Raw genomic sequence first — 262,676 nt, 5'->3', positions numbered from 1 at the left:
GTGACTGAGAGTTTATTTAAATCAAAGATAAGGAAAGAAAACAGACGGGGTTTTATGGGAGGAAGAGACCGTGCACTCCGGTCACTGAAGGGTAGAGAGGAGTAAAGAGAGGAAGAGGAAGCTCTGCACTGTGCCAATAGGAAGAGTTTGTTCCTCAGTGAGATACAGGAGACAGTGTCAACACACACGCTGTGCTCAATATAGCTACTGTCACACGGCCAGGCATACCTCTCTCTCCTTTCCAGCCTGACACTCGCACCTTCCTTAACACCGCTCCTGCCTCGCTCACGTTCTTCAACCCCCCCACCCCACCGCACTCACCCTCCCATACTTCCAAAACCCCTTCCCCATCTGAACAGGTTACATTCTTCCTCTCCCTTCCCCTCACCCCCGTCCATCAATGTCATGTCCCCGGAGCTACATTAACTGATCTCCCTTCCTTTGCTCTTTCGCCCCTTCCCTCTCCCCCTCGCTCTCTGTATATATTACAGGCTTGACACCCTGCCAGACTTTGGTTTAATATAACACACATTCTCTGTGCCTTCCACCCGCTCTCACATTACCCTCTCTTTCCAACTCCCACCACCCCGTTTTCATATGGGCACTGGCCGCTTGCTTTTTTCCATACTTTACCCACCGCAATAGGAGCTTTTTGTTCTTGAATAGCTCCCTCATTGCCATGGTAATCCAACAGAAAGAGAGTGCGGTTTTTCTGTCTAGGGCCTTGCGGATGAAAATAGTAAGTCACGATGGTTTCTTTAAGTGGCCCTGAATCTAAGAAATCGGTTGGTGGAAACTCGGACTTGTCACAAAGAAGTCAGAAGTTTGCACACGTGATTGTTGTGTGCCTAAGTGTCATACCTCATCGCGATTAACCCATTTCCCACATTTGTCTTCCCCTACTTCCTCCAGGTGGACGTCTTTGCTGCCTTCCCGTCGACCCCCCCTCTTCCTCCCCGTTCACTCACTTGTCCTCCAACGTCACCCTCCCCACCCCCTTCCTCCTCCCCTCCTCCACCACCTCACTGCTCGCTGTGGTAATCCCATTACTCATGTGCGAATACCAGCTGGGGAGAAGAGAAGGAGGGAGTCGGGAGGTGAGGTGGGGTGGGGGGTGGACAGAGGATAACTGTGTGGAGGCCTCGGGTCTCAACTAGACGGTTGGACATCCTGGATGTTTATTCAGATCGAAAAGAGGAGAGAATGTTGACCGGCATTACAAATTGTTTTGCTGTAATTTGAAAAGTGTTTAAAGATAGACCCCCAATGACCCTGTGAGGGGGTATAAAGAGGGAGAGAAACAGACAGAGAGACAGAGGGAGTGATATCTGGCTGCGTCTCCTGACGGTTAGACTGGCAAGCTTGAAAATAAACAAGTTCTTTGATGACAAAGAACCCATTGACTCTCTTATTCCCTCTCTCTCTCCCACTCGTTATTCTCCACAGTTTTGCTCTCTTTTCCTCTCTCTCTGTCCTTTTTCACTCTTGCCATTTCTAAGGGGTGATGGACGTTGGAGGGATGAGTGTGTGTGTGTGTGGGGTGAGGGGAGAGGCATTAACCGCCACCCTGCTGCACTTGTTGTCCCCCCTCAGCTGCCGGCTTTTTCTTTCATCCAGTCTGCTCGTACCCTCCACGCCTTTCAGCCTGGCGACCCATCTTTCCTTCGTCCTTTCACTGTCACACAAGAAGTTAAACCTTTTTCTCCTCAGTCAAGGTTCTCCACATGAAGAATTAGAGGCAAACAAGGGTTTAACTTTGCAGGCGTTTTCATACAATACTGTCTGAAGTTGATTATGTAAGATCATTCACTGGAAATCAAGTCATACATAACTGTTGCACTTAGAATTGGTGAATGAAAAAAAGAAGAGCTCTAAGAAGGAGAGATGTAGGGGGAGACTGAGTGTGTGCACATGCATGTCTGTCTGTGTTTGTGTGTGTGTGTGTGTCAGTGTGTTTGTTCACCTCAGCACTGGAATGAACCATCACATACCTTATGTACATATTACACCTTTTGTTGGTTGTTTAACGCCCCACTGATTGCTGAAATCAGGTTCTGCATGTATATGCATTGCATATGTGTGTCTGTCTATATGTGTGAGTTTGTGTGTGTGTGTGTCTGCACTGCCTGTGGTGGCACTGGTTAGTGGGATACCACACCCATTGTCCACGGTAATTACACTGAGTCGAGCCATCTGTGTTATAGAGGCACAGTGTAGAAGAAACTGGTGTGTGTATCAGCACATGACATGCTATGCAGTTGCTCCATTGAAAAAAAAATGTGCAGGGGTTTTTGACCCTCTTGGGCCACTGTTTAACAGTTGTGATTGTCTGTCACAGATCCCAGTCCTGTCGCCCATTCTCACTCAAAATGACACATCACTTCGCTCATATAAGATGAAGCAGAGAGAGGACGGGAGGGGGTGTGTGTGATGGTTTGAATCTATAGGGCAGATATCCGAGAGATGTTCACACCCACACCCACCCGAGCATTCACATACACACAAACACTCCAGTGACAAAATCTCCACTCTCCCTTTCATTCTCTCCGTCTTTCTTTCCGGAGCGTCTGTCTGTCACTCTGATTAGGAACGGACAGAGTCACATAAAGCGCGGAGTGGATGAAAAAGGGCGGGATGGGAGATAGAGGGAGTTACGGATGATGTGGAACCAATAGGACAAGTCTCTTCTGTGATACCCTCCATTTGTCAAGCACATCATCAAGTTCACTTGCCAAGTAATGGTCAAATGCATGTGACAATTTAAATAAATAATAATATGTGAAAACTTTGCTACAGAGGTGGGGGTTCAAGTTTCTCTACACTGCAAAACAAGCTTTTTGTAAAGAACCCTGAGATAATGTGCATTGTCATTTGGCGCTATCCAAAATAAAAACTGAATTCAATTAAACTGAAACTGAATGGAGATCTTATATTTTGTGTGCTCACAATGAACAACTTAAAATCTAAATTAAGAATTGTAGGAACATTGCAAAAGCAAGACAAACCATCTGCATCCTGATTACACTGATTAGACATCTCCAACATCTCCAGTATTTTTATATGTGGGGTGTTTTTGTCTTTATTAACAAATTCTCAGTAGAAAGATGACAGGAGATGTGGGCAGAGAGATAAATTACATGCAAAAGCCTGTCTTGATTTGGGGATGGCAACAGCAGAAAGATGACAGTTACAAATAAGGGCACCTGGATGCTGTTTACATAAGTTTGTCAGATCTTTACTTTTTAAAATGCATTTTGATCATATAAGCTGCAGTTAGAGATACTTACATTTTTGGCAATTCCTGTGAGAAATGTTCTTCTTTCCTGAGCTGACATTTGAATGTCACAGTAATTTCTACATGCTTCAAGTGTTTTTTTTTCCCATCAAAATTCTTTAAAGGCACTATATGTGGGTTTTTGGTATTGCTACATAGCCAACATTAGCATTAACAATTGTTTACTAAACAAGAGGTTCAGGCACCATTGGACTGGATGCTCACTATCACAGGGTGGTATTACGGGACAGGACAGGCCAGGGCTAGCTGGTTAGCATGCTAATTTCAGTAGAAGAAAGTGACAGAAACTGCTCTCCACCTTTTGAACAGCTCTTGGTGAGTAAAGGAATAAAGTTTAATGCTAACATTGGCTATATAGCAATAGCCAAAACTTACATATAGCCCCTTTAAAAATGTATTACTGTAATTGGCAAGTTCTCACATCCTAATAAGACTCTTAAGTCTAACTTAATCAAAGATGAATGCACTGCAAAGGTCATCATCTGTTAAAACATGCACTAAAGCAACAACATCATAAAACAGACTGTATTAGCATTAAGTGGAACACAAATTACTGTATTTTGTCAACTGTGTGTGACTCACTATATACAAGATGACCAGATCTTGACAATTTCCAACAAAATTCAAAATCACAGAAGTTTCTCTACTTGTAATTTTTAGTTTTAGGGTATTTAAAATGAGCACATTTATTCAGATTCAACAAGAAATCAAAAAAAATGCTGTGTGTAAAAACCTTTTGTAGTGGACATGAACTTGTGGCCTTAAATAAAGTGGAACATCTGCTACAAAGCTAGACACTTGACCCTTTTGATTTGATTAAAAGGATCATACAAAGCAGCAAATAGTAATCATTTACACCAAATATTTTCATATATTTGTTTCAACCCATCAACCTTGAGCTGGTAAGTGAAATAATGGCCTGAGGAGAGAAAGTGAGTGATGAGCGTGAGGGAGGGAAAGAGACACAGGCATGGAGAGGTGGCAGAGGATGGGTAGCCGGAGGAGGAACAAAGGAGGTGTGAGAGCAAGGGAGAGTGGACAGACGGATGTGGATGGATGGGTGGTAAAAGACGATGGGATTGTAATGCACAGAGTGGGAGCAAAACGTAAAGAGGGAATGGGGGGAGAGAAAACTGGAGAGGTGGATAAACAGCAAGAGCGAGGGAGGTGGAGGAGGTGGAGGAGGAGGAGGAGGAGGACACGGGTGGGCAAGAGGGAGGGTGTTGAGTGAAGCACTGTGTTTATCAGTGTTCAGAATGTACTGTGCTGTAGATTTGTCTGTAAATGTCATCTCCTGTGCTTGAGTTACAATAGAGTGTGCTCTCACAGGTCACAAACAGGCGCACATAAATACACAGAAATATCAAAGAGGAGAAGCCATTTGTCCCCTCTGCACTTAATCACTAAATCACTCTTATTTGACTGTTGGGGTTTTTTATTCTCTCCCTCCTCCTCTCCCTCTAGAGCTTTTCCTCTTGTCCTCTCTTTGATTTTTCTCTCTCATCTCTCCCGCTCTGTGAAGAGCCCGTAGGGACGCTGAAGACCTCTTCACCTCGACCAGAAATACAGACATCAGGAAAAAAATGGGGGAAATGATAGATATGGAGTTGGATGCATGACAACACATCAGAGAACGACAAGCAGAGAAACAGGGGAATAGAGTGACACTGTTATTCTCAGCTGATTGCCCTATTGTCAGACTGTGTGAGAAAAAAGATGTGGTGGTTTTCCTGCTCTGAGAAAGAAGATGGGACAGGATGGCAGTTTCCTGAACGTGAGGGTTCAGTGTCTAATTTAAAGGGTCTTTTTTCTCTTCTTCTTTTGGTCTAGTTTCTTATCAGGCGGAGCAGAGTGGGCTTCCTGAGCCTCTCAGAGAATGACCAGTGAAGGGAGGAGAAATCCTGTTTGTAAATCACACCACAGGGACATTTGCTGCCGTCAGGGGACTTTGTTTACTTTGTTTTACTACCGCTGTCTTATCCTGTTGACAAGGCAGGGAAGCGGTGTGTATCACTGATGTAACAACACGGTCAAAAAAAAAAAAAAAAAGCACAAAAAAAAGCAACACACACTCCATCCTGCAGAGCAGCAGGTGCCAGCTTTTTTACGAGAAGGTGAAAGGAGGAGATGCACTTCACCTCCCATGTATGACGCCTCACCCACTCACATGCACGTTGATAACACATGACAGCTTCATATCAGTGGCACATGAGGAAGCAGAAGGTCAGCGTGTTCGAGGTGACAGGAAACGAGTCTGGGCATGACACTAGTTCTCACAATTGAACAAGCCATGCTGAGCATCTGATTGAGAGAAAGAGTTACATGTCTGACATGACCAGATGAACTCTTAAATACTTTAAATGCACGTGGATAATGCATACATACTGTATAATGCTGATGCACACTCATTGTTCATATATGTATGTGTTTGTGAGTTTAAGGCCAGATACACTTGGTTGGCTTCACTTTAAAAAAGAGGAAAAGGGAGTTAGTTGCTACATGAGAGAGTAGCAGCAGAACAGGATGCAGGTTCATATTCAAATTAACCACACTGTCTTTTTTTTTATTTGATTGTTTTTTATGTGAAGAGGTTCTTGGTGTACATCTCTTTGATCTGAAGCCCACGTATTTCAGAAGAAATTCAAATAAAGATAAAAATGGTTGCTGGTGTGGCTGCCAAAATCAAAAACAGTGGTATGTGGCAGTGTAGTTAACGTTCAGGTACACTTGAGTATTTCCAATTTGGCGGGCAATTGGAACTTTTATCCAATTACATTTACAGGCCATGCTGTAGTAGTTATGGTATGATTAATCACAAAATGATGACATATTTCAGAAAAGCATAAAATAAATGAAGAAAAATGGTAAAAGCACAGGTAAGATTAATCAGATAGGCATAGCTTATGTTTTTGTACTGTGGTAGGCAACAGTCACAGTTCACTGAAGTCACAGAAGTCAAAGCCTTATTTTTTCTGGGGTTTAACAAACTTAGGGGCAGTTTATGTGTGGCTAGAAGGGTTGAATCAAATGACTGTTTTCATTGTTGATTCATGGGTTTGTTTGTTTTGTTTTTTTTTAAATTAACATATTCATATTTTTGCCTCAGAAAATGGTGGAAACTGTCCCAAAGCCCAAGGCAATGTCTTAAAATGTCAGAATTTTAATTAAGTATTCTGTTTACAATCACAGAAAACTAAGGAAACCAGCACAGATAAACTTTCCCTCCTCAGCAGATGAAGGTGAAAATCATCTTCTACTGCACAAATCACATTGTTCTGCACAGTGAGGGTGAAGTGAAGTAGCAATGAGCACAACAGGTGCTTGTATGGACACGGGAACAGATTTTGCTTAGGTCCTTACTCATGAGGGTTCAGTTTGAAAGATGGGGAACCTTCATATTAACTTTGATAAACTTTTAAATAGATTTTTCATTGGTACCATGCTCACATGGCACCTGACTGCTGCTTTAAGACAGACGTGAAAAGTGCCATTTAAGGAAAATTCAGAATGTTAAACTTTTATTAATAGTACTCTGAGTATGTTTACCATCTCTTCAGGAGAGTGTTGCCCTGTACCTGACTTGATAAGCAGTAATACTGAGTTTGAATTTCCTGTTTTCAGACTTAATCACTAACTGACGCTTTCATATTCAATTTGCCTGTTTAATAAGTGTAATTATCCTGACACGAAGGGGCCTAATTGGAGCCATAACCCCTGATTGACGTAAACGGTTCTCCGTGTGCCGGGCCGCTCTCGCGCCTCTCTCGAATCGTAGGACTCGGATGTGATGTCACCGCGGCAGCGCGCTGTGGCGGTCTCCAGGGCAACGCCGCGTGCTGCAGTGACGCCAGCCCAGGCCTCGGCTCGTGGTGAGTGGGCGTGACTCGCCACGTTAGTCCCCCCTCCCTCCTCTCTCTCCATCCCTCTCTCCCGTCAGTGTGGGCGGGCCCCGCTCAGAAGAGAGCGAGCGAAACACGACACCCCGAGGACGGAGAGAGGCACGGGGGGGAGGAGAGAGTAGCACTGAGTGGTGTGAGAGTGAGTGGAGGACTAAAAAAAGTCCGTAAAGAAAGAGAGGTTCCTCTCCAACGTTAATTTCTGTCAAAGAAGTAACGAGGCATTGCGACGGAGAGATGTCAAACAGCGGCGAAGATGCGGTTGAGACGGAGTAAACAGCTACCGGACAGTTAGCAAAAGAACTTGTTAGAGGAGAACGAGAGGCTTTTTTTCCGGCTGGCTCGAGTCGGGACGGTTGGCCGTTTTTCCGCCGCAACTTGAACAGGTTTCAACGCTGCTAGTTACGGGACGAGAGGCGAGGACCAGGCAACGAGGTCTTGACCGTTTGGCTCGGTGGAAAAGCGAGCCCGTCGGTCGGTTTGGTCGGTTGGCGGAGAGCCGGAGGAGTGAAACGGACCAAGAGAGCGCGGCGGCGGCACGAGAAGAAGAGAGGGAGCCGCTGAAGCCTTAACGACAAAAGTTTGCCGTGTGTCTTCACCTAGTTTTCCAGATTGGGAACTAGAGGCAAAGGAAGAGGCCGAGAGACTGACTTTTTTCCACAACCAACTTTGTGGAATTCATCCAGTTTAGAGAACTTTAGCCACTTGCTGTTTGGGTAAAGTAGCTAAAGCTGAAAGCATGAAAACACCTGGGGATTCTGGTAAGTTTGCGCGAATCCTGCTTTTTAACCACCATTGTCTTTCTTGTTTACTTGCCGTACGTGGTTGTTGTCGGCAAAGCTAACACTAACTCCCATTACTGTTTAATTAACAAAGCCAGATAATTATCAACGTCCGCTCCAAGTGGGGAAAAGATATGGAAATCTATTGATTTTAGCTGCTCTCAGGATTAGTGCAATAGTCCATCTTTAGCTAGATAAGATACTAAAATCTGGTGCAGGTTTACTACAGTACTCCGGTTCAAGAGGAAGTGGTTAAACTACTGTACAGTTGTTACAGCGACATCCTCTGTGTCACCCTGACAACCTAATTTCACCATTCAACACCTTTCAGAGAACTGACTGAAAATCCTAGAAGCACTGTAAGAGTGTGTGTTTTTGTACTGACTGAGTGAGAGAGAGAGATGCGGACGTGATGATAAGTCACTTGAAGACTCCTCTCCTCCTGGTGGTGGTGGTGGTTGAGGAGGAGTTGAGGTGACAGGATCTAGCCAGGTATACAACGGAGCAATCTGATATTAACCCAGTAACGGAGCATACGTTTGTCAGATACTTGGCCTGTCAGCATATTGAAGTGAGAGCTGGAGGGGGGGAGTTTCCAGTAGTCAGCTGAGGTCTGAGCGTGTGTGTTTGTCTAATTCCTGAAATGCTTGCATAAGTTTGTTCTTGCTCTTCTGTTAAAGCCAATTTTTCTTTAGAAAGGAGGAAGTGGAAGTACTACCATTTGTGCCAGCTATGCAGTTTATTAATTCTGAGTGCATGATGTCAGGCTTTATTTATGTCACAAAAGTACATTGTTTGATTTGTTTCACTTAATATAACTGATATAACTGATCCAACTATAGCTGGAACTTTATGTTCATTTTCATAAGATATTAATTGTTTCAGTCAATTGGGGAAAAAAAATACCAACTATTTGTCACCTTTAGCATAGCAAAAGTTATTCATCTTTTGTGTGATTCTAAGGCTAAAAGATTAATTGATTGAATTTGAAAATTTGAAAAAGAAAAAACCTAGCAGATTGATAATGAAAGTAATTGTTAGTAGCAGCCCTAGAACAGACTTTAAACACAAGAGACCTGGTGGATAACATCTGAAAGTGTATAACAATCATTTACTGTCTGTGGCCCTCTGTGTAAAACTAAATATACATATTTAATAAGTAGTGTTTCCTGAAGGAACAATGTGATGACTTTCTAAGTAGTTACTGGTAAGCATTTGGCATAGGGCCATGTGTCTGTGAGTGTGTGTGTGTATGTGTGACTGACAAACTGTGTGGGACAAACTTTTCCACTTGGGACTATCCCCTCCCTTCCCCCACCCTGTCCCCTCCTGACTCCCGCTGCACCCAGCCTCAGCCCCACAGCCCTCCACATTCCTGCACACACACACCCACTCTCTGCAGCAGCCCTGAGGAGGCTGCCATGACATCACACCACGTCCCACCACAAGTAGCCCTTTTATTACTCTGAACTCAGTGTTTGTGTGTCGGCAGATAGCTTAAGTCCTTCTGGGAAGGTACTAAAAATTGATTGTGCTTAGGTTATGGGAGTATGCAGTTGGTGTATGTTTGTGTTTGCATAGCAGACTGGTTGTATTTGTTATCTGCACTGCAAACGTGAAGAATGTTAACTGGTTCTACTTTACTGTGGTTCTCTTGAATGTGGTTGGTGTAAAGTCTGTACTGCAATCCAAATATGAAGCTCAAAGTTAAGTCTTGATACTGCTTACTTAATCTAACAGCCTCAAAACAATAAGTTCTCATTTAATAATTAGGGCTTCAACAAACAACTGTTGATTACTGTCTTGATCAATCAATTAATTCTTTCGCCTATAAAAAGTCTGAAAATGGCCATCACCATTTTCTTGACCTCAATGTAATAGTCCAAAATCAAAGCACATTCAGTTTCTAACAATAATGTAAGATGAGGAAAAGCAGCAAATCTTCAAAGCTGGAACCAGCAAGCATTTGGCATTTTTTGATTGAGCACCTAATTATCAAAAATAACTAACTAATCAAGTTTCATCAAGTTATTTTGTCAGTTATCAAAATCAAATTTGATTGTGTCTCTGTTGATTCACTAATTGATTAATCCTTTCAGCAGTAGTTGGTAAACATAGAATTTCTATCTCTGAGGCATTATCTAACAACAAATCTGATCTTATAGCAGCACCTTTAAAAGGTTAAATTTTTGAACTGGTTAATCCATGGTGCTGTCCTGATCTGCCTGATCTCCTGCTGCTGTGTTTACAATCAGAACACAAGTTTTAACCCTTAACCTGTGTAGATCCCATCATTTAGATTGAGCACACTTGCGCTGTGTAGGATAAAAAAAATGTAATCATCCCTTCTGGGGGGTGGGGGGGGGGCAATGTGGGATTACGTCCCATACGTTAAGCTGGTGCCTCTATGGAGCTTACCTCTTCTCTTCTCCATCACCAGACGCTTCCTTTGCACTCCTGTTTTCCACTGTCACTTCATTAGCCTGAATAGATGATAGGATTTCTGCTGAGATAGAGAACTGATGTGATGAAGCAGGAAATGGTGGGGCTAAAGCTGCATCTGTTGTTGCTGGCAGATCAGTGTCCGTTTTGTGGTGTTGGAAAGTGTCTGATTCAGTTTGTCTTTATATCCAGTCGCTGCTTTACCTGGTCATTGTTAGTGTTTGATTTAGTCTAGGGGATCATTAGTTGGAGGTAAAGTATTCGACAGGTTGCATTAGTCAGCAGACAGGGAGTTGGTGGTCTGGCGGATCTTGCCTGCACTTACGCAGTCATATATCCACCTAAAAGGCTGCGCTAATGATTGATTAAGGAGATAAGGACACACACACATTGCACTGCACTACTGTATGTCTATCCCTCCCTAATATGTTATCTACACCCCTGCCACACACACACTCTGCACTCCAGCTTTTGTGTTTCACCCGTTTTCCTCCATCCCTCTCCAAGGGTTACAATTTTTCTTCCACCATTCTTTTTTTTTCCTCTCCCTCTCTCTCTCTCTGACAGGCTAAGGACTGGTGTGTGTCTTTGTGTGATGGAATTGCATAGTGGGACCCCTGGCTCTGGAGTGGCCATTGTATGTGTGTGTGTGTGTGTGTGTGTGTGGAGTGTGGGACAATGGTGGGAGTGGGGCAGGCCCTGGGGCTGATTGTGTGTGGACTTGTGGGGCCAGGGACCTCTCATTGTACTCATAATGGTGCGGAGTAGCTCATAGTTTGGTGGTGCTTTTGACAAGTGAAGAGACTGCACTTCTGTGTGTGTGTGTGTGTGTGTGTGTGTGTGTGTGTGAGTGTGAAAGAAAAAGCGAGGTAAATGTGGGCATCCCAGTCTATTTTTCATCAGTCACTCAACTACGTAGTTTAATGATGGTTGTTTTTTTTCCTTCTTTGTGCTGCTTGCTGCATCCCCAGAGTGATTGACGTGCAATGGAGCTGTTTTACCATTTATTCTAGATGCACACACACATACACACTCACACACAGCCAGGCCTTATGATGTGGCAGGGTAGGAGACAAAAGGGTAGCCTGTGAGCAAGGAATTGAAAGGGAACATTTCACCTTTTCCCTGTGTGGGTTTATGCGTGCGATTGCGAGCATATGCTTTTCAATCTCAACACACAGCCGCTGTGATGATAAGCGCAGCGATTAGCCTTATCTGTGAAAACTCCCTCCCAGTGCTGACCACAGCAAAACCACTACCTCCCATTATCCCAATACAGTTTTACAGCCCGGTTTATGGGACAGTGCCCTGCTGTGATCAGGCTCAGCCAACATGCTTAAAGCCTGAAACAGATGATGTTCCATAACAATATAGGTTATCTTCCATCTGAAAAAGCAGGCAAATTCTTTTATGTGCCAAGAGTCGACTTTGATTACTGGTGTTAACATGTCAGCAGTTGGAATTACTGCCAAAGCTGCTCAGCCAAAACACCTCTGCAGATAAAACTGTGGGCTAAAATTTCACGCAGGACTTTTGCATCTTAATATTTACACAGTGTGAGGATATTTGTTAGAAGAAGCAACCAGTTATTTTAATGTTTTATGTTGTTGCGAAGCGTCAACAGAATGGCTGTTCCCAGTGCAGCGGCAGCATGGCTCAGTCTTCGTGAAAGTTTTGATATGGTCGTCTGTGATGCTAAGTTGACAAATGACTTCTGGTAGAGGGGGCCCTCAGTTGTGGAAATGTCTGTATTTAGCCAGGAATGTGACCAAAGGGAACAATGTGCTCAGTCAGTTGACACTAATAGACCTCCCCACCATTAGTCCTGTGCCGCCCTTGACCAGAGAGACCAGGGAAGAGACCACAGCCAACAAGGCAGTGTTACCCTTGATGGCCCGGACACCTCTGACCGCTGTCCCATACTGCTCTTGGCCCATTCACCCACCCCAGAGACCCACGCATTAACCTCATGACTGACCATCGAGTCGTATAGATTATTGTTCTCTCAGACCTGTTTGATCAGCTGCATGCCTGTGAAGTTCAACACCAAACAGCTCCATTTAAAATTCACTTTTTACACTGATAACACAGCAGCAGAACTAAATGCGTCCTCAGGCCATGTGTGTACGTCTGTGATGTGAGTTGAGCCTAGTTTTACTGCAACGCCATTGGTTGCAGTCATGACCCTGTATTGACTTTATTGGTTATTGGTCAGGGATGGTAATGGCGTGAGTCTGCATGTCTGGATGGGATGGACTGTTGATGGATAACTGTAACACTTTTGAGGAACATATTTGTGAGTACACATACACACAACGCACATACACACAAACTGCTGCTGCTTTTTATTGGAATTCTTGGACCTCCCACATTCCTGCTTAGAAGGTTAATAGTTGCCGGCTGTGTTGCATTACACACAAGGGGAAAACACAACAGCTACTATCTCTGCAAGCTTTTCTTGAACATGCTCACTCAGTGACTTGCAAAGGCATGCATGCATTCATGCATACAGACATTTTAATACCTCCTAAGGACAAAATGTATTGAAGAATGCATTCAAAAACAATGCATATTATTTATTATTTTTACTTTTTAATTAAAGCAAATGCACACACACTCAACCATGCGCACACACCAAGGGTCTCTTTTCAAACGGGTATCAAAATTCATGTTGAGAATGCAGTAGGGTGTGTTGGTGTGCATGGACTGACCTGCACTGTTCAGCAGCTGTTTGTGTTTGCGCATGCATGTGTATTGTAATATAATATGGGCAGTTTACAGAGAGCTACATTGTTGTAGAGGTGACTGAGAATGAGGCGCAGAATGGCATGTTATTGTAAAAGAATATCTAGTGTGTATATGAAGGAGACAGGGTGGGCAGCTGCATACAGGTATTACTTGTGAACAAAGTGTGTCGGTGCTTGTGGGTGTGTGTGTATAAAAACTTCTCTGTGACGACGGCGCCACTGAAACTGATCTGAGTCTGACAACATGCACGCGCATGCACACACACATACACACACAGATACACACACAGACGTGAAGATCAGGTAACTCTATGCCTCTGATCCTTCCAGATGAGAGGTTTTATTTTGGATCCTCACGACACAATGACCTGTCCTTTAGGTTAGAACCTGGAGTGTCACCTCTCTGCCGGTTGTAGTATAATCAGGGTGTAAGCTGTCAAGACCAGGATAGCACTGAGCCACTCAGTCACGAAGCCAGCTCTTCCTTCACCTCTTCCCCCAAAAGGGGGGCACTGCACCACCTCTAACCAGATCATAAACACCTGGCCTGGCCTGTTGCACATACACATACGCACACATACAAAGCAGTTTCTTGTAATCCCCCACTGATGCCACTGCACCCAATGGTGGCTGTTTTTGCCAGTGGCTCGGCCCGAGTGGTGTTGTAATGTATACCTCTAATCTTCTTAGATTAACCCCAATAATACTGGTCATACTGAGGGCATCTTTATAGCAAGGGATCAGCTAATATATGTACATGGCAGGATTTGAACAACAGGACTGGATCTTCTATGCACTCTAAAGTGAAATTAACTAGCAACTCAATAAACTCAAATCTTTCAGATGTCATATTTTTTATTTTGTTAATTATGAGATTTTATAAGAAACAGAAGCTACAATTTATGCAAACTCATTTGAACATCATTAGCGTATGTGTTTGTAAGTGTGTAAGTGTGATAGAGACTGGGCTGTCCCGCTGTCCTGGGCCCTTTGATTCAGGGAGGTGGTGAGTGGAGCTCCTAACCCCTCTCTAACCCCTTAAGTCCAGTGCAGTCAGCAGACACTCCCTGCAGAAAGGCAGCAGTGTTTGAATAGTTCCTCTGGCTATTTTTATCTGGGAATCTGCCTCAGTGCTGGACCCAGGGAGCTGGGGTGGAGGGCAAATATCTAATCTAATTTCGGACGATGGGAAGTCACCAAAAGAACTTCTGTGCCACTTGCATAGTGTCGATACTTTGTGTGTGCGTGTGTGTCTGTGTGGTTGGCTGTCGGGCATTGAAATGCTGCCTGGCGCCAAGTTAAACTTTCTCTCTTGTCACCCTCCTCCCCCCTCACCCCTTCTCTCCCTTCCCCCATTCCTCTATCTTTTTTCCTCACCTCGCTCTCCCTCTCCCTCTCTCTCCTTCCCTCCACCCCATGTAAGGAATGCAAGATCACGTTTGCAGTTTTCTTTTCAACCAGTCTTTCCTCTTCCTCCGCCGGTCTGCCTTTCACTTTGCTAGCTCTCTCTCTCTCTCTCTCTCTCTCTCTCTCTCTCTCTCTCTCTCTCTCTCTCTCCTTCTCCTTCTCCTTCTCCTTCTCCCTCCATGTTCAGACCTGTTCTCTGTTGTACGTCAGAGCACATTTTGAACTTTGAGCCAACTCATCACAGCCTGTGCATGTGAGTTAGAAAGTTATGTGCATTTGAAAGGCAGGGCTTTAGGTGGGAATGCCATGTCAGAGGTAAAAGTGTGTCTGCGTGGGAACAAACTACCCCAGACTAGGGCAGGGTGATATGGCAAAAAAATATGATCACAATTTTTTCCCCATATTGATTGATATCGATATTTATCACAATATATAATCTGTGAGTTTGAAGAGTATGTTTATAATGAGTGAAGCCTAAAGAAACCAGTGGGCTCATTAGTTAAACTTTGCGAATATAGTTTATTAACAAAAACAGAATAACAATTTACTATGCAAACATGTTTTATCTGCCTTAACCAAAGGGATGGGGGCAATATACGATTTTATTACCCATTGCGATAAAAAAACACTCACAATAAGTTGATTGTAGTGAATGTCCATCACTGGGATAATCGTGAATGGTGATAATCGTTAATATCCTCTCAAGTAATTTAAAAAAAAATGTCTAGCTTACTGGCATACAGCCCTATATTTATTTATTTTGAATTGCCACAAGGGGGAGCTGCATCTTCCTAGTCATTCCAAAATACTAAACCTGTATCCCCCGCAAAACAAAATTAAATTGGGTGTGTGGAAACACTATGGATTCCAAAACAAAGGAGTCAAGGTAAAATTAACTATCGTTACTGTCAGTTATGTAATGTAGCAAGTGTTGGTTCAGTTATACTAATGTTGACATTTAAGTAAATGTTTGTTACATTGTGATACTGTTTTGGTCACAGGTGAATCAAGCTAACGTTAGCCAGGTAACGTTAACTATGTAGCTAAACAGCAAATAGCTCTGCTGTCTCAGACCAAAGTGGAGCTGCGGTCTCCAGAGAATTTTATTGCAATTTACTACTGTTTCTCCTTTAATGTTAACCATAATATTAATTTGACCGCAGCCCATAAGGAACTGTTAAAAACTATTAGAATTTATTTAATTTGACAGAAATCCATCTTTTAATTTCATGTAACCTATTGTAAGATGTCATATAAAGTTGATATTTTTATTCATTTTCCTTTACCTTTGTAGAGGGATCTCATGATTTATAATTACCTATTTGTTTTTCACTAAAAAGGATGTTCACTAAAAAAGACGTGTCCTATCTGTGATGATGAATTTAAAGCATATTTTTAAGATTAGTGCGATAATATCAGTAATTGCAATTATTTTGGTCAGAATAATAACAAAATGCCCTTTGCTTATTGTTTTAATCAGTACAAATTTTATCAAGATCATCATTTCATCTCCCAGCCCTACCCCAAACTGCTGTAAAGAAAAAGATTGATTCTGGCCAGGTAAACTTCCTCACTTTGAATTTTAGTTAATGTCACCTTAATGACTAGAAAGGCAGCTCTTTCTTCATCTCACCACAGGCCCATAGTGTTAAATAACTGTTGGACTTGCAGATGTGTGTACATACAGATGCCACATAATTGTCAGTCAAATGGCACCTTGTCTGGTTGGGCTAGCAGTAGCAATCTACGGTTGTGTGTGAGGGAAGGAGATAAGTGGAAAGAGGACATCCTCTGCCTTTTATCAGCAGTGACTGCTTTATCTAATTTCCATCCATTCCATATGTAAGCACTGTCTTTTATACTTGAGATTTAGGAACACAAACCCACTGTCTCAGCTTAAATTAGACTGAGTGATTGACAGTTTACCTCTTGTTTTAGTCATTGGCCTGTTGCTGAATGCAGCTCTTTAGCCAGACTTGTGACTTCTGAGCCAGATGAAGCCATTCTTTGATGTGTGTGTGTGTGTGTGTGTGTAGGAGAGAGAGATAGTGTTTTCATTTGTGTTTGTGCACACACACATGCACATGTCCCTGCAGGGAAGTGAAACCTTTTTAAGCATCGATTGACCCTCCCATCCCTCCAACCCTCTCCTCCCCTCTCACTATCATTTCTGTGTCACCAATCCATGGACTAATACCCCAGTGGCTACTCCTCTTCCATTAGCCTCCTCCTCTTCTTTCCTCTTCTCTCCCCTCCTCTCTCCTGCTTCATGTCACCCTACCCTGTCTCCGTTTCACTGGACACCCTGATTTACCAGCCAACATGACTTGATGACCAGATACAGCGTGATTGTCTGCTAACATGGCTCAAACAGTATAGAAACCTCTCAGTCACTGTCAAAACGTATCAGCAATAGGCGGTGGCTGGTGTTGCCCAAGTAGCCCTGCAGTGCATTTGAACATATGTCCATACATACACAAGCACACACGTCCTTGGGCTCTTGGGCTCGTTCCAAGATATGTGGTCATGGGCAGAATAAAGTGCAGTGGATTGCACTCACAGCAGGACAAACATCTGGCTATTTTTGTCCACTGGCCATCGCCCTCTTAAATGTTCATAAGACTTCCTCCCTCCAGGACACTGGCTTTTTCTTGGCTCTCCAGGTGTGTGTCTGTGTGTGTGTGTGTGTTTCTCTGCTTGTGTGTGTGTGCTGGTCTGAGAGGAACTGAATAATGCATTGGATCATTGGAAAAGTATTTATAGGAAAGCAGAGTGATTAAACTTTAATGACAAAGCCGGCCATCAGTGCTGCACATCATATAGCATATCCTCCTCCTACACAAACACACACCCACCCCACCCCACCCCCACACACACACACACACACACACACACACACACACACACACACACACACACACACACACACACACACACACACACACACACACACCACCTCCCACCACACACAGACTTGGAAACAGGCTCATCTCATCACATATTTCTTGGGGAGTTTGTCCATAAGCGAGTGTGCTAGCCTGTCTCATATGGTGTACCACTTTCTTTTAGTGCCTTGACCCAAACATGTCCTCTGGTATTTTTGAGAGAGTTGTGATGTTGGCTATTTGGTGAAGTTTGAGTAAATTATTCATGTTGTAGTGTTGTATGTAGTCAAAGACAGTGACAGTGTTTTTTGTAAACACCTGTAGACCGCACCTCTGTATCTAAACAGTTTAGTGTAGTTGCTTCCTCTTTTACCGACATAATTTACCTGGATTGTGCTGCTAAAAATGCAATGTTTAAAGTTTTCACTGAGGAAAAAAAAAGCATTTTGTATCTCTTTGAAGCCTCTGAAGATAATCTATTATTTAACATTAAAATGGCTGGCTATCAGTTGAGGAAAAAGCTTAAAATTTGCATCCCTGGTGCATGACATCAAGGTTAAGCAGCTTGTCCAGCCCCCGCTGTCTGTGTGTACATGTGTGATGTGTGTGCACGAGTGCCTCTGTACAGTAGTCCTGCCCTCGGTCACAATAGTTTTGTCCATGTCCATTTTTAGCATCTGATGTGGCCCAGTGAAATTACGTAACAACCAAGCAGTTGCATGCGGGTGGGCGCACACACATATAGGCCTACTGTACATACACACACACACGCAGTGATTGTTGTTTTAGAGGATTAAAGCTTTTGATGAAGAGAACAGTGAGCTAGATCCCCTGACCAGTCACAGGGTGAGAGGGAAAAGGAAAGGAGGGAAGAATGGATCAAGAGCAGCAGAGGGATTTACAAAAGCATGATGGAAGGAGGTAAAGATGACGTGCTAAATAGAGAGAAGCAGAAAGCATGATGGAGGGAGAGAAAATGGACAAAAGGTGCTTGGTTTATTGGGCCTGATAGAAGTATATTAAGAGAAAGACAGGAGGGCTCTTAAATGCAAGCTCTATTTAAAGAGATCTTGAGCGAGAGGCTGAGCAGTGATGAATTGTGGATGTGGTCAAACAGATTTTATCAGCATATTTTCCTTAACGTGGCGTGCCTGGTTTTTAACAGCCAGCATGTGCGTCTGTGGTAAATAACAATACTTTGTATACATGTTACCTTGGAAACAAGTCATAAATGCAGCAGCATTCGCTTGCCAAGAGCTGTCAATCAAAATATTATGCTCTTGACTACAGACTCCAGAAGAAGTGCAGAACATAAATTAGGAGTGCTGTAACTGTAATTTCAGTGAATTACTTTTGCCCATACATGCATTAATATACACTAGGGTCTTTGTAGTCTGTCACACACGTGCATGTACATCACACACACACACACACACACACTGGCACGCAGCGTGGCCCCCAGCTAGTATCCTCACTGTGTGTGAGTGGGTGTTGTGTTAGAAGGGTTATTGTGTTCGTCTGGCCCAAGTATTAGCCAAGTGCTGTGCAAAGGAACATTTTCTCCCTTAGGTTAGTTGTGAGAGGAGGCAGAGCACAGAGGTGTGTGTGTGGGAACGTGGGATCTGTGCGTGTGACTCATTGATGTCAGTGCTGTGAATGTGTAACCTTGTTTCTCTGTATAATTTAGGAATGGGCAGTCAAATTTTTGTCACGATTATGCATTTAACCTATGATTGCTAGTGTTTGGTTGGACTCCAAAATTACATTCAGAATAATAAGAATGTGCTCTCATAAAGCTGAATGAAACCTATTGGTGGCACTTGTTTTAGAATCGGTTGTTTTTTGACTTATTTTTGCTTCAGGTTTGACACCTTGGACTGGCAAATATTTAACACTGGCAAAACAAAATATCTGAATAGGTCAACCCCATCACTGATTATTCAAGTGTTTGCCCAACTGTCCAAACTTGTGTACAATCTGTCAGCTCTTTTACATACTTACACACACCTGATTACTGAGAATAACCTGATTTAAGTTTGGTCTCAAGTGTTTTTTATCTACTTTTGCAGGGGTGGTATTACAAAATACAGGAAAGGAAAATGAAGGGACACTGTTGGTGTAGCTGTTTCCTGTTCATGTAGATAAAGATTATTTAATTTTCTACAACTCTGTTTGTTTGTAGAATCACATCACGTCACTGCAACTGATGATTATCTCTTTCAGTTAAGATGCCAAGGTTTTCACATGTCTTGTTTTGTTTGACCAGATGTCTGAACATTCAGTTAACTACATAACAAATATAGGCAGCAAATCCTGCAATTTGAGGCAAAAAAATCAAAATAGTTGCAGATTCAGTAGTTGTTGATTAACTAATTAACTGTTCATTTCAGCTCTAATTGCATTTATCCACTCAATCATCTTTGTAGTGTGTACACAGAATTAAACATAAACAGACATCAGTTATATGTTATAGTGATTTCACAGAATGAAGATTTATATCTGTCTCCGGCTTCTGTTGGAAGCTGACCAAGAGAAAACAATTAAAATTTTAATTTTACAGTAATTGAAACATTTCCTAACTCTGATGACACTGCATTAACAGGCATGTATGTGAACACTCTGAGCCTGATCTCTTGTATGTGGATGTGTGTGCATTTGTGTCATTGTGGAGGTGTAACTCTAAGCCATTGTATCATATCTTGGGGAACCCCCGTGCTACCTTACACCTTGGACGGATGATCTGAGCCCTTTTGAATCAGTGTTCAGGACAATAGTTTGTGTGAATGCTGTCTTTATAATGTGTGTTTGTGTCTTTGTGTGTGAAATGTAACCGAGAGGTATCACCATTGTACGTTCACACGTATGTACCTAAATTCCCACTCATACACACCTCACACACACACACACACACAAGGACAGTGAGGTAGTGCTTCATGTTATGAGTTCCACCGAGCGGAGGTAATCGGTGTGTTTACACTCAGCCCTTACATAACATCATCTAAGCAGTACACTGACGGAGGGGAGAAAATGCATGGCTCTCTCTCTTTCTCTGCCAGTTAGTCTTTTATCTCTATGAACTTCCTTCCTTCTCCATGGCACTTTTCTCTCTTTTTTCACTTCCTTCCCTCTTGTCCTCTTCTTTCTCTCTTGACACCTGTTATTTTTGTTTTTTATTCAGTGTACATGCTGTGCCAAGTGCAACATCTAAAAATCAGCTCCTTAATGATTGAAGAAAATAACAATTAACAACATGTAGCGGTTGACATAATAAGCAGACATGTTAAATACAGTGCTGTGGCATTCTTAGAAATATAGCCGGTTTCCCAGTCAAATAAGTCAGGTCAGGGCAGGACAATTCTATGTAGCCCTGAACTTTGTACTGTTGAATTGTGCAAGTACTATCTGTATGTTACATTTTATGCAGGTAGTAGGACATGTCTTTGGGGTGGATCAGTAGTTTGAGGTGGACATGGAGCTTCATTAGCCTGTGTTCTTGTTCAGCCCAGGTCCTACACTCACCCTCTCTTTCAGCCATTACTGTCCATATCTACCTTTAACTGTTTAATAAAGGTGGAAATGTTGCCCACATTTTTTGGACTCCTATAATAATTGAAGAATGCAACCTGTGTTTTTCTTCTGTGGTGCTCGGCACAGCCTTGTTGCAATTACATAGTATGAATTTTGAATGTGGTCAGATAATTGAATTGTGGCACTTTTCATGTGAACAGCCAAATGCAACACTTTGTCTGTCTTCTTGGACAAAAACTCTGCTTTTGCATCGGGTATACGTGGTCGGACAGCACGTCTTATGAACTAGTTCCGACAGAGCATAAACCGCCCCCATATAAGTCACGATGATGCATCTTCTGCCTTATACATGCAGCACTTCATTGAACATTAAGCATATACAGTCCTTTGTGTTTTATAGCAATTTGTATTTCATTCATTACCCCTGCCTGCCTTTCGGTGGAAGCCAGTCAGAGACACATTGTTGGTTGAATCAGGAACACAGTCCCACTCAGGGAGACCGAGTATAAAACTATGATTGACCTTAGACTATGTAGTCCTGGTTTGTGTGTGGCTGGGGTAAAGATGTGAGAAACTGAGGAGGACTGGTCTTTGCCAGTGCAGGGCAGCTGTGTGTCTACTGTTGAGATCATTGCCCAGTAGAGCAGATTGACTACCATTGTTTTAGATGGGTGGCTGGCACCATACAGTACAGTAAGGGTTCATTCAGCGGGCTGCGATGGAGCACAGTCATCCTTAAAGTTCAGCTGCTTCAAGGCCTCCTGTCACACACCTCTGTAGCTCTCCCTCTTTATCTTTTTCTCTCTTGCTCTTCATCTCTGTATTTTGTTACATCATCATCAGCCTTTCTCTCTCTCTGTCTCTCTTTTTTACTCTCTCTCTTCCTCCCTCTCCCGGGCTCTTGCATAATGTCCAGCTTTATTTGCTCCAGCTGAGGATTCTAATCTTTCCCACGAGGCAGAGTGCGAGAGCAAACCAGGAGAGGAGAGAACAGGAGCTGGGCGAGTCGACCTTTCTAACCTGCCTGTGTGCACTGCCTCGTTAACTCAGTCACTCTGCCCATTAATGAGATCTGGAGCAGGGCTTTGTTTACAGGCATTGACAACACAGCATTAAAGTGTATGTGTGTGTTTGTGTGCTTGTGGTTGTAAGGATCAACATTTTTGCTTTCAGTCTGTCATGTCAAGTGTGTCTCTGTTTGTGTGTGTCCCACCCCCTGCTGCAGTGTTGTAGGTGCGTGGTCTCTCTTGGCAGCCCCCGTGCTAACTGGAGGATAAGCGCTGATTATCTACACAGCCTGCATTAGGAGAACACACACACACATTGAGGCACAGACACACATATTTACATACACCTGGAGAGACCATGATGATGTGCACATTCCACCACCAAATGTGCTCATGTCAAAGAGACCAGGCACCGACTTGGCTCCAGCCCAAGAAGACATAGTATTACCGTAATACATGCACACAGGCTTATGTGTGTGTGTGAGTGTGTGTGTGTGTTGCAGCTGCAAATGCTTCATGCAGAGCAGTGTTCATTGAAGCAAATTTTCCTTCTCTGATTTCCCTCAATCTCTCACACATACACAGAGGCACAAAGGCAGTATGTTGGCTGGCTGGCTGGCTGGCAGCGACGTCTGTGCGAGGTGAGTGTTACATAAGGCTGATCAACACTACTTAATCAGCTTTAGGAGACATGCTTAACAAGCTGACCAACTGGGGCGGGGGTTAGCGGAGGAGAAGGAGGCAGCGAGGGAGTCAGAGGGGTGCCAGAGAAAGGGGCCAAGGGCACAGGAGTTAGGGCGTGATAGGAAAACAGGAGAAACTGAGCAAAAGGGTGAAAACAGTGGGGGAAGAGGAGAAAGTGGTGACAGGCGGCGACACGGCATGTGTCTTTTGTCCCTGTTTACGACGAGATAAACACACACACATAAACACGTTGTGCTCTGCCCTCTGTGTCCCCCTTCACAGCCCACTGTGACGCACAGTAGCGATTGCCAGGATCCCGCGTGTGCAAGTGCGGTGCATGTTTGTGCGTTGGCATGCCTGTGTGCATAACTTTTGTACATGTCAGAGTGTATCTTGCTGGACATTGGCTCCAGCTGAGGTGAGAGAGAACCACGCCACCCCTCAGTGGTTGAAACAGCATGAGTCTTTGTTCAGGACACTTTTCACAGCAGACGCATGTAGCCTTCCTCATTTGTAGACCTGATATTCTTACAATCTGCGTCCGACATGAAAACACGATGAATGTTGAATTCACTGAATCAGCCAGCATGTGTTGTTGCCTTTCCAATGACTCACCACTGTAAACACCAAAATGAGCCCGTTACCTAGGCTAAGAAAGAAGCTTTCATTATAGTGTGTGTGTGTCAAAAGTACGCCTTAAGTTAATTTTAATAAAATAAACACTTCATTTTTGTAGCTCTAGCAAGTGAAGGTAAGTTTTGGTTTCATATTGTCTGAAGTAAAACAGACAAGGAATGTGCTGCAGACCATAATCCTCCTGCAAAAAGTAATCTTGTGTGCATCACATTCCTTTACTTGAGGTTTGACTTCACCTGTGGCCAGTATGTCAAAACCATAGGCTGTGCATCCTCTCTCTCTCTCTTTTGTTTTGGACTACAAATTATTCCCATTTGGATGATTCATGATCATTAAAGAGAGCAAGCAGTCTGGCTTTACATTTGTCTCTGCTTTTAGGGGCAAATTGAGCTAAATTATAATGTTTAGTTTATTTCACATTCTATTTACTTGCGATGACAGTTTATTGCTCTTGTGGTTCACCACTGCTGAGTAAATGTAGAGGAAAACACTGTCACTCTAAATGACTGTATTTCAGTAATGATGAACATTTGCTCTGTTTGTGACAGTGACTCTGTCTTTACCCTGGTTGTTTTATACCTTTCCTTTAATTTCCTCTTCAGCACTCTCTTTCTCCTTTCTTCCTTTCTCTCTCCCTTTGACCTTTTCCCAGTTTCCTTTCCCTCTCCTCTTAATCCCAAATACACACACACCCACGCACACACACACCTCTTAGAGAATGACTAGCAGATGTGGACAGAGCTTTTTTCCTTCATCTAAAATTAGCTGCAATAGAAGAATGGCAGGAAAGCGCACAGGGTTGGACGCACAAACGGGAGGAGTGGGGAGTAGGGGTTGGGGTGGGGGATTGATGGAGGAATAGACCAGAAGTGGAGGAAGGAATAGCTTGATGGGACTTAGTGAAGTAGTGTGTATTTTTGGTGCTGTTCACACGCTTTGCTGACGCACAGGAACCTCGGAGGGCACGGCCAACCGGCGCCTCAGACTTTGACTGTGCATGTGCTGCTGTGTAATAAACTGTGTTTAGTATATTGTTGTGGGTGTGTGGGCCAGTGTGAAATAAATTTGATGCAGAAAGGAGCAGCAGAGGATTTCAAAGATGGTGATTGTTTCAGTGTGCTTCATTGTTGAAACTTTTGTTTGATTATTATACTTTCTGCATAGTTTTGTGAAGTTAGATTATGAGGTAAAGTGTATATATGAGTATACAAAAACTCCCACAGCCCCAATTTTGATCAATGCTGTCTGGTAAAGTTGTAAACAGCAAAGCAGACCTATTACCTTTGCCATCATCATGATGCAATGCTGCTGTGAAACTTCCGATCCCTAATTTTTGTAATTACCCATCTATTAGCACATTTGAAACTGGATGTTGTACACAGCTCCAAAGCAACTCTTCCCCCAAGCAGCAAGAAGGTGTTAAGGACAACAGTGCTGGTTGGTAAGCTGCCAGTGTCCCTTGTTCACTCAGCACCCAAGGGCTTGAATACCAGGCCACCAGCCCTCTGCTTCACGCTTATGTTAGGTTCATCTCTCCCCTGATGATCACATAGTCTACAAGGGAGTGTATGTGTATGTGCTGGATGGGAGCACAATGGCTCGCAAATGACAAACAAATGACACTTTAATGTTGTTTTCTGAATACAAGTACTGTCAGCGTATGTTCTTTCTTTATAGAAAACCTCTGCAGCTTTTATAGCTGCCTTTGTCTGTCAGAAAACACTAGGTAACTGTGTGTGTGTGTGTGTGTGTGTGTGTGTGTGTGTGTGTGTGTGTATGTGTATGTATATGTTTCTACCTCACTACTCATGGTGAATACCTTGTGAATCCAAGCCATCACCGCCACAGTTAACCGCAGCAGAGCTGTGAGAAAAACATGATTCCCTAGGGTCAGTCACCTAGTCCACTCTCACCTCTTGTGTGAACAACAGCACGCAACTCATAACAGGAGGCGCACACAAACACACACACACATACACATACACATATAGCATCCACAGGATTCCCATTTGAGTTTTGAGTTCTTGAAGATGAGTGTGAATATGTTTTTGTGTGTGTGGATATCAATATAGCTCTTGCTGAACAAGAGACATGTAAAATAAAATGAATGGAAGCAGTCTTTTGTTGCACAGGAAGGAAGGCAGAAAAATAATCTCCATGCATACATAATTAAGTTTTCATAGGTTGTAACCTGGATAGCAAGCTTATGGAAGATCCACATAGTTAAGCAGCAGTATCTGACTCAGCTACTATATCTCAAGTGAATATTTTGATTACTCTTAACAAGATTGAGTACAAAACAGCATAAATAAAGTGGCTAAGTACCATACATTTCAGTCTAAACAGATACATCAGTTTCATTCACTCAGAGGTCAAGACCATGGTATGTGTCATTGCAATGAATGCATTGCTCTGTTCAGTCAAATGAGAAAATGCATTTTTAGATTCACAGCACCAGCTGTGCTAATGCTTTACTAATAAAACAGTGTATGTATAGGAGAAACATTGACAGGCGGATGTTATGGGTTGCATTGTTAGTGGCACTAATATTACTCAGCAAGTCCTTCTACCTGAGTGATGATATAGGCTGCCCGCCCCTACCCTCTAATACGACCCATAGGAGCATCTCCTGATATATTGTCCCTGCAATGTATCAAGGTTACAGTAATAAACACATGGTTAGGCTTCTGCAGTAGTCACAGTTTGGATAGGTTTAGGCACCAGAACTAGTTGGTTAGGTTTAGGGAAATATGAAGGTACAGGTCACAATAACTGCTTTCTCAAATTTAGAGGACCTTCGTCGTCATGGTTACAATACAAAATGTGCTTAAGGAAGGCTGAAACAATAATGACAATCTACCCCGGTCTATTCCTCATACAGACATTGCAGTTCTATCATCTGTCTTCCTCCTTTACTCTGGCCGTAATTTCTACAGCTGCTAGAGATTGCCTAACAATAAAATGTAATGATGGGTCGTAGTAAACATCTTCCACTGACGACCTACCTATGTTACAACGACTAGTTTCCACAACATCATAATTATGCTCTTGATTGCCTGAACGCTCTCCTCATAACTAGACCATTATCTGTTAATTTTTCATCTATTGATGCAGCACAGGCAAAAACTTTTTACTCAGTTCAGTTTAACAACAACAGTGCCACTGCTTCAGGACTATCCCACCAGAGCATTCAGAATACAGTAGTATAGTATATTATTTCTATCAGATATATTGTGATCTAGACTGTTTATATAAATTAGTTATGAGTTTATATAAATGAGAGAAATCAGATTCTGTAAGGAAAGTGGGAATGATGCCTTCACACACTAGTGGCATCCATCCAGGACAAATCACCACTTTATCTGATAAGCAGTTTTCCTATCAGAAGACACAATACAATTAAAAAGTATAGTAACTGCAGCTGCCTTGAAAGCTTGAGATAGGTCAGCAAAATATCTTAAGAATGAGCTTGGTACAGTTCACAGTTGGACACAGTTCCTGTTGTATGGAAACTATTAAGAGGACAAATGATGGAGCCAGCTGCAAGTATCTTGATTATAATGAGGCTATTTCTGGAAATGAGAGAAAATGTGTGTGCCAAGCTCACTGAATACTGAATGACTTGACGTTTTGCCACTGAGTTGACATCACCTGTCATCTGCAAATGTGTGAAAATTCAAGGCACTGTAGACACAGTTCTGTCTCAGTGTTTTAAAACAAAGCTGGAGCTCTAAGAAAGTGGCTGCTACTGCACTTTGAAACAAAGTGAGTGACTTTACCAGAAACCAAAGTCATCAGTTTCCTAACTTTACTACCTTTTGTACCAAAGCATATGATGTCCTTCACAGTTCAAATCCTATACCTGTAAATATTACACCAAGTCAGGGAGAGAGAAATGGAAATTATGCTCAGTGTGCTTTGCCAGAGGACCACACAAGGTCTGCAACAAGTTTGATAATCAGTTATTTGCTTGTGTTTTATCAAGCAAAATTAAATAAATCAACAGTTTCTGGTTACAGTCTCTTAAATGTGAGATTCAACTGTTTTCTTGAAAATATCAATGTAAACTGAATATCTTTTGGTTGTTGCAACAACAAAGTGAGGAAGACACAACTTGTGCTGGGCATTTTTCACCATCCTCCAACATTTGTCAGACTAAAAAACTCACTGATTAACGGAAAATATAATCCATTGTATTCCTAGTATTGACACAAATTGTGAATCAAAGCTGGATGTGTGGTTTAGACACTAAGCTTCACCTCTCATTAACTTTATGTTTTTTCTGCCAACTGCTCTGGGAGTTTTACTTCAAGGAAAGACAGTCTTACCCATACATTGATTTGTGGCGGCCCGCTGTAATATCAATGTTGACCGCCACGTATTGATTTTCTTTTTCTTTTTTTTAATATTTCAAAGGGGAAAAATCTTATTCCATTGTAGAGTTGTTCGCTGTTTACTCAGCCCCTCCTTGCCCTGCTCTCTCTCTCTCTCTCTCTCTCTCTCTCTCTCTCTCTCTCTCTCTCTCTCTCTCTCTCTCTCTCCCACAAACAAACACATTGACAGCAGACCCGTCTGTGAACGGCCCCTCCTCTTCATGCACACTCTGAATAAAAATATGATCAACTCGAGGGAGGAAGGATTGTTGTTGGCTTTTCCCCAGCAGAGGAGACGACCGGTCAAATTCCTGAATAGAATCCATCCAGAGTTGACGAATGATTAGTATCATGAACACCTCTGCATGAATTTGTCTAAAACTGATGCATTCAAGTCTTCAGATAAGTTACTAGCAAGTGTGTAAGTAGTCTAGCTACTAAGGATAGTTGTAAATTAATATTTATATACATTATAGTTGTTGAAGTTAGCAATATTGCCTGCTCATGCATGTTTGCTTCCTCAATCCAGATTAAAATTGAAAGATTTTTGAAAGGTGCTCATCCGGAGGAGGTGCAAGACACCCTGGACAAAAGGTATTAGCACAACAGAGTACCTAGAAACGCACACGTGGGAAAGCTGAACACACTGACCAGTGTGATTAGCCATCCAATTAATTTGTTTTTGAGTATTTCCAGGCTTCAACCCATGCTGCTGTGGTAGCTGAAGCAGCAAGAGAGGGTCAGGGAGGTATATCTGTAGCTAATGAAGAGAGAGATGTAAGAGAGGAGGAGGAGGAGGAGGAGGAGGAGGACAGCAGCCAACAAGCTGTTGTGGGTGAGCCAGCTAGGGCAGAAGCAACAGGTGACATTACTGAAAAAAGACTCAAATTTGTTTGACACGACATGAAGTGAAGGAGCGCTGCAAATAGAATCCAACCTCTGTGGGAAACACTGAAAAACACTTAATTGTGAAACAAAAACACATTGTGATATGATATTTTTGCCGACATAGCACATAGCAGATTTTTAAAAGAACAAGAACAACTCCTTCTAAACTGTTAGGCATCTGGTGTAAAGATCAGGTGTCTCGCCGTTTTGTCTCTCACTTGCCACCGTGCATCCAAAATGTTAATCCACTGCGGAATGTGTCGGCTTCAGATGCTAGACAGCAGGCCTCCTCGTGTATGTGTATTCGTGACTCACTTGTCTTTTACTTTGTTTCGTAACGTTGTTTATTTCATAACATTGTAGGAAGAGGAGGACAAAATCACAATACGAGCGCTCGCCGTCAAAGAGAGAGAGAGCAAGAGCGAGGCCTTGCTGCGTCTTTTTGACGTGCAGCATGTTATTCTCTTTCGAGCTCTTGTTTAACACAGGCCTTGTTGCCAGCTTGTTGCACGACCGCTGGGTTGGTTTATACTGGAGGCTTGTTTGCCTTGAGCAGCCCCCTGCTTTTGGAGATGGTGGAAAAGTTGCCAAGGCTAGTGGGCACACAGACACACACACACACACACTCTCTCTCTCTCTCATATAACACACACTTTATGCACACACACATATACGCTGTCATGTAGTGCAGAACTCTGTCTCCTGACGACTACCTGTTGCTGGCAGATTCAGCCTCCTACTCCTTTCTCCTCCCTGTTTCTCTCTATCCCTCGCTCACTCTGCTCCTGCCCTGCTCTTCCCTTTCTAATACCTGCTCTATTTGAGTCCGTGTTCCAGGCTTGAAAGGATTAATTGCCGTTTATGCTTTATTTTTTTGTTCTGTTCGTTTCTGGGGGGTTATTTTTAGGCCTTAAGTGTCTGGTTGCTAGGAGACAGTGTTAGAGAGAGAGCGGGAGAGAGAGGTAGCAGAATGGAGGAGAGTTTGCGTTGTGAAGGCTGAATTACAAACACATTCACGCACTGAGTCAGCACTGACGCACACTCACACACATAAATATACACGCACACACACACACACACTGGGTGTTTTAGTCTGTAGCTGTTATTGTGGACTTGTTTTTCTGGTTCTGTGTATCTTTTCAGCAGGTCTGAGCTGTGTGTGTGTCACTGTCATTTATGTTTGGAAATGCTGGCTCCTCTGCAGTGTCTGCTGTCACTTGCACACCTAAGTGAGTCTTGGTTGCACATGAATTTGAGTGCATGCTCATTTGTTTGAAAGACTGCTGCAACAAGTGTGCGTCAGTGTAACATTCTTGTCATATTGTTTGATCTCTCCAGTATACTTTTATTTCCCCATTTCCCACATGCCACAAATGTAATCATTTCTGAGTAGAAGTCATTATTATTTCTGGGTATTGCCTAAGTTGGTTTTGATTCTAGCCAGATTTGAGTGCGTATCAGAAATGACACACATGCACATACACAAACACACAGGAAGCAGATCTGTTGTTGTGGTGCATAACAGTTGCTAACATCCTGTCCCGCTCTAGTGGCACATTCCAGGAAACCACCTCCCAAAAGTGCCACCTGTCTCTTAGAGTAACACACACACACACACACACACCCTGACAGAAATATTGTTCGATCATGCCACACGACCCACTGACCTTTCAAATACACAGTGACCATCCAGTTGCATAATGTGAGTGATTGCAGTCGCATACCAACTGGCCCGTGGTCAAAGGCTCGGCAGTGTGGGCAAAAATTGTCTCAAGACAAAAATCTATAAATTTCATAACAAAATTCTCACATTATGGCTTCACATTATTGACTCAAGGGGACAAAGATAATAGGACTAGAAGCAACAATTGTTGTCATCATTGATTAGTCTCTGAACTATTTTGTCAAGTCATCCACTAAATGTTTGAATATATGTGAGTAAATAGTGAAAAATTGGATGAACAACATTTAACACTTAAAGAAGCAACCTTCTTTCTCTAGCTGTGAGCAGCATTTTTTGATGTTTCATAGACTGAACGATTGATTACTGAAAAAATAATTGGCAAATTAATGGGTAATGACAATGCTCATCAGTTGCAGCCCTAGAATTTAGAAAATACACACCATGCAGATATTGAAGTAATGGCGTAATATTTTTTCAAAATTAATTCCAAATCACTGCCCCTATTTGCTCCTACGCACAGAGGTGCACACACATTCAAACACACTCTTCCAGGCAGTAGTGAGTGTGGGCAGTGTGTTGTTGAACCAGAGGTGAAGTGTCAACTGGCAGCTCTCTGCCAAGCTGTTGGCTGGAGAAGTACATTAACACCAGACTGTGAGGTGGGGAGACAGAGTGAAGGAGAAGAGAGGCGCCTGTGGCCTGTAACACAGTTGTGCTAGACCTTAACTGCTTCTCCCTGGAAGTAACTAAATTATAAATTATTTGTTTAACATGGGAAAATTTGCATGTATTATAGTTGTGGTGCTCTGATGTATTTAATTCACTTTTAGTTCAGTTTTCAAGTGTTGATCTGTTGACTATAGTGCCACAAAACCCAACAACAGAACCACTTCTCCAGATTTTAAATTTGAGTGGTGAGGTCAGTATTCATTATTGGCAAATATGTAGAGGGGATTTCAGGTATAGATTGAGCACATCTTTGAAAGGGTGAAACTACCCAGTGTATAAAATCCCACTGTTGTTTAACACAGAAGATTTCATTAACAATAGGAGCAGGTACGAGGCTGTCACTGGGGTGTACTGTGATATCTTTAAATCTGGATCTGCCATTGTAGTTTCTGCTAATAAAAGATTCTGCTTAATTGCAGAATCTACAATTATAGAGGTGTAAGTTTTTATCTTGGTAATTTGCACCTTGGCTTGTGTTGAGTACAGTGTATAGAAGTAGTGTGTGTGTGTCTTTCTAAGGAGAGAAGTTAATGTCCTGGGAGCAGTGCGTCACTTTGGTGAGAGTAAATATACCTAACAGCGCCCTGAGAGCAACAGGACTCTTCTCTCACTGACACAATATTATTCTGCTGTTCTTAACACACTCTGGGGAACGTGAACTCACACACACACACAGAAACACAAACACACACTCTCCCACCAGGCGTGTTTATGAGTGTGATTACACAGAGAGAGGTTCAGTTGTCCAGCCCACCAGAGCACATCAGGTGCAGTGCCTTGGGGCTCTCTGTGTGTTGCGTGGACAGAGCTCAGTACTTTAGTTCGCAGGGTGCTCGTCCTACATGCGTTTGTGGCTGCCAGTGACTTTTTGCTCTTCCAGTCTTTTAGTTCCCGTGTGAAAAAGCTGGATAGGTGTGTGTGTGTGTATGTGTGTGTGTGTATGTGTGTGTGTGTGTGTGTGTGTGTGTGTGTGTGCACGCCTTTTCTTGGAGCTCCCATGTGAAAGAACTGCTTGTTGTGTGTATATGTTGCTAGTTACATGGGCTGTATAGTGTGCTAAGTTGTCCCATGTGGTTGAGCACTAGACTAGACACAGCCTAAAATTAAGCTCTCACCAACAGGCTCAGCCTCTGTGGAAACCAGGCCTCTCTTAAGTGATCAAATATTCATTGAGTTAGTTTTATCTAATGTTTAACTTGTTTTTTTCTTTATTTTTGTTCTCAGTGGTAATAAACAAACCCTACATTTGGCGTCATTTTCAAGCACACAGTATGTTTTAGATTAATTTCACTGCTGTTTAAAATTAACTTTAAACTTTCTTTTGTTGCCAAAGTTTTTGTAGTTGTTACAAAGTTGTTACATTTTAACAAAAATACCTATTAGAGAGATTTAAAACATCCTTTACTGCACTAGCACATTTTGCTAAGATAACTTAGCTACTTAGCTAATTAACTAACTATAGCAAGTTTGAAATCTAATCTCTATCTAGTCTCTTCCAAACACTTGAAAGCCTTGCCTCAATTAATTGATATTTGAATTTTGTTGACTTTGTGACTTACTAAGTCATTTACAGTCTCACAGTCGAGTTTGTGGACTAGATGTGGAGAGGCTGCAGCAGAAGAAGAGAGGATCCCAATGGATGCTGATGGCTTTTTTTTTTTTCTTCCTTTCTTGCTCCTCCCCTGCAATTTCCTGGAAAAGACGTCTGTCTGTTCACTGCAAGACAAGCTATACAGCGCTAAGCCAAGAGACCAAATCATTCATCTTACATCATGTCCTTCTCATTCTTTGTCCCACTTGTGCCCTCATCTCCTCCTCCTCTTCCTCCTTCAGCACTTCTGTACTTTCTCTCCTCTCTCCATACATGTTGTGTGTTCTCTCTCTCTCTCTCTCTCTTGCTCTTCCACTGTTGAACAATAACCCCACTGTGTGTGTGTGTGTGTGTGCGTGTGTGTGTGTGTGTGTGTGGGGTGCTATTATTGGCCCCTCCAAGGCCACAAAGCTCTCTCCTCTCTCCTGCTCTTTCTCTGTTTCTCTTTTCTGCAGCTATATGGCAGTGAGTAAGAGCCTATAGAAAATGTAGTGACTGTAGTGACCTCTAAGAATAGTTGAGCAGCCTACGAGGCTTACATGTTTTTGTGTGTGGTGTGTGTGTTTAACCCCTCCTGGCACACAGGTGAGGCAGGGGGCATGAAGGACCTTCAGTAGTTCTTCCAAGGGAAATAGTCTCCATTTTGATTATTCACACCACAACCCACATCTCCCTGGAAGATTGTCTCCAAACCAGTAAAATCTACTCAGCATGCTTAAATAAAACCACACTGATTACTCAAACAACTTGCATACTTATTCATCACTGTCTAACTCAAGTTCTACAGAATCAAAAGAAAGACAGTGTGAAATTAAAATGGAAACTAAGCCCAACAGTCAACAGTTATTCTTCTAATCTGCATGTCCTCTAGACATTTCCACTTGTTACAGCTTTAAACATCTGATTCTACCATGTTGTCTTGAGTAGATATGAGCTCTAAAGAAACATGCAGCCACACACTGAAACATTTTTCTCAAACTTGGATTTTAGTTTGAAAATCCAGTTTTTAGTCAGCCAGTCCAGAACAACGTCAAACCAAAGACTGATCCTTGTAGTTAAAGATGATTGCAGATAATTAATCAGAAAGTGTTTTAATGATCAAGTAATTGGCATGCAATTTTAAAAAAACAAAAATGCCAGAAGTTCTCCACTCCCAGTCAGTCAGATGTCCGTATTTACTACATTTACTAGTCTTTTATGATAGAATTTTAAAAAGATATTTAGGTTTTGAACTGAAGTGCAGAAAGTTTCTTTTATAGACTTAAAACCAGATTAATTGATAATGAAAATCATTATTATTTGCATCTCTACTTGTCCCTCTCTTATACAACAAGCATTAGACATTTAGCTCATGATAATACCTAACATTTTCATAGAATATTATTTTGAGTTAAAAGTTCTCTTCCATATTATAAATTTTTCCCATCCGTGCTTTTCTCATATCTCCAGCTGTGTGTTGTTTTTTATGTCATTTTCTGTCTGTCTTTCTCTCTCTCTGTCTCACTCTCTAGTCCTCCTTTAGTATGGGCCTAATGAATTTTTAATGGACTTGGTGGGAAGAGTCCAGACACTTTGGGATTCAGGCGTATGGGCTCTGATTACCCTCCTCCTCCTCCTCCTCCAGCAGAGCCCACCCTTTCGCTCTTACTTTCTCTGTCTCACTCTCCAAATCTTTTATTATCCCTCCATCCCTCCCCTCCACCTCCTAGTCTTGTGTTTCTTGTCTTCTCTGCTCAGCGCTTCGGGCAGTTTCACTCATCCTGAGCAGCTGTGACAAAGACAGGGCTGTGTATGCTTGTTTATGAATGTGCTATAGGCAAATACTGACTGTCTCTAAATATTTAGTGCTTTTTCAGACTCTCAGAGCCGACGGTGACCTCACCCCTCCTCGACCTCACCCCTCCTCACCCTCACCCACACACACACTTGCACTGGTCGTTTCCCACATCCACACTAAAGCTGAGTTGGGTTAAAGTACTACGGTGCCAGCCAACTGCCGCTAATGGCTGTTCAGAGGCCCTGGCCCTGTGTAAAAAACCCTGAGTCTGCAGCTCCGCTGTTAGTTTGGCACAGGCCTGTCAGTTGATTTGCTGCTGAGTAGCACTCGCAGATCTGGGAATCTCTCCTCCTCATCTCTTTTCTCACTCTACTACTTTGTCCGGCTGCCCGTCTGTCTCTGCCTCCTTCCCATCAGACCTTGCTCTCCTTGACACCTTGATGATCTGCTCAGTTGTTTCTGTGAGGCTGTGCAGTTGCAACTAAATATGATTTTCCCAATTAACTAATGAAGCATTTTGTCTATACAGTATCAGAAAATAGTAGGGAATTTACCCATAATAATTCTTTATAGAAAAAAACCAGCATCTTCAAATACAGTTTTATTTGTTTACGTGAAAGTGGCTGCAGGAACATGTATGTTCTGCAGAGTACCTTAAATTGTCATATATGTTAAAGAGACACAGCAAATCAACACAATTAAAGAGGTGCACCTGGAGAATGTTGTGGTGTTTTTGCTTGTTAAAAATGACAGTTAAATAATTTACTAGTTGCTTCAGCTCTAAAATGTTTTCGCAAGTAGTGTTGTCAGAGGAGCTTTTGAAAGAACACAAGACAAGACAAGAATTAAGGATGATAGAAACTGAAACGACAGATCAAATGAATTATGAACTTTAAGAAATAGGACATGAACTCATGAAACTGTGCCAAAATGCAGCAAGCAACCACAGGCAATTCTAAGGGCAACACAAGTTGCTGGTTGCCCAGCTTTAACACTGTATCCAGTCCCTCACCGGCTCTCTGTATCTTCTCAAGTCTTTTGTCATGTTCTCTTTCTTTTCTTTCTCTTTCCCTCTTTTATCACTCAGTTGCTTTCATCTTCACTGACCTCCCCCACACCTCCTCCGCCTCTCCTCTCATGGTGTGTGTGTGAGAGTGGAGGTCATTGTTGGCCTGCCGAGCTGCACACATAGCTGGAATAGCAGCAGTGTTAGAAGTCTGCTAGGGGCCTGCCACTAAGATCACACAGAGGAAAAGAGGCATCCGCACTCCTAGAGAAAGAGAGAGAGAGAAAGAGAGGTGGGGGAGGAAGAGGAGGAGGGGAATGAGAAGGAGAGGGAGTTGGAGGGAGGGGTGGGGGGTAAGCAATCTGACCAGGATGACAACAGACTACCAGACGAGCTATGATCTCATCGCTCCCTTAATCCCCCCCCCCCTCTTCCTTCCCTCCATCCATCCACCCCCTCTCTCCTCTCCCACTCCTGCCATTGTCTGTCTTTCTCTCTCTTCCCACTCTTGTTTCCCCAATCTCCCTCCCCGTCTCTTTTTCTCTCCTACTTTCTTTTCTCTGCTCTCTGCTCGTCCCAGTGCTCACCCCATCTCGTCTTGCCTTCTTCCCTTTCACTCCACACCCACCACCCCCACTCTCCCTCCTACACTCCCTCCCTCCCTTCGACCTCCTCCTCTTCATCCCCTTTGCATCACTTTCTACCACCTGCCCCTCACTTGTTCCAACTCACAACACACACAGCACACACAGAGTTCTTGACGCACTTGCACTCTCTCTAGTGTCCCAGGGCAGAGATTAGGCGCACCCCTATCGTCAACCCTCCACACCAGTCTCTACATTATTGATGCCGAGTCTGTCTATGTGTATATGTGTGTATGTGTGTGTGAGAGACAGAGAGAGAGAGTGTGTGAGGCCTGCATGCTGTAATGGCTATCTGGTGTCTCCCCTGGGAGGGAGGGAGGAAAGGGGGCGGGGATGAGGGGGGAAAGGAGCCAAAGAGAGGGAGAGTTGAGGTCAGAGAGGTTAAGTGTGGTGGTGGTGGTGGGGGTTAGGTCATGCTCTGCAGGCTCTTCCTCACTCTTTCTGTCCTCCCTCGCCCTCTTCTTCATCCTGATGCACAGCTTTACACAGATAGTATGCTCTCTCTCTCTCACACACACACACTTTTTTTTTCAAATTCCAGCTGAAATTCTCCTATTGGGTGTACGAGGCTGATGAAACGTATCAGAGTTTGTGTGTGTGATAGCTGATCCAGTGTGAGTCAGGACAGCTCAGCCTGGGTTGGAGTCTGGGTGGAGAGAAGGACAAAGACACCTGTTCTTGCTCTCAGCATTCCTCTAAACATAATCCCTGCCATCTCACACACACACTGACACACTCACACACACACACAAACACACACACACACACACACACACACACACACAGTGACAAAAGTTGCTGTTGTATTGTCTTCAAACTATGCAACATGGCCTCTTTGATGTAAAGGTTTTGACAGGCAACCTGATGAGTTATGCAAAGTACCCGACACCCTGACATGTTATATGTACACACACCTGGGCACTGTACTGGTACCTCCATTTATCTACACAGTTGCCTTGATATACCCTGTTGCTGATGACAGTAAATCATGCGTCATTTCAGGTAGAGACTGTCCTCTTGCCTTTATTCACACACACACACACACACACACACACAGCGCGGCTGCTGGTCCTCCCAAGTATTTACAAGAGATCAGTTTCACTCAGTGACCTGAAATATGATGTGTGTGTATAATGACCTCTGTGGTCCAGGCCAAAGTCAAAAAGATCATCACAGATGCATCTACACAGATATACACATGCAGATAAAGTCACTGACTGCACAAACAATTGTAGTATAGCAGGTTAAAAGAGGTGTTTTTAATCTCAGTCTCACGTCTGTTTGATGAGCTTTGCTGGCTCATTTACACGCAGACAGTTACTCACACAGTGCAAACTCCCAATACTAAACAGTCATCTACTGTTGGCCCCTGAGCAGCATCAGTGGAGCAGTTGCAGGCTCGACAGCAGCACAGCAGGGTCAGTGGTTAAGAGACAGTCAGCGCTACTCATTTATTCATCTCAGTTGTGGCATTTGATCAGCCACCTCTTGACTTGACATACATCACTTTTCTCTGACACAGTCACAGTCAGTTTGGTATGTCTGGAAACACTGTGTCGTCCTCTGCAGTCAGAGAGCGTGTTTGTGGGTGATTATGTGTTATTGTTTGAGGAGCACGCTCAGCCGTGCTGGGACGTTTATGTTAGCCCTTGGTGTGTTCCTCTGTGATTGTAGTTCACTTGGGGTTTGATCGTGCCACAAGTGTTTGTTCAAATGTTTGAGAGAGAAAAGAGGAGGTGGAGGGTGGGAAGAGAAAAAGGAAATAAAATGACAGTGAGGGCTGTTTCAGTTGCATGCTAACTGCTACCTACATATGCAGGCCTGGAAAGTCTGAGAAATTACATGACACAGACAACGCAGTTTTTACACCCATGGTCATTTCACACATTGTGATGTTTGTTACAAGAAACAATAATCTGTAGTTTCAGTGAAGTGGCTAAGCTGCCTGCACAGCCTGCTTGTTGATGTCTCGTTGGCCACCTACTATCTGCATAATACTTGACGCTGATAAAATCCTGTCTGGATTTTGGAGATGGAAAAATGTGTAGGCATCTTGTACATTGTTTGACTGATATTCAGAAATCTTTATTTTGAATTGCAAAAAATGTCTCCTGAGTAGGTGGGACAGCTGAGTGATTCATTGACCGTGCCTCGCAAATACACCACTCTAGAGGAAAACCATCAAGAAGTGGTTGTGGTGAGGAATAAGTAGTAGCCTACATTTAATGAGTAAGAAGACACATGGGAAGATAACTTTCCTCTCAGCCTGTTTTTAACAAAAAACTGTCTGCCCCTGCTCGATCACTTACACAGCATAAGAGACCAAAATTAATAAAAGAAGTTAACTCATGTTGATTAAAAGCTCCAGTGGCGACACTTACATACAGATTTATAGATACAATATCTGGCAGATGTGCTATCAACATTATTTAGTGTTATGCAACAGTGACTAAATGGTAAGTGCAGCAGAGATTATCAGGGCTATCTATCTCCGCCTCAGGCTGTCGTCCAGCAAATCCATTGACAGGCCTGCACATTCATAATCTGATGATTTGGGCCTGTTTGTTTCCCAGTCTCCAGCCCAGCCCATCTCATTTCCTCTGTTGCCATTTGTATGCCGTGCAGTTAAAGACATTGCATTGCAGACACTGGCCTCATGCTAGCCTTACATGTCCTTCCACATCCTCTTAAATTAAGATGTAATAGAAAATTCAACCAAGTAGAAAAATAGAAACCCCTGCCCATTGTAAAGCAGCAGCCCTGTCGTTAATGCCGCTTTTCTGAAGTTTACAGCTTTTAATCAGTGTTGACAGTGTCACAGGAGTATTCATTTAACTCTGGCTGCTTTTAAAGGTGTAGCCTAGTTTATAGTTTTATTTTATTGTGTTATATTAGAGTGTTCGTTTTTTATTCCTCCTCCACATGTGTAAATGTAACACCACTACAGCCTTAAAAAAAGTATAAAAAGAGCAAAAACTGTAAGGTAGCATTTATGGAAAGATGAGTATATTGTATTGCATTGCATCAGACAGATAATTCAAATTTTCTGGTTGTTCAGTGTAATGTGACGCTTAAAAAATATTTGCACCAAACATTACAGACTAACATCAGCGGAACTGATAGGCATTAAATGTCCCGTACAATGACACTTAAGCAGGGTTGATGCCGTTTTCTTTGGTGACTCAACCTTCTCACTTCACTTTGTGTTTATTAGTGCTGAGAGGGTGATTGTGGATAAAATAAAATCCAGACCAGGCTATATCTGGCTGAATATTACACTTTAATAGTCTGTTTTGCTCGGTCGTGTCAAATTTTCTTGACCACCCAGGCAACAGAATGTTAGTGGGAGACTTGCACAAACATTTTCAAACACGCGCGCTGGCACGTAAACTCTTTCAAACTCGTACATTTGGGCGCACACATGCTCATACAAACAGTCATATACCCACGCCCACGGTCTCAGTCTGTGTCTCTTACTCTGCGTTTCCTTTGAGCAGCGGGGTGGAGAGAGATGGAGGGATAGACAGGAGAGATGACTGGCCATGTTGTTTTCCTCCGGTCATAGGAAAGAGTGACTGCATAAGAGGAAAGAGGTGGAGGAGAGGTGGAAAGGTTTTTCATGTGCCTAACTGTTCCACGAAGCCCACTAACACTACAACTTTTAGTGTTATAGTTTCAGTGTGTGTGTGTGTGTGTGTGTTTCCTGTGAATAGCTACTGTGGTGAGGTGGTGACCTCATGACAGTAGAGGAATGTGGTTCATATGTTGGTACCCTTTCTCTTAAAAAACACAATTTACTCTGAAATAAGTTGAAACTGGTAAAAGTAATTGGCATCCAATATTCTCCGTCCAATAGAACGGACATATTTTTGATGTAGGATATTATTTAATGTAATTCAACAAATGAAAATGGCATTGACCTGCAACTGAGACAGAGCTCTGACACTGGGCAATGTGTTTTGATGCTAAAGCCGTGATAAAATCTTCTGATCTCATTGTACCCAGCGCAGATTCAAGGCAACCTATACCAGATACAGCAAAGTAACACCATAATATAACTGAGCCTCCTCCATGTTTCACAGTTGGAGATAGTGTTCTTTTATTTCAAAGATTTGTTTTGTTTTTTTTTCATCTGTGAACATAGAGCTGATGTGACTCAACCTAAAGCTCAACTTTTGTTTCGGATTCTTTTTCAAAAGTGGTACCTTCTACCTTCCATGGAGCCTTTTTTCATTCACAAAGTGACATTGTGTGACCGGACATTGATCTCAGAGGTGTGCCTGTATCTGTTATGAAGTTTTGCTTGTCCTTTTTCCACCATTTGAACTCTCCCTCTGTTCAATCTGATGTCAGTTTTCTTCCACAGAGGTCCACAGAGGTTAGCTAAAGCCCCGCCTTAGACTCCCTAATAGCTTTACCTTGACCATGCTTGCTGATTATTTTCTTCCTTTGTCCTCAGAAAGCTCTCTTCTTTTCTTTCTCTTTTCAGCATGGTGCACACAATGATACCAAACAGCACTTTGAGCACTGAGGCAGAGACCTGTAATACTAATTGAAGTCAATAGTCTTCTTGAAATATCACTGCCACTTATCACCAGTAATTTTGTGTAGTCCATTTTATAAGTTCTTTGTAGAATAGCTTTTTATTACAGCTTCCTTGTTTTATTCTGTGGCACACAAAAGACATGCAAGTATGCATGACAAAAAGAGCTTTTAATTTCAACAGCACTTTTCTGGAAGAACAAAACGTTTTTTCAGTGAGGAGTAAGGGTGCCAACACTCTGGCCACCTAGGCGGTCTAATAAGCTCAAGAGAACTTACATATAGCTGCATCCTTGCAGGTCAGGGCATGTTACAGTGCTCCTCATGCCATTGTTTGTGAGATCTATTACCTCATTCACTCTCTCTCTCTTCTCTTCACTTTTTCCTGCCCTTCCTCTCATTCTCCGCTTTGTCAAACCGTCCAGTTAAAGAGAAATTGCTTGCAATTGCAGGGAAGACTCAAGACTGGCAGTGAAGTCAGCTAGAGGCAATGTTTAGTATGATTGTGAGGACACTCCAGTGTGTTCTTTACTAAGCTGCACTGTTGTATGTGATCTGTACTCGGTTAGACTGGTGTAATCCTCTTTTCTGTTATAGAACAAACACCACTCACCTGAAACAGCCACAACTTCTTGTGCCTTGCTTTGAAGCAGTTTTCTATAGTCTGGTTTTCTCTACAGAGACAAAAGTGACCCACTTTGTTTCACATGTCCCTCAAAAAGATGTGTTTTCAGAATAATAGATATGACTTGTTTTCTCAGCTGCCCCACACTAACCCTCAGTTCTCTTTATCTCTTTGTTTCAGGGTTTGCCTTTCCAGAATGGGCTTACAAGCCCGAGTCAAGCCCCGGGTCCAGGCAGATCCAGCTGTGGCACTTCATCCTGGAACTGCTTAGGAAAGAGGAGTACCACGACGTCATTGCCTGGCAGGGGGACTATGGCGAGTTTGTCATCAAGGACCCAGACGAGGTGGCCCGGCTGTGGGGGGCGAGGAAGTGTAAACCCCAGATGAACTATGATAAACTGAGCAGGGCGCTGAGGTATGGTGACAGGAAGACTGACTATGCTTGCTGCTGTGATTATCTGTATGTGGGAGTGTGTATTTATTCATAGTTATTTGCTCCAAGTCTTGACCTTTAACTACTTTTTCGGTGGGGACCAGATGAGCTGTTTTCCAAAAAGCTTAATTACGCTACAGTAATAATGATCATGATAAGTATCTCACATGGTGACATAAATAGCCCACATGCTCCCGATGAATCACTTATTGACTTAGACCTCGCAATCAAATCACATGAAACAGTATTGTTGTCTATTTAGAAGAGCCAAGGCACAAATATAGATCCATGTTGCACTTTGAACAGTGTGTCGTTATTAAGTAGGAGGAAGAAAATTAAGATTCACCCACTGGTTAAGGGCCAGACAAAGAGTGATTCAAAGATCTTTATGAATCAGCATCTTCACACGGGTTAGGAAAATAGGTTGGGTCCCCTCTGAAACTAGGCCTGATGAGCGAGCTTGCAGTCAGAGCTGGTCGCCCAACATTTTAACACAGGCCTGTGGATGTGGTGCATTGTCACTTGGGCAGCAGGCACAAGCAGGGGCTTGGTGGACTGACTGCTGGGTGGTTCAAAATGAGCCTGAGATAGCATGGTTTGTGAAGCACAAACAAATACATCGTCACTGTTGGGCTGAAATTGCTCCTTTTCCAGATAATTCAAAAAGAGCTGGCCAACCTCGACTAAGGCTGTTGGCAGGAATATTTTAGGAACCCCTTAACCTGGCTTTGAAGGACACAGACTTAGAAGACTTGTCTTTCCTTTTCTGGTAATTTTATGGGGCATTTTATCCCTTTATTTGATAGCTGACAGTTTAGAGATCAGAGGAAATGAGAGGAGAGAGATGGGGCTCCTAAGCCATACCAAGGTGCCCTGACTTTCCTCTCTCTTTGGTGGAGGTCACTGAAGTACTGAAAAGGATTTGCAGTGGCATGATGCAAGAGTTGAATGAGATTTGTCTGGATTGGTACAGCTGGACTGTTGTAGTGAAGAGGAAACTGAGCCTGTAGGCGATTTTACACATTTATCTATGTTCCAAACCTCACCTGTGGTCCTGAACTCCTGATGTCTCTAAAATTTGAAGCCAGGCATACTGTGATCTCCTTCGCAGTGGCAATGTGGTTTCCATTTGCAAAAAGGATGTGTGCACAGGATGAGTGCACATGCAGTTAAACTAGCGCCGGTGCAAATATTTAGTAAATGAGATTATGACACAGACACCCCCTGAGGCTACACTCATTGCAAAGAAACATTCTGTAATCCAGACTGAGAATACCACCTGTGACCCTGGCAGTTTACAGCGCTGACCTGCTGGAAGCATTTCATTCAGACCCACAGATCCCATAGCTTTGACTCTCTGGCTCTGTTTCACCCAGACATGCCATTAGTCATGTCTGCCAGGGCACTAATAGCACTTAACCAAGTCTTTAATACTGTTGCAAGACTGACCCCTGGCCTACCATTATGCTCCAAGTAGAGTTACAACACTGACCCATTTGACAGGTCACACCTTTATACCTTTTTGGTTAAAATTATATCCAGAGCTCAGCCAAGCTCATTAGCATGTTACAACAGGGATTTGGCGCAGTTTTGGTAATGAACCTAGCTACAAGTTCAGGTATAAATAGCACATGAAAATATGACTCATGCAATATCATGGTAAGTGTAGGTGTGACAGCCACTGCCAAGATGTGTTGATCAAACACAGAGGAGGCAGAAGTTTCCTTTACCACTTTATTGGTGGGTTTAAGGGTGGCTGAGGGTGTGGTCTGTAAACTTCCCTCTCTGCAGGCTGAACTGTGTCTGTGTGACTCTTGCAGACAACTCGTCAAAGTTTAGAAATCCCCACTTGAAATCCTCTTTAAAGTCTCACTTCCTCGCTTTCACTGTTTCTTTAGTTTGAGAGGTTTCCTCTAAATCTTCTTTAGGAAGGGCAAGGAGGCGCTGTGTTTCCAGACGTAACAATTAGGGCAGCAAAAAGGTAGTTTAGGCTTGCTCTTGTCCCTTTCTCTTTCTTTTCTCCACTTGGTAGTTTGTCTGCTGAGGTGACCAGGTGAGATACTCATGCTCATGCGTATCACGTGATTGCACAAGTCCACTCTCACATTAGGAATCTTTTGAATCGAATCATAAGGCTTTCTGGCTCATTGTTCATAGTGTATAGGTGGACACCATCATCCTTAGACTTTATCATCTGATTTGGATGTCTGTGATTATTTTTGCTTCACAGACCTTTTTTGATTGAATCCTGTGTTTGGCTGCTTTTTCCTCTGTCTACATCTGCTCTGCTGACCATCCAATCAGGTTTTCTTAATTATGAGAAAATCAGATTGGACTGAAATGTCAATAAAGGAAATTGCTTCTAGGCCAACAAAATAGTAGGGATATTGAAATGGAGAAAAGTCTCATAAAAAAGATAAAATATGAGCTACACAACAGATGCTTTTAATCATGTTTGTGCTTTTGGTTTTTAGTTTACAGTATCATTGATTATAGAAATATCTGATAAAGGATGCATGTAATCAGTTTTGGGACCTGTACTTAGCACACTCAGCACATTAAAGTTCAGTCTTACAGACATCACACTGTCCCTGGGGAACTCCTCTCAGCCGATACCAGTTGTGGTAAGCACAAGATCTCATTCACTGGTCTTGTATCCCCTGTTTGTTGTCTACACTCAAACAGGGCCAAGATTACACTAAGCACTTTAAAGAAAGCCACACAGGTCATTAATGGAGGGAAATGCATTGAATTACTCAGTTTAGGGGAGGGAGGGCTTATGTATGCTCATTTACACTGGTGAGATTAAGATATCGCCTGTTACAGATGGGACCTATGAGGACAGAGGGAATTAACATGGACGACTAATGTGTGCCTACATGTAATAAGACTTGGAGGCTGGATTTAGAATTTCTGAATTAGAGAGAAAAAGAATGTGGATGGGGATACTTGTGGCCAGGGTGTGTATTTATAGCATGTCCATCCTCTAGAGCTGTAACAGATTTCAAGCTTAGGCTGCAGTAAGTGCTTATATATAGCGGGTCTTAGTGCCCTCTGATGGACTGGCCTTAGAGCCTGATTAGCAACAGGTTTTCTACACAGGAATTTCCCCCTCTGGCTCTCTGGTGTGTCCTCATCCACCCTCCAACAGCCAGGTTGTCTCTCTCTGTGCCTATAAATTGAACACAGTCACTTCAGACTCGGCAGTGAGGAGGACAGTCAACAAAACAACAGACACATGCACACACCCACGTCCATGTTGTCACCTGATTTGACACCAGGGCTGTCGTCAACCTCAAGAGACACTGGAAATTAAGCCTCTCAGGACGCACATCAATAGTAATGTGGCAAGAGGATTAATGACACTAAAGATTAATGAAGTTATAAAAGAGGCACACAAGCACACACGTGCATGGTAACAATCCCCATATGGAGCAAACTGTTGGATTGCAGGCCACCTTGTGCCCCCTCATATGGAGAAAACCTGGAGTCTGCTAATATTGGAGACCACAGTTGGCATGTGGCAATTAGCACACACACACATGCTCACACACTTGAAAAGGCATGTGTGTTTTGAAGTGTTCTTTTTATCACTTAGCCTTTGTAATTAATATTTTTACCTCCCTGGTCTTATTCTTTCCTGTCTGCCGTGCACATGGTGGAAATTCCCTTAAAAATCAGGACCGCTGTTATTGTGTGTGTGGACATGTGCGTATTTGTTGGCTTTCCGTTGAGAGGGCACAGCCTCGGTCCATGCGTCATCTTGGCCTCCCGCTCCCACGGCCGCTGTGAAATTCCCACTCCTGTTGAGAGGATTACACTCACACTGCGCCAGTGTGTGTTTACGTGCAAGCATGTGCCCATTTAGTGTGCATGTCAGTGTTGGGGGAGAGAGGCCTGTCATGTCATATCCTTGTCTTTTAATTTATAAGTGAATGAGTTTGTTTTTCTGTCTTGTTGCAAAGAATCAAATAAAGTAATACTGTTAAGGCCTGTGGCTGTCGTCCAAAGTGTGTCAGATCCTGCATGGATTCAGCTCTATATTCAAGTCCTACTCTCCCTCTGCTTGGATATTCCTCAGCCTTTGAGGTCAGTGATGTCTGACATTTTTAGTACGAGTAATCTTTAACCCTCAGCTGGATTTTAATAATGAGGGATCATGTCATAGGACAAGGAAGTAAAGCCCTTCCTCTGATTCCCTGTACCACAGCTTGCTCATAAATGAGACTTGTCCTGATCGACAAAGGAGAGTACGGGAAATGAAGCCTGTTGCCAATCAGTCATTGCAGACTGCTGGCTTAATGAGTGCAATAATGCTAAGAGGTCCCAGGTCCTGGAGACCTCCAGGACCCCGCCCCCCAACTCCCCTGTCCTCACAGTCAGCACCCCACGTTGGCTCCAACACGGCGGTCAGAGGTCAGGGGGGACTGCCACGCACAGCTGGCAAAGATTAAAAACGCAGCACATGTGCACATTCACATACACAGATGCACCATTGTACACAGACTGTTGCCCATGCATGCTCGCTTGCACACATGTTCTGGAGTGTTTGCTTCATTTCCAGCTTTCATTTAGCAGTGATGGGCTGCCACAGCTGGAAAATCGCCACCACAGAAAAACACATAAAAAGAATGAAGAGAGTTCCACAAAATTCCTGTGAATGGTGCTGCTGTAAATAAAAATGCAAAAACTACATGAGAACATGCTGCACTAAAACTGGTTCTGATGTGCATTGAGAAGTAACCTCATTGACCACTTTCACAAAACATGCTGCAGGAAATACTGCTGCATATGCACACAGTGTTACTCACCTAGCTGGCTGGGCCTGTTTGTAGGTCAGAAGGCCTCTCACTGTAGCAGGGCATTGTGTGGAAACACCCAGGGCCAGAGAGAAAGTGCAGAGGGAGCACCCCGGGACAGAACCACTGTATGACTTTGTGGTCAACGTATGCTTGTGTATATTGTCTTTCCATTGTCTCTGTGTGCATGTATGTGCTCAGTGTACATGAGCCTTGTGTATGTCTTTGTGTGTGTCATTGTCCCTGACTGAATGAGGCCTTTATTTTCTATGAGGGAGGGATGCACACATACACGCACACACACCAGATTGTATTCGAGTACGTATTTGCACCCACAGAGCATGTGACCAGCCTAATCGGACCCTGACCAGATCCTCCTCTTCACACACAAACACACATATATACCACCCCCACCCCACTACACTCACATACACAGAAAGAGAGCATGTGACACCTTGTCTAATCATGCCCCGAGCCCAGCCCACATCCCTACACAAACACATTTTATTTCCTTTTTGAGACAGTAAACACTCGTCAAACCCAGCTTCTACACAAAGCACTCTCACATGTGCAGCTTGTACACACACACACGCACACACACACCTGAGTGTGAGCAGCTGGTGTGTGTGTGCATGTGTGTAGAGGAGGATCTGGCTGGGATGTGTGTGTAACAGCCAATGCTGACGAAAGAGGTAGAAAATAAACATGGGGCTCATGGGGAGTATTGTAATCCCAACTTCCTGTCACAGTCAGCGCCTATTTACAGCCCAACAATGGGCAAGGCACAGGCACTGTGCACGCACACACAAGCGGGTTGGTTCAATTCATTTTTAGTGTTGACGTGTGTGTGTGTGTGTGTGTGTGTGTGTGTGTGTGTGTGTGTGTGTGTGTGACACTGAAATAAATTGATAGATATCATATTATAATAGCGCCAGGTCTTTAGTACCTGACTGTTTTTTGTTCTGTTAACTTTTTACATCTTTAGAGCTAGTGCAAGGTATAAAACCTCAGTATTGTTTCAAATATCTATATCTATATCTATCTATCTATCTATCTATCTATCTATCTATCTATCTATCTATATAAACATGAAATATGTATATAAACATGAAATTTGCCTGTTTCCACTGATATTTCCTATTTTAGACCTTAGGTATAATTTTTGTAGCATTTATGGTAACATTTCACTCTGCAAGCTAATTGCTGAGATATTAAAACATGGCAACATTGCAAAAAAATAAGTTCAGTGGGGCAACAAATATGATTGTATAGGTTGTAAACAAAGCCCTGGGAAGGCCAAACTTACTTTACACCTGAATGATCGTCATTTCTCTTGTCATGTTGGACCTATTTTTATCTGCGTTTTGAGATTTTAGCAATGACTTATATGTACGCTGTTATTATATCTGATATAGCTGATGGATAGAACTACAAAAATAAACTTTTTAAAATCAAATTTGCGCTAAACAGTCTTTCATTTGACACAAACATAAAAAATAAATGTCAAGTAAAAAGTTAAAAGTAAATCGTAATACTGTGGCATTTTCTTGTAAATGGGTTTGGACATGACTAAAGTGCTGTTTTGAAATGTCTGCGCTCATTCATCACCATTGAGTTCCTACACTCCGGTGTCTCTCTCTCTCTCTGCTTTGATCATAATGTTTTGGATCACAGCAGGTCTGTGTAATCGCAGCCTTAATCCCTGGCCTAGAATCACACACAGTAACAACTGAGTTGATAGAAAGCCTCCCCTCTGTTTCCCTGAAGGCTTTGCCTAAATCCATACTTGCATTGATTGTTCAATCTACTCTTTTGGTTAAACAGAGAGTGGGATAAAACCGCATCTTCCTGGATGATTCGTTCTGGGGGTGTATGGGGGCACACATGTGTTGTGTATGGCTGAATGAGATGGCAGTTACAGAGTTTGGATATGAGAGAGGTGTGTGTGTGTATGTGTGTGTGTGTGTGCGCGTGCTAAAGTGTGTATTTGTGTGTATGTAAGGCGAGTGTGGTGGGCAGCTAAACACAGGCACTCAAAGAATCTCTTTCTTCTCTTTTGAAGTGAGTTCAAATGCTCTTCAAAGACTGTCTGCCCGTATGACGGCGCGGGGGGGGGGGGGGTTCATGGAGGAAGAATGGGTGACCATGTGCTCCAAACACAGCCTCAGATGCCGTGGCCAGGATTACGCAAAGTTGTTGTCTGCTTCCAACTATGCATTTCTGTGTTTGGTGTATTAACAGCATGTGTGTGTATCTGTGCAGCTGAGCGCGCACAAAATTTTAGTCTGCTTCACTCTTCACTAGCCAACGGCCACATGCCAGGGTCGGACACATCTGTCACAGCATGGGAATATTATCGTTATATTATTTAAACTCTGAGATGACAGTTTATCAAGTACAGTCCTCCCTTTATAAAGTTTTAGAGATGTGTTTATTCAGCTTTTTTAGGCTGAAGGTTGTATCTGTGTTGCTGAATTGTGTGACTCTGAAACATGTTGTTAATATTTGGTCTGCCTCATTTATATCATTGAGGATAGACCATATTATGTCTAATAAGGATGATGCAATCCTGACCAGTGACATAATAAATACAGAGGGGTCAAAAGTTTTTTAAAAATGTAACTCTGTGTAAAATTTGCCTGGAGGCTCTTTGATTATTTGCAGAAAGTCTGACAACAACAAAGTGATGCAGGGATGTAGCAGGAAGTTTTTTTTGTCACTTTCCTCCATGATTACAGATACAGACAAAAATGAAGTGCTGCTTCTCACAATGTCACAAAAATTATTAGGAGATTGCCGTTGGTTGCTTATTTGCAGTGTCTGCTAACAAGCATGCTACTTGTTAGCACAGAGTGAGAAGCTTCCAGCAGGTCTTCACAATTACACAGCACTAGGTTTAGATGGCATTAGGTTTAGATCGGCGTGTGCAGTGTGTCGAGAAATTTGGCTCCAGTTAGGTTGCAATGATGGTGCGTGATAAACAAAATAAATTACTTTTAGAAACATGGGATTTTGTTTGTTTTCTACACTTGCAGTCTATATTTATACTGGACCCTCATGAGGGCCGTGGCATAGCTTGTTGACTTTTCTATCTTCAGCTAATTCAATCAAAGTCCTGTTGTGGTTTTTAATTCTGCTTGACTTCCTGTCTGTCTCTGTCCGTCCCCCTCGCTCTTGACTGCTCCTCTCCCCTCTCCTCTCTCCCCTCCTTCCCGGCCCTTGTGAGTGTCTCCCCTAGAGCAGAAATTACATGCTGCTTTGTGCCTGGCGTAAACAATGTTTTCAACAGTGCAGGCCTGTCCTGTCTCTCTCTGTCTCTCCCTCCCTCTCTCTCTCTCTCTCACCCTCTCCCATCGCCTCAGGGGACGAGTGAGTGGGGATAAAGAGGGGGAGGTGGATTGATGAGAGAAAATAGAGAGAGAGAGGTATCAGTAGGATAAAGGGAGGAGAGGGGGAGGGTTGAAGAGAACAAGCGAAAAAGAGCAACAGTCTGTTCTCAGAGCAAAAACAGCCCAACAAGTCTGTGTAATAAGCATAATAAGAGGGGGTGAAGGGCGACACCTCCCCACCACCACAGACACTCACACACACACACACACACACACACACACACATATACACACACACCGCCGTCTGGATAACTACCATTCAGTGTAATGATAGTCAATGGGCTCTGATTAACTCAGCATTACCTACATACCCTGAAGCCCCTATCTTTTGCCAGCACACTTCACTTAACTTGTGCCAGCAGACACACGCTGGAGGAAGAGAAAGCACAGACTAGTGCTATAAAAGCAGGTAGGCATGCAGACATGATGTGCAAAGTGCAGTCTGGTTAAATCTTGTGTTTAACAGCTGGGTTGGTGTTGGAAAAATAGGCGGTAGTTTTGGTGAAAATGGCACTCAAGCTTGTTCTCTTCCCTAATGATTAAAAAAACCCCACATTGTCTCTGTTAGTTTCTTGCTCTTTATCTCCTCCCCTTCCCTTCGCTTAGTCTCCCTTTACTGTGTGAGGGTTGGCAGCCAGGGATCTAGAGGTTACATAAAGTGGATGTGGATCTGGGGAAGAAAGCAGAGAGATGTTACATAAAGAGCTGTAGCTGGACAAAGGTTAATAAAAATGGAGCCTTGTACTGTAGGCAGGAGGCATGGGAGAGAGAGAGAGAGAAAGCTTGAAAAAAAAAAAAAACGAGAGAATGGCCATTACATAAACAGATAAAGATGGGGTGAATTATTGGTGGCTTTGCTTTGGTGTTACATAAAGAGACGGGTCCATCTAGCAAAATGAAAGACAGGATGTGTTACTGTGTGTGACACTTATCTGACAAAATCTGAACTTAAAAGACCCCAAAAGACATGTTTCTTTAATTCTTCTCTCAAAGAGATATAGATTATAGATGGTTCTACACATACCCAGACACACACACATACACACACACCTGCCAAACATGCATACAACTGCTCACACACCCTCGTACCCTCACAGGCTCAGAATAGCCCAACATTTGTCTGCAGTGGTAACACTGCATACATTGACCTCTGAGCTCTTAATTGTTTGTTGATCCCTACACACAACATCACTCTGCTGCTCCACAGCTCAGTCCATCCACGGTTTCTCATCTATCTGTATTCTCTCTCCCTCATCCCCTTTCTCCTCCACCCCCCACCTCCCTCCCTTTTCTGGGTCTGCTTTGTGCAAATGTCATACAACACTCTGTAATATCTATCATTAGAAGGAGGGGAGGGGGGGGCGACATGAAAGACTTGTGCTTATTAAAGTCTGTGCTTGGGACTGGAAGCTCATCTGTCATAGTCTTGCTGACTTCAGGAATAAAATCATTATTTTAAATGAGGTGCACATTTTCATTTAAGTTTTCAGAGTTGTTGCAAGGCTAGTGTTTTTTTTTCTCTGTGGTTTAAGATGAATAATTTTATTTATAATTTCTGTTTTATTCTCTTCTCCAGATACTACTACAACAAAAGGATCCTTCATAAGACCAAAGGCAAGAGGTTCACTTACAAGTTCAACTTCAACAAGCTGGTTTTGGTCAACTACCCCTTCATCGACATGGGCTCCACTGGTGAGTCTGCACAGTCTAGTGCTGTCTCTGTGCCTGCCTGTGCACGCTCAGATGTCTCCTAATCCGACAATAGGATAGCACGATTACATAGGATTATACAGGAGAGCTTTATATATGATTTCTCAGAGTTCTCCCCCTCTTTTTTCCCCTTCCCCTCCCTCTCTTGTTTTGACATTTCCAGGGAGCAGTGTTCCTCAGAGCGCCCCTCCTGTCCCCACCGGCGCGGGGACCCATTTCCGGTTCCCTCCTTCGACGCCCTCCGAAGTCCTCTCCCCCAACGAGGACCTGCGCAGCCCTGGTGGCATGTTCAGCTCCGTGGCCCGGCGAATGGCGCGTGGCTCAGTCAGCGACTGCAGCGACGGCACCTCGGTCAACTCTGAGATCGAGGAGGGCAACACGGGAGCTGGAGAGGAAAGGGGAGAGAGGGGTGTGAGCGGAGGAGGTGGAGGAGGGCCTGGAGGTGGAGGAGGTGGAGGATACCGGAGTATCATCCATCCCCGTCTGTCTCATGAAACTCTGTTCCGCATGTACGGAGGACCAGGCAACCCGGCCAGCCATCCGGGCTCCCGTGGCCCTGCAGGGCACCGGATCCACCCAGAGCCTCTGTCCCCCTTCCCCGTGTCCCCTCTGCCGGGGCCGGGAGGAGCCGGCCTCCTAGCTCCTCCTCTGTCCCCAGCGCTGTCCATGACCCCCACATCTCACCTAACCTACACTCCCTCACCCACCCTGTCCCCCATGTTAGGCTCCCACTTTTCCTTCAACCCGGAGGACATGAAGCGCTACCTGCAGGCCCATACCCAGTCGGTGTACAACTACGGCCTCAGCCCCAGAGCTTTCCTCCAGTATCCCAACATCGTCATCCCTCAGCCCCACCGGCCCGCCGCAGACAAGGCCGGTCTGAGCGGAGAAAGAGGGGCAGCCGAGAGGGCAGAAAGAGCAGTGACGGCAGGCGGAGGAGAGAGGGGAGGGGACCGCCACCACCATCCACCTCTGGCTCACTCTGCCCACCACCACCCGCACCCACCTCACTCTGCCCACCCCCATCCCCATTCCCACCCCATGCATCACCCACTCCACCTGGGTGAGGAGCCTCCACACATGTCTCCCTTCAAGTTCAAACTGCAGCCACCACCACTGGGAAGGAAGCAGAGGGAAACTCAAAGCCAGAGCAAACCCAGGCAAAGCTCACTGTCCTCAGGCTCAGGATCCATGTCGTCTACCTCCGGCCTGGGATCCTCGCTGTCGTTCGGCAGTGACCTGAGCTCAGCCAGCGGCTCAGGCCTCATCTCTGCCTCCTCCTCAACGCAGTCTCTTAACAGTGCAGGACTTCCCAAAATAAAGGTGAGAAACACACTGTGATCTGTTTCACTAATTCATTGTTAAAGTTCCTCCATTTTTGGTTTACTCTTGTGTTCATTGTTGTCTTTTATTTTTACCCGACTGTCCAGGTGGAGCCTATCTCTGACATAGAGTCAGAGGAAGAGGTGGAGGTGACCGACATTAGTGATGAGGACCCAGATGAAAGAGATGAAGAATTTCAGCTCTTCTCCCCTCGCCACTCCAGAGTCCTTGATCGCCACCATCACCACCACCACCACCACCACGTTGCTAACGGCACAGCCGCACCCCAACATCAAGCCCATCCCGATGAGGACCTGGATGAGGACGTCTTCAAAGCCCCTGCTCCACCTCCACCTGGCCTGATGCCCTTTTTTACCTCACAGCACTCCAACTCCCACCGTGGGCTGCCCACCCTTAAGAGTGAACCGGCCGAGCCAGGGGACAGCAATACGCCCCCGCCTCAGACGGGAGGAGCTCCCCAGACCAAGTGCATCCCCCTGAAGCTGCGCTTCAAAAGGCGCTGGAGCGAAGACCAGCGCATGGAGGCCTCGCAGGAGGAATCGGACGACAAGAAAGTACGACCAGAGGAGGAGAGGGAAAGAGAGAGGCAAAGTAACGGACGGATGGAGATGGAGGAGGACGGGACAGGCAGCGGAGAAGGGGACAGCCCTCCCCCGTTGGCGTATGAGGGCTCTTTAGCCACACCGTTGGCCTCGAATCGGAGGGTGAGCGCAGAGCTGCATCGTGCCACTGCACAGCTGTCCCTGGAGAACAAAGACTGCTGATGAGAGACACGGCCCAAACACTACTGCTCCAGTAGCGCGGGAGGTGGTACAGGAGTATGTAAATGGTTCCTCTGTAAACCCTCTCCCACACTGACAAACTAGATTCCTGAAACCTCCAGTGAACTGAGAGCACAGTCCAACATACACACACATAAAACCAACACCTCAAAGACAGCCCGACTCTTGTTTTGTCAGGACCCCCACCAATGATCTGTCTGGATCAGGGCACTTCTGGGACACATCCTTTGGGATGCGGGGGAGGGACTGGGGGACTCACTCAGACTCAGCCGTCTCAGGCACATTGACTGTAACAGGGCTGAAATCAGAGGGAGGCTCCCTTGTGAAACTTGGCCACAAGTTCACCTCCCACCTGGCCAGTGAAGCTCCAGATGCCCTGTCCCAGTAGCACAGCTCCTGCCTTCAGGCCCCCCACCACACCAGTAGAATCAGCAGCCAGTCAACACTTTCCTCAGGGGACACGCACTCCTTCACAGCCCAGCAAAACACCCAGGATGACAATGCGCACACACTCTCCCCTATGCTACTTTTCCTACAAGACGACAGGACTTTGATAAGTGCCTGTATCTAAAAACCCGCAGCCCTGGAGTGACGAGGAAGAGAGCAAAGACGGGAGAGTGTGAGGGGAGGACGACTGCAGTCTGGCAGATACTTAAAAATCAAGAAGACAAAAAGGAAGTGTGTCTTGAAGACTGAAGAGTGGGGCTGTCGGTGTAGTCTGACTGACTGACTGACTTTAACCTGGCCCACTCCACTCAGGGAAGCCTATTGCTGTATGTTTATCGGATTCATGCACGCAAACACACTCTAGAGAAAAAAAAACAGCCAACAATGAATGGGACTTGGGAGGGGGGCTGTGGACACTTAAGAGTGTTCACAATGACGCAAGGCCATACACACACACACACACACACACACATACACACACAAACTCGCACTCGTGCATACACGGACTTGGACTCTCTGGCACACTGTTTTCTCAGAGCTTATGACTTTTGTATAACCTTCCTTCTGTCTCTCTCCTGTTCCTGCCCCTGTTTCTATTGCGGGACCACCTGTGGAAAGATCCTTACTCCACTCACAGAAATAACAGGAGATGGAGAAGAGAAGAGTGAAGAAGGAAGCAGATTGGGGGAGGGGGTATTTGAGGGGTGGTGGTGGGGGTGGAAATGGGGTTCCAGTAACTTTTTAACTAACCTTCTCACCTCACCTAACACGGCTTGTACACTGAAAATAGTTTCCCTCGAGTCCCAGCAGCACAGAATCCTAGTTCACCAGCTGAAGCTCCTCTAACAATCATAGATAGTGTTAAACTAAACCAGCAAAGACACACACATATATGTACGACACTGCCTTTAGCTCTTAAACACACTCCCTCTGTCTCTCTCTCAGTCTGGACCTCCTTGTAGTGGCATCATCCTCAGGCCCTAAGAGTGTGTGACTGTCGGGCCTGTTGACTACACGAGTGTGAGAGCCTGGGAGAGCAGGGAGCACACACATACACACACACACACACACACACACTCACACACTGCCTCTCTATGCCTTGTTTTTATAGCATGTACAAAAGTGCAAACTGAGCTCTAATAACACACATGCAGACTCTATCTTTATATATTCTAAATGAAATTATTAAAGAAAAAGTGAGATTTTGAAAGAACCATAGCATTTTAATTATATGATTGCGTCAGGATTTTATTTTTTTTTAAAAAGTGGATTACGTCAGGTGGTCCGGCGTGCCACTTTTTCGGTAATATAGTGCTGAGGGCTGGTAGGCAGAACAAGGAGGGGTTGAGGGGAGGGATTTGGGTTGTGGGGGGGGGTCCAGGGGTTTTCTTGTACATTTGTTTCATAGTCCAAACAAACAAGCCAGAGAAAAACAGCATAGGCCAGTCTACCAGCACAGGGGGACAGACTGCTAATGATTCAGATGTGTGGCTCACTCTGCTGCTCTTTGAGCGCCCAGCACTGCTCCTCTCCTGTCTGTACAGTCTCAGCTACAGCTCACTGGGGTTCTCCCCAGCTTGAGCTTGTCCTGGCCCTCAGGCCGCCTCTCCAGGTCCTCTATATGTGAGTGTGTGTGTGTGTGAATGTGTGATAGCTCAAGGGTCATTAGTGAAGTAGTAATCCAGTCTCTTCTCTTAAGGCCAGTTAGCATAATACTCCAAAGTTCACAGCAGCTCTGGTTTAGGTCAGGGGAGAGAGAGAGAGGGAGGGAGGGGGGTTAAGAGGTTAATCATTATTATGAGATAGACAGAAAAAGTCAGACACGTGATGCCCTGTCCTGAAACAACCTCTCTTCCAACTATGCATACACACACACACAAATGATCGTGCTTGTGATCATGTCTTCACATCCTGGAGCTTTTCGTCTCTGTGCGAGGTCACCCGGGCGTCTGATTGGTCTGACTGAGCTGTGTTGACGAGAGAGAGAGAGAGAGAGAGGGAAGGGCCTATCCCTGCCCGGGCTGGGCTGGCGACAAAGATGGATCTATAGCAGCGAGCTGTGAGATAGATGGCCTCCAGGCGGTCTGTGTAGCTGAGCTGATCGAATTTCCTCATCAGACCCCTGTGGTCTGGACTGGAGCATGTCACAACACACACACACACACACACACACACACTCACTCACATTCTCACTCACCCCTCACCGCCACCAAGTCCTGTGTCTGTATTTGAACTGACAGCTGCCTTATTACTACTTTTCATATCTCAGCAACAGATGAGACATCGGTCTACCTGCTCTGCACTCTCTTTCTCTCTCCTCTTTCTGTTTCGTTTTTTTCTGTTGCAGGGCCGTCGTCTGACTTCCTGGTAACCGCGGCGTGATCTGACTCAGTCGTGGTAGCGCAGGGTAAAAAGATTGATTGGAGTCTGATTGTGACACAGGCTCTCTCTCGACCTCTAAACAGAGAACAGCAGACAAAACAGCACAAAGATGACATTTCTCTATCAAAAGAATAAAGGTTTCTCAGTTTATTTTTCTGATGTCGATATTGCTATTGATTAGTGTTGTTGTTATTATTGTTCTCATTGGGTTATTTACCTCTCCACCTGGCATTATTATTATTCCACGGTTCTGTTAGCTGTTGCTTTTTATGTTGTGTACATCACTTTGGATGATGTGGAACCCCCTTCCCAAGACTACCCCCCCACCCCCACCCCCGAAATCTTTTTCCTGTCTTTAATTTTTACAAATGTAATATAACTAAAATGTGTAATTATTAATTTTGATGCTGACAGAGAAATAACATCGGGGACTGAGAGGGAAGAGCAGTGTCGGAGGATTTTATTTAGGGGCAGAGGGGGAGTGATTTTACCTTTTTTGTCATGTATTGTAATTTTTATTTTATAATGTTACTTTTTTCTCTCTCTGTCTCTCTCTCTCTGGCGCTCTTGTATATTTTTTCATTTTTGGGGGGGGAGGGCAGGGGTTGTATCATTTTAAAGGAAGAAAAAAGATGTGTATTGTTTTACTGTGTAAAGGTCTATCTTCTCCCTCTTTCAGTCTCTTCTCCTTTCGCCTCGTCTCCCCCCGAGCAGTTACATAACACTCAGATGGAGAGATGAGAGTTAATACCATGATGTAACATTGAATTTCTCCACTTCTTTCGTGTTTTGTTTTTTTTTCCAAACTTGTAATTAAGCTGTAATCAGGGTTAATTAAAACCGGTTAAAACCCAATATGAATATCACAGTGTTTGTTTATGGCTGTCTCTCGCATACATCCATATTTATGAATGACATATAATCAGACAGCCCACTTTTATTACCGTGTTATTTGTAAACAAGGAGATTAACCCCTGACTCTTCGTCTAGTCGAGAGCCAGCCGACAGTCATATGAGGCCTGTTGGTATTTCAAGATTATGTTTAATTACACTGAAAACAAAATGACACCAAACAACACTGTACTTTGTCCCAAAGTTGTGTTTTATCAAATTGCTTCTATTTTTTTCTGTTTGTCAAGTGATTAAAACACAGAAAAGCTTGGGCAAAAGTCATAATTCCATCGCTGAAGTCCCGCGAAGCTGCAACCAACAATTACTTTCATCAACATTACAACAGTAATCGATTGCCTCCTTTAAGTCTCACTTCAACACTTTATATCTCATTGTTTAATTTGTACAGAGACCAAAGTGTAATTTCTACATCTGAAAAATGGTCCAATTCACCTCATAAAATCTGTCATTTTAAACTTTGGTTTTTGTATAGTTAAAAAAAAAGTGTATAACATGTTAATAGAGGTGCTGGTAAGCAGATTTCTTTGTGTTTGGACATAGACAAGCTAGCTATTTCCCTGTTTCCAGTCTTTATGCTAAGCTAAGCTAAGCTAATCTAGTATCCTGTACTAACTCTTCGCCAGGGATCAAAAACGCCATTTATCAAAATGTGCATCCACTTTTTCAGTGTTTCCAAAAACAATAATGAGAATTACAACTTTGCCTTTTTAGTGTATTTTAGTAAATTGCATTAATTTTTTCAATTTCAAAGATATTTAATTCATCAGTTTGAGGCTGGTTGGTTTGCAATCATTAAAACACACAAACAACTCATTCACAGACAAAAAAAACTCATCTAAAAATACCAAATATATTTCAGTAAAGATGGAAGGAAAAGAGAAAAAAGAAAAGAGACCAATCCATTTATTCTGTAATTTTTTTTTTTTTTTTTTACTATAATAGAGTAACAGTTTTTATCCCGGCCTTCATAATGGCTGAGTGGATCAAATCAACACACACACACTTTCTTGTGTGCCATGATGTGGAGGCCTCTAAGGTTATACAGTACGTTTAGCCCTGTTAAAGAAAAGCACTTTGTCTGTAGCACTGCTGCCCACCCACATAATGTTCAGCCATTTACCTTTTACTGTGACGTCAGTACCAGCTCCTTTGTCTTCAGTGCACTTACAGCCACATACTGCATGAAGGAGGAGGAAGAGTTGTGGCCATTGAATGTCACACATAGATTTTTAGTGTTATATGGGACAAAAACATCCCAATATGTCAGTGTGTGACATGACTCACGTAACCTGGTTTTACCTGCTTTGACCTTGGTCAGGGTCACTGGATGTGAGATTCCTGGACCCAACTGTCATCCACCAGTCATCCAGGTGCTCCATTCACAGCAGAGAGAGAGAGAAAGAGACCACAGGAACCACTGGTGCTCTCTCACCTGTGCCACATCCCTCTCCCCTCGCTTCCTCTGAGCGCCTGCTTTCGCGGAAACCTGCGCAGAGCTGACTCTCTTCTCCACATATAACCACAGCCCTATGCATTATGCACTCACTGCACAGCAAGAAGCATTTGTGAATTACACACGTACACAATCACAAAGGGCTGCTGCATCCTTCTGTCACAATTACCGTACGGTGAAAATACAGGAGGCATGCTAGTAAGTTCACCACATCCTCCACCGTACAGAGAAAAGCTGCACCGCACAGGAGTGAGGCACTTTCACAGCGACGGCACTTTGTCACACCGAGCACAGACGAGTGCGAGCTCATATTGATGTGGTTTGTTTGAAGCTCCAGTGCTTGAATTTCCTTTTTTCTCCTTCTTTCCCGCCAATCTTTCTGTTCAACCTATATAACCCCAAAAAGAAGTATTTATATTCATTTTTGTCTCATTTAGGGAACTGAGACGTTACTGACTGACCTGATGTGTAAATTGTAAATAACACTCAGTGACACAGGCTCAGCTTGACTTTTTTTTATACACCACTGAAACAAAACTTTCTTTGCTCCCTCTGTTCATTTCCCACTGACTGTCTCCCCCTGTTGTTGGAATACTTCACTGCATATTATATGGCTTTAAGTTGATAAAAAGCACTGTGTTTCTCAGTGCTGATTACTGTGTAGATACGTTTTCATTTACTTAATTACCTGTGAGACAGGAATGTCACATGTACAAATCTGCTGTATATCCTGCCTTTATGAAGGTTCAGTTTTTACCAAAATTGTTTTAGAGAGAAGTCGCATCAACTGTACAAACATTTTAAGATAAGATAAGATAGGATGTTGATAAGGGGATGTAGTTGTGCTCTTGAACTGTATTGCTGTGTACAGAGAGGTCTGTCTCTGTCTCTGTTATTTAGCTAACCTTTATTAACATAAACAGGATGGATGAAACTATAGAAACACTTCCTCTTACACCAGCACCACAAACAACAGCCTAAAGTTGAATCAACACACACAGTTACAACAGATCTGTTGTATTAGACTGTATTAGTTTTGGTCTGTTGGACCTAATAAACTACCAACTGAGTTGAATTTGCTGTTATAATATACTTCATATAATTTAGTGTAGTACAGTATACTTATAAACAGCTTATATGGTCACCTTGTGTTCAAAATTTAAGAAATAAAACATTAAATATAAAGTGATGAAAGGATGGACACCTACTGCATGAAGGAGTGCCCTGATCTGAAAAGGTTCACTAACCACTGGTTCTTCATCTTGTCTCTAATGCAGGCAGGAGTCTGTATGTCCAAGGACGCCAGTCCATGAGGGTCCTGTCCTCAGCTCAGGGACATGATGTGGACCCTGAGGAACAGCTGAGTGGTGTAAAGTTACTGTGAACGAGAATGCAGTGAGCACAAGGGCCTACTGTTATCTGTCTATCTCTTATACTGTGGCTTGTACAAATGCCGGCCTTCGGCACCACTTCTACTGCACTGTAATGATGCTAGGATATGCTCTCTGTGCTGTTTTTAGTCACTCATCAGGGTCATGGACCAAATGGCATCAGTGTTCATGCTTCAGTCTAAGAACGGGAGACATTTAAAGCTTTCTGTCTTCATTTACTTTGTGGTTCCTTCACTCCAGTTGGTTTTATCTCCAGGTTTAATACCAATGTGCTTACGAAGAGCCCGTCCACTCTTTCAAACACACAGTCCGTCCCTAAAAGCCCAAGGTAACGAGTGCACAGGTTCAGTGTAAGAAGCTAAAAGAACAAATCTATTCAGAGATTCTTGGCCCCTTATGTATGATCGCTTTTGTAGAGTTTTCTTTAATCTCAGGTAACCTGCAGAAGTTTGATGGCTAAAAACCAGATGTGATCAAAAACCCTGACTGAAGTAGTAAAGACTCTCAAGAAGCGCAAACAGACATTACAACTAAACAATAACATGCTGATGTTAAGCAGATAAACTGTTCACAATGTTAGTTTAGTCTTGTTAGTATATTAGCATCCTAACAAGTACAACTGAGGCTGAGGGGAATGGCAGTAGTTTTTGGTCATAAACCATTAAAACATGGCACCAGGTGAAAAGTCGATGGATCATTTAAAATCATCTTGAGAAGAACATGAATTAGCAATTCATCCAGACGCTGAGACATTTTACCCCAAACCACAAATTTCAACATCATAATGGTGCTAGAGGCAAAGTCGCTGTGGTTCATCTTCTGGGAACCATGAATGTTTGTTTTTAATTTTACAGCAGTCCATTAAGTAGTTGCTGAGTTATGTCAGCCTTTGCTGAAGTGGTGGATGTATCGGTGGATACTGCTGTAGTTGGAGCTATACTGTTGGCGTAGTTCATAAAAATAAGTTGCCTTAAACTTTCCTTGCTGAATATTTAAAATCAAAGGCCCCCTCAAATGACTCCAGTCCTGTACGTAACAGGAATCCACTGCCTCAGGGACCGATAAAGTCCGGCTCTCAGATGAAACAGGCGGCATGACGTTACAGTGTTCTGCTGCAAATCCTCACTGAACCCTCACAATCTGAGTTTTATTGTTTTGGTTTTTCATCGTTTTGTCGGAGCGCACCAGTTTGCTATTTTCATCGCATCATCTGATGGGGTTTGATGGGGCATGCGTGGTGGTGTCACTGGGGTTGGATGGGAGGTCAAGGTGAGGGTCAGAGGTCAGAGGTTATGCTACTGTGAGTGTCTGTTTTAAGAAACCCTGAGGTGAGATACATTCCTGGTGATGGGTCTGGCTTTGTGTGGAATCAGGGTTAGTTTGGGGTTAGGGGGATGGGGGGTTGCTGCTGAATGTCTGAGTAGTGATTCCACAATCATTTACTGTTTGTTGGCAAAGCAGTCCCTTTTCTTTTTTTTTGTCTAACTTCACAGTGTTCCTTCCTCCCCTTCTTCCTTTTCTCTGTTTTCCTGTGCTGCTGTCTCTACCTGAGGCCAGGCTGACAGCAGAGCCCAGCAGGAGAGGAGGGTCTCTGGTCTCTGACTGACAGACCAGCGATGAGCTCACAGAGAGAGGGTGAAGGGTGAAGGTCAAAGGTCAGGATCCCATGGAGAGGGGGAGAGCAGAGCCAGGGAAACGGACAGGAGAGGAGAAGGGAAGGGAGGGTGTGTGACTTGCTAACGAGGTAGGGAGGTCAGCGTGCTTGTATGCAAGAGAAAGAGATGGAAACCGCACTGAAAATAATATAAGGAGACTTTATTGATCGTCAAGCGAGGCAAAGGGTATAAAGTTGTTAATAAAAACTTGAAAGACATGAATAAATGTTGAGCATGAACTTTAAATCCTGACCTTGGAAGCTGTGTATGTTGAATAAAAATCCATGTACAAGCTTTTTTCTTGTACCTAACCCTAAATACTTACAGTTTAATTTGAACTATGACAACAAAGCAAACCAACCTCTGGAGAAAAAAAAATAGTAACTGGACTTTTCCTACTGTTTTGAAATAATGAAAAATATTTCTAATATCAGAAACAAATCAACTATATACAATAAGTTTTACAAATAAAAGAAAAGAAAATGGAGGAAAATGAGTTTAAATTATGTTGGGGATGTGTTCCTATTTACCAAACATGCTGTGATATATGTAAAAGCTACATTATTTAGTGTCTAAAAATTAAGACATCTTGGACTGTGTAGTGAGTTTAAAAGTTCATGTGTTTGCAGAGCGTCCTAGATGGCCCCTCAGTTATATTCAAATCTACTTTACAACAAACTACCAGAATATGAACTAAAAATAATTAAAGTCTTAAAATTAAAAGTGTTCAGATGTGAACCTGGACCTACAGCTCCTCCAGTCTAGACTCTTATATTATTACTACAGTAGCTGATTAATTTCTTAATATTATCATTACAGATATAACTGGTATCAGCAGATTGTAACAAGAGACTGCAGTAAGAAATGCCAAAGATTTATTCAAGGTGCTTTAGAGACAGTGTTTCCTTTACACAGTTTGTCCACCAGAGAGCACTGACATATTCATTTTTAAACTGAAATGTCCCACTCAGAACACATCTTAGTTTTTAATCACTGAATATAAGAGATCTTTATCCAAAATGATGTTATGTTCTGCGTATTTTAATAAAAATATTTAATTTTGCTCAAAAAAATCCACCAATATTCTTCTTTTAGACTTTTTTATGCTCTCAAATAATAGTACTATCGATGATTTTTTACCTCTTTAGAAACCCAGTCTGAGCTCTTGTATCTCATTGGTTTGTTTTGTTTCCTACATGCAGAACTGACTGATAAAGACTTTATGTTGAGAGCTTGTAAAGACATCTTAAAACAAAGACTGACTAATTGATTGAAACACTTACAACACTACACTAAAGTCATTACATACATCAAAAATCACAGAAGATAAAACACTGCTTATTTCCATTGTGGTCCTCTAAAATAACACTTCACACACCACATGATAAGAAACAAAACAAACAGCCATCAAAATAAATACAATTAACCTATGAATAACAATAGATAGCAGGTGGCAGGTAGCTCTCTGAACTCTGGGTCACAAACCTAAAAAATTATAAATTGAATATACTATGTGCTACTCTGTAACCATTTCTTTAAGGCCATTCTATGAAACACTAATTTACAAATTAGTGTATCTAAGAATTATCTTCTAATCTGAAATGTTTTAAAGAAGTGAAACCTGTCTGGTTTGAGAAGCAGTGTCATGACTCACAAAGACTGACTTGTATTTATTTTTTCATTTATTTCAAAGTTTTATTTGAGGCTAAAACCCTTGAGAGGCATCATCTTGTCATCTGATCAGATACAAAAACACGGAATGTAACAAAATAAACAAAAATAAATACAGAAATAATAGTAACAATAATATTTGAAATAATCTAACACAGAACAACATCAACAAAAACACACACAGATGGGCTCTCTCACAATCATTTGTTATCTCACAAAATAAAGTATTATTCTAGTCTACAAAATGTTTTGATATTTGTAGGTTGCAGTGCTGAACAATCACAACTAGATGTCACTCTACATCAACATTTAAACAGCATGCAGCCTTGTCTCTTTCTTTCTGTGTCTCTCTCCACACACACACACACACACACACACACGCACACACACACACACACACACACACACAATATACAGCCTCTCAACCAATCAGGACTTTCCTCTGTTTTTAGATCTACACATCTTCTCTCTCCCATCACTGAGCCTAAGTGAGGGATCAGCATGCGTGCATCAGCTCACACCGACAGGGGGCGCTGCTCCTATGAGATCCAGCATGTCTGTCTGTCTCAGCATGAGTCTGGTCTCCTCTACTACACACGGAGCAGAGATTATGTAATGTTTACTATTATGGCACTTTATCTTTTGCGAGGAAATGGTGTGCTTTCCTCCTCTATGCAGAGGTCAAAGGTCACAGTGCTAACGTTTTATATCAAAGTGATCACACGTGCAAGGGGCCATGTCTCACGCGCCACACACTGCACATCTTTTCAGTCAGGACTCAGTAACACCGGTTCGTCTCCACCACCACCACCGCCGCCGCTGCCTGCAAGTTACAAACACGGGGTTAGCCGAGTTTACGCCACGCCACGCCCCCTCGGTCCAGCTGGTGGCAACACTCTTGATGACATCACCACCGCGCGCGCTCATTGGCCCCGAGACGTCGCACACCTGCCCAATCGCCTGCCGGTGAGGTGACGTCAGCGGAGACCGGTCCCGTTCATTTCCAGTGGAGTGGGCGGGGCGGAGACGTCGCCGACGTCAGAGCGAGCGAGATGCTGCGCCGCGATTGGCTGAGAGCGGTGAAAGTGAGCGTCTGTTGCTGAGAGAAAGGGGGAGAGTGAGGGAGAGAGAGAAAGAGCGGGGAGAGTGAGGGAGAGAGACGGAGGGCGGCCTGTGGCGGCTGCACCAAGCAGGAGTCGTTCAGCTCCGGGACAAACTTTTCTAACGTGCGCTTATGCCCGTTTCTCTCCTGTGTCAGTGCGTTTCACTGTAGTTTGTCTAAGTGATAACACAAAACAGCCGTTGACACAGTTTGGATGCTGGAGGCCACGAGGCAATAACTGTCCACCGCAGTGTGGTGCTTTAATCCTGCTGCACCAACTTCTACCTGGACAAGCAGAAGCGTTGATGCATTATCACCGTCTGCTCAGGGATGGCACTTGTGCTGTCAATTATGGTAAACATACTCCTTTTCAGTAGGGGAGGGGGCATTTGTGCCTTTCTATTGGCTTTCAGTTATTTGCTCCCTCCTCTCGGCCCTCCCTCATGCTGTTCCTATGGTTCCCAAAGCTCTTATTGGATACTGTAAAGTTTGGGACAGGACACCGGTCTGGCTCAGCATCCCCGCCGCCATTGGCTGAACCCCCCCGTCCGTCAACTGCACTTTGACAGCCCGCCACGCCCCCCGCTCTGTGGCGCCGACGCTGATTGGCTACTGTACCTGTCAGCAACCTCTGATTGGTCGGCTCGCCCAGCTGTTAGTGGTTCATTCACCATTTTGTGACTGTAGTGGGAAAAGAAGACCGATAGTTTTTTATATCCTTGTTTGAGTTTCTGTGGGGGAAAGACATGTTTTGCGGAGGAAAAGTAAAGTGTGAGGCCGGACCACACAGTCGTCAAAGCCGACAGCCAAGGGATGTTACAGAGAGTTGCGCGAGCCTCCTCATCAGCAGAATAAGACCATAAATCTTTCTCTGGCGAAGGGAAAAGCTCTGTTTGGGTGAGTTGAAACTAAGTTAGCGAGCGGCAGAGAAGCTCAACTGACACGAATTTTCCATCTTCTGGAGCGGCGAGTTAGCACGAGACGAGGATCAACTGCCAACGGTCGGTCGGTTGTTCCGATACCGTCCGAAGAAATGGAGTGACACCGCTTGCGAACCGAGGAAGAGCCGAGAGAGGGGAGGGGTGAGGGTGTAACAGCCTAAAAACTTTCTCAAATGTTTTACCGCAGTCCCACGGACGACGGAGAAACATTTTAGCTTCCCCTCGACCGATGTCACAGTATTGTGCTTAATGTTGAGCACTTTTCCTTGACCTTAGTTTGCGAGTTTTTTCTGCGCGGAGCAGCGCTAGCGTAGTAAAAACAATCGACCTATTTGCAGCATTGCAGCCCAAATGTTTACCAAATATCCACGCAAGCTTATTTGTATGTTTATAAAATGGACCCGGGAGAAAACGGAAAACAACATGAGAGCGTGTAACGTCCCGTTTCCTTGTGGTCTGGCTGATGGTGTCATTATGTGGGTACTAGTAGTCTGCTACCGTTGCGTACTACGACTACTACAACCACCACTACTACCAACGTTTCTGAGCTGCCTACTAGAGCGAAACACCAACACGGAAAGATTCCTGCTTTTTCCAAGTTTTTGAAAATCATATAGGCAGAGTGTCACCTTACTGGCTCCATTAAAGAAGCTCCTCTGGAGTGGTTGCGTGTGTGTACTCTAGGCGTTGTAGTGGATATTTGCGTGCCAAACACCGTTGTGCGAGGGAGAATTAGGCCCGTCTAGTTGAGGATAATAAAACGTCACTTGAAACCGGTTGTTTGTGTTTGTTACCGGGCACCGTACAGCAGAGCAGACCGGCTGACTGCCTCGAGTCATAATACTCCTTTGACATTGTGTAGCGCCTCTCGTAGTACTCGTAGAGATCAGCGCAAAGAAGCCGGGGATGCATTCGGTGTTTTCTCGGCTTTTCCCTCGCCGACACTCCACTTTTTCTGCACTGCAATCCTGCAATCAGTGTCGGTGCACCGTTGACATCTCTGACTGGGCAGTTTTAAACAGTTTTTGTATGTATGTATTTCTCCTTGTGTGTATTTTAAGTGATAGGAATTTAATGCAATGTTTCTTGACATTTGGTCAAAGTGTCCCCTCATCTGTCCTGCAGATCTACACTGTGGCATGCATTCCTCATACCTTAATTATTGCACTTGTTTACGCAGAAGACAAATCCCTGATGGTGTAGACATCTTTGCATAGCTTTGTAGAGCAGTTGGCCATTGATGTGGCATTGGCAGTTCTGCCATTTGGTCCCAAACAGGAGCAGTCACCTCTGATCTATGCTACAGCCTCCTGATCAATATGGGCCAGAATGCACAAATTCCAGGCCTCAGTGTTTCTCTTTTATTGATATAATATCTACACTAAGATATGCCATCCACTAAACAGCTGCCTGTTTTCATACTACGTCACAATGGATGCTCTTCATAACAAGCGCACACACACACACTTCATTGCTCACACGAACACACTTCTGCTCGCCCTCTTTGCTACACCTAAAATACCGAAAATGTTTTCTTTTACTTGTGTTATGTTGCCTGTATGATCACATCCCACTCACTCATGAGAGCACAAACCAAAGTGTGTGTATGTGTGTATGTGTAACAGAGAGCATGTTCTTTTTTTCCTCTTCTTTTTTTTGCTGTTTCATGTGTGAGTGTGTTCCCCGTTGACCCAGTTAAGGGCAAAGCCACCCGTGCCATGCTGGGAGTGTACGAGGGCCATGGGCAGGCTTCACTATCGTCACGGCCGTACTACTGTCTTGTTGTACCATCGCACGTTCTTCTCTCTCCATCCCTGTCCTCGTCACTGCAGCCCCTGCGCCCATACAGACACCCATAAAATGCTTTTAGGAGAGGGATGAGCTGCAGTGTGCCTGGTAACTACGAATATACGCTCACACTGACATATAGTGCAAATGCAGCGTTAATACAAGGTAGACACAACCTGAAGACAGCCATACACAGTCATATACCTTGCGTACTATAAGCAGCCAAATGCACCCATGTCTCTCACACACACACACACCACGCCATGTTGTGGTGGGGCATAGGCTAAATTCTCTGTGACTGACTGAGTAAACTGGCATCAAGGTGAAGGTTTAGTGGGTTTGTACAGTCCAGTGATAAATACTGCACAACTTCCTCTTCTTGTAGTGTTGACATTGAGATGAGATTTCCTCATGAATGACCATCCTGTGTTTATGTGTGTGTGTGTGTGTGTGTGTGTGTGTTTTGCACATATAATGCGCTAAGAAACCCGCTCTTTGCATCAAAATGTTTATTTTTAATCTCCAAATTTAAGATGGATAAAAGTCATTTTTATGTGTCTTTTTACAGAAATGCAAAACTTATACTGGCCAGAGAGTGAGCTTGTGTGTGTGTGTGTGCGGACGATTGTTTATGTGATGCAATGAATGTGCGAGTGTGAGACAATATATAGGTCCAAGGGAGATTTTAACAGCGTATGCATGACTACACTGTAAATTCTGGTGAGAGCATTTAGCATGTGTGTAAAGTTTGATGTTGCTATGCTGTGAAGAGGGAGGGGGTGGTTACATTGTGTGCTCCTATTTGTTTATTGGGTGAAACAGCATCTTTTTGCTGTTAAAAGAGGAGTTCAGTCCAACGCCATGGAGACGATAGCCGTTGATTATCTGTCTCTTTGGGATTTACAGTACCTTTACACCAGACCAGCAAATATCTCGCTCTTAACCTGCTCTAATGCTCCAAGGTGTAGACATCTTGAATTGCCAAAATTGTGACTAAGTTCCTCTCTGCTTCATCTGGATTCATCCCAGAGGACAATCAGGATTTTTCATCAATTTCCTTTTGGTTATTTTGGCTTTAATTTATGATTTAGACTTTCTCTTGCCATCTTGGCAGCTAACAAACACTAAGAGTTAAAGGTCTTCAGTTATATTCACATTTAGGGGATGTTTGTTGAGCACACACTGTGTAGTGCCTCTGACTTTTTAAGGGAAAAATTATGGACTCACATCAGGAGTATGTGAAATGTTAAAATCCTGTGCCATTTATTATATGGCAGCACTGCAATTATAGATGCCTCATGCATAAATTCATGTACCTTTCCCTGTAATTTAGTATAACGTATCTGGTGTCTTTGGCAACCTTGGTATTTTGTCTGGAATTTCAAATAAAATCCTGTGGATAAGATTATTGCTTGTCTACACAACATGTGTTTCTAAGGATGGACTCACAAATGGGTGCACATGAGTGAGGAGTTAAAATGTTTTTCACGACTGAATTCTGAGTAGCAAATACTCACGATTCTTTCTTTGATGATTAAATTGTTTCAGACGGGCTGCGCCAAATACTGTAGTTCAGAAAATAAAGATAGGTTAGTGTTTAATTTCGAAACTCCTCTGTTATCTGCATGCTCTGCACTCTGCCTGTTGTGCCATCCAGTACCTTCAAAGTTACAGAACGTGAGTACTCACACATGCCTGCCACTGGCTTATCAGCTGAAGCCTAGAGCATTTTGGGAGGCTGTGAGCATGACCAAACGCATTTTTCTAGGCTAAGATCAGATCCTTGCGAGTCATTTAGTCAACTGGTCAGTCAGCCAAGTGGCCCTGACTCCTTCCTGTCTTTCCCACTGCACTACAGTAACACAGCAGAACCAGCACTCCCAGTCGAGGCTTCTGTGTCTGAGAGGATGTATGTTCCTGCACTCACAATTTTCTTTCTTTCTTTTTTTGCTTCACTTGGGATGGACGATTTACACATGTAATTTACATAGAGCTGCTGTAATTAGAAAGCGAGAAATGTACTGTACATGTTGTTTCACTTTATGATATCTCTTTACTTTGTTTTCCTTTTTGTTGCAAAATATACGGTATGGTCTGATAATTGGTATTGAGCCATATTTGTCTCACAATATATTTTCTTATTGGCAGTAATATCAAAAAATATGCCCAGTATTTTGGATTGGTGTTGTGACTAATTTCATCAAACTATGTTAGAAAAGATCAGAAATGTCTGAAACATTTGTATCTATTTATTTTCATAAATTTAAAATGAAGTTATCTTCTTCATTTGCAGACAGTGAGGACTAAATAAGCACAGATATCAGTAGATCGTTTGTTTTTCAAATGTCTGCATCTGCAGGAAGCATCACAGTTACACTACAGTGGGTAAACTCCAGATCTGAAACTACACACATGGTGCTGTTGCAGTGAAACAAAACATCAGTATCGCAGTAAGCGTTGGTGTGGGCAGAATTTACAAAGAAAATTATTGTTTAGTTTATATTGGTAAGAAAATAAATATTGTGCATTAGCAGTCAGTAACAGTGATAATAAATTAATGAAATGATGCTTCAGGGATGAAGATGAAAGCCAGTTTGTCTGTTTATACAGTAAATATTGTGTGAGGGCAAAGGTCAAAATGGAGAGCCGGTGATGAGTGTGTGTGTGAATGACTTGGGTTGTTATTAGTCATTCAGTACCAGGAAGAGATGCTTTTCTGTGCTGCAGGAAGTGGAAGTGGTGTGACACTCGTTTATGTTGTGGATTTGTTTGTCACAGCAAACAAACAGTTAACAGTAAGGTCACCTTATGTGTGTGTGTGACGAACTTTTCCAGTGTCTAGGACGGGAAGTGTGAGTATGTCTGCTGCTTTATGAATTTGTTTTCTTGTCTGTATTCGTAGGAATGCCGGCATGTTGGTGAGTTGCTGAGCTTAATCGAGGGAAGCACATATGCACAAGTGTGTGTGCATGTGTGTGTGTGACTGTATTTAGCCTGTAATCTTGCATCAGTGAGTGTGCCTGATCCTGTGCCAGCCTTTTAATTTCTCTCATTTTGGGCGTATCTTACCATGGCAGATTATTCCAATTATATTGTCTTTTGTAGAAATGTGTGTGTGCATGTGTGTGTGTGTGTGTGTGTGTGTGTGTGTGTGTGTGTGTGTGTGTGTGTGTGTGTGTGTGTGTGTGAGTGAGACAATGACAAAAGACGACTGGGAAAGACTGAGACATCGAGAAAGAGAGAGAGAGGGCCAGCGAGCGCTAGAATGACTGTGGAAATTCCCAGTGACTACACAAGAACAGCCTATTTGAACAAGCAGCCAAACAGCCGCATACTCCTACCTCTCTCTCTCTCTCTCTCTCTCTCTCTCTCTCTCACTTATGTTGTCGCCTGACCTCACCCAGGCCACTGCCAGCCCTTTTCCTCCCGATGGAAGTCAAAATAAATGCTGTGTTGTTGTTGTGATCTTAAGTTGAGTGCAGGGCATTACGTCTATAATGCATAGTATGAGAAAGCAACCCTGTCGCATGTCAAAGTAGCTGGAGGTAGTATACCTGTAGTATGAGGCTTGTGTGTGTGTTGTGTGTTACATAGAGAGAGAGAGGAAGAGCATTTTTGTCTCTGCTTGTATTTAAAAAGATGCAGGCCTCATTAAAGGCAGACTGTAAGAGACGAATTGAAGTGAGTGACCTTGGATGTTTACATCTGTCTTTCTTTCTTACTTTCTTTCTGTCTTTCTTTCTATTGTCTTTTTATACAACAGTTTTTTTCTCTGACCTTTTTTTTTGAGTAAACTGACCTACTGCTCATGAAACCTCAATCTCAGACGTGCTTACCCAGGGTTACCTAGGAAGTAAACCAATATTTCATGATAATCAAAAAATAAACAGCTGCATTCACCCTCTATAAATTATTTAGTATTGAACTAACTGTTGTAAGATCTTCACAAGAATACTGATATTTAAAGAAAACCAGTCATGTCCTGTATTTTCATGAGGCAGTCATTTAAAAAAAATTGCTGTTAAAATGGTGGTTATCTATTGTTGGAATTAAGATTTTATGTTTCTAGTATAAACTTGCACTTACAGACAAGCACACACACAGACACGCTTGCATGCACAAGGTAGTGGATCAGGCAGACATGGAGGGTGAATGAGAGCATACATCAGATATTGAGCCAATGTGATAGCCAGAGCAGAGTAGCACACTTCCAGGTATGACGTCATTTTTATTCTCAGCAATTTTTTGATTATGAAGATAATAAATGACCACCTGTCTTCTGCGTCTCCCTCTTCCTTTCCAGACTGCAATACAGAGGACAGAAGGGCAGAAAAAAGGGAGAAGAAAAAGCAGAGAAAGACAAAAAGAATAAAAGGAGTGCCTTAGAAGTGAAAAAAGAGGAGTGCCGCACAATCTGCAGCACTTTGTGGAGGGTGAAGAAGAGATGAGACCAATAAAGAAACACAGAGGGCGTTCTCCTCCATTAACTAGAGGCAGAGGGGGGAGAAGGAGAGGGGGCTCTCAGCCCCTCCAAGAGAAAGACCCCAAAAGAGTCAAGAGGGAGACACTCGTCAAAACCACACAGCACACACCTAACATTCCCTCCACACGCAAACAGAGTCCGCCCACAGCCACCAACTCTAATGAGGAGCCAGTCACAAACAGCAATAGCCCCACGAGGGAGGAGTCTATGGAGCCAAGGAAACCTGTGGAGTCAGCCGAGAGAGATGGAAAGAAGGCAGAAGAAAAGACAGAAAGGGAGAAGATAGTGGGCACGAATGGAAATAGTGCTATGTCCGTGGATACTGTAGCATTTCCTACGTCTGCCCCAGCACCACTCTCCACAGCCGCACCTCCTCCGACCACCAATCACAGCCCTGGTTTAGGCTCAGTCTCGAGTAGGAAAACAGCCACATTTAAGGCTCGTGTCCCCAAGAAGAAATACACATATGAGCACTTTGCTAACAATGCGAGTGCCCCGACTACCATTCCTACCTCCAGCCCTGCACTCATACACAACAGTTACTGCAATATTAACAGCAAAATTAGCGATAATGTGAATACACCCAATAATAATTTCAAGACTAGTAACAGTATTAGTAAAAGCATTAATGTTAGCCTCAATAGTAGTACTAACAATAACACTACAAGTGGTATTAATAACATGACTAACAGTAGTAACAGTAGTGCTGGGAGCCATAGTACTTTTATTAATAGCAGTAATAGTAGAAGTAATAATTGCTCAGGTAATCAGCCATCAGTGCTAACTATGGATAGTAAAGCTACAGAAGCAAACCATTTTGTCTCCATGGAAGAAAGGGCCCTCAGGACAACAGACTCCCAGGAAAAAGAGTCTCAAGCGGGTGAAAATGAGTCAGAGGGGGCCCCTAACTCGGTGCGCTCCTCATCCACTGATACAGCTAGTGAGCACTCAGCTGACCTGGACGTGATGGAAACAACAGGACCAAGCCTTCATCAAAAAAACTCCCACATACCAGCTCCTCTCCATAACTTGCACCGAGAAGAGGCCAGCCTTTCAGAGCTAGCCGAAGCTCTGGCTAAAGGCATGAAGAACCAGAGAGTCCTGGCTCGCCAGATAAAGAGGACCGTGGAGAGTGGAGTTGGGGCTGCAGGGGACAGAGGGGTTAAGGAGAGAGACTCATGCCTCCTGTCACCTGTGTTCAGACCAGGCGTAGTGCGGAGGGTGAGTGGAGGTATCGTTGAAGTCCAGCTCCAAGGAGAGGAGACTCTTCTTAAATACCCCTTCCATGGTGGAACCGTGATGACATCATCATCAGGGGCTGAGAGCACTGTGGAGTTCATTTTGGATGCCCCCCCACCTGGCATGGCACCTGTGGCTCTTGGGACCCAGGTGTGTGTGCCATTTGGTGGAGAAGAGGGGGGTCCTCTGCTGTACAGAGAGGGGATTGTCACTCAGGTGGACCCCCACCCTGGTGTCTCATTTCCTTACCAGGTGCTCCTGAGTGAGGACAGAGGGACTCTGGGTGATGAAGGGGTGGCAGAGGAGAAAGAGAAAAGGAAAGCTAATGGTCAAGCTGTGTGGGTGTCCCGACAGAGCCTGAGACTGCTCACCCCTCCCTGGGAGGTCTCACATTTGGATGGTGGGAGGGCAAGGGAGAGAGAGCGGGAGAGGGAAAGGGAAGAGAGGGAGCGGAGGGAAGAGATGGAGGTAGAGAGGGAAGTGTGCCAGCTCAGTATTGGGATGGGGGTGCTGGGAGGGGGAGCAAGGTTGGGCCATGGTTTTGCACACGAAGGGGTTGCAGGAGGGCATCCCTATGGAAATGTACATCAACCCCCCCTCTCCTCCGCTGTGACCTCCAGTGCAGTAGTCAGCACAGTTCATGACTGTGGAGAAAACTACTCTGACAGAGAAAGACAGAAACAGCCAAACACTCCAGAAGAAGACGTTGAGGTGTCTCGTTTTAACATGGGCCTTACTGTTGGTCCCAAACCGAGTGCTGGGACCTCTCAGCAGCGAAACATCATCTCCAAGTCTAGTGGCTACCCTCCCTCCTCCCCCCACCTCTCTATAGTACGGGGTCTGGGACCTCCACACCTCTCCACCTTGGCTAGTCCCCAGCCATCCCCTTCTCCTGCCGTACTGAGGTCTGAAATGAACAACTCCACTCCAAACCTACCTCCATCCAAGACCACTCCCACCCAGACCCCTACTCCCACTTCTGGCGGGGGGTCCTCCTCTACCTCCTCTCGCTCCAGGACTCCGCTCTCATTGGCTCAGCAAAAATACAAGAAGGGCGATGTGGTGTGCACCCCTAATGGTATCCGTAAGAAGTTTAATGGTAAGCAGTGGAGGAGGCTGTGCTCTAGGGAGGGCTGTATGAAGGAGTCTCAGCGTCGAGGATACTGCTCTAGACACTTATCCATGAGGACCAAAGAGATGGAGGCAGCAGGGGGAGAGAGAGGAGGAGGAGGAGGAGGCAGCAGCTCAGGGACAGTCACCCCCTCTGACCTGCGAGGCAGAGCCAGTAGTGAGTTTGAGTGGGACGACACATCAAGAGAGAGCAGTGAGACCAGTAGCAGAGCAGACTCCAGACCCCGCCTGGTCCTCCCCTCCCTCCTCCCCCATGACCTGTCCTCACGCTTTGACTTCGATGAGTGTGAGGCTGCCACCATGCTTGTATCATTAGGGAGCTCCCGCTCTGGCACCCCCTCCTTTTCTCCCATCTCCAACCAGTCGCCCTTCTCCCCTGCCCCCTCTCCCTCGCCCTCCCCGCTGTTCGGCTTCCGGCCGGCCAACTTCTCCCCGATTACCGCCTCCCCGGTTCTGCAACACCGGAGGCACAGGCAGCCCAGTGGTACGGGGGGAGGAGGGGGAGGGGGCAGTAAAGCAACAACCCCAGCTGGAGGAGCAGAAAGGGAGAGACACACTTCAGGCATCCAGCCCTCCTTCCACAGCAACCTGACTTTTACAGTCCCCATGAGCCCCAGCAAACGAAAGCCAGATGCACCTCCTCCACCACCCCTTCCCTCACACCACCACGATTACACGCCCAAGACAGAGCTGGACCAGGGGGACCTCAACTCTTTCAGGGTGCTGTCCCCCCAAACACCAGCTTCACATTCCCGCACACACACACCCACCTTCTCCCGACCCAGAGGAGTGACCACCCCCTCCTCCAGTAGGCCCCCGTCCTCTACTGCTGTCTCCCCTCCTCCTCTGCTGGTGTCTCCAACTCCTCCTTCTCCTCTCACTCCCGATGGAGGGCCTCGTCGTGTGGTCCCCGTATCCCAACAAGCCTTGCGGGACTCCCCTGTCATTGTGAGGAATCCCGAAGTCCCACTGGCAAAATTTACAGAATGTCCCTTGGGAAGAGGTGGAGGAGGGGGAGGAGGTGGAAATGAGGGAGGGATAGATAACACTTCATCTAAAGACATTGGCCTAACACCCCTTATCCCTCAGCCCATTTCTGGCCTCCAGGTTCCCGTCCCCATTAACGCTGCTGCAGCCACAGTACCCAATGGCACCGTCCTTTTGCGTAGCCCAGCCCAAACTCTGGTGCTTGTGTCCCCGACACCTTCCTCCCTGCCCACCACTGACACCCCTGCCACCCCCCTGCAGGCCCTGTCAGTTACTGTCAGCACGACGGTCACAGCTCCCGCTCCAAGCAGCACGGACAGCTCAGGGGAACGAGAGGAGAACAGGGGGACGGGGTTTGGGGGTGAGGTCCAGCAGCCAGTTCCCTGTCACCCTTCTCCCACTGCACTGCTGCCCTTGATCCTGCCTGCAGAAAGCCTTCACCCCGTCCCACGAAAGGACATCATCATGGGACGTCCTGGCACAGGTGAGAATTGCTCCAAGCGTGTGGGTGTATTTTTTGTGTGAGGTCAGTGACTTTGAGGGAATGAGGAGAAACTTTAGTTGCAATTTATGAAATGTACTGCAGTTATTTCAAGAGCAGCATAAAACAGAGCCTGCGTGGAATAAGGATATTAAAAGGTATATCCTGTGCTCCCTCTGAAATTCCCCAATCACTGTTCAGAAAAGAAAAAAGTAAAAATCCTGGAAATTAATCTTGTCGATTTGAAAAAAATATAGATTGTAATAGATTATTATTCAGGAGCAATGTGAAAATGTATTACATAGAATATCCTTTTAAAAATGAAGAATAATTACACACAATTCTCAAGAAGTAGGCTCTCTGTTTATAGAATTCTTTACACTGGTAATATATTGTTTTTAAAATATCACTCAAGTCAAACTTTATTCTTTTATAACTTATCAAAGTCCAGCTCTGTATTTGCAAAAGAAAAATGAGGGGGAAATTTTATCCTCTATTCATTTTTTATTGAATCCCCATTTGACCTCAAAAGAAGGATTTTTTGCAACATCCCCAGCAGTGTGGCATGCAGGGATACAAGCTCTCTGTTTTTTCTTTGTATAATACATATCTGTTGTTTTTACAATTTAATCATAGTTATCTATAGAATGTACTCACTAAATTTAATTGTCATTTGAATCATCTCATAACTTTGTAAAGGGTATGTTTTTTGTTACCAACACACACACACACAGTGTCTCCTCAGAGTGGACTGAGGAAAACTCTGTTTACTGGCCTTGAACTCGTAGGTTAACCAGCATTTTTGCAGTACGATGGCAGTGATTCTTTTCCTCAGACACTGAGCATTCACAGAGAAAATGCAGTGATGTTGCAGCTATGTCTCAATTCTTAGGAGAGACAGAAGAAATATTCTATTCATTACTGTGAATTTAGCTGATATAATACATCATATATATATATATTATATAAATTTCTCTTTTTATTTTGTACACATATAGACACACACACACACACACACACACACACACACACACACACACTGTCACACACACACACAGATCGAGAGAGTAAGAGAGAAAGTTATATCAAAGCTCTGATATTAAAATGACATTTTCCTGTTAGATAAAATAGTAAATAGAAAGGACATTGTGCGGTGATTTATTTCTCTATCATTAAATACCAGCCAACCATTAATATACTGTGTCGTATTTCACTCATCAAATAAATATAATTAAGCAAAACAATCATTTATTCAACAATTGTGGTTGTTTTGAGCAAAAAAGTATTAAACTGATGCATAATTTATATTAAAGAAACTGAAATAACTTGTCAGAGAACAGACACCATAACATCCACAGTGTAACAGAGGGCTAGGTTCACATGAACACTCCATAACCTGTGTGTGGTGATGCCCGGTGAAAGAAGCGCCTGTTAGCCAACATGCTGTTGTCCCATATGGCTTCCTCTAATCGTCTGTCCACCATCCTCATGTCTGCTTGTAAACTAAACATTAAAGCTGGTCACGTGACCTACGTAAGCCCTGGAGCAGGCCCCTGTGATTGACCAGGTCAGGACTGGTTTTGTTGGAATCACTGCTGATGACAAAACAATCACTAAATTCACAAGTCTGGACACATTGAAGGTGGGAATAATCCCTGCCGTCTATCCCAGTAATTCAGAGCAAAGGGAGGTTTTTTATCAGATGATGCTCGGACTAGAGGATTATTTTATGTCGTGTACATTCATACATTCATACAATATTTAAGAACCAAACTCTATTATAAGAAAAACGAAATTATCAAAGACCTAATTAATTTGTTGTTGGATTGGATTTTAGATGCAAAGGGAAAAGGGACACGTTAGCAGGATGCAAAATTATTTCAGTGTGTTTGAGTGTGTGTGTGAGAGAAAGAAAAAGTGCAAAAGAGAAAATGTATGCATGGTCATGCATGCTTTGGTGTTTTTGTGTTTTCTATAGGGATTAGGCTGTATGTTATACAGGATTAGCATTGTCGATATTGGAGAGTCCCTCTTATATTCCGAGTCATTATAGACAGAAACTTTGTGGCTGAGTGGTAGCAATCATACCTACACAACATGGACAAGACACATGGATTTACAATGGAGAGGAATGGGGAAGTTTGCTGAGAAAAAAAAGCATTGTGAAGGGAAAAGAAAATAATGGAGGCGTGAAGAGGAATAAGTGTTGTCAGAGACTAGCTGCTTTGAATCAGTGCTACGCAAGAAATTAACATTTAAAGACGAAAGCAAAAGTGGGTATGGAACGTGTGGGCTAGATTTACAATATGTAGGCCAGTTATGGACTGTTTCCACCAACTTGTTTTTGATTTTGTGTGCTAGAGAGAGAGAAAAAAAATGGGGATTAGATCAGACAGAGAATGAGGAATGCCATAGAGGGGCGGCAGTGTGAATAAAAAAGACATAGAAGGAGGAAACAGGAATTCAAAAGGAAGGGTTTTGTAAATCTACCATTCATTTACTTCTTGAGAAACTCTGATCAACATGCTTATTTTAAGTGTGTGTGCGTGTGTGCATGAGACTTCCTGACCCCGGTGACTATTATCTTCTTACTCACTACAAACTATTTCCGCTGACTCTTGCTGTGTGTATGTTTGTGTGTTTGTTTATTAGTGACTCATGTAAAGATATAGTGAAACAAGTTGTGGGCTGCATTCTTGGCCAATGTTACAGAGGTGGGCTGATTTGAAATGTGTGTGTGTGTGTGTGTGTGTGTGTAAGATATATGTTGTAAGTTTCAGTGTATTGTGTGGGTGTGTGAAGTATTCGTTTCTCAAGCTCCTGTGCGAGAATATGCTGTACTATAATGTGTGTGTGAGTGTGAGTGTGTGTGTGTGTGAGAGAGAGAGTATTATTCATCATCAGCTGAAAATAAGAGCCTACTTTTCAGTTGTGTGATATATGGTCGTATAGTATCAGTTAGTGTAATTCACTTCACCAGCTCTCAGTGTGTTTGTACTTATCTCTGTGCAGACTTTCATGAGTGTGACAGAGAAGTGGACAGGAAAGGGAGCGCTGTCATTTTGAGTGTACGGTCCCTCCTCAGACCCCTCTTTTTTTGCAGCTGAAAGGACGCTGAATGAATGAATGAATAGCATCTCTTTGTGTGAGAGCATGCATGCTTGTCTGTGTGTGTGTGTGTGTGTGTGTGTGTGCGAGCATTTATTTTGAATATCTTTTAGAGAGAAGCACATGTGGGTGTTTTCTTTAGAGTTAGAAAGGGTGTGTGAGCTTTTGCATATGGCCGTAGGAGAGTGTGAAATACGAGGGAAAAGAGAAAATACTGTACGTGCGTGTGTGTGTGTGTGTGTGTGCGCGCAATCACACGTTTGGTATGTTTGTGATTTGTGTGGGTGTTGGTGTTTTCTTATCAGCTTGTGAGAAATGAACAAACAGTGAGCTGCCAATTTTTTTAAAGTTTCAAAAGTAATTTTGTGTTTTTTGAATGACCTTAAATATTGTCTGTGTCAGAATATATTATTCTAAAAGTATACTTTGAGAAATCTCTGCTAATTTTTATTCTCTTGGGTCACTGGGAATAGTTTACAGAATAAAAATAAATGGGCATTCTAAAACCTCCTCAGTCTTGAAGTACGATTACATGATAAATATCTGCATCAGGTGCACAGTGGGTGTCAGTATAGGTATAAAGTTGATCATGTTTATGCCACAATGTGCACACACTTGATGTCAGTCAAATTTCTGTTCATATGAGAGTGGAAACTCTAAAAATCTTCACTGAAACCCAGACTATTGAAATTCTCCTACGTGGGTTTCCACCTCATCAGTGATGACACATATAACCTATTCAAAGACAGGAGACACTAGGATATGTCAGGTTTGTAATTTTTTTTTTTTTTAACTACAACTGAACAATTACATAAATAAATAAAATATGTGAACTAAATGTTAGGTGTATGGTCAGGTTGGAACTTTCTTTTCATCAGGAGTGAAATATCTGACAGTCAGTAAAAGGACAATTAAGGTTGATATTTCAGCAAAGCAGTATATGTCTAATACCTTATAGATCATATAATAAAGTGTAGATTTAATATGTAAGATGACAAAGAGACTATGATATATAAGAAGAAAATAACAGGTTAAATTACATTTTATATGATTCAGAAGTAAGTACTTGGTGAGCTCTTCCTCTCTTGTCTATGTTACATGTATAATCCTACATGTACACACTGATGTGCTGTGTTTTTATTAATTCACTCAGAAATAAGGCAACAGCCTCCTGCCTCAGTTAAGCTCCTTGACAGTCACACACTTTATAGACAGATACTACTGCGTATGTTCTCTATGTGCATGTGCTTTCCCACCTAAGAGGTGCTAATGAGTGAGTAAATTAAATGTCCTTTTAAGCTTCCCTCTAACTTCCCATAGAATAAAACTGTTGAAGGAGCAGGCAGAAAACTGTTAACGACAAGGTGAAGGATGAGACCATTTTTATGGTGTCACGTGTGTGTTGCATGCAGTGTGTGTGTGTGTCCGTGTAAGAAACGGAGTAACCAAGCGTCAATCATTGAGTACCGGATATGATGTGTGAGCGCCCAAACGTCTGTTGCCATGGCAACAAAGCAAACATCACACTGATGTAGCCTGTATATAACACAGAATATTCACAAATAGAAATAGCAGCCCCTGTGTGTGTTTGTGTGCGCATGTGTGTGTGTGTTTGTTCTTGTGTATGTGTGTGTGTGTGTGTGTGTGTGTGGCACATGTGCTTGTGTGACTTTCCACTGAGGAGGAACTTCAGCGTGCTCACATGTGTTTACACACGAACACACCATTGGTAGCTCCCTCTTATTCCATCCTGGGTGTTTTAGTCAACGTTCCCTGAAAACAGAAACGATCCTGGATAATCGGAGGGTTTCCTCTAAATTATTTAAACAGTGACTAAACTGATCCAGGTCAAATACCAATTACACACATATTTACAGCCATTTCCACACTTGTACTGTTTTTTTTATGTAATGTTGAAAAATACAACTCCTATTATAAGCATTTATTTGACCATAATTTCCTTGTTTTTCATTTATTGAGAGTGAGTGTAGCATTCTTGAGTGGCGACTTTCATCCCTCTAGCTCTGAAGCCAGTGAGGAAAGTGTGTATTGTGTCCTTTTTATAGTGAGGACCTAGATGACTCTGTTGCTGTAAAGGTCTTAAATGAGCATTGTGTGTTTGTTTTCTTGTATCCAAGTCCTGGTTTCACCAGAAACACAGGCTTTCTCTGTATCACTGCGTAGTGAAATTGCTCATCATTTCACATACTGTGCTGCATGATTATATCTGTGAGCAAATTATTATTAGCATGACTGTTTCTTGAACAAGGCTTTTTTTTTCATCTTAAATTAATATGTTCTCTCTTTCACCTTCAGCAAACACTCAAAGACATATGTTTCGATATGTGTCGTATGTCAGTTTTCCACAGTTAGAAATGATTGAAAGCAAAATTGCAATATAGTCTTTGCATGTTATTAAGTTTGCTTAATTCTTTTTCTCTGTCTCTCCATGTCGCTTGCACACACAAACATGCACACGTTTGTGCAACACTGAGTAAACATGTCACACTCTCTTAAGTACACGTGAATACACTTTTCCGCACTGTTGTTTTGCACTTGGATACGTCTTTTCTCTGCTTTTCCGCCTGTCCTTCGTCTCATTTTTGATTTTTCTTTCCAAAACATTATGACACATTTGTTTTAACCCTTTGCTCCATCGCATTGCAGTGGCTTCGCTTCCCCTCCTCTCTTCATCCTGGTCTACCCGGATACGGATACCCGGGAATAACATCCCCACTCCCTCCCGCCCCTGCTTTACGTAACGCTTAAAGCCCTGCATATCCTCCCTGGCCATGGCAACAACCACATCTGGATCACACAGCCATCTAAACTGGCACCAAAGCACATGTGAAGCCCTCAAGACTTACCACAAAAGTCATGTGCAACAATAATCCTATTTCCTACTGGGCAAAGCGTACTTTAGGGAGATTCTCAAAATGCACTGGTGCAGTGGGACTCCTTAGTCTGAGGTGGCTCCAAGACTTTGACTGCATGCATGTAAACTTACAGTGACATTCAGCTTCTTTGGTGTCACTGTCACACTCACATTTATTGTTCTTGCGACATGACAGTTTTCGCATGTCCCTCACATCCCAAAGTTTGGAATGAGTTTGTATTTTGCACAGGAATTTCTTTTCTCTCCTTCATCCCACTCTCCTCCTCTCCTTTCCTTGCATCTCTAGCTCCACAGTATTTGCACTGGTTTTCTGGCGCTGCCTGTCTGTTAGCCATTTATCTGCAGACTAGTAGTGCCCCCAGATGGTCAAATCCATACATTACAAGTTCTGTCACGCGGTGAGTGGAGGGATCTGGGTCTCCAAACACCAGTTTCAAGTTTGTTTGATGTATTCTACTCTACGGTAATTATTCATTGTTGGGAAGAGAAAGTAAATGAATCTGCATGTGTATTCATGGATTGTGAAGTGTGTTTTGGCGATGACTGATCTGTCCAATTCCCGATAATTGCTGTTTTGCTCCTCTCAGTACTCAGTGATCGAGTTGTCCTTTTGCCACATTGAACAACATAAGAAGCACCAGTCTATTTAACGTTAACTGAAACTATAAAAGCCATGAGCAGATCTAGTGTCTGTAAAATCTCGTTTTTGGGTCACACAAAGTGCTCCCTCTGGGTGTCAGCAAGCCATGTAAAAATGATTGGTTAAGCTTATTTTGATGCAATAGATGGTGATGGTCAGTGACAGACTGGTGACCATGGGCGACACGGGGACCTGTGCCCAACATAGCTGTTGCCATGGTAACTGCAAAAGGACTGGTGGATCGAGTTATAATTGGACGGAGCAAATGGTGGGTTGTGGGAGGGAGAGACACAGAGCATAGGGGTGGAAGATGAATTAAGGGATGAGAGAGATGGGATGGGAGAGTGAGCGAAGGCGGTGCTCCGCCTGCACAGCACCGGCGTAGGTTAAGAGGAGGAGGAAAAGTTTCTTGAGTGAGGTCACGTGGCATTTTGACAGATTTAATTGGGAGGAGGCAGAGACATGCATACATACGCACATTAAAAGCATGAGGAGACAGCCAATGAAAGCTGCTGAACACCTACACAGATATTACACTGCCAGCATGGCAGCAGGGAGAGTTAGTTTAGCTTAGCTGAGGGGGAATTTCTCTTCTGCTGTTTTTTCACACCTTCTCTCTTATTCTTACCAGTGTTCACCTCTTATCTCTATTATATATGACTAAGCGCTAAAATTCTGTGGTTTCCCACAATCAAGTCGTGTCTGCCTCACCTCCTCTGTGAAACTTTACGTGCCAAGCAGTCAACAGATGTTGTTATCCTAAGTGTACATCTTTGTACTCAAATAGCTGCTATGTGACAGTTAACATTGTTTCTGAAGTAGAAAACTACCTCCACGCAAACAGGTTTGCAACATCTTGTTGTGAATCAGTCGAGAAATTTGAGCATATTCAAACCAGGATAAAGGAAAGCTCATTACTGTGCTCTGAATAATTGGTCAGATGTAGTTCATTACTAAGGGCTTGTAATGTTTACCCAGGGTTGTAACCACTGAGCCGCCACAGTAATCCCTCATCTCCACCCCTGCCTTCTTTCACTCTCTTTTCCTTTCAGCCGAGCTGTCCAGCTCCCTCCCCCTTAACACACTGTGTTTGCTGGATTGACTTGTTGAGAGCTCAGTGCAATTGATAAGCCTTAATCTCTTACTCTCTCGCCTTGTCTCTTCTTCTAATGCCTATTAGTTTAACCCTTTCTGGAAACCCTCTAGGCTTAAAAGAGGAACAGACAGTCTCCCCAAATATCTCTCCATGACTCAAGATGCATGTCAGTGGACTAAGAAGATTAACGCTCATGAGAGTTGAGTACAGAGCAAAGATTCCTTTTTTTATTTGAGATTATCTGTCACATTCTCATATAACTGCACTTGTGTAAATTTTGATTTGTACATGTTCTTGAAATTTGTAAGATTTGTAGCCCAGGACTGAGTGGGTTAACTTTTTTTTACTACTGAAGACAGCGGCTGCCAGTGGCTCTCACAACCTTATTGGTCAGCTTCAGAGCTCCTGATGAGCTAACTGGCTTGTAGTGGTAATTAAGTCCCTCCCAGCATTGTATTTGTCTTATGGATACATGAGCTCAGCTGAGCATGACCTCCTGACTCATACAGTATGATGAGAAACCATGCTATGCGTACAAGTCCTCTTCCTTTGTGTATGAGGTTTGTGTTATACTTAAAACATTATAAGGATCTTAAAGTGCGTTCCCTTTGTCTCCCTCTGTCTCCCCCATCTCTGGCCCCCCACACCCTTCCTCCCTTAAAGAGAAGTTCTGTTTTCACAAGTTGTTTTCTCTCCACCCACCCAGCCTCCTCCTCCATCTCTCCCTCCCTCCCTCCCTGCTTGCCTGCCTCTCCTGCTGAAAATGACTCTCAGTCTATTTTTACCCTCTGGTCCTCTCCACTCTTAGCCTGTTCCACCCATTTTCCCTCTCTTTTCTAACCACCCCTACTCTCCTGTTTTCAATTCTTCTCTTCTTCTCTGTCTCTTCCCCCCTCTCTCTCCTTCCTCTCCATGCCAGTGTTGCATCAGAACATTTAAAATTCTGTCTGGAGGAGGCACATTTGCATGATGGAGAGATGGAAAAATGTTTGGGGATTTGAACAGGCTTTTTTATGGTGGAAAATTGCATCACTTGCCTCCCCACCGTTTGCTGTGTTTCCAAAAGCAAAGGTATACAATTACCCGAAAAAGGGTTTATAAGAAAGATGCTGATTTATAATACAGTCAGAATTTATATTTGCATGGAACAAGTTTGTACACACTCAAACACTCAAATAGTGTGCAGGATGACCCTGCATACTTATATAGGCTCGATGGCTGTGGATGTGCATTGTCATCTTGACCTCAGAGCCCCTACCAACATCCATCCTCTGTGCAGATTGCATAGACAGACCAAAAGCAGCGTGGCAAGTGAACAGTCGATGGCTCACTAGCGCCCTCCTGCATCGGGTGGTCTTCATGGGTATTAAAGCTGGAGCCGAGCATTTGTAAGAGGGAGGGATCTTATCTAACTTCTGTTAAGCCATTGGTTGGCCTATATCTGAGTGTCGGCTTTTGATTCGTGCCTTCACACATCACTCAAGGTTTACTACGAACCCTGCACCAATGGCATACCACCGGGTGGGCTTATTGAAAGAAACACAAAATACATACTTTTGTGGCATTGAGTTAACGTCAGCGAGTGTTTTCATGTGAATGTAGTAGAGTTACGTGACTTTTTTTATTTATTACTGTTGCGTTTTTAAGCTAAGTTGAGTTTTTGTGGTAAGAGGAGAAACTAATCGTGAGGCCGTGAAATTTGCATATGACTGGCATTCCATTGCACACGCCGACCAATCAGGGTTCGCGGCGGGCAGATGACGGTTGGCCGCCGCGACCAATAGCCGAGCGGAGTTCGCCGGGGGAGGCGGGACAAGGCTGGGCGAGGTTGACAGGACGAGAAGGGGAGGGCCATGAGTACGGGGGATGGGGAGGGGGGAAGCAGCCTAGTTTACAACAAGAGGAAGAGGGAGGGAAAGAGAAAGAAAGGGCCAAGGTTTGCGAGAGCGACAACGAGACAAAAATAAGGGAGTAAACTCGGGCTGGGAGCTGTGGAGATGCGATACGAGGACTTTTCTAGACCGAAACAACACTCGAAACAACACCGGGTATTAAACACGGACTGGACGGTGTGAGCGCCGATGTCGTCCGCACGAAGTGGCTAGCTAACCTGCTGCAGACGGACGGACCTCACTAACGGCTTTAACCTAACCTACTGTATCGCTTCTTCTTAAAGCCCCCCCACCATCACCACCGCTACCCCCCCTGTCGGCTTCGGGTTCTGTATTCGGGCATCTTCAACCAGCCACTCGTTCGCTTCCCCGAGAGCTTGACCGAGGAAGAGGAGGAGGAGAAAGAGAAATATAACTGCGATTCATCTCTCCTTTTCTCCTCGCTGACTGGAGCCAGGAGTCCTCACCGTGCTCGCTCTTATCTGCTGTGTTGTAGTCTCATCAGTCGCTAGCTAACGTCAGGTTTGTGGCCAGATTTTGGCCAGGTAAGAAAGGAGAGACGAGCTAAAGCTCTACCTAGTAGTAAGGACGATAGTGTTTGTTTGCTCTCTTGGTAATCAAGCCGACGGATAGCGGGGCTTGTAAGCACTGGGTGATGGATGAATGCACCAGATTTACAGTCAAACGACATCTGCTTATGCGTGGTAAACAGGGATGAACCCAACTTGGCCGCCATCCTTTTATAGGTGATTTTGTATCTCGGCAGGTGTTAACTTAAATTGTCAGGTTAAGACAGGTACATGGTGCAGTTCTTGGGAGAGAGGGGGGAAGGCAAGAAATGGGAAAAACAAGTTAGTATTTGGTGTAATGCACTTGTCAAACAGTCCTGGTCGGATTATTTTGGCAGCCAGTATGTGTGAATACGCCTTTGTAGTTGAGACATGAGAACAATTGCGTTTCTTTTGCCTCTGTCTGTGCGGCGGGTGCACGACCAGGGGCGTTCCCGAGAGGTTGGTCCAATTTGGAGCGGTGCACTTGAGTCTCCGGTTGTTGCAAGAGACAGCTAAATCAGAGCCTGTGTGGTTTCTTTTATGAATCAGCAAGTGTCAAAGTTGTCGCTGGTCAAATAAACAGCGCACAGTTGGGACAATAAGCAGAGTGTAACACGCCGCTCTTCCAAGTTAAGACGAATCACCTCAGCCCTGATCGCACCCCAGTTTGCTTGTTGCAGTGCTGCTTAGCCTGATCGATACGGTGCCCTCTTACAGCAGCAGCCCCTTCAGCCTGTTTGACTCGGAGGCTTTATGTGTTTCTTAATATCTGCCGAGCCCACCTGTCTGCAGCTCGATTTCAACCGCAGAGTGTGGTTTGACATGGCCCAGGAAGACTGCGTAGTTTCCGGGCGGATGTATTAATCCAGGCCGTGGATGGGCTCAAGGCCTCGTTAACCCCTTCATGGCCGAGCTGCTGTAGTAATGTAAACAAACAGGGAGAGAGGGCATCGGGGGTAATTAGACCAAAGGGAGGAGGAGGCTTGCCGTCGATCATAATCATCTTTTCAGTGGGTCGTTTATACACTGTTGCATTCTCACATTTTTAACTTAAGTTTTGTATGTTATTGTAATCGTTTATAGTACATTTTGTCCACTGATGTTTGATTGTTCCGCGTGCGTTATTAGATTGCGGCATTCTGCGATACGGAGAGATTGACTCTACTTGACAGACATATTTCATTTATACTCGCATTGGAATAATAAAAAAAGGATACCTCTCTATGCCACATCTTAAAATTTTCATGTTGCAGGAGGGTGATGCAGTAATAATTGTGAATGATGACTGCAACCTGTAGGGACGAAACGGATACAGACACCATTCAGCACTTGTCATCAGTGAGCTTCCAAACAGTATCAGCTCGAGATTTTTGGATTAAAATGTTTCCTCACCTGGATTTCTGTGTGTTGTAGAAGAGACATTTTAAAAGGACATATCATTATATCTTTTTTTGATCATTGTTATTTGGAGAAACATCAAGGATTTCATTCAACCATGTTTTCATCAGAGAATCCTCAGTACCTCCGCCAAGGATTAAGCATGTTTGGTTAGTCCATATCACTTACTTTACTATTTGTGCGAAAATGCATTGTCCTTTTAGCCAAATCTGCACACATATGTCAGTATAAATGTCAGTATTGTTTAGTAGTAGCATTATGCATTCTTCAAGTGTTGAATTAATATGTTTACTGAATATGTTTTTAAAGGCCTTAGGGACAGATATAGGAGATGTATCCTTATTAAGAGATTTTTTTCCAACAGTGGGAATAAAGATAATATGACTTGCACAGTCCCTTATTCATTTATGAATGTTCTGAGTGTACCAGCTTCTGTTGTCTATCCGGTCTGTTACTGAGAACACAGAGTCCTTTGGTACATCTGCTGTTGTTGGAGTGATTTAACCAGTTAAGTGGTTGGAGGTGTGCTTCTGTGGCAGTGATGATATTCTTGGTAGTTCTCAAAGTTCTAATAATATTGTTCTATGCCGCCAGGTAATTCATTGCATCCACCTAGTGTCACAGATGTTAACCAGCCTCTGCTAAGATGAATAAAATGAAACCCAGTAGAGCTCTGCATACTGTCACAACATAAGCTCATTGTGGTATATTTATCTGTGGCGCCATCAGTTAAACTTTAGGAAAAAAGGATGCATGATTACATTGCAAACTCATTTCAAATAATTATTAGAGCTGGTAATTAGAGTAGAAATGCATTTCTAGTGGGAGTGTTGCACTGAAGGGCCCTGATTCCCTGTATAAGGAAATAGGCCTGGTTATCTTGAATGTGATATCCAAGCAGGGGAGCAATTTATGAAGTCATGGACATCAGCTGTTTATGATAAGTAATTGTGTTTTCGTCTGCAGTGTGGACCAACGTAGAGCCCCGGTCAGTTCCAGTCTTCCCCTGGCATTCGTTGGTCCCTTTCCTGGCACCAACCCAATCAGATGCTTCTTCTCAGCCAGGGGAGAGCCAGCACCCAGTCAACCACCCCCAAGCAGCCAGTCTGAAGACAGGTACTGATTACTTTTGTGGCTGACCTAATGACTGTTTATCATGTGTTATCACCAGTTTTATTTATTTTTCCTCTGCTTTTAATACTGTTTTGAAAACTATATATTGTTTATTTTTCCACGAATGATCATGCATCTCTTTGTTGTTTTTCCTCAGAGTGTCAGGGGGTGGCAGCGCTGTCACAGGAGCCTGCAGAGGCACCTCCCACTGTAGAAAGAGGTCCCCCATCCCGGCCTCCCCCCTCCTCCGACGAGCCGCCTCAAGAGAAGGAGAAAGGAGATGCAGAGAGGGAGAGGCCTGATAGCGAGACAGAGAGTGATGTGGATGACCCGTTAGTGCAGTTTTTATTGTTTTGTTTCTGCTTTACAGCGATTTTGTGTAAAAGCTGTGAAGTTACATGAACATGTAAAGACACCATCAGTGTCCATTTTTAAGAGTGGTTATATATTTGTCCAAGTCAGCCTTCACAGCAATTTTCTGTGTGGTACTGTGTACCCACACATACAGTAAGGGAGTGTGATATTTTCTGTATCCTAGCACTAATTTGGGCAGAGGAGCTCAATGCCAGAACAAAGCAGATGGGAACAAAAGCATTCCATCTCTGGGCTCTATCAGTATATGAAAGGCAGTGGCCAGGCTGTCAGCCATTGAAATGGATGAGCTATCTGCTGAATCTGCTGATGTATCTCATGGGAGATGAACTACTTGTGCTCTGTGTCTACATCTGATAGGCTTGCATCTGGCTCTATGGTACATAATACTTGATGTGAAGTAGAAAATCACCCAGTTTTTAAATATTAAAGAGGGGCAGAGAAAGTAGAGCTTATGTGGAAGGCTGCATGTTCATATTGTTCTCCAGGAAGATATGTGATGAAGATAAGAAGCAGAGGGCTTTTTTTTTCCTTTCAGCTTCCTTCCAGGGGTTGTACCAGAGCAGCCCCTCTCTATATCACCAGTAAAGAGGCGCACTCAGTCCCTCAGTGCACTGCCCAAAGATGGAGAGAAGAACAGCCCTGGAAAGGTAGCCTTTTTACTGCTCCCACCAGAACATCAAAATTCTCAATGTACTTTTCAGTTACATATGTAATCTAATATCCGTCTCTCTTTCTTGCTCGCTTGCTAAGAGGGAGAAGGACCACATCCGGCGACCGATGAATGCGTTTATGATATTCAGTAAGCGCCATCGAGCGTTGGTGCACCAGCGGCACCCAAACCAGGACAACAGGACAGTGAGCAAGATTCTTGGGGAATGGTGGTATGCTCTGGGAACCAAGGAGAAACAAAAATACCATGATTTGGCCTTCCAGGTACATGGATGCATTTGTGGACAAAACGAAAACCTGCAAAGCATAAGCATGCTTAAGAATACTCGAGCATGCTTAAAAATAAGAATACTTATTCCTTCTACTAAGTCCTTCTTTTCCCCTCTCCTTTTCCCAGGTAAAAGAGGCCCACTTTAAGGCGCACCCAGACTGGAAGTGGTGCAACAAAGACAGGAAGAAGTCCAGCTCTGAAGGCCGTGGGGTGCCAGGGGGCAAAGACATCAGAGAGAGGAGCATGTCTGAGTCCACAGGTTGGTTTCACTCAGCTTTCATGATACACAACAACACACACATATACTATATATTTTACATCTGTCAGTTGCAGTATTTTTTTCCTCTCCAGACCTTTAACATTTTTCTTTTTGCCCCCTGATAGAGCCTCATTCTGTGGAGCTGAAGGGGGGGGTTGGTCCAGGTCTAGTGTCTGAGAGGAGTGCAGGGGAAGGTCATGTGGGCCAGCTTACCCGTCCCCGAGCCTTCTCTCAAAGTGCCATGCACAACCTGGAGCGGAGTGACAGGGGTAACACACAGGCCCTAGCAGAACTGGCACAGGTAAGACATAAGAACAGCTTGTGGACCTGGAAAGGAAACAGTGTTTTAGTGCTGTTTTTTGTTTGTTTTCCAGTGCAGTCATAGTCAAATTTGCTTTTATTACAAACATTGAAATAGACAGAAATAAGAAATGTTGAACAGCGTGGCAGTAAAATACTATGTATCTGCCTGTGATAACATTTCTCATATTTTAGATAAAAGTATATAAAACACATTCACAGACTTGGCATATTCAAATAAGAAAACACATACAAACAGTCAATCCCACCCACTTTAACCCAATAAAAGCATCTCTGCTTCATGGCCCTTTACTTCATGATTTCAGATGTGTGGGGATGGTGGCAGCCAGTTTTCGAGCCATGCCCCACCCCTGTCGCAGTCCCAGCGGGGCGTCAGTGAGGACATGACCAGTGACGAGGAGCGCATGGTCATCTGTGAGGAGGAGGGAGATGATGATGTCATTGGTGAGAAATCAGACCTACTCATGAAGCAATAAGTTCGATTAGAAATATTAAAGCGTTAGCACATTTTTCTGTGTCACTGACCCACTTAATACATTTCCAGCAACTACATGTGGAAATTCCTTTCAGTAGTACAATAAGATTCTTAGTCAATTTGACGTCAGCAGCGATGGCCCTGTATGACTTTGTCACAAAAGACTTTGTGAAACCATCATGTGGTTTTTGTTTGTGCACCATGTAGTTTTATTTATTCTCTCTGCACTTTGTTCCCTACTTACTAATTTAGCTTATAATGTGGTGAAATTGTTTATATTGACCACTTTTGTGTTTCAGTTTTATAGATCTGATGGCATTGAAAGCTGACTCAGACACATAACACATTCATAATGTATCATTTAAACTGTAATTACAAGCAGCGAAATGGGAAAAACCATTCATGTCAGCCTCCGACTTGTAGTTCCGAGTAGGAGATATTGGGAATTTCTCAGACTGACGAAATCTCCCATTTGGTGAAAAGAACAACAGGCATGTAAACAAACTGGTATTTCCAAGAAGTTAAAATCCAGTATTAACACCACTGCAGTTGATTCAGCTCCTTTTATCAGGGCGCTACACTGTTTGTAGCTGGTTTCACTTGGTAATGAACTGTTACAAATGCGTAACAAAAGAAGAAGAGTAGTTAATTTAGGCTAATTATCTGGTGTGACTTCAAGGTTAACACTTCTGCTAACCATGCTGGAATTAAGTGTTTTCCGCGTTCTTCTCACTCTGTCGACATTGCACAATACAGCTGTAGTAGTGTATGTTTTTATTTTCCACAGAGGACCCCTATCCTAGCAGTTCCATAGACCTCAAGTGTAAGGAGCGGGTGACTGACAGTGACAGTGATCACGGTTCTGGAGATGAAAGCGATCGGAAGGTAGCACTATTTGTCTCCTGTTATTGATCTTTTTAGCTTCTCACATACAGATTGATTTACTGTTTTAAAGTAGTTGTCTTCTATTTCCTTTTCTCAAAATATTTTTCTGTCCACCTGTCTGTCTTTTCAGAGAGTATTTGCTCCAGTCATCTGCTCCACTGCATCATCCGCTTCCTCACACCCTACCCCTCATGGCAGGAGTGTCTCCCTGTCCTCTTACCCCACCAGTAAGCGCTATGATGAGGGGAGATCAGGAGGGGGAGGGTTTTCAGATCACAGGAGGAAGGAAAGAGGAGAGGGAGAGGGTAAGGACACGTTCGGGGGAGAGGGAGGAGGAGGAGTGCAAGCCTCTTCTCTCTCCCTCTCTTCTGGTCAGTCAGTCATTTCCACCTCTCCAGCTGGAGGACCTCCATCCTCGTCAGTGGGTTCACTGGGTGCGAACCCACTCCTGGGCATTGGCGCTGTGAGAGTGGCCTCTACGGTGGTGACCAATGTAATGCGTCCTGTCATCAGCACACCACTCCCCATTGCCAGCAAACCTAGAGATGGAGGCACTTCATCCAGCCCACATCCGCCAGAGAGAAAGTCCCTGACTCCCCTGCAGCAGCCACAACTTCTCATCGGTTCAGGACCAGGAGGCGGGGCCGCAGCCACAGGGGGTGGGTACTACTCTTCTTCGTCACCTAATCCTGTAGGTGGAGGCGTGGGCCCAGGTGGTGTAGTGACTAATTTGGTGTTAGGAGGGGCCCTGTCTGCTCAACCTGCTGTACAGCTCATCACCCCCTCCCCCCAGTCTCAGCCCTCCCATCAGCAGGCCCTTCCCTCCACCGCTGTTTCAGCTCCACATAGCCAAAGCAATGGGCCCCTGCCTCTGCCCCTGCTTCAGCCCCAGTTCCTTCCTGCTTCCTCCCTTGCACCCCCCGGGGGTAAGGCTATCACACAAGTTCAGTACATCCTGCCCACACTACCTGCCAACACCAACCCCAAGAGTCCACCTCAGCAGCTCAGCCAGCCAACCAGTATCTTCAACCTGCCCACAGCTCCACCTGCACACGTATCCTTGGCCAATGGAAAGCAGCAGGCTACAAGTTCACTGACAGGATATACGTCCAGCCCGGCAGTGGGAGTGGTCAGCCCGGGAACTAGAGGTGAGAGCTTTAAATTAGCAGTCATGACAGCAAAGGAAAGTCATGATGAGACTTTTGCACCTATAGCTAGTACTTTATGATGACTCCTAAAAAAATGCTCATCCACCCTCTTTCTCTGTCCTTACCACAGTGCAAACACAGTCTCCGGTGCTCCAGGGTAAAATGCTTGTTCCCATGGCAACAGTGCGGACTGCGCCAGCCCCTGCCCAGCAGTTTCCCATTGTGGCTCCACCTCTTCCTGTCCAGAACGGTGCTCAGACCGGAAGCAAGGTCAGTGAGGACTTCACTGGAGACACTGACATGAGAGCTTTAGAAACTGTGCCTATTTTGTATAAGTATAAACCAATCATTAGCTCGCTACTTGCTCCACCCATTCATAAATTTGTCTTATTCGGATCTTCATGGCTTCCTCTTTCCATGCCTCTCCAGATCATTCAGATTGCGCCTATGCCTGTGGTTCAGTCCCAGCTGCCTCAGGGCGGAGCAGTGCACCCTGCCACCCCCTTCCCTGTCACAGTGGGCACAGCTGCTGTGGTGGCTCCAGGATCAGCCCCCTCCCAGGCTGTACTGCTGCCACCGGCACCTACCAGGTAGGCAACACCACATAAAACACTCTTTAACCTCTAACACCATCCTAATGTGCTTTTCATCTTGCACCTGGGCGTCAGCTGCTAACTTTGTTTATTAAATGTGCGATTTGTACTGCCTTCTTAAGACAGCTGAGTAGTAAATTTCACATTTACGTCTAATTATCACTCCTTACACACAAGGAAATTATATCTGTTTAATAGATTGTTTTATAAATAAAATACAATTTAAGAAAAGATTATAAAGAGATGCTCTTGTGCTCTTCGCATTTCAGGTGAGAACATTTGTAAGTTTTTAAGGATTTATTTTATTTAGCAGTGCAGGAGAACAAAGCGAAAAAAGGACTGCACAGTAATATATGATCCTGATACCCACTGCAGGGCTTTATGATTGGTCAAAGCTTAAATTACATGAATATTTGGCTGCTATAGGAATGCTCACCTGGCTGACAGCACATTTGCATTAACTAATTTAACATAAAAAATAGACAGCATGTGAGCAAAATGATATTTCAGTTTAAAGCAGAATTTAACTTAGTCTGTTTTCCTCCAAACCTCAGTGCAGCAGCTTGGGTGCTGTCAGCGTGTGTGTGTGTGTGTGTGTGTATGTATATATATAAGTTACTAAAGCAGCTGTAAATGGCTTACCGTCAAACAGTGAGAATAAACTGTCAATGGGAAACGGCAACATTTACTAACTTGCCAGTGGAGCTGTGTCGTGGCGAGGAGGGGGAAAAGAATTTTAGAGTTTTTTTAATGCTCGGGCGCTGCAGGTCTCTTCGCACCACTCATGTTGGAGTTGACATACAGCTCTTGATAATGGAAACTGATGTTTGAAAGCCTAAAAGCAATTTCTTAAACAGACAGATGAACCCAGCACTGTTATAGATCAGATGTCTGAAAGGGGTTGTAAACAAATTACAGTCAGTGCCAGTAAAGGTTGACTCAGCTCTGACAAACAGGCACCCGTTTGTGAACATATATCAGCGTCATCCAGCTCTGGGCTTCTGTTGATCTCAGTAGTTGTTCCACTATTGTCAGTTTCATTTTTTTTTGTTTGGAAGAAATATGACTGATGGCTTCCATGCTATAGAAAAACATGGATAAGATGTATTGTTTACATGTCTTGTGTACATATTCCAGAATACATATTTTAAAAAAGGAGTTTCAAGTCATGGGCAAATGTTTGAAAAGATGGAACAAGTTTTTCTTTCAATATACTACTCTTGCAGTCATTAAATGGGACTTTAGACTAAACTAGTAAACATCACTTAACCAGAGATAATTCCCCAGCAACAATCTTGGACTTAAATACATCAGGTGAGCATGCACAGAAAGTGTGTCTTTACTCCAAAAATAGAAAGCAGCCAGAGGGAGTGTTTATATGACAATTTTCATGCATTAGACTGAAGATAAAAGGTTTATTTAGTCATTTCAAGCAGAATGAAATACCTCTCCAAATGGGCCAGTTTGTTTGTAATGAGGTTTTAAACAGGCAGTTTCATTCTGAGTGGGTTTTTATTGTGGTTATTGGTGTGAAAACTGTGTTGTGAAAACAAATATATTGTCTCCTCTGTGTAGTTTATGGATTGAAGTAACTCCAGTTACATTCTGGTACTTGATTGAGTTAAGGTGGCATAAATAATACCAAACAGTAGGAAGTTGTATTGTCCGCTGGTCTGGGTTTCTAAACCACTGCGAGCAGACAATACGAGAAACAAAAACTCCAGCAGGGGTGCAGCTGTAGCAGTGCAGCTCTATTCTGGATGTGTTAGTCATGCTGCTGGTGGCCCAAGTTGCCTCTGCCTGCCACCCCCACACTACCTCTCAGCTTCTAACACATACACACACACACACGCACACGCACACTCACATACATATAGCACTAGTCATCCAGTGCTGCTCACTGTGATGTACACTCACCCACTGACCCTCACTGCAGCACTTCTCTTTTTGTCTTCCTCTTTCTTTCTAATCACGTCTCTGTTCCCTTCATTTCTATTCTGCCTCGTTATTATACTTTAACACCTTCTGTCACTGCTACTACACCTTTCTCAACATCTTTCACCACAAAAATGTCATCTCCTCCTCCCTCCATCTCTCTTGGCCTTCTCTCTTTTTTATTTTCTCTCCTGTAATCACCTCTGTGCCCCCTACCCCTGTTCAGGATCACCTATGTCCAGTCCACTCCAGGGGTCCCATCCACTCTGCCTCTGGTCTCCACGACAACAGGCTCTTCCCCCACCCAGCAAGCTCTGCCAGTGCCTGGATCTGCATATGTTCCCTCGCCCCTAGCAACACTCGGGTTTACAGCCATCGCACCACCTGGACAGACACTGGTTCAGCCACTGATTGCAGGTCAGTGCCGCAGAGAGATGTTTTCATAGCTTCTGTTCTTTTGTGTTCATAAAGTATTGTATGAAATGTGCTATATGCAAAGCCCTTGGGACCCATTTGGCTCTCCAACAAGAATATTTGGCCTCCTGACAAATGTTGAAGTTAATTACAGAGATAATGATATAAATACAAGGCTGATTTAAATTTAAATATACCACATACCACTTCTTATAGTGAACTGATTTTTTGAGTATTTTTTTGTTTTCCGTCATCTTTCAGAAGCTTTTCAGTGATGTGTAGCATGGTGGGAGTATAGTCTCTTATCAACAGCACGCTCAAAAACTGACCATATTTAGTATGCATACAGTCTGGTTTGTGTATACTTCATTCAGTCACTTTTTTTACAATGTGAGCACCCCACTGTATATTCTCAAAACCTGCTCAGAATTAGTATGGGGTTTGGGTTGGGGACTCGTTCTGTGCCAGGTGAACGCTGCAGGGTGCTGATATGAAATTTACAGATGAATAACAAAGATAAGCAACATAATCCACTTTATTTAAATGAGTCAAATACCCCATGAAGTCAAACACAGTTTAGATTCCACCACTTTAGCCTGTTTGACCAAAACAGATTTGTGTTGATGACTTTAATTCAACTATAAATGAAGTGGGCCAGTGTTTATTATGTGTGGATAACCTATCAATTACATCTCCAGACTCATAATTAAACACCGAACATACATTTGCATACATGAGTCATCTTTTGCCAAATGGATGTAAACATCAGCAGCTTTATAGGAAAAAATCTGCAGAGACAGTTTTATACCTCAGATTAATTCTAACATGAAATAAAAGAAATAAACAAAAGATATTGAAAAAAATTTAGGCCTGTGTTTATGAAACATCAGCCATACAATGAACAATGTAGAAACAACTGGCCTATAAGTTAATGTAACTCGCCTACCCTTTTGTTACAATATCCATATTAGACTCTTGACTGAATAATATACAAACATAGTAGGTGTGTATTTCAGCCAGTTTTCAGGATGCCAACACTCTGACAGTAGGACTAGTTAAATATCTCACACCACGTTAAAACCTCATTCACAGGGACAAATCTGGATTGACATTTGGTGCGAGAGACTGAATCAGTAATTTGTTATGTTAATTGGCAATAAATAAAATAAATATGAACATTTATTCATGTGAAAGTGTCATGTGTTATCACTGTAAGTGCTAAAGAAAATGAGAAAAGTATTTGGCCTCTCTGGGCCCCCTGTCTCTTTCCTCCAGGCCAACCGCCACTCCTAGCCACAGGTCAGTCTCCACAGCCCTCCACCTCTTCCCCTGCCTCAGGCTCCGGGGGCCAGATAGTCACCGCCATCTACCCTCCTTCACCTAGCGTCACCATGGCAACAGGGGTGGTCTCCATGACAGCAGTGCCCCCCAGCGTGGTGTACTCGGTCTCCAGCCCTTCCAGCACTTCCCCTCACATCCTGCCCAAACACACGGCAGCACCTGCCACAATCACACACCCACATCCAGACAGACAGGCAGACAGGCACCTACCCCCAGACAGACCTGCAGATCGACAGGCTGACAGGCAGGCCGAGAGGCAGACAGAGCTGCTGACGCATTCGGACAGACAGCTTGAGAGGCAAATGCAGACCTCCAGCAGTAGCAGCTCAGTGGCACCTCCCAGTGGCTCAGCTGTGTCCATAAGGCCCTGCAGTCCTCCACTTCAAATCCAAGCACCTGGTGCGGCTGCATGTATTTTTTTTTTTTTTCATCCAAGACTAAATTTGCAATGTTGAAATTTGTAATGAATAATTTTATTTATTTGTTTAGTTTTGTCTTTCTGTTTTGCAGGTAGCACGCCAGGTACTCCCAAACTAACCCAGCTTCCAGTCAGGACCCCTCAGAAAGTGAAGGCGACGGTGGCAAACATTCCCGTGGGCAGCTATGAAGGAGGAGGAAGAGGAAAAGAGAGAGAGCGGGAGAAGGACAGGGAGCGAGAGCGAGAGAGGGAGAGAGAGCGGGAAAAGGAGAGAGAGAGGGACAGGGAGAGGGAAGCTGCAGCCAACTGTCACTTCTCCTTTGATCCTGAGCCAGCGGGACAGACAGCGTCTCCATCAACACATCCTGCCGAGGAGCCGCCATCCTCTGACAGACCCCTGGAGGGCTCCAGTGCAGCGGACTCATCTGACACACGGACCAGGGAAAGCACAACTGCCAAAGAGGTGAGAGGAACATCACGCACTGGCTTTCAGCTTTAACACAATCAGAAAAAACTACCTAAGTTGTTGTTGACACATAACACCTCTATGACCATATGAAATCCTTAAATTGAACTCTCTGTGCAGACTGGATGGAAGGAGTCCCACCCCTCCTCTCCTCTCCCTCCTCCATCAGCCACAGAGCCTGCCCTGCCACCCCCACAGACCGACAAAGACGGCCCAACACCCAAAAAGGTCAAAGCCCGCCCACCACCTTTAAAGAAGACTTTTGACTCTGTGGACAAGTGAGTTAACACCTTTGAATCTTTTATCTACAGTTGCAGAAATTACAGTGGACAGTGTATATATACTGTATATTTTGTGGTGTGTCCGTGTGTTGGTCTGGCAGGGTGCTGTCAGAGGTGTATTTCGAGGAGCGCTTTGCCGAGCTGCCGGAGTTTCGGCCTGAGGAGGTTTTGCCTTCACCCACCCTGCAGAGTCTGGCCACTTCACCCCGCGCCATCCTGGGCAGCTATCGCCGCAAGAGGAAGAACTCTACAGGTCTCACTCACAATAGCATTTTATGATCCTCTGACTGAATGCCTTTAGACTTGTATCTGTTGTTCCGCTGAGACAATTAGTCGAAAGAAAATCAATAGGCCTATATTGATAATTGATTAATCTTTATAGGTCCAGCTTCTCAAAGCATTTTCTTGTCCATACATTATAGTAAAGCGAAGATTTTTGGGCTATTAGTCAGAGAAAACGACATTTAATTTCTACTCATTATGTCAACGGTTTTAAAATAACTGTGTGTCTGTGTGTAAATCTCTTTGTGTGCTTCCAGATTTGGACTCAGCCACTGACGATCAAGTCTCTCCTAAAAGAAAGAGCCGGCGGCGCTCAAGCTGCAGCTCAGAGCCCAACACGCCTAAAAGTGCCGCCAAGTGTGAGGGAGACATCTTCACCTTTGACAGAGCAGGTAACACACAGAGAGAAGCAAGAGTAAACTACTCAGACAGATAATTAGAGTCTCTAGATTTCCTTAAAATTCATTTTTTCTTTGGTCTGTTTATTTTTTGTTCTGGACAGGTTGTGTGTAATAGCAGTGTAGGATGAGGTGTTTGGGCTCAGAGAGGGCTGTTGTTTGTATTGTTGGGTTTTTTCTATATTTTCCCTTTTTTAAATATTTGCGATAAAAATCACAAGAAATGCGGTACATATGTCAAGTTGGCATGGAGGAATGTGTAGGCTAACAAAGACTGGATGTTGGGATAAGTGAGAAAGTTCTGTTTTTGCCTTTGAAACAGGAAATAAAACAAACAGGATTAGTTTGAAATTTAAAAAAAATATGCAGGTCAAATCAGAAATTACTGGCTTAGTGAAATGTTTCACCCACTGCTGTGTATTGTTCAAATGGTAAACGTTTTTTTAGTGTAGAACATAAACAAAGATGTTAATAAATGTAACCAGTTTCCTGAGGACTCAGCCACTCCACCTGTTTGTTTCCTCTCCCAGCCACAGATGGAGAAGACATCCTGGCAGAGCTGGAGTTTGATAAGGTGCCGTACTCCTCCCTGCGACGAACGCTGGACCAGAGGAGAGCACTCGTCATGCAGCTGTTCCAGGAGCAGGGCTTCTTTCCATCAGGTAAGACACAAGCACACACTTTATACTGCATATGCAGGCATTTTGTGAGTGATTTTCCTCTTGCAAGTATTAGCTTTTTTTTTTTTTTTTTTTTTGTAATATTCCAGCTCAGGCCACTGCAGCCTTCCAGACGAGATACTCTGACATATTCCCCACCAAGGTGTGTTTACAGCTGAAGATCAGGGAGGTGCGGCAGAAAATCATGCAGACAGCTGCCCCCTCTGATGCCTCTGGTTTAGGCATCTCTGACTCGGCCGGCTCCCTCCCTGGACCCTCTGGTTCCCAGTCAGGAGAAGGATCTGGGAGAGGAGGCGGGGACCTGCAGGATGAAGAAGGGGAGCAAGGGACAGAGGCTAGCCCAGAGGATCCTCGTGAATCGCAGGACTCTTGCAGATGAGGGATGCTGAGTAATCAGATCGACCAATCGGTGACTGTTGCTGTCACACCTTTCCACCCCCTTACACGCTTTCACACATATTTTTTAAATCCAATCTCTTTACGCTCCTCTTATCAGATCCTGATTTCTTTCTATCCTCAGAAGCCAACCTTTAAGAGAGAGAGATGTTTGAATTCAATGTTGGGACTTAAAAAAAATAAATAAATATGTGACCCAGTGGCACAAAAACTACATACAACACACACCCTGCAAACTCTTAAATCCCACACTTGAATTAGCACTCTGTATTAACCACCTTGGAGAGGGAGCTCCCATAGACGCCAGTGAACGAAGGACCATTTGTGTACAGCTGCACTCGTTTGCCTCGAAGACGAAAGGGTTCTGGTTTTGGGGCGGAGACACCCGCTTAACCCATTCTGAGATGGTGAAAAGTCTGCAGTTAAAAAAAAAAGAAAAAAAAGAGGATGTTATATGTTTTGATATTTGTTTTTAATAAGGTTATCAGAGGAGTAAAAGCAGTTCAGTATCTGCGCAAGGAACAATCTGTATGTGGACTTAACTGTCGTAAGCTTGTGTCTTGTTTCTGCTGACATTCGGGGGCTGGGCCCTCAACAGCTGGAAACTTATTTGATTTGACAAAGAGCACTCGTCGCTATGGACCTGGAAAGATCTTTTTCTCTCCATTTTACCTGCTCACACGTAGACCTTCAGGGGAGGTCTACCAGGAGTGACTGAAAAAAAAATTGACTGAAATGTTTAGTGGACTTCTGGCAGTGCCATCATTCCTGCAATTACCTGTCTGGCCAAGTCCTCCCTTCTCACGACTGACCCCCTAGCACATGCCAGTAGGTAGGAACCAAGCATTCCTGTGCCTCTCATTTCGCTAGCCATGAAGGAAGGAGGTTGGTCAGAGTCAATGGGCACATCCTGGCTCTTAGTTGTAGAGGTCAGGCTGTTACGGCCTTAATCCTCTACTGCCAAGCAGTTTTATTAACTTTTTTAAAATAATTTGATTTGTATTTAACATGGTCATATTCAGTTTGTTGTTGTACTATTCCTATGGTTATTGTTATTACTATCACTGCAGTGAATCCTGGTCCTTAGTTCTACTCTCATGGCTGGCAGATGTTTCCTTCATTTCTGCCAGCTGTTGATTTCTTGTACAAGTTTTTTTTTTTTTATATAATTTTGAAGGGCAGGTGAGAGATGCTGCTCCGCACCTGTACAGCTCCTCCATTGTAGTCTTCCCTTGACTGGCCTCTCACCTCAGCAAGAACCTGTGGTGCAGTTATTTTTATTCATTTCAAAGAGGCTGACAGACTCAACGTGGACCTTTTTATTCTTTCAGCAGTAATAATAAGCCGTATGTTTTTAGACAACCTTGTATGCCTCTCTGTCCCTCTCTAAGTTTGACTCTATAGCCTCAACACTTGTACATCTCCTTCCTCCACCTCTTTCCTCCCCTCCTTCCTCCCCTTTGTCACTTTATTGCTCTCTCCAGACCTCCTTTTCAGATGGGCGGAGAGGAAACCGGGGTAAGTGAGAGGAGGGTAACGAATCAAAGAGAGCTGGTAGGATATAATACTGGTTGTGTCTTTGTGCAAGACTTGGTTGTGTTGTAAATAATTACTGTAGAGTCAGTAGACTCATTATATTATTGATAAGGAAAAATCTGTCATTGAACATAAGTTGACTTTTAAGACACCCATTACCGAAGGTAAAAACACATGAAATGGAAAAACAATAATAAATATGGATATTAATGTTTTTGTGTTATACTCCTTGTTTTGCTGTTACAGTATGCAAGAGAGGAATTTATATGAATAATTTAAGTTTGTATCTGTATCTTTCAGTATGCAAATAAAAATAGGTGTTCCATTAAAGTGATTTTATTGCTGGAAATGTGAAAAATGGGTTTTTCCTTAAACAGAGACGCAACTGACGGAGTGGCTCAAGAATGTTACCTAAAATGAATACTATTTTTTGCCACATTATTTTTACAGTGAACAGCCGTGACACTGGGTAAGTGAAGTTTAATTTAATAAGACTGTGGGTTTACAAATATTGATCATCTTGGAAAAAAAAGTATTGATTTCACATATTTACAACAGAATACTTTCAAAAGTACAACCAAACTTTAAAAGAAAAATCACATTTAACTTATAAAAATGATAAAATTAATCATACAAATGTCATGAGGCACAACCTATGGTCCTTATTCATAATGAATGCCATATTCTTTATTTTAGTACAGTCAGTACATTTTAATACTGATCCTTCTCACAGCTCTGTGAAAGAGGGAAGCTGATGTACTTTGGTGTGTTTGCTGAACTTCATATGCACTTTGTCATTTCAGCGTCTTGATTCCAGTAAACTACCTCTCCAAACTGACTTCTCAATATCACAGCAGTCTTTCTTTCTTTCAGTTGGCATTAAAAGCAGTATTGGACTCATCGGTTCAGCAGAAGCGCTAAAGAATTAATTCTAGTTTTTCTGACAGGTGCTCATCCTCAGAGGAGCTGCAGTCCGTCCACAGCGACTGTGTCCATGGCGAGGCCGTTCTCCAAAGCTGTGTGGTAGATCTCCAAGGCCTGCTCCAGAGGCAGCGCTCCACCCTCGCTTGTCTCAATGATGGCGATGGTCTCCCCAAACTCATTACACATGATAGTGGGAGTGCCCTGTGTCTGAGAGGAGGAAACAAACCAATTGTCATCCTCTCACTTATTTCAACAGTTTAAATGTCAATTTTTCACCTACAATAATTTATCAATGGTTCGCTAGACGTGACTACACTTAGCTTGTATGCTACTGACCTGCTGAAGATCTGAGGTTTGGATCTGGATGAGCTGAGGCTGCCCATTTGCTAGATCCACCGCTGAGGTGTCCACCACTGCCACAGCAGAGCTGGTCTCCATGGCAGCTTGAGCAGCGGCCTCCTCGTCTAGCCTCTGCTGCCTGGCATGGGTCTTTTTGTGGTTCCTCAGATTGGAGAAGGTCTTGAAGGCTTTGCCACACAGAGGACACACATGTGGCCGTTCGCCCGTGTGTGTCCGACGGTGTTCAGCAAGGTGCATACTCTGGATGAAACCCTTCCCGCACACTTCGCAGCAAAACGGCCGTTCGCCCGAGTGTGTGCGCAGGTGCTCTCGCAGGTGTGTGTTCTGACGGAAGCGCTTCCCGCACACTTGGCAGGGGAACGGGCGCTCACCAGTGTGGACTCGCTGGTGAAGTGCAACACCGGAGGAAGACACAAACAGTTTTCCACAGACAGGGCACTGGTGGGCTTTAGGCCGCTTCACCGAGGCAGACCGCGGCCGCCCAGGGCCTAAGGCAAAGTGGCTCAGTCTGTGAAGGCGCAGATTGGCCGGAGAATTGAGCTTCTTCCCGCAAATGTTGCATTCCAGACCCCCCCGCACGAGACTGGTTGAATCCCCTGTTTGCGTCTCTACTGCAGTCGAGGTGGAGGGCTCTGAGGTCAGGTCTTTACCAGGCTCTGCTTGACTGTGGGTCTCTTTGCCCACTTCGGTCCCTGTTCCAGCCTGCACCAGGGTGGGGTGCTGCTCCAGACAGTGGCTGTCTCGTTGCCTCCTGCTCAGGAAGCCAGCCTCACAGTGAGGACAGGGGAAAGGGGCCGGAGCCCCTGGGTGCTGTGTGTAGCGATGTGCTGCTAACTTGATGGGCCAGCGAAAGGTGGCGGGACAGTCGGGGCAGCACAGAGTTGCGGCGTTGGAGTGCAGTAGGCTGTGCTGACGGAGGTTGGAGGACTGTGAGAAGGAGCGGTGGCAGACATCACAGCGATACGGCCGCACACCAGAGTGGATGAGGGTGTGCCTCATGAGATTGGCCAGAGATGAGAAGGTTTTGCCGCAGTCAGAGCACTGAAACGGCCTCTCGCCAGTGTGTGTTCGTATGTGGTTGCGCACGTGGATCTGCTTCTTAAAAGACTTGCCGCAGATTCCACAGACAAAGCTGCGCTCAGTGACGTGGGACTTGCGTCGATGTTGAACTAGCTGCAACTGGGAGGGAAAGGTCTTGGAGCACGAACGACAAGAAAAAGGCCCTTTGTCTGATGACACAGCTGAAGCAGCTTCTGTTGAGTCAGTGGAGCCACACATGACTCCTGTATCAGTGCCATGCAGGGGAGCGGGGTCTGTAGCTGAGCCAGACTTGGTGGCATCCTCCACCTGCTGGGGGTCACCAGTGTTACCTTCAAGTGGGGCAGACACCTCCATTTTGTTGCTTTCCCCCTGCTTCTCCACTTCACCCCTGTCTACTTTAGTCTGAGAACTTTGGACTGGTTCCTCCCCCAGTTTTTCCATCTCTTCCTCTGTGAGAGGGGCCAGCAGGTTGATGTGCGCCTCAGTGTGGGAATTCCTCTTCTCTCTTGCTCTCTGTAGGATAGCAAGAGCAGAAAGAGATGCTCTTCGTGGAGCTGTGACCTAGAGAAGACAACAGGCATGTTACATTTAAGTGCCATACTAACATAAGGCTGTTGACCCAACTGGGAAATGAATATTGTCCTACCGTAGAGGCAGCAGCGGGCGTGCCAGATGTATCACGGTTGAGGTGAGTTCGGCGGTGGTAGAGATACTTTGTCATGTTGGTGAAGGTTTTGTTGCAGAACTGACACTTGTGGAGGGGGTCTGCAGTGTGGGACTTCCTGCAAGAAACCAAGGAGGAAAAGATAAAACAGACAGAAAAAGAGTCAAAAGGTCATGTCAGGGTCATTTTCTCATTATTATTTAGGCTGCAGTGGTGTCTCTGAGCCTTTTACCTGTGCATGATGAGGGTCATCTCAGTGGTGAAGCCGTTGCCACAGTCCACACACAGATACCTAGCCACACCAGAGTGTGTGCGCATGTGTGTCTGCAGTGATGTTGCCTTCTTGAACACCTTGCCACACTCCGGGCATTCATGCGTTCCCTGCTCGTGCACGCGTTTGTGAGCAGCCAGCCGGTTGACGGAGGTGAAGGTGCGGTTGCAGAGCTCACACTTTTGCGGCTTGACCCAGACCACTTCTTTCTTCTCTGCCGCTCTAATCCTAATGTCCTCCACCTTCTCTGCGGTCTCCTCCCTCCCTCGGGCCTCCTCAAAGCCACTCATGACCCCTGACTCCCCGCTCTCTTTGTCCTGGGCCAGGAAGTGCTCCCCCTGGTGCTGGAGGAAGTCCTCTGGAGTTTGGAAGAGAAGAGAGCACTCTGAGCACTCGTAAGGGTGGATGACCACCACCTCTGTTGGTTGCTGCTGCTGCTCCTGGACGGTGGGGGCCAACCTCAACTCCAGTCTCTGGACACCATTCTCCAGGACCCCCAGCTTTGCCGAGGAGCCTCGGCCAACGGCAGGCAACAGAGGGGGCAGCTTGGAGCGGGGCGGAGTGGGAGTGGTGGAGTTGTCTGCCAGGGCCTGAGCCGTGAGAATCTGCAGGTGCATGGTGGCGGAGCCGGGGGTCGGCGTCACAGGAGGCAGCAGGGAAGAACGGTGAGATGCAGCTGCTTTAGAGATGGACTGACGTTTCTTCTGCTGCTGCTGAGCTAGCACCTGGAAAACACGCAGAGCAGTGTACATAGAGACAGTTAAACCCCAAAACCAGTCACCTAGTCCTCAAATCTACGCCTCTGTTGTGAGGTGTTTACAGTCCCAAGTACCTGTGCCAAGATCTCTCCGGCCTGCTGCTCACTCAGCACATAGTTCTGCATACTGTTCAGTGGAGTGACGGTGCCATCGGGCTGTAGCACATACTCCTGTTGCAATGGGGAAAAAAAAATCACAGGTAACTAAAATTCTATACTTGATTAATTCAATTCTACAAAATAAACAAGTGATGTCTAATGAGAATAGCAAAAATGCTTTGATATCTTGGAACGGCTTTCACACATTCATTTAGTTTAGTAGATTATCAGATGCTTTGGAGACTGGATGTCTGCGGTTTGGCCATGACACTCATTCAAACCAGTATTTTCTAGAGTTACAGTATGATCGCAGTGGGCCAGTCTGTGCTGGCCCACGCAACCCAAACCAGAGAGTCCCTGAAATAAATTCTGACTGTGCTGCAAATTGAATAGTGTACAGTTTATGGGCATGACCCTAAAAGTAATGAATGCAAAGTCAGAAATGAATTTTTAACAGTATCACCATCACCCAGAGATTTCCCAAAGAGCTTGCTTGGCTATTGCAAACATGAATGACACAGCACAGTGGAAAATATGATTGAGGAAATCACTGCTGTTACCAATATTACCACTCAAACAGCTAGAATTTAGGATGGCCCCATCACCTACCTTTCTACTCTACGATGTTCAGAGATTTTTACATTAAAATGAAATTACAATTCAGCTGATGATTTACAAGAGATGATAGCAAAACAAAGTCTTGTATTGAGGGGATGTGAGTGTGTGTGTATAACATGGCTTAATGTGCATGTTTTATCTCAGTGCATAATTACATGGTGCAAGTACAACAACATCAATTTCAGGGGGGCAACTTATTTCCACAGACAAAACAACTGTTATTGTGTTAAAAGTCTGCCAAAGCCAAAGCACAACCCGTCTGTGCCGCACCACCACCAGACTTGTACCTTAGTACTTACTAATTAAAACAATTACATAGCGATTAGTCTTTCAGTGTTGTGTCAGCATATGTTTGATTCCATACCATGGTCTCTGTGTTGCTGTGTGTGCTGCTCCTGCTGTGGGTCCGCCGGTGCTCCAGCCAGGTCTCAGGTGAGTCAAACAGAGCCAGACAGTCAAGGCACTGGTACTGGACTGGTCCCGACACCTGAGCCTCTGACCCGGCTTCCTCTGTCTCCAGGACCTCGCACATCTCTGGTGAACAGTTATACACACAGCACAGAGTTAGTGTTGATTCTTAAACTTAAAATGAGGCTGGCAAAGATGTTGAATGCACACCTTAAATTCTGTACTGACAATGTGACAATTGTGCAGGACAATATGAAGAGTCTGTTAGCTTTACTGAGAACTGTTTGCTTCCTCTAACATGACTGCATTATTATAATACACAAATGGATTTCCTCATAAGACCTCATCAGTTCACTTCTACAGAACAGCGTCATGTACATTATTAATATTTCAACACGCTCAGATTTCTCAGGCTTGCTCAAAACACCACTGTCACCTTGCTGCTCCACCTCCATCCCAGCCTCCCTCATGTGCATCTCCTGGTGCTGCAGCAGCTCCTCTGGGTTCATGAGGATGGTCCCACACTCCAGACACTGGTACTGCTGGGTTTGCCCCATCATCTCTGGGATACCCTGGATGGTCATGCCCTCCCCAACCTCCCCTTCTCCTTCTCCCTCTTGGCCCGTGTGGATCTGCTGGTGGATCAACACGTCCTCCAGAGTGTTGAAGAGCTGGTGGCACTCGCTGCACATGTACTGGTGCTCCACATAAACCCCCTCTGCCTCTTCCTGCTGCTCCGCCATGCTGGCACCGTGTAACTGTCTTGAGTGTTGTGTGTTGTCTTATGGAGACTGTAAGCGTTTCATGAAAGGCGATATGTGACAAGTGATAAGTTAAAGTGAAACTTCACTCACTGCTCCAATGAATGAGGAGGCCAGAGCAAGAACACACCTGTGGTAAACAAGACATTAAAATGACAACACGTAACACTGAGCAGTATCTGTATAGTAATAAAGTATAATAAAGCACTGAATTATTGAAATATGACGTTTCTCTCACACATTGGTCATTATTATTATTATTATTTTACAGTAAAATCCCTAGCAGTGTTCACACAGAGACATAAAGGAACAACTCCGCGGACAAACATTAGAATTTTCAACCGTTAGCTAAACGAAGGCCCTCCCCTGCTAACGATACGACCGCTAGTCAACACTAACTAAAGAGTCGTTGACTGATTTTCCTCAAAAATGCGATCCCTATCTTTGTTTATAGTGTGATGGCATATGGAGAGCTGTTGGCGGCGCTCCCTCCGATACTGCAGACCTGTTTCTCGACACCGCGGTTTCCTGACAACGGCTGCCCGGTTCGTCGGGCGGTCCGTCAGGCGGCGCTACCCACTTTTCCCCGAAGCTCTCCAGCTACGACAGTGGGCCCTTCTTTCCCCCTTACCTCTCATTTACTCTCGTTGGACAATCCCTCGCGTAGTCATCTCTCTGGGTTCACGCAGGCGTATGCCTATTTCTCAGTCCCTCGTCGCCATACGTGGCATGGAGATCAAAAAACTGAAAAGTGTCCGTGGGAAATTACATTTCAAAGCGTGTAATGAAACGTTTGCCCGCCGATCGCCTCCATTCTTGTGCTACGAAACCCCGCCCAATGCGGTAGCTACAGCATTTCAGATTCTGTGACGGGTCAGGCTGACTGTCAATCAAAAACGGTGCTTTACTGATGGGAATTGTAGTTTTTTGTCTGTTGTTGCTGCACAGCTATAATTTGTTGTTTTTAATTGTAATATAATAACAATACTAACTATTATTATTATTATTATTATTATTATTATTATTATTATTATTATTATTATTATTATTATTATTATTATTATTATTAATAATAATAATAATAAAAACTGTTTTGATTATTCCAAGATGAATTTACAAGACGAATATGTGGAACACTTCATGTTTTAACAAATATTATGAGATGACAACAAGGAGGTTAATAGGTTAATTTAAACCATGTTTCTTTTAAACCTATATTTGTGGGGAACCTTAAACCAGCAAGGTTTTGACTATTCCTGTGAGAAACAGCATAAAATTCAATCATACACTCAGTTGGCAGTTTATTAAGTACAATTTGTAGTTTAAAACAACAGTTCTGCAATAACTGTGTCAAACTGACATGTTATTCCTTTTATTTTATACACCCCATTTAAATCAGTGAGGATAAGCGAAATAAAATAAAGACCTTTCTAAATGAAGCAATGCAACTCAAAAGCACCATAAAATATGTCTTCCAGAATGACCATAAAGTTGAATCAACACCTTTCAATAAAAACTCAACATTTTAATTTTCATGACTGAGGATTCACCGCAGAGGACATTAGTTTTATCTGTGTTCTCCTAATAAACTGGTAACTGAGTGAATTTTTGTCAATACTGTAATGAGGACTCGAAGCTCTCACAACTCAGTTTCCCATCAACCCTTGCAAGCTTTGCGTCGTTGTGCGTCAACTCCCCAGTCCCCCCACCATCATCGTTCTACAGAGGAAGAAAGGGGGAGACGGGCAGCCTGTACAGAACGTTGTAAGTGTAGTTTTTATTTATATCGAATATTAAAATACATATAGATAGCTTAAGTCTGTGCCGGTCTGACTGCTAACAACGCTCAACCTTGCCCCGGCTTTAGTTCGAACAAATATGAGCGGCAGCGGGCGGGCCAGGACCAGCTCATTCGCTGAGCCTCCCGGAGCTCCCGGATCCGCTGCAGCCGGTGCCGGATCAGCAGTAGCCGGTGGAAGCTCGACAGGAAAAACTGGGGCTTCACAAGCCAGTGGAAGCAGCTCGACGAGCTTTGGGAATTTGAAACTGCCTAGTGAGTATTAAATTACATTTCTACCATAACCCCACTTAACATGTTGTTCCAATTGCTCGGGTTATGCGTTATTTTTTTTAAATGTGTCGGAGTGTGTTGAATGTCGATCATTGTCGCGGAGCTAACCTTAGCTGGTTAGCTAACTTAAGTTAGCTGACCGGCTAACGTTAGCTGTGTTTTTCATTAAGGAACCAGTGCGATCAAGGGCTTTTATCGCATAGCTAACGCTGTAGTTAGCTGCTGCTGACAAGCCTAGAACTGAGCCGTTGGTATTTCGACGGTTAATAAAGTTATGACATTTTTTCAGCAACATTAGCTAACTAATATTATTACACTGTAACTCAAGAATAGAGTTGGTGTTAGCCGACGCTCCTATATATTCGTCATTAATATCAGAGGCTAACTAGCTTGCTAATGTTTGTTAAGAGTAAGCTGAAAATGATCAGGTTTAAGTTTTTAGGCGTCGTCCTGGGTCCAGTCTCATCTTGCAGATAGTTTTTTTTTTTTTTTTGCCAGAGTAGGGCAACGTAAATACAAGGTGTGCTAGTCCGAATACATGGATTTTGAAATTTATTCTCAGTGAGGATTTTCCAAATTGCTAAGTTCTAGCTGCCTATTAACCAGTAAATGTTGACCTCACTTTTATGTTATTTAACTGCTCGTCTAGATGCCTACATTTATGCATACGTAACAACATTTATGTATAGTTTCAGACAGCATACATCAATTCCAGGGTATCTTTTAAATCAGGAAAATGAGAATACTCTAGTATAGTAGAAACAGTTTGGCAACCCTGTGTTTGGCATATTGCCTTTGCAAATGTGTGAGCACCCTCAGGTGGAAGACAAGTTTTACAGTATACCATATCTTAGAGGAAGCCATTATGCCTTTAAGTAGGTGTCCACATTTACATAGATGGTTGAACATGCTCACTTTCATGGCCATTTTGACGCCTGTACTGGAAAGCCAGGTTTCCCAACAGCAAAGTCCCTCCAGTTGGTTTTGTTGGTGTGATGACAAGAACTTGCAGAATGCTCAGGGGTCATGTAGCTATGCAGCAGTAGCAGTTGGCTGAAGATCTGTAGGTTTAAACAGAGGTGTGCAGAAGGACAGACTGCTGGAGACCAAAGGAAATAGATCTTGTGTCAGATAAAATTCTCAAAACAGGGGGGAAAAAACTGCAGTTGTTTGATACTGAGTTTGACCAAGAATTGATAATTACCACAGGTGAAATGACTAACAAAGAAAATGAATGGAAGTCAAAGAACAAAATTGACATCATCTGCAGTGATTTAGTTAGCAGCCAGTCAAAGTGTTGTAATGCTGTTCAAATTGTTGAGCGCTTTCAGGCAAATATGTGCTATGTGATATTGGACTATATACACAAAATCTGATTTCACTTCACCATGTGATTTGACTCATTCACATCAATTGAAAGATGACCTTCTGGCTGAGTTTTCAGTGGTTGAGTTATTGAGTTATTATTGGTCTTCAGAATCTGCTGTATTCAATGAAAGCGTTATTCTTGTGTCAGAGATGCATGGATCTTGCAGAAACCCAAAATAAAGTGCTGCTTTAGACTACATTGACCATAATGGTGCATGCAAACATACAAGCAGGTGAATCTCTCACATATCTGTAGTTCTCAGACTGTGTTGTTTTGAGCAAGTAATTCACTTATTCTGCTCCAACTGGACAGTCGATATTTGATGAATTTGCAGCCCCCAGATGTATCAACAATGTCTGTGATTTGTTTCCACATGTTTTCTGTCTTTTTTATGTCCCAGTAACTCCTCAAAGATGCGTCAAGAGAATTGAGAGGCAAGAGGCTGCGACAGTTGACTTTTTTCCCCCAATTCTGTTTAATGTTTATTTCCATGGTATAGTGGAGTAATACAACAACTCTGTGTTTCTGCTGAAATCAAGATGATCACAATTGGCTGTTGCCTGGCTGTTGCTCACACTGCGTCAGAGAATATTTACATAAAGTTGGGCCTTTCTCCACTTTCCCTATAGTGCAGCTAGGTGCTTTTTGAGTCTGTCAGTCTCATCGGAGAGGGCACAAAGGCTGCAAAGCCAGGTCTCATTTACAGTGAATAGCTGCCGTCACTGTCCCAGCTTTTTGAATATGTGTGAACATCACACAAGCTGGCTAAATCTGAAAACACCTCTATCTTTTGGACTTTTGTCCAAATTGACCTGGCAATTTTTTACACCCAAAACAAAGCTCTCTGGAGCAGATAAATCCAAAAACCCCAGGCTCAATTTTTAATGTGCAACAGGAAAACCGAGCTTTTCCAAAAGGAAGATGTATGCCTGCTCAGAGATGGATGGATGCTGTGATGCAGTAGTGCAGAGAAAGCTGCTTTCTGTGACCTCTACTCTTTGTGATTCTGCCAATACAGTCAGCCACACAATACAAATATGGTCATTAACCTCTATTCACTATTGTTAAATGATGTATAATAGTGATTTTATCTATGGTTTTAGTGTAGCAGTGAAGGAATAACTGTTCTTGATTATCAGCTAGCATTAACAAGCCACAGCTAAATCACTACTTTTATACTCAACAAAAACATATGTCAGTATGAACAACTAACTGGCAGCACTGGAAAACAATATAAGGGAGCACTGACAGAAGAAGGTAACAGACCAGCTCAGGGTGACTGAAAGAGGAGGAAGAAGAAAATATCTATCCATTTTGGATGATCAGAGCTTTTAAGGATGTTGCCTTTGGCAGATTTAAAGTGATTACATTTAGCCAAACAAACATCTTCTACATATCTTCTAAACATCATTTAATATCTACAAGAACAAGAACATAACTGAGATAAAATGGCTAAAATCAGAAACACTCTGATCAAATAATGATAATGGTATGAATCTGTGCAAGCATTCATCACTAGCTTTCATTTATTGAGTTTTCAATACTTTGTGCCATTGACACATTTCATTGTGTCCCAAAAAATGTTTAATACTTAGCCTTATTCATTTCTGTCCTAGAGTTTGTTCACACAAAAGACAGTGTTAAAGTCGCTAGTTTGGCCTTGTATCTGTTACACATGCCGGTTTGAAAGTTGGCCAGCTCACTCCTAAATATATTTATATGCATCTTCCTACAACTAGTTAACAATTTCAAAAGCATTAAGCCATTTTACTTGGACATGTGGGTTATTACATGTTGTTACATCCTGGTACACCCTTTACAATCACAGGTTGCCTCCATTTAAACTTCAAAGCCTTATCCTCCCACCCACCCACACACACACACACCTGTAGTGCAGCAGTGTGATAAATGTTAAAGAGATGCACTGATGCACTGATACTGATCCAGCAACACCAATGACCAGTCCACATTAAATACATTTTCCTCATCACTGTCATTATGAAATTCAGTCTTTCATAGGATTTATGACTCAGTGCTGTGGCAGTCTCTTGCCTCATGTTACCTCAATGAAAAAGTGACCCCAATGAGTTTTATTCAGGATGGTATATACATTTTAAATTCAGGAACAGGAGAGAACCATGTTGGATCCCTTCTGTGCCTCAGTAGATACCCTGAGTTGAGGTATCGCAATCGGTAACAGGAGAGAAAGAAGTTGAATTAGTGCTTTGCAAGAGCACCATCTTCAGTCTGTGTGGTGTCAAACAGGAACATGAACTGTAAATGTTGTGAGGTTTAGACCTTTCTGATTAGCAAACCTATGGACCTTTGGTAGAGTTATTTGAAATGTATTATATAGTATAACGTATTATGTAGATGGATGTAGAATGGATTAAAAGCCACACCCAGTGTAAATCCATCACCATACAGAGTCAGGCAAGGCGGCGTTATAATTCCCATACATCACTAATGTGAAAATACCAGTTGTAATTTATCCTGCTGTTGCTGATCATTGTATCACGTTAAGGTCTGCTTGGGTTTTACGCTTACAAACAAGCTCTGAGCTAATTACTTATAAGCGTGGGTGTGATGAAAGTCACTTTGCGCATCCTTTTTCTCTTAGTCATCAGACTTGTATTGACGTATCAGAATCCAAAGCTATTCACTGACAGCTGGGCAGAGTGCTCATCTGTGCATTCATTATTCAAGGGACTATCATGCCACAGCTGCTCCATATTTAATGCGCTCCCCTCTGTCTTAACTTGTTTAAAAAGAGTGTGAAAGTGATGCTCAGAGGAAGCAGAGAGGAACAGTGTATTGTTGTGTTGGAATACAGGAATGTGCAGGAACCACACAATGACTTATCTCAAAGGCTAAATATTTCCTGCTGACTTGAGGGTAGAGATCAGAACTAGGCTGATCATGTGGTAATGCTATTGGCTCCTGTTGTAAACCTTGAAAAAGTTTTGGGTGGAAAATTGCCAAAATAGAAAAGTATACGGTTTCATTTGTTATCGAGAATCAATCAGGGATAGTAATCCAATTTAGAATTTATGATCATTAAATGCTCATGTTTTCATACAGAGAGAAATGGCAGGTGATAAAGCCAGTTCACAGTTTTTTTTTTGTCAGTTTATGGGTGAGACCTAAATGCTTCATTGTCTGACTCCATTTTGAGACTCTGAGACCTACTAGAGATCAGGAGGGGTCCTGTTGAGACAGGCGAAGTGAGCAAGCCCAGGAAATGGTAGCACTTCTGGGTGTGCTACTGTCCACGCAATTTTATCACAGGCTCTGACAAGCCTTTTGGCAATGGGCCTCTTCTCTGCTCTTCTTCCCCTCCCAGTGTCGTTGCTTCTGGTGCCGATTTGTCAAATCATTCTTGACCCAACACGTGCACGTGCGGAAAACACTGAACAGCTACTTGACCCTAACTAGAGCTGTCAGTTACTGTTAGATCTTGAGCATCACTCACTTTGCTTGATTTCCACAAGGTCAAACATTAGCCTGACAGTGACACCTTGAATTTCTTCCTTTATGTAAAATCTTCTCTAATTCAAGTCCTACAGCTCTCACTTGTCCCTTTAGCCCTATATAATGTGATCAGGGTGTATTGGTGGTTTTACTGTATTCCATTTTTCAAGGCCACTTAGTCCAGCAGAGCATCTTAGTTTTGACTCATGTTACATTTAATTAAACCCAACTTTCTTGCGAATTTAAGTAGTGGCAGGGAAACACTAAATGAGGGTTTATGTGAAGGTTTAGTTCGCAATTTCACAGCAGGTGATTCATATCCAAAAATTACATTTCATACTATAACACAAACTCTACATTTTACAAGCACCATGTTGTTCCTAAACTTTGTTACCCATGCACACTAAAACCTTCCATATGGCACAGTCACCTGTCACAAATAATAAAGCTACATGTACCTATATTTTAGCTCCTAACGAAAGTGTAATGGCAAATATAAACACAACCATAGCCTAGTCCACCTGTAACACATTGTTCAAAATTTATGTAAACTGTTGTATGAACGTCCGTAATGACAGAATATCTAAAACACGTGAGAATAACAAATTTAATGTATAATGTAATAAAATATGTAGCTAATACAAACATATGCTTCACTCAATTTTACGCAGGGATTGCATCAACTCATCCTTGGGGTTTATGTATATTATTGGAATGGGGACATTGAGGTAATTGAGATTGAAGTGGTGCGAGCAAATCAAAGAAGCTGCCTTCAAGGGAAACTGAAACTAATTTCATCAGTTAATTTATTTGGCAATTACATTCGAAATATTGTATTATAGCAGCGATATGTTTGGAATACTGTTGTACACTCGCCTGTTAATCGTGACAATTCATTAATGTAAGACAGCAATCTGGGTCAAACTCTGGTCGAACTTTAGTTGACCTGCATCATATGTGTGTCTCCAGTATGGTTGGGGGTTCGGGTAGCTTCACCCAGAGGAGCTTGGCAGGGTGTTGTTGGAAGTATCAAGAGCTCATTATCAGCCAGTGGAGTGCGTCTGGGGAGCCACCACATAGGTCACAACCATTCAAAGCAGAAGGGAGAGCTTATTGATGTTTAGCTTCTCTCTCTTAGGGACACTGGTTTAAAGGCTAAACTGGAAAGAGTTATGTTACTGTGTTTCTATGGAAAGTATGGTGCTTTTTATGCTGTTTTTGATTTCATTACATTATGTTTGTAATTTCCAAATGGTAGATTTGAAGCCACAGTGAATTTCTTGACATTTTTTGATCATTTCCGGTTCTCTCTGACAAGGCGTATTTCTGCTTTCATCCACAGGAGACAGTGGCAAAGTGACGACAGTGGTAGCCACACCTGGCCAGGGCCCCGATCGCCCACAGGAAGTGTCCTACACAGACATAAAGGTTATAGGAAATGGCTCCTTTGGAGTGGTCTACCAGGCTCGCCTCATTGACAGCCAGGAGATGGTGGCAATTAAGAAAGTTCTCCAAGACAAGAGGTTTAAGGTATGCTCAGACAGATAATTACAGTAAAGCAAAATGCTGTCTAAGTTGGAAGTTTGCATCTGCAGAAAAGGTTGTGGTGACTTTTGGTAGACACAAATGTTCATTCTGTTTTATTCTTCCCTTTAAGCACTGCTCTTTCACACTCTGGATTCGAATATGATGACCTTCAGTAACTGTCCTGAATTAACTTTGTCATTTTGCTGTGAAAGTTATAATTTTTTTTGCACAACTCACATTCTGCACTTCTCTTCCCTTTCCTTTTTTCCTTTCTTCGTTGTAGAATAGGGAGCTGCAAATTATGAGGAAATTGGACCACTGCAACATTGTGAGGCTACGTTACTTCTTCTACTCCAGCGGGGAGAAGGTGTGTGTGTGTGTGCACTGACTTTTATATAGAAGGAATCAAGTTTCCAGATGGAGCACTCTGCCTCCACTCCCAGCCATTTTTATGGTGCATGCATCAAGGATGATTCATAGACATGTTCCGGACTAGTAGATCTCAGTCTTTATTGTAACATGATTTCACACTCACACTTAACTTTCACAGAATTTCTCAGATTATTATTGTGGTTTTGCTTTTGCCCTTAATATATCTGAATTTGAGGAAATATGAGCTATATCACATAAACTTTAATGGAAAGAAAGGTTTATGTATACTCTCACTCAGAACCTGAGCAACTAGAGCTGATGACTTTGTGAAACACTGACAAGACTAAGTTTACTTTTTGGTCCATACCCTCTGATTTTTTTTTACTTTAGAAACAAAATATGTATCTCTGAATTCCTCAGATCGAGATGCATCTTTCTATGTAAGTTATGCACAAGGGCATGTACAGGATTTTTTGCCAAATTCAACACAGCAGGCATAGCACAGTATCCTCATTGGCATAGAATCACTCTATAACTTGTTTATTCTGCCTCTGCCTCTGTAAAGAGCAGAAATTCATGTGTCACATTTAATAACAAAAGATTTTATGGTTTATGAATTAAGTACTACATTTGTGTCTGTGAGTCTGAATATCCTCCCCTGTATTTGAGTCAAACTGTGTTCATACTTCATTGTACTTTTGCAATATATAATTTACAGTAGCAGACTAATCAGTTGTGTTTATACTCACATCAATAGATGCATTTTATTGCTTACAAAGTGTAACTGCAAAGTCAATGAGCTCAACTGTAATTGTATAGTCATTGTTTGCAGCTGATATTCATTTAAGATAAGTGAAAAGTATAAGCTACACATTTCATTTCATTCTTATTGTCCACTGCTTACAGCTGCAGTAATTATTTTTTGTTTACTCACTTATCCCATATCCAGTCCAATGCATTTTTTAGGCTTGGTTGTTCTGCTCAAAGCACTGGATTTAGTTTTTTTGTGTAGTTAAAGCTGTTGATTTGGATATGATTAGACACCACTTTCCACTTGCAGTTATGCAGTATGCGTTCTTCCTTTTGTTCTTCCTTTCCAGAAAGATGAGGTGTATTTGAATCTGGTGCTGGACTACGTCCCTGAGACAGTGTACAGGGTAGCTCGGCACTTCAACAAAGCCAAGACTACCATCCCCATCATCTATGTTAAGGTGGGTAGACACAAAAAAATGTAGACACACACACACACAGCTGCTCTCATCCCACCACTATAGGCATCATAATGTTATTTCAAGTTCAGTTATTCAGGAGATGACATACTTCATTTCTGTATATATCAAATGTGAAAAGTGCAGTAATCATCTTAGAAGCAAATTCTGTCTGGTGTGTCAAACTACTGCTTGTTACGTTAAGTCCATTGTGTCTGCAGAGGTTATGTTTTCACCCCTGTCTGTTTATCTCTAAGCTGGGAACGCAAATTAAGTGGACATTGTCTAAGTTCATTTTGGCAGTGATGTGGGATTAATGCATCTGAAATGCATTTCAGCTGTAACTTAAAATGCTGCATTCATTAGTTTTTTGGGGAAGCCCTGACCTGATCTGGACTGCCAAACAGCACTGCCTTCTTCATGTGCTGCTTTTGTAGCAAAGACACAAAAGACAAACCAATAGTGTTAACTGTTAGAAGAGGCAGCTGCTTTACAAGATGGAGAATTGTTTGTATTTGGCAGAAATCTTTGCTCTTGCTGCTTTTTAGGTTTGAAGTATGCTGCTGTAAATATTTAATTCTAAAAAATTAGAATAGCTACTTTGTGGAATATGGCTAATATTTTCACTTGGATTAATTGGTCTAATACTAGTACTTTTTTAACCTCCATACTTTATCATTATCTCTTCATGTGTCAAACCATAAAAGGGGTTAGATTTAAATATTTTATCTTAGTCTTGAATTTAGTTTCATCAGTTATTGTGCAGTGTTTTCCTGAAATTTGGTAGAAACTGAAACTAAAACCAAATTTTTGTTCTCTAATTGCCTGTGGATGTAATAAACAACCAAGTATTTTCCTGTTTGTTTTTCTCACACACACACACACACACACACACACACACACACACACACACACACACACACACACTCACACACTCTCACTCACTCACTGTTTAAGGATTATGAAAGCAGAAAGGGAAAGATGGCCCCATGGGAATTAATGTGTTTTCAATACACTTGGCTCCCTGTCTAAAAGGGTGCTCATTTTTAGGAGTGTGTGTTTGTCATGTTTACTCTGTGTAGCAGCAGAGGGGACATTATAGCTGTCTCATGGCCCATTTCCTTACCTCAGCCTGCTGCTCCCCTGTGGCTTTGAGATGCATACTGATCTCTCCCTCTTTCTCTCTCCTCTGCCATCCCTCCTTCCTCCGGCGACACATTTCCATCACAGCATGTCTGAGATCTCCCTCCCCCCTGGGTCTCATGTTTTTACCATGTCTCTCATTGTCTCCCTCTTCCTCACCCCTCTCTCCTCCCCTTGTCTTTCTCTCTCTGCCCCTTTTTTAACCATCATCTCTCATCCCTCAGTCATCTTGTCTTTAATCATTTTGTAATCTGTGGCCATCCTGCTGTCACTGCATCATGTGGGTAATAATGATGATAATGGTGATGGTGACAGTGATTTCATATTAAGACTCTTACTGTCTACATTCCACAGACACACCAAATGGGTGCAGACTAGAATGTGTACACAAATGTCAAACAAGGGTTAGATGAGGATGGTTACATGTCTTCAGGGAGAATATTTCACCCTTGTATTTTATTTATTTATTTATTGTAGAAACATGCCACTGCAGGCTGCATCAGACACTGTACAGATACTTCTTTCAACACACACCTACACAGTGAACCCCAAAAACCCAATTAGGGCACATGAAGAACTGACAAAAATCTATTCAGACAAACACTCCTGTGACCCTTCCTTTGGAAAATAAATAAGTTGTATTACTATCCATTGTTGACAGGGTAACTGCAGGTTTTGAAACTTCAGATTCGTCAAAAAAGGCCTTAGGTTATAAGTCCTAGAATCTTAAATTCAACAAATATTTTTTCTCATCTGCTGCAGGCAGTGATGTTATTAAGTGTTATTGTATGTGATTGTGAGCTGCTGAGAGATATTATAATCCGTAAACTTAAATGTGGGATTGTTGTGACGGTGGATTGTGGTGTAGGAGGCTGTTCAGTCCTTTTTGTGGAGTTTCAGTCTGTGCTGTAGCAAACATTGTTGCTACTGCTAGCTGCAGTAGCCAGTAAGCTTATCCTCAGCAACAGGCGTCAACTTACACAAAAACTTACATTAACACAACTCACATTAACATGTGAATGAGTCTTTTTTTTTTTTTTTTTTGGTTAATCCATCTATACAATTTCTGCTGCCTATCTGGATCCAGGTAGCATTAATTTAGCTACATATCTTATTAGGAATTATTATTATTATACACTGCTGTACTGGAAGATTTAATAATTCTAGGACACATTGCCCCTACTGGTTTTCTATCATACTTTCAGACTATGCCTGGTATGATCACAAAATGGGGATTAAATTGTATGTGGTATTACAAAGGTCTCTAAAAGTCTTCAATTTAACTTGCTAAACCCTGGTGCTGGACTATGCCCCTGAGATAGGACACCCTCTGAGTCAAGACTCACCTGACTAAGCACAAGAGCAGGGAGAGGACGTGACAGTAGTGAACTTAGATGTCCTCACATTCTCTTTTTGCTTTTCTTCTTGGAATATGTGTATCATTCTTTTGTTAAACACTGTCGGGCATTATGCCAATACTCTCTGTCCCCCCTCAGGTGTACATGTACCAGCTGTTCCGCAGTCTGGCTTATATCCATTCCCAGGGCGTGTGTCACAGAGACATCAAGCCCCAGAACCTCCTGGTGGACCCAGAGACAGCCATCCTCAAACTCTGTGACTTTGGCAGGTCAGTAACAGACACTGCCCCTGGACATGTCTGTCTGCCTCTATCATTCTTTCCATCGTGGTAACTGTCTGTGTCTCAGCGTACATGTTTAGTTGGCTGTCTGTTTGTGTTGCCATCTCTTTCTTGGTCTTGACTTTCCCTCTGTGTATCTGTCACATGCCTCCTTACCTCCCTGTCTCAGTCGCTTACAAGCTGCAGTTTTTGTGAAGCAAACACACTGAGAAATGAAGAGTTCACGTTGTCTGGCACTCCCCTCCTAAACTGTCTGTTTTTCTGCCTCATCTCCCATCTCCCATCTTCCACCTTTTAGTGCTAAGCAGCTAGTACGGGGGGAACCGAATGTGTCCTATATCTGCTCACGGTACTATCGTGCCCCAGAGCTCATCTTTGGTGCCACCGACTACACGTCCAACATTGACATCTGGTCAGCAGGCTGTGTGCTGGCTGAGCTGCTGCTGGGCCAGCCCATCTTCCCTGGGGACAGTGGTGTGGACCAGCTAGTAGAGATCATCAAGGTACAGTAAGGATGCTACAAAGAGTGGAGGGAAGCCAGCTGATGGCTCAGGCCACATAGTGTAAAGAATTAAAACTAGTTTTGGGACAGCCTAACAATGCAATATTGCTGTTGGTATATGATTTAGAATCAAAGTGCATTTGTAAGAACTGTGGATTAAAAACATGCTTTTTTAAAAGTGAAGTCCTGCTTTTTATTAAATGGAGAGAGCACACTATAACAAAGAGTGTTTGTGTTCTCATCCTCCCCCTGTTGTGCACAGGTATTCAGGAGATACCAATAATTGTGATTAAAATGATTGAATATTAATTTTTCACCCTTGTTTGTCAGGTTCTGGGGACACCAACAAGGGAGCAGATCCGGGAGATGAACCCTAACTACACAGAGTTCAAATTCCCACAGATCAAAGCACACCCTTGGACAAAGGTATGTTTCCATTGCTGGAGTACATTAATGCTGGATAGCAGTCAACTGCACACTCACTCTGAAGCAGCCTTTTTGCTCTTTAATAGATAGGAAAATACAAAAATAGGTTGTATGAAAATTTGATGGTTTATGTAAGTAGATTTGATAGATGTTATTCACACTTCTTTGGAATCCTCATGTTTGTAGATCTTGGGTTTACATAAACACTACTTCCTGGTGGGACTGACTCTCTTATATTTCTCTCTCCCGTCAGGTGTTTAAGCCTCGTACCCCACCAGAGGCCATTGCCCTCTGCTCTCGACTGCTGGAATACACGCCGGTGACCAGGCTCTCTCCTCTGGAGGCATGTGCGCACGCCTTCTTCGATGAGCTGCGCCAGCCCAACACCCGTCTGCCCAGTGGACGAGAACTGCCGCTCCTCTTCAACTTCAGTCCCGTTGGTCAGTTTGCCTCCCTGTCATTCTTTGTCACAGTGTATTTCTCATATTTGACCTTTGATGACCTTCACTTACACGCTAATGGTTGATTGTTAAGCCGTTTCACCTATAATGTCATGTGTAATTAAACATCTACTTGTCTCCTCTGCTCTCTCAGAGCTGTCTATCCAGCCCCAGTTGAACTCCACACTCATTCCTCCTCACGCTCGTGCACAGACATCGCCTGCCTCACATGGTATGTTTGGATACTTTGACAGACATTTTGTTGACAGAGCATATTGAGTTTTATTTATGTATTCATATTAGCAGTTGTTATTATGCTGTCTGTCTTTAGAGCCCTAGAAAATGTACAGAGCAGCTGCAGGTGCTAACCTGAATAGCCCTAAGCCTTAGTTTTACTCCAGTCTGATCCGTAGCCCTGACCTATTTTTGAAATCCAAACCCAGAGATTACATTTAGACCACACAGTCTGAATTTCTCACTGTTAAGAATATGAAAATGTGAATAGAGTATGCATTATGGATACTTTCAAACAATGACAACTGAATTGTCTTATCAAAAAACATGACTCAACTCTCCCTGCGAAATTGTTTTCATTGCTGACAGTTGTATTCCCTCTCTCTCCCTGCAGAGGGCAGTGTGTCAGACAGTACCGCCCAGCCCAGCTCAGCACCTGGATCCATCAACAACAGCACCTGAGCATCCATCCCTCTGTCATCCTTTCTTTTTTGTCTTCCCCATTTTCCTTTTCTCTCCACTGCTCTTCTCCCTCTCTCAACTTTCCTCTTGGCTCCAAACCCTTGAAAATAGAAAAAAAAGAGAGAAAACTATACACACACCCATATAAACACTCAGCATTGCTATTTATCCTGAATGTTAACCATTTCAAATAGAAAGCGATTTCCGTGGCTGCTCGCTTCAGGAAGATGTGGGTTGTTTTTAAGGACATTTAGGTAGCCATGCTTGGGCTTAATATAAGCTGCAGTCCTAAGTCCAGGGTGGCCCTTGTCTGGCCTATTAGATTAAAGAAACATTACAATGATTGGGTAGGATGTTTGGGAGATGAGGAGGGGGGTTGTACATGTTGTGTGGATTTTCTGCATTGACTTTTATCCCTTTTATGTTCTTTTTATTTGCATTAGCTAATTTTATGTGTGGCCGTGGTGCCATTGAATGGGGTCCTGATTGGCTATGGAGTTGAGAATGAGGGCCGCGTGTAAGGCCTGACTAATATTGACAATCATCCTTAGTAGGGTCAAAAATGGCACACTTGTACTGTACATAGTGTTTGATTGTACGACCCACTGTGTAGACTAGTGGCTCCTTGTCACTTTCTTCTCTGAACTCTGCTCAAGTACTGTTGGTTCACCCAGCCCAGTGGTGAACAAATGTGAAGATTTTTTTTTTTTTTTAATCTCCCAGTTTGATACCCACACAGAACATATTGGCTAAGTTGTCCATGTCATTTTAGATAAGAGGTGGTTTTAAATTTTATCACAAAGCAGGGCACCACAGCCTGTCTTTACAGTTTCTTTTCAAATATTAGCTCCTCAACTGCCTTTTATGTGAATGAGAGGGAGCTTTATATGAGCACATGTCTTCAGTTTCTTCAGTATAAGCTCATGTTGTCTTTGGTTAAGCTGGAAACCAAGCGTTTCATATTGATTCTCAAGTGAGTATTGCACATCTCCAAAGGGAGAAGAGGGGAAGCAAAAGGAGTGAGTTATGTGTACTGTCCAGCTGTGAACACAACCTCACACAGAGGGAGCCGATGGTGTGGGGCTCCAGTCGCATCTAATACAGAAGCCTCAATGTCTCAAATGTCATACACGCAGCTGCCTAGCACTGTAGGGTGAATAGTCACCTCATGAATTATGTCACTTTTACGGTGTTGCGTTTCATATCAGCTTGATTATGTTTAAGAATTACTGTCTGTGCAGGAGAATGACTCTGTGAGTGAATTTTGTTTGCCATGTGTATGAGAGATGTGTCCAAAACCCCGTTTCGCCCCTCCCCAAACAGCCTGCCTGCAACGCTCATATCACGTTCTTCTTGTCCTATAACGGTGGTAGGAACTGATCACGAATGATTTCGCGCAGCCTAACTGTCGGTCCACTGTCGGCACAGACTAGTTTCTTTCTTCCACCAGGCAAACGTGCATGTTCAGCCCAAGCTGACCACACTATATTACATCCACTAATATCAGTAATAATCTGACCAGAAATGATGCTCAAACCCCTGAAACACAACAGCTTTTGGAGCCTCCCCCCCGATTCCTTTTTGCCCTCATCCCTCTGCCTTCTGCTTCCGTCTTTCCTCCTCCTTTTTTCACTGCTAAACTGTAAATATCAAGTACCTTTTATTTTATTTTGTTATTTTTGTTATTATTGTTATTATATTGTTGTTCTTGTAATTTTTTTTCTCTAGTAGACCGGCGCAGCAGCAGCCGGACTGTTTATCCTCAGTCGCAGTCTGTAAATACGATTTCATTTCAGTCCCTGGTTCACGAGGGGAAAAACAGAACAAAATGTTTCATTTTTATTCTCTCTCCCTCCATTTTTCTCTTCACAACTTTCCCTTTTCCCTCATAAATGTTGTCATAACTGTTTTATTTATTGTATTGTGTTTTTTTGGAGGGTGGGAGTGGGGGAATCTTTTCTTTTCCACTGGGGTGGTAAAAATTGAGGGATTTGTTTTTTTGTTTTTTGTTTTTTTGGTTTGTTTTTTAATTCCAAATTTTAGTCCAGCAATGTCACATGCAAAATGATTTCACATCCAAGATACTGTACTCAGATCCAGACGTTGGAGTGTGCTGTTCAATCCGTGTGTACACAGCCGCGCATGCTCGCCAACAGGTGAAACTCCAGTTTTCCATTTAACTTCAATGTGAAGGGAATGTTACAAACCTCTGGATCTATGGGGTCGTGGTGTTGGGAGGGACTGTGTATCACCCGGTGTGTGTGTGTGTGTGTGTGTGTCTGTGTGTGTCTGGAGGAAAAGGAGAAATATGAATCTGTCCATTGACATGTATCATCTCCTGTGTCCAACCGTCTCCTGTTTTCCCTCGCTGTGTGTTGTGTGAGTGTTACGGGGTTTGACCTGTTGACAGCGTGTGTGTGTTTCACAGATACTTGTCGAGTTTCTTGAGCACAGCTGCAGGGAATGTATGTGCGTTTGTGTGTGTGTATGTGTGCGTGTTGGCAAACCATAGACATTACTCTCTGTATTTTCCTAAATGAAGAGCTGACGATATGTGCTATTTTAATGTTTTTTTTTTTTGTTTGTTTGTTTCAATCTTCCAATCTGTCACACTCAGTTTTTAATTTGCTGTGACCCTGCTCTTTTATCACCCTTGTCTGAGGGGAAAAATGTCATTGTTGGGAACAGAACGGTTGGATAAAGGAGATGATGAACAGAGAGGGATGGAGGGAGAGAGACAGTTTTTGTTTGTTGGTATAAATAATTAAACTCATTAATAAAGTGATGAAACTGTTCCTGTCTCACATTCATGAGTCAATTATACCTGAATGATTGAGCCATGTTTACATGATCACAGTGGGGAAACAAATAATAATGATATTACAACAGTGTGTTTATTGATGATTTACTTGTCTGTGCAAAGAAAGAGAACATCAGTAATGTGAAGTTAAATGTACCAGTGCTACTTAAAGTCCGTCTGTGCAAAATACCCACCAAGTAAAGTGGGAATAGCCCCAAAAACCTCAGGTTTGTCCCAGTTTAATTGAAAATTTGCTTTGGAGTTGCACCACTAAGCATATTATTAAAATACATAATAAGGGCCTTAAGTGGTTCTTATTAACTTGAGACCTTGTCTTAAAGAGGATTCAAAATCTAAATTTAAGATATAGGTAATTTAAGTTGTTGTTGCAGATGTGTGAAGTCAAATTACCGCACAGCAGTTCTTATATTTCAGCGGGGAAAACATCACTACATTTATGTTCCTTCTAGTTCCTTTTCAGATTAAAGCTTTAAATCATATACTGCATTGTTAAACAGTAAATCAAACTTCCCAAGACATATAGAATGTTTTATAAGCTCCAGCTCAATTAGATGTATCAGTATGGACTTGTAACATTTTCTTGCTGTGGTACTGGTGCTTTTACTCAAGTAAAGAATTTGAGTGCTAGAGGCCTTGAGATATTGTTGTGTAATGGTGGCTGATAAAACTGAGCCATCCTCCATAAGATGGGGTGAAAATGACTGATGCATCTTGCATTTCTCTCTCTCTCTCTCTCGCTCTCTCTCTCTCTCTTGGAGTCTCAGAATAATCTCTTTTCAGTCATACCATCATCAGTGTGACAAGGCTAAGAGCAACATGAGTTTGTGTTCAGCTGAGATGAGTGTTGAGCCATTCACCTCTCTCTTTTTTTTCTTGAGGAAGAGCTGTTTTTGGTTAGTTGAACATTTAGTTTCTCGGCCTCTTTAAAATGTTAATAACGAAATGTACTGAATATTAAGCAGGACACACTTAATGCATTCATGTTGATGTGGAATTTTCAACGTGCAAAACATTATAAACTTGCTTAGTGGGCATGAGTCCTCGGCTTTGTGTGAAACCTTCTCATGGAGGGATGAATGAAATGAAGCTCTCTTTATGCTCTGCAGTGGAGTCGGGTGCAGCTGTGAACTCTGGAGGACCAGTTGGAGAATGACGAAATCAGAACAGTTGTTATGGGAACCATGCTATTGCAAATGTCAGTGAAAATGTTTTTGACCTTGACTGATGAAATCTTGCACTTCCACAGTTGACTGTACCAGCTGTGTGAGTGGAGGGAAGGGTTCGTGGACAATTAACATGCAGGTATTCACACTGTTTTGTGTTGATGGTACATTTCAGTGACACTCTACCTATAGCCTTTATATCTCGTTTTTGACATATAATCTTGCTTCTTTCTCAAGATATCTGTTGAACTCAGGTCTTATTTGGCTCCATGACTTCACTGAGACCTTCAGCACCATCTCAAACATGGCTGAATATCTTCATGGCCGCCTAACAAGGACCAAGGAAGTCTCTCCCACACAGCTGTCTCTGAGCGACTCCAATTTTTCATTCAGACAAGAATCAGCTGTTCAAGCTGTAAAAGAAGAGCTGGATTTAATGAAGTCTCAGGGTGTCTGTGAACTTTCTTCTTTTCGTCTTTCTCTCTGTTCTGTAGAAAATATTTATAGGCTCTGGCAGAGCCTTTGCTGCCCGGTGCTTAACTAAAATTTCACGGTTACCTGTGAGCCTGCCCCTCAGTTTCAGCTCAGCTAAATTAGTACTGTGTCCTTGCATGACCCGGCCCAGTCTTTGGTCTCTATTCATTCACAGCCATACACAGGCTTTTAGCACTAGTGTAGACTGTGATCATTTTTGGTTCACAAAATATTAATACACTAGTTCAAGTTAGAAAGTTCGGGCAGGGCAGTGTAATTGTGTAGCCTGATGAAATCCTGTGATACTGCAATTTAGCTTGTTATTAGTATAGTAGTTAATCCTTTCTTATGTTTTCTACAACTAAAATATTGCACCCTACAAAGGCAGTGTGCGGTAGCTACTGTGGCTACAGGCGATGGCAAACTGTAGATAGAGAGGATAGAGAGGTTGTTATGCTTTCGTTTTATGTCATATTTATCTTTTAGGCTGATTATTTTACCCAAAAATCATTCCCATAGAACCCACACAGTACCAAAAAAATGCACATACTGCATTCTGCCTTTGGATAACTTTCTGCAGTTTCTACCAACATGTATTTTCTCAGTTTTTCTTAGTTTTCTTATCAATTTTAACCAGTTTCTACCAACTGACTTTCTAATTATTTATAGTCCATATAGGAATCAAGTTTTTCTGTGTTTTGCCGAGTTTCTATCCGTCTGAGTGCTATTCATATTTAAATTGAATCAATATAATACATTCATTTACAATTTAGTACACAGAAGTATATGATTTAAATCTATCTTAGCCACATCAAATTGAATGAATTCCCCAGCTACTTTTACTTAAACTGTGATTTTCCTTCATCATGAATTGACTTAGTTGCTGCCCGATTTAATTTTGTGAAATAACAAACTGAATTACCATAATGTTAATTTACAGACAGTTACAAACAACGTTTCAGTGAAGGCTAGCCAGAGCTATCCGATGACTGTATATAAAGATATCTTTTTGTACAATCATCATGCAGCAAATGTGGCGAGGAATCCTACAGCTCCCAGATTAACAAGCTAAGGTGCAACTACACAGCTCAAGTATGTTCAACACCAACATGTCAACACAGGCAACAACTTCTCTACAGTTATTTGCCAAAGTTTGAGCAGCCCTGGGCAAATTACATATTTGGTTGATATTCAAGGTGAGAGAGAGGTAAATGCAGGTAAATGCAGCCCCTGCAGCAAACAGGCAGTAAAAATATCCTCAAATGTTAAGTCACTTTTTATTTCATCAATTTGAACCCCCCCCCCCCCCCCCCCCCCAACACACACACGCACACCACCACGACCTCCTGCAGCATATATCACAGCTTGCAAATACTTTTTGTAGCAGCTAACAGTCTTTCTATTCACGAATTTTCTCCTACTCCATCTGCAGATCACTTCAGGTTCAGAGGTTTTTTTAGGCTACCTTGCACACAACATGTTTCTACTCACAGATTTTCTCACTTTTCAGCTTCACTGTCTTGACTCTGCATAAAATATCAGCAGACTAGAGACTAGAGTCTGCTGATATTTTATCTGTGTGTAAATGTTTCCTGTGCCACTGGCTGCCACACAACCCTGAAGAATAATATTTCCACCCACATGCTTAACAGTTGGCAAAGGGCAGGTTACTAAAAACCGACACTGTTACTCTTTCTTCTGTTTTTTGAGTACATGAAAATAAAGTAACAGTGCCTTAACATTTGAAGAAAGGTTCATTTTGAAATGTTTGTTTGCTGCAGGGGTTGTACATCCATCTTTTAACTTAAAAATATCATCAAAATATATTATTTGCCGAGAGGTGACCAAAGTTTTGCACATAAATGTCTGTTGAGACAGACAAGGAAAAAAAAAACACTAAGGCAAGTTTGCAAACCTGTCAGGAATTTACAGATAATTTGACAAATCATAAACATCATCTAAACCAATTCAGACATATCAGATGGAAGATTGTCTAAAGAGAATCTGATGCTGGAAAAGCCAACTGGGACATAACCAGACGTGCATTTAATTCCAAAAATGTTTGCTTGCATTTAAATCTGAATCTGTTTTGTAACAAATCCCTAGTGGGATAAATAGATGTTAGATGTTTTTTCTAATGTATTTTTTAATGTTACAGGGAATAGGCAAAGAAATATATAGAGTGAAGGAGTTTTTTTTTCAACATGAATCAAATTCACGAGAAGCCTGAATTTGAGCCTCATAATCTCCCAAAAGGCTCTTCTTGATAGGTCCCAAAATGAGTTTGCTGAACAGCTACTAAATGGACCTTACAGTGAGATTGCTTTTTTAACTGCATGATTATTAACCTATTACCACTCGAGCACTGCAAGTGTTAAGAGAGAGAGGGGTGTCTAGAAAATAATAATAATAGGATTAGAGGTGCTTGTAAAGATCCAGAGTAATCAGCGCTGCATGATAAAGCAGCCCTCCTCCTCTGGGACCTGCAGTGTCTGAACCGTAACCTTCAGTGAAAAACATGTTTGCTAAGTCTTCATTGTGATATGTCAAAGTTAAATAATGTTATTCCCACGGTGTGTTGAGATTGTTCGGTTTCTGTGGGGCCTCAGTGGCCCCAGCCCCTCTGGCTGAATGCCTAGCCGGCTCTTTAATACCATTTGGAGTCAGGTTAAGCAGTCTGGAGGAGCTGCTCATCTTCCAAATCAGCCAACAGGGCACATCAGGGCACTGTGTATATAAGACTTGACATGACAGAATCGAGATAGACCATGCAGCTGAACAGAGTTAATCTGATAAGTGTTATATAGTATAGATTTAATAAACCTCTCTGGAGATTCAAGTGCAGTTGAAGTCATATGTGACAGCGATTGCTGTCACTGTGTGAAAAAGGTGAAAATGCTCTGCAATTATGTTGTTTATCAGAAACTAAAACATTTCACTCAGTGCTCCATTCAGAAGTGGCACTGAGAGTGGTGGGTGGCCATGTTTGTGTGACATCAAACGTGGCTCAGAGTTAAAATTTGAATGTTTAAAAAAATCACACAAATAGGCCTGACAGACACTAGTCTACCTTTTTCCTATGACATGCTGTGTATACAAATCCGGAAATACCATATACACAAATTGTACATTAACAGGGATACTGGAGCTTTCAAAACTGTGTTAAATAAATGCAAACCAAGGTTAGCTGTGGTACAGTGATGTCAATTATGATATATGTAAGATTATGCAGCCCACTTGCAAATGGCAACTCAAACCTAGGATGAAATCTTATACATAACTACATTAGAAATGTTATTCATTATTTTGTAGTTGCATCTCTGTTTAATTTTGATTCTACTGTTTGTAGTCTATCATGTGTTGTTTGTCTACAAATTGTTATTGCTGCCTACTCTTGAAAAATTTAATCTCAATAATGCTGCACAGAAATAAGCTTGAATAATGGTTGTGACACCATGTTAGGTATTATGTTAGGTGTTATTTTAAGAACCTACTGTTGATGTTTTCTGGTTTTAAGTAGAACTGACTGGAAGTGACCTCTTGTTGATTTTATGGTTTGAAACCAGTATACCAGCCATGAAGCCGTCTAATGTATAGGACTACACTAGAGTTTCACTGCCTTGTTCCTGTGTAAACTAATGCTTTAATGCCTGACACCTCTGCATAGTACTGCATGTTTAGTACTTTTATCTGTAAAGTAATATATATATTTGCCTCTGATATATAGAAGAAAACTCTACTTATGTCTACACTATATATGTTTTGTTATAGGCTGGATGGGTGGATCACCAACCAGCAGGCAAGTGGGGCCCTAAAAGCTCCAGATGTACTCCTATTATTTCTATATACATAATTTAATTACTTGCAAATTGTTTAGAAAGTTACCCAACTAAATTACGACATCAACTATAACGTCTGGAACAAGTGGATTTTTGGTCTTTTACCTTTTCTTTTCAGCAGTACCTGTGCCTGGTCTGCTGCAGCACTGGCGCGCTTTTGGACTACAAACTCCCTCGGTGTTATGTATAGTCGAATCCTATTGGTTCATGTAGTGACAAGTCCAGCCAATCAGAGCGAGCCTCCTAACATGCAGGGAAAAAAACTGAAGTTGTCCTATTTCCTCAACCGGTAACGTCCGAGTACGGTGAGTTGTGTTAAATTAAATATACTTGTTTCATATGAATACCTTGTTTTCGGTGAGATATTAGACACTGATATTAATGTATGGAGGATTTCAACGGGGGGAGACAGCTAATGTTAACTTTTAGTCTGTCGCCGCCATTGTACCACCGAAGAAGCGTATCCCGCCCTCCTTCTTCGGTCTTTTCTTCTTCTTCTCCTTGGTACCAGAAAGCAAGCACTACTGGTCCAAGTGGTAAACCAGGTTTAGTCGCCAGCTAACCAGGCTTCGGCGCCCGCTATCAAAGAATGATCTGACAGCAGTTTTATTAGCTCGCTTGCTAGCGTGGTAGCTAGCTCCCACGCCGCGGATTCGTTAGCTTTGTTGCTAGAAAAATGGCTATCGTAGCATGTTAGCAAAACTATACTGGTCAGAGCAGCAGGCTAACTAGCTGCTAATCGCTAGCTGTGGTGCTGTCGTTCATTCAGGCTCTTGTCAGACCCCTAGCAAAACAGTCAAAGGAATTAGCTGGTGACTGCATGAATTAAGAGAGACTGATCCACTCGTGACTCAGCATCGGACTGACATTGCTCCTGCAGTTAACACTCATAAGCACTGGCTAGCGTTAGGTCATTCTCCATTATGCATGTCATGTATTAACATTCATGCCCTTAGGACAAATGATGTGTCCACCTGTTCAGTAATAAATTCATATTGAAAGAAGGGAAAATTCCACTGGTGCTCGCAGGTAAATGGGTACAGGCAGATGCAGACCATGGCCGGATTAATTTACGGGGGTTGGGGGGTTTCTGGGGTTAAAACTTAGATCTTGGGCCCCAACTGACCCCTACTACACATGGCAGTGTCATTATTTCCCCAAGCAGATTTAACAAGAGATGAGTAACCCTGAGATGGAGCGGCTAATCAAGGTTGGTTCAGTCAGCTCTGAGTTGTGTGAATGAAAGTGAATTTAAAAAAACAACTAATTCAGTGGAGCTCTGATACTACGCTTCACTATGGCAACAGTTAAATAAAGAGCAGAGCCTTCATTTCATCCAGTGGAGCTTGAAAGATTAAAAGAGAAAAAGATGTGTTTACAAATTAAGCTGGCTTACTGTGGACATGGCTTCAGATGGAATAGAGAAATGAGTCAATAAGTTAACATTGTCACATTTTATTCAGCATAGTCCACCAAACCGTTTTTTCTTCCAGCAGACTTAAATTTCCTCAATGGGTAATACATTTCTGGAATCCAGTTGTTCATAAGATTAAATTGTAAAATACATTTCAACATGTATGTAGTAAATTTAAACACGGTAACTGAAATGCTATTAAGGCTACACTCATTTGGCAGTATATCAGGTACACCTTGCTAAAAGTAACACAGTCCTGCAATATATCCTCCCTTCATGAAGGTTAGAATGTTCAGTTTTTGTTGAAACTATTTTAGGGAGGGGTTATATAATGCAATACAGTCAGACAAAAGAAGAACCTTGGTCTATGAGAAATTATAACAGCCATTTTTCCTCCACCATTTTCTGGCATTTTATAGACGCCTGTAAATACCCACTAAGGTAAGATGCCTTTTCAAAGATGACTGTGTAGTAAGAATAATGAGATTTGTGCAGAGTGCCACAGAAAGGCGGGCTGGGGATGGAGAAATGGACTGAGAGACAAACTAACATAGCAATGTTGATTTTAGTCCTATAATAATAAAAAAATATATAATAAGAATAAGAAAATATAGAGCATCACCACCCTCATCCTAAGTTATAGTCCTATCTGACAGTTAAAATGATAAATAAATGTCTCACTGATGTCTTTCAAATGTGTTGATGTGCATCTTTCAGTGGGTTTATTTGATTTGTGAGGTTCCCTTTTCAAAGTAGAGTTTTGTTGGTGTAGTATGTGGTCTGACTGGCACCCACTGAGTAAGAGGGATTGCAGAGATTGTGTTTTTGGTTGCGGTATACATTCTCAGCAGCATGAGCTAGACTACACTTCCAGTGGGTCCAATTACAGCACATATCTAATTGATGTTGGAGCTAAATGTCGGCCCATGAAAGGACGAAAAGACTGAAAGACTTGGCAAGATCTCCACCTGAGCAGCAACCTGCATGGTCAAAATAACAATTAGTCCAGGCCCAGCGCATGGTGAGTCATCATGGCAACCCCAGAGTTAGCCTCCTGGCACTTGAGTCCAAGCTGTTGTCTTGATAATATATGCAGGCACTTCTTTTCATCAGGAGAGGGCAATGTTCACAACCTAACTTCAAACGTAATGTACTGGTGGGTAGGCATCTGTATAACTCTCACGTTGTGGTATTTCTTTCATATTCAAAGCATGTCGGGTTTTGTGAACTGTTGCACCTTTTATCTAAATCAGATTTGCATTGCTGTGTCTCTTATGATTTTTTTTTTCCCCTTATTCTCTCGACAGCCATGGAGAGTTCGTCAGTGTTCATGTGCTTCCCCTGCTACCAGGAGTTCAATACCTTGGAAGAAGTACTCAAGCACCAGTTGACATGTACTGCTGAGGATGAACAGCCGAACACATCTGGAACAACCCCTGTGACTGTTCCAGTGCTTCAGACTCAGGTAAACACTGGCACAGTTGACATTATTTCTCCTTCTTGTCATGTGATTGTGCCTGGGTGTTTTGAGTCTAAGAATAGAACAGGGGGGAAAAAACATTGATATTGTGATGGTGGGCCTGAAATTTCCCAGCTGCGTGATGGCATAAAAGCCTCTGAATCATATCTGGAGAATGACATTGAAATGACAAGTATAACTTTAGTCATAAATTGACGATGCTTTGCTACTCATCATAGTAATAGTGACCTTCATCAGAGCACTCATCAGAACATTGAGTTGTTTGTAATGATTTACTGACTCATTTTAAGGTGTTGCTGTGTAGTTATATATCTGATTTAGGTGTACACTGACATCATATTTTTAACCACAGAATAACCAATCTTTTTTGGTTATTCTGTGATAACCAAAAAAGATTGGATAGTGATTATTTTTAATTGTTATTTGCCATGTATCGCTTTCACTTTTTCCTTTATTTAATCAAGCAAAAGACAGATTAATGTGCTGTTAATAATCACATGCTATTTAAGAGTAAACAGTATCCATAAATAAACAGGCACGAGTTTCTTATTTAAAATAAAGTAAAACAATTGGCATCAACATTATATGGAATCGCAAAGTCATTACATACATTTTTAGAATATTTTTTCTTCAAGGTCTAGTACACAGTAGATAGGGAGATCTTTACATTACCTTTAATTTGTTAGGTTGGTTTCCCCTTTTCAGTTTGCACTACAACACTTACATGTACATACATTATATTAGTAAATATATTAAAGACAAAAAAAGGTCGCTCACTCATTATACTTGTACATTTATCAGACCCTTAATGTTTACCTTGATAAGTGGATGTGTAGAAACGCCTGCAGTTTATTCACCAGTATTTAAGTGCTACCTGTACCTACTTTCTGTCTAGTGTAATGGCAAAACAACACATTAGCACATTGTTTATCAGAGTAATGAGTCACTAGAGAGGCAAACAGGTGGAACAGGCAAAAGATGTGGCAGTGTTTGAGGCTTTATATTTCAGAATACGTGACTGTGCATATTTTATGTTTTGAACAAACTCTGAACTGGCATATATCATACATATCAGGGTTGTTGGTCGGACTTTGTTCTGAAAGTGCTGGTATATATAAGATTTTGTTAAGTTAAAGCATATAAGCCCGCTTAATTGAGAGGTTGCATGATGTGGTCATATGGTGCAATATGATTGCAACATGGTTTCAAGAAATGTAAGCAAGCACTGCATTCACAATAGGATAAACCACAGTAGGTTAAAATGGGAGAGCGCAAGACTGGAAGCAAAGAACATGTGATAAAGGTCGTGGGCCAGGTTGACGTCCAGGACACCACATTTACATGGTATCCAGCGAGGCCAGCTGAATCACCAGTGTTCTTCATGCTTCAGTAATGATGAACAATTTGTTTTCATTAGGATGGGAAAATAAATATTTTTTTGTCTTTTGGTAGTGGGGCAGCTACGCTTTTGTTTCTTCGGGTGAGGTCTACAACTTGTAATTTTTTCTGCATAGTCCCTGTGTGCACCTAATGTATGCTTCTGTATGTTAATTCTGTTGTATTTGTATTGTTTGGCTCATAGTGCATTTTCAGGGCCTGTGGATTTTTACTGGTACATAAAACATTGTGTTCAGTATTTTTAACAATGTGTGTCCTGAATATATTGTTTTGGGTTGCATTTCATTAAAATGCTGAGCTCTATTAATTCTGAGTTCTATGAAGGCGCCATTTGAATTGCAGAGTTCGAAAGTTGTATAATGGGGCAAGTTATTCTGTAACTTTGACATATTGAGCTGAGTCTTGGTGCGACTGGCACTTTTTTCGTTTGCCTCCCTCATGACAGTTTCAGCAAGCCCTCAGGGTTAAAAGCAGTCACTGGCCCTCGTTTAGCAGTAGGGCATGGCTGTCTGAGCTTGTGCCCAGACTTCCATCCTTACAGTCGTCAACACACGTCTATAAAGCACAGTGACACTCATGACAGACAGATTGCATCCTGAGTCGCCAGCGGGAAGAGAAGCATGAGAAATGCATCAGTCAGTGCCACTGTTTCTCCTGATGTATCGCCCATTGGCTTTCTCATAGATGAATCAGTTGAAGAAACACTATAAAACCTCTGTACCTTATGGCTTCCTGGCCTCTGCTTTGCCATAAGCAGGTTTATTGCAGGCATCCCCACTCCATTAGCTAGAGTATTGCAATTTGTGTGTACATTATGTGACATTAATGGAAAACAATGATCTCAAATGGATGCAGAGAGCTCTCTTTAACACATCTGTACTCATTTCTCAGATGAGTGATTGAATTCATAGAGGGTAATTTGCACATCTGTATATGAAAGTGAGAAGGTCAAGCATTAAAGGAGAATGTTATAGAAATGTTTACTCAAAACTGTCAAAGTCAGAGTCTTCCTCTTTGGTAATTGGGTTCATCAGAAGTGCACCCTACTCTGACGACATACATTTATCCCTTTAGTTTCTTTTTGGACCAAAGTATCACTTTCCATATCGACATACTAAAGATATGCTTTTCACATACAATCTCTCTCCATCAATGATGCTAGTAATTGGGTAATAAAATTCAGTTGTGCAGCCTGAAAGCTTAAATCCTTCAGTTTTCTTACTTTTAAAATTGCAACACATCACATCTTTATTCTTTATTCAGTACCATGTCAAAATGGTCAGTGTGGCTAATTATCAGTTAAATGGCCAGTGCAGACAAAGCTTGCAGGACAGAGCTGGCGGCCTTGTCTACTCACTTTTGTGTACCATTCACCATATTTGAATATGTTTTTTGTTTGAGGTATTATCCTCTGCTGAAGCCTCAAAACCAATTAACAATACACAGTCAGCGTTGTTGCCTTTTTTAAAAACAGGACAGTGTCATGCTATTTAAAACTTGTACCTTGTATGCATACAGTATTATTTCCACCACTGATACTGTATGACTTTTGCAATGGAAGACTTATTTTGAATATTAACATGAAAGGCTCACTATCATTATAAAATGAGGCACCACTGACATAAACAGCATAAACAACAGTTTTATTGCATTGAAAATAAAGGTCAGTGATATGAGACTTTACTAATATGTAGATTAAGGAAAAAAAATCTTTCCAAATCAACATGTAGAGAATTTTACATGTCTTTCCTTGTGATATTTTCTTTAAGGTCTGTGAAGGAGAAAAACATTTTGGAACATTTTCTGAAAACTTGTACATTTTAAGGCTGGCCAAGGTTTTCTTTCCACTGTGTGGAAAGGCTCATTCTGAATAGCGAAAAATGTCCACTGATCAGAAGACTCACAAATTATGATTAATGTTTGATATGAATATGTAAGCCTTTATGGCACATCTGTTCACAAACCTCTTAACATCACTGGCTGCAGTTTTCTGAGTGAAGGAGTATATTTTTTTGGTGAGCCAGTTCACATATATCATGATTACTTTGATGCATGTACTTGTTTTTACTATTACTTCCTTGTGATATTATTTTCTCTATGATTTTTAATAATGTGCAGCCTTATCTCCAGTGTAGTGCCAGAGATGGGCTGATAGACCGTTTTTGTTTTTCTGTGCTGTATCTGGGAATGTTGCCAGTTTTTTGCATGCTAGAGCTATGAAGGAAAATCTACTCAAATGTTGTTAGGTCCTTTGAGTGACTTTGATGTGTAAAGATTCTTGTTCATGACACATTTAATGGATACAGTGGTTCTGTCAAACAAACCACTTCAGCTTTAAAATGCTGTGAATTGGCCAATTTCAAGTGGTAGTGGAGACATGAGCATTCTGCACTTTGAAGAAAAATGACGGTCTACTAATGCATAGTAGACCATCAGCTAAGATGCCCTGAATTTTCAACCGCTTAGCTGATTTAGCTGTAAAATTCAGCAACAGGACATAAACAGGAAATAAAATATGCTGCAAATCATTTTTGTATGTGAGACATGTTGAACTGTTGTGATTAAGGCAGTTTCATACATCTTTAACCTTGACCTTAATGTGCTGTTTTTATCATCTGAATAGACAGAGAGAGCAAATGTAAAACCCTGTGGAATGACCCATTCAACCTTTGATAGTTATCGCCCAGGCTTAGGTCTTATCTTGGCAGCCTGGAGCCCTCAGAGGAACCTTGGCTCTAAACACATGCTACTCTAATTGACCTCAATACCCCAACACTGAATTGTCATTCCTCATCTGCCAGACAGAGTAAAATGAAAGAAAAACGCTGCGGGTTGAATTGACTTCAAACTGTGATTTGATTAATATTGCACAGTCATTTCGTTTGTACACAGAAACACAAAGGACAAGTGAAATGTTGACGGTAATCTCTTTTTTCTTCTTTCCTCCCTTGTCTTTGCAGCAACAGGTAATAAATATATCAAGGACAGTTGCTGTCCCACAGATTCAAGTCCAAGCAGGACACACTGTGCAACTTGACAAGAGTGCACTTAAGCAGGCTGCAGTCAGTGCAAAGCTGTCATCAGACCAGCCCAGAATCCTCTACCAATGTGGGGACTGTGATGAACTTTTCAAGAGCCTGGACCTTTGGCAGCAACACCGCAAAGAAGAGTCATGTCAGCAGTCTGCCTCTGGGAGCAAGTCAAAACCTGAATCACAAACTGAGGCTGAGACATCCCCAGCTCAGAGCTCCACTTTAACTTTAAATCCAGATGATCCTTCTCTCTTGAGTAGTGAAACTGGCAAAAATCTCAAGCCAGAACCAGTGGAGAAACCTGTAGAGGAGGAAGAGACGCAGCAGGTTACAGAGACCTCTACAGCTCAGAGCTGTGATGCCCCTGTTTCAGAGGCTGCGTCTTCAACCTCTAATCCAGAGGAGTCATCTCCCAGGAAGAGAGGGGCAAACAAAAAGCCAAAGCCTGAACCAGTGCTCCTATGTGTGGACTGTGGCTCATGCTTTGGCCTTGTGTCTGAACTAGTGGCCCACCGCAAGACCCAACACGGCTTTGAGGAAGCTCTGCACCGCTGCTCTGTGTGCGGGGAAAGCTTTCTAAACACTACACTCTTTCTTTACCACCGCAAGCAACACAGACAGAAAGGTGAGGAAGAGGCAATTCTGGTTTCTGAAATGACACCATCAGAGGAGGTTTATACTCAAAATAATGGGACTGATGAACAGGGGCAGGATGCCACTCCTTCCACCACTAGTGTCATCCCCACCTTCACACAGCCTGAGTTGTTTATGTGCACCCAATGTGGGCAGAGCTTCAGCGATGAGGGAGGACTGGTCGCCCATCGTAAGCAGAAGCACGACCTGAAGGAACCACTTCACAGTTGCTCCCATTGTGGTGTAAACTTCATGAACACCACCCAGTACCTGTATCATCGCCGGGAGCACCGCTTCACATCAGGGACAGAGGTGGTGGTTGAAGCTGAAACAGGTGATGAAACATCCACCACTAAACCTCAGGATACCCCACAGAGCTCAAAGCGGCTGCTTCCTCTGCCTGTCTCTGCTGGTGACGCAGGTTCACCCCTTCCTAAGAGAAGCAGGCCCTCATTCAGGATCCTGAGCGGTGGTAATGCACTCAAAGGTAAGTGGAATTAATTATTTTAAAGTCCAAAAATAAGGTATTTGTTATAGGGTTAATTGATTGTTTTTTGTTGTTGTCAGGAAACAAGGGTTCAGGCTCCAAAGAGGAAACGGAGGGCAGCACTGCAGCAGATCCAGACAACACCAACCAGCCTCCACCTGCTAAGCTGCTGCAGGACTGGGCCCGCACACCATTACCCCATGTTTGCCCTTACTGTGGCAAAACCTTCACCCGTCGCGTCTTCCTCCGCACTCATGTATACAGCCACACTGGAGAAAAGCTCTTCACGTGCAAGGTGCCGATCAAAATGTGTCCTTTCTTGAGTGTGAGGGGTAATTTGCTTTGATGTAAATGTCATTTATGTTGTGCAGTTGACATTGACGACATGATGTAATGCTTTAAAGGGGAGGTAGGAAATATTTGAGCCTTCAGCCTCATTATATTTGACAGATTCTCCAGTGTCTCTGTGCAGTAGAAATGGCTTTGAAAATTATAACCCGATCATTTTTATTTATTTATTATTTTAAATATATCCATGGCACTAATCCTGATCATTGTTGTTGTGAAGGTGTGCCCAAAGTCCTTCACCAACTCTCAGAGCCTGCTGCGCCACAGCATGAGCCACACAGGCAACAAGCCCTTCAGCTGTGACACTTGTGGCAAAAGCTTCTCCCAGGCAGCCACCCTGAAGAGACACGAACGCATCCATTCATCAGTACGGCCTCGGCGCAAGCGTGGAAGAAAACCGGTACACTTTCCACCATTTTCTACTTGCTAAAGTCAGATCGATGCCCTCTATTCCTGAATCTCATATAGAAAATTATAGAAAGTATAAGCTATTCCAAATTTAAATGCACATGATTCTGAGACATTTATTTAATGCCAGCAGTCATTTTGCCACCAGGCATCACACTTCTGAAATGGTAGATAATTTATTTTGAAATAAAAATGAATGGAATTATATAATCTTTGTATATTGACCTTGACTTTTGTTTCCCTCAATGCAGTTGTGTGCTTTGGACAGTGAGGGACTTCCTCATCTCTTCTCATGTCCGCACTGCCCGTCACGGTTCAACACGGAGGATCAGCTTAACCATCACAAGTAATAACACTTTGTTAACATTAGTTTTTACCATCCTTTATTTGTAGGAATGTAGGCACAAATTAAAAAACATGTTAGACAATTGAAATAATTTAATTTAAACCCTTTTGTTGAGTAAATACATTAGAATTACGTTTCCAAACAGAAGCTAGGGCAGGATTTAGATAACCCCCCACCCCTCTGCCAGGAGCTGTAGTAGCTGAGCCGTGTCCGACCACTGAGCAAGACCTTTAAGCTGCAAAGCACACACACTAACTGAGATGTCTGGGTGCCCTTGAGCCTCAGCCACATATGATTGACAGACGGAAGCCCAGTAAATTAAGATGATAACGATAACAACCCAGGATGGGGAAGAGCCTGGCCCTGTCCTACCTGGTTCAGCAAGGGGGAGAGGACACACTGTGTGTATGTGTATTTTATCGATTTTGGCTAAAAGACATTTGATGTGAAATAAAACATTGTAAGTTAAAAGCACTGACTTTTGGCTTTACAGGTTGGAAATGATATACAATGATCAGGGTCATGGTTTCACTGTTCAAATACCTGTGAACCATTGGAACATACATTTTGGCCAATTTCTGTTGTACAACAGAGCAAAAGCACGGTATTCCAAACCGCTCTGTCCATAGCAACATTTTCCAGCTCCTCCTTGTGGATCCCAATGTGCTCCCAGGCCAGACAAGATATATAATCCCTCCAGTGAGTTCTGTATCTACTCCGAGGTCTCCTCACTTGGAAGATCATTCGTTTTGACCAAATATTAACTCAAGGTCCACTTTCAAGTCTTTTCCAGAGCTTTCAGGAGCAGTGGAGTTTGCTCATATGTTGCTCATCCATTGGAAGAAGACCATGAGTTACCTTGAGAGATTGTTTTGTTTATTTCCAAGGTCAAGAATGAACTTTTATTCCAAACAGAGATAGTCTGTCTTTGTTTAGCTATTCTAGCTATTAGATCTATTGTAGAGGATGAGCAACAGCATGATATTTTCATTTAAGAAGCTGGAGCCAGCTAATGATCAACTCACTGTTTTAGCTCTAGTCAGTAGATAACTTTTGTGTAACACTAATACTGTACAGTGTATACCCATCTGCCTACTAATACTGTGCATACAACATCACCTCTACTCGTTAAAGAACATCTGGGGAGAAGGAGTGGTGACCCTGACTGAAATTTTAATTCTCTTTGCTGTCTCAGGGTCAGCTGTCCCTGAAATATTGATTTCTATCGTCTGTTTAACAGGAAGTAGATGTAGTAGATGAAGTAGATGTCCTTGCACATAACCTCTGCCTTATGCTTTACTTTAAGTGACCTGATATACCATGATATACATAATACACGCACTTGTATTAGTGAAGCTGATTTTAAAACCTTAACATCATTCATGTTTTGTTCTGATTATGAAAACCTGCCCATAGAACCAGTGTTTTCTTTTTTCCATGCTGTGAAAGCAGGCCTGATGCAGCATTAGGTGAATACATCGCTAATACTTCTTTCCTCCCCTAAGGCTATATCCAGTGTAATGTTATGCAATGGATAAATATAGTCTTTCATGTCCTAACTGACTCCTCCCAATTTACTGCTGTTCTTTTATCTCCAGCCGTTATATACTCGGCTAATACCCTTTATTTAACCTGAAGCACAGCTAAGCACATACTTGCTGGCAATCCTCTGATGAGTCACATATAGGGCGGCAGATTAAAACCAAAACATGACTTTTTCCACTGCTTTATTAAGGTTTATTGTATGTCTTAAAATTAGGACATTTTAAATCTTAAAATGCTGGGGCTTAGGTATAATTATTTTATTTAATTAAGTTTGTATGATAACTTACTTTACTTTTAAGGCATGTTTTTTTTTCTTTTCTCCCATGAGATGACATGTTTATTTTATAATATTCTTGGGTGTGAAACTTAAATTTATTTTTGTCTAGTAATGGTATATGGTTAAATCATTTTACTTTATTGTGTTCGTGCATTTTAATAAATAGATTTTTTATTCGTTTGTTTGAATAGACTGCTCCACACCAGCCATCCGTTCCCTTGCCCGGAATGTGGAGAGGCCTTCACGCGGAGGAAAGACCTCGACCTGCACTCGCTCACTCATCAAGGTGAGAGCTCAGCCTGGTGTATATATCTCACCCCCATACTTGTATGATTAGAGGGAGCAACCTGAAGATGGCAGAAATTATATATAATGATCATCTGGATGATGGGTGTCTTATGTCTTGTGAGAAAGTGTGAATACAGATTTTGATGAACATATCAAGAAATCAGATGTAAGACCATGTGCCCTGTTGTAATGAAAATTAATTAGATATGATGTTCTTATCAGTACAACATGCAGTGAATTACTATTGATTAATGCAAAGCTGGTGATAAATGCGCCCATCAGCTTTCCTAGCTAGCCTATCTTGTTTATTTACTAACATACATCCATGCGATATGCGTATTGTTTGTCTGATGCATTAGGTCAATGACTTTCCATTGATTTGCCTCCCATGTGGAATGGAGGAGGAAGGTGGAGGTAAATGAATTGGGTCAAGATGTTGACACTTCATCTTAATCAGGGTGGCGTTGGCAGGGCAACCTCATTAGCTAAGCTTGAAGAGTCAGTGTGCATCAGGGGTCAGAGGTATGTGGCTCCTCTGAGAGAGATGATTGGAGAGATTGATCCATTGATCAGTCCAGGGCCATAGGCTGAGATTGTGCTTATTAAAAGTTTAATTAGAGGGCCCCAATGGGGACTAGAGTGGATCGCCCCCACAGGGATAGACCGTACAGATGGTTAGCAGATTGCAAGATGTTGGCGTGACGACCCACGGACATACTGATGAACCATCAGTGTCAGCGATTTCCCAGCCAGGTTTTCAGGAGCAGCCCAAGTGAGAGTGTGGTTTGTTTTGCCAAAATACAACTAGACCACCAGCTGAGTAGCTGAAACAATGAATGGATGAAAAATTAGCTGACTGACACTTGATCACTTAAATCAGTTTTCAACCAAAAATTTTGCTTGTTCTAGGTTCTAGGTTGTCTGTTGTGAGGATTTGTGATTTCATGCAGCTGTAAATTTATCATTTCTTGTCTTTTAAAAACAGTTTGAAGATGCCACATTTACATGACATTTAGTCATAGACCAAATGACTTCTCAGTTAATTGAGAGAGTGACCAGCTAGAAGAGCTGATAATGTTAGTTGTGGATCTACAAATAATTGATTAATATGTCAGTGAGTCTATTGATAAATTAAAAAACCCATACCAAAGTTTTGTCTGAGCCACAGTCCAAGAATCGTTCAAAACAGAGAAAACTAGCAAATTATCACATTTGAGTAAGTCACTTATATGATGTATAAATTATTCAAATTGTTTGATTTTTGATAAGTTAATCCATCAGTCTTTTTCACAGCAGAGATTTTGAGTGGTCATGTTTTAAGAAAAGAAGAGGTGTTACTAAAAGCAGTAACTATGGCTTCGTTCTATTCAAATGCACAGTAAACTATGACAGTGTGACCATGAGCCACCATGAATATATCTGGATCCTGAAACTGAATCATTAATTTTTTCATTTATGTGCACCTGTTCTTTCTGACTTTGGTGTCAAATGTGACAAATGACTATGGTTTAAACTCTAATTACAATACAAGTTAATATCCTAACCTCTTGTCTTTTACATTTTTCTTAGGTTTATCTCTTCCCGTTTTTCATATTATGAGCAACCACTGACCACAGTCATAATCAGTGTGTTTATTGACTACATCTGAATATTTGGACACTGCTGCCTATCACCAGCCATTTCTCCATGTACCACCTGTCACTGCAGAATTATCTGGCACAACATTTAGCAATCAACCAGCTCAGATCAGCCGTCAGATATTAGCATGGCACGGTAACTGCTTGTAGTGTGAGGCCAGAATATGAACACCTTTCTAAAACCTGACACTGCTCCATTACAGACAAGCAGCCAGTGACGTGTCCTCACTGCTCATCCCAGTTTGTGAATCAGTCAGTGATGGAAATCCACCTGCAGCATTGTCCCACTACAGAGGAGGAGAAGAAAACAGGCCGTGGGCGGGGTCGGGGCCGGGGACGCTGCACTGGACAGGTGAGGAGCTCAGATAATCATTATTCTGTTTTTTCCTTCCCAACTTCAAAGATATTCAGAGAGCACAAGATTGCCTAATCTTAAATGACAGGTATGTTTTTAACAAGAATGAAGCAAGCACTTGAAATTTTACGTGACCTTTTTATCTATTTATTTCCACCTTTTTGAAATTGTTTTTGGCTTTTTGCCTTTATTGGACAGCTGACATTCGACACCACCTGGAAATGTAGAGTTAGAGAGAAGAAAGGTCTCCAATCAAACTGTGATGTTGTGGTTATGTCACAATTAGACCATGAAAACACCAACTTTTTCTCTTTTCATTAATCCCCATGACTACCCTTCCCTGTTCTCCATCTCCTTATTTTCCTGTTCATCTGCTTCACGACTCCTTTTCCTTCATTGTCTTTACTCCTCCCTCAGATTGAGTGTGACCTATGTGGCCACCGTTGCATGACCGAGGAGTACCTCGACCTCCACCGCTTGTCCCACACGGGCCAGACACCTCTCAAATGCCCAGTCAGGCCTTGCCGCCGCAGATTTACCTCCAACAGTGCCCTGGAGGAGCACGTGCTGGCGCATTTCCAGGGAACACTCACCAAGCCCAAAATCCGACCCCGCTTCCGCTGTCAGATTTGCCACAAGGAATTTGCCTACAATTCCACCTTCAATGTTCACATGAGGACACATACTGATGAGAGGCCTTTTGAGGTAAGGAGGGGGATGGTGTGTGTGTGTGCTTGCATAAAGAGGAAATTTCACTCAGTCTTCTGAATTATATTTTGTCCTTTTTTTTTACACAAGGCTTTTAAAGACTTTAACACTTATATTTCAAATTGAAATCCAGCCCCCCCACCCCCACCCACCCATGGTCACACCCATTCATAGCTGTGGCCATCTCCCTGGTTCCAGACCATGGCCATTTGTGCAGTGTGTCCTGCGGGTGTTTCCTCCCTCCCTGTGTACCTGTGATTAATGGCAGGGCTGAGTTAGGGCCTGTCAGCTCCCCTCTGTGCCTGTTACTATTCTGGGACTCTCTCCCCCTCTCTCTCTGCTGCTCTGGTGACGAGGCAGGACATCAACTATAGACCCACCCAAGCCCATCACACCACGTCGGACGGTAGAAATTGATGTAATGTTTGTGGCTTTGCTTTGAGCCGTATCTATCAGGCATGCTAAAGATTGAGGTTCAAGGAGCATCGGTCCTCAAACACAGAAGCAGTTACAGGGATGAATTTTAATTTAAATCAAATACACTTCGCGTTCCTGAAGGAACACCTATATTTGCTGAGTACATAAAGAACAAATCTCAACAGGAAAGGTAATTTTATTAGAGTATATTTCACAGAGATACTGAAACTGCAAAACTGACAACAAGGATTACGGTTTCAATGTGAGTGTCTCCAGTGGGAATTGAAAAAAAGCACAACAAAGTCATTCTTTTGTAGTGCTTTAGGTTTAATCAAGCATCTAGTTGTAGTTCATTGTCTGCACTCAGGTGGGAGCAAACTGAGAGCAGGCACTAGGGTGACAGGAAAGATGTGACTGTGGAATTTCATTAGAAATTGTTCATCTTTTTCTGTTGTCTACTGTTAAATAATTGATTAGTTGATCAACAGAATATTATAATAATCAATAGTTTAAGTAATTTATCAAGCAAAAATTCTCTGCTCTCAGGTTAGTAAATGTAAATATTAGCTGGTTTTTGTAGTCCTCTATCACAGTAAACAAAATAATTTTGGTCTCTGGACTGCTGGTCAAACAAGACACTTGAAGACATTACCTTAACTCTAATGGACACTTTTTTTTTTTTTTTTTTTTTTTTTTTTTACTTTTTCTGGAGCTTTATAGATCAAGACATGAATGGATTCATTGTGTGAAAATCTTTGGTAGATTAATTGACAAATACTTTTGCATTTTTTTCAGTCATTTTTATTGCTTGGTATCTGTCTTTCCCCCTCTGTTTTTTCCCCCACACTCTGTTCTCTCTGCGCTTTCTCTATCCTAGCCAGAAGTGCTGCATCTGCAGAAAAACATAAAGAGGGGTCAAAGAAAATATTAATTGCATTCATTTTTGGGCACTTGCACCGTTGTGAACATAATTGTTCTTTCCTATCTGTTCTTATCTTTGTGCACTTTCCCCTTTTCCACTTCCCTGTTCTTCTTCATCCCTTCCACTAGTGCACCACATGTGGCAAGCGTTTCCGGCAACTGCCCCATCTGCAGGACCACGAGCGCATCCACAGTGGTGTGCGGCCTTTCTGCTGCTGGATTTGTGGCAAGAGTTTCAGCGTGGCCGCCCGTCTCACCGAGCACGCTCGCACCCACAGCGGCGAGAAGCCCTACCCCTGCCCCCACTGCCCCGCTGCCTTCCGCTCCCGCTCGAACCTGGATAAACACATCCGGCTACATGGGGACCTGCCTTTGGAAACCGCTGAGCAGGTGGCGCAAGCAGCTGAGGCCGCCCATGTCCAGAAAGTGCTGGAGGGGGCCAAGGTGCTATCTTCTCTGGCCGCCACAGGGGAGGTCGATTCCGGCTCGGTGCAGACCATCTATGTGCTGCAGGGAGCCGAAGGAGGTACTGAGACGGTCATGATCCCATCTGATCAGCTCAGTGGCATGGAGGGAGCCTCACAGGTCGTCATCCTGCCGTCCTCTGTTCTAGGTGCTCAGACTATTACCGTTCCCACTGTCACCATGGATGGAAATGAAATCACCATGGTGGAGACGAGCCAGTCACCGCAGCATACCATTGAGTTTATTGTGGAGGAGACTGTATGAAGGCAGATTAGAAACTGTTGTGGACAGGAAAACACTATAGAGAGAGACTTAGAGATTGGTTGACAATATAGACTGCTGATGTAGTAAAACGTTTGATAGTTGAGGGATTTGCAGATACTAGCTTATATGTTTATAGTTTGATAGGGTTCTAAGCCAGTTTAAACAAAAGTTCCCATTCTTTGAAGTACTGTTCTTGAGCAGAAAGTGAATTAAATATCATTGTTGAATCAGTGTAATGGATTAAAGGTTGATCCACAAATGAAATGCTCAGGAGAACAGAGTGTACCTTAAATTAGTCTTTCAAACTGATTAAAAAACAGGTCTTAAATGGGCCCTCTGTTGCATATAGACCTGTATTTATAGCCCCTATTTATTAGGGGAAGACCGGTGGTGGCCCATGAAATGTCTTCTGCTTTCTTTATAATAAAACGCTTCAGCTTTTGCATCTGTGAGCGTCCATCATTTAATAAGGTGGATGACACGAGGGCATTGCCCCCATCCCGTCAGATGAGATGGACTTTATGGGTCCTGCCGTAAATTGCCACTTCTGCCTTTTGACAAACAACACGAGGTCTTCTGCTGAGAAATATTCAGAGCCACTCAGCACCAGTCAGTGAACAGGTCTTCACGCCGCTTCGTTTCGCTGTCACCCATACGCTAATGTTTATGGAAGACAGAATGAAGTAGACTTGTGTGTATATAGATCAACCTTAATGTTCCAATAATTTGTAGGACATTATGTTATTGATTGGTTTTGTGCTGTAATTAAGAACAGTAATAACCGATACAGCAAGATTTATGATGATTTAGCTGAAGTGTAGCATTATGCAGTGGCAAGTAGTGTAATGAAATTATCCAGCACTTGCTGTATAGTTATCAAAAATAATGATCCTATTTGTGTCTGAATGGGAAGCGGAATAATATGATATAAGTTTTGCCAGCGCTGCAGTAGCCCATTATAAGCTTCTAAAGTGCAGTTTATGGCTGTCTCCCACCCAGTGATTGCTGACAGGGGGGTTTGAAACCACACACACGCAGAGGCACTCAGTCTTAGTTTGTTTTCACGTCATGAAGGGAGAAATGCTGATGATTGTGCGAGGAACTGAAATGGGAAAATGGCAGCATTTCTGCAGAGTGAGAAGCATATCAGGAAATAGAGGGCTCCTGAGGAGCAAAAAGAATCTGGTGCCAAGAGTTTGGCTGCTCTTCATTGCTTTTCTGAGAGAGTCAACAGGCAACCAGTCGATAAATACATGTTTTTACCTTCCTAGCAAATCTTGAGAGCTGATATTCTGGTGGAGTGCCGTTTATCATACCTGCAGCACTAACACTGAAAGTGAAAACACACACAACAAACACAGAGATGTGTAATGGAATTGTTGATGCTGACGGTGAAATCATGAGACTCGTATGCTCAGGGGAGACAGCCTGACTGCAGTATAATGGTCTTTTTGCTGTACAGAGGACAGCATACTGTCTGCTGATGTTCATTCCTTTGTTCAGACATAACCTTGTGATTTTGCTTCTTTTTTTTTTTTTTCTTGGATTGTGAGGAGCATGGATGAAAAACAGACTTCTCCCACAGTGATGCAGGCTCTTGAAACCTATATCTAAATGTAATTTGAGTCTTACCAAGTCTATAATTTGACTTATGGGTTTAATTTTCCAATTTTACCCACTTGAGGATTAATAAAGTGTTTTCTTTAAATGTGATTTTTATGTTATATCCCAGTGCAGGGATGTTAGCTGACAAGATCTGATAGGTTGGTTTATCTTGATTGCTAAACAACAAACCTGGAGTTGGGTGCTATTTAATCCAGCTCGAATGTGTGTGCAAATTTATGGATAGAGAATATAATTGCTTTTGACAAACAAATACAGGTGAAGCCAGCTATTCTCATTTTTAAAGTAAACATACAGTAATGGCAGTGTGACCACACCTTCAAAAAGTAATGTTACCATAGTCCAGGCAGTGTTGATAATATTGAAAATAGAGCATTTACAATAAATGTCAGTAATATAGATTCAGCTGCTGTTTGACACATAAAAGTGAATGAAACTGAGAACAGATCCAGGAAAATGGAGCTGACTGGTCATTTTTCAAAAACTAAACTTGAATCATGAAAATGTGAGTCCACACATTGTTATTATTCTTACAAAAAATATGTGTATAGTTCAGTGTACCATTGAAAAATGTGATTGGTTTAGTCACTATAGTAATAACCTTTGGAACTGTTACTTTTTAAGATACTTTGAAGGACCTTTGAAAAAAATCTGGTTCACGTGAATAATTTTTTGTTTAATTGAAAACATACTTGAATAAATTGACGCAGCTAGTGTTAAACTGAATGGCTTTTCTGTTTTGCTCCTTATGGATGAAAATACACAGAAGGCAAGATATAGTAAATGATTTATAATTATGCATGTACATAGCTGAGATGAATATAAACTACTGTGTATGCTTGCATGTGCAATGGTTTTTGCAATTATGTATTTAAATTATTCATGGAATTTATAGGCCATAGAAACTGGCTGTGAAAAGAAGGTTTTATCTTTTAATAAAACCAAAAGAAATGGACAATTATGCAGATACATGGGGCCTAAAATAACCATCAGATATAGGAATGTCCTTGCTACAAATGAAAAAATGAGAAACAAGCACATACACTAGCAGCTCTCACCCTGGGCATCCCTTTGATTCTCACCTCTTTTTATATCATAAACACTAAAAATACCCAAGTGACCCTCAGGAGGAAATGTGCATATTCAGCTCTCGCAGCAGTAAACTCGCTGACATCAGTGTCCTGCTCAGGTGGAGGACACCAGGAGCTCTGTTTTTGGCTCACACCTCCAGGTAAGAATAGTCTTAGAGCAGACATGAAATATACAGGTTTAAAATGATCACAAGTAGCTTAGAATTTTATCGTCTTTTAAATGATCATTAAGAATATTTGGTGTATTTTTTTGTCAGATGCATTTGTTCTTTCTAGTGTTAATATGTTTCAAATATTTATCCATTAGCAAAATATTTTGATGATTTATCAGTTACTTTTAGCTGTTTCAACTATTTGTTCATTATGTTTAGAAATTTCAGCTATATGTCCTCAGCCTTTAACTATTTCAATCACTTCCCAATTTTCTAAAGCTATACTTATTCTTACTTTTAATGCTAAATATCTCTTACTTTTAGCTAGACTTCGCTATTTCAGTTGTTTAGCTATTAGCATGCTTTTTCAGTCTTACTATGTAGTGGTTTCACATTGTTTTTGTTTTTTTCAACCATTTATACAACACCTTGAGCCATTTAAACGTTTCCCTCTGCCTATTTTAAACATTTATTACTTGTAGCTAATTATTTCTAATTGTTTGCAGTTCCCCTCTTTCCACTATTTCCATTACCTTCAGTTATTTCAACCCTCTTGACATTACTTTTTGCAGTCTACAGAATTCCAGCCATTTATCTATTACTTTTAGACATCGATTTATCCACAGCTTTCAGCCATCTAAACCATTAACCATTACTTTCAGCTATTTCAACCATGTTACAGTGAGCCCTTCCTTTGGCAAGTATTTCATCCATGTATCGATTACTGTTTCAGCTTCTCTGCTTGCACTTGGTGTGATGTTTCTGTGTTACTGCTGACTTGATATATATGGATGTATTTTTTAATCAGAATTTAGTTTCCATTTTTTCAAAGTAGTTGGCATTATTCCACATTTCCACATACCCCTTTGGGTACAAATACCCCCACTATATTCACTGTAAGCTGTTGTCCTAAATAACTCAATCTGAATTAAGGGCTTCTGGTACAAGGCCTACAGTAATGATCCATCTGAAGGATACACTACAAATGTAAGTTCAAAACTAGGCTACAATATCCCAGAGGTATGTTATAGTATATCATTGGAAATAAAAGAAAATATAGACCCACAGTAAACTTATATACAGTGACTGTAAACCCACTAACCACTGGGTCCCCAGAGAGGTATTAAAAGTCATGGTTTGTTGATGACATTTTTATTGACATCTTGGCAAGTTGGAGATGATTGGTAGCGCTTTGTTTCCAAGGTAACATGGTGGAAAATGTATGTTTGTTGACACAGATTAGCACTGTGGTGATAAAAAAGAGACGTGATTTAACAGTGGAACCATTTTCTTTTTATAAGATAATTGCAGTGTTACTGTGTTATCTCTGTGGTGACATGTGACATCTCTTCAGCTGCTGTATATGGATTTTTAATGAATTAATTGCTCTTTTTACAGTATATAATAGGCATATAAATTTTGCCCTAAGCTTTTAATGCTTATGTCATATTTGACAGATGTGGCACTGATTTCTGTCAGACCTTAAAGAACTAAAGTAATACTGCAGTATATATTTATGAGGGATGCAATATAAATATCACAGCAAAGCTTTCACATAGCCATTAAAGGTCAAAAAATTTACCAGAGAACATCACATACAGTGGTAATACAACAGAAGATGGAAAATATCATAAATCATATTAAGGTCAAAGCACTGTATGTGCAGTCATACACAATACATTGCAGTAAGAAAAATTATGCTGGGAGACAGCCATGCTTTATTAAGTTATGTTTATATATACAGTACCGCAGATGTGCATGCTGAATCTTGAATGACACTGGTGACCTCTGCTTGGGATGTGTTGTATACTAATATTCATTTCTGTTTTACAAATGCAGCCTAAGATATTATAAGATGATTAAGATTATGTAAATACGACTACAATATGCACTTTATCAGGCTTAAAACTGTATATTTAAAACTGTTTCTGCTTGTGTAAAATCAAGGCATCAATATTTGGTCTTTCTATTGTTTATACCATTAAAAATTAATCTTATCTATTCCAGTAATTTATTCTATTTGCTGGGCTCTGCAAGTGACATTAGAGTTAATTATATGCATTAATATAGTTAAAGATTTTCTGTCTTAATTGAAAAACATTTCACTTCTCTTCTGATAATCCGTCTTGAAAAATAAAGTCTGAGTTAGGGGGCGTGCAAAAACATGATGTAGTTCTTTGTATTTGACTAAGTGAGCACACTTATGCAAACTTACTCAGTCGGCTACAGCTGACTTCCCAACTCTATTATCACATCGTAGTTATTAATGTATGATTGACCTATTTAAGTAATGGTATACATTTATCATTCTCTATGCCTTGTGATTACATATTTATTGCTTGCACATGCTTCCTCTCCACCCTCTGTCCTTCTCTTATTTTCTTTTTCTCCTTCCTCTCATTTTTTTTTCATCATCACTCCCCCATTCTGTCTCTCCCTCTCTTCCCCCCTGCGACATAGCCTCTGTCTCTCTCTTTGCTGAGGTGGCTGTACCTGCTGTGACTTTGACAAAGTAGTCTCCACGCATGTAGTGGTGTATTTCTGTGTATATGTGTGTGTGTGTGGATGTAAGTGTGCACAGGACTGTTTGTGTGCATGCACGCAGTGCTTGCTCTAGCTTCATTTTTAGTTTGCAAATTTGTCTGACTGTTGTTGTTTAATGTGCACATTGAACACATGTAGCGTGCATCTGTGTGTGTGTGTGTCTGTGTGAGCAGACTGCAGCACACTAGCACCTACGTCTGCTGCTTATGTCACACTACACTCGTCTGTTTTGTCCTCCATTACCCCTCACTTTTTTCATCCCTTGCTCTCTTTTTCACCTTGTTTCTCCCTGTGTGCTCTTCTTCTCCCGCTCCCTCTTCGCTCTCCCACCTCCCTCTGCTTGTCTCCTCCCTCTCTGTCCCCTCCCTCATGTTTCCTCTTTCCTCTCACTCTCTCTCTCATTGATAGTGAAGCATATGTGACTAGAATACTGAGGAGCTAATCATTATTCCACAAGCAGAGCGCAGTGCTCGGGCAGAATGTCAATCCCCCCCCCCCCTTTTTTTTTGCATGCTTTCCAAGCAATAGTTAACAAGGAAGCCACATTTGTGTTCTACAAAGAGAAAAGTATGAAAACACTACAAATATGCATTTGCAATTGCAAATGCTGGGCTCTTAACACCTGCAGCAAAGTGTGTGTGTGCGTGTGATGGTTGAGTAAGGTTTACGTTTGTGCTGTGGATGGTATTTGGAGTGTGCGCGTGTGTGCGTGTGTGTGAGTGATACGTAGTTGTTATGTAAAAGCGCTCCATATCAATTTGTCAAGAGCAAAGTGGTGTGGGATGGAATGGAGATGAGAGAGAGACAGCTGTTGAATGCATATTTAGAGAGAGGAGGGAGACTGAAACAGAGAGTGACAGCAGACTTCCAATGGACACAGTGAGCCCTAAATCACCAGTAATATTAAGTTAAATTGCCTGAATGCATTTCTGCATGTTGGATTAACAATATATGTAGCATAAGGATAAAAAGACTGAAGTGTAATATGCAGACAGTCATTCTCACAGAGGAGATTCAGTGTCACCCACTAGTGCTGAAAACCACGAGAGGGGTAAATTAGACCAGAGGTAAATTAGACAACACACACACACACACACACACACACACACACACACACACACACACACATACACATACACATACACATACTCACAGTGGGACTGCAGGCGTGTGTCAGTGTGTGTGATTGAATGGGAGAGACAGCACACTGAGACTCCTCCTGACTTCCTGAAAACTGCAGCTGTGGGTCACAGCCAGGGGTAACGCTGTGTATGCAGCCCTCTCAACCCTCCAAGTCACACACACTCGGCACATGCACAGAGCCTAAATAAAGAATTTTAGATTTGTAAGTTGTTCTGATGCAGATACAGTCATATCCAAATGTACACACACTCACACACACTCACACACACACACACACACACACACACACACACACATAGAAAGGAAAAAAAACATGGCCTAAGGGAACCTCTGGCATGACATGGCTGCAGTCTAATAGGCTCAAGCACGAGTGAGTAATAGGTGTTCCAGCACTGTCCGCCCACTGGACAAAGACATCTTGAGATGCACATAATTTTATGAGATGCAAAGTGAATAGGTGAAAACATGATGAAGCATTGGGTGGGGGGGCTGTTTGAGGCCAAAGTAGAGGAGACAGCTCAGCATTGTCACATACTATAGTTGCTTCCCTGTTTGATTAGGGGACAACTTAGGGGACGAACTAGAACTGATGTATCCAAAGGCTCAAATCAGACGGGATTAGTCAATATGGGAGACACAAATAGGCCCTAACTTTACATCATGCTGCTGCATATATAATGTTTTTGGTTGGACTGGAGGGTGTGTGGGTTAATAAGTAATAGACACATGGTAGATTTAGGCCCAATTTTGTTAAATTAAAATCCAACAACAATCTTATAGCCAAACACCTGTTTTAAAATGTTTTAAAGCGTGGTTTACAAATATCACTGCAAGGCACCACAGTGTTGTCACTGGCAATTAAAGAGCCACCTCATGCACAGAGTGACAAAATCAATGATTCAACACACTGTGGTGAGTTTAATAGCCTTGGAGGACATGAAATGCTAAGGGAGCATTGAGGCTGCAAGGTTAAGAAAAAGATCTATATTGAAAAGGCTACTTGGACCGACCAGAGCACCAGCGAGGAACAAAGGCATCATAGGGCCAATGTCCCACTCTCGTTAGGGGGGGGGCAGTGTAGCGTGATAGAAGTGGGATATGGGAGTTAGGCAGTGACATCATATAGTGTGAGCTTGCTTCCTCTGGAGACTGCTGTCTGCTTGCAGTGAGCTCACACTGTTGTGGAGTTGTGCCTTATATGAGTGAACATTATAAATAGTGAGGAGGGTGTCAGCTCCATTCAGGGGAGTCCCACATGAACTGTCAGGGTGCTCTGGTGAGAGGAGAGATGATTTCCAGCAATGTGTGAGTATACAGTTTGTGTGCATCTTTGCTCTCACCCAGAAAAAGCATTTAAATAATTCACTTCAGTAAAAGTAGAAATATCTGAATGTAACGTGTGCTCCATTACAAGTAAAAGTCCAGTCCAGTGTTGAATTTTAAGTAGAAGTCCTAGCAGCAAAATGAACTTAAAGTAATTAAAAAGTATGCAGAATGACTCTTTGCAGAGTTTTGTAGTACAATTATATATGCATTACCATGTAAGCAATTTTAATTTTGAAGTTGGTCAGAGTAGACATAATTTAAACTGCTTTATATATTATTATAAATCTATAAAAATGCATCATGTCTTTTATGGTGATGACCATAAACTGAAATGTCCCTGGTTCATGTCTGGCCAAGAGCCTTTGTCGCATCTCTCACCTCATTTCCTGTCATCTTTTGTTGTCAGCTGTCCAATAAAGGCATAAAATGAAAACAAATCTTAATCTACAATAAATAATGTATTTGAGTGTAAATGTTACATTTCCCTCTGAAATATAGTGGAGTTGAAGGCAAAGCAGAAGATGGAAACACTCAGGTAAAGTGCAAACATCTCAGAATATCTCAGAATTGTACATTTATTGGCTAAATGTACTTAGTTACATTGCACCGCTGTGTACGCCTGCACACGTTTGATCTAACCTCATGCTCAGATAGGATTTATGCCTGTATGTGTGTGTGTTTACCTCTACTTCCCCCGCTTGTGTTTGTGCATATCAGTGACATTATGTCAATATGTGGCTTGGTGTGTGAGCCCAGCACATGTGTGTTCACATCTGATTCTGCTGTGTGTGTGTGTAGATATGTATATGTCTATGTGTGTGACAGTGCGTGATGTGTGTCATAGGGTGTGAGGCAAGTTGCGTGGTGGTGTGATAGTGTTTGTCACCCTGAGCATGTAGCCATGTCAAACTCTGTCAGGGCAGTTTACCCTGGCTGGGGATGTAACACATCCCTATGATTACTCGCTCTCCCTCTCTCTTCTGTTGGTGTGTGTGTGTGTGTCTGTTTCAGATAGTGTGTGTTTTCTTCATGGTCAGTTTTTTCTGCCTTTCCCCTTATTTCAAATGCTTATCGGAAGAGAGAGGATGGGGGGGGAGGGGTTGATATTCATCTTTGAGAAAAATACCTAGCAGGGGGAGAGAGAGAGAGAGAGGGAGAGTAAAGGAGTGGGTGTTGGGAATGAGGAGGGAGGGAGGGGGGGAGTGGGAGGGTACAGAGAGAGAGAGAGAGAGCAAGCGAGCGCTGATTAGATTGGAGAAAGCCAAGGAGGTATGGGTATACTATTGAGCAAGGGGAGAGACAGAGCAGAGAGGGGAGGGTGACTAAGTGAATGCTGCTTGCCGTCGCGTGTCGCCGAATCACAGTGAAGTCCACAGGCAGGCGTACAGATTGGACCTGAATCAACAAATGGATACAGAAAAACTGGATGTACATTGCATGTGAGGAGGAAAATAAGGGAGGACGAAGAGTCTCCCTTCACATCCTTTTATCTCTGCATCAGATACTGCTGTGAGGAACCCACGGGGAGGGAAAAAGGAAAATAGCAGACAACTCATTTCTCTCTAACACCCTTAGAAGCTGAGGAGCTGTGAGCCAGAATAGAGTCGACTGTGGGACTCGCTGGGATTGAATATATGCTCAGTAAGTATTTGTATAGGCTGCAAATGTCAGTGTATAAGCGCATGTATGTGTGTGAGGATTGAAGCCTCTGGCTTGAGCACTGCCTCTGATGCTTTTTTCATGAAGAAAGAGAAAAGGGGGAGAAAATAAGAGAGGAAGAAAGGAATGCAAATGCACTTGTGCTGCAATGTCTCTTCTATTGTGATATGCTGTTTGCATCACTGGACAGCTTTTTTTTCTCCCCCCAGATTTAAACAACTACCCCAGACTTGACTCTGTGTGTTTGTGTCTTCTCCTCCACAGTGCCGGTGTGTGTGCGTATGTGAGTGTGTGTGTGTGTCTGTGTGTGAGTGTGAGAGAGAGAGCTGATAATAGCAGCCCCATTGGTATTCAGTGGAGGGAGCTCCAGGATCTCGCTGCGCCTTTCCCCAGGATGGGATCACAGAGCAGGGATTGTGCTCGCCTGTGGAGAGCCCGCTGAAATGGGTGAGTGTCCGTCCTCCTCTTCCTCCTTTTTTCCTCTCTCCATCCTCTTTCACCTCTCTTTTTCTTGTTCCATATATCTCTCTTGTCTGCCTACCTCTTCTTCAGTCTGCAGTTGTATTCAGAGCATTTTACTCTTGTGGGTTCTCCCTTAGCCTCGAGTCTCTCACCCACTCGCCCTGTCCAGCCCACCTCCCTACCACTCCACCACCTGTTTCCCTCCATCTCTCCTTCCATCCTCTTTTCGTCCAGCGTCCACCTCTCTTCACTACTCCCAAATAGACATAAACAGGCCTGTTCGGTTTGATGGATTTGGATGAAATCTGAATGGCTCACTTCAATTTGTTGCTTCTCCCCCCCCCAATTTCCCTCTTTGGCTCCCTCTCTTCCCCCACTTTGGCTGTGTCACCCCACCCCCTCTCCTCACCTCCATCCCTCTCTCAGTCTCGTCAAGCTCCTCTCTACATTCTGTTTGAATTCAGACACACACCGAAGACATTTGAGTCTCTTGCCTGACACAGACAATGAATGGAGATGCTGTGTATGTGTGTGTGTGTGTGTGTGTGTGTGTATGTATTTCTGTGTATTTCTATTTCTGTGTCAATCATTTTTCATGCCGTTTCATGAGTGCACGTCTGTGACACAATGCAAAGAGGGCAGAGGTGTGTGTTCAACCTCAGCATGTGGGACTGGAGGAACTGAGGGTTATGCAGTAGATCAATGTGTTTAATTGCTCCAGGCATGACAGCTGTGACACATATGTGCGTGCACACAGACACAGGCACACACACACTAATTTTACACTCACCTCCGTCTTTGCACTCCTCCTGACATACCTTCTGCACACCAATTCACACCCACCTACATCTTTTCACACCTGCGACACAATAGCATGCTAATGGTGCCAACAGAGGCTGCGCACAGGCACTGAGCACTAACCTAACTACTGGGGCCAACACACACACACACACACACACACACACACACACACACACACACACACACACACACACACACACACACACGGTCTCATCCTAAATGGTCCTAGGAGGATATAGGTGTCACAGGGGGGTCATATCTATCCACACAGTGGTATTGATTGGAGCTGATACCCTGAATGGCCTCTAATGTTTCATTTTAAATCGACCATGATGGACTCTGAAAAAAGGAACAAGTCAACCAACCTTTTTAATGATTTTGTTCTGTTCTGTTAAAAGAGATGATGTTGATCTACCTTTAAAGAAATTCATGCTTTTGCTGTATTATTCTGAATTACAAGTACTACAAGCTTTTTGATTGGAATTCAGAAATTACTCTTATATATTCAACAGGTGCAAACTGTTGCATAGTAACAGAGGTGAGAGGACCTGTTGGGTTGCTAAGATTTGACATCCTGCTACTATTTTTAGATGTATGCAATCTAATTTGGAAACAGAGGTAAGAAATACTGGGAAATAGAAAAAAGAAAAAACAAATTCAACAGGCATCTGTCTAAGCTCAGGCCAACATTAGGTTTGCCATCTGTCATCTGTATGCATACCTGTCTCCCTGGAACATTGTTTGTTTGAAGGGATGTAAGAATTTGTCTTGGCACGATATAGAAGGATACATAAATGTGACCATTTGCATTGTGGAGCTGAAAAATTGATCAAAGCATAAACTAAATATGTCATGACTCCCACTAGCAACAAATTTTTGTTTATATACATTAAATTTGAGAAAGCAGAGTTAAATACAAACACTGTGACCCGTCAGAGGTCTCAAATGCTACTTGAAACACTAACAACTCTTTGTACTGAACCCAAATCTATAATGAACTTGTGAAACAACTAAATTGGTGTTTGTAGCAAACTGAGAATGTTACAAGTTCAGACATTTTCTCTCTTTTTTTATTTAATGAGGACATTCGCATTTATGAATTTTTATCCTGCCATTTATTTTTATGTAGATTCACTTTTTTTCTTTTTTTAACAAAGCTGCGCGATTTTAATTTGTTGAATTTTGCACTGGAACCACAAAAGAAAAAGAATGAATGGATGAAATGAAGACAGAATAAATAAGGACTTAATAAGGAACTGCATGCCTCTGCTAAATAAGAAATTTTGAGCAATAAGTTTGTTATGATTCCAACTTAATTAAAACTAAAAAATAGTCTTTGTATTGTGCATTTTCTCAAACCATTTGAGAGCTGAAGTAAATCCTGAGAAAATTCAGTTTGGACGAACTTTAACTGACTCTGACTGACTGACTGCATTTGTTTAAACTATTTTGAACACAGCCTATGTTGCCTAATATAAAAATTTGTAAGAATTAATTTTGTTCTGTTCATTCATGCTGCCTCAATTTAGTCACAAGTTTAAGTAACTGTAAGGCAGCTGTGTTTTACAAAGCCTTATATTTATCCACAGATTTTTCCCTCTATGGTGTCAGAAATGCCTCAGCCCACAAAGTGTTATGGTTTGGTGTCCTAATTATCCAGTCAGCATGGCCACGAGTTTTCTCTTGTTTATGTTAGCAAGGAAAACAATAACTGAGCGCAGTAGGCCGTGTGATGGTTCAGACAGACAGATACATTTTGAATTAGAAGAGATTACAGGCTGAATACTGAATTTTCTCCCACATTCAAACACAAGTTTGAATTTGGAGTAAAAGTGACAGCGCGAGTCTACATCAGTCAAGTATGTCTACTCCTACCTGACCCGTGATATGAGCCTGGACTGCAGTCCTCCACCTGCCTCAGGCGCATTCACCAGTCAGAGGTCTCTCTCTGCCCTTCAGTGTGCTCCCTCGCATGCATCTTGTCTTGGATACTGTGGTGTGTGATGGACAGCTAACTTGGAATTGAAGAAAAAGACAGCAGAAATGATTGGATGAAAGCAGGAGAGGTGCAGATGTAAAATTGGATGGAGGGAACAGAGGGGAGATGTGACGGGGGAGAGTGTTTGAAGATGAGCTTGTTGGGAGACAGTGAAAGGATCAAATCATAGAGTGAGTGGAGAGGAGGAAGGAGCAAACAAGCGGCAAAGTCGGAGGAAGAGTGACAAGGACGGAATAGACAGCAGGACGACAGGCAGGGTGGAGTGTGACAAGGAGGAGAATGACGTACGCGATAAGGCAGAGTGACACAAATGTCACCATGCTAACCTTTCATGCACTCTCCCCCTCTCTCTCCTCTACTTTGCCTCTATTCTTCCTCTCCTTCTAGATCTGAAGCCTCGCAGAGATGGACACCAAATGGGCAGCGTGGAAGCCAACATCCACCCTCCAGCGACTAGCTTTCCACACCTAACTGCATCCACCATCTCCAGGCATCAGCTCGAACCATCCCAGCGAGCGCTGAGCCTTCAGAGTTGAGAGTGGACAGGCCAGTCTGCGATTCACGAAGCTGTCTACAGGAAATAAAGAAAAGCAGAGAGGGCAACAAGCCTTAGAGGAATCAACTTACAACAAACCAATCAACCTGTTGAGCATACAACTGAGGTTCCTGGACTTCATGAGAAATGAAATAAGCTGCAGTGATGCTTGAGCAGTGGTATGGAGCTTTCGGACATGTCCGGATTTATCGACCGGATATCCTTTCGAGATTACGACACTTTTGTGCACACCTCAGAGCTGAGCCACTTTTCCAGATTGGCTTGTGGGCAAAAGCGAGTAATTGAAAATCGCCCCTCGAGAGGCTCTCTGTTCTGATTTGTTGTGGGGGAGGAGGGCTTGTATTTTTTATAAGGAACAATTTAAAAAAAAACCCTCTTTATCCCACGTTCCCCCCCCACACCCCTCTTGTCTTTTTCACCGTCTTTCTCACACATTGCGGAGAAATACATTACGAAGCAGCACCATTCTTCTTCATCCTCCCTCTGTGACGGAGAGTGAAGAGGGACAGACTGTCCAGAATAGATAACGAGCAAGGAGACTGGCACTGAGGAGAGGGAGAGGGAAAAAGGAGAAAGAAAGAGCAGAAAATAGAGGGGACACAGGTGGAGAGAGAAAGAAGAAGAGACGACAAGAAAAGAAAAATAGAGAATTAACTAGGATTGTTCGAAATCCTCTCTGAGACTTTGAGTCTCTTTCTAATTCGTCTGCACCGTGTTGGAGGCTAGTTCGCGCAATGGGCAGGGGAGGGGTCAGGATTTACACCAGGGGGGGCACTTGAGCAGGAGAGTGGGGTTATGTCCCCCCTGCACCTGCCTGGTCCGTGTCTTAGTGTTTGGCAGGAAGACAGACTGAGAGATGGCCTGGTAAACAGACAGCTATACTGAATGACAGACAAGCTCTGAGGCTGGTAAGACAGACAGACAGACAGACAGGAAGACACAGCCTATTCCAAGTGTCAGGCAGAGAGCCAGGCAGACATCCAGTGCCGGCACAGTAGACAGCATGCGATTCATTGTCATTCTATGCAGTGTGTGAGGAAAAGACAGAGAGAGGGAAAGAAAGCTGAGACAGAAAGAAAGAAGAGGAGCATCCCTGTGTTTGTAGCTTCTGGAGAATCTCACTTCCTCTGCATCCACTTCAGTCACCACTGTGGCAAGCCCATGCACTAAAAAAACAGGCTGGGAGGGAGGGGGCTGTTACTAGAAAGGAAATACAGGTTGGAGAGGGGGAGAGGGAGGGAGGCAGGCAGAGAAACAGAGGGAGAGAGCAGGTGTCGGAAATCCTTCCCTTCATCTGCTTGTCATTTACTCCTTTATGTTCTCTCGTCGTCTGGCGAGGTGATTGGTTTTCTGATGCTGGTGTTCCTCTGCTCATAGGCCCCTGCGCAATCCCGAGGAAAAACAAGGTGTGATCAGACAGAGGAAAAGCAGAAAAACACAGAATAAAAGAAAAGGTGGAGCTCTGTTTTGATTGACTAATTTTTCAGCCCTTCCTTTTCTTATTTGTCAGGACGGGGCTCTAGTTATTTTTTCGCTTTATTTTTTTTCTAGAACAGATAGACGGAAGAAAAATACTGGCCTGGTCAATCCCTCATTCTCTTACACAGAATTGAACCCCTCCTTTTCATCAATTCTTCCTGCCTTCTCCTTAAAGGATTATTTTCTCCATCTGAGTATAAACACTGGAATCCTGTAGATCCCATCTATATGTCCTGATGCCCAGTGACACAGTGTGAACCTGTCTGACTTCCCCCCCACGGCGTCCCCTCCTTGGCTGAAGTGCTAAAACCCTGTGGTCTCAGATCTCAATGCCTGTGTTGACTCACTACTACAGAGATAATATGGCACGGCGCTTCTGATACCATCTGATTCATTCTGTAAGTAGGACTCCCTCTCTCTTCCTATGTGTGTGTATGTATGTATTTACATGTATACTGCATGTCATTAGCATGTACTCAGCTCATGAATGCAGAGACACAGACGTGGTCCGTCTTTCTGCAGTGTTGGTTTTTATGGTGTCTTCACAGCAGATTTGCTTTCCTATGCTTACTCTGCTCCAGGCAATTTGAGCATGTGTGTGTGTGTGTGTGTGTGTGTGTGTGTGTTTGTGTGTGTGTGTGTGTCTACCAAAGAAAGAGATTTTGATCTTACAGCCAAGCTTACAACAGCATCAGAGTGGTGTCAGAAAGAGGCAAAGGAGGTACCTTTCTCTGCGTGTGTGTGCACGCCTACATATTGGTCCTGAGGTTAATTTGAACTAATTAGTGGTGAGTATTTTTGCTTCTCAGAGCAGTTTTTGGTTCTGTGTCAGTGTGCTTGCATTCATTAGGGGTGAGATGGAAGGGGGATGAGGGGCTAAAACTGAAGAGGGTGAACCAGCTAATGAGAATGACTCTGATTCCCTGACTAGTTCTTTGTTGCCTCCATTTCACTTCTAATGCCCTGAGCATTACGCCCCGGCTGCATATCATTTTCAGCCTCCTTTTATCTCCCTGTTTGTTGCTTTGGATGATACCCTATACGGAGACCCAGCCTCTGCAATGTCCTGCATATTACTAAGCCCATCTATCTCCGTGGACACATCCACATCTTTATACACTCCCACAGTCACCAGGCCCTGCACCGGGAGACGCTCAATCAAGATAGTCCCTTCAAACAGACCAATGAACTGTGAATAACGCCATTACACAAACTCCCAGCTCAGAGTGTAACACAGACAGAAAGATTGGGAGGGTGGAAAAAAGGGAAGGAAAAAAGGGAGAGAGAGAGAGAGACTGAACAACAAGAACGGATGGGGAATGAAAGAGGAAAGAGAGAGTGTGAGACAGAAAGCAACAGAGGGGAGGACACATAGAGGAGGAGGGAAGGGAGGGTGAGAAACGGAGAGGAAAATGGGAGTGTGTGGGTCTAGAGGGGCCGCGGAGCAGGAAAAGACCTCTGCTCCATGGGAGCACTCTGATGGGCTTAGCAAGGCCCTGCTTTGTTCACACTGTTGGTCAGCCACTCAGAATTAAGATTACTAAATAATACGATTACTGCAGCTGCACACTGATAACACACTGCTGCCGATCCCCTTTGTCACTGTCAGAAAACCCAGAGAAGAGTGGAGGAGTGGCATATGATGGCATCAAAGGCATGACAGCACTGACTACATTACACTGTCACAAGGGCCCCAGCTTCACAACATGGCTTCTGTGCTTGTCACTGAGTAAAAGTGGAAAGAGTTGAGTGTGACTTTTTATATGACAAGTAGCCATAAACAAAAGGATACTGGGGGAAAAATAATGCTACCCCAGGTGTTTTCTTCTCAGATAGATGGATGCTGTCGTCATGGTCAATAATGTGACATAAATTCTGATTTGTCTTATCTTTTTTTCCCCCAGTTTTTAATGTTGCACTGCCAGCTCCAAATGGGACTAAAAAACAGGTGAACAGGGAAACCTCTCAGTATATTACCTGATTTCACATGTGTAAACATAAACCAAGGGTCTCTTGGTGAGACGTCTGCCCCTGATCTCGATGTTTTACACCTCATCCTCTGGGTGGGCTATTTGTTTCATGTTTTCGTGCTTGACAGCCCTGACACCGATTCCTGCCAAGTTGACCTTGCAGTTTAAAGTATAATAAAAGCTGAATTCCCAGGCTATGTTGCACATCGATATGCATTCTTCTGGTAGCTGATAAATGTTCTCCCACCCCTTGAGAGAGAGGGGGAAAACAAGCAGGTAGCAGAAACTGCTGTCCAGTCCTGCTCAGCGGAAGTAAAGTACAACTGTATGAAACCAACCGGACTAATATCAGGGTTGGGCTTGGTTCAAACCCCCTCCCATGAGATATGAAGTATCTCCACTCTGCTCTCAGCAGGAGCAACCATTTGCCTGCCGAGCTAAAGATTAGCTTGGAGCAGGAAACAGAAAAGATGCATTTAGCATGTGAGAGTGTAGTGTAAGAGTAACAAATAACAAACCGGAGCTGAGGGCGCAAAACGAAATCAATGAATTATGACACACAGCACAAACATGCAGCTTAAAACAGCCCTAAACCACTTCAAGTTGGCAACCATTCATTTCAGTTTCTGTTCCTGCGCAGCGCATTTGTCATCCAGTGGAGGATTCATGTACATGTCATGGAGTGTATTTGCTTCAGTGACATGGAATGAACTTTGACCCCAGGCCCTCCCAGCTCAGCCCCATGGTCACGAAATAACTGCGTGAGTCACTCTGAAGAACCAGTACAGCTCCAATCGCAAAGCATCCATGTTGAAACACATGCACTCTGCTCAGTGAGTCCAGACATGCAGAAACAAAAAGGCAATGTCGGGATGATGTGCCAAATTATCAGTTATGTGTTTGTGTCATTTGGTCTCCCCCCTTTTTAAATGCTTTTCACAGCAGCAGTATGCTGTGTTGGTACAGCACGGTCCAATCATTTCACCCGACTTGGTCTAAATTGTGGCAGAAATGCACATGGTTCATAAGATAATTTTTCATGTTGAGTTTTAGAGCTTCCCATTGCCCCTGTTTGAACCAGTTAGGTCCTTTCAGATCAGCGATTCCATCATCCCTCAGGCTTAGATTTTCTAATCGCTGGTTCAGATTTTTATTTCCTGGTTCCACTTTGGATTGTGCCTGACAATATGTTATTATTTAGGCAAAAACAGATTCTCATATTGTTTCCATCATCAATCATTTTTTAGTTCTTTGGTGGGAGCATCTGCTCTTTCTTTAAGGGTGGCCAGCACCTGTTATTTCTTTAACTGGGCTGTAGCAGGAAACACGTCATTCTCCTGAAAAAACTCCTCATTTATAGTAATAGCAGGAATAGATAATTGTCAGACTTGTCAATGCTGAATCCATTATTTTCTTGTCAAGTTGGGGCTGTGATTGGCTCCTGCTGTTCTGCCCCATGATGCCTTTTGCATGGCAATTCACCCCTTGAGTGTCTCAGACAGCTCCTGCTCCAAAGCCAGGCAGGCTAATTTGGGATATGAGATCTCTTCTAACACTGAGCAGCACTTCAGTTTCCTCTGCCTTCAATCCTCTGCCGCTTGACCACCAGCGCGAGGCACTGCAGCCTGCACTAAACCTTTGCTCCTCATTGCCTAATGGAGCACAAAAAATGGCCCTGTTTGCTTAGTCGTTTGTCCACTCCTGCTTGCTTCAGGCTGGTTGGCCTCGGGGGAAAGATTGAGTGAGTGTGTGTGTGAGAGGAGGGTGACAAGAAACGGACATTAGGACACACATGCCCTTTCCATAATGTGCTCTCGGCTGGGCTGTTTGGCTGGTCATAAAGTGAATGCCGCTAATGGCCTCTCAGTTAATGGAGTCATTAAGATTGGATTGCAAGAAGATAAAAGCAATGTGTATAATGTGTGTGAAACGGGTGGAAGTGGGATCGTTTGTATACATGTACTGTTACTGTAACCGCTTTGTGTATTTCTAGTCATTTAGTGCCTCAGGAGCTACACCCAGGACAAGGTGGCAGTGACACTCTTCTGCATTAGCATTAGTAGGAAAGGTCAGTATTCTATCAGTGTAATTGTTATACGGTCTGGGGCTCAGGTGATCAGACTCGGGCCTGTCCTAATCAGTCAGCTGGCGGAGGCTCAGAAAGTTACAGCTGTAATGTTTCACTGCTAGACTGCTGCTGTCTTGTGTGAGTGTGTAGGTTACAAAGGCTGATAAGCCTGATCTGAGGTCACTTCAGGACTTCTCCCTGAAAGAATATGGCAAGGCATCCTGGGTAGTGTTGCGTGTTGTTTTCATGGTGGCATGACTGCTCATTAAGCCTATGTCAATTTTTTGACTCTTACCAGAGGGTTTGCTTATGTCACCGTGCTCATCATGTTTTAAGCTTGAGCTGCAGTTGTTACAGCTCGCCTCATTCACTTGTTGTATTCAGTGAAATGCAGCCTTTAATTTACCACAAAGCTGCCTCCTGCAGGCAGAATTAACATTAAATCACTTGATAAAATAATTAAAACAGAATAGAAAGCACTTTCTAATTAGGCCAGACAGAGTCAATAATTTGACTGCTAAACTTTGTGTATTTTCACATTTGTTTTTTCCAACTTTGCAACTAAAGTGGAGATGTATCCTACTACACTGTTTACAAATATTCCACACAAACAAAACTCTGCCTCATGGGTAATAACCATATCTACCTGTCAAACGGTGTCAGCCCATGCATTAGAAGATCAGAAAATACATTTTCAGAGTGAAAGATCGCACCTTTTAATTTAATCGGTTACTACGCAGGCAAAGCCTGTAGCTGGAAAATAAAGTCTCGGCAGGGGATGTCAGACTGAAATCACTGATCAAACCTGTCTGCAGACCCCTGAGGGGGCCTGAGGGGGTCATGCTGTAAAATGAGAAAAACTGGATTAATTTCACTGTTATTTTATTTTGTGATAGGATGGTGAGGGCATATTTTAGGAGTGACTGCTCTAATCACAGATTTAATTATTGTCTGTCACCTCAGTATAAACGGGTGTAAATTATAGTGTATTGAAATTATGTGTATCTGTTTGGGGAGCTTTTGTGAAGATGTTTGAAAACCCCATATTTAGACAGTCTGACTACAGTTTGAGAACAAAGTCTTTCATTACAGTATGAGCTGAAGCACTCCGCGAGCAGTCTCGTATCGTTCATCCACTCTGTTACAATTCTACATAGCTGCTTTTGTGTAAAAATTGTTCAGAAGTCATTCAGGTAACAGTATTGTCAGCCTTGGTCTAGTGAGTCTATTTTACATTTTAATGTTTCACTGCTGCTCCTGCTGAGCGGCAGTTTGGCTCACAGTGCAGTAATAGCACTCATCATGATATCTACAGGTATCGCCTCTCTCTGAAGCTGATCATTAATACATGTTGGACTCGAGCATTGCTTGGCTCCTCTCTATAAGACTCCATGATGGACCTGGATCAGATAGTGTTTAAACATACCTGCTTTGATGTAATTGGACAAACAAAATGCATTTTTTTGCCATATCAACAAGACCTTGTTCAGTAAGCTGGCTGACGGCTGCTTTAGTCCTTAGCTCCCTTGTGATGTGACCGCTTTTGTTTATTTGTTCATGATTTCACTTTCACTGGAAACAAAGAACTGCTGAACGTCTGATGGTCCACTCCACAAAATTTCTCACCCATCTTCTCAGATGTGGAAGGTTTTGATTGGAGGAGCATCAGCTCTCTGTGGGCGGGCACTTTGAACACTGCTCCTGTCCATTCACGAGGGAGAATCTCTTCTCTACCCAACAAAATGGATGAACTGCTGCTCGTCAACAGGACAAACTCAGACTTTTCACGCTTGAATGCCTTGTGCTTTACTGAAAGCTGGCTCCATGAGTCCGTCTTAGACAGCTTATTACAGCTGCCTGGTTTTTATCTCCATCTAGCCCGACCGTGTAATGGATCGAGGAAAACAGGGGGAGGTGGAATCTGCATCTACATAAATGACAGTTAGTGTTCAGATGCCACAATGTTAAGAAAAACTTTCAGTCCAAACTTACAATCTGTCATCATGAACTGTGAACCTTTTTATTCTCCATGGAAGTTTTTCCTTTTTTTAAAAACAAAAAATTCTGGTTTTAGTATTTTAGATGACTTTAACAGAGGAAACCTCAGCCCACAAACTACCATAATACAACATGTATTAAATGTCCCACCAGGGATAAAAACACACTGGACCTGTGCTACACTAAATTAGAGGGCACCTTTCATTCTAAATTCATTTACAATTGCTGATGGCCAAAACTTAAATTATAATACCTTGCCCGCTTTTCATTGATTAAACGTGGTCTAAGGCCACATTTCTTCATCACTTCCATATTTTGCGTTGTCCCTCGTGTGTCCTCAACACTGGTATTTTGGGATTGTGAGTCAAGAGCCTGTAATCAGTTCCACCAATCATAAGTATTAACATGCGAGTCAGTTCCAGCTCAGCTGGTTCAGTCCAAATGGTGATGCGGCAGTTGATTATGGGCTACTGCCTGATTTCAAACTGCTGAATATTTAATTGACCCAGTGAAACGGAATACTCCAAATGGGCTCATATCATGTCATTATAAATGAATTTAAAAAATACAACAGATGTGATTAATTAACTAATTTCTGGGTTTTATGGGCTTTAAATTTACACAACCGTGTGGTGGGTTTTGGAAATATGGCAGCATTTTATTCCGCTGAGTCAAAACTTGGCTGCGATGACAACCCCCTGCCACTGCCCCCTGCTGCAACCACATACGCAGACATGTCATGAAATAGTAGAATATTATCTGCATCATTGCCTTTTTGAGGTATAACTTTCTGATTAGCTCAGATGTAAAATGGTAGCCTGTGAATAATGTAAGTTCAGACACCCAGGAAAGAAGTGTTGACTGTAATTAAGCTCATATGGAGGTGTGCGTGACATAAAGCAAAAATGCTTTGCTAAAGAAAAGTATCTCTTTAAATGGTTTGACACCTTCCTGGGGGCGATAGTTTTCTACTTCACTTAAGCCAAACAATAGCAGCACATCATCCAAGAGGCTCAGTTAAAATGAAAAGCAATTTTTTTTGTCTCTGGTTCAGCGGCACTTGATGTAATCCACAGAGTTGTTTGACCAGTATTTATTTCAACTCCTCCTGAGCTATATTCACTTGCTGGGGAATCAAAGTGTAAAGCTCGAGTAATTTATTTAGTGCTTTTCTCTGAATCTCCAAGTGCTGCAGTGACTTTTCACTGAATCAACGTCTACGTGATGAACTGCATTTGGACAGAAGAAAATTGACAAGGTGTTTTTGCATGTCTGAGCTTATTGTATGTCTGCTGTTTATACATGAACATCTGACGTAGCCTGTGTGTGTGTATGTGCGTGTATGTACCAAGTTTATGCATACTGTGCTTGTATGCATGAGATTCATGGTGCGTGGGCATTTTTGCCGTGTGTCATGATGAGTGATCTATCAAGATGCGCAGCCTGTGTGTGTACATAATATGAATTCCATACATGATGAAACCCTATGGGAGGGGAATGGGGATGTTTCATCAGTGCATTCTGTTGATGTCATGGTTAGCGTTGGTGTGTGGTGGATGCTAGAATCAATGTATTTCATGCAGGTGGAGTGGTAGTCATGCTGAGAGGCACACAGGATTTCAGACTGCTCATGAGACAGTCTTTGATCCAGGCTGAGCACAAACTCCTCTGATCCATACAGGCGATAGCCTATTAGCACCTGCAGCTGACTGAGCTGAGCAGAGGCAGTAGTGGAAAATCATATATGAAAGTCAGCGGGATAATCTGGGACACAACATATTGTGTGTCTTACTTAAAGGCTGCTAGATTCAAGTTGCTAAGCATTGGGTATTTGTGAGCTAATTCAGGATTAGGAATAAATTGTAGGTATAAAATAACAGGTGCTATGTTGGCTTTAATTTTATTCATTGGCATTTAAACCTGCAGTGACAGTGACAGTGGCAGTGAAAAAAAGTTCTAAACACAGCACTGACATATTATCACCTCACCATGTTGATGTGGTGAACATATGAGCAAACAGTTGCATATTTAAACACCTGGTAGATACAATCTGAGTCAGCTGGCCACCTGATTAATGTTAGTCCTATGTTTACTCCACCAATTCCTGAGGGAAGCATCCAGCTCTTTAGCTGTAAATGCTCCATTCTGTTCACCAGCTAGACGCTTACTTTGTTTGTGTGCTGCTTGGTGTTAGGCAGGTAGTGTATAGTCTGGTTTTCATGCTTTTTAGCTAAAACCACTGTGTGCTGTGTCTGGAAGTAACACAGATGTAAACAGTGAGAGTGAACCAAATGTTAAAGCCAAAACAATGAGCTGAAAGATGCTAAAGCACTGTTTTAGGCTGAATGGAGCTAGATCATTCTCTGTGTCGGAATGGTTTCACATTACACTCTGCAGCTTAACAAGTACAGATGAGAATAATACATCACAAAATAAGAAAGTGGCCTCGTAATCTGATTTTATTCTGGTGGAAATCCAAATCCATACCAGGCAGCTAATTGGCAGTTATATGTTGTTTCCCCCAGCGAAGAATCATTGTTTACCTGATAATGTAGGACCTTTGCCTGATCCGAAAAAAATGAGGACAAAACAAACAAAAACACAGGCATTATTTTACTGCCTGAAGATTTACGTAAGTTCACCTCCTAATATCACTGTTTTCCAATTTCGCCATCCGGTCTCAATGGGACATAATCAGACGCTAGCAGTTGGCCTGTGGCACTTGCCTGTGATGTCCTGTCTACAATAATAACAACAGGGCCTCATAAGGGGATAACCTGCCTTATTGCTCAATGGATTTACATACAGCAGGTAATCATTGTGACCGCGGGCTATGTGTGACTGATGGTGTGTGTCAGCACTGTACATGCAGCCTTTGTTTTCATTTGGCAATAAGGCCTGTCGGGCCACGCCGCTGCAGAGATCAATGTACTGTTTGGATGATTGTAATGTGTACGATTGTCTGCGTGTGTGTGCGTGCACGTAATTCATCTAAATGCTTACCTGTGGGCCATCATCTTTGCTGCCTCTGTGAATCCATCTCACTCAGCGCTGTTGTGAAGCAGAGAATACATAGGGCTCCTTTCGAGGGAGACCACACCATTAAAATGGCAACCTGATTTACTCTCCTACAATGTATAATAATCCATTTTAAAAGAAAACCCAGATTCAGAAATATGCTAATACAGGGAAGAGTGTGTGTATAACAATATCCTCTGAGGCTTCTCCAGCGAGGGGATGTTTGAGGCAGAGGGGAGGAGGTGTGTGCGTGTGTGGGGTGGGGTGGTGGAGGGGGAGATAGGAAGCGATAGCTCAGCAGAAAGGTGTAAAGTCCTCCGGTGGCTAGCTAATCTGCCAGGCTTAGGGCTGCTGGTTCTCCTGTACCCTTGTTGGAGGAAGGGAGAAGCTCTTTTGGGCTCACCTTTCAATCTGCCTGGGCTGCAGCCACAGGGGGAAACCCAAACACATCGATTAACCGTCAGGAGGGGGTGGGGATCGAGGTGGTTGGGGGTGGTGGGGCAGAGAGGGAGAGGGGGACTAACTTTCTCCCTGTCCGACCCCTCACCCCCCTCCTCCTCCACCTCCTCAGACCACCTCCTTTAGCTCAGGCCACTGCTTTCTCACGGGAACACAGGGGTGCGGCAGGGAGAAGATTGAGCATGGAAGGAGGGCAGTCAAGAATGGGCTGGAAGAAAAACGAGGAAGGTGTGCTGAGCGAGAACAATCGACAAAAAGGAAAGACAGGAATCAAACAAACAGGCGAGCCCAGAACAGCCGTGTTTTGTTTTGCTCTGATCATAAGCCAAAATCTGGGAGTGCGCGTGTGCACAAGTATGCTTGCGTATGTGTGTGTGTGTGTGTGTGTTTATCAAAGTGCGTGCACGGCAGCTGCTGAGTTGCTGTGTTTATCTGTGTGAAAGCTTTACGGTAAATAAAGCTCGAGTCCTGGCAGGGAGACAGGTGCAGCAGGCTGGGCCAAAGGAGAGCTACTGTAACTCAGGAAGAGAGAGAGAGAGGGAGAGTGAGAGGAGGAGGAAGAGGAAGAGAGCAACTGTCTTGAAAGTGCCAACCGGACAATCTTTTGAAGTGGCCCATATTGGCATATGATGAATAAACATGAGAAATGTTTGCTTTCAAGCAAAGCAAGGCTGAAGGTGTGAGGCTCATTAGAGACCAGGAGGCCATGTTGATAAAAGAACTGTGGCCATGATCATTTACTGCACTGAAAACCCCTGCAAGTTCATCCGGTAGTATTTATCATTTTAACCCTTATGTTCGTCTAATCATGCATGCACTGATGAGAAAGAGTGGAGGAGCTAATTAAAAAGAATATTCCACAAAGCTGAAGAGCACCATGTAGACATGAAAACATTTGAGATCATCTTCTGTACTGTATTATCTATTCATTGCTCAGTATTTCAAAATTACCTACCAATTATGTTGTCAGCTACCTAATGATACTATTTTGTCATCACATTTATTAAGAAAACCGTTATAATAATCTGTAGAGTTTCACTGTAATGCCATTTTGTAGGGATGGGTTTCACATTTTTCAGTTGCCGGAAACAAACTGATGATAATGTCTATTACTGCTGATAACGATAGTGCAAATTACATAACTCTCCCAGTACTTCCACTCCAAATCATAACTCATCTATAGGCACTTGGAATATTAACCCAGCTCTCCCCCAGGGTGGAGAATATGAACCAGCACCTTATAAGCCAATGCAACCCTGGTGCAGCGGTGGTGTGATTAGAAACCCTGCCTTGGTGAACTGCTAATACACTCGCTGGAGTTTTGATAGCCTCCAGTATGGCAGGCTGCTGGTTATGAATAACCCTCTGCATAACCGACCCTCCCCCACATCACTCAGGGTGAAATACACAGTTTTCACTGCCTTTCAATCAGTGTTTTAGGCTGTGCACTTTTAAGTTTATTTCAAGCGAACTGCATACATGTCAGACCATAGGGTTCATCTGAAAGCATTAGAGGAATCAGTAACAGCCCTTAAGTCTTTCTGAGGCGGATCGGGGTGGAGATTAAACAACATCGGTTAAAGGGAGACGGGAGGGGAAATGTGTTTTGGTCTTATAGGCATCTGACAGCTCCTCCATAATAGTGAGCTAATCCTTTTTATACAGTGTGTATATGTCTGTCTGCCTTTACTACACACACTGGCAACATCCAAACACACAAACACAGATGTAGAGTATGCACACAGGCAAAACACACACAGACGCATGCATGCAAGTACACACTCCTGGGCACAGACACATGCATTTGTAAAACACTTAACACATACACAAAATGGTACATAAACACCCGTCTTAGTGTTCTTGGCTGAACTGATGCATGGTCTCTGAACTGTTGATAATTTCTTGACATGTTTCATCATTTCAACTTGACATCTGTCACAACTGCTCAGGCCACCGTCGCTAAATAAATCCTCCTGCCAAGACCTTGGCGAGGAAGTATTACTACAAGTTATGCTATCGGCTAAGGTGCTAAAGCAGAGTGTGTGGCTATCCCTGGCACAGCACTACAAGCTAGTTAGACACCAAACTGACTCATAATAAGTGCTAATGACAGGTGTCCCTTCGTGTTTGGTTTGCTGTGCGGAAATGTTGCCAAATGCCTGCCATCACCAGCGTCAAAGACTGCAGTGTGCAAATATTCTGTAGGATGAGGTGCCTTATCTATTGCTGTGCACTTGTTCAACTCATTAAAAATTAATTGATATGTGACATTTGATATCCATTGTTGAATCACTCTGGTGACATTGATGTGACAGACTCAATTTGGCCAGTCAGGCTGCATCAGAGTAAGAAGTCATTTTGTCCCTCCTATCATTATCTCCCTCATCGCACTCTGTGATTGCACAGACCAATTAAAACGGATTAACCTCCCATCCAGTTCGGCCCTTTCTGCCACCGAATTGTTGTGTCATTTACAGAGCATCATGGCTGCCCGGGCTCACTCTTTGTTTTTCGTTCTCCTCTCTCGGGGGCTGTCGAAAGTAATAATTGTGTTTCTTGCTGTGTGATAATGCGATGCTCTCTGTTCCTTTCGGGTCCGTATTGAAATCTCGATCCTGTCCCTCTGCAGTGGCTATCTCCCTCCATATCTGAAGAACTGATGGTATCACCCTCCCCCTGTGAATTTCCTCCTCTCCAGTTGAATTATCCATTCTCCCCCTATTGCTCTCTTTCTCAACTCTCAATATTTCCTCTCTGAGTTCCCTATCTTCCCCCTTTAACTCTCCTTCACCACTACATTTCCTCCATCTTGCTCACTCTGTCTTTACTCTCCTGCCTCCCCCTCTTTCTCTCCTCTCTGTCACAATTCACTTCTGCCTCTTATCTGTCCACCTCAATCGCACCCCTCTGTCTCACTTCAGTCTAACTCGGTATCCTAAAGACGTTCTGCATGTCTCTGGCCAGGAAGCATCAGAGTGTAACCTGCTAAATTGGAATGTTATGGTGAGGCAACACACACGCATGAGAAACCCTTGAGTTAATGGACAATTTACCTCACCTCATTGTTATTGCCTTTACATTCATTAAGCCCCCTCTGCTCTCTCCTCTGCCTCTCTTTATCTCTCTTCCACTCACTCCTTTATTCATTCTCTGCTATCTCTCTCTCAGACTCAGACTGGTCGTCTTCATCCTGCATTCTTCTTTATTGTGTCCCACCTAGTGTATGTTTCCTGTGGCTCTAGTGTTTGCCTTCCCCTCTTTTCCACCCTCCTTTCTGTCTCCCCCCACTCTCCGGCTTGAGCTGTCCAGCCTGGTTTCTCCAGCACCTGCTGGAGTAAATGGTAAAATAATGGTAACAGCCAGCCATAAATCAAGCCAATTGAAAAACATCACCATTAGAGTCTCCATCTCTTTCCCTCCCTCATCTGCTCTTTTCTGTGCCCTTCACCTTTGTTCCAGGAGGGAACGAGGGAGGGAAAGATGACTACTAGCAAGTGTTGTGGGGGGAAAACAGGGGCTTCCAGGGAAGGTGAGGGATAATGAAAAATAAATACAACACATGTGTTACTGTGCATGTGTGTGTATTTGTGTTTGTGCATTTGTCAGCTCCAGAGAATTAGATCCAGTCTTTAAGCTGTTACTGGTATGTGGATGCTATGTGCTCCGTCCTGACCCGAAGCTTAGAGGAGAAGGCTCATGCGGAAGGAAGAATATCCTTGTGTCAGCACATCCGCAATCCGTTTCTGTGTGTGTGTGTGTGTGTGTGTGTATGTTTGTGTGTGTGTGCATGGCCAGGCATGTATTACAGGCTTAAGGGAGGGAAGAGAAAAATGCGTCACAGCGAGACAGATAGCGCGAAATGGCAAAAAGAAAGGATAGTGATAGTGAGAGATAGACAGAGGCAGAGTGCATGATGGTAGTAAGAAATTTGCAACATTGGGTGCTGAGTGAAGCAACGCGTTAAATGTGATATGACACGCAGACATGCATATTGTAGACACACTGACTCCTCTATCCTCATTCATAGAAGACAAATGCATTGAAACACACACACACACACACACACACACACACACACTTGTCCATGCACACAAATATTTAGTTACAGCAGCTGATTGCAGGCTATGGTGCATTGTTCAGACTTTATTGGACCAATAAACGGCAGGTGTTCAGACAGAGGCCTGTCTGGGTTTGGTTGCTGTGGTGATTCTTGCCAAGATACATGGCTGAGAGCAGTGGTCAGGAGGTATTTAGATCCTTTACTTAAATAAAAGTAGAGATACCACAAATACTCAAATACTCTGTTTCAAATTCTACCCAAATTATATATTTTCTCACCTGCTTCTGGTGGTATCCAGCCAGGTTTTGAGAAATCCATCTCTGAGATTACTGCCTCCACCTCAGTACTGTGTAGGTGAATTGAATTTTGCAGCTCACAGCCATAAAATATTTCCTTTTAAAAAATTCAGCAGCAAAGTGTCTTTTCAGAAACAATATCCCGGTTACTTTGGATGATCCACAGAGCTCGATAGTGTATTCCAAAATGAACAAAATGATCTGCATGCAATAATAAGTAAGTAGGTCAGGGGGATCTGTGTTGTTAATGATGAACTGTCCCTTTAAGCAAAAAAACAAAAACAAAACAAAAAAAAACTGTTGTATTATTGTAAAGAAGAATTTGAAGTGCACAATGTACAAGCACTCAATATGCAGATTGTCCCCTTTCACTGTTACAGTATCTTATTACATTGTTGGACAATTGACTAATGCAGCCGACGAAGTTAAATTTAACTGCTTTATAAAGTCTTGCATAGTTCAGTATAGAAGAATGAAGATTTCTTAAAAAGAAAAACAAGTATCTGAATCTGTCAAAACAATGTCAATTTTAGAGTTACAGTAAAAAATCAACAAACAGCTGAGAAAAGAAAACTCGCACAAAAACCCCATATTCGTAAGTATTCATGCGTGCACTGTATGCTTGCGCTCACAACTCCCGCACACTCGACTGAACCACGCGTGCCATGACACATCCTGACAGATACACACCCATCCACACATCCCTAACAGACTCCCAGCGCAAAGGCCATACTGCACCAAGGTGCTGACGGCTGTCATGTTAATATGCCAGGGAGGCTGGAGGATTGGGTTGTTACCAGCAGGATGAGTTGGAGGAGTAGAAAAGGGAGAGGAGAAAGGTGGTGTGTGGGGTGGGGGGGACTATAATTCTTAAATCATTTATCCAGCTCTTTTGCAACAAGTGACATCTACTCCAGCAGAATGATTAAGTGCACAAAAAGCCTTGTATTTGTCTTTATAAAGTGTTTCAGGCAGACTAAATCATCATATTTTTACAGAATAAGTACTACACAGGGCAGAGCAATAATTCAATGTTATTGTTTATCAACTTTCACACTGTGGCAGTATGAACATAATGTGTTATTTCTTTGAGAAATTAAAAGACCTTTTGCTGAACCCTCTCTTGAACATCCATTGTCCAGTCATAACTTAGCCACTGTAACAAGGCACAGCATGCCTGTCAGGTTTTGGATTTCTCCACATGTTGAAGCAGTGCACATGAGGTTGCTGTGTGAGAAGTACTCTGTCTCAAAAGAGCTGGAAGGGTTGAGTGTCTCTATTGCCTTTTCAAATCCAAAAAACACAACAGCAAAAATGTATGTTCTCTACTGTCAGTTGCAACATTAGTGCTGTATGTCCAGCTAATTAGATTACTACCTACAGTAGTGATGCTAACATAGTGTTATTTCTGATGCCAAGGAGCATATCATTAGTGCTGTGTTATTCAGTCAGGTCTACAGGTTATTTTACAAAGAGACCCATTTGCCACTGTATTGGGCACTATGTGGATTATATTCAGAGGCAATGTATTTCTTGAATGAATGAAGTGCCACAGTAATTAAGAGCAGCAGAGACAGTGGGATGTTGCTGAGGTGGATGGTATCACACCAGAGAGGTTCACATCTAGAGTCCTGTCGGTGGTTAGGTTTAGGCAACAAAAGTGCTAGGGAAAAATTATGGTTTTTATTAAATATAAATAAACACGCTATGTCTTAAGTGTGGGCACAACAACTGTGGACTATTTTCTGTATTAGACCTGACCCTGAAGTGCTGTGAGTGCCTAAACATAACCATAATGAAGCAAAATAATGCTGTACTGACTACAAATTAGTATTGTACTGCAACATGGGATAATTTGGTGGAAAACAAATCCATTGTCATCATCACTTGTGATTTGCCAAATATGTAAATTAACAACATATCCTCATTACAACAGTTGCAATACATGTTTTGTACAAAACACATTTGTTGTTGGAGATTAGTTGTATAGAAACATAATGTCTAGGAGACGGGTTTGGTTTGCCAGACTCAAAGCTGTTTCTTTTTCAAACAAGAAAATAAGGTATTATTTTCATGCTGTACTGTAATACTAAGACTAAGTAGTTCTACCCCACAGTAGAATAAAAATGCTCTGTCTTTATTTCCTTGGATCATCAGCTGGAGAGGATGCAGCTTTAGCCTCAGTCTTTTAGCAAGTTCGTCCTCCCAAGAAAAACAACAGCATCAATTGTTTCAGAAAATGTCCAAGAATTACATGTATGTCCTTATGCTGCCATAGGCATTATGATTTTTCTCCCTCAAATGCAGAGGAGGAAGTCAGACATGCTTTGACAAAGCACTTGACTTTAAATTACACATTATTTTAACCGTGACTGCAGTCATTACCTAACCTAATTGTTGGCTTTAACCATGATGACAAACGTCCCCTAACCTTACTGAAGTTATAATTTTAATCGAAATCATTACCTTTCCCTAATCTCAACAAAGTGGCTTTTGTGCCTAAACCTTAACTTCAGTGGTACAAGGTCAAGTTTTATTTTTGCAAGAGAAATGAGAATGTAGAAAAACATAGAAACAAGAAGCCAGCTTTTGTCTGTCTTTGTGTGACACCAAGAACCCATAGTTTCCAAAATGTCTGTATTTTGAGTGGTCAGACTTTCTTCATTAGGGAGGCATTATTATTTTGACTATTTTAGATGTGATTTTTGCATCATATGTACCAATATCTGGAAATGTGTTATCAAAATTGTGATATTGATCTCAACCACATCTCCCAGGCCAAATACTGAATGATCAACTTCAGGTCATGATGTATTCCCATGCAATGGATAAAACAGAGGTGTGGAATAGAGGTCCTCTTATGTAAATGGTAGTAGATGCGGAGAGTGGTTGATGAGATGAAGATGAGGGGTGTGTGTGTGTGTGTGTGGACGGGGAATGGGAATGAGGGAGATAGGGAGTTAGGGAGGGGCAGTAGGAGGCTGCACAGGATGAGGGAGGGGAGAGAAGTCAAGACTGAGAACGCGAGAGGGGATGTTGATGATAGGATGAAGATGCACAGGGGTGGTGGGGGGGGAGTGGAGGCATGTTGTGAAGAAGTGGGGAAACGGGTGTGGGGATTGTTGGAAGGCAGGAAGGGAGGGGAATTTGTCTCCATCCAGCAGGAGTGTGGTCCTCACTGGCCCCTGCGGCACCGTCTTCCCAATCTCCATCCCTTAATCAAGGAGAAGAACAAAGATATGCATGTTATTAAAAATCAGGCCCGTCAAAAGGAGCAAGGGAGCAGGGGAGAGGGAGAGAAATAACTAAATAATGGCATAGTAGAGTATAAATATAGTGATATCCTCCAGGCATGTTCTATCTATCGCTCTTTTTTTCCTCGGCCATGAAGGAATTCTTTTCTCTCTTTCGCCTCTCTCTTTTAAATAAAAATGAAATGGTGTTGATTTTCATTGTCTGCCTTCGCTATGTCTCCACGTCCCATCTCTATTTTAGTGCAGACTGCCCATCTCTTTTTTTCCTCTCTCTCTCTTTCTCTCATTTCAATGCTTCTGTTTTGTGACTGGCTCTATCTCACTGTCTTATTAGCTTTGTTCTCATTCTCTGTCTCTCACCTGTTCTTCCTTTTTCTCCCGCACTCACCCGCACCGTCCATCACACCCTTATTTTGTGTGATGTCAAGCTAATCACTCTGCCACTGTTTCTCTCTGCGTCTCTCTCTCCTTCTCTCTCTCTCTCTCCCTCTCTGTCCCTCTGTGGTGTGAAAGTGATTATGGTGGATGGCGCATTAGGCGGTTTGTGGAGTGGTGTGCATGTGTGTGTGTGGGAGTGATGATGATGGCATGTTGAGAGACAGGTGAAAGGTGAGGCATGGGGTTCGGCTACAGACAGAGGCGTCAGCGTGTCATCTTTTATCAGCAGTGTTTAGTACTGGGTGTGTTACCCTCATGTAATTTGCGGCTCAATGTGGAATTATACAATATTTACAGCTCAGGATAATTAGAGGTCTGCAGTCGGCTATCATAGTGTCCCAGAGGACACAGACAGTCTTAATTACATGTTGCATATTTGGATTTAGTCAGAGTTTAATATTTGACTAAATCCAGTCGTCAAATCTCTATGTCCAGTAATAGTACAGTAAGTAACTAAAGCTATGTCCCAGTTCCATATTAATTGTGAGCTGGTTCTGAATCACAATCACAGATTGTCATTACAAACACTGAAGACTTGATTTTTGAGTGTGCTGTTGATGTGTGCTGTTGTCCCACAATTCAGGGCACAAAGGAAATGGAGGCGTTGCTCATGTATTGCATCATATCCATATCCTTTTAGTAAGAAAAAGTAAAGTAAATTGGTATTCTCACTGCAAAACCAATATAGTATTACAATTAGTATATAGCACACACTGTGTCCAATGAGTATGTAGTGTGGTTGTCACTTTAAGGAAAAATATTTTTTGAACAAATGAGAACGAACACGATATGTGTTCAAATTAATTTTAACCAGCTAAGTAGTGCAAATGACATTCATGTTCTTCATTCTGCTGCCTCGCTCCAGAGACATGCTAATGTTTCTGTGAGGCAGATGGATTTTACAAAGTCAGCAAAAAGCCTTAAAGGGGTGTTGAATTCAAACTGCTTCCCCATATTTAACTCTGAGATGGTTTAGAGTCATGATTATCTGTTCAGCACAGCTCGCCACTTCACTCTATTTACCTTGTGTACTGAAGGGGCAACAGCACATTTTGGGTACAAGGCAGGACCGGTTGCACTTGTACACTGAATAGTTTCATTAGAAGAAATCATAACAGATCTAGTATATGATTTTTTTCCCCCCCAGTTCCTTTGAATGTGACTGCTGCGTTAACTCAGTGGTTTTGCAAACATAGAGGTAAAAAGATGCATGGTAGTTGGGGAAAAAAGTTGAATCTGACTCAACTTTTGCTGCAGTGCAAGACAACATCATCAAGCAAGGTGCTGTGTTGGCCAATCCCATACATGCCAGCGCACCCTCCTGGTAGATTACTTAGTGATGTGTACGGCATATTTCTATCATGCAGTCATTGTAATGAAAGATATAATGACTCCTGCAGTGATAACCTGCCACAGCCATACAATCCTCTCTCACAATATTATAAACTATGCAGCCTCCTGTATTTTAATGCAGGTCTGTCTTCAATCTGAATGCTAAGCAGTAGCTTTCTGTAAAGTACAGATATTGTCACTTGAAACATTAGCCTACTGGCACGTAGCACAGCATACTAATACCACTAACACCTAAACTATATAATAATCCCATTGAGTCCAAAACCTCTGCAATAACTACCTTTGTAAAGTTCATAATGTTCTGTTGTCTCGAGGCCAAAAGAGTATTCACTCACAGGCCGTAGCTGCTGCAGAGCTGTTGTGCTGGATAACATTATACTGCGCAGGTGTTCATGTTATTGTGTTGACCCCTGTATTTGCCATAATATAAGTCTGAAGAAGGCATTTACCTCCCCTTCTCCTTCTTTTCTCTTTTGTTATAAAAAAATATGACAACACAAAGTGGGTGTTGACCACTTTGACCTTCTTTGACCTTCTTTTTTGTTATCATTTATGAGTTTCAAGTGATTCTGGATCAGTAAAACACATAAACTGCGTGCTCCCTCTCCATCTGCCCTGTTTAGCTCTCTCTCTCTCTCTCTCTCTCTCTCCCTACTACACTCTCAAAAACACACAACACACAAAAACTTATCTGCCTGACAGAGAATTTATTCCAATACATAAACAGTCTAGCAAATGCTGCCCAATTTCTCAGGTTTTCCAGCAGTATTCATGATTTTCTTTCTATGACAAATGGAACATTTGTAGGACACAAAATAAGCAGATTGCAGGAAAACAAGTCAGATTTCTTGTGCTGCTCCAAATTTCTGCCATTTATAGGCCCAGGTGCAGAACATGATTGGTTTTCTAATAGGTAGCTGGCTTGAGACACATCGGGGATATGGGACCACCTGGGTGTGTGCGTGTGCACATGCGTTTCATGGCCTGTTTGACAGCAGTGTGTGTATGTGTGGCAGTGTGTAGGTGCAGTCGCCCTTGGTTGTGCTCATTAGGCTACAATGAGAATGGTATGTGCTCATTACGGAGCGAAGATTTTGCACAAGTCGCCATCGTATCGGACATGAAGTCATTGAGGAAGACAACAAAGAATGTGCAGCATGTGATTTGTCTGCTCACTCAGTGGTACAAATGTGTTCAGATCAAAGACCCCAAGTTAAACCAAGCTGTAATGTAGTCAATGCAGAAGTACCTTAAATACACGCTGGGTCCTGGAAAACTTACACTGTATAGGGAGAAGTTCTACTCTAAAAGTAAGAAAACTGATTCAAAATCACGGTGACATTTGCAACATCATTAAAATCCATGCCTTACCATAACATAACCCTGCGCAGCAGTATGTTTTGTAGTTCATTCTGTTTATATAGACAAGGTGGTGATAGAAAAAAGATTTGTTTTTATTCAGAAATTCTGCTTTTAGAGTCCCTAAATGAACACTATTTCTATTTCCCACAAGTCAAAGTCTGTTGTGGCTTAAAGGGATAGTTCAATATTTAGGATGTGAAGATCAATACTACTCTCATGTCTCATGCCAATGATAGAGCTAGAGTGTGGTAAACTGGTAGCCTTAGCTTAGCATAAAGGTTGAGAGCTAGGGGAAACAGCTTGCCTAGCTCTGTCCAAAGTTCAATTGACTACTAACTGTTTTTAAGCTCTGTCATTAATGCACTATATCGTTAAATTTGTGCAAAAACCGAAATGTATAAATGACAAACTGTTTCCTAGATCAATTCCTTTAAAGGTTACCAGCTTGACAGACTGAGGCTGGTCAAGTGTTGAGCTAATGGACTTGTCAGTCTTCAGTCCAGACATTGCTGCAACAGTGGCATCATAAATGATCCAACAGGCAAAAAAAAGATCACTGTAACAGGTTCTCATTTATCTTCACATATGCAAAGTAAACACAAACAGCTCAATTTACTGTATAAGATGAAAGAGGCTCTCAATAAGAGATTGGATTGATTTATAGAAGCTAGTGGAACATCAGTTGACTCAAATGTCACATCAGGGCTTTGGTTTTCAATTGAGCTCAACTGGAAAACCTTCAACTTCTATTTAGAAATGCAAAAATAGCACATTAAAAATGAGGGTCTCTATAGGTGACTGTGCTTTTTCTGAATTGTTTCTTGGTGGTGATTTAGAAAATTATTGTCCCATTAATGGGATATTAAGGCTCAAATTGAGGCAGGTCTGTGAAGCGACTGCACTCAGCTGTGGTGGTTGTTGCCTCCATCTCAGCTCCAAACAGGTGCCATGCCATTGCCAGAATTTTGAATTTCTGGCTTTGGTATCTGATGGCAGTAAGTGATAAAAACTACAGGGTTTAAAATCTGCCATCAGACACAGTTTTATGATGTTGCAGAGGCTAATCCCCTAGTTTTCTTCAGTGAATGAGTCCAGCCAATCAGTTCCGTCTCTCTCACTCTCTCTCTCTCTCTCACTCTGATTCCAGCAGTAGCTGCTTGGCATGCCGTGGATGCGTCCTCCTTGCAGACATGACTAATGCATGGAACACACAATATATCTGCCAGTCAAAGCGAGCTAGACGTGTGTGGGCGACATTCTCACACTTACCTTTTGTGTGTGCTTAATAAAATAATTTAATCTGCTAAATATACATAAACCTGGATTATAACATATGATATAAGATCAAATGCACAGAGATCACACTACACACACACACACACACAAACAAACACATACACATCCATTTTCTCATCTCCATGTTCATTGTCCTTCACCTGATGTGTGTGTTTACATAGTGGTGCTGAGATCCCTGTGGTTTGCTGATGTTCCATCATAGTGTTCGCTCTCACTGAGCTGGCACTTCGCCACAGGGCCGGTCACGCTAATAAAGACCCTTTGAACTGAACCGAATTGACTTGAGACATGCAGAGAAAGGGGGAGGAGAAGTGAAAAACAGAAAGAGAAATGGAATTAGGAACAAAGACTGAAAGAAAGACAGAGATAATGTAAGATCATGTCCTCCAGGTGAAGACCTTCCCAGGTACAAATCTATGATTTTTGCCTTTTTTCCTGTTGCCCATGCCAACATTCATAATTAAAGGCTAGGCAGGTTAAATGGGGCCTTTAGATAAAAACAGATGACGTGGTTAGATAATGCTTGTTTCGCCCTTCATTTTGATTTGTAAGGTTGTACTCGGGCATTTGACATTTTGACATCTGACATTTAAAAAAATGGGCAGTAGGCTTCACTTTGGCATTTTATTAGGTTTTATTTTATTTTTTATTTTTTGAACAGTACATCAAAACTAAAATGTGAAGAGAGAGAAATGCGACACAAGCCTGATTTGAACCCATTTCTGGCCCCCGTGTCAGTACTGGAGCGCTGCCAAACTTGTTATGCCCTCCTCTCCAGTCATTCTACACCTCTAACTATTTCTCCAATGACAACGGAAATCTTCAAATTTTACAGCCTTGATGCTGGATAATACTTACTGTTATCTTTTCCAAATCTGTCAACAGATTTTGTACCACCCACCTCACCTACATTCTTGTAAATATATTCTTAGAGATCAATGTTGATGAGTTTATTTGGAACCTAGTCCCAGATTAGCAAAAAGGCTATCATATGTACCAGATTGAATGTCAATCAAACAGTCAATTATGGCACAACAAGACATCCACGAGCAGGATGAAACCCACAGGCTGTGTGCATTAGTTACTGTACCACTGATGAAGCAATGTGACATCTTGTGTGTGGGCCTGCGGCAGCTTCAGGCCTGCAGAGGCTGTCTAGTCCGACTAATGAGGATGGAGAGCGAGGTCAGAGATGATAGCTAAATAAGGACCTTGATATGACTTTAACACTGTGTCATAGCGTGTCACTGTATATGTGTGTGTGTGTGCTCGGAGGTAATGTCCTCCCACCTTCCTGCTGTTATGTTATGACTAGCGTCCTCGCTCTGAGCCCACTGTCAACAGGAGGTGTCATCCACGCAGCTCAGCCATCAGCGCACTGCTGGCTGCATTCTGAACACTGACAGAGATGGACATACCTCCATAAACACACAAAATGTTTCAACGTGCACAAATACACACACAGTTGCATATCCAATGCACTCTTTATTAGGCATTCTGCAAGCATAGACAAATACGGGACACGCACATGCTCCCATGTGTACGCACACACTCCCTGCTCTGTCAGTTCTTCCACTGGCCGCTGATGAGTGTCCATGTTATGCAAACTCATAATAAAACACTGTCAGAAACTGTGAGTGTGTGTCAGTTCACCTGACAGGAACAGAGGGCCGTCTTCCTCACTCACTATCCCATTTTCCCTCTCTCTAACCTCATCCATCCTGAGGCAGACTCGTTACCACAGCACTTAAATTCAACCGAAGTTGACGTATACTCACTTAACATTGACACATTTCTTGTTGCTGTCTCTCTTCCTTAACTAGTTCCTCTGACCGCTGTTGGAAGTTTAATGGATAAAAGCCTCTTTTTTGTTCAGATTGTACAGAATTATAAGGCAGTTGCCAGGATACACTGGACATGTAATTGCTCACTTGAAATTAGTATTTTTTGTTTTCAGGAGGTCTGTAATTTCCTCCACTCAGCACGACTTTGAATTAAAGCATGCCTGTCTAAGGTGGCATACAGAGAACTAGTATGGCGTGCCATCTATGCTTTAATACAGAGCTTAGCAGCCACAGTGGAGTTGTTAAGCAGCATTGTAGCTGAATGTTAACCAATACTTTAATGCCAGCAGGCCTGATTGTGAGTGTAGCTGTCAGGAAGAACAGGAACTAAGCTCCACACTGGGGCCTGTTTCGAACACGCACCAGATGAGCAGCTGATCAGGAAGACGGTGCCTTGCAGAAGAGCACAAGTGACATTTCAACATTCGAACGAACTCCCAGACTTGTTGTCAAAAATATTTCTTAAGGGGAGGGAAAGCATTTGAAAATGTGGTTGCATATTTTTTTCAGTGATAATGGGTACATTTGCGTGTGGACTGTCACAAACGTTCTGTATACGACGTCTCTTTGGTGTGCCAGTGCTTACAGTGTGCAGGCAGATACTACGTAGGCGTGTGTTTCACTTTTCCCATGAAATATATGTTCACTCCTCTGAATCTGAATAATAAAGTCACAACTTTATGAATCCATATGCTACTCTCTTGGCTGCCCCAACAGCCTGTATATAGTTTGTCAGCTGTTGTTTTAGCCTGTAGGCCCCTTGTGATGGGATCATTTAAGACTTACTCGCTTCACTGATAGTGAGAGTGACACCTCCCTTTATGTGTCTGTATATGGGGCAGTGTACGGGGACTTCACTTTGTCACATTTAGAACCATCTCACCTAGCAGCCCTATTCTTTGAAGGCATTTCTTGCCGCATGACTGACTTTACTGTACAGTAAATGAGTTGTTTCTACTGCTGCAGGAATATGATTGTTTCTGCAGCTCCTGAAAGAGAACCCACCCTACCCCCCCTTTTTTTGAAGCACTGCTCCTCATATAATGGCTTTTTACAGGCAGGAATGGAATTTGCTCTGCGTACGGATGTGAGACCCGCTGGTCAATCATAGCAACTCACATAGCAACAAGACCTGCGTAGGACAACCGAAATAGATGAGATGAATCAGTAGCAGTGTTTTACTGTTGGCACACTTCATCTCCTGGCCATGACAACGGCTTCGTGATCAGTGTTTGTCAGTTTGTCCCTGCATTCTGGAGTGGATAACGTTGCCAAGAAAAACAGTGTGCACAAAAGAATCCAATTAGGGGTTGGAATAATTCAAATGAAAGATATGACTGTAACATTAATATTGTTACCTTTGTGTGAGAGCGCTTCCTTCACTTCTGAAGCTGCATACAAGGTAGAGAAGGCACAAACAATAACAAGAGGTGAGCCACTTGCAGTGATGCCCATGGTCGATCCGTATTTGTACACTCTTGATTGCTCTATACTAGTGCAGATGTTGTAGATGAGGGTTGTTGACCTGGCCACATGGTGTGTGTGCATGCTGCACGGCTCCAGTCTATTACACCATAGCCTGTAGTGAAACCTGAGGGTAGCCTTCATAGATTGATGAGAGTTCACACAGATCACTGGAGCCCGGGGTGAGGTGATACAGATGCATATGAGCAGGCAGACACACTTAATGTGGTCAGAGAAGGGCACACACTCGCACACAAACACAGATGGACAGGTACAATGTGTGCGCAACCTGTTCAGTCACCCTCACACAGTCCAGAAACATCCCTCATTGCTGTTTTCTAGATGGGGTCGGCATGTCAACAAGCTCACAATGAAAGAAAGGGAATTAGAGTAATGAGAGTGTGTATGTGCATGTGTGTGTAAGCATGCTGTAGGGCTTTGTTTGTATATTAGGCCCAAGTCCTGCATCACTCATTCCAGCACCACACATCAAAGAGACAGGAGTCGATGCTGCTGCCCGCTGACCATATATGGTTCTTCCTGCATCATCCAGGCTCTGGTTTAGCCCATTAGAAAAAGTAGGACAGAGCTGGGTCCTGATGACCATATTTGGCCGGGTGCTCTGTCCCCTGCAGCCATCTTGCCTGCCTCCACCGCATGCTGCCAGGGCACTGCTGCTCAGCTCCATTCCTCTTGTCGTCTATCCCCGTTTCTTCTGTTTTCTCCTCCTTCCTCTCCTCCTCTACCACCACAACAGATTGCTTTTCATCCCCCTCTTGGTTTCTCTTTCTGCTCACTTTGCCCCTTATCACTCCTTTCCCCTCCGCCTCTCTTCTGCTTATCCTGTTACTGCGCTGTTTTGTCTTTTCTCCCCAAACCCGCTTCTTCCGCTCATCCTCCTTCTCCCCGCTTCACCCGCTTTGTTCTTTCCCTTCTCATTACTTCCTGTGTTCCCCTCTTTCTCCCTTATCCTTCCCCAGCAGGAAGCTGTGAGCATCCAGGTTTACTTCACTTGCTGTGTACGGGGAGCCGGGTCTGCTGGCCCCTGGCCTATTCTGGCTCCATCCCCGTGTTCCTAATCAGCCCCACTGCACGATGCACACGTGTTTGCAAATTCATTAATGTACGCACATCCTCACACATGTGCACACACACTTTTCTTTTGTATGAGTCTGTTAGGGTGTTAAGCCCACATCTGCACGCCCATGCGTTTGTTACTGCACATGCACTTCAACGCACGCTCAGTTTGTGGGAGCACGTTAATACTCACACACACACGCGCACACATACTCTTGCTGCCTCCTGGCAGCGGGTTTGATCGCCTGGAAAATGAATACTAAATGCAGGGCAAAATGGCTGGCAGGGATCACCTTGGCTGCGTGCAGCTCACCGCCTGCTCTATGCAGGCATGAAACTAGAGCACCTCTATACCTATCTCCCCACTCAGATATTCTTGGACTCCACAGCTTGATAAGGAGAGACAAAGTGATAGTTGGCTTTTGTTAGTGATTCGGTGTGTAGAGTAGAGAAAGAGAGAGCTCCTCCTGTGCCCTGGCTGTAGCATTCCCTGTGAGCCCTCAGCCTTTTCTCTCACTGCCTCAGATTGGAAGGAAACACACTAGCCTATGCTATACAAAGCATTCTACACACTCTAATGTACACACATACGTGCACAAACATCGACATACAGTATAGACACAAGCAAGTATACACACACACACACACACACACACACAATGCAGAAACTTTTTAATTTCCCCAATCATTTGGAATGAAAGGAGGAGGAGTAGCTAGCTGAGGACTGGGCCAAGTGGGAGCAGGGCTTCCTGAGGCTGAAAGAAACTGTTTGGGATTTAGACACATACACACACATAGAAATACACACATGTGCACACCCCCTGGTAGTGGAGTTGAATGTTTTCCCTTGATTTCAAGATGATTTCTTTCTGTATATTACTTTACTGATTTTAGTGCAATTTTACCCACAGATCTGGAGAAAATTGATTATTTTTTATAGTATTATTTCATATTTATGAGATTATGTTGAATATTTTTAGCATTCCTCTTCAAAATTAGCTCTTTTAGGTGGAGAAAAAGACTAATCCAACTCTACAGAATAATTTGTTTCCATGTTTTTTAGTATACCCTCCAGTTTAAATACATTTGAGTATGGGACCGTGGGAGTATACAACAAATTTTGCAGTGCTGACCTGAGGTTTTTATTCTGTGCCGTGCAGCCATTTTGGGATGTAATTTTAGTCACTTGAGACATAGAAGCATTGTTCTCACACATTTAGTTGCAACATTGTTGTTCTCTGCACTCAAAGCTACACCTGTTGAATATGGTGCAGCACCGATTTAAGCATCAAAGTCTTCATGTCTGATTAAGCCACTTAACAATACAAATTTTCTGTCTCCTTTCAGCACTTATCTTGATATATAAAACATTTTGCTACATAACTGAACTATAATCTGCTACTTTAACACAAAAAGTGGATTTACTGCAGGGATTGATCCAGTTGTATTGCCATAGTCATGCTATCTCAAGGCTTGACTTTGCATGGCAGCATTAATGAAGTTTGGAGACATCATCTTTGTTCAATTACATATGTACACAAACACATAGAGTAGATTTTGGCCAGAGTGCCAGATAATACTGGGATCTCGATTGTCCTCCTCTAAAACCAGAGGAGAAAAAGGAATTTTTGCACGGCAATAAAAAGAACAATTAAGGCCCTTACCATCGCTTATTATGTGTGTTTTCTGTCTACATGTGTGTGGCAGGAGAGTCACATGGCCACTTGGATGGAGGGTTTACAATACACCCATGTCTGTGTGTTTATATGCGATTATGAGTCTTTTTATGTATATGAGATGTGTTCGTAGCACAGCGGGTGTGTTTGTGTCCGAGTGTGTGTGTTTGTGAGTGGGTAGTGTTTGCTTCTGTTATCAATCCGGGCCAGACGACAGAAGCCCTTTAGTGGAGAGTTAGTTCAGTTTAGCATGAAGATGAGGTTTGTTGGCCCGCGTGTGCCAGCATTACTTTGCCTAGTGTATTCCTGTGTGTCAATGAGTGTGTGTGTGTGCGTGTGCATGTACATGTGTGTGGTCTTTGATGTCAGCTGGTGGCTGCTACTGTTTGCAGATGTGAGCGTTAGGTAATCACAAAACACAATCACTCTGGTCTATTCCTGAACCTCTGCCATTATATATAGCATTCTCCTCATCCACCCACAACCTCTCTCCATTTTTCTCTCTCTCACACACATTTTCTCTTTTTTTTCCCTCTATTTTCCATCTCTCCTCTGCCTCTGCCTCTGCCACTCCTCATCTCTGTCCTCCATCTCCTACTCCCACACTCACTCTATCTCTGTGTTTTGTTATATATTACTGCTCTCTGTTGTTTGTCTCCGGTCTCTGGACATTTTTCTTGTCATCTCTCTTTTTTCCCCTGCTCCCTCAACCGCTGCCCCCGAGCCCCTACACTCCACATCACTTCCCACCTCCCTGCGCTTCTCCCTCCTCCTCACCCCACAACCTCCCTTCTTTACCCTTGCTGTCCACCTCCTCCTCCTCTCCTCCCTTTTTGCCTTCCATCACATGTGTGCACGCTGTCGGAGGGGGGAGTATTGATTGCACGCTTGGCTGACAGGCACAGTAATGGACGACTTGGAGTGTGTGTGTCTGCGTGTGTGTTTGGTGGAGGGGAGGGGGTGCTTAAGCAACAGTTCTGGCAATAACTCACCTGACCAAGCGGACGGCCGCCGGGCAGGCAGGCGGAGTGAGAGGTGCTGCAGCACACGGTGCAAGTTGACAGCCTGCATTTGAAAGCAACCGAGCCAAATATAGGGCAACTTTCAAATCACACACTATTACTTCCTGGGGGCGGAGGGTGGGGGGGGGACTCATTTTTGACCAGCCACACCATGTGAAAACACTGGCAATAAAATGGATGAGTAAATTCAGAAGCTGCAGTCACTAGTCTCCCTTGCCGTCATATTATATTGTTTTACATTTATCTCAGACATGCAGGAAATCAAAAGCGCTGTTTTCAAAAACACAGTGCGCTTTGTTGTTGCCAAATCCTGAGCCATGCTCCTCAGTAATCACCACTGCAGCATGGACAGCGACACACTGTAAGACATACATTGCAGTTAAAATGCTAATATGGGCGATTCAATTAAAACTATCTCTTTTCCATCGCCCATAACACCGTTTTGTGGCTTTTTGTGTCCACTCTTTTATGGATTATTATGGAAACAGAGAGTGGGTTTCTCTTCTCTCAGGCAGTTTTTGGACATTGTCATAATGATTGCAGAGCTTTATGCAGCAGCTCCTTTGACAGTGGAATAGCTTTTGTCTCATGGTGCTGATCTAATAGAGAAAGCATGTGACAGTTAGGTTCAGGCTGGATACTGTTACAAATACTGTACATACATGATCCTATTCTGGTACATGTGCAACCTGCCAACAGCCTAATTATGTGGTTTCTGCACACACCAGTACAATGCAGTGTGTATTACCAACAAAGCACACATAAGTGTTATCATCATTACGACTGTCATAATATGCAGCACATACAGCAGAGTACATAAATACATGGTTATGCACTTGAAATCACAGTGTGTGGCCACATATTACCACATCTCATTAACACATTAAATCTGTATTCAGATGAAAAACACAGCTGTTAAACATGGGAACTGTGATAGTACACTACAAATAGTAATTCCAATAAATAAGCAAATGAATGAAAGACATATTTCTCATTCATAATTAAGTTAAAACCTGACCTAGATCAAGTAATGTGAATGATTCTAATTTGAGATGCCAGTAGTAAGCTGTATAAAAGATGAATGTGGATATTCATAATTCTGTAGTAAGTTGTGGAACTTCTAAGGCTAATGTACCGTGGGCTAACTAGATGTATTATGCATTTATTCGCCAGAGCTTGCTACTGATTTACTGAACAATGGAGCAAACAAATGCTAATCCAGCATTAAATATGGTGCTGTTGCATAAATATTCTAACAAACATTGCTTTTAACATATGCTACCATCTATTAGCATAGAGTCACCGAGGGATAAGCAACGATTTAGCATGAGAAAGCTGAACTAAGTATAGTGTTGAAGTGTTTGACCACTGAATGACAAACTGAATCACTTAATTGACCTTGTGAAGGTTCTACTCTGGTCATGGAGACACACATACAGAAATACACACACATACAGCCTGAAAGTAACCTGCATTTTCCCCCACAAATAATCACTATGGCACTTTATTTTTCTTTTTATATCTCAATGGCTCTTCTGCAGCGAGGCAGCTCTCTCGCTCAGCTGACAACAAGCTTTGTGGAGACGGGTTGAACAGCCAATCTGTCCTGCTGGTGAGGGACATTAAATATTGACTTAGAGATAGAATCAAGGCCCAAATGGCGAGAAATTATTCATCATTTGTCAGATGCGATGTTTTTGATCATCTGAGCCGTTGTTATGCTTCGGACCTCTGGCCTCCGGTGCTCTGCTGCTGACCTTGGACTGAATCCCATCACGCCCATGTTAAGATGAAATACATATTGAAGTTAACAGCTTACTTCTTAAAAGCACAGTCTGAGCAGCTGAAAGGACTGATAATACACTCATCTGGTACACCAGGAGATTATTAGGGATTTACAAACAAAACACACTATTTATAACAGAAGGTACTTGTGTTTTCTCAGTGCATTTTTGCACTGATTTTTAAATCAAATTTATGTAATTACTGTTGGTAGCTAAGCAAAGTCAAGTTGTATTCCTTTAATTCCTCCACTGTAAAATTGTACATATACAGTGCAGCAACATGTGTCAGGTTGTAAAAAACATCTAATCTCAATATTTTGGACAGGCTGAAGTTTTTGCATATTTGTTGCAAGAAATGTGATTTGCTCTCATCCACAATAGTACAAACAAAACACTGCAGCAAAACTCGCGATCATTAATCATACTAAGTGGTTAAATCCTCAAAAAGTCCTGGCTGTTGCTTCATGCATGATGTCCTTTTTTTGTTTTTCAACCAGGCTTGAGAGGTACAGAAAAGGAGAAAATGCCTCCAGCCTGGGGCTCCTGAAAACAATTTGAGAATCCTGTTGTCTGTGATGCATTTAGCACAGATGGATACACAAATAAAAAGCTTTTAATGCAAAACTGATGCACAGCAATGTTTTGAAAGTGCCCAGTCACTCCATATTTTTGTGTTTTGCTGAATACCGCTGCCCCTCCCCTCGCCCCTCTCCAGTCACTACCTATCTGGTCTAATAGTGTGATGTCTCATCTTGAGCGGAGATGACCGATTTTAGACTCAGTCATGGGTGACAGAATTATACAACATTTTCAGGAGACACACAAAATATTCAGGCAAACTGTGAAGTAATTTTTTAGGGGGGTAAAATTCTGATAAATATCGACCATTACCCCCTAGTTAGACCACAAATCTAAAAATGTAATTATATATCTAATTTGAACTGATTAATATGTATCACAGTCTGTTGAATAGCTCAACAAGGTTAACATCAATCAGGATTGGACACACTGTCTCCGGGCAGTTTACAGAACATAAATAGCAATAAATTAAACCTTTAATGCATAATGTACAATTATAATCTGAAACAAGCAGCTATGATAGAACATATGCACAGCCTTAGGATTAGTACAATAAAATATGGTCAGATGAGAGCATTTTTTCATGGTCAGGCTACTGATATTGAAATTAATATGGTCTGTAGGCTTATCCAGTAAAACTGAAAAACAGTGAAATTGATGGAATCATTTGATTAAAAGGATAATTTATGGCTCAATGCAAACCAAATACTGGAAAGTCATTATTTTCTATTCATTTCCTCCTCCAGCAACATGGCATTTTCTGTGCATTTGAGCAATTCCACAATCTGGCAAATGGGACTTTATTAAAAAAATATTTTCCTGGCATATCCAGTTTACTGGATATTGCAGAATGAAAGACAACAAGGAAGAGTGAGAGTGACATCCACCAAGGTCACGAGCTATAATCGTATCCATGTTGTTTTTAACATGAGACACATTGAAAAAAAAAACCCTCAGGGCTTCACTGTGTTATCTTATTGCTTGTGTGACCTTTTTAAAATGGATGATGCTGTTTTTTTTCTGTTTTAATGAAATTTCTCATAAATAATTTGATCAATTATGTAATCCAATACAGCCACAAGGAGTGGCCTGTTCTTCATAGATTTTGTTCCTTTGTCTATTCGTCTGCATATTCAAGGAGTAGAGTTCTTGTTATTTCAAGTATTAAGTCATTTATGTGCAGGAACCATATTTAGAATCAGTTTTCTGTGACAGTCAGATTTTCCTACTATAGTAACATGAAGGCCAAAGTATTATCTATTAAGACACAGACACAGAGATTGTCACTGAGTCAACACAGACTGGCGCTCGTCTCCAGTCGTGTGGCATTATTCATGGCTTATATTCACCATCTGGCACTAATGCAAAGTTCTCAGCTATTTTAGCAGCAGCATCAAAAGTAAAATGTATTTTTCATGTGTTTATCCTAAGGCGAAATCCTCAACGCAATCAGAAAACAATGTCAGATGAAGTAAACAAGATAATTATTACATTTGTATTCATCAAATTATATATATTTTTTTATCCACCACCTGGTTCCTACTACTTATAAATGTATTACAGTAATAGCTGAAGGAAGTGACGTCTTGGAGGTAACTCTGGCCTCCAGACTCTGTACTTACAAATGGCAATTATTCTAATAAAACACTACTCCTACACTTTAAATTTGAAATCATCACCTTGTCTGATCATTTCAATGATCAAGTTAAATGTCTGTTCATAGAAAGACGTTTACTGGAGACTTGTTATGATGTTTTTATATTATCTCACTGATTCTCTGAAAGCCTTTCACAATACCTGCAGCAATCATAAATATACACTGTCAAACGTAAAGATGATTCAAGTCTTGTTTATTTACTACACATCCATGCACGCTTTTCCTTGAGCAAGAGAAACTAAATTCTCACAGACCTCTTTGTAAAATGTCCTTAATGAAAGAGCAGGCAGAGATCCTCAGAAAATAACACAATGAAATATTTTTTGTTTTTTAACCCTGGCTTTCTACATTAATACTCGACAGTTTAACTCTACAAGAGAGCACGATCATTCCTCTCCTGAATGAGAACAGTGGCTTGCCCTACATATTTTGGTCTTTGCATAGTTACTTTGCATAGTTGCAAGTGAATGCAGTTCAGATGTTGAACTGAGTCTGAGGAGTGCAGTCAGAGAGAATTTGTCTCTTGCCCCGGGCAGCTGAAAACAAACCAAATTTGAGCATCCTGCTTTTTGCAGGGCAAATTAGTACAGACGAAAACACAAACCAGAAACCCTACATGTAAACTTGAAGCACAAGAGCACTTTTGCACCACTCAGTGGCCCCTTTTATTGTCATGTTTTTTGTTTTTTTTTAGCTTCCCTCCTCTCTTCCTGGTCCCTCTCTATGAGTGGTGATAGTGTTGTGACTCGTCCTGATCTCAGATGACCAATTTTAGATGTATTCGTGGGTGACAGAATTATACAACAATGTGAGTGGACAGGCAACATGTCCTAGTCATGCGGTGCACACGCCCGAGTCAGGCGCAGCGTGCACACTTGTTCCCAGTCACGTAGCAGAACCACATTCTTTCTGTTTCTGCCTCTCGCTACTAGAGTGCGGCCAGAAACACACACACACACACACACACACACACACACACACACACACACACACACACTGCAGCAGAGACTGAAGCCCCGCCTCACATGACCAGTGTGCTCTGACTCCCTGATCTCTCATTTACCTGTTCCATCACCAGTTCCCTCTCTCCTCTCTCTCTCTTTCTCTCGCTCTCTCTCCGTCTCCCTCACACTCCTCCCCACTCCCACTCCCTCCTCCTCTCATCCTCGACTCTGTTGCCACGGCAGCAAAACCTGACAATGAGAGAGAGAGAGACAGAGAGAGAGAGAGAGAGAGAGAGAGACAGAGAGCAAATGCCATCTGAGTCATTTAATCCACAACTTGTGTGTGTGTGTGTGTGTATGAGGGTGAATATGTTGGGTATGTTTGTGTACATCTCTATGTATCTGTTGCCCGTGTGTGTCTGATGTGTGTGTGTGTGTGGCGCGTGGGTGTCTAAGTGGGAGAGCTGTGTGGAGTCGGTTCATCGGTTCATCACAGAGCTATGGCTGTGCGAAGGCAAACATTCTACCTCTGTCTGTCTTACTGCATATATCAGTGCTGTTTCCGCTTTCTGTTTCATGTTCACTGTAAATATCTGGTTATTCTAAAGCAATATTCCCTCACCAGCTTCTAGTGATTCACAAACGTTTGTGCTGTCGAAGCTTTTGTGCTTTGACGTCTGTGTTGTAGCCTTTGCTCTGACTGATGGAACAAACTAAACTTCTGCTTTCATGATGTAACACAGTCTCTCTGCATCAGTAGTCAGCTGAAACCTATAGAGGATCTCTGTGTTAATATGAGGTCCTGATGCCACTGCACAGATCCAAGCCAAGTCAAATTTATTTGTGAGGACCAATATAGCGCAGGGACATCTCAATGGGCTTAACAGGCTCATACCATTGATGCTAAGCTCTCTAAGAAGACAAGGAAAATACTACTCACACACACACACACACACACACACACACACACACACACACACACACACACACACCAAAAACCCTTTAGCACATATGCCAAAAAAAAAGAAAGAAAGAAAAAAATTGAAGGAAGCCCCAGGAGAGACAATTCAAAAAGACATCCCTCGTCCTCAGATGGCCGCCTGTGTACCAGGAGAAGTAGCTGGAAAAGACATCTCCAAAAAATGAACAGAAAATCTTAACAGTTAGTACAAATTCAAAACACAAGGGATTTACAGTCTAACAATGGGATTATGATGAGTCAAATACTTAATATACTATTATATAAAATCCTATAACTGAACCCGTAGTGGCTGTTTTAGATGAAAGTGAAACCATTTCATATCCACTGTGACGTCCACCTGATAATTAACACTGATTTAAACTGACAGCACTCTATTCTCACTCAGACATTGTTCTCTTTGCAGCGCAGCGTGTAATAATATCACTCTTATATTTCCAAGGCTTTGTTCAGAATGCAAATTTTAGCTCTCCAAACAAGCCAGGGGGCGAGTGAGTTCAAGGAGAGCTTCCTAATTGTGATTAAACTGCTGTGCTTACATAAGCCACAGCTGCAACAAGTGGGACCTGCGTCGACAGCTAGTGACACTGAACAGCACATCTTTTTTAAAACAGCTCCTGAGGGAAAGCTTTGCTCTGAGCCCCCCCCCCACCCCCACCCCCGGCCCAATGTGATCAGCAGGTGGTACACATGCATGCAGGACGGACTGAAATGAAAGCTCACTGCCAACACATGCAAACAGATAACACACAGATGTGCATCTAGAGAAAACAAAAAGACATGCTCTTGCACACAAACAAGCGCATACACAATGTTCTTTGAACCTTCCTCAAGAGTGGGTCGCACGTGTGTGTGTGTGTGTGTGTGCAGCCAGTGGATGTCTGTGTGTGTTTTGTGTGTGTGTATGTTTGTGTGTGACATACTCGGATGTGACAGTGTCACAGAAGCACGGTGGTTCCCCAAGCAGGCGGTGTCACTGACTGAGGGCCTCTTTGTCAAGGAGAACACTGGGAAGAATTTATCCATGTCCAATGAACAGAGAGAGAAGGAGTGGGAGAGGGAGAGGGAGAGAGAGAGGGCGAGGGAGACGGGGGGTGGTGTAACAGAGAAAGTGCACTGTTGAGATTGAGGAGACCGGTGAGAGCTAAGATAGGGAGAGAGAAGAGAGAGGTCAGTAAAGAGACAGGGGTATAGAGTGTTCCTGAGGAAAAAGAGACAAAATAGATGGCGGCTGAGTGAGAGGAGATACAGAGGTGGGTGAGGATGGAGAGAGAGAGGGAGGGCAGAGAGGTGAAAATGAGAGATCAAAGTGTCTGCAGCCCTGCTGAGGGAGGACAAGGTGAAAACATATAGGAAGAGGGAGGGAGTAACAGCGAGACAAAAAGCTTGAGACTGGAGTTACTTGGATTGGACACAATAATGTAAACACCTGTGCAATCTAATACCAGCCTTCTATAAATATCTTGAAGAAGGGCTGCAACTGATGATTAGTTGCCTCTTTGATTCATCTCTGCATTATCATTTTTGATTCATTGTTTAATCTGCAAATTAGAAAGAGCATAGTGCACATCACATGTTGGGGCTACTAAAAAATCAGCATAGATGAAATGCCTGGCCACTGATGCCAAAACACAGATTTATTTAAGTAGACAGCATTATGTTCCCAGTTGGATCTTTTGTTTTACTTTTTTTTTCTTTCCTTATTCTACAAATTCTCAAGCACTTAAAATCACGCTTTCACAGGGCCGAAGGTGAAGGTGCCAAATCGCTTCTTTTATTCAGCTGACCCAAAGAGATTCAATTTACAATCATATTAAACAGACAAAAGCTACAAATCTCATATCTGAGCAGCAAATGTTTGCTTCATAAATGATTTAAAAATTTACTGGATTGTCAAATTGTTGATTGTTGTTTCATCACTGCTTATAAAGTTACAGACAGTTGCTCTGTCTGAGCAGTGTCTGTTGGAGTTATGTTCATATTGAACAATTCTGTGTAGTTTGTGGTTTTGCAGATTTATTGAGCTGTGTCTGATAATGCGTTTTGGTTTGAGAGGCGTAGATTCAACTCATTTTTGAGGCTGTTTGTGATGTTGCTGTATTAAATTGCAGTACATTGTCAGGTTAATTTTATTTTTACCCACCACGAGAGTGAGAGGAACTCTTCTGAGAAACAAATATTCAACACTATAAACTTCACAAGGTTGTGTTTAAAGCACTACTGTTGTATGTACTGAAGTGCATTATTTACTGTAGCTGTTCATGTTATCATGCCCACCTACTTTATAAGGTTTAGTTTGCATTTAGAATAGCTTTAAGATATGGAGTATTTGCCTTTTCTTATTCCATATGGCCAAGCTAATGTAACCTTTTACCCAACATTCTGCATTCAAGTAAACATTTTCAGAAATCTAATTTGAGATATACGTACCAGCTTTCTGGTAGAACGACACCACATGAATAAATCATATTTGCTCAAAATGTTGAATAACCTCACCTTAAAGTCTGACGTGCCTCAAATCCAAATTCTCAAAAGTCTGTATCACTGAGAATCGAGAGAGGCAAATAAGAAAGAAAGGTGAAGAGAAGAGAAGAAAAAAAACAGATACACTGAAACAAAAGGGATCGGAGGCACAGAGAGATGAGGGTAGAGAGAGGAGGACAAAGGTAAGATAGAAGAGAAAGGCAGAGATGGGGAGATTAGAGAGGTACATGTGAGAGGGAGAAAGTGCGAATGGGTGCAAAGTGAAACTGCTGAGTCAATGCGACCAAGAACATGTGCTGCTGCTTTTATATTAGATGCAGACACAAAGTACTAAACACATAATCCTACAAAAAGCCAAAAAAGAGGTGAGCGAAGGGTCATTGTATTTTTCGACTCCTGCAGTGACACTCTGTACACACACAACAAGCCGACTGCCCAGCTCATCTACAACGTCGGGGGTGGGGAGGTGGGGGGTTAACAAATGCCCTGTAATGTCCTGACTCCCCATGCTCATTTGGGGACAGCGGCCCAGCTGTCTGCAGCAGGCCTCCTCCACTCAACAATGCCCATTAATTGTGAGAAGAATGAGCAAAATAACACTTGTGTCCCATAATGACTGGCGGTACAGTCTTCTTAAATCCACAGCCACTGAAGCCGTTCCACTTGCAAATTCAATTATGGGAGTGATTCATCCTTCCATTATGATAACTGTCAGATTTTCTTGTGTCATACAATAAGGCAGAGGAGGAAAAACAAATGATTTGCCAGGCCCCCCAACGACCCCCCCCCCCCCCCCCCCCCCCCCCCCCCAAGCTGCTTTTCTCCAACTGAGTTCTTTTTGTCTTTCTCTGCATTCCTCTCTTCTCCCACTCCTCCTGCTATCGCTCATCCTGCTTCCTCTGCCTTAGTCTCCGTTCATCCTTTCCTCATCTGCCTGGGGGTATGAGGCGAGATAGCATTCCCTCGTTTTCTGATTTTCTCCATATCTCCCCTGTCCCTCCCTCCCTCCCTCCCTCCTTCCATCCCACTCTAGCCCTCCCTTTGCTTCCTTTCCTTCGCCCACCACACAAACACACACACACACCCACCCCTCTTTTTCTCTCTCTCTCTCTCTCTCTAGATAATTAAGATCTCTGATTTTACGGTTTTCTCTTTCATAATAGGCACTGCAGACACTATAAGCAAGCCGCCAAGTCTCCAGCAAACACACACACACGCACACACACACACACACACACACACACACACACACACCAATACAAAACAGCAAACACACACAAATATGCATATGCCTTCATACACACACTAAGATGAATGCATGCACCAAACAGCTAAATCTCCAACTGGGATGAATGTCCCCTCTGCCTCTCTCTCTCCTTTCTACTTCTCTTTTGCGCACACACACACCAACACACACACACTCACAGAGCGAGTTAGGATATTTATGTATTTTTGCCTTTATGTATTTCTCAGCGGTGCCAGCATGCGGGGTGACTTACAGCAGGATGCAGAATGAAAGCGAGCGAGGGGGGCTAGAAGCAGTGTTTTCTGTACAGCTCAGACTAGTCTGGCTCCGCTCGGCCCTCTCCCTGCTCGAGCTCCCTGCAGACTGACACCCAACTGCTACAGGGACTCAGCCGTGTACTACTACAGCAACAGAGCACGTACAGCAGCCAGCCAGACAGTCCTCGCAGATTAAACACGGCAATAGTATCTTACTATTTTCTCTCTCTTTCTCTTTGACTGTATCTGTCTCCCTGACTCCCTCCACCTTATTCTACTACATTGTAGCCACTTATTTTCTTTCACTCTCCTGCAGCAGTGGAACATGTAGTAAGATCCCTGGCTTAATCAAATTACTAATGCCACACTTTAACAGAAAAGTCCTACATTCAAAGTACAGAAGTGTTAGAAGTGTTTAATATTTAAACTGTCAAAAGTCCTCATATTTTTAATCAGGTAATCTCATTGAGATCAAGGTTTTCTTTTTCAATAGAAACACAACATGAAACATTAATAGTCAGACACCCACTCAACCTGCATACAAGAACAACATATCTAAAGCCAAACAACTAACAATCAAGCAACAAATAGAATTAATAAAAGCAATGACATCAAAGAGTGATGAAAAACAATGAAGAGTACAGTTTTAAAATTCCAGAGGATAATATGATATTGGAACTTGCATAAAGGTTAGTACATACTGTACATACAGGATTTTTTAAAGTATCTTTTATGCCTTTGATAGCGACACTGGAGATTGACATAAAATGCAGGAAGAGAGAGCAGGGGAATGACATGCAGCAAATCGTCCGGCCAGCTGGGAGTCAAAGCAGGATATTTAAGACTATGTAGTTGTTGGACTGTGTGCAATAGTTTCAAGATTTAAATGAGAGGTTCAAAGTACTTTGGAAGCTTTAGCAGCGGAGCGTCAGTAGAGATAAATGTCATGAGATGATTATCCCCTCTTGTTGGTAAGGAAGTGCATCCAAATACAGAGAACAATGATGAGTACGAAACCATTAGGCACTGTGATAAACTGGGTTTAACTGCTGGAGTAATGATGAGGCAGCGTGACAGAACAAAATATTCCCAATATATTTCATTATATTGGATTATTCTTACTGATGAATTTGTGTAATATAACCAGTATTTCAGGTGCAGAGGTGGGGGAGCTAATTTTAACCGCTCAGTGCAACACTGAGAGCTTAATTTTGTGAACAATGAATCATAATTTCTGAGTTTGATCATATATTTTGTTGGACAGTCTTACTTAGCTACATCTAGTAGCTGTCAAATGAATGTAGTGGACTAAAAACTATAATTTTTCCCTGTGAAAAGCAGTGGAGCAAAAGTATAAGCTAACATAAAACCTGAGTACAGCACTTGAGTAAATGTACTTTCCACTGCTGCACTTCTGTCTTTCCATCTCTATCCTGCTCTGCGTCTCTCTTTCTGCAGAAACACTTTCCAATCTCTTCTCTCTGTATTCAATTTTGTTCTTTTATTCCCTCATCGTCCCCAGCCCATTCCCTCTGCTTCTTTTTTTCTCTCTCATTCTCCTTACTTCTATCACAGCTTTCCATCTCCTTCCTCCCTCTCCCCTCCATCCCTTCTCCTCAGAGTATGGATGCTGTAATCTTCTCTGTCTAATGCTGTCAATAGCTCTCAATAACAATGAAATAGCACCGGTTCCATCCCATCATTGATGAAAGCATAGCCTCAGTTAGGATCTTATTCGTCATCATAGCAATCTGCTTCTTGGTAATAGCCAATCAGATGGCTCCTGTGAAATGCAGCACTCCCATGATAGGTTCCCCATTGTTTTGATTGACTGCACCTGAGGGCCCGCCACTTCAGCTGGGCTCGATCAATACGCCATCTCACTCGCACAAGGTAAGCGCATGCCCATACACGCTGTGGGACAAACACATGGGTCCGGACACCAAACACACACTTTGGCAAAGAGTAAATTGAGAAAGAGACCACTGGTGTGGGAGGCAAACAGAATACAGTAGTAATCGCCAGGAAAATGGAGTACCATGCAACACAATGCACAGCTATGTGACAGCAGTGAGCCGTATCTCACTGTGTGGTCAGAATAATCAGCTCCGTCACAACTGTCCTTGTTGTACATGTGCAACATTATACACATGTACACAAATATGACAGCAGCATGAAACCTTTTACTTTTTGGTGCAGTAATTATTTATTGGCACCCTAAATGTAACATACTGCATTAAAACAATGAGGGAGAGAAAAACATTACTCCCACTGTGTGCCTGTTATTCTATGTTGTGTCATACATACAGATGGCCATGCATAAGCCCTGCCTCTGTACATATAATGAGCACAACACAGCCATCTGCACAGTATGGCGTATGCTATTAGTATAACAAACATGTTTATGGACATGTTTGCCCACCCTCTGACACAACAAACCTGAGAATGAGACACATAAAGTTGGACTGAAAGAAAGAGAGGGCAGCAATTGCATAGTGAGAAAAGGAAAAAGTATGGTTGGTTTATGAGAGGTGCACAGGGTTGCAGATATATATATATATTTTGATGTTCTTTAAACATCAAAGCCAAACAAGTGCTGGAAAGGTGAGCGGGGAAAAAAATACAAACCAATGATCTCACGGTGAAAAAGACTGTAGCAAAAAAAAAAAAAAAGGATGATGAAGGTGGGATAGGTGTTCGTCCCCCAATCCACATCATCTGCCTCTTTGATGTACACACACAAGTGTATGCGCAAACCACAATTCTAACATTCTAACTCATTTCCACCCCCGCATATACTTGTCAAAGGTCAAAGGTCAGCCTCCTACCACCCCTCCACTCCTCGGTTTACAGCTGCAAGGGTCAATTGAGGGTCACGAACCGAGTCTCTCAGCTGTCTGTCAGACCTGTCTAAAGCTCAGACCAGTGAACAAACATTCCCAGGTCTACAGCAACCCCCCCCCCCCACCGCTGCCACCATTGCCACCATCACCAACACCACCCCTCCCTCAACCTCCCTGCCTGTCTGTCACACAACACTTCCTCTCTCCTCTGTCTCCATCCTTCCCTTCATCTCTCCATCCATTCACACTGCCTTGTCATGTTGTCAGTCAGAGCAAGGCTGTGTCACTCCTGGAGAGAGCTGGTTGGCACCAGTGGAGCTCAGCTGAGCTCTTTGTGTGCTTTTATTGGGTTTGTTTTTTGTCTCTGTTTAAATGTAGGGGTTAGGTTATGGAAAACATGAGTGGGAATATAGTATACAGTTGTACGTGTGTTCAAGGCAGTTGTCTTTGTACTTGTCATTTCTGTGTGTGTGTTCACTAGTGTTTCTTGTATGTGACTGTGTATCTGTGTGTTTGCATTTGTTCATATGTGCGTATGCATGGTTGTGTATGAGTGAATGTGCGGTGATGTGTGTGCCAGTTGTTGTGATGTTGTCTTTGAACTGCCTCTGGAGATCTCTTCAAGGCTGAATCCTGTCACGTCTAAATAGCAGACTTTCCACAGGAGACATGAATAGAGACATGTGTACTGTATTTCATTATGAGACAAGCTGTATGCATGGGACTGGGCTGCCTTTGTGATATGACAGTGAACATCTTTATAGCTGAGTATGAAAGTCTGTTCTATGTGCTGTCAAGCTACAGGTGCACCCACTACATAGAAATGACAGAGCAAACTGAAGATAAGCCACAGACAATTTAAAGAGAGACATCTTTTGCCAGGAGTATTCAGTAACATGCATTTGTCCTCCAATCCTGCAGGTGGTGGTACAGGCAGCCAGCAGACCATTCTCCATGAGGAGCAGTAGAAGATGCCGGCTCTGCCAGCACTGCTGCTGTCAATACACTTCCTCTCCTTCCTGCTAGTCACCATGCCGCCACGCTCCCTCAGTCAGGCCCCCCTGCTTTCCTCTGTCCGTATGGGTGAGTGGTCAGCTGTCCTTCCATCCCCACCTTGCCTGGGTCAAAAAGTTCCTTTTTATGGTTTGTTTTCAACCTGCTCTAGAGCCTCAGAGTGGGTTTTGTCACATTGGACAGTACAATAAGAGACAAGGTGAAGAGTAATTTAAAAACCAAATTATCACTAATAACATACCTGTTGTTGTTCAAACTGTGCTAATGCAGTAAATTAGTTTAGTAAAAACTTGCAATAGAAGTTTCCCTTTTATGTACTCTTCTCTATTGTAAGCCAAAGAGTGATTGGTAGAGTAGAAGCCTTGTTGCAGTTTCAGGCTTTTGGTTTTACCTTAAAACCTTCATCAAGAGCAGGTGGAGGTGTCTGACATGTGCAACAATGCCTCAGTAATTTTTGGGCTATACCCTTAAATCAAATTATCACAATTAAAAATGCTGCAACAAAAACTGGGTAAATATGAAAACATGCGTCAGCCATGAAAGAAGTCAAATCTGTTAACTATGCCCATCAAGGCCAAATCACAGCTATGATTATTTAATATGTCAAGGGAAATCATTTTGAAAATCATAATTTATGGTTAATACAGGCACACTGCACTGACAAAGAAAAACAGAGGCCACAAGCTAAAACCAAGCATACATGGCCCACCTTTTACAAGTGTTTATAGTGGTGATTTAGTTTATCATTAGTCTTATTTGATGAAGTGTCCTTTCTTCAAGGGACTACTTCAGCATTTAGGGAAATTTCTGGTGAAGATCAGTACCACTCTCATGAGGTCACAGCCAGCAGTCAGTTTAGCCAGGTTGTATCTCCCCATTTGCTTCTTTAATTTCTAATTGTGCTTAGATTGCTTTTGAATAACATCATCGTCATCAGATTTTGAATAACATCAAATGCTTGTGTTCCTCTGCCAGTCAGTGGTTATGATTCCTCTGTCAGCCCCACTCAGCTTCCCAAATACATTCCCACCCACATATGAACATGGATAACACTGTTAAACAGTCTTCCACCTCTCACTCTCGCTCATCTCTTTTGCTTACCCCGCACCTGTTCCTCCCCTCTCCCTGTGCCCTCCATCCTCTCTCCTCTGCTTCGCCTATCTCTCTGCCTCTCTAGCGGCGATCCTGGATGACCAGTCTGTGTGTGGGCGTGGGGAGCGGCTGGCGCTGTCCCTGGCCAGGGAGAACATCAACAGCGTGATGGAGGGTCCGGCCCGAGCTCGAGTGGAGGTGGACATATACGAGCTGCAAAAAGACTCCCAGTATGACACTACGGATACCAGTGAGTGGAACTGATACACACCAAAGAGGACCAGTAGAGCAGATTCACACAACCTCTCAAGGGCATTGTGTCTAACGAGCGTAGACAGAAAGTGACCACTAAAAATACTAGTAGATATTAATATGATGTATAGAAAAGAACCATAACCTACTGAATACTGTAGGTTTTACTCCCAAACACTTAAGAGGGGTGCTGATTTTTTTTCAAATACCTAATAACATTTTCTAAAAAAAAAAACTCAAATGATGAGAGAGTGAGTGATAGAGTGATAAAACACCACCACATTCATGTGATCAGGAACCAGTAAGAGCTTGTGCTGATTAGTTTACATGTCACTGGAGACCAGTAATGGGCCACTAAGCCTGTCTCATTAAAAACAGTGCACCAGTGCCCTCCAGTAACAGCTGGCACTGGCTACTGCGCAGACAAAAACAAATCATCAAATACTAATACACATCAGCAGTGCAGGCCAACAGAAAGCAGCACCACACCACAGAGGCTACTCCATTAAATTTGTATTGATATACAAACTTAAAACAGAATGTTTGGAGTCTGTAAAGACAGAAGATGTACTGCTGAATCTAGCTACAGTGGAGACAGAGACTCCCTGCTCCTTTTCTGATAGGTCAGTGACCCTGCCACAAGCTACTGGCAAAATATCTCTGTGTGCTTGAGAAGGGCTGTGTACATATGTGTATGCTTGAGTTGCAGGCATGTGTGCGCATGTGTCTTTGTGTGTGTGTGTCCTTGACCGATGGGCAGGAGACTCTGACAGGCTTGTTTGCTCGCAGCGTTTTTTGGTCTCTGGATCAGAGAGCTCATCATCTTACAGCTACGGCTGTCTGAGGCACGCTTGCACGCACACGCCCCCAATCACACACATGCACACAAACTCCAAAGCACACACCCACCCACACACACACAGACATTTCTACACACACATGGGCACAGTGTGGGCATATACACTCACACATACACAGACATGCATACACACAGAAACTGAGGAGGACTAATTGGGATAAATTAAAATACCAACCAAATCCACAAGAACAGGACTTTTTGACAAGTTATAATGACACAGTTAAGTCATTAGAATAATTTCTGCTGTGTCTATGAAAACGTTTTCAGGTGGGTAGACATAAAATGTATCAATTAAAATAAACTCATTGCCTATCAAAGAGATACTACGCAAAAACATTTCAGTCAAGTTTTTCTATAAGCTAAAGGATTTAGCCTCTGAGTGCACAGCATGGTCCAAGGGATACTGGACAATAGCACTCATTTGCTCTCTTGCTGAGAGTTAGATGAGAAGCCTGACACCACTCATCCAGCCAATCTGGATGCTAGATATGAAACTACACCCTGCAGCAGCTTAGCTTAGCTTAACATAAAAACTGGAGATAGGGGAATCGGCTAACCTTGACCCGTCCAAAGGTAATAACATCCGACTACCGGCCTCCTGAAGCTAATAAATTAACACATCATATCTTGTTTGTCGGTACAAAAACCAAAGATGTCATTTTACTCTTTTACTGAGGGTTATGTATGGAGCTTTTTCTTCTGGCAACTGGTCTTTGGTTTTTGCATAGATTAAACAAGCAAGATATAATGTGTTAATTAGTGAGCTTTAGACAAGGTGGTAGACAGATTTTATTACTTTTCCGATGTTTCCAGTCTTTTCAATCTTTTTGTCTGACTCTCACCAAGAAAGCAAATTAGCATACTTCCAAAAATGGCGATCTATTCCTTAAAGCATTTTCTAGTTTCTTTTATCTTTGCTAAGTGGACTTGTGAGTGTGTTTGATCAGTAACTCAGGCTTCAGGCTTGTCCGTTCATGAAGTATAAGACAGACAATGAACGTACCCTTATCTGTTCACACTCATGTATCTACTCAATGTAATAGAGTCATTGCAGATTTATGCAGATTTCAAGCACTCGCATGTAGAGTTGCAAAAATAAAGTGGAGTTTTGATTGAAAGAAAAGAAGAACCTTATTAGTTACATGGCTTGTTCATAAAACATCATATAAAATGTCCAGTTTTGATGTGTGTTCAGATATGATAGCTGGGAAATTTCACTCTAGAATTTCAACAAATCAAAAAAACTGAAAACAAACAAAAAACCAATAATAACAACAATGATAGAAAAAAAATCCTAAAGCCTAAAAGACAGTACATACATACATACATAATAGAGACATTTGTCGTCACTTGGGGGGGGGGTATTTGAAAATACTGTGTACTGAATCTCAGAGTCATTTCTAAGGAAACAAATTAATTTCTTAATAGTCATATAATTTCATGAATAGTTAATGTAATAGACAAATGTGTAAAACTATTTCTCCAATATTGTCCTCCTGCAAAAAGGGTAATCATGCAAACAGGCATTTTTAATTTAAGGCGGCCACCAATTTGCCAGCATTGTGCTGATGCCAGAGATATAATTAGAGCAAAAATGTCTTTTAAAAAAAATCATTAAAATCATTTGAAATTACTGTCTAAACAAGTGAACAATAGCAGAAGGCAACCCGTGGGCTACCCTGCTGTAGTCCTTGGAGTATTTATCTCAAAATAAATCAGATTATAATGAGACAGATTGTGCTGCTACAATAGAATCACTGGTTAAACTGGGACCATAATGCCTCCTCTGAGTTTTTGCTGCATTTGAAATTTCCACACGTTTCCCCTGACTGCAGCCCCTACTGTATGCCAGCTCTGAGCTGCCATCAAAATGAAGCAGAGGGAAGGTGTGTGTCTGCATATTCAGTGTTTACTTCTCCTTTTTTTTTTTCTTTCAGTGTGTCAGATTCTACCCAAAGGCGTTGTCTCTGTGATAGGTCCCGCCTCCAGCCCCGCCTCTGGCTCTACTGTCAGTCACATATGTGGAGAAAAGGAGGTGAGTGTGGAGGATAAACACACAAATATGTACAAATCTGTGCACATCTAATAGCACTCTCTCTCTCTGACACACTACCCCTCCTACCCACACAGACGTCATGATGAATGTATCTAGAGATTCGGTTTTCCTCGCTTATTGAGTTTCTTCTCATATAATTAACCATCATCCACTTCTTCTAAACCGTTTTCTCCTTTCTTCCCGTAGCCTTTTATCCTTAGGTCTCTTTGTTCTCTGCCTCTGCCAGCCTTCTTATCTCTCTTTTCACCCTCTAGCCTCTCTAATGGATCTTCCCTCTTCAGTTTTTTTTTCCTGTTGTGTGTGTTTGGAGGGGACTTACTCACGACACATTAGCTTTTTCTTGCCTTCCTCAAAGTTTCTCCTCTTCTCTCCTCTTTACAGATCCCGCATGTAAAGATCGGTCCTGAGGAAACTCCGCGCTTACCGTACCTGCGCTTTGCCTCGGTCACTCTGTACCCTAGCAACGAGGACCTGAGCCTGGCCATAGGAGCCATCTTGCGCTCGTTCAGCTACCCCTCAGCCAGCCTGGTCTGCGCCAAGGCTGAGTGTGAGTACACATGCACCCTCTTGTACATTTACTGAGTACATTATGTGCGACTCCAAAGTTATGTTTGTGTTTATGTGGGTGTTAATGCATCAGTTGCGTTCTTCTGAGCTTGTTTACCTACTGTATGTGAGTGTTTGTGTGTGCAAATGACTCTGTGGGAGTGTTGGCACATTCCCACTGTTTGGGCGGATATGACTGCTTTGCACTGTTGGACACTCATTTTGACAGTCTGGTCATAAAGTTCTGTCTGTTGTCAGAGTTCAGAACATGGCTCACACTGTAGCCTTCCTATTTATTACTCATGCTCTCGCACACTGTCTCTTATCCACCTCAGAGGGTTGTTAGCCCAAACCAATTTAATAAATATTTGTGTTTGAAATGCTTTCCAGTATTGGAAGAACTTAGGAGACATTTGATTTAACTTGCCAGGCACTCAGAGAGCTTTAACATCACAGGGGACTTGGGGCTTAGTCACTAGCCCTCTTTATTTTCATTTTGAAAGAGTACGTTATTGATTTATTATGCACTCCCCTATCGAGAGTCGCAGGAATTAAAGGGCTTGGTCAGGCGGTGGCTGTAGTATTCAAACAGGGCTTTGTGAATACATGACAGAATACGCTGTGTGTTGTAGGAGGAGTCATTTTTTTCATTCAATAGTTGCCCCGACTTTTTGTCCAGTCTTGAATGAAACTGAGACGGGGATAACTTGTGGCACAGCTGTTGACTGCCCACACCGGCCAAGTAGAACCGTACAGGAACTGAAGGGCAATTACATAAAGAATAAGTGCGACCCTTGAAGTCTGAACGCTTCTCGCAGCAGTGTGACAAGGGTAGACTTTTGACAAACAAAAGGCTGTGACATTGTGAAAAATTGATTCAATCACTGAGATGCTTTCATTATCATTATACCTGAGCAGTTAGCCAGCCTTCCCACAGTTTCCTGCACGTAAGCTGTATTCCTTGTGGACTTGTCATTTCATTGAACTAAAAGAGCTTTGAAATGGCATCAGACATCTTTTTGCAGTTTTGATCATCAGTTGAATGGGTAGATAAGAGCCTTGTCTTTCACCAGGCTTCTCCTCTCATAAGAATTAGAGGCAACAGATAGCCTGGTGGTTACCATCATGGGCCAAAAGATGCAGCTTTTATTGGTGGAGAGACTGAAGGGTGCGTGTGTGTAGTATATTTGGCTTGAAGGTGATATTTACAAGGTTATCACACTCACAGACTCTGACCCACTTGGCTGCGCTATCTATCGCCATGGAGCTGGTTGCCATGGCTGCAGAATAGGTGCTAACTGCCACTCAACAGGCTTGTTCCACACTTTGAAAGAGAGTGTGTCTTTGTGTGTGCGTGCATGTGTGTGGTGGCACGGTATGTGTGTGTTTGATATTTTATTTTTCTGTGTGCTGGGTTTGCTTTGTCCGTGCATGTGCGTGTGTTTGAGTGCTACTTTATGCATGCAGGAGTGTGTGTGTGTGTTGTTGCCCCTTAGTGTGCCTATACGCAAGTGGGTTTTGGGGTGCTTGTAGGGTAGTGTGTGTGTGCAGCTCAACTGTGTTGCTACAGAGATTCAACATCAGACAATGTTTACCACCAGCTCACTTGTTTTATTCATCTTGTTTACCCCAGTGTAGAGTGGTGCGTTCAAGTGAAGTAGACATTCTCTGTTTTTTGTCAGCGAGCCGAGTAATGTGTGAAGTCACACATTTCATTGACACCACCACCAATGCACGCATCCTAATTAAGTAACGCATTTGACAACTGGTCATTTTTGCAACAGCATGTTAATGAGATTAATCTAATCTTTTCCCTATTTAGCCTGTGCAAGCAGAAGTCCATAGATATTCTGTTAAATGAGAGTGAGTCAGAGATTTTGGGTCACTTCCGACATATCCGTCTCTCGCTATGCCTGGGTCACAACGTGCTATCTGAGCCTAATTCCATTATGCAGTTTTCATGAGATGGATGAGGTTAAGGACAGCAAGAGGGAGAGACTGAGCACAAAGAGGAGGAGACGGTGGCGTTGTACGAGCGAGATGGATAAAGACAGAGAGAGGTAACTAGAGCACAGGGCTAAGACGAGAGAGAGATAGAGAGGTTAGAGCTTATATGCGAGAGAGAGAATATGTGAAAGAAGGAGAGTGAGAGAGGGGAGGAGAGGAAGCTGTAAAGTGCATTGATTTTTTCCCCTCCTTCCTCAAACTAATTAAAGTTTTGGCCTGGTTCAGTGATTACCCCACTGCTTACAGAGGCTTTCTCCTGCTGAAGGGCTCTGTGCGCTACCTCTCCCTTCCTCCTCTCCTCCCTCTCCCCTTCCCCTCCATCCCCCAGATGCCTGCCGCACCACTTATTTACATAGCTAGGGGAGCTTTACTATGGAATTACAATTAGGAAGCAGCAGGGTAGACTTTCTAGTAAGGACTCATTCCACGCACGATGTCAAGTGAGTCTTGACTGCCATTGGTTATACTCATTTTCGAGAGGAATTCGCTTGAAGTGGGTGAATTTTCTCAAGTACTGTATTTTGGTCTTTCTTCTCCTGCAATTGCGCTCCGCTTCCTGTCCATCTTTTTGCCAGGGGTTAGCAGAATTCTTGCATTTACAGTTTTGTTATTTGATTTTGAAGGTTGCAGTGTTTTGAACGCATACTATTTCACTCACAGCACACACATCACTCAAAGAACTGAAATGCAATCATGGAGGGATAAGACAACAGACACAAAGTGAATTACAAAGCACTTGAAGAGTGCATACCTCTGCCAAGGCTGCACAACCCTCTAAATTTATTATTCTATTAATAGAAAATGTTTCGAAATTTGTCATGTTGATTGGCTGATGGCAGCCATGAATTTTGCAGGATACCTAAAACCTGTCTGGGTATATTAGGGCTTTGTACGAAGATGAATTTCAAATGAGTCAGACTCACAAGCACTGAGTTATGTTGATTAGGTTATATTATGTGTCAGACACACCATATCAGACACAATTATTATTCAAAGCACTGTACTTTTACACAGAGGTGGGTAACATTAAAATTTCTTTTTTGGCTCATCTGAATGTTTTGTGTGCTAGATTTAGTTAAGATTGGATGAAATCTTAAGGAATGATATTAAAGGTGAAAAATGAGTGAAGATTCTTGCGTATGATGTGATGTATAAAATGACAGGAACTCAGGCATATAACTAAAAAAAACCTTTGATACATATGGGCTCAGCTCACATTAAAAATATACCTAGTATATCTGTGCTCTTGCCTTCCTCAGGGTGTCTGTAGGAGGATATGTTTTGCAAAAAAAAAGATGGTTAAAAATCTGTCTAGGTGTAAATAGATGTACCCTGAGAGTAGAATTAAAGAATCAGGGGGGAAATATTTTGTCTCTGTGCCTTTGTGGCCATCTGGTGGCGCTATCTTGGCTAAAGCTAATCACTTTCCTGACCCACAGCCTAACTTTACTTCAAATTACACAAAAATCTGTTGAGTAGGTTAACAATAATCATAAATAGAGGAATGAATACAAGTCATCATAGATAAAATAAATAAATAAATAAATAAATAAGTCCCATTGAGAAAAGCAGTGAATGCAGACATACTATAGACTCCATATTAAATGATGTTTCATTTCCTGGAGATTTAGACAAACCATCAATCATGCGTTGCAAAAATGATGCAAATATATGGCTACCCAGGGATAAATCAAGATTGTCACATGTCCTGCGAAGCTTACAATTTGGAAATATGAGTTATGTCTACTGATACAGACATTGATATGCAATCTGGCTCTGCTCTGGCTCTGCCTCAGGCCTGCTGAGATTGGAGGAGCTGGTCCGCCGCTTTCTCATCTCTCGGGAGACGCTGTCAATCAGGATGCTGGATGACAACCTGGACCCTACGCCGCTGTTGAAGGAGATCCGTGACGACAAAGTGGCCACCATCATCATTGACGCCAATGCTTCTGTCTCCTATCTCATCCTCAAGAAGGTCAGCTTCCCAGGATCAATACATTTCTTCAGAGCCGCCCACACGTGCAGGGTTCGAAGTTACTCCAGTATACAGTACACACAGCAACACCCGAGGGGATTTATGGTTTTCTCTTTTATATATCCATCTGGGAAATTCAGGTTACAGTCATGAAGGGCATGCAGAACTTAGCATCTGTAAAATAATAAAACAACTCTTTCAAAGTTCCACAGGCTACACATTTGTTGTTGTAACAGAATTAACATCTATTTTTACCTTCTCTGCCCTCTGGAGCAGCAGAGGGAACAATATTTATGCATGTCTGCCAGCAACAATCACATACACTCTTAAGAAAGTATTTGAAAAAGAACATCTTTTGCTGGGATGCGGTGCAGATGTTACCCAGGCTCGTTCTGATTCATGGTACAGCCTGTAATGCCGATAGCCAGCCCAGTGAGTCACAGTTTGAATGCGTATGGGGATGTTTTCACTGGGCACTGAGCAAAATGTCCTAGTGTTAGCCTGATGATGTAAAACTGTGATTAACGTATGCTCCCTCTCCCTCCCCCTCATGCTCTCTACTTTGTCCCCCAACTGTCTGCTTTGCTCTCCGCCTCTCAATAACTCTGTTCCTTTGCCCTCGCGATCTCTCCCTCCATCAATCTTTCTCCATCTTCCCTCGTTCTCTCCTTCCGCATCCTGTATCCCACCTGCCTCTTCTTTACTTTTTCATCTTACTGTCTTTCGCTTTGTCCTACAGGCATCGGAGCTGGGGATGACATCAGCATTTTACAAGTACATCCTCACCACCATGGTAAGAGCATGCCAGTTCTCCCGCTTCCTCTCTCCTGTTTCCTCATTCCCCCATGTTCACCCCCGTCTACTCCTCCTCCTCTTCTGTCCCTTTATGAGCAAGCAAAGGTGCTAAGGCGGAGAAAGTATTCAATAAAGGGAGAAGAGAGAGGTGACAGAGAGAGAAGAAAGGGAGAGGAGATGAAGGATGGGGAGAGGGGAGGAGAGAGAGGGAGAGATCTGAGAAACGAACATACTGTACAAAGATGTGGAAGTGCAGAGGAGTATGGCAAAAAAAAGAGAGAAGAAACCGAAGAAAAAGGGGCCCGAGGTGAAGGTGATGACAGATGTGAGGTGCCCTTTTTCTTCTGCCACCCGCCACCTTCTCTACGCTTCCGGTGTTTTCATCTGCCTCTTTGATATACCCCCCTCCCCTTCTACCATTTGAATTAATGTGTCACTTTATGCTGTCTGTCTGATTTTTATTTTTTTTCTCCCCTCTCTGCCCTCTGTGCATGATGTACTCTTGTGCTTTAGATGCCACTTCTTGTGTGTATATCTCTGTGAGAAGCTACCAAAGTCATTTCTTTCTGTATCACTGTCTTCCCCTTTTTTCTAGCTGTCCATATCCTTTTTTTCCTCTCTCCATCCGAGATTAGATGTTGTCACTCCCCCTAGCCTCTCTTTTTCTTTATCACACTCTTCTTTGCAAAGTATTTTTCTTCAGAGCTAAGATTTGATACACTGTCAACATTGTCACTCACCTGAATTTTCTGCCTCTCTCTGCAAACACCCTCCCCACTTCTCTTCTTCTCTAGGACTTCCCTCTCCTGAGACTGGATGATATAGTGGATGAGCAGTCCAATATTGTGGGATTTTCCATGTTTAACACGACGCATCCCTTCTATTTGGAGTTCATCAGGAGCCTCAACCTGTCTTGGTTGGAGGGCTGTGACCTAACATACCCCGGCCCTGCGGTCAGTCTCTTTGACACACGAGAACTTGTGCATGCTCACATTCACGAGTAATTTTTACAGCTTTGTTTGCACGCAGTGAAACATTAAGCTACTTTATTCCTCACATTGATTCATGGAGCAGTTAAAGAGATTCAGCTAGTCTTTTGCTTGTATTTAATGGGTATTGATGTATCCATCTGTGTTTCCTCCCCACTGGTTTATTCATACCTCACATCTATTCTCTCTCCCCTCTTATTTTCTCCTCCCTTCCTCTCTCCCTCCATCCTTGTGAATCATTCAATCATCTTGAGCCTCTCTCCTCTTTCCTCATCGCATCTTCTCCCCTGACTCCTTGTCTTCCTTCCCCGTCTTCCTTCTCCCCCCACTTTCTCCCTTTACCCCTCTTTCCATATCTCTTGTGCTTCCTCTCCACCTCTCCACAGCTCTCGTCAGCGCTGATGTTTGATGCGGTGCATGTGGTGGTGGGGGCGGTGAGGGAATTGAACCGCAGTCAGGAAATCGGAGTGAAGCCGCTCAGCTGCACCTCACCTCAGATCTGGCAACATGGGACCAGCCTCATGAACTACCTGCGCATGGTAAACGTTTGATGAATAATCTGCATGAGTGCAATACGTACTGTGCAATCACCTGCTGATGTGTGCGGTCACTCTCCTGAACATGTGCATGCATACATCCATATGTAATACAGGGTATGATATACAACCTCAGTTTATTTAGATTATTGTTTATTTTAATGTCCACACACAGCCAGAATATGCACAGTGACTTCTAACTGTGGCTTCATGTGTTATCATTAAAATCAGAGACATTTCTTTTTCTTTCTTTCTTTTTTTTTACACTGTAGAAATACCTATGTCAAAAAAATGGTGCAAAATACTTTTCCCAAAGCCTGAACATTTTCAAAATAGAGCTGAAACAATGACTTGATTAGTGGTTTAGTTGATTAACAGAAAATTAACAACTATTTTGATAATTAATCAATTGAATATTTTTTCAAACAAAAATGCCACCTATTTGTTGGTCACAGCCTCTAAAATGTAGACATAGACAAAATAATATCTGCTCAATGAAAAAAAAATCTGCAGCTTGAGCAACAATAAGATCATGTCTGATGAAAAACCCAATGATAAAATATTTTCAATTTATGGACATAAAGGCTGAAATCCTGACATTTGAGCTGGCTTATTTTTCCTGGAAATTGAGTCAAATGATTGTCATGAATCAGAATTGTTCATGATTAATTTTCTCTTGATTGATTTATTGATTAATGATAGCAGTACTGCTATATCCTGTATCATCCTCATCTCATGTTGCATGTAACCTCTTTCTCTTGTCGTTCTTTGTCATCTCCCGTCTCTGGTTGTCTGTGTGTTTCTCTCATCGACGACCCATTGTCAAGACAGCCCAAGCCCCATCCTTCATTGCCTCCGCCCCACCGGCCCGACATCTGTCTTTGTTAGTCAACATCATGGTGTGCTCCATCTTCAGCACCGTGCCATTCATCATAGATCTCACTAACTGTGCCAGCACCTGGGCTTTTGGAGAGGCAGAGCTGAGCTGTGAGGTGCAGGTCTGAGTCTTATTAGGGATCTGTTGACTCTCTCTGCTGCTTTATCTGAGCCTCTCACTCAGTCACTTTTCTCCTAGTTGATCCGAAACTGATCATCCCTGTCTGGTTCAGCCTCAGACACTTCCGCTGTCTCTTCTCCTCTTTCTTTCTCTTTGTCTCTTACCCTCTCTTTCATCCTAATCACTGTTGATTGTATCTGTTTGTTTAATCATGATGGATAGTGAGAAGAAGAATGTTTTGTCTTATATAGAAGATTGCCTGTGACTGTCCACATTGTTTCTACCCACTCTCCTCTTGTTTTTTTTAATCTTTCCCTTTCTTCTTTTCCATGTCTCTCCCTCACTCTCTCCGTCTCCCTGCCAGGTGGAGTATGATGGTCTGACAGGGCGTGTGGAGTTCAACAGCAAAGGTCAGAGGACCAACTACACCCTGCGGATCCTGGAGAAACACAGAGGAGGCCACAAAGAGGTCAGGAGTCACCTGTTATCATGCAGCAGCCAGGTCACAGCGCCCATAGGCTTTGGGTCAGTTATAGGTCACCTGTCTGATTTCACAGTGCCGGGGGAGGCGTTTAACACTGAGGTCAGCCTCATCACAGACTACCCCGTTAGTAGCCAAATATTTTTACTTTGTGAAGTTGGTTTGATGCGTTTCACCTGACGGCACGGTGGTGTGACCTGCAATCTGATGTGGGTCACGGAGTAGCTGCAAATATGTGTTAACATTTGTTTTATCTGAAGGCTACTAGAATACATTAACTGCCTGCCCAGTCCACCAATTGAATTTTAAATGCTAAACTTTCCAGCAGGTCTGTTGTATTGTGTATTCCTGTCCCAGATGTTTGTTTTATTTACCTTGGCCTTGTTTTGTTTTCTCTGCTATAGCTGGATGTTGAGCTGATGTTTTCTCATCTGAAAATGGTATTTCATCAGAGGTTGTTTTCTTTTCTTCCCATGACATTAGTTTGTAAAAATCAGTGTTTGTGGCTCAGTACAGAGTGAATATGAAGATAGAGCTACAGTACATCTCTCTTCATCATATATGCAATAATTACATGGGATTTTAGTGTAGGTTATTTTGTCTTTGTCTTGTACAGAACTGGATTTGCTTCAGGCTTAGTGTTGATTTGTATTTGAAATTGGTCTTCACTTGCTCTTCATCTTCAGTTGATATAGACTAGGGATCTTTCCTAGTATTCCTGCTTCTTTTTAGCAATCCCCTGCAGTTTCTTCATATTGTTATCACGCATATTTACATCAGGAATCTGAGGAGTAAACCCCAGTCTTAAAATCACTCAGGTTGGAGTTGCATTTAGGGCTGAGCATTAAATCAATTTAGTGTATTTGTATTGTGATAATACGATCATATTGTGTTGTTGTTTTACAAAATCTTGCTTAAAAGAATGATTATAACAAAACCCTTATTAAAAAATACCAGTTTAAAGTCAGCCTGCATAACATATGCTGAATAACAGCCACTGTGGCCACAAGAGACAGTTACAGGATAAGTGTAAATGCTAAAACAGACAGTCACTGAGCTTTATTAGGAACACCAAACTAATACCACTAAATCCACAAGATGTTGGAAACATTCCTTTGAGAGTCTGGTCCAAGTTGACGTAATACATAACTTTTTTCAGATTTGTCAGCTGCACATTGTAATGCAAATCTCCCATTATACCACATCCAAAAGGTGTTCTATTAGAATCAGATCTGGTGAATATTAAGTTCACTGAACCCAATATCATGGACATGAAACCAGTCTGAGATTACTTTTGCCCCAGCATTATTATGCTGGAAGTAGAAGATGGTAAGTTGTGGCCGTAAATGGATGCACATGGTCAGCAACAATACTAAGATAGGCTGTGGTATATTGGTTATTAAGGGGCCAGAGGGTGCCAACAAAACTTTCCCCACACCATTACACCACCAGCAGCTTTGACAGTTGACACAAGGCAGGTTGGGTCCATGGATTCATGCTGTTGATGCCATCTGCGTGCCCCAGCAGAAATCAAGATTCACCAGAACAGGCTTGATTTTTTCAGTCTTCAACTGTCAAGTTTTGGTGAGCCTGTGCCCACTGCAGCCTCAGATTTCTGTTGTTGCCTCACATTTCTGTTATTGGCTGACAGGAGAGGAACGCGAGTAGACTTTTGTAGTCCATCCCCCTCAAGGTTCGCCGTGTTGTGCATTCTGAGATGCTTTTCTGCTCAGCACAATTGTAAAGAGTGGTTATCTGAGTTACTGTAGCCTTTCTGTCGGCTCCAATCAGTCTGGCCATTCTCCATTTTTGTCCGCAGGACCGCCGCTCATTGGGTGTTTTTTGTTATTGGCACCATTATGAGTAAACTCTAGAGATTGTCGTGTGTGAAAATCCCAGGAGATGAGCAATTTCCGAAATGCAAACCAGCCATCTGGCACCAGCAATCATGCCACACACAAAGTGACCAAGATCACATTTTTTTCCCATCCTGGTGTTTGGTGTGAATAGAACTGAATCTCCTGACCTGTATCTGCATGATCTTATGCACTGCTCTCACATGATTGGCTGATGGGATAAATTCATGAAGGTGTACAGGTGTTCACAGCACAATTCAAGTCATAAATTCACTGAGTCAGTGATACTTAACATTTCCCACAATAAGCTGGCACCATGGGTACTGAGTTAAAGAAGGGGGTGTTTTATTGCTTGAGACATTATTTTGTCAGAAGTTATGTCGTCCTGCTTTAAAGTTTTCTTAGTACACATAAATTCCCTGTCATTCATTTTCCTAGACCAGATTTTTACTTATTCTTTGATCTACTGTTCACAAGCCACAACACATTTGGAAAGGGTGGTTGGACAATGTGTGGAACCAAGATAAAATGTCGGCAGACCCAGCCAACAAGGTGTTAAGGACCATTTTGGTACATACTGTCGATGAACATCCCTCCAATGAGCATCAGATGGAAAGGTGAGGGAAGCAAGGAATCAAAATACATTTCCCCTGCATTTCAAAGTCGAGATTAAATGAAGCAGAAGTACACACATCACTGCAGATCCAGACTGAGGGAACTGCGTTGCGCTTCATTGACTGGAGGAAACAATTTCTCTTCACCTTCCCTTAATATGTCTTCTCGGGGCTCTACTGCAGGCCATCTGCATCCCGTGTTAACACTGAATACCACCTGATAACCATTCTTAAATCTAGACTTTAACTCGGTGGGAGAGTCACATTGTGATAATTAACATTTTAACTCTGTCCACCTCTCTGCATAGCAGTTCCCACTCTGCAAGAAGGCAGTGGTGGTTCACAGAAAAAAAGACCACTCTTAAATGTCAGGGGAGGATAAAGAGTGTAGAAAAACTGTGATTCTGTCTGAGTAGTCATTACCTCTCCTCTGACCTATTGAAAGATGTACAGTAATATCTTCCAAAGAAATGCCTCTGTGAGCTGCAGTTCCAATGCACACTGCTGAGGTCATAATCACACATTTATGCACCTAAGTGACTTTACTGTCTCCATAAAATGGAAATATGTGAGCTGTTTTTCATGCAATTTAAGAAAGGTGTTAGTAAAGGAAAACAGACATGGCAGTGAAGCTCCTGATCATGAATGCTTTTCATTACCATCTTTGCCATCTTGTCCCAGCTCATTGCTCTGCTTGTAAACATCAGTTGTTTTTTTGTTTTTTTACAGTGGCGTATGGTAGTGCAGGCTCGTCTATGGCTCCAATGGGAACAATTAAATCAATGTGTATATACAGTATGTAACAATATGGATACAAAAGTAAAGCATAAAATATTAAAGATACAAAGGTACTCTATAAAATATACCAATAGGGTTAATGCACTCACTGGAATGCTTATTTGCAATAGATGGTGTGTAGTCTGCTACAACTGTAAAACAGTTGCAGTGAAGCTGGAGCTTAACAGTACATTATTTATCCCACAATAGCCATTGATTTTCTCTCACTCTCTCCTCTCTGTTAGATCGGGATCTGGTACTCCAACAACACCCTGGCAATGAATTCCACCAGTCTGGATATTAATGTCTCAGAGACGCTGGCAAACAAGACCCTCATTGTCACCACCATACTGGTAAGGTCGCACCTACGTTCTGGAAAACCGCACCACTGAGGTCAGAGTTGTTTTCGTGTCGTTGTGCAGACTGTTCCGCAGCTCGCACTCTGTTGTGGTCTGTTTCTGCTAATTCTGCTGTCACTGTAGCTGTCATAGAAACTGACACAGCACTGAGAGAGATGTGTTACTAAATTCAAACTGGCAAAATCCTGTTCCTCTGATAATGTCAAAATATTAGAAGTTGTCTGCTTCTGTTTTCCATATGTGTAATGTCATATCAGAAAAAAATCAGTAATATCTTGCATTATGATGCTCCATCATCATCATGTTGGATTAGATGTGTAAAAACAACCTGATACAGCACCACAATTGACTATAACATAACCTCACACTGACAATTCTTTTCATAAGACAGCAAATACCTTAAATAGGACAATCCTTTAGAACATAAACTAGTACAAAATGGTGGAACAAGAGAGAAGTCTGTTGTCTGTTGCAGTAAACATATACATATACATATACATATACATATACATATACATATACATATTTTGCAGCCAACCAAGCTGTTTTTCTGCCGTCTCCCAAGTAAGTTTACCCTTGATTGTGTGGTGGGGGATTTCTGGATTTCTATTTCGATGCCCAGACTGTGTTCACTGAGTATGTCTTTTTTGCTCTTATCTAAGGACCACTTCAGAAATTGAATGCTGGACTTCCACAACACTAGGGGCATCTCCCAAGGGACAGATTTTTTAAAATTCGATATTTTTAGAAATATACTTCTTTACTCTCTCACTGAGCATTAGATGAGAAGATCGATACCACTGTCATGTCTGTAAAGTAAATATGAGGCCACAGGCCGCAGAGAGTTCATTTTTAGCATAACATAAAGACTGGACTTTGTAGATTAAAAAAAACAAGCTACTGTACAATGTATCAGTTTGTGAACTTAAGAGGCGCTGTAGGTGGATTTTGTTAACATCCGATAGAGCTGATCTCTGCCAAGCTAGGCTAATCATCTCCTGGCTGACTTCATTTTTAATAGATCTGAGATTGGTATTGATGTTCTCATCGAATTTTCTGCCAGAATGCAAATAAGCATATTTCTCACAATGTCAAACTATTCCTTTAATCTATTATTGATATAACATGCATTTTTTTACAATAGTTTTTGAAACCTTAAAATTCAGTTAATCATCTTTGCTCAAACTGAATATTCATAGTTTTAGATTTAGACTCCTTCTGTGTCCCCCATGTTCAGGAGAACCCATATGTGATGCGTAAGGACAACTACCAGGATTTCCAGGGTAACGACCAGTACGAGGGCTTCTGCGTCGACATGCTGAGGGAGCTGGCAGACATCTTGAAATTCTCCTTCAAGATCAAGCTGGTGGATGATGGGCTGTACGGGGCTCCAGAGCCCAACGGCTCCTGGACTGGCATGGTTGGAGAGCTAATCAACAGGGTGAGCACTCTCCCTCTCCCTGCCTCTCTCTCTCTCTCTCTCTCTCTCTCTCTCTCTCTCTCTCTCTCTCTCTCTCTCTCTCTCTTTGTCTCACAGTCTCACACACACACACACACACACAGCAGACACACAGAAACATGTTCAAATGTTTCAACCAGTGTCTCTACAAACAGAAACTTAACACACACACATTTACACACAAACCCACCCACCCACACACATACACTCACACTGTAGCCCCAAACCACAACTCTGCTATAACTTCCCATGTCTCAAATTGCCCTCAGAGGGGAGTAAGACTCTTATCTAGGACAAAAGCTGACTTGATAATTCCCCAAAAGAGAGTGGTAGCATTGCCTAAAATTGTCTGTACCGTCTTTCCTCGCAGTAACCCGTCCTTATCCCAGCCTGTCCCCCCTCTTTCTCGCCCTGTCCAGGCCTAGTGCGCCTCTGACAGACACTCTGGTTGAAGCAGGCTAATGAGAGCCCCTCTCTGCTTAATTACCATACGGTATACTTCAATTACCAGACTGTGGTCCCCGTGTGGGGCCTGCCACACTGGTGCTCCCCCGGCTCTCCACGCTTCCTCTCCCTCCTTGCCCTCCCCACTGCCTGATCACTCAGCTCTAATTAGTGGCCCATGTTCATCAATTAGCTTTTAATGGAAGAGATGGAGGGGAGGCAGAGCAACCAGAGACCTGCAAGGTTTTATACAGGTGGAAAGACCATCCACCCAGTGCTTACTTGCAATTAGCCTCATTTGGACGTGGATAATGTGTGTGTGCCAGAGGGGAAAGAGGCAGAGTACACGTCTGTGTGTTTTTTTCAAATGTGTTTTCAAGTGGAGAGTCAAACTTTTCGTTTTTCATTCGGTAAAACAACATTTCACACAAACAGCGCTCTTATGTGCCCAATGCAGCGCGTCAAGTGTCTTTCTATTTTTCGCACAGTTACCTGACCACTTGTCGTTTTTCTCCACTACCTCTGTCTCTCTCTCGCCCCCACTATTACCTATCCATCTGCCTATCTATCTTTGTCAATCCTACAGAAAGCAGACCTGGCCGTGGCAGGCTTCACCATCACGTCAGAGAGAGAGAAAGTTATCGACTTCTCAAAGCCGTTCATGACCCTGGGGATCAGCATCTTGTACAGAGTTCAGCTGGTGAGGGTGTTATCAAGGGCTGTAGTGCACCCGCTGGGGTGATACTTACTACAGATCTCATATTGGATTTCATTTCTTTTGTTTGCACTGCTTTTAGAAGACGACAGACTACGCTTGCTAGATGACGCTTAAGGAATCAGACTGCTCATTGCATAGGAGTTGATCTCATCTTTTGAAGCTGGGGATTGTTTTTGCGTAGCATGCTGCATCCACTGTCTCCACAGTGAAATTTATAGGCGTAATTTAAATTGCTCAATAAGTCAGTGCTCTGTAACTGGGTAACTGTGGCAGCTTTACATTGCTAATGAGGTTTTGGGTCTAAGCCAAGTATGCTTCAGCAGAAAGCATTGTGAAACAGAGCGTTTATGGATTGTAGCATTAGCGTATCAAAGCACTGCAGACTTACTGTGAGAGTGTGGTGAAGGACACTGCCCTCCTGTGGTGCAAAAAGGGCATTTACTGACTAGTGAGACATGACACCTTCTTTTCTAACACAGTGTACCTTCCTGTCTGTCTGTCTGTCACTGTCTGCCTCTGTTTCTTTATCGTCCCACCTCTTCTTCTCTTTTTCTTCTTCTCTTTCTTTGCACCAGGGTCGGAAGCCAGGTTACTTCTCCTTCCTTGATCCCTTCTCACCAGCTGTCTGGCTCTTCATGCTGCTCGCCTACCTGGCTGTCAGCTGTGTGCTCTTCCTGGCTGCAAGGTCAATACATTACATCACACACTGTACTGATAATCTGCAGCCCACATCTGTGCACCATCACCATTTATCTTGATGAACACGGGTTGCCTGTCACATATCGGAATCTTTCACCTTACACAACCTCCCGCGGACAGTTTGTCAGGGATCGAATGACTGATGATTGATGGTGACTTGAATGATATGACAGAAGTACATTACTGTACTGTAGTTCGACCTCAAGGCCTTGCCACTGTACCATTGTTTTCCCACCAGGCTGAGCCCCTACGAGTGGTACAACCCTCACCCATGTCTGCGAGAGCGCAGGGACATGCTGGAGAACCAGTACACCCTGGGAAACAGCCTGTGGTTCCCTGTTGGAGGCTTCATGCAGCAGGGATCAGAGATAATGCCCAGAGCCCTGTCTACCAGATGTGTTAGCGGGGTTTGGTAAGTTACGGAATATCTGAATTTGTGTTTGTGTGCTGGGCAGTTTAAAGCCTCCCTCCACTTAAAATGTGTTTGGCTTGTAGTTACTTCACTTGGATGTTTCACCTTCACTGTGCAGAATGATATATGTGCAGAGTTTGACACTAGAAGGCTGCTTTCACAGCCATCTGTGAAAGGAAGAAAGTTTCCCTGTGCTTACCTTAAATCTGAGTTCAACACATGTACAGGCCTGACTCGTGATATTCCAGCAAGTTTGGAAACTAATCTTAGTTCAATGTGCAATTTACACAATGTGAAGTGGAAACTTCAAGCCTCCAGCACACATTCATTGAAGACGGTCCTTTCACTGACGCAGCAGAGACCTTGAGTCCAGCAACAAAAATTCTTTAAATGAAAAATATTTGCACTTTCACAGATTATGGATTTTTTTAATAAAGGAGAAGAAGTCAAAGGGCTTTTGATGCTTTTTAACTGGTTTAATTGAATTTGTGGAAAATCATGTCAGACACAACTTATTATTCAAAGCAGAGGGTCTTTAAACATTTCTTGAGGGGATTTTTAAATTTCTGACTGATGTTGCATTTTGCTATATGATGTTATATTCAATTAATATCTTGTCATAATTATAATGATGCAGAAAGCAAAGCATAGAAATGTGGAATGGTGGAAACAGACACAATAAAACATTATAACAGTAATAAAACTAATAAAGTAAACTATATTAAAATGACTTGTTCAGGACTTGTAGACAGTAGTATAGTTACAGGCAACAAGACGACAAGAAGTCCAAGCAATATACACATCTGACAATATGTGGTAAACAAAAAAAAGCTCAGCCCCCTTTACATATGTGTTTCAAAGTACATTCACTGGCTACCTAATTTCTTAATCAAAAACCTACATTTTTCCTTTATGTTGCTGTTTTTAGCACATCTGCTGTGTAAGATAAAGACATTTCCAGGCATATAGCTGACATATACAGTAGCTCCTAAGTTTCAGTCTCTAAGCACCAGCTTTTCATGCAAACAATAAAAAATGCTAAGCTCACAGAAATACTAGCCTGATGATATTCCTGTGGCAACAGAGTGACTGTGAAAGAGACACGTGCTGAGATGGAAATAATAATCGCCAAGAGCTAAGGAGATAAAGGGTAGAGGAAGACAGGAAGAGCAAATTACACTGAGTTGAGCAAGATATGGGATAGGGGTTATTATTAAAGTGCAGTGAGTACACGATGTTCTCCTTGAAGAAAGTTTTTAGACATGCTGCAAAGGTCATAAGAGACTCCTGTATTCGAGGTAGTAGGTGTAGAGTTTTATCTATGGCACTGTGATGTTATTTATAGTGAGAGGTTATAAATTTGAGAATTTCAGAGCGTTATCCTAAGAGTTTTATTTATCGTCTCTCTTTCTTTATACTGAGGTGTCTATCCCTTTAACATTTCTTGGTGTATTAGGCTCATTGTGGGTAATTGTTGAAAATCAATGAGCATGATTCATGGAAAGACTGGATTTTTGCATCAGCAGTAAACAGAAAAAAGCTTAAACCCACCCTTTGCCTTTAAAACAGCACCAGTTGTCTGCGGTGTACTTGTACACAGTCAAAGTACTTGGCACGTAGGTTGTGTGAAGCATCTTGGAGAACTTGCCATAGTTTTTCTGTCTCAGAGTCTTTTGTCTCATCATGTGATCCCAGACTGACTCCATGATGTTCAGATCAGAGCTCTGTGGAGGCCACACCATCTGTTGCAGGACTCCTTTTCTTCTTGTCATTGGATATTTCTGTATGACTGGTTGTATGTTTGGGGTCATTTTCAGTCTGCAGAATGAATTTTGGACTGATCAGATGCCTTCCTGTTGGTACTGATTGATGGATAAGAAACTAAACATCTGAAGTACCTAAAACTTTTCCACAGTGCTGTATAATGACGTTCTGTTTAAAAATGACATACATAAACAATTTGTTCTAAACCACCCATCCCTACCCCTCTCCCTTTTTCATCCCTCTGTCTCTTCCTCATAGGTGGGCGTTCACCCTGATCATCATCTCCTCCTACACGGCCAACCTGGCGGCTTTCCTGACCGTCCAGAGGATGGAGGTTCCCATCGAGTCCCCCGACGACTTGGCTGACCAGACTAACATCGAGTATGGCACCATCCACGGAGGGAGCACGATGACCTTCTTCATGGTACAACCGACTGCAAATGAAGCTCTGATTTGTCTTTGTGTTTGGTATTTTTGAATGGTTATGTGTGTGTGTTTGTATCCGAGTGTACATGTTAAATTGTGTTGCTTGTGACGGCAGTTGGATTTACTTTACAAACCGACAACTTCCCGAATCTCCTTTATAGCAACCATTTTTCATAAAGTTTTTATGTTTGTGTGTGTGCGATTTAGTCTTTATTGTCGGGCCTGGGGTGAATGGTTGTCCTCATATTTGCTACTATATCTCTGAGTTCCTCTGTTGTTTTCTTTATGGCTGTTTGTGTTTGTGTTAAGTGGCTGACTGCCTGTGTTTGCTTATGAGAGCGCTTCCGGCATCTGTGTCGGCATCTGTGTTTGTCAGAGCGCGCGTGTGTGTTTTGTCTTTGTGTGTAGGTGTGTTTGCAAGTGGGACGGCGTGTAGGTGAGTGTTTTAAAAAAAAAAAATTATTTGTTTATTTGTGCGTATGTATGGGAAATGGCTATATGCCAGTTGGTGACTGTGTGTGTGTGTGTGTGTGTGTGCGTACATGCGTGCGTGCGCGTGCTTTGCATTCTCCTGGTGTCCATATTGAGGATATAAGAAAGAGTGATCTATGTTTGCCTACATAAGCCAGTTTCAAGGCTACAGTACATTACCCCACTCAATACCTTATCCGCACACACAAACACACATACACAATACACTCTCGCATTATTACACGCAGATGCCACCCTCACTACACACAATACACAGAGATACAACATGTAATTGTTCACCTTAAACACTTAATCCTGTTTCGGAGCTTGCCATATTTTGCTAAGTGCTGAACCACCTCCTGTGTGCTGATTTACCTCCATCTGTATGAAAGATGATGCATCAGCTACGCCATGAGCGAATAATCTGTTGCCTTGATTCACCTCGCTTTTTCCCCCTCTCTCTTTTTTCCCTCCATTTGCCATTGATGTTTTACTCTGCTTGTCATTATGCACATTGGATTTTCTGATCCATGTGTATTTCCCTCCCCAGTTTATCTACGATTAATCTTTTTTTTCTGTTTTTCCTTTTTTCCCCCGACCTTCATTTGATTTCTGCTTCAAAGACAGGCGATAAGATATGTTTGGAAGCTCACACGAACAGATCTGTAGTCAGTGTTAAATTTCCATTGTTGCCATCTCATTCCTCTGCAGAACTCACGTTACCAGACCTACCAGAGGATGTGGAACTACATGAACTCCAAGCAGCCCAGCGTATTTGTGAAAAGCACAGAGGAGGGCATCGCCCGTGTGCTCAACTCCAAGTATGCGTTCCTGATGGAGAGCACCATGAATGAGTACCACCGCGGCCTCAACTGTAATCTCACACAGATAGGAGGCCTGCTGGACACCAAGGGCTATGGCATCGGCATGCCACTTGGTAATTCACATTTATCATTTTTCAAACAAAACATACATTAAAAACTGCAGCAACTGATGATGTAATAACTAATAACTTGAAAATGTAAAATGTGTAGTAAAATGTGTAAATTTGATAGATTGCCAGAAATAAACATAACACACTGACAAATGGAAAAGAGATAAATGCATAAACATAATAATGAATCTATGAGTCTTTGAGAGGGCCTATGAAAAGAGACTTAAACATCAATATTGATTTAGTCAGGATCTTTTTTTTCAAGCAGGACATTTGAAGCCATACAGGCCCCAGTGGCAAACACTCAATCACCTTTTGTCTTTTTGCCCCTACTGACTTGCCTGAATGTCTGAGGCTGGGATTGGTCTCATCAGGGGTTTAAAGGTCACAAATATAGCTGTCGCGTCTTTCATTAGACCTATAATTTATCAATAAAGGCCTGAAACCAACTGTAAAATATCACTGCTAGGAAACCACCAGGAGTGTAACACTAGCCATTTATTATTGCAAACACTGCTGCAGTATTTTATTCTTGCTGTGCCATAGCTTGTGGATTAAGGCAAAAGAATAGGATGTTGCAATAATTAAGCAGGAACATGTTAAATTATGTATGATTGTCTGAGTTTGTTTATCCTCAGAAACATGTCAGACATCCAGGCCTGAACATCATCAGCATCAGCATTTGCCATCAGCATCAGCTTGCTTACAAATGTCACTGGGCTTATTGTAGTGGTGGAAAACAATGACACTGCAATGAGTAAGGAATCCAAATTATAGGACAGGAAATTGTACTGCGTGTATCTAAAGAGACAGAAGCAACACAATCACCAACTTCTCAAGTTAAGATAAGGATAATTCCAGTGCAGTGCCAGGGATGTAAATATGGTTTCTATGTCTTCTATGATCAGTGGTGACACACAGATCCATTGTGGTTAAAAATGTATAGATGACACATATAACTTACTGTAAATTGTGTAAAATGCTACTGTTAAAGGACTTTGTCTATAATGTTTAAGTTCAAGGTTGAGTTTCTTCACAGAAACTGGCGATCTTGCGATCCTAAAATAGTCAAGGACACAATCATTATTCTTGGAGCTATTTACAGTTTAGAGCGAAGTAGGTCACCTATAGCCCCAGTGACCTCTTTGAGGAACAGAGTGGGTATTAAGTCTACTGCACTGCACTGGTGAACGGTTACAGTATACAAAGGTTCTGGCAGGAAAATTGGCATGCAGGGAGTGAGCATGTTCAGCAGAGGCCACGGTGTTTGAACATGAATGATGAGGTGTTATCTTGGATCTAATACTCTAAAACCTCGTCAGGACAAAGGATAATAACTCATTAACTGGCAGAGGCAGAAACACCTGCATGAGATCAATTATGCTAAATAGACACATGTAGTAGACACAGAGCCAGACTACCTGTTTTCCCCCCTGATTCCAGTCTTTATGCTAAGCTAAGCTAATCATCTCCTGGCTGAAGCTTTGTATTTAATACACAGATGAGAGTGGCATCATTCTTCTTATCTATGTCTGAAAAAAAGACCAATAAAAATGCTGGATTATTCTTTTAACTTAATTTTATTCACTTTGTTGATCACACAGCTACGTTAGAAGAATTTGTCATCAGAACAGAGCGTAACAGCATGTTTCTATCAGCATCACTGAATGGACAATAGCCACGATTCACATTCAAATATCCCACAGCGTGTCAGGAATACAATGCACGACAGCTGTACGTGATGAAATTCACTCAGAGGGCAGTAAATGCTTATGGAGATATGGAGTTCAGGGACTGTATTGCACAGGGGGGAAAATTGTTGTATTTTTGAAATGGTTTGTCATGGTGGGAAGCGATTTATAGCGTTTCCCAGAGGATAACAGCGAGAACCGGTGGTTGTTCAGGACAGCGGGATTGGGGACAATTTTCCATGCTCTTTTAACAGTTTGTTTTTGGCAGTTAGGTTTTATTATGGAAAATTTAAATAATTCAACAGCAGTGTGCCTTTTGAAAAACAGTATCTCTGTTACTCAACACTGTCAACAATTTTCACAGGGACTGTTTTTTTTTTTTTTTGCAGTAAGAAGCTCCAAAAAAAGCAGCATTACTGAGAAAATATACTCTCATTTTATAGTGAACTAACCCTTTAAATCTTCCCCAGCCTGTTTTTCTGTATCTACTTAATAACATGCTTCGTATACTGTCTGACCAGCAGCTGTACCACTGGGCTCTGTCTGGATGTAATCTCGCTCTTTATCTCTCACTAATCCTCTCTTTATTCTCAGCAGAAGATCACTCATAGCCATCTCCAGGCTGCAACAGTAATTCTTAACTCGCTGATTTCGTCTCCTTTTCTCTTACATTTTCCTCATTTCCTCACCTCTCCTGAAATAATCCCTCTCTTGTCTGGGCTCTTATGCCACACCTTTTCCATCCCCCACCACTTGCCTCTTATCCCTGCTTTCCTGTCGTTTGCCAGGGTCTCCGTTCAGAGATGAGATCACGCTGGCCATCCTCCAGCTGCAGGAGAATAACAGGCTGGAAATACTTAAGAGGAGGTGGTGGGAGGGAGGCCAATGTCCCAAAGAGGAGGACCACCGTGCCAAGGGTCAGTTGACCGTAGCTGTCTGTGTCCACTCCCTCCTTCTCTCTAATGTCCCCTGTAATAGTCTCCTCACTCTCTGCTACAGTCCAGCTAATGGCTAATGCCTAACCTAATGTCCTTGTGAAGGGTGCTTAGCACAATCTACTTTCCCAAATGTCTTCTGTTTGTCTCAGGTGGTGTGTAATGGGAATTTTATTAGAGTGAGTGTGCCTGTTTGTGCGCGTGTGTTAAATGTGCATGTGTGAATGTTAAGTCTGTGCCTGCATAAATGGCTAAGACAGTGAAAATGACTCTGCAGTTACTCCGTTGCTGTCAAATGAAAATCTCCTATAAAAATGGTTTCAATAACTTCAAATGAAATACTTCATGCCCGATTTTTCAGCATCACTGAGCTTCATCCATATAATCTCAAGTATTTCAGGGCCCCATAACTCTGGTATTCACTCAGTCACTTAAACCCAATTGCAAGAGTACTCCAGTGATTTGGTATTGCACTTTTTCTAATTTTAAAAAGAATGGTCAAAATTTGAGGCTGAAAAATGAGTCCCTAGTATGGGCCAAGCTGCAGAAATACTGGATCCTAAACTTTCCCATAATGCAACATGATAGCATCTTTTGTTAGACCCTCCCAGAGTGATAAGGCCTGTGCCTTTCAGACTCCCTGCAGTTTGTAACACAGGCTGTCAGTTAGAAAATTGTGTCCCTAAGCCCAACCCGAGATTACACAAGTGATATCACTCAAGTAATTTTCTCATTTCTAATGGAATAGTTTGACCTGTCTGGGAAATCTGCGTATTTGCTGTATTGCTGAGAGTTAGATGAGAAGATTTATATCACTCTCATGCCTGTACAAGGCGTATGGAGCTACAGCTGGTTATCCTAGCTTAGCATTAAGACTTGTCCATAAAGACTCTGTCTAAAGGCAACTAAATCTGGCACCTCTAATGAACTGGTTATATCTGCTTTGTTTGATCTGTACAAAAGCCAAAGTGTAAAAAGGAAAAGTTGAATTTTTCAGGAAATCACTGCTTCCAGCCACAAAATAGTTCAGCACATACCCCTTAATAAAACCAAAACTTAATTAGCGAACTGTAGCAGTGCACAGAGGCTGATTGTGTTACCTTTGGACAGAACCAGGCTAACTGTTTCCAGTCTTTAATCAGCTGCGGTCTGTGACTTCATATTTATTGATCTTCTCATCTAACCCTCTGCAAGAAACTGAATAAGTATATTTCCCAAAATGTTTAACTGTTCCTTTAACAGAGCTTCTCCAGAGCCACAGAAAACATTATACAACTGTTTTTACAGGCTGTGTAATGACTAGTAAATCAACTTCAACATGTAAAATGCCCCTTTAAGGAGTGTTTGTGCATGTGTGTACTAATGTCTGTCTCCTGTGGCCCACTCTCAGGTCTGGGCATGGAGAACATTGGGGGCATCTTTGTGGTGCTCATCTGTGGCCTCATCATTGCCGTGTTTGTGGCCATTATGGAGTTTGTGTGGTCAACACGCCGCTCGGCAGAGACCGATGAGGTATGCCCCCATACCTGCCCTCGCCGACCCCACAGACACACCCCAGTAGGTTCCCATGGCATCCCGCCAACCCTTTTGATTATGTTGTTCTGTGTGTGTATGTGTGTTCGTGTGTGAGAGTGGGTAGATATTTTTTTCAGCTTTTGCCTCCATTGGTATGTGTTTGTTTGTGTGTGCTATAACATTTGAGGTTCAATGGTGTTATGTGCATGTGAGAGGAGAGGAATGTTGAAGTATGCGGCACTGAACTGCTGTAGTGTCCAAAAATGATAAAACAAATAAGAGAATTTGATTTCACTTTGCATGTCTTGCCTGTTCTGAAGTCATTGTGCCTTTTTAGTGTTTGGTGTTTAACAGTATGGCACTTAAGTGTTTGTGAGCTAAACTTGATGGTACGGATAAGCAATATTGAGAAATGCCAATATTTGCTTGCATAAAGAAGTAGTGTGATCTTTTTCCCTGGCATTAAATGTCATGATGTATCTTCTTTTACATGCCTCACATGTACGCTGGTATTCTTCGTTTCCATTCTTGGATTACTTCCACCCATCTCACTGTGCGTCTCCCTCTATCTCTCTCTCTCACACCTCCTGTCATTCGGCCATCAGTGTCTGTTCTCCGATAACGAGTACTGTTTCTGTTTATGTGAGCACATGACTTTTTTTAATTATGATTTCAGTGAGAATGTTGTTTGTCTATAGTGGACATGTTGATGCATTTTGTTCGTCATGTTTGCAAATTACAGTAGTCTGTTGGAATGATTAAAAAAGATTTATGGGTGTATGTGTATGTGTGTGAAGGTGTGTAAGGTTGCTGTATGCGTGACTGTGCCTTTGTGTATGTGCACCTGAGTTTGCAGGCCTGCCTGTCCGTTCATAGTGCCATAATGAAGTGCCCATAAACTAAACGACATTTTGGTGTTTTGTGTGTTTGGATTGTAATAACCCTCTCTGCTCCTTGGATATTCTCCCATCTCTATCCATCTCCACATCCTTCCCCATCACCTCCTCATTTCTGTTTTCAAACCATCGCTCCATTTGTTGATCTCTGTGCCCTCGCTTCTCCCGTGACTTTTTCGTTTACCATGCCTTACTGTGTCTGTTCTTTCTGCCTTGTTCCCGCCTCGTTCCCTTTTTTGGTTTCTTGCTTTTTCTTTCAATTTTTTGGTTTTCCCTCTGCTCTCCTATTTATGTACTGCCTTACCACTGTCTTGTTCTGCTGCCTGCCTTCTTTATGTCTGTGGCACCCCTCCTACCTTTGCCTCCCTTCCTTCCCTTTTCCTTCCCTTCCGTCTTTCCTTCTTTCCTCCCTCCTCCCTTTTCCTCTTTAGGTGTCTGTCTGTCAGGAGATGATCACAGAGTTCCGAAACGCCGTCTCCTGTAAGAAGAGCTCTCGCATGCGCCGCCGTCGGCCCCTCAGCAGCTCAGCAGCCCTGCGCCACCCAACACGCATAGCTCTGGGGGCCCCTCGGCCCCTGCGTCTGGTGCGGGAGATGCGCCTCAGCAATGGCAAGCTCTACAGTGGAGCTGGCCCCCTGACAGGTGGAGCTGGAGGAGGTGGAGCAGGAGGGACAGGCCCTTCAGATCTGGGCCCTGGACCACAGCGGATCCTAGATGATCCACTGGGTGCCAACACCACCCCTCCTCCACCAGCCCCCACCCCTGTGATGCTGCCCTCCCGCAGCTGCACACACGTGAGGATCTGCCAGGAGTGCCGGAGGATCCAGAGCCTGAGATCAGGCAGTAGTATAGGATCAGCCTCAACAAGAATACCACCTTCATCAGCACCCCTGCCCAGGCTACCCCCACCCCCACCTCCATCTTCATCCAACACAGACAGTGAGGGCGGAGGGGGCCCCAGCCCAAGGCGGCTACATCACAGCCCCCCGCCTCATACCCCGCGGCCCATTCCACCACCACAGAACAGCAACACCACAGACCTACTGGTGGACCAGGACTGAGACCAGACGCAGTGGGTGGGGTGGGGTGAGAGGGCTGCAGATAGCCAGTGATGTTACTGAGGGACATTTGTGCTGCTGAGAGAAACACTATTTTCCACAGGTGAAATTCACCTGAGAACAAAAGAGAGACAGGAGAGACAGAGGGGAAAAAGAAGTTTAACTCAGTGAGGTCATTCAATAGAGAACAAGACAACCTTTAAACTGTAACCCTTTCTCCAGCTGAGCTTGAGGCCCGCAGATACAGAACTGGCAACAAGCACACAGTGAGATTGTCGTCAGTTAAAGCTTCTGTGTTCAACTCTGAAGAACTGTTCAGTTTGGACAAATCTGGGCAGAAGTGCACATGATCAGGTGGTGGTTTCCTGGCTTTCTTTTTCTCTCCTTACTCCCCTCTCACTTCACCTTTTAGATTTGAGGGCACTGGTTTTCTTCCACAGACACTTTGCTGGAAGCTGACTACCCCTCTAGTAAAATGAAGCCTTGTTGAAGGACATACCGTGTCCGTATGTGATTTAAAAAAGCAACTAAAAGACTTCCAGAGAATTATTTCCTGATGTTTTTTTTTTCTTTTGTCTTTATTGTTTTGTTACCATTGTTCTAAGTGGGAATTACAGAGTTAAATACAGACTATGTGTGATAATATGGTGGATTATAACATACTAAGAAACTCGACTGCGGCCAATTGTGTTCAGGAGTTTTGTGTCCCTCCCTGTGCCCCATAGCTGCTTTTTGGATGATATCAGCGAAGGTGGACAAAACGACTTCAAGATAACATAACGCAAACAATAACAGAGGAAACTGATGGCCTGCCTTTCTTTACACTGTGCGTGTGTGTATATGTAATAAATTGTGCTTCCTGTAAGTCTGTCTGTAACTAATCACAGTGAGGAGAACCATGTACCCAGCAACAACACCCTTCTACTAATGTTAGATAATCAGACAGCCACAAAAAGGAAGAGAGAACAAGAGAGGGGGAGCAAGGGCTTTGAAATGTGAAATTAATGTCCCTCGTTATCCTGGGTAACGCTTGCCAAGCTTTTACTTCTTTTTCACCTCTGTTCACACAGCGTAGAAGAGATAGAGAGACTGGGCGAGCCAGAGCCAGAGTGGTAAGATAGAGAGGAACAGAAAGAGAGGAGATAGAAAGAGGCAGAGAGTGAAAAGGACACTACTGAATTTGAATGCGAAATCCCTAACTGAACTACTTCCATTATTAGATCTGTCCTGATCTGTTAATTCTGGGCATCTTTTAAGGGACTTGTTAATGCGCCAGCAGGCTGTAGCTGCAGCTTCTTCCCTCCTCTCTGTTTAACAGACAGACTTGGCCGTACACAGTCAAGGCTCCTGCCAGAGTGATAGACTCAGCGCAGCCTTGTCAATACTGTCTCAAGCTTTTGATCGCTTAATTACTCCCCTCGGTGGCGGGGGACTCATTCAGGAGGGGGCTGAACAGAGGAAAACATGCTGATAAATAGATTTAGAAGAAATACATGTTTTTCACTCTGGCTGGGTAGAGAAACTGCTCTCTTTTAATTATGTTGTTAATGTTACAGTCCTACTGTTGTGTAAACGTCCATCCAAAATAATTCAAATGCTACAGTATATTGGCTATGGTTCTTAAAGGAATACACTGGTGGATTTGCATGTTTTAGCCCTTTAACTTTGAATGTGTGTACACTTCACATTACTGCTGATGATTATTCAAACCCTTCCATAGATTTAGACTCATAACTTCCAAAGTAACCACTGCTTTCATACCAAGTCATTTTGGTGTGAAAACTGTGGATAACTGATCCATTACAGTCATGTTAAATAAGTAATAGTAAATAAGTAATAAGTCTGGTTTTATTTTTTTGGGGGTGGCATAGTAGTGCAGTGGTTAGCATTGTTGCCTCACCTTTGGGTTCAAACGTAGTGGTTTTCTATGTGGAGGAAACCCTGCCAATAGGTTTCCTCTGGGTACTCTGGCTTCCTCCCATAGTCCAAAGACATGCTGATTAGGTTAACTGCCAACTCTACATTGCCCTTGAGTGTGAATGGTTGTATGTCTCTATATGTCGGGCCTGTGATGGACTGGTGACCAGTCCAGGGTGGGCCCTGCCTGTTGTCCAGTGTCAGGTGGGATTGGCTCCAGCTCCCTCGCAGCCCTCAAAGGATAAGTGGTATAGCTCATGGAATGAATGATTGTATTTTTCTTATTGTCAACAAATCGCATGAAAAGACCCAAACAAACAATGAATTGATCTGACAAATAAGTTCATCTGTGCCATAGACCTTTACTGTTGGCCACATTCTCTGAAAAAAACACATTAAACAGCCTCATCATTACATGGGCTGGAATGTTCATTCACTACCATGAACGTAAACACTGTAGTTTATACCAAAATAGCATCTTGTTCCCATAAATACTCAAGAATATTAATCCACAGCTGAAAATAGTCCCCAACAAATACACTATTTGAGTAAGGTTTGCTAAAAACTACAGAGCTCAGCTCTGTATTTACGCTGCCTTTTCAGGTAACTCTTCAGTTGGAACAAATGGCTGGGGAAGTTGGAAAGTATTGAGAATCAGACTTACGCAGATGGTTTTGGTCTTTTCATGGGATTAGTTGACAATAACAAAAATATGTAATATCACCAACCTTATTCTTTAAGTCTGCTTTACAGTAAAAAGAAACAAAACACTGAATGTGGTGAGACCACTAGGCTACACCATCACCTCCCATCATCAGATGTTTGTGGACAGATCAATAATCTTATTCATCCAAAATGAGTATTTGTTATAATGTCTAGGACCACTTGTACAGTAAAATAGATCAGATCAATTTTATGTCTGTTGTAAAAGAATGCAAAACGCATGCAGCAGCATGATTTCCCTTTAGCGTACTTTAAGTACCTACAATTAATTTTGTGTGCCACAGCTGTTAACTGTTCCCAGAATCCCAGAATCATGTGACATTATCATGTGCTGCATTAGCATTCTGCGGGTCATTGACTCATTAGTGTCTATATGTTTATTGAATCTGTTGCTCAATTGGTTTTATTTCCTGTTGATTGATTCACTACTTACTGAACTACGGGGGTGGTTGGATACACACCCTTGGTTATAGTTAATGTACTTACAGTAGCTATAAAAAGCCTTTCTGGTTGGTGTATTCAAGGAAATGCAGACCTTCAGGATATGAGAGGTGGCTGATGCAATGTATTCAATGCGAGATATGACCAAATTCTCATTACCCCGTTCATACTTACCAATTCTTATGTAGTTTGATTTTCTGACAGCAGAGATGATGAATGTAATATTTTTCAGCACATGATTCTCAGCTCTTGAAAGTCTGTTTTTCCTACTTCCTGAACGTATCAGTAACATATTTTCTTGTCCTCTTTTTGCCCCTACTTTGGAATGACATTTTCGTCATTTGTGCCACAATCCTTGTGTTTTTATAACCTCTAGATAAACACGAGTCTCCTCCATTTAGAGTAACCAACTTTGTTTTCCACCTGTAACTGAGGAGGGTTCATCAAACTGCAGACGTTGCTAGTGCAGCAATAAGGGCATGATCAATCACTGGCTTCTCACCCATCTATATTCAGCAGTAATACAAAGTGTGTGAGATAACATGCAAAACCACCAATACAGCCCTTTATAAATCCCTTAAAAATGCAGGCATTGTTGTCTAGTCTAACATTGCATTGCTATACAAAATTATTCATTTTGCAGTGAAACTGATTTCTCAGTACTGTTGTGTTCCAGATAAGGAATGATAACATTGTTTGCACACATTATGCCATTTCTCTGAATGATGGCTGTCAGCAGAAGCAGGCCTGGATTTGATGCATCTCTTTCTCTGTTTATGTCTGCCTTTGTGTCCAGAATGCTGACAAGACAACTTGAGCCAAACTGTCTTCACAAGTCGCCACAGTACACACACACACACACACACACACACACACACACACACACACACACACACACACACACACACTCACTCACTCTCTCTCTCTCTCACATACACACACACACACACACACACATACACTCACACTCACATGCTCACACACACGCATGCACGCTAACACATACACATGCTCACAAACAGAAACACACTCATCCACAGCATCTTCATTCCGTATTCCCTTGTTGTCTAAAGGCTAAGGCTGGTTGTTTTTGTTGTTTTCAAACTTGACTTGAGTCTTTTTTTTCCTTGTGTTCTTTGGTTTGGTCTTTATAGAAATTCACAAAACTTGATATGTGACAACAACATATAGCCATTATGTGGCAATCAACAGCTTTAAACCATCAGCTGAAAGCATTTGTTAGCTGCAAAGCATTACTGTGGAGAGGCAAGAGGAGGTTACAAACCCTCTCTTGTATGACTATCAGTGGGAAGGGAGGGTCACAAAACAAATCAGATGGGGTGTCTGAATGGTCACTCTACAAAACAAACCTTTTCATTTACTTTTATGTTCTTTTCTTTGATATTTTTTCATATTTCTATACTAGTGCTAAATGGATTATTAAAACTGATGATGAATATTATGATTAAATTGTTGTTATTATTGCTATTGAAGAGCAAGAGGTTCTATAGTGTGCTTGTGGGTGAAGGGTGGGTGATGAGAGGTGTTGGGATGAAGGTGCAATGACGTTCGTCAGAGAGATCGCCCCGTTGTTCAAACCTATAGACACACAAACTTCTTTTTGAATAAAAATATTCAAACAGTCCCACAGTGACACGTGTTTTTGCTTTTCAAGAGGACAGTAAGGTGGTCCTGAAGTTTAAAGCACAATGACATTTTACAAAACACAACAACATTTCAGAAAAGGGTGGGACAACACTTCAGAATCAGAAGCCAATAGGTTGTTTGCATATAACGTCAGCAAAATGCAGCTGGAGGGCATTAAGTTATTGTTCACATGGGAAGACCCATCACAGGCTCTAAAAATGACCATGGTTTGCATTGTTTACAGTTGCTCGAGTCAATCAAACTGAGAAATCATGAAAAGCTTTTATGGAGCACCAAAATTTGTCAATAAGGAGGAAAAAGCCAAGAATTGTGGCCATGACCATTTGGCCAGTGGTAATGTCACTTAAATGGCTATGTTTATGTAGCTAGTTGTTTACTTAGGAGTTTGTACAGCTGTAACTGAACAGCAATACATAGCAACAATAGCTAATGCTGGCTAACGACAACTTGTTTTGCAGGGTGCATCTTTGTGTACGTACTTTTAGCCATGTTTTCTCCTTAACAGTTGATTTGTTTACATTGTTTGTGTTGTGTGTCGTTATATTGTTTAGAACTTAGGTAACAGCCTACCGTACTTGTGGACACAGTCGTCACTAATGCTACCATAGTTCCTCAGGGATTGAAGCCATTATTTCTCTAATCTTGATAATATAACCTGTGCCAACACATTAACTAACATTTTAAGTGCTATGATAGCCTGTGGTAGCTGTTGATTTGTTTATATAGGCTGAATTGTAATTTTACGGGATGCTGTTGGTCAGACGGTTTAGCTAAACCAGCTAACATATGCTAACACCAGTTGTCACTTGTTTCCACAGCAACAGTCAATAGTCACGTAGGCTCAAGCTACATTGTAAATTCAGATAAGATAAACTATATTTAGCACAGAATGCATAGTGAACCTATAGATAATAGATTCATATTTTATATTATCTAAGACGATTTTAAGTTTATTTGAATTCTTAAGTTTAATGATTTATAAACTGAATTATTTAGAATCATTTTATTATTTTTGGGATACTGTGATGTTGATATACTACTATGATTGTTGCCCTATATATTGTACATTGTTCTAAGCCAGATGAATTGGCAGTTACACCAGGTATCAGTAAAGCCAAATTATCTTTCTGTTCCTTTATTCTTTCAGATTAAAACCATCCTCTTTCTTAAAATATGTTCATCCTGAGTTCTGTGTGATTCTACAGACTAGACTGGGCTCCTTCAGTTAACCTTGGTTATCAGATAGCTAAGGCCATCTGGGATGCATCGCATCTATGAGAGGAGAGGATGAAGTCCAGAGACGATTAACAAAGGTGGTGCAGAGGATTTCTCCACGAGTCAGCCGAGAGCCCAGGGCCAGAGGATATCACTGAGATATTACGCAATCAACAAGGTAAATGTAATCCTGTTATGACAGAACTCTACAGTACATATGTATCATGAAAAACAGCATGTTTAGTAAAGTCTGTTGAAATGCAGGAACTTTATTTTGCAACAGTTGTCACTAACAAAAAGTACAATTTTAAAGAAAATATAGTGACAGTGCACTGTCATTTCTGCATAATTTGAAAAACCAGCAATAAGCCTGACGTATGTCAAAAAGAATAATACTGATCTTGAGCACCAACTTTCAATTACAAAGTTAATGTGACTGCACACACAAAAAAAGAAAATGAGCCCTTAAGTTAGTATGTTACACACGAAGAAATGTATTAATTTCTTACTTATTTTGACAGCACAGACTGTTACTGTAAATTTCTTAAGCACTGAATTTCAATACTTTAGTAGTATACATCTTAAATTTGTAAACCATGTTTTGTCACCTTTGGTATGATAAAGAATGTATTTCATTGATATATTTATGGTACTATATCACAATATGCAATTCTTGTTTCAAAGCTGCTGTAGGTAAGTTTGAAGAATTTGGCAGAATTAGAAAGTGTTCAACCAAAACACCTCCAGCCTTTCTCTAATCTTCAAATCTCCAAATAAAGTGAGAATTTTTAGAAAGGTGCACACTTCTTAGCTGCCAAACACTGTAGTGTCTGGTTTAGTTGAGAAACACTACAGAGTCACTGTTGTACATTTTACTCAGTTTAGTTCTCTTTTGGTTGGAAATTTTCCATCTATGCCCCTTTTGTTTGTTCCCCTTTGATGGTTTGAGGGAGTAGGAACTTTATGTGATGCAACTGTCTCAGTATGTTGTCTTCTTCCTGCAGCTGAACAAGACAGTGAAAAAGAAATATCTTTGTATTTTGGTCAATTCCAATAAAGTGAGGGACCTTTCGTTAATGTCAGCCCTCAGGGATTTTGGTTTAACAGCAACAGTCAAAACTCATGTGCTGTAACACATGGGACCAAGACAGACTTTTGTAGTTTTGACTGTAGGAGGTGTGACATACATTCAAAAATATTTGAACTGTTACAACTGGAAGAGAAATGGTGATTTGTTTAGGCCTGGCATGGCAGGAAGCAGGAGAAACTTTTTTTCATGTAGGTGCAGGGTGAGGATTTCTCATCCAGAGTTTGTGTTCATGAGAGGTGTATGCAGTGAGATTTATGAGAATCTGAATTGAGGATCTTTAGAAACCACAAGTTTTGGGTTTTATTTAAAGGATAAGTAGGATGGTTTCTGATGATAAAACACATATAAGAAAGAACGTACAAACACTAAAAGACACACGCTCCAAATCCAGAGATGAAAAAACATACAAATAGGAAAAACACATGCAATAAGATTTGCTACACTGGAAATACTCGGGGATGGTAGGGGAGAGTGTCCATTTGGATAAATAGCAACGCTACAAATACTTTTGCCTGCCCACCAGTACCTAACCTAACCCTTTACTAAATATTGATATTTTTCCAGCCAAGAAAGTAATCATCAACATTTCAAACATACATTTCAGAGCTGTGAGAACCCGCCATGCAGTTGTGACCAGTTGCCATCTCAGCAGCTTGCAGCCTAGCTCCAGAGATAACCAACTGGTCAGCATCCACTGTCTTATTTCAGTAAGACCTATGGCTACGTGCCACTGGCTCTGTTGTCTGTAGCATTTTGAACTGTGTGTTATAACAACACAGTTATAGTTCTTTTAGATGCTAAAATGTGGTCTCAGAGTTGAAATATATTATTTGTTGCTGCCAGTATGTCTCAAGATAAAGCTTAATTCAGAATGGATAGATGTTTTATTGTTGCTGCCTATTTACACTTTGTGGTTCTTATATGTACTAATATATCATTACATTTCAATAAAAATGAATAGATAGAAAAGGAACATTAACATTGGCAGTGCAGTTTATGTTAAATTTTGCTGTTCAGTCCCACACAGCCCCTCAGTGTTGCTTTTCCCCTTGCATGTGCTTTATCCTAAGGGGCTACAGTGTGGGTGATTATATTTGATATTTATCTTACTGTCAACAAATACTGCAAAAATTCCAAAACTAACATTGATCCACTGTTGTCCAAAAACTATTAAAAACACATTAATGAGCCAGTGCTGGACTGGGTGACACGTCCCTTCACTGTAATGAACACTGGCACTGTTTATTTTGAGTCAATCCCATACACACAGAAATGTTGCTGTAAACTCACTAGAGCACCAAATGTTTATTAATCTGCAGCTGGAAATACTTCAACAAATGAACAATTTATCCCTGTTTGTGTAACATTAGCTAAAAAGTACAGACCCCCTGCTGAAATGAAGTGTTGCTCATTTTCATAGCTTCACATCTTCAGCTGAGAGCCTCAGGCAGAGCAGGGAAGAGGTCAGTATTGAGGGTTTGATTAATGCTTTGCTGGTTCTGGTCTTTTCATACAATTTGTTGACAGTAAGAAAAATACAAATTAACTCCAGACTAAGATGATTTATTGACAACTGTCAGGATGTGATGACATTTGAATTTTACATAAGACACCAACATGCTGGTAAATACAACTTTAAGTAGCTTTATGAGAGTTTTTTTATGCCCTAGTAGAAGAAAAAAAATGATTACTTATTGATTGTACATCTCTCTCTTTCTTTTATATTTCCAATGACTAACCATCCACCTGGAGTATGGGACATCTTCATCTTCATCATGGATGGTCTGTGTTTGTCACTGGAAGACGATGTAGTATCTCTGGAAGCTTTGAACTTGACATCAGAGTAGATCAGTTTTTATGAGGAGGAAGAGACGTTAGTGCTCTGATTTATCATCCCAATTCTCATCAACTTGTTTTGTTGCATTTTGTGTCAAAGCAACAAAATAATCAAACTAATCAATTTTTGTGTGTAACTTCAAGCCAACTCTGAGCTCACCTCATCTCTTTCAATTACACATCACTGGACCACCTGTATCTGAAAGACAGGGTAGCTTTAGTGAAGGGAAACAAACAAAGGATATCAAATTAAGTGATGCTGTTTAAAAATCAAGAGGAGGAACTTGCACATTTTTTCCTCACCAGAGGTGATGCAGTGCCTGACAGAAGAACCACGTCTGAGTAAATAAAATACAGTGTTACATTTTCAGGAGTTAATTTTTTTCCCACAGACTCTTTTAAGTATAGTATGTGCTTTAATAAATCAATAAATCATAGATAGAATTCACTTCATTCAGCATCTGCAATAATACTGTAGAGGATAAATATTCAGTTTTTGTTCACTAAATGCATGATAACTGCTGATATCTAATAAGTAATATGTCATGTTGCGTCCCTTTCTGTCATGGAGGGAGTTTGATATTTAACAGCCCATATACTCCTACACAAAATACATACACACACCTAGTTAGACACACCTCATTCTGATGATAATGATGTAAGTTGTGACTGCCATAGTCACTACTATCAGCACGAATACTCCTGCAGCAATCAGCCTTGGTAATGTGTGCATCTGTACAGTCTTTTCTGAGACAAGGAACACAATTATTATAGGTGCTATCTTCATTGATTTTATGTGTAACTAACTTAAATAACATTTCACAATGTTGATATAGATAACTCTTTATTTATGAGACACAATGAATGTAAATACATTTGTCATGGTAGTGTAAGTGGCAAATGGAGAGAAATATAAGGCAAGGGTGAGGCCCCACTTACAGGTATACACCATTCAGCCATAACATTATACTACATTATATTATACATTACTACATTATTACATTATATTAACATAACATTAGGTTATTTACCACTTAGATGTAAAAGATGATAAAGATCATGCTCAAGATGCTCAAGATTTTTTGCGCTTCATGTTAAAATAGCCAGTTTGTTTAAAATGCTTCAATACTCACCTTTAACAACAAGTTTGGTTGTTCCTTCAAATGAACCACTGGGGAAGGTTGTAAAGGTGCACATGTACGACCCTGCATCTGCCATTTCCACATCTTTAATTATCAACGATTGTTCTTTAATCTCCACTCTCCCCTTCAGAGGAGAATCATAAATATTCACTCCAAACTGGCTATTAGAAACAATAATGGTGACTCTCTTTCCTTCTGGTTCCAGGAGATCCCACTGAACCTGAGTAATGTTGGCATTTTCTGGTCCTTGGATGAACTGGCATGGCAAGGTGATGTCATGCCCGAGGTATCCAGTCGCTTCAGGCTTGACATTGACTTGCTGTGCCTCCAGAACTACAAAAAATAAGGTGACATGGTGGCAGAAGGAAGAATTAGATAGAAAATAAATATAAATTCATGCTGAATTACCTACTTTATGCTTTATCATTCAACAACAGTAACTCAGAGAAAATAAATATAAATTCATGCTGAATTACCTACTTTATGCTTTATCATTCAACAACAGTAACTCAGACTACCTTTTGGGTCACTATTATTATTATTATTATTATTATTATTTTAATTCCTTTAATGACCTTTTGTCAGATCAACAAAAAGTACTTATTTGCAAGAATTTACAATTTTATAGGGGTTGTATTAACCATGTTCATGAATGTATTCTTTGTGTTCAAGAAACACACATTACAGTTTTAAAATGTATTAATATTATTATTTCCTAATATCAGCTCACTACCATCCTGTATTCAACACACATGCTACAAACATGTTTAACTGCTTCTCAAAAAATTTACCAAATATAAAATATCTGGTCTTACCTCGTAGAGTGAAGTAAATCAACATTAGGAGAGGTGATGTGTTGCAAGTTCTCATTGTACACAACTGTAGGGGTGGAAAAATAACAGATGCACTTCTAGTACAATAGACAACTAATTTAAGATAGCAATTAGCCACATTAAGTCTAAAAATCGCCTTTTAAGTGAGTGTAAGCGGTGTATGGCAGTATCTAAAATATGACTCTTGCGCCAAAAATAGGTTAAAAAAGAAGAAAAGAGAAAAATAAAAAATGTTGAATCTATTCATCTGTAGTCCAGACAGTTTCCAGTATATGATTTCCTCAAGCTTCCTCAAACTTCAAGCTTCCTCAGACGTCAAGCTCCATGTGACCTCAAATTCTTTGACAGTCAAAGAAAAAAATAAACCTTGACCAAGAAAGAGGCTGTAGAGCTGTGGCAGGGAGCTTTTCTAATCTCTTACTAGTTTTACTAGTAAGTAACTAGTTAATTTTAATTTTCTTTGTTTATTTTCTTGTAGTCTAAATAGCAATCATGGTTTTTATGTCCCTTTCCTCTTGTAATGCTGTAACCCTCAGTGAAACAGTGACCTCATGTGGTCAAATGATGATAATGTAAAGAAGCACTAATGCCTGATATCACTTTAAAACACAGCTGAGTGGCAGTGTTCAGAGACATTTACATCTGTGTTTGATAAGAATAAACAGAGAAACCCTTTGTTTTCTATACATCAGTTTAATACTCAGTCTCCACTAACAATACTGCTCCAACATATGCAACATGTGCTATATACACATTTAAATCTGATGTACAGTATGTATCTTCTGAAAATACCAGGGTGGCCTACACAGTTACTTCTCATTAGACCTGAAATAATTAATAGAGCGACATAAATTTATTTTGCAACAATTTTTCATTTTTTTTTAGCACAAATGCCCCAACTTCTCAGGTTCCAGTTTTTCAAAAGTGGATTTCTTAGATTTCTTTGACAGTAAACTTAATTTATTTGGTTTTCTGGTTTGTGGGATGGGCAAAGCATTTTTAATATGTCAACTCCAGCTTTGGAAACAGACATTTTTCACTATTTATGAACCAGATTATGAAGATTTGTCAGTTAATCCACAAAATAAAAAAATAAAAAAGTGTTAGTTGCAGCCCTAGTTGTCATACTCTCATGAATCTAGAAGTATGATGACACAACAGTGACTTATTGACAAGTTAATGATAAACTTGGAAACTACATCCAGGGACAGGACTTAAAGAACAATATTGTAGAGAAAAAGACAGAAAACAGACTTAAACTGATTCCTGGATGTGAATTTTTATTACAGCTGCTGTAAATATTTCCAGTTATCTTGCCTTCATCAGGATGTTGTCTCTTAACTCTCAATTATGGGTGGGGTTCATTTCCTTGAGCTTTCAAAGACAATGTAAATGTTCTGTCTGAGAAGCAGAAAGCAGAGTATCACCATGATTCAGATCTATGAAACATTAACATCAGAACACAGAGGAAAGAGAGATCAAGATTTCTAGTAAATGTAGGGGTGTAATTTGGTGAAGGAGCTGCTTTCTCTCAGCACGAAGGAAGAAAGCATTAAAGTCTCTAAATGAAAAGAGTGGAGCCAACAGATGCCTTTAAAAACTGTCTGGTTTAATGGTAAAAATGTAAGTTCCTGTTAAGCTCAGAGAAGCAGAAGTGGTAAATGTTACTTGTCTTTATTTGTACATAGGTTTTACAAAAGCTAATTTAATACTTGCATATAACATGTATTAACACCCCCATATTCACAACATATCCACAGCATTATACTTACCTGTACTTTACACACTTTCACCATGACAAGATAGGAATATAGTGCTAAAAGTAATTATGTAAAAACTGAGATGTGGTGGATGTTAAAGTACATGGCACTACTGTAGTGTTCAAAACCAACAAAGTCTTATTCCACTTAACCCAGAGTCAGTGGGTGATGAATAGTTTGTTAGGATCACAGATAGATTTCTGAACAGGGCAGAGGGCACCTGAACCAGAGACTCTGTTAATCAAACAACCACATAGAGACACAAAGCAATGTCAAACAGAGGGAAACAGCCACAAAGAGTTGGGAAACGACCATAAAAAAATGTATAATGGCGGTAAAGAGATTTAAAAATTACCACAAAGTGACACAAAACAACTATAAAAAGGTGTAAAAAAAAAAAAGAAAAAAAAGATACTCAAAACTACAAAATGACCACAAAGAAATTCAATACAACCACTACGAAAGAAAAAACAACCACAAAGATACACAAAACAATCATGTAGATATGCAAAATGACTACAAGACCACAAGCCTTAAAAATGACTTTCAGACTTTCAGTCTGGTTATCTTGCTCCTATGTAGGAGTGGTGTGGGACCCTTTACATATGAGAATCCAGCAGCCTGTTGTTTCACTATTACAAATAGTAGCTATTTGTTATTATATCATACTAGAATATTTGACTGAATAAACAACATAATAATTACATTTAAGCCTTAACACACTTTGATCATTTTACAAATGTCCCCCGTTTCTTTAAAACTGTGCTCTGGTTTGGCCCCCCAATTCAGCCGATCCTAAATCCACCTCTGGGTGTTTAACATAATGGCAGTGAGTGTTAAGAGACCTAAACTTCATGGTAGTTAAGTAATGCTGAATAATGTCAGTATTTGCTTGTGTAAAGAATTAGTGTGACATTTCCTGCAGAGAGTAAATATATTGATATTGTCTTTTACGTGCCACACGTTTGCAGGTACTCTTCATCACTTCTTATCTATTTCTGTCTCTGTCAGGCAGCTCAGTATCACCTTGCTACCTTTAGAAATAGATATTTTTTGTAATTTTTGTGTTTTGAACAAAGCATTTTGAGCTACCAAAAAACTACCATCATCCTTTTCACAACTGCCATGCTTGCTTATTGTTTGTCCTCACAGTTTGATTTCTTGACAATACACATGAATGTGTGTTCCAGTAGCTCATTCTTAGTAGGTTAACATGCGTCTCTGGTTTTTGAGTGGAACACTTTCTTCTCACGTCTGACTAACATGATATACAGATATGGAAAGCTTGTCACAGTACACTGCCATCAAACGGCATTTGTCTTATCTTCCTCATCTATTTCCTGTCATGACAGAACTCTTCATAACAGAGATGAGAAACCACTGATTTTATGTGTCTGTGAAAACGCAAAACTTTATTAAGCAACAACAGCCACTTACAAAAAGTTCCTTTCTAAAGTAAATGTAGAGATAACAAAGAATTGTGCACAGTCATTTCTGCTTACAAAACTTAATTATTAGAAAAAGCATTACTCCGACTGTAATCAGATCTAAGCCGACTTAAACACAACCCAACACATTTGAAAATCAAATATAAAGAACTTAACTTAATATGTTTACAGTGTAAACTGTGTTCTGACAACATGGTGAGTGAAAAAGACATAATCTCACACCCACAAAATGACACTCAGGAAATGCTGTTTCAAAGGCACCAGGTGAAACAGAGACGGTTGGTAATGTACAGTGATGGTATAACAACTACAGCAACTTTGCAGACAATATTTTGTCACCTTTTTACATATGGCATGCTCAGACTGCAACAACCACCCACATGATTGTGTCATTAACTTTAAGCAGTGTTCTACACATCAGAGCCAAAGCAGACAGTGCTGGGTAAAATTAAATATGGTGCTACAACTATTACTATCTATCTGTGTCTCTAGAATACATAGTGTACTGTATCATGATATGTAATTCTTGATTTTGGTCTAAAACTGCTATAGGTACATTTGAGGAAATAGCTAGAATGAGGGAAAAAAAAACACTATTTGAAAGCATTCACTCCATTCTTCCTCTCTGACTCATAAAATTTAACCCTTAATAAGGCTCAAGTGCAAGTGCTGGCTGGTAACAGAGTTGGAGAAAGGCACACATCATACACTCATAATCATCATGAAATCTGTTTAGTTTAGAAAATGAAGATAAAATGGGAATCCAGGCAGTTAATTTTAGAGCAGAAACTGAGCAGTGTGTTGTCACCGCTTGCAAACACTGACATGACATTCTGGGTTTTGCATTGCTTAGTTTGTTCCCCATTTGTGCAACTTTCCACTTTTGTCTTCCTCCATTAATTATTACCATAGAAGGAACAGAAACTCTGTGGGATGAGATGTTCACGGCTTGGCATGTTGGACGTTATGAAGAAAATAGCTCAATGTGTCTGTTCCTGTTTGTACTATTCCTCGCTGCAATATTAGAAACTGATCCCCCAAATGGCACCAGTGTGCTAAACTCTTGCTGTCTAGATCTGTTTCTAGCTATGCTAGCAACATGACTTCAAGAATGACAGTGGTGGTCGGTCCACCAGTTTGGTTCTCACTGAAATATCTTGAAAACTGCACTGGTATGATAATTTGTACAGATATTCAGGGTGATGACTACTGACTTTGGCAAACCTCTGACTTTTCTTCTGGTGCTAGCATGATGCTGATCTTTCAGATCTTTATTAACATACTGCAACAGCTATTGTTTTGAAATTTGGTGCACACATTTATGGTCCCCAGAGAATGTACTGGAATAACTTTTATCTCTTGACTTTTTATCTAGCAACCTAACCAGGTCAGAACGTTACTTTAGTTTATGATCAAAACTGATAAATTCTCAGTCATTCTCAGCTGTACTTAGTGCTAATTATCAAATGTTTGCATGCTAACATGACCATAGACTCTTAGTCTTGTTATCTAAGGACTGCACTGCCAGTGATAGCTCTTTTATGTCCCCTGCTGTGAGGCTATAGAAGAACAGCATGTTGATGCTGCTGACCCCCAACTACAACCTCAGCATATGTGACATCAGCACATGAGGTATGTGTTTGTTTGTCTTCAGATGAGGGTATCGCATCTCTGGATGGTTTGAACTTGATGTCTGTGTAGACCACATCCTATGAGTGAGCGTGAGAAAAAATGTTAACCTGGAGAATTACTTGCTTATTAGTGTCAATATGATCTCTCTTTTCCTTATCACAACCACACAGTAAGCAAACTCAATCTGACGTAAACATTATTCAACTTAAATTCAGACATGAAGCTTCAAACCAACTCTGAGCTTACCTCATCTTTGACAAGAACAGACGGCCTGAACACATCCCTCACCATGCTACCTGTATCTGACAGACAGACAGACAGACATAGCGACATAGCTTTATTCTGGGGAACTGACAAACAACAGAAGAGATCAAATGAAGGGAACAGGAACTTGTGCTTTTGTTCTCACCAATGAAGACGCGGTGTCTGACTGAAGAATCACGTCTGAATAAAAGAATCAAAAGTGCTGTAATTAGTTTTTCTGCATGTGGTTATCTGATTTAGACCACGATTTTCTTTTTAATCCTAGAAACTGAGGCTGCAAACTAACGATTATTTTCATTATTGATTAATCTGCTGATTAGTTTTTCAAATTCTCAATCAGCTGATTTAATTTTTTTCAGTTAACCAATTAATCAATTAGTCTATGAAACAGTTACAATGATGTTAGTGGCAAAGTGTTTTCCTAAAAAAAATCACTGAATTTATGTTATCAAAATTATTGATTATTTTTGCGTTGACTGACTTATCACTTCAGCTCGATCATATTTTTTAAAATTATTTTTTTGTTAATTAAACTGTATCCCTGTGTAAGTAAAAGCTGATGCTGTAGCAAACCAAGGAAAGGCAGCAGCATTTTTTGTACATTCTGCACCGGATGTAACATTAATTAAATCTTAATTTAAAGTAATTTAACACCAATAAATATTCAAAACATAACACAAAATTACAGAGTGAGTATAAACAAACGTATGCTAAAAATTCTGGGTTATGATAAGCTTTAAAAAAATATCAGTAAAAATCTATGAAACAGTCTTGACAATGATTGAAAAATGTGTATAATAATGGAAATTCAAAAAATGTTAAATAAGGTAATAAATATAAAACAATAGTTTGAGGAAAAAACTGACAAACAAGGAATACAAAAATACGTTGTTTTAAATACACAGACATGACTTATGGTAGCCACAACTTTACTTCCCTTTTAGTTGTTTTTCCTGTAATTCATCACCTGTCATTGTGCTATGTATACACCGGTGTTAGCAAATATCAAAATAAATATGACAATTATCCTAATTTGATACTGTTAACTGTAACCATCGACATTAAATAATTAGTAACTGATAAAAATATGTACTTAAGGTGATTCATGCTGATATATCAGTAACATCATATGATATAAGAGTCATAGTTATGGAAAAGACGTTTATTTTCTACCGCTTCCACTGAATATTCACACACACATAAATTACACATCAGACACACACACCTTCTGATGAGGATGAAGTAAGCTATGGCTGCCGTGACCACCACCAGCAGTATGACAGCAATCACTACAACAGAAACCATCCCTGCCGATAACGGCTTCTGTTCTGGGAGAAGAAACATGACTGTGTTTAACCCTGTGTGTATCTATCATGTGAAATTCTTTTTAAGTTCATGGTGTGTATGTAACCTCAGTTCTTTGAGATCAGTAACAGACTTAGTGTGTTCATTACAGACATACAAGATAGTGCAGGGTATCTACAATGTTCGCCACTAATTTACAGAGACCCATGTTATTCTCCACTGGCCCGTAATGGACAGAGGATAAACAAACTCTAACATTAAAAATTTGTGAATTGTGCAGTTTAGATGCTGATCCCAGTTCCTGAAGTACTGTAATTTGCACAGTGAACAGACACAAAATGTTGTATTCAAGATGAGTTTTTGGTTTGTGTTGACTTCAGGATCATGTTCACTTTGAGAACTGTCTATACGTCATATTATTTACAGCTGCTGTTTGTGTAAAAATGCTTCACATACTCACCTTTAACAACAAGTTTGGTTCTTCCTTCAAATGAACCACTGGGGAAGGTTGTAAAGGTGCACATGTACAACCCTGCATCTGCCATTTCCACATCTTTAATTATCAGTGATTGTTCTTTAATCTCCACTCTCCCCTTCAGAGGAGAATCATGAATATTCACTCCAAACTGGCTATTAGAAACAATAATAGTGACTCTCTTTCCTTCTGGTTCCAGGAGATCCCACTGAACCTGAGTAATGTTGGCATTTTCTGGTCCTTGGATGAACAGGCAAGATAGGGTGACGTCATGCCCGAGGTATCCAGTCACTTCAGGCTTGACACTGGCTTGTTGTGCCTCCAGAACTGCAAAAAATAAGGTGACATGATGTGCAGTTTTGTTGAACTCTTGCTCTCTTACTCTGTTTTAATTATATGTTTACACTACATAATTACTCAATTCACCTAAAAACACACAGTATATATGGAGTGAACAGCACTTAAGCAAACTTATCTCTGAGTATCTACTGTCATAGAGAAGCTGAGTACAAATACAGAACAACAAGCTCTAAACTGTGTTTGCAAATTGTGCTTAAGCAGAATTTTCACAAGGAGCTTTAAAACGGTAATCTTAAATTATCTAAAATCAGTATTAGCCAACTAATATTGTTCCACACACAGAAATCTGCACTTAAATCAGACATAATATCTATAATAAAAATATTTAAATAATAAAAACTACCAAAGTTTAAAGCATTTTATCTTACCTGGGAGTAATGTGATGGAAATCAGCTTCAGCAGCATGAGAGGTGATTTACTGCAAGTTTTCATTGTACTCAACTACAGATGGTGGACAAAATAACAGAAACATTACATTACATTACAACACAATAATCCTGCCATGCATATCACTGCAAAAGCAATTCAGGAGGCAATTACAGGTCACATTACTGTTAGAAAGTGAGTAAGTTATTATAATAAGCAACTAGCTTCATGTGTCAGCTTCAGAAACTAACACCATTTTCTCTATCAGCTTTGACGTCAACGTTCAGGAAACTTACAGACTTTCAAGTTTCTGGTTCAGTAGTCGAAAACACTTTAGAAACACGCAGTAAGGCAACAAGGGAAAGGTGTCAAAACTCAGGATACTATGTTGCAAACTGTAACATTTGCATTCTTAAACAGGACTATAGTCGCAGTCACCACTGACACACGATAACTGCGGTAAAAATGCGACAAAACCACGGCCTGAAAAATAACCGAGGCCACTGACATAGCAAAAAACAAATAACAAACAAACAAACAAACAAAAACAGTGCTGTCAGGTGTCGATTCCTCAACCATCAACCTACCTACCGTACCTGAACATTCAAACTAATCAGCACCTCATGGAATGACTCAAAATAAGTTATAATTAAATGAACTAATAATTAAAATAACTTACCCTATGAAGAGAGGGGTGTATAGGTGCCCGACTGCGACAGGAAGCATTTTTCCATTTCTTAACACTTTAATCACGAATAAAACTTCAGAACTCTAACCGGTCGATCGTTCCTCTCGAGAGTGTTGAAACCTGATATTCAGCTCAGTATTAAACAGTCAGCATTATTGTTGGTCCATCGTGCAACATCCACCTGCAAAACAGTGACCCCATGTGGTCAAATCATGGTAACGTCTTTCACACAAACGTGATGTTGAAACGGATAAAACTCTCGCATCGTTTTGGCTGTAGCACCATGGTGACTCATAAATGTAGCACTTGCACAGCTCTGAAAATTATGCTATACTATTCATGAGTATGGAATTATGTCAGATCTGTGATAATATCAACATCTTGATAAACATGAAAATCTGTCTGCTGGAGATAAGAGGGAGGGAGGGGGTAAGATGAATAGTCTCAGAGGTGAAATTTTTACAAATCATCAAGTTAAATGGGAAATTATATCTTCTACAAATTTGTATCTATTTAGATTATCAGTGACTTGTTAAGCAAACCTTTTGCTGACAGTATCTTACATCAGATATTGAACAGTGATTCCTTTTCTGTCAGAATGAAAGTAAAAATCACTCAGTAGACAGAGTGGTCAACTTTTTTTTTTACACTGTGGCCTGGTGGTTTGTGGGTGTCCTTCAGCAACTTTTACATCACAACATCTGCCTTGGATGTGTCTGCACCTGCTGCGGGGTGATACAAACTTTCAGCTAGCTACCCACTCGTAATCCAGTATGTTATGTTATGTTGTGATATCAAACTCACTGTTGGTAAATCGTGATAAAGCAGTGGTGAAACTCCCAACACCACAGCTAACGCGGCAGCAACAGCTGCACTTGCAGCAGCCTCTGGTCTCAGCAGAAGAGTTGAGTGCTGAAAACAGACTTTATAATCAATGAATAGAATGAATTTGACACACTCTAAGGTAGTAAGGTGTTGCAACACTTTAACAGATTTTACCATCACATGTAGTCTGTCAGTTAAAAGTACAACTCCTCTCACAGTGTCAGTTAAGATTCTGGATGATACCAGTGTTTAAGAAACAAAAGAGCATACAGCAGAGCAGTGCATTAATTTAAGGCCTCGCACCACTGACCACATGTCAAACCTTCTGGGGGAAACTGCATCTCAGGAAAGTGATGTATTATTATCTCCACCAATCAGACCTGCTGGTTAAATTAGCCCCAGGTGTTCAATGGGGTAATCAGATCAGGGATGCAAAGCTGTTTCAGTTGGTCGAACTGAGCTTGTTGCCTGCATGTAAATTACTGGTCTACAGGGCAAGACAGGAATAACAACTGAAACAGGCACAGCTCTGCAACCTGTGCTTCATTGCGTAAGTCAAAGCATGTAAAATGTTTTCAGGATTAATAGTCAGAAATGCAGGAAATACATACATACACACATACATACTTTATCAAGTTATTCTTAAAGAATGCTGAAAGGGAAGGTTTACAGAAATCTGTTCTACTGCTGACTGTTTACGTTTCACTGTCATATTTATGTTTTTTGGCCAAAAGAAACCATGTAGATCAGATCAGATTGACCCTGCCTTCATATGCAGGTGCAAATATTGTTTTTATGGTTGATGATTCAATAGGAAGATATTTAAAAGTCTGTGTGTGTGGTTGTCAAGAGTAATGGAATGTCTTTCTGAAATACTCACTACAGTAAGTACCTCCAAATTGTACAATATTATACTTCTACTTCTGTTTCTACATTTTGCATACAAAACATATGATTGGCCTATAAAATATCATAAACTTAAAAAAGTGTGGGCTTTTTTTCTTTCTTTTTTTTTGACTCAGATAGAAAGTGTATACAACTTCTGTCACTCCAGTAATTCGGTGAAACAAACTCGGTTACTTAGTTACTTAGTTGCATCTTGAGTTGTTTGTTATCATACATTACTGGGCAACTTATGTATTCATTTACAACAGAAGATGCCCATAAACCAGCAGAAACTTTGCTGATACTTGGAGGTTGTGAGTCAGGTTTAGACTCGTAATGTTTGCAGCTGTGCAACAGTGAAGCAGTATTGCTGAACTTTTGGTCTACCAGAAGAGGAACTCACAGTCTTACACAACAACTTCCTGGAAAAACCCAGTGACTGGTATGATCCGATATATTTCACTGCATGGACATGGCTGAAGGCTGCTAGACATATGCAAAAAATAAATAAAATAAAATAAAATAAAACCCACATATGATGATCTACACAGTATTCAAGTTTATCTTTGAGCAGGGACAAAGAATACATAAACCAGTTTTCCTTATGACTGACGATCTGGGTTGTTAAAATGGTGACTAGCTATAGTGAACTTCTCTCTTTCTGTAAATCACCAAGAGCTTTTGTTCAAAACGGGTTAATGCTTTATTAGTTACAATGGAAATGACATTTATAAATTGTCCAGTTGTGGACACACAGTCTTACTTTCACTCTTACATCCACATATTTAGAATAAAATACAGTAGAAATGTGAGATGGAAACCAGCTTGTGCTGACATCAACAGTAAGCAATAAACATGCTTATATAGTATATTCTTATATTTTCTGCATGTTTATTTACATGTATACTTCCATAAGTGCATTTAATTAACAACTAGTACAACTGTGTTTCCAATGTAAGCCTTTCAGCTTTGTCTCAGTAATCACAAGCAGCATGATCAAAGTCTTGGTGGGTCACAGTGATATTTCATGTGTAAGTACATTCTTCATGATTTTAATCAGGGTCCTTGATTATGAGCAAAACATACCAGGGAGGGAAGAACCTGAGACAAAATACGAAGCAATGTAAATGAATGTGGCAACAACAAGAGGAAATACATAGAGGGGAAGTCAAATATGAACAATAGTGCAGATATAGCATGAATGAATAATTTCATTATCATTTCTCACCTGCAACTTCCTCTTACATTAACCCCCTCAGAGTCAGTGCACTGATGACCAATGCTGAAAATGACCAACAGGGAGCAGTGCAGGATGCTTCGCAGAAGAAAGAGGACAACTGTTACCATCACTTGGAGAGTCACTCGGCCTTAATGTGTATGTATTACTGACAAAATTACAAAGAAAAAATAAATTCAATGCATCACTTTCCAGTTTCTTACCTCTCAGATTTAGAACTGTGGAGTTTTCCATCATGGTCACCATATTTCTGGCAGTGCAGGTGTAATTCCCTGTGTTTTCTTCCTCCAACCTCTCTATAATATACACAGAGTTATTAACATGAGTCTCGTTGCCGTTGAACATCCAGCTAAATGTAGCTGGTGGGACAGAGTCTGCTGTACACTGCAGTGTCACTCTCTGGCCAGGCGGAGCTGCTGACGGTCCAATAATGGATGTGTTATACGGTCCAACTGCACAGAGAAAAGTAATGTACAGTTTGAGTTCAGACCTGTACCCAAATGTCTTTGAAAGCTGCAAAAATCAAGGATTTCCACAAATACATATAATTTTCATTTTAAATGGAGAGTTAAAACTACCAGAGGCCTTCAGTGAACAGTACTCACAGTTGACAGTTAGATTATAGGCCGCTGTCATGGTGCTAAATGGGTTGCTGACCCGACACTGATAGGTGCCATGGCTGGAGAAGTGAACAGGTTGTAGAAACACTGTCCCATTGTCCGCAGAGAAACTGACTCGGCTGCTGGATTGGAGAGGCCGGCTGTCCTTCATCCATGTTATGGTGCTGATGGAGCCGGAGGCCTCACAGGTGAGGTTGGTGGAGCTTTTATCTTCTATCAATACAGCGGCGGGTCTGCTGATGCTGGCTCCTGTTACCGGTGCTGTCAGAACAGAAAGAGCGACAATCAAATGAAAACTGACTGAAAACACTGTCAAAATGTTTTGTTCTGATCAAAACAGATTCTAAATTGACTGGACAGACATCACCATCTTCACGGTTATTCCAGCTGTTACAACAACAGATGTGATTACAAACACTAGCATTATAATTTATAATATCAGACATGTCAGATAAATTTTTAGCTGCCTGACATTTATTTAAGATTTATTTACCAAAATGTTTTACATTCTTGAAATAATTTCAATATTGCTAATAATATGATTTAATTTTATCTGCCATGCTTTTAAGACAGACTCATCACTCATTTTAGAGGAACTGTGACCCTTTTTCAAATGACAGACATTATATTTTTAACAGTTAAGAACTCACCATACACATTCAGAGTGGTGTTCCCCTGTTTCTGCAACCCTCCGTCTGGTATGATGGTGACAGTGTACTCCCCGCTGTCTCCCAGAACCAGGTCTCTGAGCTCCAGGGCTCCCGTGGCCCGGTCTAATGTGGTCCTGTTGGCATATCCAGGCGCTGTGATGTCCGAGGTGCTGAAGGTGATGATGTTTGCCCCTTTGAAGCTCCAGCTGATGAAGATGAAAGGACTCTCAGGAGGTACAAGGGTGGTGGTGAACTTCACTGTGCCGGCCACAGGTCCAATCAGGGGTCCCGGGGGTAAAATTGCCTCACCCGCACACACACCTAAGTAGGCTAAAGAGGAGTCCAGTGTGGCATTGATGTTCAGCAGAATGATACATAAAATTCAGTATGTGACATGTATGATGTGCTGTAGCTCATTAAATCAGCCACACATTTTATTCTATGAAAATATAATCTGAATGTGACTCTACCTGATAAAACAAGTATCACAGCAGCACTGAGCATCTTCTCGTCCATAGTGAACAATGACCTATGTAAAGTCGTCTCTGAAATCAAAAACACAGAGTCATGAGTGCTCCTGCTCTTTTATCATCCCACACCCACAGTGCAGGACTGACTCCAGCCCCCACCCCACTCAATAATGAAAAGCACAAACAGTGTTTACAATGCCACTGTGTACATACACCAAAATGCCTGAAGGTGTGTTCAGCGAGGAGTTAGACTCAGGTTGATGGACTGTTTTTGTAGACATGTCCTTTGATCAGACAGATGATGATCAACTGTATTTAAGAAACATCTATCTTAATTTTCTTTACATTTCTGACATAAAAAAAATGAAATGAATGAAACTAAAAGAAGAGTAGTTAACATCTCACAGCTCAATAGATCTCTTCTCTATAAACAATACCTTGATATGATCTTGGTAATTGTCTATCTTTTAATATATTTTCCCTATATGCTGCAATTTCAATACATGATGAGAAAACATAACCTTTTATCAGTCAGCTAATGTAGAAAGCTAGTGATGTAAAAAAAATAAAATAAAATAAATAATGTTAAGTTTTTGCTGAAGATCCTATCCTGCTGAAGGCCTCATCAATAAAATTATATATTTCAAGTTAATCTTTTTTCCTCTTTATTCATAAAAATAAATGCTAGAGAGAAGTAATCTATACAGTTAATAATATGAGTGGTGAACACAATGATCTAATGCTCAAATCATTGTGTAATTTGTTGCATTCATAAGGTCATGTACTTATTTAACATTTGATTTCCAATCAAATTATGAATGTTGACTCAAATTAGGTATTAAATTAATCATACTTAACATCTCAGTGAAAATCAGCTGCACAGTTCCTGTAGACACACCAGTGCAACTAACTTAAACTGTTATTAGAGAGGCTGACCACTGGTCTGAGAAGCTTTTGTCCATTTGTTGCACTCCCCTCCTTTTGTCTGTGTACTACCACTGACCTGTTATGGAAGCATTTTGTCACTGTTTGCTGTGTATTCCTTGAATTAGTTATGAATTATGAAGCTTAACACAACAAATGCGGGCATCCAGGATGAGAAAATAAGCCTTAGGACAAAAGTAAAGTAAGACTTAAATTAGATAAGAAAGCTTAAATTTGTAGATCATCAACATTCCAAGCAGTAATGAGTATTTAATAATAGACCAGTTATAAACATAGATGCATTAGGCTGTGTTATGCATATTGAGATGTGTAGCGGAGGTCTCAGTCGTGGTGGTGCTGGAGTGTCGAGCATCAGTTTTATGAGTCTCTCTAGTAAGTGGTTTTGGTCTGTTACAGGGCTGTGGTTGAGAAACAGCAGCGAGCCGTAGCATTCCTCCAGAAGGAGGATCAAAGACGTCCATGAGACTCTTTACCTCCTTTACACAGGTTTACAAACAGGTCGCCAGCTTCACTCTCCGAGGCTTAAACTGAAAAAAGACAGATGTATTTCATATAGTGTCCAAATATGTTCGTATTTATTATTGCTGTTTTTAAAATATAAATCTATATCCAGGTATAGAGACCAGTCTGTCACAATGAGGCATTGACAGTGTGTCACGTGTCTATAACTCCTGACATGTGAATGTACAGTGAGGGGAGGTGAAACGTCAGTCAGGGATGTGTCACCAACAGATACGATGAGTTTCATAACATGTCTTCACTCAGTAACAATGTGCTTTTGTAAGTGGAAACTCACTCAGCCTGTACACTGGGAGTGATGGAGTGATGTGGCTCATTAGACACTGAGGGATTGATAAGAGACCAGGCCCTACAAATAGAGAAGTGGTTCTTAGTGTTTTTGGCTTGTTACTCCATAAAATGAAGTGATGTGTGACCTCAGGTTGTTCACTGTTCAAACAAAAGTTAAATTTTTTCCTATTTTGGTATTTTTCATTTAAAAATACTATTAAGTATTTTATCAGAAAAAAACTGTGATAGCAGAAAAAGTCCAAGAAAACCCCAAACAAACAAAAATCAATTTTCAAAAGCAGAAAATGCTTTGTCTTGTGACACTCAAAAATTAAATAAATAGATTTTAACTGATCTCTGTCCAAAAAAAAAGAGTTATTTTTCCATCCAAACAAAATCAAGCAGAAACATCCCACCAGTTAATTTTTTTTACGAAGCTGAGTTTCGCAACCAAAATTTATACAGAAGCTGAAGTTTTATATGATACAAAAAGCATTCTCTAAACATGGAGTCATGCCACATCGCTGTACATTTTTATGAGCTCCGAATGGATTCTTTGGCTACTCTCCAAGTCTATAAATATGTCCTCATAAATCTACAGTAATGTAAGTGGAAGACTGTTGTTTAACAGATTACATTCAAAACCAAACCCCCTTTTTCAATATAATAAATACAGTATGTCAAGAGTGTCAGAGGTTAGTTCAAACTGATTTATTCAGCTGTACGGCTCCTGCTTCTGAGGAAACTAGGAAAAACATCTGTGAGAGAATGAGATGTATTATGTATGCGGTTTAAAATGGTTTCAACCTTTTAGATCTTTCAACCAAGTTGACCTATGACCTCTACAGAGTGTAGCTACTGCCGAACCTTATCTGTTCGTTGCTAGAAGAGTTAATGTTTTACAGCTGGGAAAAGCCATTGTTTCGTATCCCTGAAAGACCCTAATATTAACATAATTATATCACCTGGCTGACATGAACCAAATCAAATGTACTTCAAATATACTTTAAATTGTACAACAATGTATTTACTGTATGTATTTTTCATTTCTTTAATAGTCTTTTCATCAAAAAGTTGGTTAATTGGTTATTTATTCAAAGAATTTGTTAAATTTAAATAATAGTGTGTGTGTGTGTGTGTGTGTGTGTGTGTGTGTGTGTAAGAGAGAGAGAGGGAGAGAGAGAGAGAGAGAGAGAGAGAGAGATAGAACTGGGTGGTGAGAGATTTTTTTATTAAAGGTTATCAGTTGGTTTGCATATGTTTTGTTTCATATCTGATATTGATGTATTTCATGACTTGGTATAAAGATAAAAACAAATAAAATACAGACTCAGCGGTGCCTATACATATATATATATATAAACAAACACTGTAATATAACCATTAGCTGATATCTCTATACTGAGCGATGCGCCTCTTGATTCTAAGAGATTAAATAAGGTCTCAGTGTTTATCTAGCATACTGTAAAGATTACATACAGTAATAGCTTGATATGTCTGTCATGTAACTGCAACCCCAGTTGTGTTCAGTTCATTCTCCTCGTGTCTGAAAAGATAAAACACTGCTCTGACCTGATAATATAAAACAGCGCTGTCTGTTGCTCCTCCTGAACTACAGAGAGATGAGTATGACATGTACATTCACAAATGCAAAATATAACATAACAATCTTGTGGCCTTGCCCTGTACAATGCATTTGCAACGCTGTTGTGTTTTTATAATTTTAATCAAAGATATTGATTTTACATTACATCAGATCTACATTTATGATCATTGGATTTTGTGTTTTTATTTGATGTCTCTTGAAAGCTTGATGATCAACATTTGTTCTCACATGTGGCCCTTAAGTAAATTAACTTTGACTTGTTCCATCAAATTACCACAAACTAATGGTCAAACAGAAAACATGGGGCCGGGTAACTTCGGCTTAAGAGTGCGGCTTGGTTGCTATGCCTCTGTCCAAGTTTAAATGAAGCTGCCATCTATAGTGTGCTGTGTGCAGTGCACCCTCAGGAAACTTACTGGCAACAGGGGTCCAACAGGTTATTCTAGCCAAGCACACGTTCACTGGTTTCAGTGTGTCTGAGCAACAGCTGGATGCAGCTGAATGCAGAATCATCTGGTTTTCACTGGGCAGAAAAGTGAATGTTGCAGCAGGTGTGGAAGCAGCATTGTATCAGCACTGCATCAGTTCATCACAAAATCCACACTGCAATGTTATTTGTGTTGTGAATTGTATGGATCTATTTGTATGTAGTAAGTCAAAACATTTTAGATGCCATATTAATTTTTTTAAACATATTTTTTATGGTTTTCAATCAAAACTATTTAATCTGCTGGTGTTGGTGTGTTTGATGTACAACACTGGGAGTTCATTTGGATGGACCTTAAAAAATATTTCCCCCTACTCTCCCAGGTGTTAATTTTCTATGCTCCTCCTGAGTACATACATACTATTTATGTGCTTGTATAAACAGCCATTCAATAAATTCACCATGTGAGAGGAATAAGTTTAGAAGATCAGGTGACCTGTCAACAATGCAAATCTCCTCTGTCCTTGGCCTGATCTGCCTGAACCTTGAAAATGAATCATTTAATTGTGTAGGTGTATTGGCCTAATGATAATAAAGATGATAAGATCTCATCTTACAGCAGGTCAGAGTAACTACTACATGTGCCGCATGGCTTCCATTGTGTTCTGCCAAAATGGCCTGGTACACATGTACACATCTGTTTAAGGGTCAAATTTATAACTTTATACCATCAGTAATAAATAACTTACAAAGCCCATTTATGTTTTCACAACAGGTGTAGTAAAATATTTATTATAGATCTGAATTATGAACTCTGAAACATTGCTCTATGGAGTCTGAAAAAAATACTAATGGGTCTGATGGTGCAATGAGCACTGGGAGGTTTTTGAACATTCATTAATATTGGGCAGAAATTTCTGGACTTGCAATGAAACATTCACATATCATACAGTGATATGACAGACTGTCATACTATGTGCACAGACAAATCAAATGAACAAGATACTCTGTGTTAATCTGGCAAAACACTGAATATTACAGTGTTTTAGAAGTAACTGTTCTGGTAGAAGAATCATTTAGGCTTTTGACAAGAAAGAAAAGAGAGAAGTTAAATTATAGTACCCACCGTTGTTATGTTGAATGTGGTGCTTTAATTA

The 262,676-nt window shown here is 42.2% G+C and overlaps 8 protein-coding genes across 15 annotated transcripts; 5 read left to right on the top strand and 3 right to left on the bottom strand.

Annotated features, from left to right (window-relative positions):
* The first annotated feature begins 7,206 nt into the window (after positions 1 to 7,206).
* erfl3 (Ets2 repressor factor like 3) lies at positions 7,207 to 57,309 on the top strand. The gene is made up of 5 exons (XM_018672304.2): positions 7,207 to 7,952; positions 41,349 to 41,583; positions 51,366 to 51,481; positions 51,663 to 52,822; positions 52,930 to 57,309. The coding sequence occupies exons 1-5, from the start codon at positions 7,931 to 7,933 to the stop codon at positions 53,605 to 53,607; spliced, it is 2,211 nt and encodes a 736-aa protein (XP_018527820.1). The 5' UTR covers positions 7,207 to 7,930; the 3' UTR covers positions 53,608 to 57,309.
* A 7,985-nt stretch (positions 57,310 to 65,294) lies between these two features.
* Positions 65,295 to 101,735, top strand: cicb (capicua transcriptional repressor b). Its single transcript, XM_018672269.2, has 21 exons — positions 65,295 to 65,535; positions 71,671 to 75,691; positions 88,236 to 88,385; positions 88,540 to 88,714; positions 89,293 to 89,404; positions 89,508 to 89,690; positions 89,824 to 89,956; positions 90,082 to 90,257; positions 90,583 to 90,721; positions 91,540 to 91,637; positions 91,768 to 92,785; positions 92,916 to 93,055; positions 93,215 to 93,375; positions 95,540 to 95,730; positions 97,003 to 97,467; positions 97,579 to 97,949; positions 98,073 to 98,230; positions 98,335 to 98,486; positions 98,773 to 98,907; positions 99,444 to 99,575; positions 99,683 to 101,735. The coding sequence occupies exons 2-21, from the start codon at positions 71,812 to 71,814 to the stop codon at positions 99,970 to 99,972; spliced, it is 8,259 nt and encodes a 2,752-aa protein (XP_018527785.1). The 5' UTR covers positions 65,295 to 65,535; positions 71,671 to 71,811; the 3' UTR covers positions 99,973 to 101,735.
* Positions 101,736 to 101,995: 260 nt separating this feature from the next.
* znf526 (zinc finger protein 526) lies at positions 101,996 to 108,278 on the bottom strand. 2 transcript variants are annotated; one of them, XM_018672283.2, is made up of 8 exons: positions 108,060 to 108,278; positions 107,104 to 107,558; positions 106,624 to 106,793; positions 105,618 to 105,713; positions 104,747 to 105,510; positions 104,497 to 104,632; positions 102,786 to 104,411; positions 101,996 to 102,656 (listed from the first exon to the last, which is right to left on the bottom strand). In XM_018672283.2, the coding sequence occupies exons 2-8, from the start codon at positions 107,408 to 107,410 to the stop codon at positions 102,483 to 102,485; spliced, it is 3,273 nt and encodes a 1,090-aa protein (XP_018527799.1). In that variant the 5' UTR covers positions 107,411 to 107,558; positions 108,060 to 108,278; the 3' UTR covers positions 101,996 to 102,482. The 2 variants fall into 2 exon arrangements, with proteins under 2 accessions (XP_018527799.1, XP_018527800.1); XM_018672284.2 differs by having other exon boundaries at positions 107,104 to 107,458.
* Positions 108,279 to 109,089: 811 nt separating this feature from the next.
* On the top strand, positions 109,090 to 125,086 carry gsk3ab (glycogen synthase kinase 3 alpha b). Of its 2 annotated transcripts, XM_018672351.1 has the most exons (11): positions 109,090 to 109,192; positions 109,296 to 109,481; positions 115,682 to 115,869; positions 116,150 to 116,233; positions 117,339 to 117,449; positions 120,086 to 120,216; positions 120,527 to 120,731; positions 121,061 to 121,156; positions 121,410 to 121,596; positions 121,751 to 121,828; positions 122,225 to 125,086. In XM_018672351.1, the coding sequence occupies exons 2-11, from the start codon at positions 109,307 to 109,309 to the stop codon at positions 122,290 to 122,292; spliced, it is 1,323 nt and encodes a 440-aa protein (XP_018527867.1). In that variant the 5' UTR covers positions 109,090 to 109,192; positions 109,296 to 109,306; the 3' UTR covers positions 122,293 to 125,086. The 2 variants fall into 2 exon arrangements, with proteins under 2 accessions (XP_018527867.1, XP_050932329.1); XM_051076372.1 differs by having other exon boundaries at positions 109,114 to 109,481.
* A 5,702-nt stretch (positions 125,087 to 130,788) lies between these two features.
* znf574 (zinc finger protein 574) lies at positions 130,789 to 147,457 on the top strand. 2 transcript variants are annotated; one of them, XM_018672294.2, is made up of 11 exons: positions 130,947 to 133,024; positions 133,117 to 133,159; positions 133,311 to 133,468; positions 137,842 to 139,033; positions 139,114 to 139,328; positions 139,602 to 139,781; positions 140,041 to 140,135; positions 142,149 to 142,243; positions 144,086 to 144,234; positions 144,655 to 144,942; positions 146,413 to 147,457. In XM_018672294.2, the coding sequence occupies exons 3-11, from the start codon at positions 133,313 to 133,315 to the stop codon at positions 147,010 to 147,012; spliced, it is 2,970 nt and encodes a 989-aa protein (XP_018527810.1). In that variant the 5' UTR covers positions 130,947 to 133,024; positions 133,117 to 133,159; positions 133,311 to 133,312; the 3' UTR covers positions 147,013 to 147,457. The 2 variants fall into 2 exon arrangements, with proteins under 2 accessions (XP_018527809.1, XP_018527810.1); XM_018672293.2 differs by lacking the exons at positions 130,947 to 133,024; positions 133,117 to 133,159 and adding an exon at positions 130,789 to 130,894.
* Positions 147,458 to 156,109: 8,652 nt separating this feature from the next.
* On the top strand, positions 156,110 to 238,445 carry grik5 (glutamate receptor, ionotropic, kainate 5). Of its 5 annotated transcripts, none has more exons than XM_018672280.2 (23): positions 156,110 to 156,532; positions 156,815 to 156,997; positions 160,200 to 162,245; positions 204,197 to 204,358; positions 205,467 to 205,631; positions 208,430 to 208,527; positions 208,930 to 209,095; positions 212,898 to 213,076; positions 213,816 to 213,869; positions 214,666 to 214,824; positions 215,247 to 215,399; positions 216,224 to 216,394; positions 216,758 to 216,862; positions 220,367 to 220,474; positions 221,718 to 221,921; positions 222,970 to 223,083; positions 223,677 to 223,786; positions 224,039 to 224,212; positions 226,235 to 226,400; positions 227,585 to 227,810; positions 230,287 to 230,415; positions 231,824 to 231,945; positions 233,276 to 238,445. In XM_018672280.2, the coding sequence occupies exons 4-23, from the start codon at positions 204,247 to 204,249 to the stop codon at positions 233,903 to 233,905; spliced, it is 3,345 nt and encodes a 1,114-aa protein (XP_018527796.1). In that variant the 5' UTR covers positions 156,110 to 156,532; positions 156,815 to 156,997; positions 160,200 to 162,245; positions 204,197 to 204,246; the 3' UTR covers positions 233,906 to 238,445. The 5 variants fall into 5 exon arrangements, with proteins under 5 accessions (XP_018527796.1, XP_050932328.1, XP_018527798.1 ...); XM_051076371.1 differs by having other exon boundaries at positions 231,824 to 231,990; XM_018672282.2 differs by lacking the exon at positions 216,224 to 216,394.
* Positions 238,446 to 241,241: 2,796 nt separating this feature from the next.
* On the bottom strand, positions 241,242 to 245,094 carry LOC108880709 (nectin-3-like protein). Its single transcript, XM_051076029.1, has 6 exons — positions 244,750 to 245,094; positions 243,926 to 244,267; positions 243,431 to 243,539; positions 243,096 to 243,130; positions 242,953 to 242,991; positions 241,242 to 242,787 (listed from the first exon to the last, which is right to left on the bottom strand). Exons 1-5 carry the CDS (start codon positions 244,802 to 244,804, stop codon positions 242,963 to 242,965), a joined length of 570 nt encoding a protein of 189 aa, XP_050931986.1. The 5' UTR covers positions 244,805 to 245,094; the 3' UTR covers positions 241,242 to 242,787; positions 242,953 to 242,962.
* A 2,826-nt stretch (positions 245,095 to 247,920) lies between these two features.
* Positions 247,921 to 257,850, bottom strand: LOC108880660 (carcinoembryonic antigen-related cell adhesion molecule 1). The gene is made up of 11 exons (XM_051076397.1): positions 257,753 to 257,850; positions 257,283 to 257,612; positions 256,618 to 256,893; positions 256,216 to 256,464; positions 253,057 to 253,124; positions 252,380 to 252,452; positions 251,637 to 251,978; positions 251,097 to 251,199; positions 250,017 to 250,051; positions 249,854 to 249,909; positions 247,921 to 249,684 (listed from the first exon to the last, which is right to left on the bottom strand). Exons 1-11 carry the CDS (start codon positions 257,796 to 257,798, stop codon positions 249,535 to 249,537), a joined length of 1,728 nt encoding a protein of 575 aa, XP_050932354.1. The 5' UTR covers positions 257,799 to 257,850; the 3' UTR covers positions 247,921 to 249,534.
* Between the last annotated feature and the right edge of the window lie 4,826 nt (positions 257,851 to 262,676).

Source organism: Lates calcarifer, linkage group LG15, assembly GCF_001640805.2.
Source record: "Lates calcarifer isolate ASB-BC8 linkage group LG15, TLL_Latcal_v3, whole genome shotgun sequence".
In the NCBI taxonomy this organism is placed as follows: domain Eukaryota; kingdom Metazoa; phylum Chordata; class Actinopteri; family Centropomidae; genus Lates; species Lates calcarifer.
Note: the sequence above shows the minus strand (reverse complement) of the source record. Positions and strands in the feature narration are given on the sequence as shown.

What these genes read in the sequence shown, in the direction of transcription:
- LOC108880709 (XM_051076029.1), bottom strand. Translation starts at nt 244,804, where the DNA reads ATGAGAACTTGCAACACATCACCTCTCCTAATGTTGATTTACTTCACT. An exon ending in ATCATTATCATCAGAATGAG is followed by an intron (nt 243,131 to 243,430) that starts GTGTGTCTAACT and finishes TTATTTACTCAG; the next exon opens with ACGTGGTTCTTCTGTCAGGC. An exon ending in CAGGCACTGCATCACCTCTG is followed by an intron (nt 242,992 to 243,095) that starts GTGAGGAAAAAA and finishes CCTGTCTTTCAG; the next exon opens with ATACAGGTGGTCCAGTGATG.
- znf574 (XM_018672293.2), top strand. Translation starts at nt 133,313, where the DNA reads ATGGAGAGTTCGTCAGTGTTCATGTGCTTCCCCTGCTACCAGGAGTTC. An exon ending in CGGTGGTAATGCACTCAAAG is followed by an intron (nt 139,034 to 139,113) that starts GTAAGTGGAATT and finishes TGTTGTTGTCAG; the next exon opens with GAAACAAGGGTTCAGGCTCC. An exon ending in GGGGACGCTGCACTGGACAG is followed by an intron (nt 144,235 to 144,654) that starts GTGAGGAGCTCA and finishes CTCCTCCCTCAG; the next exon opens with ATTGAGTGTGACCTATGTGG.
- znf526 (XM_018672283.2), bottom strand. Translation starts at nt 107,410, where the DNA reads ATGGCGGAGCAGCAGGAAGAGGCAGAGGGGGTTTATGTGGAGCACCAG. An exon ending in ATGACCCTCATCATGCACAG is followed by an intron (nt 104,633 to 104,746) that starts GTAAAAGGCTCA and finishes GGTTTCTTGCAG; the next exon opens with GAAGTCCCACACTGCAGACC. An exon ending in AAACCTCAGATCTTCAGCAG is followed by an intron (nt 102,657 to 102,785) that starts GTCAGTAGCATA and finishes TCCTCCTCTCAG; the next exon opens with ACACAGGGCACTCCCACTAT.
- erfl3 (XM_018672304.2), top strand. Translation starts at nt 7,931, where the DNA reads ATGAAAACACCTGGGGATTCTG. An exon ending in CATCGACATGGGCTCCACTG is followed by an intron (nt 51,482 to 51,662) that starts GTGAGTCTGCAC and finishes TGACATTTCCAG; the next exon opens with GGAGCAGTGTTCCTCAGAGC. An exon ending in CAGGACTTCCCAAAATAAAG is followed by an intron (nt 52,823 to 52,929) that starts GTGAGAAACACA and finishes CCGACTGTCCAG; the next exon opens with GTGGAGCCTATCTCTGACAT.
- LOC108880660 (XM_051076397.1), bottom strand. Translation starts at nt 257,798, where the DNA reads ATGGACGAGAAGATGCTCAGTGCTGCTGTGATACTTGTTTTATCAG. An exon ending in CTATAATCTAACTGTCAACT is followed by an intron (nt 256,465 to 256,617) that starts GTGAGTACTGTT and finishes TTCTCTGTGCAG; the next exon opens with TTGGACCGTATAACACATCC. An exon ending in TTCCATCACATTACTCCCAG is followed by an intron (nt 251,979 to 252,379) that starts GTAAGATAAAAT and finishes TATTTTTTGCAG; the next exon opens with TTCTGGAGGCACAACAAGCC.
- gsk3ab (XM_018672351.1), top strand. Translation starts at nt 109,307, where the DNA reads ATGAGCGGCAGCGGGCGGGCCAGGACCAGCTCATTCGCTGAGCCTCCC. An exon ending in AGCTAGTAGAGATCATCAAG is followed by an intron (nt 120,732 to 121,060) that starts GTACAGTAAGGA and finishes CTTGTTTGTCAG; the next exon opens with GTTCTGGGGACACCAACAAG. An exon ending in AAGCACACCCTTGGACAAAG is followed by an intron (nt 121,157 to 121,409) that starts GTATGTTTCCAT and finishes CTCTCCCGTCAG; the next exon opens with GTGTTTAAGCCTCGTACCCC.
- cicb (XM_018672269.2), top strand. Translation starts at nt 71,812, where the DNA reads ATGAGACCAATAAAGAAACACAGAGGGCGTTCTCCTCCATTAACTAGA. An exon ending in ACTTTTGACTCTGTGGACAA is followed by an intron (nt 98,231 to 98,334) that starts GTGAGTTAACAC and finishes TTGGTCTGGCAG; the next exon opens with GGTGCTGTCAGAGGTGTATT. An exon ending in CAAGAGGAAGAACTCTACAG is followed by an intron (nt 98,487 to 98,772) that starts GTCTCACTCACA and finishes GTGTGCTTCCAG; the next exon opens with ATTTGGACTCAGCCACTGAC.
- grik5 (XM_051076371.1), top strand. Translation starts at nt 204,247, where the DNA reads ATGCCGGCTCTGCCAGCACTGCTGCTGTCAATACACTTCCTCTCCTTC. An exon ending in GTATGACACTACGGATACCA is followed by an intron (nt 205,632 to 208,429) that starts GTGAGTGGAACT and finishes TTTTTCTTTCAG; the next exon opens with TGTGTCAGATTCTACCCAAA. An exon ending in GGTCTGCGCCAAGGCTGAGT is followed by an intron (nt 209,096 to 212,897) that starts GTGAGTACACAT and finishes GCTCTGCCTCAG; the next exon opens with GCCTGCTGAGATTGGAGGAG.